The 210,000-nt window shown below is 41.6% G+C and overlaps 1 protein-coding gene across 1 annotated transcript; it reads right to left on the bottom strand.

Moving 5' to 3' along the window:
* Positions 1 to 33,905: 33,905 nt before the first annotated feature.
* On the bottom strand, positions 33,906 to 161,259 carry LOC139749143 (somatostatin receptor type 5-like). Its single transcript, XM_071662784.1, has 4 exons — positions 160,248 to 161,259; positions 111,583 to 111,638; positions 40,248 to 41,843; positions 33,906 to 38,431 (listed from the first exon to the last, which is right to left on the bottom strand). Exon 3 carries the CDS (start codon positions 41,533 to 41,535, stop codon positions 40,285 to 40,287), a length of 1,251 nt encoding a protein of 416 aa, XP_071518885.1. The 5' UTR covers positions 41,536 to 41,843; positions 111,583 to 111,638; positions 160,248 to 161,259; the 3' UTR covers positions 33,906 to 38,431; positions 40,248 to 40,284.
* Between the last annotated feature and the right edge of the window lie 48,741 nt (positions 161,260 to 210,000).

Genomic DNA, 210,000 nt, shown 5'->3' with positions numbered 1-210,000 from the left:
GACTCAAACTGTGTGAGAAGATGCTGAAGAGACTCAAACTGTGTGAGAAAACCCTGAAGAGACTCAAATTGTGTAAGAAGATGCTGAATAAACCCAAACAATACAGATATACCGAAAGCTCAGTTCACGATTCCAGTGCTTTGTTTATACTCGTTAAGGACAACAATAACTTTACTGGCAGCACAGACACTTCCTCGGTTGTATCCTAAAATTCTATAATTATTATTAGAAACTTCGTTGACTCTTTTCTTATGAAGCATAGGGCGACCTGTAACGTGAATACAAGTGATGGGTTGCACATCCTGGATAGTTTCATCACAGAAGAAAAAGAATATCCGTAAACAGCATGATTCATTCTGGCGGTTCGGAAGTGTACCGAGCGACAGGCGAACAACAGCCACTGTCACATGACACCAGACGCCTCACGCCACCAGCTGTCATGCTGCCACTGTGTATGTATGTACACTGCATTGAATTCTCCTCACTCTTTGTTCTCACCTGAAAACGTGAATTACGAAAGTGCTCGGGACGATATATATTTCCATTTTTCTTGTGGTTACCAGCAAATATATATATATATATATATATATATATATATATATATATATATATATATAGGTATATATGCCATTACCGAATGGCATCCTAGCTTCGTCTCTTCGATGTATATCAACTGACTGTTATATTTCTGTCTTGTGTCTCCCCTGATGATGTGATTATTACACGAAAGTGCACTTGGGAACTTTTGTGTTTCATTTTCCCCGTGGTCTCATAGGAATATATATATATATATACATATACATATATATATATATATATATATATATATATATATATATATATATATATATATATATTGATTGATTGATTGATTGATTGGTTGATAAATCTTTAAACAATCTTACTCATAGATTCATGAAGGTATAAGGAATACATCAGCAGAAATACATTTAAACATACAAGACTAAAGGTATGAGAACGAATAGATTAAGGGACAGGTAAATAGGTAAGGGAAAGAGGTGGCGAGCCAGCTAACCAAGTGGAACACAAGCAAACAGATAAATTGCCAAGAGCTCCTCCCTCAGAGGAGAGCTTCGCAGGACCCCTTAGTGTAAGGCACGTTATTCCTCGTGGTCACACACAATTTTGTGTCGTCCTCGCAGCCCCTAAACACGAAAGCAATTTTGCGTCCAGTAATGTCAGCGTTTACCACCAATATCCTGGACAAATAGTCTTCTGCAGGTATACGTTTAGTGAATAGGTTCTCTTAGGGGATTGAACGTGAAAATTCATAGTAATGATAGCAATAATGATAATAATGCACTCAGTGATATGATGATAAATATCAACAGTATTAATAATGATGACAATAATGGTAATGATAATAATGATGATAATGATGATAACAATAATGATAATAATAATAATGATAATAATGATAAAATGATAATAACGATAATGATATTAGTAATGATAATAATGACAATAATAATGATAGTGATGATATTAATGATAATGATAATGAGAATGATAATGATAATGATAACAATAAAAATGGTAATACTGACAATGATAATGATAATGATAATTTGCTTCTTTCATGCCACGACGTCTTTTCATGCCTAGGGTAGATTGAGTTTGGTCACTGTATACAGGATGGTACCGCCTTCCATAACGCTAAAAAGGTGATGAATTAGTTTCCAAAAGAAAAATATTCAACTTGCTGGAGTGGCCTGGGAACTCTTCAGACCTTTAACCAATCGAGAACTGCTGGAACCAGGTGAACGTCAAGCTTGCTTAATGCATCATTTCATCAGTGACTTGCCTCATTTACTAGATCAAGACCTCATGGTCCCAAAACATGTACCAAGTATACTTTAGGAACCTTGCCAGTTCCTTGCTCAGACGTCTGTAAATAGCAATTCATTGCCAAAAGAAAGATAGTAGAGTAATAGAATTCAAGTGTGACATCGCCTATGAAATTATAGTGGTGGTAGACAATTTTCTATCTTTTTTTTTATGAGGAAGCTTTGTATGGAAAAGGGAACCGGTCCTAAAACTGACCCTTGTGGCACACCACTTGTTACGTTTGACTATTCTGAGACTTGACCATCAATCACTACTGTTGTTTACGGGCAGTCAACCGATTTCCTAAAATTCGAAGTACAGTCCCATCTATACCAAGTAACTTCACTTTTGCTATTAACCTTTGATGTGGATCTTTATCGAATGTTTTTACATAATCTAAACAGAAGACATCAACTGCTTTACTCGCATCATATAGTATGTTGATTATATCGTACAAGAATACAAGCAGATTTGTCAAATGGAAGCGATTTCGTCAATTTCCATGGCGGTCCTCTGGATGGTTTTCAATGTCGTCCCGAACGATAAGTTAATGAACTACAGATGTTAAGCTAATTGGACAGTTATTCCTGGGCGGTGACTTATTAGCTTATCTGAGTATCCCTGTATGTTGGTGAACTTCTATTCCTCCGGAATTTTCCCTATAGTAAGTGACTTACTGAAAAGAGTAATCAAAGGTTAAACTATTCAAGTTTTCGCCTCATTCATTGTCCTCGGATAAAACGTATCAGGGTCTTCCAATTCATTCCTCTCATTCCGCTCATTACTGATGGTATATCTTCACCTTCTGTATAAATATGATTCAGAAAGTTCTTATGTGTAAGCGATGAAAACATCTTTGGGACATGGGTTGTTTTCGGTCTTGAACGAAATCACATTTTTCCGCACTTACTGGACCAGTTGATTGGGTAATGACACTCTTGCTTCCAGTATAATAATCAAACTCACGGGGTTTTCTTCCTGTATTCTGCAATAGACGCTTCGGAATGACGTGTACTTCCGAACATTGATCCCAGAAGGAGAGGCTATCTTTCATAGTGAGACCTCACGAGACCAAACACTGTGGATCTGTCACCTCAGCTGAGAGAGAGAGAGAGAGAGAGAGAGAGAGAGAGAGAGAGAGAGAGAGAGAGAGAGAGCGTGACGCTCATGTTATCATTCCAAGTTTGTTGAAAAAAGAAAAATATGAGAGAATAATTTTTTTTTTTTTTCATTCAGAGGCTAATAGCCGTTATTGAAGGCGGTAAGCCTCACACTGTGCCTCAGTCTTGATAGTCCCTGGGCATGTGTGTGTGTGTGTGTGTGTGTTGGTGTACACTTAATGAACAGAGTTCCTTTCAGCGGGAAGGCACTATAATCGTCAGCCAAGTTATGTTATTATTCATGGCTCCCAAATTTCTGGTAGCGGGCTTGGCATGATGGGTCGTCCTCAGACGTTTTACCTTCGTTACTGGAATTTATGGTCTCTTTATTAAGCTTTCGGACCCTAGCGCTCCCTGACCATGAGGGCTGTCTGGCCTTAAGGTCTCCACGTGGACTCGGTATAATAACCTTACACGTTATATCAGCGGGATACTGTTGATGACTGGAAATGATACTGAATTTTGCTTCAGACTTAAGGATACGATCCTATTCAGTAGTCTTTTATTGTGTATCAGTCTACATGGAAGGGATTTAAGTCTCTATACATGGGTATGATGATCAAGCAGCTACGATGTTGAGTATCTTAACATCGAGTAAAGGTGAGGTACAGAAAGAACTCCCTTCTTCTCTGTCATAATGGAGAACACTCTGATGCGATGGGTCTCTCTGTATCCTAGCTAGTTAGCACTCAACATCGAACCGAAATCATCACAAAAAATTTTTGCCTTTACGCTCAACGAGTGAATTAACTCTGTTCTTAAACTAGTGGGCACACGGCACATGTTAATTTGGCTTTTACTATATTTCCTTATCTTTTTTTTTACGTCGAGATGAATTCCGACGTTATCCTGTACATTCTTGTTTGTTTGGTGTAACTCAGACATATCAAGGTGGTTAAGTCGTAATACCTATAACGTAAGGTTGTAACTAGCGTTTGTTATTTTCCATAAGTCACTTTCATCTTGGCATTGTCCTGTTTCTTAGGTTGTCATGCTTTGTTTGTGATTCACAGTAACCTTAGTTAAACATTCCATGCTTTGTTAATCATATGTGTTAAAGACATCTCCAGTAAAGATACGTTTGATCATAAACTTTAATCTGATTAATCTTTATCTTTATAGGTCTAAGGAGAAGAGATTTCACGAAAAGTTGTAGTAAATTTGATTAATTCTTTTTCATACCTGTTCTCCTTTCTCGTGTTCGCGAGGTAGTACCAGGAACATGCTTTTGTTTTACGTGACAGTTTTCAGTCAAGAACCAGAGCCCTTCTTAGGAACAAGCCTAGAATTGGCGAGAGAGAGAGAGAGAGAGAGAGAGAGAGAGAGAGAGAGAGAGAGAGAGAGAGAGAGAGGGGGGGGGGAATGAATAGGAAAAAGGCTATGAAAGGGTATGGCAGAAAGTGCTTAGAAGAATACATAAGGAAAATTGACCAAGTGTAACCTCGTAGCTTGGTTTCCGTGAGACAGATAGTAGCAGACATGTCCACACTCCCGTGTCAGGAGGGCAGTACTTTCCTGGGCAGCTGCTCTTCATAGTCTATTGAAACAGGAAGGCATTAGATGGCTCCAAACATCACTTCAAATAATCCCTTGTCAGGAGAGGTGTAAGCTGTATCAAACTTCATAATGAAACTCCTAATAGTTTGACAGAAAGCGTCATCACCTTGCTTACCGCACCTCCCACTAAAGGTGCACCTTCATCTGGGAGTCCGTCAGTCCTGCTTCTGACTGAAGCAAAATGACAAAAAAGCTCTTCATACTGCATCTCCCTTCCACTCGGGCATTGTCGCGAATCGCGACGCAAACTATTGACCATCACCTACCATGTGCCGTGTACAAGCGCGGTATTCTTAGCTTAGTCTACTGCCACTTCCACTTGCAGGTTAACTGAGGCTTCCACACTGAGACAAGCTGAAGCCTCTACACTTCCCTCCTCCGGGACCTGTTGCCGTGCGACGGGTAAAAGACCAGCGCATGCAATATAGGTAATGCTCCCAGGCCATCTAGGTCACAGCCATTCAAGCTGACTCTGTCATTTGATCGATAAACCTTCTCCCACTCTGGCAGTTGACTGGAACCCCTAATGTCTTGTACTGTCATCATAACTGTGAGAGGTGATTGCTCCGTTTCATATGTATTCTGTCGAAGTGCAGAACAAGTTATTCAAACGACTCTGCTTCCGTCTGGTCGTGACATCTTTAGTGTTGCACTAACGTTGTAGTGTTAGTGCTGTGCTGGTGTCGCTTTGGGGATCTGGTAGTGCAGTGTGAGCCCTGTGGTAGTGAAGTGTTGGTGCTGTCTTCCATATGAGTTAGCGTTGTTTTGAGTTTTTATTAGAACGCCATTCTTCGGTGTTGTGAACAAATGTTGGCCTTTTTTATTTGTCTGTTTTCCTGGCGCTACCTCGCTGAAGCGGGGAGTAGCGATGCTCTTTCCTGTGGGGCGCAGTAGCGATAGAAATGGATGAAGGCAAGCAAGTATGAGTATGTACAAGTGTATAAATATGTCTGTGGAGGTGTATGTATTTGTATGTATATGTTGATATGTATATGTATGTATATGTACGTATATGAGCGTTTATGTATGTATATATGTATATGAGTGGATGGACCATTCTTCGTCTGTTTCCTAGCGCTACCTCGCTGACGCGGGAAACGACGATTATGGTAATGACGAAGTATAATATAAGATAATGATACCATTGTCGCTATCTCCCGCGTTAGCGAAGTAGCGCAGGGAAACAGACGAAAGAATGGCCCAACCCACCCACATACACATGTATATACATACACGTCCACACATGCACATATACATACCTGTACATTTCAACGTATACATATATATACATACACAGACATATACATATATACACATGTACATAATTCATACTTGCTGTCTCTATTAATTCCCGTCGCCACCCCGCCACACATGAAATGACACCCCCCTACTTCTGCACGCGCGCGAGGTAGCGCTAGGAAAAGACAACAAAGGCCACATTCGTCCACACTCAGTCTCTAGCTGTCATGTATAATGCACCGAAACCACAGCTCCTTTTCCACCTCTAGGCCCCACAAAACTTTCCATGGTTTACCCCAGACGCTTCACATGCCCTGGTTCAATCCATTGACAGCACGTCGACCCCGGTATACCACATCAAAATCTTTTTCACTCCATCCCTCCACTTCCAATCTGGTCTCCCACTTCTCGTTCCCTCCACCTCTGACACATATCCTCTTTGTCAATTTTTCTTCACTCATTCTCTCCTTATGTCCAAACCGTTTCAATACACCCTCTTCTGCTCTCTCAACCACACTCCTTTTGTTACCACACATCTCTCTTACCCTTTCATTACTTACTCGATCAAACCACCTCACACCACATATTGTCCTAAACATAAACATATATATATATATATATATATATATATATATATATATATATATAATATATATATATATATATATATATAAAATTGAATTTTAATATTAATAGTGGTTATATAAGATCATGTTGTTGCAGATGTTCTTTTACTAGATGTAGATTGGTTCGCTGTATTCGCAGCTGGTATGTTTATCCAGTTGAACTCATAACCTTATCTGAGTATGGTAACATGTGGAGAAGTTCGTTGTCAGTAGTGATAAGATATAAGAGTTTTAGGTTAATGATTGGGTATCCAAGTCAATGGTTTTGGATATTGGACTGCGATAGAAAATGGGAGTGAGTTTTTGATATTGGAGCGAACAGAAAGTATACAAACCCGACCAAGCGAATGAACACAGCGGCAGCACAACACACATCACGACACAGACCGAAAAATACGAACACACACATTACCCGAAACACACAAGCAAAGAAATCAATCCACACACACAGTGGTATGTTGAGGTTCTTAATGGTAGGTTTGTACCAAGGTAATTTGGTTGGCTTCAGGAATTTTAAACTCGTTATGTTCGTGAGTAGTCTGATACTGATAAGTACGTCAAGGGTAAGAGGATTGTGGAATACTTAAAAGCTGTGGTTGAAGTGCAGAGAGGTGTTAATTTGAAACTGGTTTAGGGCTATGAGCAGAATCAGTGGAAAATGAACCTAAAGGTAGTTTATGTTGTTGATAAATGTGCCAGGTTCGAACCACCAATGCGGAGAAATTGATGGTTCCAGAAGATTTTGATACCGTGGCCAACATCACGTCATGTTGTATGGGTAAGAGTGGTGATTGGACGATATGGTATTTTTAGGTTCAGTGTTTAGTGGTGATTGTTATGGTGTCATTAAGAATACTGAGGGAAAACAATCATTAAGGTGATCGTATGAGTATATCATCCTGTCGATCAGTTAGAGAAATGATGTATTGAAAAGGTGGATAGGTGCATTTATTTCTTTGGTTGTTTACCTTCGACCTCTGGACGGCGACAAGTCAGTGAAAGAAAAAAATAAAATATAAATATTATAGGATAAGTGTTCGAACTAGATCTATATATAATACTGTAAGTTGTGTATATAGAGTCTGCTTTATGACATTGATTTTAATAATGACGAATACAGGATAATGTTTGTGTGACCCAATGTTTTAAGCAAGTAAGATAAAGCGCGCTGTAGTTAATGCTGAGAACATCACCTTACTTGCATCACGATTCTGGCGTCAACTTGAACCAAATTGTCACCATAGGGCCCTGATGCTTGGCCTCTAGACAGGAAACCACGGTTTACTAGCATAATGGCTGACACCATGCAATTATTTGCTTATACCAGATTATGCGATCTAGAGTCTTGATATGAAAGACCGACCATTGAATAGAATGATAAACTCACATAAAGAAGTTCGACCAGTACACACCAGCCGACAGATCTCAACAACAAGCACACCAAACAACTAAGATAGAGATCCACAACAACCGACATACAGACATACACACACGCACACACATGCACACACATGCACACACAGTGCGTAATGTGTAAGTTCCCTAAATTCGTAAGGCTAACTTAGTACCAACGTAATTCTGGTTGGCTTTCCATGAATATTAAACTCTGTTTAATCGCTTCTGCTAATCGTATTACTGGATCTGATATGCAAGCGACGAGGATCATGTGATCTTCACTGGCCTGTGGTGTTAAGTGATAGGACCAGTTGATTAATGGTTGATTTTACTCGGTAAAGTTATATAGCTCACGAATCAGTTGGTATATGTTAACTCTAACAAGGTAAGTTTATGTTGTTCATAAATGTGCCAGGTTCGAACCCCCTCCTGCTGAAAAATTAATCGGTTTCCAAGGTAAGATTTTATAACCGTGGAATCACATCCTTCATTGTTTCTATTGTAAGAGCTGGTTTGTTCCTCTGGTTATAACTGATATTTTTTTTTATCATTCAGTGTTTTAGTGAGTTGATTTGTTAGTGGGTGTCTAATTACAGAATACTGAGGGAATGAATCAACTCAGTTTAAGGTGATCGAATGAGATAACTCATCCTTCGATTCATTTATGAGAAATGATGTATTCGAAAACGTATAGATAAGAATGTAATATTTAGTTCTTATGGTGTTTATTAGATTTCCTGTTCCTCTGTCTGTGCTGAGCAGTTCGTGAACGAAACATTTCAAATCTAAATCAGTTCCAAGGATAGTGTTCGACTGAGATCTCATAGTCTGAATACTGTGTAAGTTGTGTCACTGATAGAGTCCGCTGCTTTACTGACGTATTCTTCTACATAATGAACGAACAGGAGAAGGCATCTTGGTGACTGAGTTTACAGAGTCAAGGCAAAAAACAGCGCGGCCTGTGCACGTAATGTTGATGAACATCACCTTACCTAGGAGTAAATACATATCTGGGCCGTACATACGGGAACCAAAGTTGTCACCACTAGGGCCCTGCAATGCTAGAAGCAACTCCATAGCCGGGGACAACCACGGTCACTAGGACGCCATATAACTGGACGACACTCTACTTCACTAATTTCTTTTACCCAGGTTCTGCTGCCTCTCCATGAAGTGTCTGATGTAGAGAAACAACGACCATCTGATATGAATTGATATAACTCACATAGAAGAGGGTTCGAGTCTGGTACATGCACCCTGGAGGCGAATGGATTGCTCATGAAGCAAGCATGCCATCCAGAACAATGTAAGATAGAGGTCCAACAATAACCAAACCTATCTCGAATCTGAGTTCGAGACTTCACATAAACTAGGCGTGAACATAGAGGCAGATTGTATCATAGATTTTTCTCCTTTACTCAAACACGAGCACACGGGCCAAGTCAGGAGTCTAAGGCCATGGCTCTTCCAACCATCAGAGAGCAACCACACCGCAGAGAAGGTCCCTATATTGCTGACTTGACACGTAAGATCCGACGATCCCCACATACAGGCCCCAGTCTCCTCTCGCCGCCATGGAGTTCACAGGTATCTCCAGGATTTCAGTTCGTCTCTCTACGAATGTAACATTTTCTTCCAAGATTTTGTAAGACTGAATTTGATTAATTTGATGAGGTTCTAAGAGGTGTGGAAGTTTACTTTGCAAGTCCTGATAATATGGTGATAATAACATTTGGAACTTTTTTCCAGCTTCATATAGAATAACGAGATTAGAAATTAGAAAAAGTCAAGAAAGATACTTATGAGTGCTTCTTAGGCTCTGATCTTTACTGAAACATATCCAAATGAAAATATTCTGCCTAAGTATATATATATATATATATATATATATATATATATATATATATATATATATATATATATATATATATATGCTCTTAGTTTTTTGACATTCTAAATCCCAGAAACCTATGAATTTTTCAGAATACGTCATAGGAGTGTCGTCGAAAAATTATCTTTAAATTGGCAATTTTTGTATGATTTAACGTTGGTCGCGTCAGCTTGGGGAAGATACCTAAATATTTCCCATTAGGCTGGCTGATGGAATTATTTTTTTTCATATATATCCAGGAATGAAATATAGGATAAGATGGAGGGACTGGCGATGCGAGACGTTCCGAGACTTAAATGCCTTGTACAGTGGGAGACGTAGCTTCGTCGCCTTCCCCGTCAACAAACCATTACCTCAGTTGATGACACCCTGGCTCCCCAGCTCGCTCTCATGTGCACCGAGATTAATGTTATTTCACACGTCGGTGGCCATGCATAGTAAACAGCATCACCAAGATGCCTTCTATTACCGCGTGACCTGGAAGAATGGAGCAGATAAATGAGTGCATTTCGTCAGTGTCGAAAATCACGCCATTAAAACCAACCAAGAGGAAGAGTTTTGAGTCGACCAGTTCATATGACTGCACACATACGCCCGATTACGTCAGATTTGATTCCTTCACAGTTCAAGTGCAGAGAATGAAATGGAATATAAATGAATATCATATGATTATAATTACAAAGATAAGATAACGTTATGTACTTCATCGATCCTTTCATGGTAGAGTCAGTAGTGTATTGTCTTACTCGATCACTTTAACAAGATTAAATGGTATTAATTGATACGAACTGATAAAGATGTAGATATGTAGAACTGTCTGATGGCCAGGCCTTTCAAACCACCGGATTACTGTTACTATACAGAGAAATGCGAACAGCAACGGACCACTGGGCCCGTTCGTGGATGTTTGAGGTAGTGGAAGAGACAAGAAATGCAGAGATTAGTGTGGAATAAGCTAGAAAGCAAACAGATGATGTAAGGAAAAATATTTGTAAGCTATATGTAGCCACAGATGCGCAAATGATGTTAGTCGTGAACTTAAAGCGAAGAATTTATCAAGTCATTTTCATACGTACCCGCTGTTGAGGAAGATGCTCATTGCCTCTTTTGAAGTCAGATGTTTACCTATAAGTTGCTCCCTGTTTCGACGAGTGATCGCACAAATTCATCCTTGAGTATCTGGTTCGAAACCATCAAATCCTTTAATGATTCTGAATGGCTACACTAAATCACATCACCTTCTAACTTCTTGGCAATGTAATATTCTAAAGGGGTTGGCACCATTTTTCCATTTCCTTATGGTCTAGTGTATATATATATATATATATATATATATATATATATATATATATATATATATATATATATATATATATATTATCCCTGGGGATAGGGGAGAAAGAATACTTTCCACGTATTCCCTGCGTGTCGTAGAAGGCGACTAAAAGGGAAGGGTGCGGGGGGCTGGAAATCCTCCCCTCTCATTTCATTTTTAAATTTTCCAAAAGAAGGAACAGAAAATATATATCCACAACGAACATTATCTGCACCTCCACCATACAATAAGTTCATAGGTCTTCCTCTTCGAGAAATCTGGGCGTCTTTCTAGTACTCCTACCGCGTCAGTTTACGAGTTTCTTTTGTGTTCCACCACCACAATCAGTTTCGTTGGGACCCAGTGGTCTGCTGCTGTTTGGATTCAGTTGTAACCTTCTCTCTCTTATTGGCAACATTACTTCCTGTCATCCAGTCGACCTTCAATGATTTGGTTCTTAGTCCAGGAATCATCTTGGTAGTTCGCTGCTGCACCTTCTCTATCCCGTCTATGTCCTTTTTTTTTAAGTGACTAAAACCGAATAAGATATTTCAGGCGGGGAAGCACCAGTAAATTGTCAATGGTGAGGACAAGTTTCTCAGACTTGAACTCGATTGCCTTACCAATGAAGCCAAAAGTTTTGCTTGCCTTTTTTACTGCCTCTTTGCATAGCTCACTTGGCCCTGGTAATGGGAGATTGTGACATGGAGGTCGTTCTCCTCATTTTCCTTTCTTACCTCAACATGATTCGCGCTAAAGCTTACACACACACACACACACACACACACACACACACACACACACACACACACACACACACTCACTCATACACACACACACACACACACACACACACATATATATATATATATATATATATATATATATATATATATATATATATATATATATATATATATATATAAATTTGAGAAAGACACCTGGTCTGGTTCTATGATTGATCCCTGCGGTACCTAACTGGTTACGTGTGCTCATTTTGATGCATAACCATTAATCGCTGTTCTTTTCTTTCCAACCATTCAACCGGTTTTTACAACCGTTGAAGTACAACCCCCATCTATACCATGACTTGACTTTTGCTAATAGTCTTTGATGGAGGACTTCATGAAATATTATTTGAAAATGAAACAACTAACGTTTGTCATATTAAAGGTCATGGAGGTTTTTCAGACACAAACGGTTTCGTCGAAAGCCTTGCTGCGCGTCTTTAAGTAAGTGGTGGTGATTCTCTGAATTGATTTATAATCTTTCCTCGATTAATGGTTTCCTTAAGCTTCCCAAATACGAAACTCAATTTGGCGGAAATTTCCAGGCAGAGACCTGTTACCTTTTTTGATACTATTATTGGATTGGCAGACTCCCAATCCTCTTAAATTTTCTTTGTAGCTAATGACACTGAAAAGAGCGGTCAAAGGATTAGCTATTTACTTTTAGCTTCTTTCATTGTCCTGGGACGAAACGTATTAGAACCTACTGCCTTCTTTACTTTCTTCACATTTGAGAACTGTTAATATGTCTTGTGCATGTATGTCCTTAGACTGTAAAATGTTCTCCTCTACCAGCAATGGGACTGGATCTAAAACGTGAGCCGTGTCTTCAGTGGTAAACAAGATTAAAAGAAGAATTCATTAAAGAGCTTTACCATAACTTCAGTAAGTTGAAGTCACAATTCTAATTAGCCGATGATTAACGACCATTGGCTGGGTAATAAGTCTTGCTGCTAACATAACTGTAGAATTCATAGGTTTATCTTTTAGTTAATTTTCAAAGACAAGCGATTCATATTGACGTTAACGTTTATCTATCTTCTTTTTCTTCTTGATAATTAGTTTGACGTACCTTGATGAATCTTAAAGTTTCGTACTTTTTCACTTGACAAGAGGCAGTTCTTCGTTTCTCTAATCCACGATACTGGCTTCGTTTTGGGAAATGAAATTGCTATTATAGATAACCGTCTGCTGAAAGATGAGACATTCAGTACCATTTCTTATTCAGGTGGTTGCGAGGTGGAATATGAAACGCCCAACACTGTAGGCAGTGTTAGCACTTCCCATATGGGAGATGGAACACCTGGAACGGTTAAGGATATAGTTGGAGACCAGCTGGAAGGTGGAACACCTGACAGTCTTCCTGTTACTGTTACAGCTAGATACCAGGTGGGAGATGAAGCACTTAAATGTTGCTACATGAACGAGCCAGTTGTTTGTTCACCGCTTGTCGCATTTATGGCGTGTCCCATTCGCTGCTGAGGCACTGTTCACTTCTTTGGCTGCCCGTTGTTGTCACTGCAAGCCTACTCGATCAAGCCTTTGTTCCCCAGCTTCACTGATTAACCCAGTGATGCTCTCCTAAAGTCACTGCCAGCCTGCTACCAAGATGATAAACCCGGTACACATATCGTTACAGATATATGCTGGATGGAAGATAAGACATCTGCCAGATAAGTGATAAAGGAACATGATAGTCGAATGGATAAGCAATGAAGGTTGTATAAGGAAGAAAACGACAGCTGAAAATTAACGAAGAATTTGGGAAAGATCATGGCAGGGAACATTCTCATACCCTTGTGTTTGGAGGTGTAGCTAAATCCGACCCAAACACAGGAGGTATCCCGTGGCGATCAGAGTTCCTAAATACGTTCCCACATTCGTGTGAAGCTTATTTGTTAAGGGAAAAATAAAGGCTAGCAATCCCTTATTGCCTACCACTGCTCTGAGATGGAGCCTAGAACATCCATGACGTAAGGTGTCGTATGAAGATATATGTATGGGGACGACAACACATGCATCCCCGGTGCAGTCTGAGCTCAGGTGCTGACTCAGGATCGAAAGAACAGGGAACGAAGTAGATATGAAACTGCAATGCTGTCTCTTAATTCAAACTGTGGTTCCTACTGACACTGGTGCCGGACCTTAAAAGAAACAGTAATAGAAGGTCCAGAGTTCAGGTTAAGGACACCTTAGAGCAGGCAGTGCAGACCTTTGGGCAACACCTTATGATATATCCGTTTTCAACAGACGAATGAGCTACCAATGACTTTCTATGGTTATTGTAGATTTGGTCAAGTGGTAGACAAAGGCCACAACGGACCCTCAAGTATAGATTGATTCAACACATGTACAAAAATTACGCCTATATGTAACGTACATCAAGGCTGGTGGAAGAATGAATTAGTATCCCACAAAATTACACTTAGAAATATCTCCAAATGAAATCTGTTATGGATAGAAAATCACTATAGTCTCTTGTGGTAAAAGCCATTGCTACAGCTACCGTTAGCAATGAAGGTTTGATTGTATCGGAATTGTTTAACTGTGTTGACATATCGACAACCTGGGTCTTTGGTCCTGGTTTGAACGCGACCATTGGTCAAGCAGCCTTCCTCCCATTATATTGTATTTCAGAAGAATTCCCTAGAAATTTGAGTGACAATATACGTCTACGTTTAGCTTGTGGTAAACAATTGCCGCTTAAGACTGGAGTAGCAGATTTGTGTTCGGATTCTTAAGTTCTTCGGTTATCCTTCATGGCATAGTAGTTTGATATCCCCCCCCCTTGTCTAGTGGTGACAGAACTAGATTTTTCGGTAAGTCATCATGTGCAGTTCACTTCTAATCCACCGTGGATTCATGTGGAAGGCATCCAAGTATCCGCTCATGTGTTTCCGTCCGACACAAAACCGTTCGCGACTCTGTGGGAATTAAGAAAGAAACCTGAGTCAGGAGAACGAATGGGGACGTCAGACCGTACCCACGGTGATAACGTTGCTTATATAGATGAGCCTGACTTTGTTCCGCGGCGATGAGTTGTGCTGGAGCAAATTGATGACTTGGGTACTCCTTTTTCATGGATAGAATCTCAATTGTTCCCCGAAATGTAATAAGGGACTTTGGAAGGTATTATCAAGGGAAAGTCTGCACGAAGTCATTTCTTTCTACAACCTAGGGTTTCACTGGTGCAAACTTGCATCTTGTTCTCAGGCATTATAAAACAACGTAGGATTGTGACCGCAAAACTTGTGATCTAAATTCCCTTAACATCACGTGAATCTCTCTCCATCTGAAATAAAACATTACAAGCGCGCCCAGGGTGAATTATACTCGGATTGATTGAAGGTAAACAAAGAGAACGTAGCGCTGAAATCTTCAGCGAAGAAGACTCCTTAAGGCTTCCTTATTACCTCAATTCTTTCATGAAATTCGAACAGTTGAACCACATATTTGTAACTCAAATTACTCCATTCTCTTCTCCAGTTTTATAAGGAAATACAAATAAAAAAATTGCAGTATGTCGAAGAAATATACAGCAGTTGCATTCTCCACACTGTCATGTCGTTAGTATATCAAAGAAGAAAATTAATTCCTTATGGGTTAACATCAGCTCCACTAGGTGGACACCCGCCTGCTGCCTACATACCCTGTACTTCCTGTTACTAATCTTAACAGTTCTTCCGTTGAAACTTTCTCCTTACCTTCTAATTTGTCCCCTCGGACTCCGTATTATGGCCTCTTTTCCTGTAGTCAAGAGAATGGAGTTCTCCGACATTCGCATCGACTTCAGTGCTTTAGATAATGTCAATAACGGTGCTAGATACCCTTTTCGTGGAACTGATGGTATTTCAGACAGTCTTTTGGACGCTAGGAATATTTCCTCTCTTCAAGTGTGGCGGGATTGCCACATATACCTTTGTGGAAAGGTCACTGTACGACATTTTCCCCTCCACATTAGATTGACACAAAGAGTACATTGCCCTCGCCTGATGGGATGAAAGCTGTGTTCAGCATGTTATATACAAGGTAATAACTTGGGCTGATTGGTAAAGTGGGAATCATGTGCTTCAGTGATATTGTAGAAGTGGGACGGGTGTGGGAAGAACGTCATTCTAATTCGGATGAGATTATTGCCAAACTTGTGTCTGTAGATCTGTCGCTGGAGTTGTAGAAATGCGATGTCTCTCCCGAGCAGAAAGTAATGGAGTCGTGACATTTCCCAAATGGCATTCGACCAAAACTTGAGAGTGTCGAAGAAAATCAAGAATTAACCTCGTCCAGAGGACTCTTGGACATCCAACTTTTGATAGGAAATGTATTCGTAATTTTACCCACTTCGGTGTTTGGTAGGTCTCTGACTCGTGAAGAGAGAGAGAGAGAGAGAGAGAGAGAGAGAGAGAGAGAGAGAGAGAGAGAGAGAGAGAGAGAGTTTAACAATCGTGCTGGATGTTGTTGAATCATGAAAGCTGATTCAACTTTAACTGAGTTAGAAAGTTATCTGTAGGAAGATATTGTAATGTCTTGTCAGTGTTTCTCGAAACAATTTGCCTTTGTATCAGACGCGAGTGATTTTGCTGTTGGTGATGTGTCGCAAGTTAGAGGACAGGGGAGATTTCTGTCCATTCTCGTATACCAATCTTGAATGCTGCTGAGATTGATTCTTGCCTTCAAGCGTGGACACTGAGAGTAGATGTATACCTGTCATGTTAGACTTTCTCTTTAAGGTTCTGATTGATCATCGTCACTTTGCGCTTTCGCTGTAAGGAACAAATTGATAGCTGGCTATTGATCACATTACAAAGTGGCCGAGACAATATAGTACCATATGCACTGACACGCAACAGGGATGTCAGACACCTAAATCAAGGACTGTGTCATCTCAGCGATAACTTGGCAGAAGTCAGAACAGCGCGTAAATGTTTCCAAACCCTCCACTTACAGTGATGAAAGTCTGTGGTCGGCACAGCAAGTTTGCTTGAAACAGAACGCTCACTCACTCTTGATAGAGCTGGACTGTATCTTAAGGGCGAGGGGCCGAAACCTCCTCAGTGAGTGCTGATTCTGTCTTGAGGGTGAGGTGCTTAAAGCTTCTAAAAAACAAGTACTATCACTCATTTCCTGACCTGACTTCTTTTATTCTTACGATGAAGAGGAGGAGAGTATTGTGGTCCCTGAGACCCATCGAGATACGATCTTGACGCCTTCCCATCGCAGACCCACGACAAGACATGGCGTAGGGAGGTCTGGGTAGCGCTGGAGCCGTTTGATAACTTTGGCCAGATATGATGCCAGTCGTCCGTTCTTTCTGAAGACAGATGCGAAGCTTATCTCCCTTTGAACCACAGCGTTCCTTAAGTGCAGAGGATGGATGTACTGGGAAAAGAACGCCTGAGGACGCTATAGGGTACGAACCTGGTTGATCGTGTGAGAAGTTCGAAAGAAGCGTGTGCGAGTGAACTTAAGTGTACCGCTTCAAAGGTCTCAAAGCGTTCAAAGTACTATTCACAGGGTACATATAGATATGCTTAGACTTCCATCCACAGTGGAAGGTGAGTTGATCATATTCTAATTGTGTTCGATATACTTATTAGATATGTGTAAGTCGCTCAAGTTCCTTAGAAGTTCCCGAAGTTGTTCTGTCATTGTTACATATGAACATACATGGAACGCCAGTGCAATTTATGTTTGATGGCTGGTGGTAGTGAATCACGAATAAAATTTTCAGGGGTTTATAATTCTATAAAAACTAATCATAGAATCACTACCTCCTATCTTCACGTTATCCAAATGTACACTCGGCCACAGGAGTTCGCAAGCTCGTACCTAGTATGTTTATGTCAACCGAGTTGGTAGCACTGTATAGGGGAGGAGTAAGGATGCGTGGAACATTGAAAAGTGACGTGAGCTGTTAATAGAAGGTCATTAATAAAACAGTCAAATTGTTCTTGCAGATTGATCTGGTGGTTGTTTTGTATAACTGATAACGATCAGGCATGTAGAAAACACCCATAAATGCTAATGAACATAATGTTTCGTGTTGCTGAGAATTGCCGTTGTCGTACAGCAGCTGTCAGTCATCACGTAATAACTATATCAGATGACACTTCATTGGCAAGCGTCAGTCAAAGACCATGCAGGGTTCTGTGTACGATGTGATTAACTATAAACACAGCAACTGTGTCAAACAGTAACATGCAACGTTTATGGGCAAATAGTCACGATTTGTGACCTCTAGACACTCACCCTCCCTATCCTTTACCACTCCTAGTCTCCCTGGCACCCTCTTCTTTCCCTACCCTGTTTTCACCCACCTTCTTCAGCTCAGTAAAAACGCTGTCTTCACACGTCAGTAATTGCCTTTGATTGGATAATAAAAGTCATTATTGCTTACCCTAATAGTATTTGTGCTACCCACCATCTGTACCTGACAACAATTAACAGTTCATGTCACTCTACTGTGTTCCACGTACCCTCACTCCTCCCCTATACAGCGCTACCAGCTCAGTTGAGGTAAATACACGAGGTACGTGCTCGCGAACGCCTGTGGCCGAGTGTACGTAGATTTCTGAAATGAATTTGACGAAAAACTACCGTGGCATTACGTCTATGACTTCAGGACTTCTATGGATGGAATATGGTCATCTGTGTTAAAACATTACTGCGCCATCAAGAGGCATGACACTGTTTCTGACGACGGAGTCCCGGCCACGCTCTCTGTTAATGTCTCGTCTTTATAACTTCACTGACGTGTAGGTTTTGACCTGGAGCTCACTCAGCTAATGCCTAAAGATTCTGAAAGACGCCTTTTTTTTTTCTGGAGGGATATCAAGTCACAAGAGCAAATTGATGATAGAAAATCCACTTTGATAAGGATGGAGTTGGTGCGAATCTTTTGATGAGACTTTGTATAATAATGGTGGTATTTAAGATACGTATGTCTATTTCTTTACTCACGATGCAGCTTCTACAGTCCTAGAGTACATGAGGTTGGCCCAGTCATAGGCTTCACCAAGTTTTTCCAGTTCTGCAGCAGAATGGCTCTTTTCCACAGTCGTACTAAACTGTAACCTTTGTCATATACCGTACAACAAAATTCTGGTGGTTGCTGAAGAAATCGAAAAATGGTATATGGTTTTATCAAATGTCTGTATAGAGTATTTCTTTTTACCATTTCTTCCCATAACAGATATATAGATAAGGTCATCAGAGCGTTTAAGGAGGAAAGTCCTTAAGAAGCATTGCAGATAATAGCATAAACTAATGACATCATATATCGACAGATGGACTACATGAAAACGGAGGTAAAAAACCAAAAGGAATCGAGAATAATAGAAGGTGCATTGCTAGCCAAAGTAAAGTATTGAGAATATCTGGGTAATACTACCACGTGAGAGAATACAAAACAAGTACCAAAGTACAGCAAAGATATTGGAGCCATGTAACGTTTTTGCGAGGTTCGCATATATCAAGGAAATCTCGAAGAGAAAACACATGAAACGATTCTTTCCTATAATACTTCATTTTTCTTCATGCTGTAGAGGTGGCAAGCTAACGTAAGCGATTTGAAAAAGGAGAAAAAAGTAATGAAAAGTTTTAAAGTCAGAGAAAAGCTGAGAGTCAAACCTTGAGGAGGATATTATACGAGGTAGACAAGAAAATAAAAACCCAGAGAAAGCTTACTGGTGATGGGAGATTAGAACTTGGAGACACAGGGTAGAAAAGGAGAGATGGACTCGAGGAAGCAACAGCAAGATACAGTATCATTAAGGCACAGAAAGGGAGCAAAGTTGAAGGAGAACTGAGGCTAAGGCAGGTCGCACACTTGGGTGTCTCGGGTCATAGTCATTTTCACTCCGTGTCTTTTGTGCTGACTCAAGAATATCTGATCACAACTTCCTCCGATCGTTACCTCTTTATAGGAACCTTCTCAAAGGATGGCTCAATACCTCTCTTCTTTTACTGCCAGTTAAAGTCATCTTCAGTTGAGAATTATAGAACGTTTCGTCTATAGATTAGTGGTTCAGTTACAGAAATCCTCACTGCAGAATAATGGAACAATATCTGAGTCTATCTAAATGCTCCAAACACAAGTGCAATTATACCTTTGTTTTTAGAATGTCTTGAAATCACTATAATCTGGAGACTGTCAGATAGACATAGCCACATAGTACAGCACAAAACGCCTTGACATATACGGGCCAGCCCGACTCTTAGGGTTTACAAACTGTAATATTTCAAGAGATGAAAAATTTCGTTGGATTTCATGATAATAAAGTGTGTGTGTGTGTGTATGTGTGTGTGTGTGTGTGTGTGTGTATGTGTATGTTTGTAAAAGGGTAAGACACGCATATTGTAAATGTTTCATTGAACATTTTTTAATGTTGTAGCAAGTTAATCCCCTCCTCATTCTTTCGTGGTGTTGAAACAGGAAGAATAAGTTGCATCGCAAGTACTTGACTTATTTTGGTCGATACTTAAAGGTTGAGCAAGGAAATCCTCCTATAACAGTTTTCAGTTGGCTAGACCAGATGTTGTTAACTATACACCTTTATAAGTCCTGATGAATAGAGGTGTTATTATCACTTCATATATCGAACTGAACTCCAGATATCCAGATTCCAGTTATTTCAGCAAATATTTCGTCTCTCTTTTGTTGAATATTAGAATATTACGGATATGTCTGACGTCTAAATATAAAACAGGCTGCTAGTAGCGGTATTTCAGTTAATGTGTCCAGTCTTGTGCCGTGAAGCTTCAGGCGAGACGCTTCTGTACCTGAAATAGTATTCACCGGGTATCTATCGGCTTGAGGAAGCGTTATGAAATAATATTCAAGATTATGTCAAGTACAGAAGTGTTTCTTAATGATATACTACAAGTTTAAAAGTTTTTTTCGGGGCTCTAACTACCTTCAATTTTCGGGAGTATTTGTAGGTACAAGATATCCTTGAAGAACTCAGTATAAGGTCTATTTTTCATGCTAGATACGAATCCAGGGTTGGAATATTGTCTATGGGTCATTAAGGCCCGGAAGTAATGATAACACCTTAAAAAGATTGTGTCATTATTTCTTTCGTATTTATCAGTTTTTTGTCGGCCATGGGAAGCATTATAAGATGTTTTCCATGATCATTTTCATGTATAGATGGGTTTCATTATGTCATATTATCGTTTTGAAAGGCAAAAGTAGCTAGGCTAAAAGTACCCTAAACCTGCAATTTTTTGGTAGTTTTTTGTGAGGCAATACATTTGTTTGAAAACCTCAGTAAAGAACTATTTTTCTTTTCGAATACGAATCTGGGTTGTAAGTATTGATTACATTTTAAAATGATTGTGGCATTCATTAGTTTTGTATTTATCGGTTATCTCTCAGTTATTGGAAGAATTATCAGATATTTTCCGTGATTACTTCAAGTAGAGAAGTTTCATTATGTTATGATACAATTTTAGACAAGTTATATCTGGGAACAAGCTTGCCTTTGCCATGAAGCCCTCAGACGACGTCTCTCTTTTTTTTTTTTCCTATTTTCAAATTTTCACAAGAGAACGGATTATTTTTGTCCAGGGTGCTCTTGCAATCTTTGATTTTGTCTCCAGTCATTTATGATCATGAACATTGTCAGTGATTTCTTTTTCCTTCTTTGTTCTGCCTCACGGAAAACTTTTGAGGGATAAGAAGCAAGAACACGAAAAAGTGTCTTTGGGTGCCCCCTACATCCTAGTTATGCAAGGTTGAGTTCAGGGGTCTTGCAACGGAGCTTCCCCAGTATTCTAACGCCCACAGTGTCATCGTCATTCGAAATACTGTCCACTTTTTGCCCGATTTCCCGTATATTGTAGAGGGGGAATTAATTTTTTCGTGTGGGTTCATCGGCTTCGACCTACCCTACAGAAGAAATCTATTTGCGTCACTCGGGAATTCTGCTTATCTTTTCTCAGAAGCTCAGAAACAAAAAATTCATCTTTTTTTTTTTTTTCAACGCTGTAAGAACTTCCACTGAGATTTGTCCAGTTTTCAACGAGTAACTTTTACTTCTTTCTTTTCTTGGACATCAGAATGAAAATCATTTCAAAAGTGCCAATACTTGTAAAAATTTGTCCCTAAGTTTATGAGATGATCAGTCCACAAACAAAGTGGTGTAAGGAAAGATCATATAGTATTCAGATGCAGCCACTTAATCACAGGTACATAGATATTACTTTCTACATTTCATGATCGGATAACGTAGAGTTTCTCTCGCATTGTCCCCTTGACCGGAGTGATCCAAGACTTTCAACATCATTGTTGTGGCGGGAACCGACCGTGTTAGTCTAGCAGACTTTGTTTTCCTCCTTGGTTCAGGGACGTGTCCATTCGTCTCGAAAGTATTATCACTAAAGACGCTGGACTGGCTCAGGTTATCATCATGTAAACTGGCCGTCACCGTTCTTGTTTACAAGAACGCTGACGTCACAGTACAGAAACGGGACTGTGTGTGCAAGGGATGGAAGTTTACCTATATTCAGTCGTGCTTTTTTGCCGACGATTAGAGGTCGCATAATGTAAATGAAGAAAAAGGACTTAATCATAATTCAATAACACCCTAATGAAATATCCCTTTTCTCTTGAAGTCATCAGCCACTTGACATTAACAGTTATGGTGTATGTCTTTGATCAACTATATGACCCTAACTTTTTCTTGTCATCATATTGTCACATAACTTCTCTAAGCACCACCCAAACAGAATCATCGAGAACATTACATCAGGCAGTAATGCTTCTTTTATCATACCATTTCTCTACACTCGTGCATAAAACATAAACCTAATTATTCATACACAATGTGTACGCGTCATAAACAGTGCGAGAGGAGCAGTGAAGGTGAGTGGATCGCCCAGCTTGTAGAGAGCAGTGGCGATAGTTTCTTATTGCTGCCAAATGCTGAATGTTTCCTTTAATTGTCGGAACATGATCACCAATTACAGATGACTATCATGGTACAGCCATATGAGTGTGACTCTCTGCTAGACTTAATACAGGATGCTTCCTCAGCGGCCGGTCTCTTTGTCTTCAAGTGACGAACATTGTCATGGTCGTCGAACTGACGAGTTCGACTGTGTCTTCTGAGTGAATTCAGCGACCCTCACCTCCTGAATGTGGCCATGGAAGTGTTTCGAATTTGCCTGAAAGTTATACTGGATTCTATCATGGATTTACAACAGATGTCTCAGTCTGCAGGTAATTCAGATGAAATAAGATGAAACAGTTGCATGAAGCTGCATTTCGCAATTGCTGCTCTTAATATGATAAGTAAGCGATATATCCAGCTTTAAATCTGATCAGACAGGTATTGATGCCATGCTTCATAAGCAGGAATTTCGTATTATCATACGAGATGCAGTGAAACAACAACAAAAGATAAAAAAAAAACGAAAATCAATGTTCGGAACTTCAGAGGCTAATTACAGGTTTCGTCAAAAGAAAAATGATAAGAAACGGAAGTGAGGCTTCAAGTTGCCCAACGATCGGCCTTGGTTATTCCTGCACCAGGGTATCAGCGGGTGTGTTTGTTGAACAAAGAAATAACAACTTGAGAATCTCCCACGGCTCAGTAATTGTATGGAACAGTTGCCACGTACAAAACTATCACATGTTAGTCACGAGTATGAGGCACGGCACATTGGTGAACAAGACGTGAGGCTGAACTCATACATTGGTAAGCAAGACGTGAGGTTGAACTCATATATTGGTAGATAAGACGTGAGGTTGAACTCATACATTGGTAAGCAAGACGTGAGGTTGAACTCATATAATGTTTGATAAGACGTGAGGTTGAACTCATACATTGGTAAGCAAGACGTGAGGTTCAACTCATACATTGGTAAGCAAGACGTGAGGTTCAACTCATACATTGGTAAGCAAGACGTGAGGTTGAACTCGTACATTGGTAAGCAAGACGTGAGGTTGAACTCGTATATTAGTAGATAAGACGTGAGGTTAAACTCATACATTGGTTAGCAAGACGTGAAGTTGAACTCATATATTGGTAGATAAGACGTGAGGTTGAACTCATATATTGGTAGATAAGACGTGAGGTTGAACTCATAACCGTTGATATCTAAACCTCTGCAGTTTCTCTAAGGTTATACAGAACTGGAAAATGACAGACCAATGATAAAGGTAATACAGAAGAGTGTTAACATTTTCACGCTGTCTTTTTATATATTTTTCTCTCTCTGTTGGCTTAGGCCTTTGAAACTTACTATGACAGATTTTCTTTGGATAATTTTCATAAAATTAGGAATATCTTTAGATAGTTTTTTTTTTTTTATACTTTGTCGCTGTCTCCCGCGTTTGCGAGGTAGCGCAAGGAAACAGACGAAAGAAATGGCCCAACCCCCCCCATACACATGTATATACATACGTCCACACACGCAAATATACATACCTACACAGCTTTCCATGGTTTACCCCAGACGCTTCACATGCCTTGATTCAATCCACTGACAGCACGTCAACCCCGGTATACCACATCGCTCCAATTCACTCTATTCCTTGCCCTCCTTTCACCCTCCTGCATGTTCAGGCCCCGATCACACAAAATCTTTTTCACTCCATCTTTCCACCTCCAATTTGGTCTCCCTCTTCTCCTCGTTCCCTCCACCTCCGACACATATATCCTCTTGGTCAATCTTTCCTCACTCATTCTCTCCATGTGCCCAAACCACTTCAAAACACCCTCTTCTGCTCTCTCAACCACGCTCTTTTTATTTCCACACATCTCTCTTACCCTTACGTTGCTCACTCGATCAAACCACCTCACACCACACATTGTCCTCAAACATCTCATTTCCAGCACATCCATCCTCCTGCGCACAACTCTATCCATAGCCCATGCCTCGCAACTATACAACATTGTTGGAACCACTATTCCTTCAAACATACCCATTTTTGCTTTCCGAGATAATGTCCTCGACTTCCACACATTCTTCAGGGCCCCCAGAATTTTCGCCCCCTACCCCACCCTATGATCCACTTCCGCTTCCATGGTTCCATCCGCTGCCAGATCCACTCCCAGATATCTAAAACACTTCACTTCCTCCAGTTTTTCTCCATTCAAACTCACCTCCCAATTGACTTGACCCTCAACCCTACTGTACCTAATAACCTTGCTCTTATTCACATTTACTCTTAACTTTCTTCTTCCACACACTTTACCAAACTCAGTCACCAGCTTCTGCAGTTTCTCACATGAATCAGCCACCAGCGCTGTGTCATCAGCGAACAACAACTGACTCACTTCCCAAGCTCTCTCATCCCCAACAGACTTCATACTTGCCCCTCTTTCCAAAACTACCTCCCTAACAACCCCATCCATAAAGAAATTAAACAACCATGGAGACATCACACACCCCTGCCGCAAACCTACATTCACTGAGAACCAATCACTTTCCTCTCTTCCTACACGTACACATGCCTTACATCCTCGATAAAAACTTTTCACTGCTTGTAACAACTTTCCTCCCACACCATATATTCTTAATACCTTCCACAGAGATAGATAGTACAGCTTTAGATAGTTTTTTTTTTTTTTTTTTTTATACTTTGTCGCTGTCTCCCGCGTTTGCGAGGTAGCGCAAGGAAACAGACGAAAGAAATGGCCCACCCCCCCCCCCCCCCCCATACACATGTACATACACACGTCCACACACGCAAATATACATACCTACACAGCTTTCCATGGTTTACCCCAGACGCTTCACATGCCTTGATTCAATCCACTGACAGCACGTCAACCCCTGTATACCACATGACTCCAATTCACTCTATTCCTTGCCCTCCTTTCACCCTCCTGCATGTTCAGGCCCCGATCACACAAAATCTTTTTCACTCCATCTTTCCACCTCCAATTTGGTCTCCCTCTTCTCCTCGTTCCCTCCACCTCCGACACATATCCTCTTGGTCAATCTCTCCTCACTCATTCTCTCCATGTGCCCAAACCATTTCAAAACACCCTCTTCTGCTCTCTCAACCACGCTCTTTTTATTTCCACACATCTCTCTTACCCTTACGTTACTTACTCGATCAAACCACCTCACACCACACATTGTCCTCAAACATCTCATTTCCAGCACATCCATCCTCCTGCGCACATCTCTATCCATAGCCCACGCCTCGCAACCATACAACATTGTTGGAACCACTATTCCCTCAAACATACCCATTTTTGCTTTCCGAGATAATGTTCTCGACTTCCACACTTTTTTCAAGGCTCCCAAAATTTTCGCCCCCTCCCCCACCCTATGATCCACTTCCGCTTCCATGGTTCCATCCGCTGACAGATCCACTCCCAGATATCTAAAACACTTCACTTCCTCCAGTTTTTCTCCATTCAAACTCACCTCCCAATTGACTTGACCCTCACCCCTACTGTACCTAATAACCTTGCTCTTATTCACATTTACTCTCAACTTTCTTCTTCCACACACTTTACCAAACTCAGTCACCAGCTTCTGCAGTTTCTCACATGAATCCGCCACCAGCGCTGTATCATCAGCGAACAACAACTGACTCACTTCCCAAGCTCTCTCATCCCCAACAGACTTCATACTTGCCCCTCTTTCCAGGACTCTTGCATTTACCTCCCTTACAACCCCATCCATAAACAAATTAAACAACCATGGAGACATCACACACCCCTGCCGCAAACCTACATTCACTGAGAACCAATCACTTTCCTCTCTTCCTACACGTACACATGCCTTACATCCTCGATAAAAACTTTTCACTGCTTCTAACAACTTGCCTCCAACACCATATATTCTTAATACCTTCCACAGAGCATCTCTATCAACTCTATCATATGCCTTCTCTAGATCCATAAATGCTACATACAAATCCATTTGCTTTTCTAAGTATTTCTCACATACATTCTTCAAAGCAAACACCTGATCCACACATCCTCTACCACTTCTGAAACCGCACTGCTTTAGATAGTACAGCTGCTAATTCTGTTAGTCTCGTATACTTTTATACAAAATGATAAATTCAGGAGACAACCTATGAAATGTTTTTAACGGAAGATCAGGCTTTTCAGTCAATATAATCTATAATGATGAATGCCTTTTTTGTATCTATAATGCTAAGTATTTATGCAAGAAAAGAAAAAGATTTTTTTTTCTTTTACAAGGGTGTTAAAAGTAGTTGGTAAAGGATCACACTATTACATTACTACGGCCGACGGGTGTGTATCAGTGTAGAGAGCCTTATATAATGGCAGGCAGAAGGTTATAGACAACAGCCTCTCAGGAGAGTAGCAAGGTCGCCCAAATCGATGTTATATCATCCGCATCACGATTATTGATCCAGCTCGCTGTGTCATCCAAGCTGAGCCACCTGGCAAACCTTTTTATATTTATCTTCCTTACATTTCTCATTATCGTAGGCTGTCCACTTATCTTTTTACCTCTTATCTTTACTCTTTCCTTCACAATTGGGTTATGTTTGTCATCGCCTTTTGTCGGATACTGCTGTACATATATATATATATATATATATATATATATATATATATATATATATATATATATATATATATATATATATATATATATATATATATATATATATATTGTGTGTGTGTGTGTGTGTGTGTGTGTGTGTGTGTGTGTGTGTATTTCATTACTGTTTGCTATTTCTTGCTTAAGTGAAGCACTGTCAAGAAGAGAGAAAATGAGGCTCAGAAGAAAAAGCTGGCGTCTGGCTCCTCTCTCAGTTCCTTCTTTTCATAAAGTAATACAGGAGGAGAGAACTTCCACATTGTTCTACTTCACTCTTTCCCGTGCAGGCTTTTCACCCCCTTGCATGTTCAGTCTCTGACCACTCAGATCTTTTTCACTCCGTCCCTCCATATCTTCCTTCTTCTTTTCTCCACCTCTTCTGACACGTATATCCTCTTCGTTAACCTCTTCTCACTCATTCTTTCCGTACGTCCAAAGTATTTCAGCACACCCTCGTTAGCTCTGTCATTCGCACTCTTATAGTCATCACTCCTCTCCCTTACCCTTTCATTACTTGACCAAACCACCTCACACCACTTTATTGTCCTCAAGTACTTCATTTCCTATACATTCATCATCCTTCTCTCATCCTCATCTATATTCCATGCCTCGCATTCGTACAACATCGCTAGGACTATTATACCTTCAATTATACTCATTTTGGCTCTCCTGGATAACGACTTTTCTTTCCATATTCCTCAGGGCTCCAAGAACGTTCGCTGCCATGTTCACTACCAGATATCTGAAACAATTCACTTCCTCCAAATCTCATCCATTCAAACTTACACCCTCAACCATCCTGTCCCCTCTGCCCTGCTTAATCTAATAACCTTTCTTATGTGCAAATTTACTTTTAACTTTCTCTTTTCACACACTCTCTAACTCAGTCACCAACTTCTGCAGTTTCTCACTAGAATCTTCTAAAAGTATTGTCATTAGCGAACATCTGACTCACTTCTAATCCCCCCCCCACACACACACCTGCTACAGACTGTATACAAGTTAAGAGCCATGGTGACTCGCTCTCCTCTCTCCTTATTCGTACAATGCCTTACATTCGTCTTCCTGCTTCTAGTACCTTTCATCCTACACCATATGTTCGTTAGAGCTTTCATATACAGGATTTGAGTGTTTAAGTCGGAGAGGCATGAGGAGAGAAAGTCTTGCCAAATCATTTGGTGAAAAGAGAAGAGGTGATGAAAACCTTACGTAGGAGGAAGTATAATAAGGCAACCGGAGTGGATGGGATTGCAGTTGCATTTCTTAAGAAAGTGAACAATGCTGACATCATTCTAGACTATACATTTCATCATTCATTTTCACAAATGGTGTACTTTCAACATTTCACAGCATCTAGGGCAGTAAACTTTCCTCATTGAGGATGGCTTAAACACCATTCCGCAGTTTCCATTACGTCATTTGCCCACTCTTTAGTGTAGTTTACCCATTCTGTTTACAGTAATGTCACCTCATACAAGTATAGTAATGTTACTCTTCTGAACAGTGTTTTTATTTCTCCACACACTGTACAGCTATGTCAATCTTCCCATACAGCGTACCATGTTTCTACCAGTTCCCTTAGAGTGGGCAATGCTCTCACTTTCCCACACGACGCACAGTGTGTCACCTTCCCACACAATGCACCACGCTGTCACCTTTTCACGCAATGGAAAATGTTTTTTTACTTTTGAATGCTGTGCATCTTTCCACTCAGTGCAGGTGCGCTGTCGTTTTCACACACAGTTCATCGTGTCATCTTTCTATACAGTATACTCCCTTGTTTCCTTCCCACCCAATATATTTGTGTCGTCACAGTTTCATACGGTATACAGATTTGCCACCTATCCACATAAACCCAGTAATGTTATACACAGCGTGTAGGGTTGATTCCTTCCACACGGTGTAGAGTTTCTCCACCTTACAAAGAGCACAAATGTTGAGTCCCACAAAGGGTCAGTATTAGCTTAATGCAACTCTCTGTTGTGGTGTTCAGTCTCTTTGCGGCCATTTACATCGGCGTCCAGACCCACACTGAAGGTTGTTTGACAAGGATACCCCACCGCTAGTCCCACATCAAAGATGTGTTGGCAATATTACGGGTGTGGTGGGTCGTCTGCCAGTTTTTTTCATGTTTTTGTGTGTATGTGAGTGTGTTTAAAAGAGAGAGAGAGAAAGAGAGTATCGAATATAAAAAGCATATATATATATATATATATATATATATATATATATATATATATATATATATATATATATATATATATATATATATATATGATATATATATATATATATATATATATATATATATATATATATATATATATATATATATATATATATATATATATATACATATATTCTTTTTTCAAGACCTTCAGTGTAGCTTTGGTGAAATTTCTTCGGTAAGTATATCACTGCTTCCCTTAGACGTCTTCACTATATGATTGTTGGCGTCTTGAGTAGCCACTTGACTATCTGTATAGTATGCAAGTTTAACACTTCTGTCACACCTTCAGACCAAGGATAATAGAACACCTCGTAGTTTACATATTTTATACACAAAATACGTAAATACAGTGTACACTTTGATGAACACCCATGTCAATATGTGATAATATTTATATAGTTTGTATTCAGAACAATATGTTCATACTGACCTACACAGAGTCTGGATATGTCAGGATGCGGGGAATACCAGCTTAACAGTATACAGGTGTGGTGCAACACACAGACGTACAGTAGGGCAGGTGTTGGAGGCGCCGAATAGGTGAATCAGATGCGTGTGTAGGACCGGTGGATGGTCTGCCTGCTGAAGAGACTGAGTGGCAAACACTTTTGCGGGATAGGTGACCTTGTCGTCGAGAAGTTGAATGAGACGCATACGTTGGCGACGAGGATGCTGGTGGACAGGTGACTCAACCACGCCCAATTGAAGGTGGTGGTGAATGCCGGCCCCCACCCCGACATGGTGACCACGACCATTCTGTGTGTATGGTCTCGGCGCTACATAGCCACAAACACTGTGAGGCTGGTCCTGGTGTCAAGGGATGAACTGTGCGCCAAACAAGGGATTGAAACCTGTATAGGATGGGTTCAGGCGCCAGTCACAAATATCTGTAGCTCTGCAGGTAGTAGTCTAGACACCGGGCACATGACTACAGTGGTTTTGAGATGTAATTGTGAGGCTACACCTTTGGTTCAGACGTATTTACTCTCATACAGGATGTCCACGGGTCCCAGTGTATCGCCGCATGGTTGGGGGAATTTCTGAGCAACGATGAACAACACAACATAATAGACAACGAAAAACAACAAGTACATCCATCACTAGGTTTCTACGGCACATTAAGTGATATAATTGACCGCATGAACATTATCTTCGCGAAGGGAATATAGAGGAATGGGCTCTACTGAAGCACCGTTTTTGGTCCATGTTTGCCTCTTTTTGCTGGTGACGCTGTACATAGCTGTTCCAGTACACTTGCTGTGTCTGTCATATATTCCACACATTTTGGTGGACAGTTGACCCACTTTACACCCGCCAGTGGCTGTGAAGTTCATATTACAGTCCTATTTACAGCTCATCGCCTCAAGATGGATGTAAGGTGCGACAATTGGCCACCGCATACAAAGTCATCATCATATACATTTTATGTACAATATTTAGTCTGTAAGCAATAGTACTAAAATGATATACATATGTGTGCGTCGTGCAGGAGTCGTTTTAAAGCAAGGTAAATCGACACTTGAGCCGGATCTCTCCCCCTGAGAAATGTAAACAAAACTCAGCTGATGACAAATATAAACAAACGTCAGCTGATTACAGAACACACACACACACACACACACACACACACACACACACACACACACACACACACACACACACACACACACACGCGATGCTGTAAACGACATACCGTTTGTTTGAGGGATTGGACGACTCAGTGCGATCCCCTGCCCGGGCTCAGAAAAAGGACTTCTGCAGAGCTTTTGCTATAAATGATAGGATTCAAGTTCACTGATAAGGCTTTTAACATTAACTCTGTTCACATACAGTGCAATCTAGGGTATTTGCACCTTCCACTGTAGTGACAGACGTAACAGACTTACAAAAAGAGACATGGCAGAAATAAAAATATTTTACTCTTCAAACAAGAGAGGAAATCTTCGAAATAACACTTACTCGGAGAGCATTACAGAACACCGTATATAACACTGACTTTTACAGATAAGCGTAGTTAAGTTGTGTGTGCTATGAGTCATACAACCTCTAATGTTACCTACACAAACACAAGTGAAGCTCATCTTACATAATGATATACAGGGTAAGCTTCACTTCAACTCAAGAGTGATTACATTTAAAATATAGATAGATATAGTTAAATTACCTACAATGTATATATATATATATATATATATATATATATATATATATATATATATATATATATATATATATATATATATATATATATATACATATATATAACCTTTTTTGGAAAATACTTTTGTCATGTTCAGTCTTTACGTATTGTTACAACAGTATACACAATGATCCACCTACTTACATGAATTACATACTTAGTACTGTACTTTACCACACATCCCCCCCCAAGAAAAAACAGCTCCTCGCCACCCTGAATTACAGAATGGGATTCAATAGTGTTGTTTTACATCTGGCGAGTTCACGGAGCTCCCTCGCTTTTGCTAGGTCATGCTTCGGGTGCTTACGAGTTGCAAGCAACTTTTGGTGTAATCGTCTCCACGCCAGCCAGTGGTGAGGCTGAGCTTCTGTCCAGATTTGTTCGACTTCCACTCAACTTGGAGTATTATTTCCAGTGCCACAGACTCTTGATGGTCCTTCCTTGAAATTATGGGAAAGGAAGAATGGCAAAGACAGGCAGGCAGAGAAAGAAAGAAAGAAAGAAAGCAGGCAGAGAAAGAAAGAAAGAAAGAAAGCAGGCAGAGAAAGAAAGAAACACAATTAGATAGAAAGAATTAAACAGAAAGAGAAGCCAACAGACTGACAATAAGGTAGCAAGAATAGTGCACAGACCGACGCAATATAACACGAAAACGATTAAAACGAAAAGCAAAGATAATGCTAGCCTTTAGATTACCATGTTTGTTGTATATTCAGAGCGAGACCACGGGAGCTTTTCGTCCCTTTCCTTAAGCAAGACCTGAAGTATTTCATCGTTAGTGATCTTGGATAACCTTATGATAGGAATGCGTCACGCGCAGCGCATACTTGAGATCTCGGGGCATAGTTATGATCGGGTGAAAGACTTCACAGCTTAGTATATAGATGTCACCTGGTGGGCGCCACAGCTCGACACGTGGTTATCACCTGGTGGGCGCCACAGCTCGACACGTGGTTATCACCTGGTGAACGCCACACCTCAGCTCATACTTTATCATCTGGTTGATGTCGCAGCTCACCGCACACTTATCACCTGGTGAACGCCAAAGTTTTGCACAGAATATCGCTTAGACGTAGTGAAGACCAGGTTGATGTTGGCACTTGGAGGCTTGTCATCATGTGTAAGTTACAGCTCGGTACATAATCATCACTTGATAGATGTTGCTTCTCGTTACACAATTATCACTTGCTAGATGTTGCAGCTCGGTACATAATCATCACTTGATAGATGTTGCAGCTCGGTACATAATCATCACTTGATAGATGTTGCAGCTCGGTACATAATCATCACTTGATAGATGTTCCTGCTCGGTACATAATCATCACTTGATAGATGTTGCTGCTCGGTACACAATTATCACTTGATAGATGTTGCTTCTCGGTACACAATTATCGCTTGATAGATGTTGCTGCTCGGTACACACCTATCACCCGGTAGATGTTGAACCTAAGGACAATTACCACATGATGATGGTTTTGTCGGATACGTTCAAGTTTAGCGTAATATTCGGTTTATATCAAGAACAGCAAGAGTATTTTCAGACTGTGATGTAGGTTACGTCTGACCAACCTATACAGGGAACAAGAATTCGATTCCGTAGTTGCATGGGGACGTGAATCAGATCTCTCATGAGGCTGATGAAGTGTATTCAGTTCCTTTATGTTCCGAGAACGAAGATTCGAATCTGGGTCACGAGACCATATCTTCCATTTGTTATTCATCACTTTCAAAGGGGAGTCGAGTCCCTGCCTTGACACATGACATTTCACCCACCTTACTCGAGGGGGGTCTGAGAGAGGGATGACTGGGAGAATCTATATTAGAATTAACCAATTTCTTTTCATGATTTGGAGGCGGCTGCTGAGCCAGGCGTCGCCATGAAGCCCTGGAGAACTGGAGAGAGACAGGGGTGAAGGGGTGGGAGGGCTGAGTTTGGATGGGGAGGAGAGGTGGCAGTGGCGGGAAGAGGGGGGGAAAAGGAAGGGATAAAAGGGGTCTAGCGGGAATCGAAGGTCGGTGTAGAGGTACATAGACAGTGGTACAAGTATAACGGGGAGTGTGAGAGGTGAAAATCGGGAATTACAGGAGCGATAAAGAAAGGTATGTGTGTGTGAGAGAGAGAGAGAGAGAGAGAGAGAGAGAGAGAGAGAGAGAGAGAGAGAGAGAGAGAGAGAGAGAGAGAGAGAGAGAGCTGTAAAAGACTGAGGTCAGGTTCAGGGGACACAAACGAGGCGTACTCATGGCACCAGCGGGACGGACTAGCCTGGGTCTGTAATTAGTGTTGGATGTTATATAATCATACGTGGGAAATAACATGTTCCGGAGGCTAGTAATGACTCCCGCATCTCATAATATGCCCGACATTTTGTGGTATATCATTCTTTCATCTTTACTGTGTAATTCATTATGTTTCCTTTTTATATTTTTCCATTTTTCTCTCTCCATAATTTGACCGTCAGTTTTCATTCTTTGAAAATATATTTCTCTTTTTTAGATCTGGGTTTCTTTCGTGTTTTCTTTTCTTTCCTTTTTTTTTTTTCTTTTTTCACCGCTGTTTTCCCGTATAGCTCACTTGGCCATAGACGCCGTCAGTCCTCCCCATCATCATATCCTTTGGAACTACCAGACCAGCTTGAGCCACACTTCAAGGCGATAAGTCGGTTCCTTTTCAAACTTATGTGCTGTTCGTTGTCCATCCACGATGGCTTGTGTAAGCCACCCCAAAAATTTTCTTCAATTAGCTCTTTGTGATGAGGTCAAATTGGCTGAATTTTGAACCGTAGCAATTTGATGATAAACTGTTTAACACATGATATGGGTTCTACAGTGAAGTTTATAGTTTTTCTTTTCATCATTTATCCAGTTTAAGTCTATTTTGTTAAGAATTCACATAAAAGTCTCTTACGAAACCACTGGCCTAATTTCGACCAAACTTGACAGGGATGGGTCGTAAGTAGAAGATGGCTATTTCTGTTTCTGGGAATATTTTGATATCCAGCCGATGCTTCGATCACTTCTGTAATGATACATGATTTGCATACACTTGCCGTCCCTTAACTGACAGCTTTCAGCTTTCATCCCAGGTCGAAATCGTTGCGGACTTTCTGTTGGTGAGGTAAAGCATTGCTCTACCACCAGAGAGAGCTTCATAACCTCTCTAATTCTGTATGATCTCAAAAACATCTTTGATATTTTCTGTGCATCTGTGTCTCCTTTTTTCCTATATGGACACATTATACCTGTTTCTTCCGTCAATATATTACTTTTTCAGGTTCTCGTATTTTCCTCTTTCCTAATTTGCCTAATTTCATCATTCCTTCACCTCTTAAGACGTCTTATCCTGACTCAGTGCCTCATTCTGTAGTATCTGTTCTTTTTCGAACAGTTCAGAAAGCACTGCTGACTTTGGGCCAAACAAAAGTGTACGAACCTGGCGAAATTCATCCTCATGTTTTGAAGGAATGTAATGCCTCAGCTTGTGCCTGTGCTCTTTCGTTTGTTTGGCCTTCGCCATGACACCGTGATGATCCTTCATATAAGAATTATGAACTGATACAGCCCATCTCGAAGAAGGAAAACCATATTAATCCTTCCAACTAGCGTTCTGTTTTCCTTAGTTTCTACAGACTCCATCGTTCATGAACCCTTCCCCAACTTTCATTCCTTTAAGCCTTTAGAATCTTTCACCTCTTCATGTGATCACCAGTATTGGTTTTTGCAAGGCTACATCGACAGGTGATATGCTTTCTTATGTTGTTAATCTCCAGTTGTTTTCTCAGAGAGAGATTTCGAGAAATACTATATCGTCACTCCTAATATTTCATGTATTTGATAGGGTTTACCATAGGCTCCAATCTTCATGCTCTACTAGTTTTGTTCTCTTTTCTTCACTTAGTTCTCTTGCTTCTATCGTCTTCTAGCCCATCTGCCTAAATGTTGATGGATCAACCTATCCATTTCTTATCGGCGGTCGTTTTCCTCAACTTTATCGTTGTCTTTAACCTCTTCCTGCCTTCTGTCAGTGACCTCCTTTCTTCAACAGATAACCAAGGCTATATCTGTAATCTTCCACTTATTACAGATCTCCTCCATTTGCTTTGGTTCGATCTACTTCTCATTTGAGTTCAATTACAAATCTAATCCTGGATTTGGATAGGATTTCCCGGCTGGGCAGCCGTAAGGTAATTGAGTTTGATATTTCTTAGACGCAGGTTCTTTCCATTTCTCCTTTCTCTTCGGTCCCACCAGTGAACACAGTGAGCATATTCGGTATTACCGCAACCTTTAATTCATCATGACAACCACACGTTGCGCACAAAGCTGATCTGTCCATGTAATCTGAGAACCTCATTCAGATGCGAAGATTTTTCTCATCTGAGTTATTACTCACACTGGGAGGATAATTCCTTCTTATGTGGATGAAGTGTTGCTCTCATTTCTTTACTCACAAGAGTCATCTCTACAGTAATCTCATCATCATTCCTACTTTTTCCCACGCCATGATTTTGAGTCTGTTTTTCATTTGTTGACAATACTTCAGTTTTTGTTCCCAAGAGCTGACCTCACTTTCTTCAAGGATATGTTTTCTAATTTAGATTTCTAAAACATATATATATTTTCTCTTCTCTCCTTTTCTTTTGCCAAGCCTCCCTCTCCCTACGCTTTTTCTTTTTTTTTTTTATTGCAGACTTTGCTCTAGTGCGTTTTGATTTTGACTGTTGCCTTTGTCGTTAAAGAACTGGCGAGAGTGGATTTTGTCCGCCGTCCTCAGTCATACGATCAGAAATGAGGTCAAGGATGACCCCCCCTTAGGTCGTCCTTATTATTTGCTATTCCATCCGCCTTGCAAGAACAGCTCTCCTGATGCACCTGATTCACTCCGTTGGTGCGAGCATCACACAGAGGAGTATGAATACATTAAAGTTCCTTTGAAGTCGTAGAGCTTATCTTAGACGTTCCTTCCGCATCATATATAGCCTTTGCCTACGTCTAGCATTCACTCTCAGTGAAGCAAACTGATTGATCGGTTATCTGCAGCGGGACTCGGTCAGCGGCAGCAAGGATATCAGGGAGTAAGCTAGTCAAAGTGGTTATAAATGTTTATGGCCCATACTCTCTTCATCAAGCCCCTTCCTCTTGCCTCAGCAAGTCACTGAGATATACTGAACCCATCATGGCAGGAAGTTAAACTTTAAGAAATGTGAAAGAGAAGAAAATCATATGATTTTAGAAGCATTCAAAGCTTTTTGAAGTACGAGGAATCATCAGGAATCATCAGTTGGTAATAATTCACCACAAGATATATACGTGATTCTTATGTACTGACGGCTGTTGCAATCATTTCTTTATCTTATTTTTCAGATGTTACATTTTCTTCCTTACTGTAACCTGCTGCTTCGCAGTCGCCTTCCCTTGTTATGTTGATTATCATTACCAACGACAGACTTCGTTCAGTTTTCACTCAATGTAAACTATACCTTTAGAGGCCACGGCTTCTTACGATAATATTTCAAGTCGGTTTCAAATCCTTGGAGACGCAGCTCTTGGCATAATTGATGCGATAGTAAAAAACACTAAAGAGGACTCTTACGCTTTGGTACGAGGAAGATATGGACATGAAAGGTGCTCAAGACTATCTCGCTGGGAAACTCTTAACAACGTCATATGAAGGCTGCAAAAAGAAAATGAGGTGCTAGGAGCAAAATTTGAAATATTAGATACGTAGAGAAACTGATTCTAATTTGGGACTTGACGTAATACTGTATGTGATTGGAGTAGTTGTACGAAACTGGTGGTGGCATTAGGAAGTTATATTCATATCAGAAAACTGAAAGATGTTCATATTTCGAGATTTAGCGTCTAAAAATGTAGGTGACTCATGTCTTGAACTGCAAACGTATTTCTTTTTTTGGAACTTGTTCTGGAGCTGTAAGTATTGTCTGGAACTAAGATGTCAATCAGAATCTGAGGAAGTTTTCTTGAAATTACAAAAAGTTTGGAGTTGATGACTGGTACGTAATGTGATGGTATACTTCAAGACTAAGTTTCCATGTTTATTGGAATAGTAATGGAGTCTTTGGTTGGCTATGGCACGTAAGTCTTAAGAGTTCTATTTTGAATTATTGTCTAAGACTTTAGCTGATGTGGGGAAACTCACATGGTCTTATAAGGTGATACCAAGAAACCTGGATTTGAATCTCGAACAAGAAAGGATGTCTTGAACTTGCATCTGTATTTATGACTTGGATTAAGTGGGATATGTGTAGGATGTCAGAGTAACAAATTGAACTGGAAACCTACAAAGAAAACTTAATATCTTAAACACTGCTGAGACTCACAATAGATTTCAGAGTAAATTCTGGAACTCATTACATTTGGAATTTGTGTCGAGTGTGAGAGAATGTAGGGAAATTAGGACATTCCAAAGCCCTCGAAGGCATTTCATTATGGGAGAAGTCAGGCTTCTTTCTTGAAGTCATGGCATCAAAGAGAACCTCCAGATGTCATCTGGCAGCCTCCTCATCCCCTGGAAAGCTGGTGCAGCTGCCTTATTTCAAAGACGACTCTCACTCTGGAGACCGAAGTTGACGTCATGAGATGATGATGCTGGTCGTTGCAAGGTGGATCCTCAGGTACCATCTGAGAAGGAGAGGGATGGAGAAGGGTGAGAGTCATGAAATTTCATGATAATGATATCCACAAGGGATGTTGATAATGATGCGTGCACCTTGTTATCCTGATGTGGGAAGCAGACATGTTTGAACAAGAGTGTTCACACAGTTACACGTTCATCCTACACGTATCATCAAACTTTGTCAAAAGATTTTATAAATCTAGCTCCAGGCATTGGAAGCATCAGGAATTGATTGAAGAACAAGAAATGCAAGCTATATTTTCTTCTTATATAGATATATGTATGGGAATATATTATGACATATTTCACATCATGTTAAAGCCTCTTATGAGATGACGAACATAAGCCATACACTTTCTTGAATATAGACGTGTCGCTATAAAAGCCTCAACGTTCCTCTGAACGCTGTGCGAGTTACACAAGAGAGGTCTTCCCTCCGTCGGAGCAACAAGATGACTGCCATTGGCCAATGAAAATAGCGCCAAATAGCTACTACCATAATTGTTATGGGAGTCACAACATACGATCTTAATTCACGTAAGGAACGATGGATCTTTAAAGGTACTAGATACCATTTCCTTTCCTATATCCGTAACGTCCATTGGAACCTTTCTGATGTGTTGTCTTCCATTTCACCGATCCAGTCACAAACTTCCCCTCCACCTAAGCTAATCCCTCCCTCTTACATCCAGTAGTCAACTACTTTGATCTTCTCTCACAAGAACTCCTCTGTAGAATCAAACAGAATCGAGGCATTATCTAATAACAATCTCTTCAAAATGAACATGGAGAGCTGAATATCAAATCAAACGCATTATATCAACGATCGTTTATCAATAGATTATCTAGAATACAGGTGACGACAGTGATGAACATCTTGAATAATGTGATTACGATTACCGTGTCTATTGTGGCCAGATATATTGCTTCTAGTGAGTAGAGTTGCAGTGACTCACTATAGAAATGAAGTTGACGTCATTGGTGTAATATACTATTAGCATTGTACAAGTGGACAGTCTCACACTTGTGACGTGCCCCATCTCTTGAACATTGTTTACTATAACTTTTTTGATATCTGTATGCTTTCGGCATTATTCATGTCCTCATCCATGAAATTCCATCTACCCAAAATTTTTTTACGTCGAAAGTATAAGTTTGTGGAATGTAAATGGTACGCTGTGTGGGAGTGTCTGACTGGGAGGGTGAAGGCATGTACAGAGCATCAGATTGGGAAGGAGCAATATGTTGGCAGGAGTGAGAGAATGTGTGAATCAGATGTTTCCTTTGAAGAATGTGTGTGAGAAATACTTAAACAAATAAGTTTGTATGTGGCATTTATGGAATGGAGAGAGCATTTGTGAAGAATGTAAGGCGTATGTACGAGTAGGAGGAGAAGAGACTAAGTTGTTCACGGTGAAAGTTGGTCTGAGGCAGGGGTGAGTAATGTCATTATGGCTGTTTAATTTCTTTATGGATGGGGTGGTCAGGGAGGTAAATAAAATGGTCATGGAGAGAGGTGCAAGTATACAGTCTGTAGGGGGTTAAGGGGGGGGGGGGTTCTGGAAAGTGAGTTGTTGTTTGCTGATGACTAATCACTGGTGGAAGAAGTTGGTGGCTGAGTCTGGGAGTGTGTGTGAAAGGAAGACGTTGAGAGTAAATGTGAATAAAAACAAGGTTATTAGCAGGTAAAGGGACAAGGTACGTGAACGGAGAAAATTTGGAAGTGAAGTGTTTCTGATACGTAGGAGTGGGTATGGCAAGCAAATGGAATCCTGGAAGAGGAAGTGTCAAAGGGTGGGTGAGGGGGCAAAGGTATCTCACCTGGTCAGGAGATTTTTCAGCAGGGCTGGTGATGTCTTCAGAGCTGCGAGGTGGGGATCTCGGTGCCGTTCTCCCGGCCCACGTGGCTGAAGGTGGAGCGGGTGGTCATGGTGATGGCCGTAGTAGGCTCGTCCCTGATGCACTGCGTCGTGTAAGCGTCGTTGGACTCCAAATCGTGACTTTTAGTGCTCTTGGGTTTCGATGACCCGCCCCGCCGTCGCGAGAAGACTGAGTTTTCGACAGCGAGGACGTTGTTGACGTCCGTCTTGTTGGCACAGGTACACGCCTTCATGAAACTCTTCTTGAAGTACTGGCTGAGGAAGGCGTACAGGATGGGGTTGATGGCCGAATTGATGTAGGACAAGCAGGATGAGATCAGGAAGAGAACGACCATAAAAGGACTTTGGCCCTCACCTGGTGGGCTGAAGATGAGCGCCAGCTGCAGCACCCAATACGGCAGCCAGCATATGACGTACACAGTTATCACCGTCAGCACCATCTTCGTCACCTTTCTGTGACTCTTCTTCTTCTCTTTGGATTTAGATTTGGGCCCGACAGTTTTCAGTTTGTGCAGTACCAGGCTGTAGAAGATGAAGATGAGGATCAGCGGAATGCCGAATGCTAATATGAATGAGTATAGTGTGAAGACGAACTGGCCGCTTACCCCGAAACCATCTGGCCAGAATATGTTGCAGTTCACAAGGTCATTAACTTCGAGGGTGTTGGAGTACATGAAGACAGGCACGATCATAAGGGCAGAGGTGGTCCAGGCTGTTAGGGAAACCAGCTTGGAGATCATGGGGGTTCGGAACTTGGGTGAACTGACGGGGTGGCAGACGGCGATGTAGCGGTCGGCGCTCATGATGGTTAGGAAAAGCGAACTGGTGAACTGATTGAGCGAAGTTGTGATCATGTACAGTTTACACATGATGGAGCCAAAGGCCCAGTAGCCCAAGGCCGATGTGATCATAAGGAATGGAATGCCGATAACAAACAACTCATCGGCTACAGCCAAGTTGAAGATGTAAAGGTTGGTGACGGTTTGCATTTTAGAAAACCTGGTGACCACGTAGATGACGAGGGTATTACCACTCAGACCCACCAGGAAGGCTATGGAGTAACAGGCCTGCATGATGATGTTGGCCACCATGTGGATGGGTGACACATCGCCCGAGAAGACGCCGAGACTGCAGTTCTGCGCCGCATCCGAGTCAGTGCCATTGAGGTAGGAGCAGTTGAGAGGGAAGGTGTCGTTGACATCAAAATCAAACTGCACCGTCTCGTTCATGTTGCTGGCTGAGGTTATCTGTGACGTGAGACTTGAGGATGTCTTATTCCCAGATAACTCACTATAAAGAGGTGATCGGATCTTTTATATCCCTGATGACGTGAAAGATCATTTACCTCTCATATTCTCTATTAAGTTCACGTTAAACTTGTAGAGCGCTTCTTGGTTATGAATGAAATCTTCCATTAGGATTCTGAGGGCTTGAGAGCCTCAGCCCCTCACCAGGCAGCACGGCCAAGACCAAGTAGACTCATGCACTCAGGAGGTTCTCTGATGATTCATAGATGGACCTCCCGGATTCTGGTCGTCTGAAAGAAGAAAAAGTAGAATTACTTTAAAGCGATGGAAAGACCTCAGTAGCTATTTCATATGGATCTGGTTGAACATCAGTTACTTTCGTTCCTTACTAGTTAACGTACAGTTCATAAAGTGTAAGGTAAACCTGGTTGTGTGAATACATTGTTCATGGAACATGTCAGAGGTTCAGTACAGTCAGTAATTGTTTATGAAACTTGTATTTAGCTATACTGAAAGAAGCCGAACAGGATAGTCATTACCGGGTATCTGATATACATTATATTTCATATATGGAACGTTTGTATCTACAATGCATTCCTGATCGTACTTAGAAATGAAGAAAACAAAAGTAAAGCTGTTGGAAAAACACGTGAGTGGAAAAACGCGAAGGGTCGTTGTGTGAACTTAGATTGCAGTGAATGTGTGTGGATTATCATATGGACGAGTCTGGTGAAATGAGAACAGTGGAGCAGGTGAGAGCCACGGAGGATCTGTTTGAACTGCAGGTGGTGTGATAGAAGTCTGGGGGCAAGAGTGAGCCTGGTACATCTGGATGAATGGAATGTGTGAAATGAGAATGTTAGGGCAGGAAAGAAATGGTAGTGTGTGATTAAACGACAGGTGTGAACTGAGAACGCCAGGCAAGTGGCAGCCTGGAGTAACTGGGTAAAGAAAAAATGAAGGTGTGGAGGAGGAGGAAGTCTTAACTAAGAGAAGGTGTGGGGAGGAAGGAGTTGGAAAGTACCAAAAGGAAGACGGAGTGTTTACCAACGGAAGTAGAGCGAGAGAGGAAGTGTAGTGAGGAGATACAGAGAATATTAAGGAGGAGGGATAGTGTAAATAGTGATATACTTGATGCACTGAGAATTTCAACTCAGACCGAAAAGATGCCTTGGCGATGATTCCTTTTGATAAAAGATTTTGGCAAAACTATGTCTAAAATGTATTTCACGTTTTCGAAGGATGGTAATAGCTTTGATTTCAAGATGTTCTCCATGATCTATTTGATCAGCATTTTTTTAAAAGCAGAGACTGTGACGAACAAGATGTAATAAAGCGAGATAGTGTGGTAAACCAGAAGCTTTGATCCAGAGGCTGTCGTGAACCAGAATTGGTGATGAGCCAGAAGCTGTAGTGAGCCAGAGGCTTTAATGAGCCAGAAGCTGCAGTGAACTAGAGGTTGTGATGAGCTACAAGCTAAAGCGAAACAGGGGCTTTGATGAACCAGAGGCTATAACGAACCAGAGGTTATGATGAACCAAATGCCATAACGAACCAGAGGTTGTGATGAAACAGAGGCTATGATGAACCAGAGATTGTGATGAGCTAGAAATATTCATGAACCAGAAGGTAAGGTGAACCATGAGTCCTTGATGGTCCAGAGACTGTGATGAACCAGAGGTCATGAATCTAACAGTAATCAGAAATCATGTGTGTTACTGATGAAGGTGAGGCCGCAGGATGAGCAAGTTACCTGACAAACATACTATACTGTTTACAAACACGGCCAGTCAGCGGATCCCACCGGGAGACTGCTGTCTGATAGTGTCTAATCTCTGTTCTAGTCTCTCTCTCTCTCTCTCTGCTATCCTTGCCTTTCGCACTTCTCTGAACGTCTCACTTTCCTACCTGATCCTCTTAACCTTTACTCCTACTTTCAAACGATGTCACATTCATTCTATCCTCACGCTTGTTGTATCCTCTATCCTTTCACCTTCTCATCGTTACTTGGGCTACCCTTTGATATTGTCCACACTACCGTATTTCTTTCCCCTTTTACTCACGGCACTCATCTCTTCCAGTTCCTTCTCCTTCTCGTCACACAGTGTCTTATTTTTCACTCCTTTTCTTCGTTATTCACGTACACCGTTTGATTTAGATTTTCGTTTCATGCAAACCTTCCACCTTCAACCTCTCCTCTTTTTCCCTTAATCGTGTCTTTCTCCCTTGCCCCTGATATATGATCATCTTGCTTGTTAATTTTCTCCCTTATTCACTCCCATTTGATTCGTTAGCGATGCGTGATATAAAGGATGGATGTAATGAAAGAGAGGAACTGAAGACTATATGCTAATTTTACATTTCTTAGTACAGATGATGTCAAGAGGCTGTGCCACACCGGAGACTTGGAATGTAAGAGGATATCATGTGGACCAGTCGCTCCCCAGTAGTGGATCTGTACAGTGAGGACGTAGCGAACATAATCCATTTATCCTCCAGTCAACATGAAATACGCTGTTACTGAGAACTTCGACACAGTGATTATCAGGCGTAAGATAAAGAAAGTCGAAGCTCTGTGATGAATATCATACGCTCCAAAGATTACTCCTGAGCAATGCATTTACATCTGAGGTAGTCAAATTAATATTCATGCTAAGAAGAAAAATCCCTCTAGCACTTCGTCGAGGGATGAAAGTAGATCTTTCCTGTATGTCATTCACTTGATGCTGCTGATGTGGACGGCCAGGAGCGGTCTGGCGGATAACGAGAGGCCACCCCTGCATTGTATAAATATACCTAACACTTGAGATCACACTCACAAAGGAGCTGCCCACGAAATTAATCAACAGCGAGACTTTATCAACTCACTCCATAAATGAATGAGGGTGAAATGAAGTACTAAAAGGATTTGATAATGTTTATATAGCATTTACCGTCAAGTGAAAAGGGGTTATAATGTATGAAAATTTGATTCTCTCTTTTAGAGGGGGTTTAAAACTTTCTAAATACCCAGAGAAGTGTAGCTGCTGAAGAATGGTTATACTTGGAGCCGTTGTGAGGCGCGTTCCCTGAACTTTCCAGAAGTAAAGTGAGTCAGTTTAGAACAACAATATGCAGATGCTGAACGTTTACACCTCAGATCCTCTCGTCAAGATTATGAGGCCAATAAAGAACGTCTTCCAGGAAGAGACGTGAGAAGTTGACCGTCATCCCTGGGTGGTGAGAGGCAGCAGCAGATGAGGGCGAGTGTGTTGTTACACTTGTTCTCGGTAACGCTATAACCTACTTGATGGGTTTTCCTGGGGCTACAGCCTGAGGAACCCCTTTGTTAATATATATATATATATATATATATATATATATATATATATATATATATATATATATATATATCTTATACTTTGTCGCTGTCTCCCGCGTTAGCGACGTAGCACAAGGAAACAGACGAAAGAACGGCCCAACTCACTCACTTACACATGTATATACATACACGTCCACACATGCACATATACATACCTATACGTTTCAACGTATACATATATATACATACACAGACATATACATATATATATATATATATATATATATATATATATATATATATATATATATATATATATATACACATACAAAATTCATACTTGCTGCCTTTATTCATTCCCGTCGCCACCCCGCCACACATGAAATGACAACCCCCTTCCCCCGCTTGCGCGCGAGGTAGCGCTAGGAAAAGACAACAAAGGCCACATTCGTTCACACAGTCTCTAGCTGTCATGTATAATGCACCGAAACCACATCTCCCTTTCCACATCCAGGCCCCACAAAACTTTCCAGGTTTACCCCAGACGCTTCACATACCCTGGTTCAATCCATTGACAGCACGTCGACCCCGGTATACCACATCGTTCCAATTCACTCTTTTCCTTGCACGCCTTTCAGCAACCTGCATGTTCAGGCCCCGATCGCTCAAAATCTTTTTCACTTCCAGTTTGGTCTCCCACTTTTCCTCGTTCCTTCCACATCTGACACATATATCGTCTTTGCCAATCTTTCCTCACTCATTCTCTCCATGTGACCAAACCATTTCAAAACACCCTCTTCTGCTCTCTCAACCACACTCTTTATATTACCACACATCTCTCTTACCCCTTCATTACTTACTCGATCAAACCACCTCACACCACATATTGTCCGCAAACATTTCATTTCCAACACATCCACCTTCCTCCGCACAACTCTATCTATAGCCCACGCCTCGCAACCATATGATATTGTTGGAACCACTATTCCTTCAAACATACCCATTTTTGCTTTCCTAGATAATGTTCTCGACCTCCACACATTCTTCAACGCTCCCGAAACTTTCGCCCCCTCCCCCACCCTTTGACTCACTTCCGCTTCCATAGTTCCATCCGCTGCCAAATTCACTTCCAGATATCTAAAACACTTCACTTCCTCCAGCTTTTCTCCATTCAAACTTACCTCCCAATTGACTTGTCCCTCAACCCTACTGTACCTAATAACCTTGCTCTTATTCACATTTACTCTCAGTAGAAGATGGGTGCGTTCATGAATGTGCGAGAAAGGCATTGGGATGTTACATGGGGTAAGGCAGGATAGTTTGCATGAGAGTTAACATGGGGAGGACCTGGAGGAAGTGGAGTACTTCAGATACCTGGGAATGGACATGACAGCAACTGGAATCATGGGAACTGCATTGATACTAGTCGGTTTATACCTAAGAGAAGCAGCCCAGAAAGTAAGAGGCAAACTTGAAGACAGCGATGATACAAACTACAGACAAATTCGAGATCTGGACATCAGTACACACATGGAACGCCCTTGGTTCTCTCGAAACTTCAGTGCACTCAGGGAGTCTCCAGTCATCCATCGATGTACACAATGAAGAATTGTTTGGCTAAACTTAGTGAATACAGAAGAAAATACAACACTGATACATACGTACCCCATAGTCTGCCGAGGGTATGTAGATAAGGCACCAAAAACACGCTTCCAGATAATCACCCACATGCATCAAAAAACGTGCACCGTTCAATGTATACACTTCAGTCTTCTCTTTCATTTTATACCAACCTTCCCTTGTCCCACCTCTTCTGCTTTTCCTCTAATCATGCGAAAAAATAGAAGACTATGGCGATTCATAGAGGAAGAAGGGGCTAAGTTCTTTCGTGCAGTGAGACCCGTGTGGATGGAGAGGTCACTGTCAGTAAGGGCAAAGATGAGTGTGTCTGATGGTACAATGGTCCCGATAGGGTTGTGAGGCCTTGTTCGTCTTAAGCCCGCAACGCAAAAGATAGGAAGAGAATGGGTTTCAGAAATGAATATTTACACTTAAGGACAATATTGTGGTTGTGTAAAATACTGATCTTACAACATATGACGATGTAAGACTTAGGTGTGGTAGTGAGCAGATTCTGTTTCAGAGAGCTGACGAAGGCATATTGAAATGGTTCGAGCATATGAAGTGGATGAGCAAAGAAATGCTTTCAGACAGGCTATATATGTCGGAAAGTGATGGGAGCGAAGGTGAGAGAGACCGAGAAGGAGATGAAAGGATGGTATAAAGGAGTCTTCAGGGTATCAGAATCTGAATATTCGGGAAGATGAGAGCAGTGCATGGGATAGATCAAATGAGGTCAGTGTGTTGTGTGAGGATTGCCGAGCTGTCAGTTGACTGAACCCGGGTACAACAACATGAAGTGGTGAAGATAAGATATGGAGTATTCTGATTTTAGAATGTGAAAAACTTAAGAAATAAGAGGTTTGATATTGCTGTGTATGAAAGGTTCATTAGTTAGCTGGGAACAGTCAGATCCAAAGAGTAATGACAGACTTGAGAAGAGAGAACACTGTGGATGAACATGAGCGTACTAAGATCAGATATAAAGTTGGAATCTTTAGAAATGAATTGCCACAACTCTACCAAACGATGGATGTACGTGGGATTAGGCAGATTATAATGTTCCTGAACGTTTGCGACAGTTTAAGAAGACTGTCGAAAGAAAGTTTCAGGAGAATTTACCACATGAGAGAAAGGATCTGAAAAGACAACGGTATGAAAATAGAATTATATAGAGGTGTGTTAGATCCTATACATATAGTTAAGATGATTATTCTTACACTGTTGATTCCTGTCTATGCACTTCGGATCACTTTCTCTTCCTTATTCGAATACACGTTCTAGCGGTACTCCATCTCCGAACTGGGGAGCAGTAGAATGCTATTCCTCCTTATATCTCTACAAGTGCGACTTGCTCCTTATGTAGAGCTTCACCAATATTCAACCTTGTGATAACATAATCCTCTTGCCTAGAGCCATATCCCTCACTGCGTCCCGGAAACTCAACATGATCAGTATCACAAAGTCTGCTTCCTAGAAGCATGTTGTATAGGTCCTGTCATTGGAGTTCTTCTGAGGAGCTGTTTCCAATAATAGTATGGAGTGCTGCTCTCACATCTCGGATGGTTCCTCATCAATTGTTCTGTTAGTAAGAGTGGAATCGAAAGCCTCTGGTCTCATTAATTTCCCTGAAAAAGTTATGTTAACTCTTCCCCACACACACACACACACACACACACACACACACACACACACACACACACACACATACACAAAGTCACTCTTTACAACCTCTAGTCCTGTATGGTAGACATGGCCGGCACTCTGGGTCGGGGAGGTAAAAGAATATGGTCCAGGATAATGTGAGTGAGTGAGTGGGGAGACGGTTGGTGTGGCGGAGGAGAGGGGAAACAATATGAAATCTGGTCGTGATAAATGTTTACACGTCTTTCCCAGTTGCTTTGACCTGGCACAATTTATAAGACAGGCTTCTCACATCCTCAAAAATTCTTAAATATTTGTTCATGTCTTTTCTTTTTCTCCTTTCATGATCCGGTCTGTATTTCAGTTAAGGCCCGGCCTTGATGTGGACTTCTGTTCATGACTGGAGCCTTCAACGAGAAAAAGAATTTACCAAGATAAGGTCATTGGTTATTGAAACATTGATTCCGAGCTGAGTTTTACTTTTCTAACGTTTCGGTAAAACCTATATGTCCAGAGAGAAGTTTGTGCCAGAACCTTAAGAGTAGAGCGACGGTCCACAGAAACAATGTTGTCCAACAGGCAAGAGGAGCGGTGAACGCTACGCGCTAGCCTTACCCTCATGGCAAAATCTCGTCGTTGGTACTTCCCTCTTCCTCACGACCCCTGCTCTCACCCTATTTATCATCCCATTCCTCTCTCCCCTCTCCCAGTTCCTCTCTTCATATCGCCCCCATCTCTCCCAAGACATACCCAGCACACCCCTTCACCTCCAGGCGGCGTTCAAGTGTTGACAAGAAGTGAGGCGATGTATCTCATTTCGCACAGGAAAAACTGATGCATTACCAAGTTAAGCACTTCCAACCGTAAGGTTCAGTTTCCAAGAGGAAGGAGAAGTTTATCAAACCTTTCATCGTTTTCTTGACATGTAGCCGGTTTCCCTGAGAACTCCAAGGTTAATATGCTAATTATCACCCTTAATTACTACTCGCCTAGCTTGATTAACTAACCGTACTGGTGATGTCCTTGGAAAAAATAAAGTCATTTGGGATCCGTAATATCAGCTAAAATTTTCTCTTCACAGTTATTGACATGTCTGAGATCGTCACTTCCAAGTCGATTCACTCCCGTGATATCTTCTTAGATTCTCTTGTGGAAGTAACTCTCGGTGTATATATTCAACTTTTTTTTCTTTTTACGCTCATACGATTTTCGCTCCCAGGATGACCGAATGACGGAGGAGGTGGACTTTTCCCTCACTTGACGTGTACTGTGGTCGTCCTCGTCAAGGCTTGTCATACCCTGAGTGTCTGTCCATATAACCTGGATCTCTCACTAGCAAGTGACGCTTTATGGCGCCTCCTTTCAAGGGCTGTTTCTTGAAGATCCGCAGCATCTGTTCAAGGAGCAACGCGGAAGTTTGTTTTTTACACGTGATGATAAAACAGGTGATGGTTATATTGACTGATCTGGTGGTGATGGTTAGAACGAGTGATGTCTTTGGCAAGAGGTAGTGTCTCTTGGAAGTAGTGATGGTGGTGGTGACGGCAGCAGGAGTGGAGGTGGTGGAAGAATGGTTATTAGGGTAGTGTGGATGGCAAGGATCACACGCTGATCTGCGGAGGAACACGCTCAAAGATCTCGCCTGTATGTCCTCCCCAACGACGACGATGGGATCACATAACATTACCTAACGTGATAATCAGCTTCTACTGTAAGTGGCTAATGCCGAGCCCGAGTCCTGTGAGACTAACCAGACACAATAACGCACCTTCCACTTCACTTGGCCACCACGGCGCCTAAGTCCTCTATCACCGATCTATTACGATAATCACCTGCTAGTGTCAGTGGCCGCAATAGGGCCCGAGTCCCGTGTCACACAGACCTGACACACCATTCGCCGTCTAGAGTTAGGGGGGCCATTACCATGCTCAACTCAGCTGGAATTTACCACTTGTTACCTACTTTTACTTCCCAGAGTTGACCATACATTGCGAAGTCGACGCTGATGGGATTATTGAAGGAGTTGCGGGATGGTTCATCAAGAGAGTGGCATCGGTGACCATTTGGAACCCAGATGAGGTGAATGGCTTGACTGTGGCACAGGACGTGACCTAGAGGCATATCATGGCCTGACTGTGGTACAGAATGTGACGCAAAGGCATGGCACAGAGTGAAGGATAAGGAAAGGCACTAGAAGACGCAGAAGTTTGGCCGTTGATATCAAGGTGAAAGTGCCATGGGAATGACTGAGAATTCCGACCAATCATGATAAGTGACAGTCACTACGATAGATGTGACTCTGGCGTTTTCATACGAATTCATCTTGACTTCGAGTTGAGCAGGACATTATCCTTAAGTTATGTGGACAGATATTGCAAATACACAGTGATAGTTTTGAAGCTGATCATGAAATGTTTGGGTTATGTATGCCAGTGAGAATTCCAGTAAAGAGTAACATGTCAAGACTCAACAATTGACTATTAATGAGTAAAAGGATCTTATTTGCTTAAATTGATTATGCCTTTTCACATGGTTGCGAAAATCGTCCTCCAAATATTTCGACTGATGACCACCTCATTCATCTCCAAGTATCAGAAACCTAACAGCAATATTTCAGATATCTGCCGAGGAATTTCCTACGATGTTCTCCTTATCGTGTAACTGAAGTAGTTACTTATGGCTTGTGTAGAAAATGATTGATCAGGAACTTTACGGGAGGGTTACACGACTCTACTGGTTAGTTGTCAGATATGCCAGGGAAGCACTCCTACATAGACTTCAATGTCTTTCAGTGATACCCCTGAAATAGTCTCTCATCCTCCTTGTGAAAAGATTGTGGACAAAAACTACTTTTGTAGTCAGAAGCTGCCCATGGTGGTGATACTGTACAGACTTAGGTGTGTTATAGTAGTGACCTTCTTACACCCTCCGTTTCATTTGGATCGTAGTCAACAGCCGATCAGGAAATGCTATCGTCCTGACTGTGACTACCGGGTGCAGCCCACTCTTGTTGGCTTGATCTTGTTCGTTAGCAACCAACGCTGCAGAGTCAGCGTTATCTGTCATGCGGTGCTGGCCCTGGACGAGGTGCTGATCAGCTTTTACCAGGGACGGTTTTGGCGACGGATATGATCTTTGCTGCAGGAGCAGCTAATTCATTGTTCGCTGCTACCGATCCTGAGGGCGTTTGCACAAAAGGCTCTGGGACTGTGCCTCATTATTTCAAGTACATTGGAAATTACAGTGTGAGGAGAGTGTCAACAAGGACTGGGTAGTATGGAACTGATATTTTGTAGTAAACGACACGATACATGCAAGTTAAGGCCATCATGGGTGAATGAAAAACGTTATGGAGAAAAAGAGAGAAGAAATCAGCCAGTAGACTTAACTCATACAGAAGGAAAGGTTACACTACAGAGAGAGGGAAAAACAGAAAGAAGGAAGAGTATTCCACATTCTGAACCTTATTTTTTTTGAAGAGGATACATGCACACAGTTCACGAGAACATCGGACAAAAATACCTATAGAACAGAGAGAGAGAGAGAGAGAGAGAGAGAGAGAGAGAGAGAGAGAGAGAGAGAGAGAGAGAGAGAGAGCGGTAACATCGCGGCGGTACGGAAAGGGAAGGTAGAGAAGATAGGTAAAGCCAGGAGAATTAAGGAGAGGGAAGGCTATTGACTCCGCTCCAGTAAATAGAAAGGGAGAGGATGAGCCATGCCAGATGTATAATCAGTATTCCATAATCGAGCAAACATAACCCTTGTAGATGTGGAACGGCAGCTCACAAGAAACATGATTACGACATCTATAAAACACTTCCAGTAATGTGGGGGTTTCCTGGACGGAGTGGATGATATTGCCTTGACCTACATAGTTATATTGTTACAGGGTTGAATTGTGGTATTTTGAACCTAAACAGAAGGAAGCACATGATTCTTAGAAAGAGATATAGGGAGAAATTGCATAACAACACAATAAGATTTTTACACGTTTACTGCTACTCCCAGTCCGAAACGCTGCACAGGTCCGAATTGAGAGAGGAAATTTGATCAGTACGAGAAATTGAACGAGCTTTATATGGAGGAGGAGAGGGAAAAATGAGTTGAAGTTTGCAAAGTCGAATCATCAGCATAAGAATGAATAGGGTCAGAAGTAGATCATTTACTGAGAGAGAAAAGAGATTAGGTGACAGGAATATCATTATTGATAGGATGGATGAGGTAAGTCGCTCCATCGATTGCTACTGATGATGGAACGGTATGAGAGGAAGCTGTGCACTAGAGAACAGAGAGAAGCAGTGAAACCATAGGAAAGGAGTTTAGACAACGGAGGCTTTATGCCACACCCTGTCAAATGCTTTAGAGATCTCAAGGGATACGACAAATTTTACTTATGTCCCTGAGGGAGGAGGACTAGAGGTGAGTTACATGGGAGAAATCACCAGTAGGCGTAGCACTGCGAAATCCATGCTGATGATATGAAAGAAGGGAGAGGATTGTAAGTGTTTTAAGAAAATGAACTTTTGCGATAGTTTCAACGTCTCTGGAGACAGCAGAGGTGAGAGGAATGGGCGATAGTTAGAAGGGCTAGCGCCGATTCCTTTCTTAAGATAGGCTGAACCAAAGCGTTCTTCCAAATGGAAGAGAAAGTCTGGGTTTTATGATAGAGACGAAATAGGTGAACAAAGATTGGTGCTCGCTGAGAGGAACACTGTCTTAGAATTTGAGGAGGTATACCACCTGAGCCATATACTTGTCCACCTGGATGTTGGAGAGTACCTGGAAGATCCCCGCGCCAGGAGAATATAGATGGCATAGGTTCAGAGGAAGGAGATGGAGCGGAGGATGAGATTCTAAATCATCCTAAGGTTAGTGAGAGGAAAAGAAGGTGTCAAAAACAGCGGCTTAATCAGTTGAAAGGGATTAATAGATTGATCAGGTAGAAGAATACGGGGAACAGAAACGAAAGTTGCAGATGCTCATTTCAAGTGAGCTGGTTACGAAAATAGAATAGTTATTGATTTACTTATCAATCTCTACAATAAATAAAGTTGGTATACTTTTCATGTATACGAGGTAGAACATTGCACGCACATATCCTGTCATGTTCGGTAGAAGTTATCTCTGGTCGAGCTGATTTATAGAACCAGACAAGGAAGGACTTTGTTCTATCTCCGAAATTTAATTTGAAATCTAAGAAATTAGTCTCATTGAATCAGTGTCCTGAAGTGGACCAAATAACAAAGGCAGAGAGAAGTGTGGTTACACCATAGACTCTTAATGTGTGTTCTCGTGAATCTCTCTTATGTAACACTGGTTATATAAATCTACAAGTTGACGTTGCTGTAGCCTTAGTGATATCCCAGCCCAGATCTGGTCCCACTGCGCCTCAAGCCCCAATTTGAAAAGAACAACCCCTCAAGCCCCAGTCTGAACCCAGTATGCTCACATTCCCAGTCTCCCTCGAACTTTATACCGAGCGATTCTCACCTCATTTTAACCCAATTGCAGTCCCAGTCCACCAACACGAGGAAGTATAGGTTGATATTGGTAGTATATTTATACAACACTAAAAGTTCAGGTTGAGGTTTTTTCATAAAGTCTGTTCATTTTGGCTTTGTTTCCATTATTCTGTCATATCCACTCCCACGGTTTATCTCATCTTCAAAGCTCTCCCGACCTCAAAATCAACTCCACAAGTACAGCAAATTTTCCATTATTTGTGAGAAATCAGCTGATATGATTTTCGTCGATATTTTTTGTATGTTCAGGTCACTGCGTTGGTAAAGAGTTCGCTCGGAATTCTCTATAAAACCGATGATAAAACGCTTTCCATCTGATGCTTTGCCTAGTTGTCCTACCCGCCGTTGAATGGGTTCCTAAAAGGAATTTGATGGTGATGTAGCTTGCGTACGACCATCCTCGCCTTCCTCCCATGGGACGAGGCAGGATCTCAGGGATTAGGGGCAAGGTGTTCTGGGCAAGAAATATTCAAGTGGAAAGTCGATTATGGCTTGGAGGGGACTGAGATGAGTTGGTGGATGGATATGTTGCTCTCTCTCTCTCTTCTCTCTCTCTCTCTCTCTCTCTCTCTCTCTCTCTCTCTCTCTCTCTCTCTCTCTCTCTCTCTCTCTCTCTCTCTCTCTCTCAGCATTGTATAAGACTTTTACAGGCAATACTCTTCCCTGAGATACTGTATAGTCACGCGTGAAGTTAAAAAAAACGCCAATTTTGTAAGAGAAGTGTCACCTCCCATGAAATGAACTAGCCAAGGGAAATAAAGACCTTTTGCGCTGGTTTATGCTTTCCCTTTCACGTGTGGATATTGTCACACGCTTTGATTGTTTCATGAGACTGTAACATGATACACAAGAAGTACGTTACGTCATTACTGAGCTGCCCAGAGCGAGGCAGCAATGTCTCCTGTGTTCGACTGAGCCATATGACTGTTCCATCTTCGTCATCACTGCATTGTGTTGTCAGTTAGCGCGGATTTTGCCGCTGAGTTTTAATGAAACGATACGAGTTTCTTTCATGGAGGGTGATGTAGTGGATGGTATGTAATGGTCATACTGATGGTGCTGGACAATGAGATTACCGAACACATATTCGTCAAGTCTCAGATGCGACAGTAGGGGGAGTTAGTGTTCAGAGACGTGTGTGTGTGTGTGTGTGTGTGTGTGTGTGTGTGTGTGTGTGTGTGTTGTGGTGTAGCTAAGACATAGCAGAATCTTGTGACGTTGTGATTTTGACGTGTATATTTCTATACTTTATCTCACGTCTATACCCCAGTGTGCATGGAAGCGTTTCAGTCTCGTTACCCATGTGGGCAGTGATGTTCACTTATCGTCCCATGTTGAAATCAAAGTGTAATGTTTTCATCCGAGACAAGTGTCCATATCCTAAACTCCTGATGATCATACTGTTATCTAAATCTGTCAACTTAATTTCTCATAATATTCCCAATTTGATATTCTGAATGAAATCGAATATCCAAGCTCATTCTCATACCCATATATCTCCTGACATCTATGCCTGTGTAAATATTCCAACAGAAATGTTTGTAAAAACTTTCAATTTGTTGTTATACACAGACAATCATCTACCGTCTGTTTACGCGTCAAAAAGAAGTTGGCATTGATATAAAAAAAACAAATCTTAATGTTCCATGAGATATTAAACCAGAACTGGTACCGTCATCCGAGTGTATGGTAGTAGGAAACATACTGAGGTATCCAGACATAGTAATATCCACCTTTAAATCGCATACAGATTCAAGTTCACATTCCAACCCATGTTCATATCGTTTCCCATGTTGATAGCGCATGATGACAAGCACCCATATCTGCGTAGTAATTCTAGTTTAATGAAAAAAAGAAAATTCCCTCTCACTATTTTTCTATCCCAACGCAGCATTTGTTATTCAGGTTCATTGTGAAAATCCGAGCTAATGTTAACCCAGGCAGAGTTGTGAGGTACAGTATATCCTGCGGCGGGAGGTTGCCCAGCCGCGCGTCCACCACTGCAGTTATTTACCAGGTTATATCTAACAGCCTCAGTGAGCGCCAACAATGATTTATGGCTTGGGAGGTCAGACTGGGTGGGTTGGTGGGTTGGTGGTATGGGTGCGCGTCGAGGTGGGTTGGTGGAGGGGTGGGCTTAGTGGTAGTGGTGATGGATAACGTCATGGGAGGTGAAAGAATAGATGAATAGCTAAGTGAATAACCAACCACTTAGACAATAAATAGATGAATAGATAAACAAATACATAAATATCTTATATCTTATACTTGACCGCTGTTTTCGCGGATTTTTCGTACATATTCGCCATTTCCCGCGTTGGCGAAGTAGCATTAAGAACAGTGGCTGAGCTTTAGATGGAATATCCTCGCTTGGCCCTCTTCTCTGTTCCTTCTTTGGGAAAATTGAAAATTGGAAGGGAGGATTTCCAGCCCCCCACTCCCATATATATATAAATATATATATATATATATATATATATATATATATATATATATATATATATATATATATATATTTATATATTTATATATATATATATATATATATATATATATATTTATTTATATATATATATTATTATTGTTATACTGTGTCGCTGTCTCCCGCGTTAGCGAGGTAGCGCAAGGAAACAAACGAAAGAATGGCCCATTCCACCGACATACACATGTATATACATTCACGTCCACACACGCAAATATACATACATATACATCTCAACGTATACATATATATACACACACAGACATATACATATATACACATGCACATAATTCATACTGTCTGCCCTTTATTCATTCCCGTCGCCACCCTGCCACACATGAAATGAAACCCCTTCCCCCCGCATGTGCGCGAGGTAGCGCTAGGAAAAGACAGCGAAGGCCACATTCGTTCACACTCAGTCTCTAGATGTCATGTATAATGCATCGAAACCACATCTCCCTTTCCACATCCAGGCCCCACAAAACTTTCCATGGTTTATCTTAGACGCTTTACATGCCCTGGTTCAATCCATTGATAGCACGTCGACCCCGGTATACCACATCGTTCCAATTCACTCTATTTCTTGCACTCCTTTCACCCTCCTGCATGTTCAGGTCTCGATCACTCAAAATCTTTTTCACTCCATCTTTCCACCTCCAATTTGGTCTCCCATTTCTCATTCCCTCCACCTCTAACACATATATCCTCTTTGTCAATCTTTCCTCACTCATTCTCTCCATGTGACCAAACCATTTCAAAACACCCTCTTCTACTCTCTCAACTATACTCTTTTTATTACCACACATCTCTCTTACCCTTTTATTACTTACTCGATCAAACCACCTATATATATTCCTATGAGTCCACGGGGAGAATGAAACACGATAAGTTCCTGGGTGCACCTTCGTGTAATAATCACATTAATAGGGGAGACACGAAGGTGCACTTGGAAACTTATCGTGTTTCATTTTCCTCGTGGACTCATAGGAATAACTTGATCACGCGCAAAATTGTGATCCTTTCCAATATATATATATACATATATATATATATATATATATATATATGTGTGTGTGTGTGTGTGTGTGTATATTGATAGCAGAGCTTGTTGAAAGCACATCCTTTTGCAGTATCCAGTTAACTGGGCGTATTCATGAGATTCTCTCTGATATCATCAAGTTGTCTGACCATTTATAACATGGCTTGGGAGGTTGTGCAAGATACCTCTAAGTTGCGATTTTGAATCCAAATCATCTCCAAGTTGCGATTTTGAGTCCAAATCATCTCCAAGTTCCGTTTTTTTTTTTTTTTTGTTGCTATTGTTGATGTGGTCGAATTTTGGTTATACGTGCCTTTTTAAGTCTGAGGTTCCGCAATGTTTCTGATGTGGTGTGAAGAGAGTGATGTAACCTCGTGAACTTTCCTTGAAGAGTGATTCTGTCTCCGTACAGCGGGTTGAGTTTCGTGACAGTGTTGGCTTTCGTTGTTGTTATAAATAGAACGGTGTAGAATATTCTTTTTGTAGCATGGCAAAGATTTGTGTGTTGGTATCATGCGATGTGATTTCTACAGTTCTCTTCGTTTGATCTTCCACTTTCTTTTGAAGTATTGATGCTTCTTCATCTTCACTCTTCTTAAGATGAAATTCTATCGGCTGCACTATTTCTTCACGGTGACCTGTTGTTGTCTGTCTGCTGGGTCGTGAGTTCTGAGGTTTGTATATATATATATATATATATATATATATATATATATATATATATATATATATATATATATATATATATTCATACACATTCGCCATTTCCTGCGTCAGCGAAGTAGTGTTAAGAACAGAGGACTGAGCCCTAGAGGGAGAATCCTCACTTGGCCCCTTTCTCTGTTCCTTCTTTTGGAGTAAAAACTGGAGGGGAAGATTTCCAACCCGACGCTCCCTCCCCTTTTAGTCGCCTTTTACGACACACAAGAAATACGTGCATGCTCCACACCCTCCCGAGTGTTTACGCTACCATCACTCAATGTATTTTTCACTCCTTTTTTTTTCTTTTCCAATTTGGTCTCCTCCTTCTGCTTGTTCGCCCGATTTCTGACCCACATTCCCTTCAGCTCTCTCAACCACATACTCCTTACTGCCACAGTCCTTTCTTACTCTGTCAGTTCTTACTCTATTATTCCATCTCACAATACAAATTATCTTCAACTATTTCATTTCCAACCTAACCATCTTCTTTAATACATTTTTATCAAACTTTTGCCCTCGATTCACAGTTATACAACATCGTTGGGTGTACTGTACTATCAGACATACCCATCTTTGCCTTCACATAAGATGATATATCTTTCTAGACACTCCTCAAAATATACCCAGGATCTTTGCCTCATCACTCACCCACTGGCTCAGTTCACCTCCAGTGTTTCTATCCGTTGCTACATCTGCTCTCAAGAGTCTAAAGCACCACGTTTTCAAGATTCTCTTCATCTAAACTTACACACCAATAGACCTATCTCTCTCCCGGGATAAACTGAATGGCCTTACATTAACTCTCAACTTTCTCTCATACACTCTCCCAGATTCAGACACCAGCTTTCTCAACGTCTTACTCGAGTCTTACACCAGAGCCGTATCATAAGTAAACAGTTTAATGCTCTTTTCCTGTGACTAAAAGGGAGGCTTTGTTCCTATCGTTTCTGTGAAAATTATGCACTCACGTTCCGAGTTTTGGCACTTAATGAACCTCTCCCCTCCCTCTCTCCCGTGCTGTATGAACCCTTATTGACTCTACACCCTTAGGAATGTTAACAGTAAGGGAGGACAAAGCAGCACCACATCCCAACCATCCCCATTGATGTCCACGTGATAAAGCTTCAGTTCATGATCTCGAAACGACAGTTTGCCAGGCCTCTGTGCTGGCAATTACAAGCCTCAGCTGAGCTGATCGTACTACCGAGCTCATCCAACTTGAATGTCACTGGTGTAATATTAAAGAGGATAAGAGATGTTAGGTTGAGCCGTAAGCAAGGCACTCAAACGTATTGGTAGGATTTACTGGGAATGAGTTTCTGCTCCCTCTTCAGACATGAGGAGGCTTAAACTGATATATGAAGGTGATATTCTTATCTAAGGTTACGAACGTGGAATTTAATTAAAGATTTCGACCGTACAACGACGCCGTTGTGTAGGTAAGTTTTGCTACGCTTCAAGCGATTGAGGGCAGTGCACGGATGACTCGTTAGTGAAGTGTGAGTGTAAACACTGAGCTCCATCCCTCAATGTGTGTCGTCAGCTCTGACTTCTCAATCCGTTGATGACAGGATCTCACGCGTTGATCCACACTGTTCACTCTCATTCGTCTTTCTAAAATAAGCTCACTCTATGGTAGATCGCTAATAGGTAGTTGTACGTAGAGTTACCGCCTGTAACTACGGAAGGAGAGGTTCTTCCGATGAATCATGGATGAAGGAGTGAAGGAAGGGGTCAACAGAATGACCCAGGCTGCTACAGGACGCCACTTAGTACGTCCTATCCTCATGGAGGTTAAGGGCAGTGTGTTAGTTTGAGGTCATGTGCGTTTGTGTACACTGATACACATCTGGTGTCAAAGGAAAACACCCAAACAGAAACCTGATGAGTTATCAGGCAAAAAGCAGATAATATTCTACAGTGTCGTATTTTCTTCCATCGATATCAACAGCCCACTGAAGATTAACCTGAAATTTATAGTCAGCAGGAGAATCTATTACTAGAGTTTACGATATATCAGGGTCCCTCGGGTCAGCCAAAGACGACATGGCGCAAGATTAGGTAGTACACCTTCAGCAGTAACAGTCCAAACCATACCATCACCGTGTAGACTTTAACATTGACACGAATAAACATTTCTGTTCTACTTTTACGTAGTTTGCTCACCTGCACGAAATAAGATTTCCCTGACTTCTCCCCCCCCCCCCCCCCCCCCCTCCCATCTCCTTGTGACATCCATGTGAGACACTTTATCACGCTACGGAAGATACTGATGAGTATCTGTTAGACACTTGACCTCACCTGGCAAGTTAACGTGTGTATACGTAAGTGAGACGTTCAAATACAAACTGGGAAGATATTACATGTGAGACGCTTTACTATCTCTTGGAAGATATCGTGAGTACCTTCCTATATATATATATATATATATATATATATATATATATATATATATATATATATATATATATTTAATGAGATATATGTTGTAACCCAGTTTCATTGTTCCCTTTGCTTTTACTACATATATTCTGCCTCTTTTTCCACTCTTGGCTTCCATTACCACTGAGAGAAACGTATGTTTTACTGAGGAGGGAGAGTAGGTCCCTTGACTGCCCTCGCCATTTCATCTTTTTACTTGTTGTAAAAAAGCAGCAACTTTACTGTGCACTTCCTACCTGTTCTGCAGCGGCGGCGCAAAAGAAAAAAGAAGAAGAAAAAAGGTTGCGAAATTGCAAGAAAGTTCCGGGAACAACTGGGCCTCAGTGTTTGAATTATTATGTAACACGTTAGCGAGTGAGTTGAACTATTTGCAGTGGGCAAAGTTAGAACAGCTCCCACGCATCTGGTGCAGAACATCATAATGGTTGAAATACCTCCTTTGCGCCCATCAAGGATATGGTGTTTCGCCGTATGAAAAACGATTTTGATGAGAAAGTTTGCATTATTACTCTTATTCAAAGATGATAACTCGGCGACTTTTGGCCTCTGATGACTTTGTGATTAATGCGCTTTGCAATCATACCAACCTCAGGATGTTATAAAAGGCAAGTGTGCTGAGGATGAAGCTGAGGTAAACGAACTACGAGTATTTGAAGATGATACTTACGGGAGGAGTGAGTAAATGAACAATTTGGGAAATATTGAACTAATCTGTCGGCTGTTTAAGTTCCTGAGATGAACTTAGCTTGAAGCTGATATCACATTTCATAACCTTTGGGAAACTATTATAGTGTCGGATAATGGAACTTTGAGAAGAAAAAGAGTAATAAGAGGATGCAATGGCTTTTAGAAGGTGTGAGTGGTGAAGGGGGATCTGTAGCCTTGTCTGAGTGTGTGATGTGTAGGTAAGAACTACTTTCAGGGAATATGAATATTATTGAAGATCTTTGTAGTTTAGAGAGTGTGTGTAGTGTAGAGATTGTAACGTATAACCGAGATTCATGGATGATGGGATTATGACTGGGAATTAAGGCGTTATAGAACTTTAGGAATATCAAAGTAATTTTGCTATGCCACAGTGACTGTAATGAAGTAACTGTGCTAACGTAACTGTGCTGTATAAAGAAACTGTGTTGAAGTACTTATGCTGCTGTAAGTCTGTGAAAGTAGATATATTACAGTAACTGACTGCATAAAGAAATTGCATAAAAGTAACTATGCTGCAGTAACTGTGTGAAAGTAGATATATTACAGTAGATAAGCCAAAGGACGCTGTGATAAAGATTATATAATAGAATGATTTTTACTCACAAATCTTCCAGTCATCACAAGAATAACGTTTACTATTCCTTTAGGTCACCATAACTGAACGTAACGCAGACATAATTCTTGTCCACACAGGTTACCCATTGAATACTAACTATATTGAGAATCAGCAGTGAAGAAACTTGTTTAGCTTGTCTGCACCAAGCATAGCCTAGCCGGCACCATGGACCTCAGCCACGTCTGCGGGCACAGGTCCTCAACCGTCTCTCTCCCGGGAACATTTTTCATGTTTGGTGGCGAGAGATCCTCCTCCCATACGGTCAAGTCCATTGAGTTATATTTTGTTCATGTGTTTTGTTGATTGACTTGTGTCACTTCTGACCCTGGTCACGTCAATGAAGACGTTCCAGGGGAACGTAGAGGGAGCATGTTAGCAGGATATATGGAATGATGTGGTGCTGGAAGACTTATTATATTACTATGTTATTAGAGGGCGAGAAGTAGTGTGTTAAACGTATATAAGTAACGGTATGTTGCTAACGCGTGAGGAAGCGGCATGTCTCCAACATATGCAAAGCCGAGCATTCGTTGGAGCTGTAAAGTGACATACATGGCTGTGATATACTGTAAGTAGCGGTAGTTTTCTAAGACTTAATATGTCATATTTTATGACATAAGACATGGTGTTTTCCTCGGGCAATCGTTTGCTCATTGTATAATGTCTGTAGATGTTCTGAGTGCATATATGTGTGACGAGTGTATGAGCATTGTGCGAGTTCAGTGTTTTACCTACACTGACTTTAGTTATAATCACCGAAAGGCAAGAAAGCGATCACAAGTCTGGCCGGCCTCGCAAATCACTAACTACATCTCATGATTTTTTTTTTCCTTCCTCACTGATTATCTACGTAAGTTATTTCAAAATCCAACTTTCGCCACTGATGTATCACATACATACATACGTACATATGATAGCCTCCAATAATAAGGATTCGAACCCCGTATCATTTGCGTGGTAGCTGGGTACCCAGCTACCACGCAAATGATACGGGTTTCGAATCCTTGCCGTTGGAGGGCATTATGTGTTCTGTGAAAGTGCTAATTCATATCCACTATATTTGTGTACATATATACATACATACCCCTCCCAGTTCTATAATATCTGTAACATCTCAACTATATATTTTCAGCCGAATTTCTGCCTAAATTCAATAAACTGTTATTTATTCATTTATCTATATATCTATTTATTCATTTGTTTATGTATTTATTACATTTGCATGACTAATGCTGAATTTTTTGTATGTGTATGTGTGTGTGTGTGTGTGTGTGTGTGTGTGTGTGTGTGTGTGTGTGTCCACATGGGTTTAAAGACATAGTACATATACGTAAGGGTCAGACGGGGCAACATTGGTGTAAAACTCTTTCCTTTTGAGACAACCAGTAACGCATACTCACATTATACATACGATTGTGCATATATGCACACATATATACATGCATTCATAAGTGCTTGAATATCTACACATGTATACACATAAGCACATGAGAGAAAAATAGTGAGAGAAAGATATGCTGAAGGCTTTCGGTAAAAATCCTTGGCTCTGTTGTGCTGGAATATCTAAAAGATTTCTTTTTTCTGGAACATTTTCCACCCGTCACTGGTCTGTTAACCTTTGTCAGTTTCTGTCATTCTCTTTGCCATGAATGATGTTCCTCAAAACACAAAGCCAACTGAGAGTTGATAATCTACCTCACCCTAAGTCCCAGTCAATCCGGTAGCTTAATCACATCAAGTTTTTGTTCACCCAATATATTTATTTATTCCAGACATTTACTCTGATCCGTATCATCAACTTTGACATGATCCCCAAGAGGTTCATTCCAGCTTATATCTAATTATTAGATCCCATCCTCAACTCAACCCCAAACTTCTCACCATAAGTTCATCATATCCAACCACTTACTTGCAGACGTTCAACTGTTTCGCTCGAAGTTAACCAGTAAGTCTTATTGCGATCCTTCCAGTCAAAGCACTCGATTGGTTTTCCAGTGTTCATCCACCCATCCATCAATATCAAATCTGACAATTTACCGACCGCTAACAGTTCCATCCACATCCCCTAACCCATCTGTCCGCTTCGTTTCATATGTCTCACCAATCTGTATATGATCCTGACTAAAGCATCCACTCGTAAAACCCATTCACTCGGTCTCATACCTACTCAGCCTGAGCAGGCTATTCACAATATGAACCTACCATTTCCAGTCTCATCTATTTATAGCTTTCAAACATGGTATATCAAGGATCTCCAGGTCTCCTGAAAATAGCGGTGTCTCTTTGAGCGTTCGAACTCCTCTAAGCTTCTATTCTCTCAGTGTTTCATTCAATTCTTTTTTTTCGTTCTCTATAGTTACCGACGTAGCACGGGCAAAACATGTCTCAGTCAGAGGCTATTTTGGTTGAAAAGCTTTCGTGAGAATGATAGACAAAAGGATAAAGAGAATCCCACAGTTTAGCTGTTCGATGAAAGAAAGGAGGTATCATAATGGTCAGTCCTCGAGTACCCGGTCACCACACACAACCTGTGGGAAGCAGCAGCAGCCAGACGAGTGTATCGGGTCTAAGCTCACCAGAGCTGTATGACAAAGATAAGGTAGCAACATCGTGGCCTACGGAAAGGAATCATATGAAGGAGTTGATACCTGGAGAATTATTGAGACAAAAGTTTTTTTTATTACACTCTTTAGTATAGAGAGGTGGAGGAAGAACCACCCCATTCATCATGGAATGTGACCCGAGAATTTCCTCCTTTACGTATAAGCTTTTAATCCTTTAATCATCTTTCACTTCTTTGTCTTTGGTACCCTCGAAGAGTCAGCCTTTGTGTTACAGCTTGATTTAACTCCATGTGGATTGGCCTTAACAGATCTTCCTTTAAAAAGAATGGATTAATAGCCGGTTGTGATATCAAAGTCTGGCAGGGTTCACCATCAAAAGGAATTTCACCCCACTGTTTCAAGTGTTAGTGTAAACCACGTGACATTTTAGAAAAATATAATGAAATATTACGTTTCTCTTCGTGAGATTTACACGACTAACACCAGCACCAGTCATCTTGAGCAGGTTCTTGAGGGTGTTGCTTGCTAGGTAAGGTAAAGCTGAAGAAATTCCACGAAAATAATAGAAAAAAAACTATTCTTAAATGACTTACATCTTGAAGGCCATTTTCCTACTACGTCTCCTAGACCTTCAAGCTGCTACACTCTTTCTTTCCTTTCTACTGTTTGAGATTCCCTGCCCAACCCCACTTCGTCCCACCACTCTCCCACGCACGCCCATCTCGACCCTGGGTCGGCCACCATTCTCATCCTTAATCGCACACGCCACGTCTCTCGCTCAACCCAAAAATGTCCTCACACTGGGCCCCCGAACCCCACTCCCTCCAACTATATCCCTGGGCTTCCAAGTCTCCCCCGCTTTCTCTACTCTCTCTCTCTCTCTCTCTCTCTCTCTCTCTCTCTCTCTCTCTCTCTCTCTCTCTCTCTCTCTCTCTCTCTCTCCTTCCATTTCCCCGCTCTCCCGCCATTCGCTCCCCGGAGTGTATTATGCAAATGAAAAAAGAAAATCTAATAACCTTTTCCGTGGGAAGATGATCATAATCTTACCAATTAATGTCCACTGGCGATCATGCTAATTTGTTTTCCTCCGCCTTCAGTCTCATTGTGAGTCTGTTGCAAATTGGTGTTGGATTTTGTGGGAATCCCTAAAGATACTGACAACATTTAGGTAAGGACATTATAAAGATTGAGGAGAGATAGATATCATTGAAAGAAGACCGTTTATCATACTCGTGATATTAGATGGTGCTAAATCAATCTTCTCTTTGGCACTACGTAGATGAAGTGATTTAAGTGCTGTTAATGCAGTTTGATATTTGATTCTATGACAGCGATCTTAAAGGAGGCTCCGAATATTTGGGAATGATGAACAGCATGTCACTTAGAGCAATGATTTGGTCCACATAATTGTTTATCAAACGCCAACAGGAGAGGAACACGGCCGAGTGTGTTATTCACATTAGAATGTCAAAGTCCTGTTGATTATACCTTTAGAGATTCCTACAGTGAAAGACATCAATATTTGATATCATGTTTTCTCTTGTTTGTCAAACTCTATATACACTTCAGTATTCTCCCAGTTTTAGAAGTTAAAGACGCTGGTATGAGTTAACCTAAGGTACCATGATATATATATATATATATATATATATATATATATATATATATATATATATATATATATATATATATATATATATATCTATTTATATTTATTATACTTTGTCGCTGTCTCCCGCGTTTGCGAGGTAGCGCAAGGAAACAGACGAAAGAAATGGCCCAACCCCCCCCCCCATACACATGTATATACATACGTCCACACACGCAAATATACATACCTACACAGCTTTCCATGGTTTACCCCAGACGCTTCACATGCCCTGCTTCAATCCACTGACAGCACGTCAACCCCGGTATACCACATCGCTCCAATTCACTCTATTCCTTGCCCTCCTTTCACCCTCGTGCATGCTCAGGCCCCGATCACACAAAATCTTTTTCACTCCATCTTTCCACCTCCAATTTGGTCTCCCTCTTCTCCTTGTTCCCTCCACCTCCGACACATATATCCTCTTGGTCAATCTTTCCTCACTCATCCTCTCCATGTGCCCAAACCACTTCAAAACACCCTCTTCTGCTCTCTCAACCACGCTCTTTTTATTTCCACACATCTCTCTTACCCTTACGTTACTCACTCGATCAAACCACCTCACACCACACATTGTCCTCAAACATCTCATTTCCAGCACATCCATCCTCCTGCGCACAACTCTATCCATAGCCCACGCATCGCAACCATACAACATTGTTGGAACCACTATTCCTTCAAACATACCCATTTTTGCTTTCCGAGATAATGTTCTCGACTTCCACACATTCTTCAAGGCCCCCAGGATTTTCGCCCCCTCCCCCACCCTATGATCCACTTCCGCTTCCATGGTTCCATCCGCTGCCAGATCCACTCCCAGATATCTAAAACACTAACTCATTTCTTTGAGTTAGTCATAACATCACACTGGATTATGTATTATGTGCACTTACGAATGAACGGGGAAAGGAAACACAGTAAGTTCCCAAGTGCACTTTCGTGTAATAATCACTTCATCAGGGGAGATACAAGAGAGCAATATAACAATCAGTTTATATACTAGGAAGAGACGTAGCTAGGACGCCATTTGGTATATCGACTGACTGATAAGTTTCTCTCTTGTGTCCCCCCAGATGATGTGATTATTACAAGAAAATGCACTTGGGAACTTATCGTGTTTCATTTTCCCCGTGGACTCATAGGAATATATATATATAGGGGAGAAAGAATACTTCCCACGTATTCCCTGCGTGTCGTAGAAGGCGACTAAAAGGGAAGAGAGCGGGGGGCTGGAAATCCTCCCCTCATTTTTTTTTTTTAATTTTCCAAAGGAAGGAACAGAGGGGGGGCCGGGTGAGGGTGTTCCCTCAAAGGCCCAGTCCTCTGTTCTTGGCGCTACCTCGCTAATGCGGGAAATGGTGAATGGTATGAAAGAAAGAAAGATATATATATGTATATATATATATATATATATATATATATATATATATATATATATATATATATATGTATATAATATCTATTATATGCTGATTGCCACAAGACAAATGAGACGCGAAGATCTGAGTGCTTTTGTGATTATTCTCATCTTCAGGGATGCAGAGAGTTTGAAAGAATGTAGGTTTTACAAACATGTAGATATACCTGACATGTAAGACGCATGAACTCATCAAGTAAGAGTCAGGTGGGAAGGTCAAGTAAGAAAAGTGACCATCAAAGGCAAGGGTTGGATCACCAAAGGCAAAGGTCGGGTGACCAAAGGCAAAGGTCAGGTCATGGATTAGCTTATAAACTTGTACATGTTGACAATTCTTCTGATTATGAAAGGATTTAATGCGTACATACCTACACGGATGTTGAGATTATTATGAAAGCTGTGTTTAATAATGCTAGATTCTAAGATATTCTATCTACCATTGACTAACAAAATACAGTTTTATGAACGTTGTTCCTCCAGTTTCTAAGAAGGCTGAAGTATCGCATATGCAGGAATAGAGCACTGGATTCTTGTTCAACACAAATGCTATGCTATTGCTGCTGTATTCTTAAATTTAGGTTTTTTCTTCCACTTTAGACAAAGTGGAAAAAGAAATAAAGTTGCTCAGGTGAGAAAAAGTTAAAGAGGTACGACTCTACCAGTATAGAACTCTCTATCCATCTTGGATAAACATGTAATTGATCACAAACAGGTAATTAAACACACACGTACAAACTCCGTAGTGCAGTGGTCAGCGTTGCGACCCACGAGTCCAAAGAGCTTAGGTTAGAATCATGTATATCAGAACCAAGAGACTTGAGCTACGGCGTTAGGCTGGAGGCCTTAAAGTTGCCCACTATCGATGAAAGAAGAGTGAGGAGTGACATGACCAAAAACCTTTAAGATCACAACCTTTAAGATCACAATCTTTAAGATCACAACCTTTTAGATTTTAAACCAGACTGATGACGCTCACAGTTCACAGTTCCTCGAAAGAGGTAAGAGTAGACCTACCGGAAGATTAGCACGAAATGAAGCAAGAATGTTGTTAAGAAACTGTACAGAAGTACCTGTACAGTTGAATACTATTGGCTGGGCGATTATACTGAATGAGAGGGCATGGTAAATACGGACAGCACACAGGAGTTTAGAATGTTGCAGTGAAGTGAAGGTTCGGGAGATGGGGCCCTCACGCAAGTGAAACCCCCTGCCTGTAATGTACATATAGTTGAACACACACACACACACACACACACACACACACACACACACACACACACAGACAAACACCTACACGCACACACGAATCAGGATTATCACTGATCCCTGAGGAAAATGGCGAGGAACGTAATGAGATAACCGCCGGCAATTTAGAGCGAAAAATCCGGAAGGAAAATGTGTGGAATCTGATCCCCGTTATGGAGGATGAAGGGAGAGGGAGAGGGTTAAGTGAGAGTGGGCTGGGGTGAAAGCAAGGAATGTCCGATCGGAGAGAGGGTTAAGTGTAGTGAGAGGAGGGATCGTCAGGCTTTTTGTGAGCACCAAGTAGTCTGGTGAGGCTGTATCATGAGTTTGTGTGTGTGTGTGTGTGTGTGTGTGTGTGTGTGTGTGTGTGTGTGTGTGTGTGGGTATGTGTGTGTGTGTGTGTGTGTGTGTGTGTGTGTGTGTGTGTGTGTGTGTGTAATCATCTGTTCGTAATTATATATTTGTACTCATTAAGATTTCCCACCCCTTGAAATCCTGTGCTGTTTTGAAGATACTCAGAAACCATGCACACAAGCACACTGCATTCTCTCTTAATGAATTTCAAATGTCATTTATACAGAGAAAAAAGAAAATATTTTTTTATCTATCTCATTTTTTTTCATTTTAGGATTTCATCATATATCCACCAGTCTTCCCCAACCTAGCTTTGGAATATCCATTTTTATCCAAACCATTTTCCATTTCTAGTTGTCCTGTAACGTATATTAATATTACCTTTATCTTTTGTTCTTTTTATGGAAGGAGGTAATTGCAGTATTTTCAACCACTCTTCATAACCAAGACTCACCTCTTCGAGCAGCGTTCTACTTGCACATATTTACTCTGTCATACTCGCCTATGCGCTTCTTTGATGAAATGTTATACAAAGGTACACTATATTCAAGTTTGGGTTTCGTACCGTATCTCTGTTCATGAATATGAATGCACTTCTCATGGTTGGCCGTAGGCATAAACTGCCTTAATGAAAACTGACCCCAGCAAGTCCGGCAGTGGGTCAAGTGTTTTGTTTCAGTACCACAAGATCTTCCTGACAACCTCATTCCTCTAGACGAAAACCTCCCGCACCCCAGGTTACCTGTAGTTCCATAGAAGTCATCCTAATTCCATCCTCGCTCTTAACACATGACGTTTTTTCTCTCCTAAACTCCATGAACCACCTATCCTACCAAGGTGCTTATGGGTCTCGATTTTCCTTCAGTGGTTCATAAAGTTTTCCCCAGGATCAGTATATGAATGATGTATCATTTGCAAACATATTCCTCTTCTAAATCCAAATTGCTCGTCATCCAAAAAATAAGATGTAATTAAGATGTTCAAGATTTCTCAGATCCATTTATTTTTCCAATATATTACTTATTAGTGACAGTCTCTCGTTCAAAAGTTTACATGTGATTGCCATAGGGTCACATATGATTCCAATCTTGTAAAACGGAACGATGATATTTGCAAATATCCAGTCTTTAGCTGCTATCTCCTTTGGTATCAACTCTTTAATGGCTCAGCGAACTCTGTCACACACCGCCTCAATGCCCATGACGATATTCCGTGTAAGCCTGGAGATCTGTTCATATCCAGTACTTTCTACAGTTCAACAATGTCCTCTTCAACAAACACAATTCATCCAGTCTTTGTCTAGTCGGTAATGAGCCTCTTTAATTCATCCAGTCTTGTCTACTCGGATTACCATCCTCCTGCTGAGGTAATCAGCCTCTTTTGTAAACACTAGACGAAATTAACTGGTAATTACATCACACATTTAAGTTTAGCAGTGCTACTGCTTCCGCATTATGTGATTCTGCAGAGGTTCACTGTTAAGAAGGATATATACTGAGTGCAAGAATAAGAACGAATAGTGGAGTGAGCACGGGAGGGAAGTGAACTGAAGTATAGAGTGATATCGTCGACATATAAGTGAACAAGGTTAGAGGTTGAAGAATGATCATCTATGGAGCGAAGAAAGAGGATTGAGGAAAGAACAGAACTCTGACAAATATCAGTGTTGACTATAACGACAGAACGACTGGAAATGAATCTATGCAGTTGAGAACAAAGAAAATCAGGAAAGCCAAAAGAGAGAAGTTTAGTAAGCCAAGACTTGCACTACACCGTGTCATATGCTTTCGAGATGTCATGGGACACGACAAAAGGTTCAAAATCCCAAAAAGAGAGGACCAGAGATGGGATACATAAACGATATTACGAGTAAACCTTGCGCCACAAAGATCGTATTGATCTGACAAAAGGGAATGAAATTCTAGGTGTTACAGAAAGTGAGAGTTGAGGAACGAGTGTTTCGAAGACTGGAGACAACAGAGTGTGAGATGCTTCAGTTTGGGGTCATTATGCTACTAATGTAGCCTTAATGTGAGGTTCTGTCCTTCTACTTTATAATTTAGTCGCTTTGCTGAGAGAAATTTTATACATTTGTCTCAAGGTTAACATTAAAGTTTGTACATTTGTTGCCTCATAATCTTCATACCAGTCAGCGATATAATCTATGAACTTATCCTGATGTTCATATTTCACTATCAATCATCAGTTCAGTTTAACGCCAGGTAAGATAACATTAGATATATGTATCATAACCGTTGTCGGTGAGTAGTAGGACATAAGACCATCAGTAGGGTCAGCACTGTGAGCTGCGTAGGGTAAGTCAAATCCAATACACCTATCAAGGCTTCTCCATAGATGTGTGTGTTGATTGATCCTTATTGATGATTTGAACGTCATCATATGCATCTAGGAGGGAGATCAGTCGCCCAAATGCCCGTGTCGAACGTTAAGGTCTCCAATTAGGACAGTCGCTTCAGTACGAATAAGGTAAAGTTCATTTGTGAGATGGAGGAGATTGGGAGGCTCATAAGCATTCAGTATATTGAGTGTAGAATTACCGACGCGTACCATGATCTCGTGGTATTGGAATCCGTCGGGCTTTTGAGAAGATGTAGATGCATGAGGTAGTGACTGTTTTACATACATTAGACTAATGTTTGTTGATCTAGGATCATAGCATTTGTAATTGGGTAATATATGTATGGCGGTTTACATGGAGGTATTCGACATTCTTCGGGACCTTGTGGCGGAGGTCAGAATATAATTTTTTTTTCTATTTTTACTGAGGCAGTGTTCCGGTGGTGTGTTCTGTTGTCACTATGATAATGAGAAATGTTCCTGTTAGGCACTTAATGTAAAAGTTGCTTTAATGTCCCTCTTAATGTCAAGTCTTTCATGTAATTCTGTATAGCGATTTGACTCAACGTTTCCTTGTATTGCCAGTAACTGCAGGTGACTTAATAGGTCTCTCATTCCTTTACCATTGATGTGTTTGTGGATTATTTTCTTTTGCTGATTTTCAACCTCAGCTTCATTCATCTCCCTGTCATCAACACTGTGTGAGCCACCACAGTTAACTGTATTTCCTGATTATGATACATTGATTCTTTATCTTTTCACTTTTTAGAAGCATCATATAATTTATTGCTCAGTAACTTGCTCATTCAGCTTATGTAATTTCTCGTAAATTACACTGATATATCTGAAGACATTAGTCTTCCTGTCGCCAACATGGTCAGGTATTCTTAATCACATTTTGGTAAACATCAACCTTTTCACTTGGCAGTTGGAAATCCTCACAAAGCACATCGCTAGATTCATGCAACCTTGTCTTCCTAACACCATGTACAGTTGGTGTGCATCATCCTCATCACTTAGCATTTTCATTTTCTTAGAAGGCACTTCAAAAGATTTATGCTGAGCTTCGATAGCGCTAAATATTTTTTCGTTCTGCTTTTGGAATTTTTTTCATATCAACTGAATTACTTCATTGTTTTATAGATCGATGTTGTGCATCATCTCTTCAGTAGATATGACGAGTGATTACTGTGTCTACAGGGAGTCGACCCTGTTCCGTGCTGTGTTGTGATTGGTCACCTGACCGCTCTGGAGTGAGGTAGTCGCTTAGGACAGCCTAGATAGATGCCATTCTCTCTGACTGTGGGTTGCATACGATTTATGCATGTTTCTTAAATGATCTCCGATATCCCCATTTATAAGATTTTCTTCGTATGTTTGCGTTGAATATCGCCTGCCACACTTGAGCGACCTGGATCTACAATCGTTCGCCATACGATTCAATTTCTGATTTCTGTAGCGCCAGCTTCTCGAAAGACGATAGATATCCACCCTGATATAACAGAAGGCGAAAGGGACTGTGAGGCTCCTTGGTGAGTCTTCATCACCATTCGAGCCTGGTATAAATGCTTCTTTTCCTCTGTTACGTTGAACGTTCTTGATGTTTTCATTCTCAAGAAGGATTATGGGGTCCTGTTAGTTATTAAGTCCCGTGACCATGATTGTAGCATCGTATGGGTGTACATGGTCGTTTTAAAGTGGTATCTGCATTTGTATGCCTCCAGTAGAACTGCTGGCTAGTCAGTCAACTCATCGTTGGTCATTTTTCAGGGTGTCTGAGCGTTTCAGGTGCGTCTGAGCGTTGGATGCCGAGTGCATTTCAGCTCTGGGTATTTCCGCCACATGTGTGTCAGCCACTCGTGGCTGTGTCCTGTGGGAAGTTCAGTCTCCCTTTATTTTCTGCGTTGATCATGGGGCCACAGGGGTTGCTGGTGCATTCGGATGGTGACTTCCCGAATCTCTGTCTGTGTCCTCTGGTCCTTCAAGGGGGACATTTCTGTGGCATTCGCTCAATACTCTGTGGTAAAGGATGATAGCTGTCCGCCAATTGTCGCTGGTCGCACGGGAAATATGGAACAATTCCTTGACCCAACATAAGAGAGGCAGGACGGACGTGAGGTTGACCTGGGGGGGGGGCAGGATGGTGTTGTGGTTGACCCATGGGTCAAGAGCGATTAATTTAGCTGTTAGCAAGCCAAGCTTGGTCTGCGCGCCTTAGCCTCGGCAACGTCTTCGACGCATGATGGAAGAGGGGTAAGCTAGGACACTAACTCGTTCTCTCACTCTTCGTTCACAAAGCTATAGAGAACCATCCGGGTAGAACAGAAGGATACTGGTAGCCGTATGGAGCGGTCACCCGCCGCGGTACCCAGAAAAGAGAATTGGAACTGGTATTAAGGACCTGTCCAACTCCATGGAGAAAAGCAGGAGCGTTTATGTCCTGCGATGGTTGAAGGGTAACTGCGTTCACTGGGCTCCACTCTTCCAGCTATAAGAAAGTGGTGATTCGAAAGAGGAGGATTTCTGGACCCCATTTCTCCCTCCTCTTTGTCGGTTTTTATGACCTACAGGTGATACGTGGATGATATTCTTTCTTCCCTCTCTATCTATCTGTCTGTCTGTCTACCATCTATCTATCTGTATATATATATATATATATATATATATATATATATATATATATATATATATATATATATATATATATATATATACATACATACATACATATACATACATATATAACGTGCGCACCCATAAAATAATGCCATGGCTTCATCGCATTATATAAACAGGTGTCTTGAAGTGTGCCGTCAAACTCCTATTTTCAGCACTAAATTTCCCTCTCAATGAAAACCTAATTAACATCAGCGAGCAGTAATTAACATGTTAATAAGGTGCTTCTTGTGAGTGAACTACTTTTTCCGACGACCGAATTAATTTCACATTATTAGACGCGGGAGGAGAAACAACCTCTCTCTCTCTCTCTCTCTCTCTCTCTCTCTCTCTCTCTCTCTCTCTCTCTCTCTCTCTCTCTCTCTCTCTCTCTCTTTGGTAGGTAGTAGGCGGTAGGCAGTCAATGATAAGGGAGGTACTACCCACCTCTAGTATCGTTAGGGTTAATGACGGCTGCGCAGAGTGGGCCAGCACTTCGTGGCTCCTGAAGCCCAAGTAGCTTTTTTTTTTCCTTTTTTTTTTACCTTCCCCACACGTAGGCTGCTGGCACTCCGATCACAAGCACACAGTCTCTTTATTTCACACATAACACTTGACGGCACTTGACTCAGACCACTTGTTTCTTGCGACTCTCTATGAGTTCCTTGAGGTGAGAGCATTACGCGTTCGCCTTGCCTTCTGGGGACAAATTATCAGTACTCTCTCTCTCTCTCTCTCTCTCTCTCTCTCTCTCTCTCGGCCTAGAATATGCAGTTAGATAAATGACCGACAGACTAACGGAAGCCAATCCGGTGGATGATTAAAGCAGAGGTAGACGAACCGAACGTCCAGCATTACCCAACGCTGGAGCTACAGAAAAGAAAAAATGATTAGAAAAACACCCCAGAACGGAAACTGTGCGGAGCACAAATGAGATACAGCAGCGCCATCTATATAATTGAGACTTCCTAACTACATCTCTCAGCCAGTATTCGTGGCTCTTCTGAATTCCCCATGAGTATATAGCAACAGCATAATGCATCCCAAGTATCCACACATGAATATCATTTCGTATTTCTAAACGTCTGATCAGGATCCAATGTCAAGATGTTTTAGCTTAATCATCTGGTGGCCAGGACATTGGATCAACGTACATACATAAATGCATACTAAGAAGAATCTGTAATTCAATTTCTATCTATCTCTTATGATTAACGTTTGGTAATGTTTCTGGTTGAATGACTGTTGCCCCTGAATAGCCACGAAGTCCAGCCACATACAAGTAACCAGTAGAACTTATACACAGTGACTGTGTATATTGTCAGAACTAGTGTCAATATCTGGGTGATTTAGCGTGATTACCTGGAGGCTATACCTTTAAAGTTGATGGAGCTCTTAACGACTTGGCCAATCGATGGGCTTGAGGGTCAACACGATCAACATAATCCGGTCATTTGAACTGGATTATCACCATTATCATTATTATTATGATAGTAATAATGATAACTATCATCATTATTACTATTCGTTTCCAAGACCCATTTTATTAGGTTCCTGGAACGTTAAGGCTGCACTCCACGCAGGAGCAGGAAAATGACGTATTACTGTAGTGTGAAATGGCTCTCGATAAGACTGTTGTACGCCTGGTGAGATCAGTGATACACTGGCGTTGTATTAGCAAACCTCGCGTTACGAGAGCGCCAGAAGACTAGTGCATCTTAAACTTTGCTCTTGACCGGCCTATGACACTGGCGCGAAACGATACTGCACAAGAACAATGTCTAGCTTTTCACTAAGGGCACGCAAAGACAGAATAACTCGGCCTAACAAGAAGGTTTGGCTGGATACCAAAAAACATTGATTTTCAAAGTTAAGACGTTCTTTTCTGTGGAGGCAGGAACAAGGAAGAGCTGGAGACCTTGTAAACCAGATATTTCCAGCAATGAATGCTCGCGTCTCTCTGAGGATTTATGTGGTCCAACCACTAAAGAGTTGGCTTATACGTGAAGAGCGCAGTGAAAATCTTAGAGGATATCCATCGCCATCTGTCGGGTACAAGGCTGTCATTTCTTTTCCTTCCACAAGGCAAGAGCAAGAGAGAAGCTCCATCCACACAAGCAAGGTAGGAATGGGTTCTCCTCAGGTACATCCCAGAGTGGAGATCCTGGACTGGCTTACCACTGGATGTCACGTGAACTCATTGAGTAATCTGTGGGCCATTGTGCTTCCGTGAGAGAAGAACATAGATTCCATACTACTGAAAACATGGACCAAAAGATGTGGCTGAGCATCCAGCGCACGTTGCCGAATCTGTCTCCAGCAGGTTGAATGATGTAAGCTGCAGACAGCGGATGAACCTGATTAAGGCTACATAAACGTGATGAATTTGAGTGATATGTATAAACAAGCATGTGTAGTCTTAGTTTTTTTTATCATTATCATCATTCTTGATAAATAAGATAATAGTGATAACATCAATGATACCAGAATTCCTTCTTGTATAACTGGAAAGTGTCATTGAGCATTTTCTGCATGATAAAGTTCAAACATCTTGGCCAAGATTTCATCATCGTCAAAGAATATTCACATAATTTTGTACTGCAAGGCGGCCAAATAAATGTTTAATGCCTTAGGGGCTTTCACAACATAGAAAAATAGTGCGGTATTGCACCCATTACGACAAGATACGCTATCGAAGTAGTTATATTGATAAGGGTTTGAAACTAGTGCGGTGGTTGTCATGTCACCACACACACACACACACACACACACACACACACACACACACTGTTGAAGTTCTCTACTGCGTAGCGTACTCCTAGGTCCTCTCCTGTCTCATTACACGCCCGTCCCCGCCCAGGCTCCCCTGCTGCAGCTTCGCCCGTCCATTACACTCTTGATATTGGAAACTATGGTTCGGGAGCGTTATTGGAGCGTGAGCAATACCCCCGAGGCATAAGCAACCGTAACAATTTAACGCATGCAGTGTCCAATTCCCATGCCAAAAACACTTGATACTGATCGGTATAGACTAATGATTATGTTGTGTAACGAGGTGGTTTATTATTCTGCTAACACTAAATCTACTTTTCAAGCCTTTTAACCAATAAGAATGCAGGAAACAAAGTCGTAGAGATTCAAGCCGTTAACCAATAAGAAGGCAGAAGACAAAGACGTATAGGTATTTGGAAAAGTTTAGTGAACTTTACTCGTGTGTTAAACCAACTCATCACTCCGTTAGAACTCCACCGTCAACAAGCATGAAAATTAATTCATTAATACGTCACTTTGCGAACAGATGCACCACGAGTGTTAACGTATTGACCAGAAGTGAATATGTAAGTCATACTAGGAGTAGGGAATAGCGTGACATGTAGTATGAGAACAAGGGAATGTCATCTACAAGACTTTCTGTTGTTGTACTTCGAACCTTTGTCCCTCAATCACATAATTTATATGGATTTAACTGCAAAGAGAAAAGGCATGGAATTCATCATGCAGTGAATGGCACTGACCTGTGATCTCCAGGCTGTAAGTTTCAGAACCAGAACTATAGATACCTGATGGATGAGCAGTGTGTTAACTGGGAGGCAGGACAATGTTGTCCTTAATGCTTCAGACTTCTTAATACATATAAAGAATAGTGATATATTTCTCTCATCAATGTAACTAAATCAATTTAGTCCCTAAATTGGTTTACTTATGGCCAGTGGAAGGTAGCTGCTGCTTCCCATAGCTTCTGTGTGGAGACCCTCTACACGAGGATTGAAATGTAGGACACATTTTCATAACGAAGCTAAGGAGTTCTCAGTCTTATGTCTTTCCCTCCTCTTACAGACTTTCCCCTTATAAGCGACGGGTCTCATCATCGACTAGCCATGACTTGGGCTAGCTCTTGTCCGTACCATGTTGACTATTATGAAAGGGATAGGACAGCAAGCAGCACTGTTAATAGCATCGGATGCTATTAAGCCTATACGAGTGTCAACAGTACCGTATAGATACTATCAAATGTAAGCATAATTATAGAACTATAAGATGTATGATTCTAGAAATATAGAAAATGTCACTGCTAAATCTACATGCCAATGATAAGAAAGAAATAGATATTCGGCAGTATCATAAATAGATACACGGGAATTAAATCATATCATAAGTCAAATTATTTGAGTCTGACTTGAACTTATATTCCTACATCAAAGTTATACCTGTGCCTTCGGTTCTGTGCTTATGCTCTCGTGAAAAAGCGTCGTCATCTGTGAGTTGACAAGGGAACTTGCACTTTCTTGGTTCCGCATCATAGAGCCAGAGGATCGACCAGTCTCAAGCACTTTGGAGGCCTCCAGAAGTCAGGAGTTTCAGACATGTACAAGAACCTTTGCTCGTGATAGTGCCATAGGACTTGTTTCCAGCCTGGTTCGTATCCCAGCGTGTATATACCATGAGAAGTTAATCCTATCTTCCAGAGTCTCTAAACGTGTTGAATGTGCAAAAATGAAAAGTTTATCGTAAATAGATTTGGCTGCCGTTCAAAAGACATACAGATTCTTCGGATCAATTACAAGTTGATTAATTAGTTATTTGATAATTCGCTGAAAAGACCTTATCATAATTAATTGTTGCAGTCTTGTTATACATGTAACCAGAAGGACTTGCAAGACGCTACGAATTGGCTGAAAAAATCATATCAGGACTCAAGCCGTTTGAAGAAAGATTGAAGAAACTCATACTAGCCTCTCTACAGGTTCAGAGTCATCGTGCTCCTCTTTATCAAGTGCTTCGAAACTACTCAGGAATATTAGACCATCGATATATAGATTTTCTGCACGAAGTAGACAGGCTCTTGTGATCTGTATTTCCTGTCACTGGAAACTTGGGGCTAAACCTTAGAGGTAGTGCCACGTTTCGCTCCGATATTGGGAAATATTTCTTTGCTGATTGGGTGAGCAAACACTGAAGTACGCTGTCTCTAACTTTCTTAAATGCCCAGACCAATTACTTCATTCAGAAAGACGCCTCAGTGGGGGGTTTTATCATCCACAAAGTATTGGTGACCAAAGTTCCTCAGCCGGTAACCTCGTTACAGATGTTCAAGTATTCTGTTGCCTGTTTCCTTTTGTGTGCTCTCTCTCTCTCTCTCTCTCTCTCTCTCTCTCTCTCTATCTCTATCTCTATCTCTATCTCTCTCTCTCTCTTTCTCTCTCTCTCTCTCTCTCTCTCTCTCTCTCTCTCTCTCTCTCTCTCTCTCTCTCTCTCTTTCCAGGCAGCGTCCAACCTTCCTTGAGATAAGCCGGGATCTGCTTAGCTCCGCCGAGTTCAGTGAGGCACGGTGGTTCTATTTGAGCGTCAGCAAAATGGTTTCGTCATCTCGCTTCATTTGATTTTTGTGTGCGCGAGATGTTAGGTGTTCGGAACATTTTCTTCTCTACAGATCCTAATAAAGATGTTTTCCCAGTTTTTCGTAATCTACGAAAACATATAAGGGTAGGGATGATTTCTCAGGCTTGAGTTATGTGAGGTAAACGACAAGTATAAGAAAATTGATAACTTCAGGCAGACAGAAGCTAATGATATGAATATCTGCTATGTGGAGTGAGGCAGAGATATCCACATTGATGATGTTGACATTAGGCCGACAAAGGATGAGTTAAATACCAAAGGGGACAGCTTAGCCTCTGTCTAGTTAAAAATATGGTAAAGGTTACCCATCCGCGCGTCAGTAAAATGTCAGAACCTGAAATCATTTCGATTTACTAATAAGAGCAAACCTGAAACTATGACAGGTTACTCGATGATGACATAACAGGACATATAAGTCATATGAAAGACGATGAACCTAAGGGATCAATATGTGGTACGTGGCGGCGTTATAGTAGTAAGAATCTTGATAATTCCGACGACATTGCACGGAAGGCTGCCAAAGATGCCCTGTTCGTGCTTCAAGCTAGCGGAGTGTTGTTAAAGCGTGGCTCTGATGTGTGTAGATGGATAAGTAACTAAACCGAAAATTCAAGATGGAAACGGAAGCTCAGCAACAGATACAATATTTCCAAGACAAGTATTCTATCATCTACATCATAAATATCAACAAACAAGAGTGCTCAGCAGGGGAATTTTACTTGGAATAAGTAGCAGAAGTAACGAGTGTAAATTACGCTAGCCTTCTAAAGTGTAAACAGAGTTATACTTTGGATGGAAGGGATACGTTACTGTGTAGCAGTGCCTGAAAGAGAAGCCTCCGGCAGGTAGAGGAGGTGACTGAAGATTCAGTGTCTGTTGGCTTACCGTAAGTAAGGGTGAAGAGCGAAACGATTCGGTGGGGTTGCCTCAGCTGAAACCCAGGCTGTTGGCAGGGAAGTGCACTGAAACGTGTTGATTTTCCCCTCCATTACACCTCATATCAGTACTCGGGGAGATAATGGAAGCTATCAGTCAGGATAGATTGACAAATATCTCGGATGAGCTGATATGTAAAGGATAGTGAACACAACTCCCGCAACGGCATATTGTGTCTCACATACTGGAATTTTCCACCTTTATGGAAACTGACAGTCTACTTCATTGGGACACAAAAAAATCATCAAATACCATCTATCTAGACTCTTAAAAGGAATTTCATAAAGCTGCACCACACACACACAAGACTTCATTATAAATCAAATGGCAGAAATACTGGTACTGAAATAAGCTACTGGGTAAAAGACTGATTGACTGAAAACATTAGAGCTGGCAAGACATACCTGGAAATTGCCAGTTTATTTTCTTTTGCAGAATAACTAGTTACATGCGGCTTAGTTCTTGGCCACATATTAGTATGAATATAAATGACCTGCAATGAGATCTACCAGCATCTGGCAAATGAGACTCCTTGTAAACAGGTTAAAGTAATACAATACAGAGATTAAAAGTGGAACAAGGGAATTGCGAAAAAGACTTTCATCCAATCTTAGAAAAATATGAAAGCCATTCAAAGAACAGAGTTATGGTCCATTGTACGAAACATTACAGAACATCAGAACTTGTACTGACCTGTAATTTGCTAGATAGATCACATTTTGATTTTGCGAATGCAATTTTCGTCTTTGGTTATCAAAAGACCAAGACAGGCTTAATAGGAGATCGGAAGATGACAACGATATTGCCACCGAGACAAAGGAAAAACTGCGAAGAAATGTAAAAGGACTCAAGCTTATCTCTCTAGTAAAGCCAATGCCTTGTGGTGACCAAGGAATCTAAGAATACTTAAAGAGAAAATGAATAACACCGAAACTGGTAGACTTTTCGAAGTACACAGGGGTACTGTAACTAGAAATAATGGAGATAAATCTAAGTGGAAAAATGCTTCACGTGTGTGTGTGTATGTGTGTGTGTGTGTGTGTGTGTGTGTGTGTGTGTGTGTGTGTGTGTGTGTTTTAATATATCTTTACGAAGAGGAAAATTGCAGCCTGGTTTAGGTTCTCAGGTATCTATAAATGCCAAGGTAATAGACAGACCCCAGGAGAGGCTAATCATCATTTTGCAGTGTTTGGTTATCATGAAGGAAATAGAAGTCATTAAAGATTCTTTGTTCCTTCAGCAGGTAACCCCATCACAGGGTAATGGGGCTTCTCCACCTCTCTCAGAGGTTCATTTCACAAGGGCTAATCAAAAGATCAATGAAAGGCGAGCAAACGAAAAACCTAATGTTCCAACCTTTACTGTCTTCGAAAGTAATTGTCATCTTACATCCGTTCACCTCAAAACCTAATCCTGATTACGGCTGTTAATCACCAAGATATTAGACCAGCTCGCCTTTCTCGCCTTAATCAGGTTCTGTCAGGAGCAGAAGACCTAGCCTTTAAAGATAAGTCCCCGTGTGTGATCCTCCTGTACCTGATCTTACAAACTGATGTCCCCAGAGATGATTTCCGGACTTCTTCTCCCGTCCCTGATGATCGCCTTATGCGACACTCAGGAGATGTGTGGGTAGCGTTCTTCCTTTCCTGTCCTTCGGAGAAGGTATTCCTCCTTCTTATCGTCATTCTCAAAATGATTATTTTTTTCATCTTCCATAACCGCCGTTGAGGTTTGAGTATATTCCCTGATTATCACTTCCGCAGTAATATACAAGTTGTGTAGGAGATTATGCGTATCATCTTCAGCTTAATCTGCTCGGAGGACCTAATCTCGATGAAGCTCATCTGTGTGGAAATATTTTCTGAGACTTAGTGGAGCGCGGGATTAAAGATCGATGGCGAAATGATTCTGTCGAGACCGAGTGAGGCCAGGAGGAACGTGGAGTTCGACCGACTCCTCTGTCGTAGTGTCTTCACTCACTCAGACAAGTAGTGGGTATAGACGGGAACTCTTCACACATTGTCCTGGTACATAACTATCAGATCCGCTAGGTACCTCCAGGGAAGCAGTGCAAATAATTGGGAGATGTATAAGAGAGAACGGCAGGAGATCAAGAGGAAGGTGCAGGGGTTAGAAAAGAGGGCAGATGAGAGTAAGCGATACATCAGTAAACCTCAGGGAGAATAGGATGTCGTGGAAAGAGGTTAGTAGTGTATGAAAAGCAAGGGAACACATGGGAACATCAGTGAAGGGGGCAAACGGGAAATTGGTAACAGGGTGTGATGAAGTCGGGTGTTTGGGTCGGGGCGGTATGCGAAAATGAAAGAATCATGGAGAGTGGTTTGATTAAGAGAAGAGATGGTGAAGGCCTTGCATAAGAAGAAATGTGTTAAGGCGGCTAAATTGGATGATATTACAGTCAAATTTCTTAAGAAAGGTGGTGACTTGGTGACTGATTAGTTAGGATTTTCAGTATATATGTGGATCCTGGTTAGGTGCCTGAGGATTGGCAGAATGCATGTATAACGTCATTGTGTAAAAGCAAAGAGGACAAAGGCGAGTGCTCAAACCGAAGAGGTATGGGATTTATTAATGCACCTGGTAAGTTGTATATGAGAGTAGTGATTGAGAGGGTAAAGGCATATACAGAGCATCAGACTGGGGAGGAAGAGTGTGGTTTCAGAATTGGTAGAGGTTGTGTGGATCAGGTGCTTGCTTTTAAGAGTGTTTGTATAAGAGAGAGAGAGAGAGAGAGAGAGAGAGAGAGAGAGAGAGAGAGAGAGAGAGAGAGAGAGAGAGAGAGAGAGAGAGAGAGAGACTCTTAGATAAATGAAGGGATTTGTATGTGGCATTTATGGATCTGGAGAAAGCATATGAATGTGTTGATAGAGGTGCCCTGTGGAAGGTCTTAGAAATATATGGTGTGGGGGAAAAAGCTGCTAGAAGCAGTGAGAATTATTATTCAAGGGTGTAAGGCGTGTGTAAAAATAGGAAGAGAGGAGAGTGAATATTTCCAAGTGAGGTTTGGCCTGCGTTAGGGGAGTAGAATGTTAGTTTATTTATGGATGGGGTGGTGAAAGAGTTAAATGCAAGAGGCTTGGAGAGAGGAGCGAGTATCATGATATGAGAGGTCTGGGAAGTGAGTCAGTTGTTTGCTTTCGACACATCGCTGATGGCAGATTCAAATGAGAAACTGCAGAAGCTGGTGACGAAGCTTGGGAAAGTGTTTAAGGAATGGAATTAAGAATAAACTGCAGGGGTGCCTCATGTCCCTGTGGTTGTTTAATATGTTTATGGATGGGTTGGTTAGGGAGGTAAATGCAAGAGTTTTGGAGAGAGGGGCAAGCATGCAGTCTGTTGTGGATGAGAGGGCTTGGGAAGTGGGTCAGTTGTTCTTCGCTGATGATACAGCGCTGGTAGCCAGTTCGGGTGAGAAACTGCAGAAACTGGTGACTGACTTTGGTAAAGTGTGTGAGAGAAGAAAGTTAAGAGTAAATGTGAATAAGAGCAAGGTTATTAGTTACAGTAGGGTTGAGGGACAAGTTAATTGGGAGGTAAGCTTGAATGGAGAAAAACTGGAGGAAGTGAAGTGTTGTGGATATCTGGGAGTGGATTTAGCAGCGGATGGAACCTTGGAAGCGGAAGTGAGTCACAGGGTGGTGAAGGGGGCGAAGGTTCTGGGAGCGTTGAAGAATGTGTGGAAGACGAGAACGTTGTCCCGGAGAGCAAAAATGGTTATATTTGAAGGAATAGTGGTTCCAACAATGTTATATGATTGTGAGGCATGGGCTATATATAGGGTTGTACGGAGGAGGGTGGATGTGTTGGAAATGAGATGTTTGAGGGCAATATGTGGTGTGAGTTGGTTTGATCGAGTAAGTAATGAAAGAGTGAGAGATGTGTGGTGATAAAAAGAGTGTGGTTGAGAGAGCGGAAGAGGGTGTATTGAAATGCTTTGGTCACATAGAGAATGAGTGAGGAAAGATTGACAAAGAGGATATTTGTGTCAGAGGTGCAGGGACGAAGGAGAAGTGGGAGACCAAATTGGAGGTGGAAGGATGGAGAGAAAAAGATTTTAAGCGATCGGGGCCTGAACATACAGAAGGGTGAAAGGCGTGCAAGGAATAGAGTGAATTGGAACGATATGGTATACCGGGGTCGACGTGCTGTCAGTGGATTGAACTAGGGCATGTGAAGCGTCTTGGGTGAACCATGGAAAGATTTGTGGGGCCTGGATGTGGAAAGGGAGCTGTGGTTTCGGTGCACTACACGTGACAGGTAGAGACCGAGTGTGAACGAATGTGGACTTTTTGTATGTTCCTGGCGATGCCTCGATGGATTAGGGGTGGGGTGGGGATGGGGTGAGGGGGGATGCTATTTCGTGTTTGGCTGGGTGGCGATGAGAATGGATGAAGGCAGCAAGTATGGATATGTGCATGTGCATATGTGTATATGTCTATGTATATGTATGTATACGTTGAAATGTATATGTGTGTGTATGTGCGTGTGTGGGCGTTTATGTATATACATGTTTATGCGGGTGGGTCAGGCCATTCTTTCATCTGTTTCCTTGCGCTAACTCGCTAACGCGGGAGACAGCGGTTGAGCATAATCAGTGAATAATATAGAAGCAGTGTTATTAGGTATAGCAGAGTTGCGACACAGGATTGTTTGAGTGTGAGACTGAATGGAGAAAATTTGGCAGGAAGGGAAGTGTTTTAGATATCTGGGAATGAACATAACAAATGGAACCATGAAGCGGAATAGAGTAATAGTGTGAGTGAAGGGGCTAAGGTTGAGGAACCACTAAAAATTGTCGGGAAAGAGAGGTCTGTATCGAATATGGTGAAAATGGGTTAGTTTGAAGTTATAGTAATCCCAACAATGTCGTTTGGATACGACGCATGGGCTATAGATGAGGATGTGCAGACGAGGGTGAGTGTGTTGGAAATGAAGTGTTTGACGAGAGTATGAGGTGTGAGGTGGCTTGATCGAGTAAGTAGTAAGAGGGCAAAAGAGAGGTTAGTAATAAAAAGAGTGTGGTTAAGAAAGCTGGGGAAGGTGTGCTGAAATAGTTTGGACATATGGAGAGATTGAGTGAGGAGAGGCTGACAAAGAGGGTATATGTATCAGGAGTGGAGGGGACAAGGAGAAAGGAGAAACCAAATTGGAAATGGAAGGATGCAACAAAGATCTTAAGAGATCGGGGCCAGAGCATGCAGAAGGGTGAAAGGCGTGCTCGGGATAGAGTTAATTGGAACGATATAGGGGTCGACGTGCTGTCAAGGGACTGAACCACTGGTGGGTATGTGAAGCGTCTAGGGTAAACCATGGAAATGTCTGTGGGGCCTGTATATATATATATATATATATATATATATATATATATATATATATATATATATATATATATATATATATATATATCTTTCATACTATTCGCCATTTCCCGCGTTAGCGAGGTAGCGTTAAGAACATAGGACTGGGCCTTTGAGGGAATATCCTCATCTGGCCCCTTCTCTGTTCCTTCTTTGGGAAAAAAAAAACAAAACAAGAGGGGAGGATTTCCAGCCCCCCGCTCCCTTCCCTTTTAGTCGCCTTCTACGACACGCAGGGAATACGTGGGAAATATTCTTTCTCCCTTATTCCCAGGGATAATATATATATATATATATATATATATATATATATATATATATATATATATATATATATATATATGTATATATATATATATATATAAAGTCTATCTTGACTTTTTTTTCACATTACCACAGTTTCATTCCGTGTCATAAGGTTCTTTGTGTGCTGAGAGATTAAGGCGCACTGCAGTTTATTATACCTTCACATCCCAACAAATGTGAGGCAATATCTAACACTGCCGTCTGGGGTAAAGTTCCGCACAATGATACAGATGGCAAAAAAATATAGTTTATTTGTAATAGGCCCATGGACGGTGGTGTATTGCGACAGCCGGATAATGCCGACGATAACTACAGTTATTTAGTTTATTACCCTGATATAGACGCTGAATTATAGCCACTACCTTATACGTTCCTGAAGAAGAAAGCCACGAGGACAGAATGTTACGATTTGAACCTTATATCGTAAGGACTGGAGACTGTGATTCGAGCCTATCATAACGGCTGGTAACCTACCATCATATGGGCTGGATGATGTGACTCAAACCTACCAGATCTCCCGATTGGATAGGTATTCGATGCACAAATCAGAAGCTCTTACGATTAAAAGTAAAGGTTTGTCGGAAGCCACAGTGATCTTCATCATGTCCTTTGGCTATATTCACATTTGACTGTCGTGATCCGAACATTCTGTGAATCAGTTCGGTCTTACGTAAGGCCATTAGTGGTTCTCATATCCGTGTTTTATCTTGCTGTAGTATTGTTATCATTTTCACTCTCAGGAGCCTGTAAAGTTAAGTTTTCTGATGGAAGCACCTCTTACGCCACATGTTTCCTTACGTTATCGTCTTCAGTGCAAGAGAAGAGCAACTCGGTCACGCTGTTAGGGACGTATTCGACACATTTTCGAGTTTCTTCCTCTGACCTGGTGAAAGTTTTTAGATTGATCCGCCGCCTCACATTACGAGATCTGTCCATCGACAGAAGAGTTTCGTCTGAGTTACGAGGCATCACGGAAGCTCATACACGAGATGACAGTCGTCTGTATAGATTTAAGATCTGATCACAGTGGGAGGCAAGTTATGGGGTGTCTAGACTTCTTGATAAAGTGGCCCTCGTCTTAGACCAAAGAGAATGCCGAGTTGATTGCATGTATCTGAACTGCTGCAGAGCATTTGATACCGTACCACATAGGATACTGGAAAAGAAGCTGGATTTTCAGGCAAGCGGGAGACTTTAGATGGAGAGAATATGACCTTAGCGGAAGAGAACAGAGGACGCATGTTAAAGAAACCTTCTCAAAATGGGTTAATGTCACGACCATGCAACACCCAGTCAAGAAAAAAAATCTCACTGAAGCTTCCTGGATCTGTGTACATTTCTGGCCCTCATGTACCTTTCGAAAGCTGCCTGGCTGCTGTGCCTCTTACATCTCTTCCACAACGTATCTCTTCTTTCCTCTGCCTGCTGGAACCTTCCGCTGGACCATTTATTATATCTTTTATCTTCCCTTCCCTTTCCTGACATATTGATATCATCGTCCATAGTCTTTCTTAATAGATTTTACTAAATTCAGTTTCTTAGTTTGCTTCCTCAAAATAATTGTTCATTCCCTTACAAATCCTCTCTCTATACATTCTTTCTACTGGTACTGGTCAGCATCTTCCATTAAGTATTCCATTTCAAGCATTACATGCTAGCTGATCGCAAGCGAAACTTTAGATATGATGTCTTCGTCTTCAAACCGCCATACGTGAGGAACAGATTCAGCATTCTAATGCCTCTTCCCCCTGTGAGGTTAGGTTCGCATTCCTTAAGTTTCCCACCAATCTATTGGCATTCATAGGCGTTATTCTGAGAATGAACCTCTTCTTGCTGGACTCTCTTACGCCTTCAGTACCAGAGACGAGTTCCTTCATGGTGCACCTGATCTCTTTTCAGCTTTTTTGCTTCTCTTATGGTCTTAGTTACCTTCACCTCTTCCTCTGCTCCATGTCTTTGATAATTGTTACTGAATTTTTTCCTGATTCATGGAGTGTGGGACTGTCTTATAAAGTTTATGCTGCTTTTCTCTAACATAAATGCAACTCTTTCATGCTCTTATCCTCTGTATGATACTTTATTCCTCCTTAATTTTTCTGTCTCTCTGGTCCTCTCCTTCATGAATAGTTCCTCTTAAATATCTCCGATTCTTTTTCTTTAGAAACCTTTGTTCTGTTGATTCATTGCTGTTTTATGACCAATCATTTTCGCAGTTCCTTTAGTTTCCAGCTAACGTCTTACTCCTCTGATAACAGTAGTTGCATCTTGTTAGCAGCTGTCGCCTTTATCATAATATAATCCATTATCCTTGTCTTTATTTCCTTCGGCAACTCCTCCCTCAGCTGCAAAAAGCCATCCTTAATGTTGTGCGTTTCACTCTAGCTCTTTACCACTGTTGGATTTATACTCTAACCTGTTTAGTCATTTTTGAAGTTTTACTGTGCGTTTTGGGCCAAAATGCCTCTGATTTCTTTAGTACTTTTCTTATGTGTGATTCAGTTGCCTCCCTGCCATCCAATAGACTCGACATTGTCACAACTTCTGGCACAATTATGGCATTCCTCATACTAGGACTTGGCTTTGTCATCCAGCATCTTTTCCTCCAGTTCATTCCCAAGTAACAATTTTCTCATTTAGGTACATCTGTTCACCTGGGCTTTGCATCACATTCATCAAACTTACCGTTATGTTCTGATCAGTTTCACGCTGCAGGTCCTGTTCTTGTTTTCATTGGCATCTCCCGAACTATCTTATTCTCATGACTAGGTATCTGAACAAACTTCTCTGAAGAGGATCTGCATAGCAGCCTTCAACTGCACACCTTCGCACCAGACCCTAATCCAGTTATGCTTCGTCCCTGCCTACCGACACTGGACTGCCTCACGATTAATTGTCTCAGGTAAATGAATGTATAATATATGTGCGAGTGACTACGTCCTCAGACGTCTTCAGATGGCTGTGGCTCCGCGAGGTGGAATGAACAGTGACACCTCATTAATCCTGTTTTGTTAGTCTTTAGCGGAGGGAGACGTTGTGAGGGGAATTGGAAAACGTGTTGTGGTGTCTTGACAAGCAGATGGGAGAGGGTTGATTTAGTAGCAAGGTTGATTGCACAGTATCTATGTACAAAGTGGTTTAATGTGATTTTAAACGCGTTTTTTTTGGTGTGTGTTTAATCAGCTATTGAGGTTAAAGGAATTGTGTAGTGTTTGAATGTGTTGTGTACTTTGCAAGACTTGGAGGTGTAGGGGTTTGTGTGATCCTTTTCGGGGGTGGGGCGTTATGGTACAGTGTTAGTATTTGTAAATGTGTTACTTTGTATAACATTACCATAAAGGAATAGTAAGCTTACGGTTTGTACTGTGGTTTTTGATGGCATAGTGGAATGCAAACCTTCGACATTTTGGTGAACATTACAGATACCAGAGGCCTGCTGGGTTAGGCAGTGTTCAGAGGAATGGTAGGTTGTGGATTATTCCGCGAGTGTGTTCGGCTCTCCAGCATTTCGTGTTTTCGTAAACTGTGGATAATTTGGAAGCATAGAGAACTGTGGGATATTTGAAGGTCTTGTGGAATACATTACGTACGAAAGCATGATGATTGGTCAACTTTTGGAGTGTACTGATCTATACCTTATTTCCGGAGATAGAATCCCTCACAAATTTTGGAGGTGTGGCGAGCCTTGATATACGTGTAATGTTTGGAGACATGGCGACTTAGGTGGTATTGGAAGGTCTTGTGAGTCGTGTCGTATCTGGTTATCGGTGGGTTTCGTAAGATTAATATTTCGAGACATGATAGGTTAGTCTGTGTGTGTGTGTGTGTGTGTGTGTGTGTGTGTAGAGGAGTGAGGTGCTCTGTGATATTCCGAGGAGTGGTGGGTTCAGTGATATTTGGAGGCATATTGAGTTATGTAATATTTGAAGGCAGAATGAGATATATTGTATTTGGAGACGTTTTCTATGGCTGGATTTTTCGTCAGAATACGTTTCAGACTAGTGAGGGACAATGTAGATATTAGATTTATATTCATGAAGTTTTTAAGCGAGGGAGCTTCTTTCGTACCATCGACAGACGGTACACATCAAGAAGGAAAAGAGAGACGAGTTTCTCTCTCTCTCTCTCTCTCTCTCTCTCTCTCTCTCTCTCTCTCTCTCTCTCTCTCTCTCTCTCTCTCTCTCTCTCTCTCTCTCTCTCTCTCTCTCTCACACACACACACACACACACACACACACACACACACCAGCTCACACTCTTTCATGGGCATCCACAAGTGTTTTAAGTTAGGAACTGGGGAATACGATGTGAAAGATTTTATTGGGTAATCCATCCTTTACGGACCATTGGTTCTCAACCCCACTGATGCGTGTTCTGGAGGCGAAAAGTTGGCTGCCTCAAGCAAGCGCATCAAAGAAAGTGGATAAAAGATTTTACCTAGCCAGCATAGAAGAGGTATATGAATTAATGACGATAATGATGATAATTCCTGTTGAAGATAATGATGATGGTTTTAGTGACAATGGTGATACAATGATGGTTATCAACATCAGTATCATTTCCCTGTTTACAATGATGATGAAAATCATCCTCGTTGTCGTATTGACCATAATAATTATGATTATCAATAGTGCCTCCAAGACCCAATTCATACCCATCTCTCTATTGAAAACCCCTCACAACTCTCGTCTTTCCTTTGACGGTTCCGTAGTCCCACCTCCTGACTTAACATACTTGGTATTATTGTAACATCCACTCTTTCTTGGAAGTCCCACATTACAGGAATAGCTAAGTCTGCCTCCAAAAACTGGGAGTCCTTTTTAGATGTCGAAACTTCTCTTCTGAACAGTTGCTCCGTTTATACAAGGGATTGATTTGTCCTTGTATGGAGTACTGCTTTCACATCTGGGGTGGTTCTAGCTCTGTATCCTTACTTGATAGAGTTGAGTCGAAAGTGATCCAACTTATAAACTGTCCCAAGGCTAACTTCCAAACTTGACCGCCGTGCTTTACGCCGCAACGTTGGTTCACTTTCCCTTTTCTGTAGGTATTCCTTTGTTTTTTTTGCTCCCGAGAGCTGGCTGCTTGTGTGCCCCCCACCACAAACTAGACCACGCAATACTCGGCAAGCTGCTGCTTCACATGATTATTGTGTGGCTATCCGCATCTCAAGGGTAAATCGTTTTGATACCTGCTTCTTTCCCTACACGTCAAAGCTTCGGAACTCTCTACCCTCTCATGGATTTTCTATGACCTGCCGCACATTACAAAAGACATGTCTTTCACTTCCTACAAAATTCGTAAATACTTTCCCCGTGTCTTTTCTTTTTCCCTTCTATAATTCGCTCTAAATCTTGATTATGGCCCGGCCTCGATGTGGACGTTTGTACGTTACTGTTGCCTTCAGCATAAAGAATCATGACGAAGGATATGATGGCAATGCTCATGGTTATCAGTGGTGTGAAGATCACGATTCTGATGTGGAAATGAGCATGATTATCAATGTCTTGATGATGGTGGTCGTGATGATGGCGACAGTACTGGAGTCACAGTGATAACAATCATATTGAAAAGGTTACTGGTATTGTGGCGATGATGAATGTGATGTTAGAATGATGGTGACTTTCATTCGAAGACGATGATGCTGATCTTGGTAGTAATGGTGTGGAGATGCTGAACGATATTCACCATTATTATGATGGAAGTAACGATAATGAAGGTGATGATCATCATCATGACGATAATGACGATACAATGTTGGTGAATGTTACATCAGTGAGGCTAACGATGATGATGATGATGACGATGATGATGATGATGATGATGATGATGATGAAAACGATAAATCTTCTTCTTCAGTCTATGATTCTTGTTGTACCCTCACACCGATGAGTCCACACGACGGTCTTCAATCACTTTCCTTCCCTTTCTCTCTCGTATACTCGTTCCTGTTTTAACCTGGGCATTGGCCTTTCTTGATACGGACCTGTACTGCATCTCTGAACGGGGAAATACTAACCTGGTGAAATTCTAGGGTGGAGAAGGGCAATTTCTAGCCATTTACTTTCTTAGATTTAATTCGTTTCTTCGAAGTAAACTTTCAGAGCACTTCACTTCAACCCTGCAGTTGAATAATCATGACAGGCAAGATCATATTCTCCACTCTGGCCTGAAAACTCCACTGAAGGAATATCACTTGATCTGCTCCCCCAGAAACCTGGGATGTTGTATGGATGCCGCAGTAATTTTCTTCAGAGAAACCATTCAAGATCTACAGCGGTCTCATTCGCCCCAGTGTAGAGCGCATCTCACATGTCTCGGGAGGGCTTCTCTTCCACATCTCCTATAATCACAGTGGAATCAACAGCTTTCTTCCGACTAACTCTCGTATTATCGCCTCTCTCTCTCCATCCATCGTTTACCATCCGTCGCCACTTCCCTCTCTATGTTCTCCAGTTACTTTTGCAGTCATTGCTCTCGTGAGTCGAGAACTGTCTGCGTGTGCCCAAGCCTCCGCACTCACACACTTGGACCCGTGGAAGACGAGTGGGTGGTTCATTCCATTCTCTCTGTGTGGCGGCCTGATGCATGAAGACTGGCCCTTATAATATCTCTCGTCATACATAGAAATTGTGGGTTTACACACTCACGAGGGAAATGGATATTTTTTTTCTACCTCTTCAAGCGACACGTTTTTGATTGAAACAAAATTTTGATCGCATCATGCCCGCTACTGCATATATCTCCCTCGTTAGCAAGGAAACAGACTAAAGGATGGCCCAACCCACCCACATACACATGTATATACATACTCGTCCACACACGCACATATACATACCTATACATTTCAACGTATGCATATATATACATACACAGACATATACATATATACACATGTACATAATTCATACTTGCTGCCCTTATTCCTTCCCGTCGCCACCCCGCCACACATGAAATGACAACCCCCTCCCCCTGCATGTGCGCGATGTAGCGCTAGGAAAAGGCAACAAAGGCCACATTCGTTTACACTCAGTCTCTAGTTGTCATGTATAATGCACCAAAACCACAACTCCCTTGCCACATCCAGGCCCCACAAAACTTTTCATGGTTTACCCCAGGCGCTTCACATGCCCAGGTTCAATCCAATGACAGCACGTCGATCCCGGTATATCACGTCGTTCCAGTTCACTCTATCCCTTGCACGCCTTTCACCCTCCTGCATGTTCAGACCCCGATCGCTCAAAATCTTTTTCACTCCATCCTTCCACCTCCAATTTGGTCTACCACTTCTCCTCGTTCCCTCCACCTCTGACACATATATCCTCTTTGTCAGTCTTTCCTCACTCATTCTCTCCATGTGGCCAAACCATTTCAAAACACCCTCTTCTGCTCTCTCAGCCACACTCTTTTTCATTACCACTCATCTCTCTTACCCTTTCATTACTTACTCGATCAAACCACCTCACACCACATATTGTCCTCAACCGTCTCCTTTCCAACACATCCACCTTCCTCCGCACAACCCTATCTATAGCCCACGCCTCGCAACCACACAACATTGTTAGAACCACTATTCCTTCAAACATACCCATTTTTGCTTTCCGAGATAATGTTCTCGCCTTCTACACATTCTCCAACGCTCCCAGAACTTTCGCCCCATCCCCCACTCTGTGACTTACTTCTGCTTCCATAGTTCCATCCGCTGCCAAATCCACTCCCAGATGTCTAAAACACTTCACTTCGTCCAGTTTTTCTCCATTCAAATTTACCTCCCAATTGACTTGTCCTTCAGCTACTGTGCCAAATAACCTTGCTTTTATTCATATTTACTCTCAGCTTTCTTCTTTCACACACTTTAACAAACTCGGTCACCAGCTTCTGCAGTTTCTCACCCGAATCAGCCAACAGCGTTGTATCATCAGCGACAAGAAAACAAATGGGAACATCGGTAAAGGGGACTAATGGGGAGGTAATAACAAATAGTGGTGATGTGAGAAGGAGATGGAGTGAGAATTTTGAAGTTTTGTTGAATGTGTTAGGTGATATAGTGGCAGATATAGGGTGTTTTGGTCGAGGTAGTGTGCGAAGTAAGAGGGTCAGGCAGAATGGTTTGGTAAACAAATAGGTAGTGAAAGCTTTGCGGAAGATGAAAGCCGGCAAGGCGGCGGGATTGGATGGTATTGCAGTGGATTTTATCAAAAAAGGGGGTGACTGTGTTGTTTACTGGTTGGTGAGGATATTCAGTGTATATATGGGTCATGGTTAAGTGCCTGAGGATTGGCGGAATGCATGCATAGTGCCATTGTACAAAGGCAAAGGAGATAAAAGTGAGGGTTCAAATTACAGAGGTATAAGTTTATTGAGTATTCCTGGGAAATTATATGGGAGGGTATTGATTGAGAGGGTGAAGGCATGTACAGAGCATCAGATTAGGGAAGAGCAGTGTGGTTTCAGAAGTGGTAGAGGATGTGTGGATCAGGTGTTTACTTTGAAGAATGTATGTGAGAAATACTTAGAAAAACAAATGAATGTGTATGTAGCATTTATGGACCTGGAGAAGGCATATGATATAGTTGATAGAGATGCTCTGTGGAAGGTATTGATAGTATATGGTGTGGGGGCAAGTTGCTAGAAGCAGTGAAAAGTTTTTATCCAGGATGTAAGGCATGTATACGAGTAGGAAGAGAAGAAAGTGATTGGTTCCCAGTGAATGTCAATTTGCAGCAGGGTGCGTGATGTCTCCATGGTTGTTTAATTTGTTTATGGATGGGGTTGTTAGGGAGGTGAATGCAAGAGTTTTGGAAAGAGGGGCAAGTATTCAGTCTGTTGTGGATGAGAGGGCTTAGGAAGTGAATCATATAGAATATATATATATATATATATATATATATATATATATATATATATATATATATATATATATATATATATATATATATATATATATATATATACATATATACATGGGGTTGTTAGGGAGATGAATGCAAGAGTTTTGGAAAGAGGGGCAAGTATGTAGTCTGTTGTGGATGAGAGAGCTTGGGAAGTGAGTCAGTTGTTGTTCGCTGATGATACAGCGCTGGTGGCTGATTCATGTGAGAAACTGCAGAAGCTGGTGACTGAGTTTGGTTAAGTGTGTGAAAGAAGAAAGTTGAGAGTAAATGTGAATAAGGGCAAGGTTATTAGGTACAGTAGGGTTGAGGGTCAAGTCAACTGGGAGGTAAATTTGAATGGAGAAAAACTGGACGAAGTGAAGTGTTTTAGATATCTGGGAGTGGATCTGCCAGCGGATGGAACCATGGAAGCGGAAGTGAGTCATAAGGTGGGGGAGGGGGCGAAAATTCTGGGAGCCTTGAAGAATGTATGGAAGTCGAGAACATTATCTCGGAAAGCAAAAATGGGTATGTTTGAAGGAATAGTGGTTCCAACAATGTTGTACGGTTGCGAGGCGTGGGCTATGGATAGAGTTGTGCGCAGGAGGGTGGATGTGCTGGAAATGAGATGTTTGAGGACAATATGTGGTGTGAGGTGGTTTGATCGAGTAGGTAATAATAGGGTAAGAGAGGTGTGTGGTAATAAAAAGAGTGTGGTTGAGAGAGCAGAAGAGGGTGTTTTGAAATGGTTTGGTCACATGGAGAGAATGAGTGAGGAAAGATTGACCAAGAGGATATATGTGTCAGAGGTGGAGGGAACGAGGAGAAGTGGGAGACCAAATTGGAGGTGGAAAGATGGAGTAAAAAAGATTCTGAGTGATCGGGGCCTGAACATGCAGGAGGGTGAAAGGCGGGCAAGGAATAGAGTGAATAGGAACGATGTGGTATACCGGGGTCGACGTGCTGTCAGTGGATTGAACCAGGGCATGTGAAGCGTCTGGAGTAAACCATGGAAAGTTCTGTGGGGCCTGGATGTGGAAAGGGAGCTGTGGTTTCGGTGCATTATTACATGACAGCTGGAGACTGAGTGTGAACGAATGGGGCCTTTGTTGTCTTTTCCTAGCTCTACCTAGCACACATGAGGGGGGAAGGGGTTGTTATTTTATGTGTGGCGAGGTAGCGATGGGAATGAATAAAGGCAAACAGTATGAATTATGTACATGTGTATATATGTATATGTCTGTGTGTTTTATATATATATGTATACGTTGAGATGGATAGGTATGTATATTTGCATGTGTGGACGTGTATGTATATACATGTGTAAGTGGGTGGGTTGGGCCATTCTTTCGTCTGTTTCCTTGCGCTACCTCGCTATATATATATATATATATATATATATATATATATATATATATATATATTATCCCTGGGGATAGGGGAGAAAGAATACTTCCCACGTATTCCCTGCGTGTCGTAGAAGGCGACTAAAAGGGGAGGGAGCGGGGGGCTGGAAATCCTCCCCTCTCGTTTTTTTTTTTTTTTTTTTTTTTTTTTTTTTTCCAAAAGAAGGAACAGAGAATTGGGCCAGGTGAGGGTATTCCCTCAAAGGCCCAGTCCTCTGTTCTTAACGCTACCTCGCTAATGCGGGAAATGGCGAATAGTTTGAAAGAAAGAAAGAATATATATATATATATATATATAACCAAATGGATTTGGAAAAGGCAGATGATATGATTGACAGATATGCTTTGTGGAAGGAAGGTCATAAGAATATGTAGTGTGGCAGGTAAGCTGCTAGAAGCAGTGAGAAGTTTTATCCAGGGATCTAAGGCATGAGTACGGGTAGGAAGAGAGGAGGGTGAATAGTTCCCAATGAAGGTCGGTCTGTGGCAGGGTTGGGTGATTTCACCATGGTTCTTTGATTTATTTATAGATGCGGTGGTTAGGGAGATGAAAGCAAGAGTCTTGGAGAGAGGAGCGAGTATGCAGTCTGTTGGGGAGGAGAGGGATTGGGAAGTGATTAAGTTGCCGTTCGCCGATTATACAGCACTTGTAACTAATTCGAGTGAGAAACTGCAGAGGTTGGTGACTGAATTTGGCAGGAGTGTGTGAAAGGAGAAATTTGAGATTAAATGTGAATAAAAGCAAGGTTCAGCTGCACTTAGGGACAAATTAACTGGGATGTAAGTTTGAATGGAGAAAAATGAGAGGAAGTGGAGTGTTTTAGGTATCCGGGAGTGGACTTGTAAGCGAATGGAATAATGGAAGCATAAGTGAGTCATAGGGTGCCGGAGGGGGCGAAGGTTCTGAGAGAAATGAAGAATGTAGAAAGAGAGAACGTTATCTCGGACGACAAAAACAGGTATGTTTGAATGAATAATAGTTCCAACAATATATGGTTGCGAGTGTTGTGCGGAGGAGGGTGGATGAAAATAGATGTAACGTTGTTAGGTTTATCAAAGTAGAGGGACAGGCTTGCTTGGGGGTGTGTTTAAATGAAAAAAAAAATGGTGGAAGTGAAGTACTTTAGATACCTAGGAGTGGACATGGCAACATGGAACTATAGAAGCGAAAGTGAGTCATGGGGTGGGGGAGGGGGTGAAGGTTCTGGAAAAATTGAAGAATGTGTGGAGAAAGTGGTTGTTGTCTGGAAGGGAGAAATTGGGTATGTTTGAACAATTTTAAACGGATGCGAGGCATGGTCTGCAGATGAAAATGTGCTTAGGAGGATGGATGTGTTGGAAATGAAAAGTTTGACGACAATATGTGGTGTGAGGTGGTTTGATCGAGTAATTAATGAAAGTGTAAGAGAGATGTGTGGTAATAAAAAGAGTGTGGTTGAGAGAGCAGAAGAGGGTGTGTTGAAATGTTTTGGACATATTCAGAGTATGACTGTGTGTGTGTGTGTGTGTGTGTGTGTGTGTGTGTGTGTGTGTGTGTGTGTGTGTGTGTGTGTGTGTGTTGACAAAGAGATTATATGTGGAAGTGGAGGGAACAAGGAGAACTTGAAGATCAGATTTGGTCTACCCCATTTACTTGTTCTCTTCACTTCTGACACATGTATCCCCTTTGTTAGCCTCTTCTCACTCATTCTCTTCATATGTCCAGATCACTTCATCACACCCTCTTTAGCTCTCTGAACCTTTTATGGAGCTCCTGCAGCCTCGAGGCTGGAATCCACAAAGGAGCAAGAAAACAGATAGGAGTATCAGAGCAGGGAGCACACGGGGATATAATATTAGGCAAAGAGGAGGTAAAGAGGAGATGGAATAAGTATAATGAAGAATTGCTAAATGCGTTTGATGATAAGGTGGCGGATGAGGGGCGTTTGGGATATTGAACGCGAGAGTCATAGCGAGTGGTTTGGTGAAAAGACGATACGTGGTGAAAGCCTTTGCTTAAGATGGAGTATGACGAAGTGACTGAAGTGGATGGATATCTATTGAATTTCTAAAGACAGGGCGTAAGAGTGTTGTCGATTAATTAGTCAGGAGTTTCAGTGAATGTATGTCTCGAAGATAAGGTGCCTAAGGACTGGAGGAATGCCTATATAGTGCCATTACATAAGGCACTGAGGACAGCTCGACAGTTTGTATGAAAGAGTGGTGATTTAGAGGATGGATGCATACACAGAGCATCAGACTGGGAAATAACAATGTGGCTTCAAAAGTGGCAGAGGATGTATGGATTAGATATATGTTTTGAAAATATTGTGAGAAATGTATAGAGAGAGGGATTTGTGTGGAGCACTTTTGGATATGGGGAAAGCGTATGACAGCATTGATAATATGGTGTGGAAGAAAAGTTACTAAAAGCAGTAAGGAGTTTCTATCGAGATAGTAAAGGGGGATGGAGAATGGTTTCTGCATCAAGAGTGTATAATGTCATCATGGCCGTGTAACCTGTTTGTGGAGAGGGTTGGCGAGAGAGGTAAGCATAAAGGTATTGGAAAGAGGGTTGGGTCTACTGTATGCTGTGGTGGGGGATCCTGGGAGGTGAGTTATTTAATGTTTGCGGATGACACAGCTCTGGTGGTAGACTTGAGTTGGGAATTGAATAAGCTGATGTCATAGTTAGGGAGGTTGTGTGAAAGGAGATTACGAGGTTTGGATTGAGGAGGGTGAGACGAATTGATTTGAGTGTGAGTTTGAATGGAAATTACCTGGAGGAGGTGGAGTGTTTTGAATACGTGAGAGTGGACATGGGAACGGATGGAACTACGGGAGCTTAAGTAGACTGTGCGTTGGGCGAGGAGACAAAGATCCTGGAGACACTGAACAGAGTGTGGAGAGGCCGCTGTTTGTGAGGGTAGAAATGGTTGTGTTTGATGATACAGGGATCCCAGTGGTGATGTATGGATGTGAGTCGTGTGCCCTCAATGCAAGTGTATGGAAGAGGGTGGATTTGCTAGAAAAGACATGCATGAGAATGATATATATATATATATATATATAGTGCGAGGAGGGTTGATCATATCGGATCACAGTGTATGCGAGAGGTCCTATTATAAGCAGAGTATGACTTAGCGAGCTATGCTTGGTGTGTTTATTTAGATGCGACATATGGAGAAGTGGAATGAAGAGGGACTGACTAAGATTTACATATCGGAAGTGGAAGTAGCAAGGGGAGGAGAGAGAATAGTGATATATGGTTGTGAGTCGTGGATCATAAAATGCAGAAGGTATGGAAGATGGTGGTTGTGTTGGAAATGAAATGCATGATGTTAATATATAGTTTGAGGAGGGTAGATTACGTACGGAATAACTGTGTATGGGAAGTGTGGTAATAAGCAGAGCATGACTGAGAGCTGAACTGTGCGTATTGATGTGGTTGGAACGTATGAAGAGGATGAGTGAAGAGAGACTGACTAAGAGAACATACATATCGGAAAGTGAGATAACAAAGGTTAAGGAGAGAACGAGGACGACATGGAAGGATGGAGTAATGAATGCTTTGCGTGATCGGGGCTTGAACATGAGGGAGGGTGAGAGAGATACATGGGATAGAGCTAATTGGAGAGTTGTGTACATAGTGGGGGACGTGATGTCAATGGGCCCAACCAGGGCATAATAAGTGGATAGGGGAAACCAAGGGAAAGGTTGATAGGGCTCAAATATCGAGAGGGGAGCTCTAGTATCGGCACATTATACATGACAGCAAGTGAGTGGTTTTGAGCAAATGAGGCCATTCATCCTCCAAGCACTATCTCGCTAAACCAGAAGGCAAGAAAGTATAACTAGATACTTTAAAGAATAATTAGGTAAATATGTATATATATATATATATATATATATATATATATGTATATATATATATATATATATATATATATATATATATATATATATATATATATATATATATATATATATATATATATATATATATATATATGTGTGTGTGTGTGTGTGTGTGTGTGTGTGTGTGTGTGTGTGTGTGTGTGTGTCCTAGGAATGATATCATGTCTGGTAAAAACTTTAATCAGACAAGCCTTTGAAGTAATTCAGTATTCTTGTGTGCATGAAACTAAAGTCTCGTATGGAATGCATCCCAGTTGCATAAAAGTCTTTCCATCCATGTTTTAAATCATGAATTTCAAAATGAAATATGAAAATTCGTCGTTTTCAGTATTCATATTTTTTGACTTGCCTGAATTTGCATATTTTTATACCACAGCTTTGAAGGAGATGAATATTGATATATACAAAACAACGGCTGAATGTTGAATTATGCCTCCCATGGCACCGTATTTTTCTTTCATTGTTTACCTGAACATGAACAAATCTGGTCCATTCTAAAAGCCGTTGTTCCTCATTTCATAATATGGCAAAGAATTTACGACCGACAACAAGCATCACTATTCCTTGTCTTCGGTGTTTACATATACAACCGGATACATAAACAAGCCCTTTATATTTACATCTGCAACAGCTGTTTATGATCTTATACTACTACGTTATGGGAATACTCACACATATATTCATTACCATTTATTAAATCGTAGAAATACATCTTTGTGGAATAATTCAAGAACTCCCATGGGGGATCATTCCCTACTGCAGGCGTCCCTGAGGTTGAAGATGAGTGCGCTTAGTATAATGCCCACGTCCTCTTCGAATAACCAGAAAGGAATCGAGGACCAAAGGCCGTGCATTCAGGACTTTCAGAGTCTTGCTCGTGAGATCCATTGAAGCTTCGGACCCCCTCACGAGCCACACAGCGAAACGGGTGGAGTGTTTGATGGTCGGAAGGAGGGAGTGGCGGCTCATATTCTCAAGCCTGAAGTGAAAAGTGAGTAAGCAGATCGGGAGCTGAGTGAGGAAGGGGGGGGGGGGGCATAGCCCATTTTTCAATAGAATGGTTAAAGGCAAGGAGGAAGAGGTGGGACAGCGAAGGGATAATTCGAAATCAAAGATCTTATCACTGAAAGATGAACAACTTCAGCTTTGCCCCATAAGAAATGTTGTACCCAGTTTAGCCCTCTGCTGACTGTAATACCATGACGTCACTTAGATGTCACGAAACGTTGCCAAGATGACAGGGAAACCCGTAGTAAACAGTTGTGTTGTCTGCTATACTTGTGTCAGCTGCTAGACCGTCGTGTTACACTTTCGTCTGCTGGTATATCACATGTTCTAGTAGTTCGAGTGACTATAATATGTTTAGTTATTGGTGATTATCTTTAACATTGTATATTCACCATTCGTTTATTTCTGATGCTTGCAAAGGATAATGATCTGGGAAGAAGAAAAAAACTCATTTTCACGTATATCTACAAACTGTACAGAGGTTGAAGGAAAATTGATACAAATGTCCGACCTTCTTATATTTCCTGTTCCGTGAGTGAGTGAGGTTGGTCCTTCTGTTATATTGTTTCATTCATTATCTTGATAGTTCCATAAATTTTCGATAATCAAGTCAAGGATATTGTGGCATTCTGGAAAAATTACATGAGACATATTTGTTTTGAAATATCTTTTAGTCTCTGCGTTACTTTCGGCATTTGGAACACCCATGTAAATTCTGTTCAAATTTTCCTTCCGTAAAAACTAAGGCATAGAAACACTATGTGATGATACATATAAACTTATCAACCGTTCGGCATTTTCTTGTGTTTTGAAATATGTCGTCAATTTGTTATATGTAACCACAAGAGATGAATCAGTTACATAATTATGGTAGTTTTTAGCTTACTTTCTTTTTAACTTTTCTGACAATATGATTGAGAATTTTCTCCCACATAGTTCCAATTCACTCTTTCCCTTTCACGCCTTTCACCCTCCTGTATATTCAGGCACTGATCGCTGAAAATCTTTTCCACACCATCCTTCCACCTCCAGTTTGGTCTCCCGCTTCTCCTTGTTCCCTCCACCTCAGACACATATATCCTCTTTCTCAATCTTTCCTCACTCATTCTCTCCATGTGTCCAAACCATTTCAACACAACCTCTTCTACTATCTCAACCGCACTCTTTTTATTACCACACAGTGGTGAGAGTAAGTGAGCTTGGAAAGGAGACTTGTGTGAGGAAGTACCAGGAGAGATTGAGTGTAGAAAGGCAAAAGGTGAGAGCAAATGACGTAAGGGGAGTGGGGGAGGAATGGGATGTATTTAGGGAAGCAGTGACGGCTTGCGCAAAAGATGCTTGTGGCATGAGAAGCGTGGGAGGTGGGCAGACTAGAAAGGATAGTGAGTGGTGAATGAAGAAGTAAGGTTGTTAGTGAAAGAGAAGAGAGAGGCGTTTGGACGATTCTTGCAGGGAAGTAGTGCAAATGACTGGGAGATGTATAAAAGAAAACGACAGGAGGTCAAGAGAAAGGTGCAAGAGGTGAAAAAGAGGGCAAATGAGAGTTGGGATGCGAGAGTATCATTAAATTTCAGGGAGAATAAAAAGATGTTTTGGAATTAAGTAAATAAAGTGCGTAAGACAAGAGAACAAATGGGAACATCGGTGAAAGGGGCAAATAGGAAGGTAATAACAAGTAGTGGTTATGTGAGGAGGAGGTTGGAGTGAGTATTTTGAAGGTTTGTTGAATGTGTTTGATGATAGAGTGGCAGATATAGGGTGTTTTGGTCGGGGTGGTGCACGAAGTGAGAGGGTCAGGGAGAATGTTTTGGTAAACAGAGAAGAAGTAGTGAAAGCTTTGCGGAAGATGAAAGCCGGCAAGGCTGCGTGTTTGGATGGTATTGCCGTGGAATTTATCAAAAAAGGGGGTGACTGTGTTGTTGATTGGTTGGTTAGGATATTCATTATATGTATGGATCATGGTAAAGTGCCCGAGGATTAGCGGAATGCATGCATAGTGCCTTTGTACCAAGGCAAAGGGGATAAAAGTGAGTATTCAAATTTCAGAGGCATAGGTTTTTTGAGTGTTACTGGGAACCTATATAGGAGGGTATTGATTGAGAAGGTAAAGGCATGTACCGAGCATCAGATTGGGGAAGAGCACAATGGTTTCAGAAGTGGTAGAGGATGTGTGGATCAGATGTTTGCTTTGAAAAATGTATGTGAGAAATACTTGGAAAAACAGATGGATTTGTATGTAGTATTTATGGATCTGGAAAAAGCATATGAAAGAGTTGATAGAGATACTTTGTGGAAGATTTTAATAGTATATGGTGTGGAAGGTAAGTTGCTGGAAGCAGTGAAAAGTTTTTACCAAGGATGTAATGCATGTGTACGAGTAGGAAAAGAGGAAAGTGATTGGTTTCAAGTGAATGTCGGTTTGCGGCAGGGGTGCGTGATGTCTCCATGTTTGTTTAATTTGTTTATGGTTGGGGTAGTTAGAGAGGTGAATGCAAGAGTTTTGGAAAAAGGAGCATACACGAAGTCTGTTGTGGATGAGAGGGCCTGGGAAGTGAGTCAGTTGTTGTTCGATGGTAATACAGAGTTGATGGATAATTCGGGTGAGAAACTGCAGAGGTTGATGACTGTTTGGTCAAGTGTGTGAAAGGAGAAAGTTGAGAGGAAATGTGAATAATAGCAAGGTTATTAGGTTCAGTAGGGGTGAGGGAAAAGTTAATTGGGAGGTAAGTTTGAATAGAGAAAAATGTTGAAGAATGTGTGTAAGGCGAGAACGTTATCTCGGAGAGCAAAAATGGTTCCTAATAATGTTATATGATTGCGAGGCATGGGCTATAGATAGGGTTGTGCGAAGGAGGGTGGATGTGTTGGAAATGAAATGTTTTAAGATAATATGTGGTGTGAGGTGGCTTGATCGAGTAAGTAATGATATTCTAAGAGAGGTGAGTGGTAATAAAAAGAGTGTGGTTGAGAGAGCAGAAGAGGGTGTGTTGAAATTGTTTGGTCACATGGAGAGAATGAGCGAGGAAAGATTGAGAAAGAGGATATATGTGTCAGAGGTGGAGGGAACAAGAAGTGGGAGACCAAATCGGAGGTGGAAGGATGGAGTGAAAACGGTTTTGAGTGATTGGGGCCTGAACATACAGAAGGGTGAAAGATGTGCAAGGAATAGAGTAGATTGGAACGATGTGGTATACAAGGGTTGACATGCTGTCAGTGGATTGAACCAGGGCACGTGAAGCGTCTTGGGTAGACCATGGAAAGTTGTGTGGGGCCTGGATGTGGAAAGAGAGCTGTGGTTTCGGTGCATTACACATGGCAGCTAGAGACTGAGTGTGAACGAATGTGGCCTTTGTTGCCTTTTCCTAGTGCAACCTCGCGCGCGCGCGGGAAGGTTGTGGGGTTTGGATGGGGGGTTGTGTGAGGTGGGTTGGGGGGTTCTGTTCCATGTGTGGCGGGTTGACGACGATAATGGATGAAAGCAGCAATTATGAAAAATGTACATGTGTATATATGTATATGTATGTGCATGTCTATGTATGTGTACGTTGAAATGTATAGGTATGTGCGTGTGTGGGCGTTTATATTTATGCATGTGCATGTGGGTGGGTTTGAACCATTCTTTCGTCTGTTTCCTTGCGCTACCTCGCTAACAAGGGAGACGGCGATTAAGTATATTAATGGATATATATATATATATATATATATATATATATATATATATATATATATATATATATATATATATATATATATATATATATATATATAAAGTGTTTAGATTGCCTTCCTGTACATGGACAGTGAGATGTCTGAAAAGACATATATAACCTATGATTGGCCCGGTAGGGATAGCATGGGATAATTGAGTGGTAAGCGTTATGAGGAGGAGGAAGCCCTTCACCTACCTACATTGGCGGAAAGGATAAAAAAAAAAAGATACAATAGCTACCAACAGATTCCTGTAACGCGATGACGTTGACGCAGACCAATGCTTTGAAGTCACTGGAGAAGACAAGACAGAGAAGCATCATGAGCGATGTGGGGAAGACGTTTCTCCCCAGCAGAGGATCAGGTACGTGGAAGAGGCTAAACAAATACGTGCGGACACTTCTGGTAATTTCAGAATGCTGTATGATAACAACACGACGCGAAGAGTTTCCTTTCGTTTTTGGCGTATACGTAAACGCAAATGTAAGTAAAAACGTGATATTAAAAGCATAAACTCACGCATGGGCTTCTGTGGTGTATTGGTTGGCGTCGCTGACCATCATTCGCACATGAGTCTGCCCGGGTTCGAGTCCTGGGTGTGGTAGTCGGACCACAGTCGTCCTTGCTGATGTTTTCCCCCAGGGGCATGGTCGATTAATGGGATCATGTCATAGGATCAAGTGTGTGTGTGTGTGTGTGTGTGTGTGTGTGTGTATACTTATGAATTAAAGAGATGATGCACGTATATAAGGCTAAGAGACGGGGCAACAAAAGTGTAAAGATCCCTCCACGTCACACGTAAATGTTGACAGCGAATAGCAATTACTCGCACACACACACACACACACACACACACACACACACACACACACACACACACACACACACACACACACACACACACAAACGAAATAAGCCAGCGCGGGATGAACCCATATGAGTACGAATCCCGGGCATGGCAGCCGTTCCCACACCCACCTCAGGTGTTCATCCTTCCCTCGGAGCCAGACGACGAAGAGGGATCTGACAAAGTCTGGGATGTGTGTATGTGTTCATACTTACATAGCTGTAAACAAATGGATACATATATACAAAGGAAAGAGGCGGGCCATTGCATATTTGAAACTCTCTCCCTGTAACATACAAACAGTAATCACACACACACACACACACACACACACACACACACACACACAGACACACACACACACACACATGCATGACCTACAACATACCTAATACAAAAGTTCTCTCAAACTAGAATGAGGCACGACGTGACCCAGAAAAGCAAACATAAATATTCAATCAAACTCCCCAGACATCACCCACGGGTGCTCTTCCCTTGCTCTACCACGTCTCCTGTCTGTCTGTTATGCTCTTCTCCTCATCACCTCCCAAAGTCATTCCTCGCTGCTCCTCCCAATTCTCATCTTTCCTCCCATATTCCCCTGACATTTCTATCATTTCAATACCCGTCTTTTCTCTCGTCATTCTCCCTTCCTCTCACTTTGCCTTCCTGATTAATCTCATTTTCCTCGTATCCATGTTTCTCCATACATTTTCTCCCATTCTCTCGATTCTATTTTCCTTTCTCTTTCTCCTTAGTCTCTCCCAGTCTATCATCTGCACCCTCTCTCCTCTATTCTGTAAGTGAATACGAAGCAGGAAACATTCTCAGGAGAGGAAAAAAAAGGATTATCACAGAATTCTATATGGAAGGGATCGTTCTGGTTGGTAAGATGGATTCCGAGAGCACCGAGTGGAAGTAAGGAGAGAGAGAGAGAGAGAGAGAGAGAGAGAGAGAGAGAGAGAGAGAGAGAGAGAGAGAGAGAGAGTATATATAAGGATGACAGATCGAGATGTCCGAGAGAGTCAAGAAGAGTCGCCGGTGAGAGAGGTTTGAGGATACAGTCACTAGCTGAAAAGATCGAGAGATGGTCAAAGGATGAAAGAGCTAAGAAGTTCCTTGAAATTAAAGAAAAAATCCCGTGAAAGAGGAGAGGGAGATTCTTTGAGGGAAATAGAAAAATCAAAGACGTAAGACTTTAAAAAGAAATCTTTTGTATCCGAAGACTTTTTTTTTCTTATGGGTTGAGAACAGAAGATAAGATGGTGAAGGGTATACGAGTGAACACAGACAGACAAAAGGTAGAGATGGAAAATACACAAAATACCAAAGAATACAAACAAGAATAGACCACTTGTTCTTTTCAAAGGCTGTTTATAAACTAGGGATCAGATACACAGAGATCAGTGAGGAGGGGGAATCAAGTGATGTCAAAGAGGCGAATCGTCTGCAAACTTGATAACTGACTTCATACAACGTGAGTCGGGGACACTTACCCGGATTTTGTTGTTGTATCTAAAAGTATTCATGGAGTTGCTCTCACTTGCTCCTGCTTATGAGGGAAGCTTATTAAGATCGTTAGTGGGGAAACTCGCAATGAGGAGTTTCATTTGTATACAATTCTATGAAAATAAGAATACTTTACCTTATCACTGTTCCTGTACTCCTTCCCATCATTTGATTTTATACAGTCCACAATCCTTGCTGTGCAGACCAAATGGCATCCGTTTTTCGCATTTTGTGAGTGTGCCACAAAACCTGCATCGTTGCTCGCCGCCCATGTCTTTCCTTTTTTTTTAACCTAACAAAACTAAAAAAATCTTCCTTCGCTTTTGTCATATGTAATAGGACAGCCCATCACAAACAGGGTAACGAATCTTGTATGTAACGACCCTATTTCTCTGACATCTAATATGTCCAAATTCTTCAAAGCTTCTCTCAACTGTTATTTCTTTGAAGTTCTGATCGCCAATGTGGTTTTCCCGAGGAGAGATCCACTGTTGATATCCTTCTCCGTACTACAAATCTCTGAGAGCTTCTGGAGAATCTTATGTCCCGGCCATCGGTAGAGTATGAGGGTTTTTGATCGAGTCTGGCTCAACTCCCTCACTCTGATCTCTTCAAACTGTCTCTCTGGTCACTCAGTCTTGTGGTTGACTGTGGTTCAGTCGTTTCCTATCAAAAGTAATGTCTCTCAGGAATGTTTATTTTTTCCCCTTACTCTTATTTTGCTTCTTATCAGCACAGTTATTCACGCGCTGATTACTCAACGCTCCATTCTTCCACTTCTTTCATATTTGCTCCATATTTTCTGTGTTCGATCTACATCTCATCTTGCTCCGGCCACTTCGTGAAGCTCATATTTAGAGATGATTTTCCTCTGAAGATGGCAGACGTACCCTAATGACATTCAATACTACGAAAAGCCAATTTTCTCCTATCAATTTTTTTTTTTTTTTAAATCCTTATTACTATTCCATCTGTGATAGCTCACTAGTCTCGTCTGTCAGTTTGATTAATCTCTCGGTTCTCATGCAGCAGAGTTTGTCCTTAGTAGAAACTGGGAATTTTATTAGGAGGCTGAAGATTCTAGTCTTCTGAGCGGTCAATTGGTTTATACAAAGGCCTGATTAGTCCTTGATGATTAGTACTTAATCGACATTTGAGTCGAAAGGAATCCAATATCTTTTTCAGCCCTCCCAGTCTGATTCAATAGCTTGAATGGCATTTCTCCGTATCTATACCGACAGCTTATACTTTAGAAAGCTAGGTTATGTCTTTGCCTCCTCCATTAGCTAGACCAAGTTGCACTCAGTAGGCGCAGCGTTGCGGTATCACTGATTGGTTGTTAGTAACTCGAGAATGGTCTGTTGCGTTGACTATTTCTTCTCTTTACCGCCAAGATCACCTTCCCATGTCTTTACCAACAATTCCCAACAAACCTGTTATGAATAGCAAGCTTAAAACTTTCTCAAAATATGCAGCATAAGTAGATAAGTATATGAATAGATATATATTCTCTCATCTTTGAATCCTCTTCCAGTTCCATGGGTGTGCTTCAGGTGCATATAGCCTCCTAGATCACTCATACAGGCCCTCAACTCATATCTAGTGTGTTGACGTGAAAAGTTGCCTTCCTCACTTTCGTGAGCGCTTTTTACTTTTTCACTATCCATAACAAATCGATAAATCAATTGGGACCAATTCCTCTATTCACATCACTTGTGTACACAAAAGACTTCAGGTGCATTCAGTCCTAAATGGTTCCACACGCATCCTCGTTTGAATTTTCCTTCCCCAAGCGATTCTCTTTCTTCATCTTTTCATATATTCCGTTGTATACTTCTTAGCCTTGTACTTTCATCTGTACTGCAGTATATCTCCTTGATCAGCTTATCACCTTCCACACGTATCCTATGGCCACATTGTCCTAAATGATTTTTATACATTAGCCTTTCTATTTGCTTCTCCCCACCACATATCCCTCCTCACATTTTCTCTCTTTACTTTCTTTCTCTTACTTTTATCTATACTGCTCAAGTTATCCCATTTACCTGTCCTGTTCAGTGTATACTTGGGCGCCATATCCATACATTAGAGTTGAGACAAGTGCCTTTTCCTGTCAGGCTTTTGCTCACTCAACTCTCCATCACCAAAGCTATCCGTGCATCTCCACTTCTGTCCACCTAGCCAGACACTCATCTCATATTCAGCTTTCCCCACCAACGCTTTTAATAAGCCTGACTTATAAGCTTCTAGATTTTCACCGCTTAAACTGGTATCATTAAGTGACATCCGATTTCTTTCAGAAATATTCTTGCTGTAACTTATTCAGATCCTCCTGTACGTATATCAGATCGACATACCGAAGCTTCATCGGCTTAGTGAATAACACAGCTTATTGACCATGCAACCACTGTGGAAACTTACATGTCTGCAACACACCATTATCACCCTACCTTTCTCTCAGCTCGTACAGTGCTCCATCCATTAAAGATATCGCACAGCCATAGTGACATTGTTAAACCTTGTAACGCTTCCACATTTATTCTAAACCACTCACTTGTGTCGTGTAACACATCCATTTCTTTCATTACAACAGTACTTAGAAGCATCGTGTAGGGTCAGAATTTCACACAGAGCTTACCTCTCCGCATTATATATATGCCTTTTCTAAATCTTGAAATGGTGCGTACAATTTCTCCTTGTTTTCCTCGAGAACGTATTCCACCGTTTGCCAGGGCACGAACTTCTGGTATACACTCACTCTTCCCGCGTTCTTCTCCCACACAGGAATACAAGCGAGCATAAAAGATAACAGACCACTGGATCCTTGGGAGGTTATTTTGGCTTGCATATTAGATCAATGGTACAAAGTTTAGCGTGGGAGAGAGAGAGAGAGAGAGAGAGAGAGAGAGAGAGAGAGAGAGAGAGAGAGAGAGAGAGAGAGAGAGAGAGAGGATTTGTAACTGGATGGCTTACAAAAATGTTTTCATCCTTTTTCCATTAAGGAGGCGTAAGTCACTTCAAAAGTGGATATGAAGGGAATTGATTGTTGAGGCTGTTTTAAACGTGTCAGTCGTGTTTTCCTTAAATTCCTTTTTGCTAAAGCAACCCATATGATTCATTTTCTTTGGAAGGAAAGGTGATTTGCCCCATTCGCTTATTTGTAAGTTTGTACCCAAAGTTACTAGTGAAATTAGATCGTCTCAGATGGCTCCTGTGAACGAGATCATTCAACCGGCTGATGATATTGCAGACTTGTATTGAATTTCCCCTGAGCCTTTTTAATTGAATGAGTTAAGAGCGTATAGATAGTTCTTCTCTGTCATTTTTCTTTTCGAATCGGGCAATCAAATCTCATCAGAATATTCTCTGTAAAGACTCGTTACTGAAAAGTAGAAAATATGAATTAGTTTATAGTAGTGAAGCGAAATTGGCCATCCTATGAAGACTGAAATTTTGTTCGCCTTTTAAACTGTACCTGCGCATTGATAACTTGGTTCCAGGGCTTCGGAGACTGTTAAGCCTGGGTCTTTCTCCATATTTATTCTGTGTAGCTCAACACAGTTCGTGTTGTAGTTTGTATTTTCACAGCCCATGTGTAAAAACTCTATGCTTATCGATACCAAAATTCCTTTGCCACTTGTGAGCCCAGTCGTTTAACTTGTTCATGTCAGCTGCCAGTTGTAGACATTTAATTTTTGCTGTAACTTTACTTTCAGGATTTGTTTTGTCTACAGTTATTGAGACCTTCCAATACAGCCTATTATCAACGGTAAATATTTTTTTCTTTTTTTTGTCGCTGTCTCCCGCGTTTGCGAGGTAGCGCAAGGAAACAGACGGTAAATATGTGTATCAAAATAAGAGTTGGTTCCAAGGCATCTTTGCGGCACCCCACATGCTACATCTAACCATTCTGAGGCTTGAGATTTAATCTTTATTTCAAATATTTCCGGACAGTTAGCCAGTTTTCTAGCCACCCAAGGACAACATCATGTGTACTAACTGCCTTACATGTTACAAACAGCTTTGGGTGAAGGAGAGTGTCAAATGCTTTCTGGAAATGTTCACGTCCGTGTGACTTGATCCTTTATCTTCATTCGTACGTTGGAAATTCCAGTCACGGACAAAGTCCATATTGACTTTAGGACTTAACTGAAATAAGAAAATGGTTATTGACAGGGAGAAATAAGAGGAGAAGTTATTGATTTTAGAGTTCTGGCGGAAGTGGGAGAAAATCTGTCTTTCCAATGGAAAAATTCGTAGTTGTTATATCCTACCCCTTTTAGATGGACTAAGAATCAAATAGAGTAAGACTAACAAAGAGAGTTACATTAATACAGAGGCCACTCGCAAACCCGAGGTCCAAGCGAAGCGATTTGGCCTTAACGCTACTTACGAAGATACAGTCCCCTTAAAAACATAAGAGAAATAGATAACAAAGCAAAGTTACCTTATAATCTTCCAGTGAATCCACAGAGGCAGAGTCCTGGCGGACAACTCGGGAATCTGAAAGAAAGAATGAAGGAGGTATTATGATGTGGCGCTTAATGACCCAGAAGGGACAAAGATACGCCTGTCTCAAAAGTTGTGAGAGAACACGAAAAGTTTGACGAATTCTGATTTTTTTTTTCATTTTCATTTTGTTGGTTGACTCTGAAGCCTTTACTGTGAGGTACTGTTATGGATATCGTTCTGTCGTCATTAGATATTGTTGGCTACGTGTGTGTGTGTGCGTGTATGTAGCTCTGAGTAACTAGGACAACATAGAAAGATTAATATAATGAAGATGATATACTAGATTCTTAGGATGATAAAGGAGTTCTCTTACGTAACTACACACAGTTATCACATAGACCAGAGCCTTCGCCAATATTATCTTTACGTGGTTCACCACCGCCACCATGTAGATCACCATCACCACCACTACCACCAACACAGTTATCTTTACGTAGTTCACCACCGCCACCATATAAATCACCACCATATAAATCACCACCATATAAATCACCACCATATAATGCATCACAATCATCTTTACCTACATCACCAGCGTCACCATACAGATCACCATCACCACCGCTGCCACTATGTACGTCACCATCATCATCATTGTGGAGCTTCACAACCAACACCATCATTACCTCGTACATAACCGTCTCCATCATGTCGATCTTCACCAACATCACCATCACCACCACCTACTCCATCGCCAACACATATACCACCCTCCATCTTCACGTGGATCACCAAAACTACCATGTACATCACCACTACGCACAGCCATAGATCACCACCATCTCTACTACACTTGTCATCATCACAACTGTTACGATCGTCATGATCACTGCTGCTTACGTCATGTTTACGACCCACATCATCACCACTAGAGACACAGCGTCGTCCGGACTGCTTACACTTCCTCTTTATAGTGCAAACAGTAGATCACAAGGGCGACATAAGGTCTGCAAGAGCACTTCATTCATACCCTGAACGTAAACACCTTTCAATTTCTCCCCTGGATTTGCTAACACCATCAGAAATGTTATGTCTTCTGTAATCACTGGAATGTACAGCTTCGTTGTGATGATGCGCTTGGTAATATCTATAAGTTCTGTTGTACAGTGAGAATGTACGTGATAGTCCTCTCTCTCTCTCTCTCTCTCTCTCTCTCTCTCTCTCTCTCTCTCTCTCTCTCTCTCTCTCTCTCTCTCTCTCGATTTTCAAAGCTTCAATATGCTCTAAGCATGACATGGTGAGGTGTAGTCTGTTCACGCATTCCTTTATCAAAGCTAAACTTTGCTACAAACGAAAAAGGAAGAGGAAATCCAGAAGTTTCTCTTTGAACATTTTAGTTTAAAGCCAAGAGAAAATGCTGTCGGATATCATTTTGTTGTCGCGTAATTGACCTAACTAAACGATTGTTCGCTTGTTTCCATGTGAGGGCCGGGCTCCGGCAGGTGAGGGAGGATGTGCAGTGATGTTATGTGTCTTATTATGATCAGCAAACTGCGGGTATAGACGACATTGCTGCATATAGAAGCGCATAGGGAAGCCTGACATTAAGGGGCCTCTTGGCTCATGTCTGGGTTGTTTTTGAACGTAAATGTAAAACATATGAATGGAACCTTGGATTAGTAGATTGGTTGATTACGAAAGAGCAGTGACATATTTAACTATTGTATCCTACGTACATAAGAGACTAGGTGATTAACTGAACGATGGTGAATTGTCATAAATGCATTTAGAACCGTCACTACTCAGTGGATGTTATTGATGAATCAGTTATAGCTAGTGATTCATTTGTAACTGGTGATTCATGTATTGTTAGTGATTCATTTGCAACTGGTGATTCATTTTGTAGCTGGTGATTCATGTATAGCTAGTGATTCATTTGTAACTGATGATTCATCTATAATTAGTGATCCATTTGTAACTGGGGATTCATGTGTAGTTAGTGATTCATTTGCAACCTGTGATTCATTTACAACGTGTGATTCACTTGTCACTGGTTACTCATTTGTAACTGTCATCTGAGTGCAGTATAGTGACAAACAACGGTTGTTATAATTCCAGCTGTTGATTCCTGCCAGACAACGAGGCTAAGGTAAGTAAGTGTTGGACCGTATTGCTCGCCTCACTAATCGTATCCCACCAACACTTGCCAAGACGGGCGTGTGTAATTTTCATCGCATTCCCTCTCCATCAGCAAGACGTGGGGTTGGGATCAACACTCGAGGTGTTGCGGTAAATGTTAAATGTCTGTTCGTGTGTGTGTGTGTATGTGTGTGTGTGTGTGTGTGTGTGTGTGTGAGAGAGAGAGAGAGAGAGAGAGAGAGAGAGAGAGAGAGAGAGAGAGAGAGAGAGAGAGAGAGAGAGAGAGAGAGTCGCCAATGTATCCACATGAAAAAACCCAACCACCCGACCGACATCAGCCGCTGTGAAAAGTATACTGGGGCCGGAGGCCTGTAATTATTGGATGAAAGGTCTACCCCCAGCTGATGCCCGTCACAGTTTCTATATATACTAGGATGAATGGTCGCTCGAGGCCCCATCTCCCTCTCCTCCTCTTACCGACGAGAGGAAACGTTCACACCCCCTTCTCCTCCCTACTTTCCCTGAGCGCAGAAGGCTGGATCAACATTTATATAATCATTAATCTACGACAGTAACGCTCGCCAGATAGATGTAGCGATGGCCTCAAGTTGTTCCCCCCCCTCCGAGGTTCCGTGGGGGAGGTCATAGAGATTTTAGAATACAGCAGGTTGGAGATACGTTCCTTATTTTGTCTCTGGTTTATTAAGTATAGCATCTACGAGGAACTGTGGCCTTCAACCTAGCTCCATCCTGCCCCAGGCTGGACGTTCACCGCTGCCAAAAAAAAAGTCCATAGCGCTCAGTTATCTCGGTAAAGCTCTGGAAAGCCTGGGTGGGGTTCATGGATATCCTGCAGGGTTCATGTGGAAAACCTACAGCCCCACCTGCACTCACATCAAACACAAAGGAACTCGGGATTCTAAAGCAGCAGCGAAGAGACGCGGTGACCTTATAACATGATGCTCATAATGAAGCTGTCTCACATTGGCTGGGATTTCTGCCACTCCAGACATCAAAGAACCTGAGAAAAAGACGCACTCGAGTAAACACTTGGGAAACAAGATCGACGCCGGAGATCACTAAAGCGTATGTCTTGAAGGCCTTACTCTTTTTTTCCCTTTTCCTCCTTTTTTTTCCATTTTTCTGACTGAGTCTTACATGTGATGATCAATTACACACTCTCATCAAGAAGATAGTAAGTAGCTGGCTGCAAAGGGAGAGAGAGAGAGAGGGAGAGAGAGAGAGAGAGAGAGAGAGAGAGAGAGAGAGAGAGAGAGAGAGAGAGAGAGAGAGAGAGAGAGAGAGAGAGATGGTAAAGGCCGTGTGCGCCTCACACTGACTGTTCTCCAAGTGGCCTCTCGTCGTCTTGTGTCATGTAAAGAAACAGTAGAGATCACTGAGACAAAGAAGGTAGATACGTCCCGACCATTTTGGGGAGCCTGACATTATATATAGGTTAGCCAAAGCCTGGCCGGAGAGTTCTTTGTTCAGACAGTGGCATGTATGTGTGTGTGTGTGTGTGTGTGTGTGTGTGTGTGTGTGTGTTCTAAATTTTCATTCAGTTAAAAAGTTGTGTAATATGCATCCATAGAAATAACACAGGGATGTCTTCTTCAACACAAGATTGTATCAAACTGTCCACTACTGTCGCTAGTAGGACCCTGCTTTTTCTTACACGACAATAAGATTTCAGAATAATGATTCCCTCTGTCCCATTATGAATATGAACCAAAACCGTAAGGCAAGAGACGGAGGCAAGCAGTGTGGAGAGTTTAATCTTCGACTGAACGATCACTATCTCCCTTGCCTGTCGTTGGATTCACTCAGGAGGCTTTCCCTCCTCACAGTATGTTCATGAGGAAAGTAACAGGACAGCTGAAAAAAAAGCACTTCTGCCACCGTCTTGAAGCTCGATACTTATGGCTGGTGGTGTTGGGTACACAGTGACCCTGGCCGTGTGGCTCACTCCGGATCTGGACCTTTCCTACAGGAACCAGCAGACTGGGCAGTTTATGTTTATATATATATATACATATATATATAAATATATATATACATATATATATATATATATACATATATATATATATATACATATATATATATATATATATATATATATATATATATATATATATATATATATATATATATGTATATTGTTACGGAACACGTATGTTTGTGCCCACATGTTCGTGTATATTACGTGTGTGTGTCTTTGTGTATAGAGATGTCTTCCTTTGAGAATAGCTCGGAGCTTCTGTTCCCACCAAGCGTTAGGCTTAATTTTGGAAACCAGATGGTCATTTGTCCTTGAGCTGTCAATCAAGAGGAGGGTGAGCTGTCCAGATGTGCGTCGCGAGAATACTCAACCAATCACGAGTGCTCTGAGTCCCATAGCCAATCAAGGGTGGCGTTATAGCCAGCAGGGCGGAGACGCGTCTTTGTAATATATACCCATGACACCCGCTGAGATCTCTCTCTCTAGCCCAGCGTGTTAGGTGGTCTACCCTGCCGTAAGCATGTAAGCCTGTAACCCCTGCTGTGCTGTAAGCCCGTTATAATTATCAATGTAATGTTATCGAAGAACTGTCATAAAGGAAAGAGATCTCCTGGCTTGAAATCTTATCTGGAATGTTAATTCATGTACCAATGTTAACGTAAATGATTCATGCCTGATTTATGTGCTTATCTTTGTACACTTAGATTCTTTCATTATAAGTAGATTTAATGTAATGCTGGTCTTTAATTCCATCCCATAACTTTATGAGTATGTTATCCCGTTGTGAAACAACAAGGACCAGTAGTATCTGTAACATATATGTTACTGGCGACCTAGCCTGAATAAGGAGTTCGTAACATATAAATTGGCGACCTTGCCAGGATATTTCTTGCCTTAACGGAATCTCTTTCCTTTTCGTGAATCATGCCGTTGACCAGCAACGCTGACGTTGACCAGTTCTGTCGATTTGAGCCCTCTCACGAGGACATCAAATGTTTAACAAAGCAAGAGTTGAAGCTTATTGCAAATAGGTTAAAAATGAATTATGACCGGAAAACTAGTAAAGTACAGTTGGAGACCTTAGTCATAAATCATTTTGCTTGTGAACAGATAGTAGATGCTGCGCCTGATGTTGAAATTAGTGACGACAATACCGCTCCAACAGTGACGTTAGCCGATGTCTCGATCCCTCCTAATAGCCCTAGTGATGTTAATGTTAATCCCGAGTACTGGAGAATTCAGCTAGAGATAGCTAAGTTCAATGCACAAGCACAACAAGCACAAGTGCAAGTACAGAAGGAGCAGACTGAACAAGCTAGGTTAGCCCTCGAACGTGAACAACTTAGACTTAACGCTTCACCATCAGAACCAGTGTCGTCTCGGTTGGGAGACTTACATCTCGTACCTAAGTTCGATGAAGATAATGTGGCTTCCTTTTTCCTAAAATTTGAACAGACTGCCCGTGACTGCTCTTGGCCGAAGTCAGCCTGGGTGACAGTTTTGCGGCCCCTTCTTTTTTGGCAAAGCAGAATCCACATACACCGCGTTAAACGATGACCAGTGTGGTGATTATGAGGTCGTTAAGCAAGCAGTGATAAATTCTTATGATTTAAGTCCGGAAGCACACCGACTCAGATTTCGAACTAAGCATAGGAGCCCTGATCAACCCTACCTAGATCACTTTTGTGAGAAGTACAAGTTAGCCGTGCGGTGGGTACGTTCCGCGGGAGCTTATTTAGATGCTGAATCGGTCCTGAAACTATTTGTGTTCGAGGAATGTAAGGACGGTCTACCCCGTGATGTACGGCAGTACGTAATAACTAAATCAGCGAAGGATTTTGAGGAGGCTGGGAAACTAGCAGATGAGTACATGTTAGATGTCAAACTTGACGCGGGCAGGCATTCAAAGGGCTACGACGGCAGAGGGAGGACCAATGATTATGTAATCCCACCTGAATCTGCTACCTTGCCGGTAACTCATGAAAGTAAGGGGAAATACTCCAACAGAGTTAAGAGTTGTTTTTATTGTGGCAAGGCTGGGCACCAGGTGAGGGATTGCTGGGCTCGAGAGAAGGAATTTAGAGATTCTACCAAGAGTAGACCGGTGAATCTCGTCTCAACTTTAGGGCCACTTAGTAAAGTAGGTGAGGCTGTCCCTGCTCTTAAGAAAAAGAGGGGTTGCGAGAGTTTTAATCAATCTTTAGTTAAGGATCCGTTCTGTGGGAACTACAATGCGTTTCTGTCTGAGGGCTATGTTAGTAGATGTGGTGTACGACGAAAAGTAACCGTATTACGGGATTCTGGTTCGCTGCAGTCCCTGATGTTGGATAGATTGGTGCCGCGAGGAGAGTTTGGAGACCGAGTCTTGCTAGATGGACTGTCGGGTTCCGAGGAAGCTCCACTAGTCGATGTGAGGGTAGAAACAGATCTCTTCACGGGCCATGCTCTCATAGGGGTTGTAGATAGGTTACCTGTCTCAGGTGTGGACTTTGTGTTAGGCAATGACCTAGCGGGTGGGAAGATGAACCCAGTGCCGGTGTTGCCTACGGGCCCGGTGGAGTCCACGGAGGCAGTGCAGCTTGATGAAGAAGTACCAGAGTTAGTCTCCAACCACGATGATGCCAGGTCTATGACAGCTGGCACGGCAGGCCGTGTGCCTGAGGACATAGCCGTTGAAAAGGAGGAAGTGAATACCAGCGAGAGGAGGCTGTGTGATACCCTCTCCCCTGGTATAGACTCCGTTGAAACGCAGGAAGTTAAGACTCTCCCCCCGACTGAGACCAGCGAGAGGAAGCTGTGTGATACCCTCTCCCCTGGTGTAGCCTCCGTTGAGACAGTGGACCTAAAGACTCTTCAAGAGAGTGAGGCCAGCGAGAGGAAGCTGTGTGATACCCTCTCCCCTGGTGTAGCCTCCGTTGAGACGTCGGACTTAAAGACTCTTCATGAGAGTGAGGCCAGCGAGAGGAAGGTGTGTGATACCCTCTCCCCTGGTGTAGACTCCGTTAAGACGGAGGAAGTGAAGTCTCTCCCTATGAGTGAGTCTAGTGAGAGGGAGTTCTGTGATACCCTCTCCCCCGGTGTAGACTCCGTTGAGACTGAGGGTTTGTCTCGCACCCATTCAAGAGAGAAAACTCTCCCTGAGGATGAAATTAGTGAGGAGAAGCTTTGTCATGCCTCCTATGCTAGTTACGAGTCCGTACGAGATTCAGTGGGTGAGACTGAAGATTTGTCTCGCGCCCATTCAAGAGAGACTCAGGAACGGAGGACAATATGGCCTGACAAACGAACTTGTTTGAGAAGGTTTGAGGCGGGCGACGAGGTGTTGCTTCTACTACAGCAGTCAGGTCAACCCTTGGTTGTCCTTTCTAAGGGTTCTTACACCATTATCTGGAGTGTAGGAGATTCCAAATACCTTGTCTCTACCCCCGATAGGCGCAGAGGGCGGAGATTATGCCACGTCAACATGTCTAAGCCATATTTCAGTCGTGAACCTCCCCCCTTGGAACCGACGGTGCCAGTCTGCATCATCTTCCGTCCAGCAGTAGCCGTGTGTGATGAAGTCGACGACGTAGCTGCGTGTGCCTCGAAGATCTGGGACCCGGGCGGAGGCGTGAGAGAACTGAAGTGTTGCTTGTATATAGTTGGGTACTATAGGATGTTCATTGTAAATTTTGCAACAGTCGTAACCCCTCTGACAGATTTATTGAAGAATATCAGATGTTTGGAATGAGCAGCGTGAAACAGTCTCTTTTATTAGTTAGGAACCCTACTTTTCAACTGTTTTATTTTGCAGGCTCCAACCAGATTAGCTGTGAATGCCGCCAGTGTTGTAAATGCTGGTGAGGTCCCCCATGCAGGAGGACAGAGAGAGAAGGTTGAGCCCAAACAGATAGCCCCACCATGAATAGGGAACTTTTGTTTTTGCTATTTGTATTGTAACACTTTCTGTATGTGTCCTTCAGGCAATCATAGAAGTAACCTTTGTTTTCCTATTTTGTATTATAACACCCTGTATATTTGTGCCCTTAAGCCAATCACTTTAGAGTGTACTGACCACCAACCCCTTTCAAAATGTTAAGTTACGGGATCGGAGTCAGAAGTTAAATAGGTGGGCCTTTTTATGTACAATTTATACGTTACATTATTTTTAGCACACCTCATGTGTTAACATTGTGTTAGCTGATTGTTTATCCCGCTCTTAAGGTAAGAACATTCCTCTTCCAGGAATTTTCTCCTTTAAGGAGGGGGGTGTTACGGAACACGTATGTTTGTGCCCACATGTTCGTGTATATTACGTGTGTGTGTCTTTGTGTATAGAGATGTCTTCCTTTGAGAATAGCTCGGAGCTTCTGTTCCCACCAAGCGTTAGGCTTAATTTTGGAAACCAGATGGTCATTTGTCCTTGAGCTGTCAATCAAGAGGAGGGTGAGCTGTCCAGATGTGCGTCGCGAGAATACTCAACCAATCACGAGTGCTCTGAGTCCCATAGCCAATCAAGGGTGGCGTTATAGCCAGCAGGGCGGAGACGCGTCTTTGTAATATATACCCATGACACCCGCTGAGCTCTCTCTCTCTAGCCCAGCGTGTTAGGTGGTCTACCCTGCCGTAAGCATGTAAGCCTGTAAGCCCGTTATAATTATCAATGTAATGTTATCGAAGAACTGTCATAAAGGAAAGAGATCTCCTGGCTTGAAATCTTATCTGGAATGTTAATTCATGTACCAATGTTAACGTAAATGATTCATGCCTGATTTATGTGCTTATCTTTGTACACTTAGATTCTTTCATTATAAGTAGATTTAATGTAATGCTGGTCTTTAATTCCATCCCATAACTTTATGAGTATGTTATCCCGTTGTGAAACAACAAGGACCAGTAGTATCTGTAACATATATGTTACTGGCGACCTAGCCTGAATAAGGAGTTCGTAACAATATATATATATATATATATATATATATATATATATATATATATATATATACATATATATTAACATAAACAGGGCGCAGGTTTTCTCTGGTGCACATAGAGTGGAATACGACCATGTTTATAATTATCTGTCTTGTTTGTTTTGTTCTACCATTAGGTGCGTGCTTGAATACTTCGTGTCAGAAATCATTCATTTCATTTCAAACTTTAGCCCCTCACACAGGTATCCTCAGAAACAGAAGAGGAAAAACACAGATCAATCTTATATGAAGTCGGAATATAGATAGTCCATCACTAAATGCACTAAGTTAGGCCGAGCTAGACCTTTCTTGTCTGGGTGTGGCGTTGAAGTCAGGTCAGACTCGTTTGATTCTCTCTGACCTTCGTTATCTAGGATCGGCTAGGTCAGTGACACGTCCTCCCCCCACCCCCTCTCCCCTGTCCTGAAATGGCGGAATCGATAGCTTGTTTTGGGTCAGTGTCGTGATCCCCTTGTTCTGAAACGGAGTTAGATCTGCGTTGTATTGAAGGACCATCAAAGAGCTGTATAGTTGTCTTAATGTTGATGACAGGTGCTTTCTCTCTGATGTGAATGGCTTCCAATATCTGTCGTCTCTTCCGATCGCTGCAACTAGTAATGATTTTGGTGCTGTTCACTATAATCTCCCTCGTTAGTCTCGCTCCTTGGTTTTGTTCATAAACTCACTTTCTTGTAAGTGGAGCGAGAGGCGGCGGCTCAGGTTGCAGGTTCTATGTCCAATGTAGTTTGTGTGGTGGGACTGTCAGTCACCAATATTGCAACGGTACCTATAGACCACATCGGTACGATTCAGACTTCCAGAGCGAACTACCATATTGTCATTCATACAAGAGAGAGAGAGAGAGAGAGAGAGAGAGAGAGAGAGAGAGAGAGAGAGAGAGAGAGAGAATGATTAATATGCGTGACACTTGGTATTTACTTTTGTTGCCAAATCTTTGGATTTCATTGTTGTTGCATTCAGAATCCAAAACGACTGATTACCACTGACGTAAAACTAATACCTTTATGTATGTTTCAGGTACGATTTTCAAGTCAACGAAGTTAGGAAGGCATTGAAAACAGGAAAATCTTGGGGTGAGTACTATTTGGATCGTAATCATCTATTGTTCTCATGTTTGAGATGTTTTATATGTTCATTAAGAAAAGTTATATGTGTGTGAGATGTACGAATACTGATTTTGACCGGGGTAGGGTACTTCCGACGTTGTGTGTTGGCATTGGAAACTGAATATATTGTTTTGCTTCGTTTCACGGAAATACCATGCTGCTTTGCTTGAATGAAAGCAGAGTAAACAATGGAGGATGTAGATTCACGGGAGACGTATGTTGTAGGTAACTTATATGGGTGGGTGGGGGGGGTGAAAGTAGAATAGGTGGTGATAATAAGTATGCGGTTGGTCTAAAGTCCCATGTATACCTATCACTACGTATTCTACGGCAAAACAATTTGTGGATTATGCCCATCGGTAGGCAGGCAGGAGAGGTTATAAAAACATACTTTGAATATAGAATTTTCCTCATAAACACTCACGGTATCAACTCACGCGAGATAGGGTAGGCAAGATCATTTCTGATATGTTTTTTGGGTAAGAAAAAAGTATAAGTATAGTGGAAAAATACAGGTCTCTCCGGATACAAGAAATACGTATGTAGCTGAGGACATCCCTCTTGTGAGAAATGTGTCTCTCACTTTGCTCCTACTCTTGCTCGTCTCTTCTGCTTCATGAATCCAAGTCTTTCTTTCTCTCTTGTTTTTGGGAACATACATTCGTGCAGCCTGTTCCAGACAAAGGAGACCGTTCATGCCCTTCCTGTTGTTCTGCTTCCCAAAGTTTTCTAAGTTTTCGAATCTCACCAGCTGCCGTTTTCTGGAGTAGCTTAAATTTCATTCTTGGGTCGTCAGTATGGCTTTCACAAGGTGCAGTTCACCGATGATCCCTTTCGTATTTTACCAATGTATGATCCTCCTCTGTGGGTGACACTGGAGGAATGAAGTGTTGGAACACTTTGTACTGTTTATCGAAAGTCCCCGCCAGAGTTTGGGACGAGGGTCTGGATACCACGCTTCTTTCCTTTGGCTTTTCTCCCTGAGTCTGTTTTCGCGTTTCTAAATTCTTGTCTGGACTGTTTATCTCCATAGCTTTTGCTAGATCATCTATCTTTTTTTATCATATCGACAGCGGTGCTCCTTAAAGATCTGTCCTGTTTACCAACGAATTCCTTCCTTCAGCAGATCCCCAAATCCATCTGTACTTTGACGCCTGAATCCTGCACCCCTCCATCCCCAAATCCATCTGTACTTTGACGCCTGAATCCTGCACCCCTCCATCCCCAAATCCATCTGTACTTTGACGCCTGAATCCTGCACCCCTCCATCCCCAAATCCATCTGTACTTTGACGCCTGAATCCTGCACCCCTCCACCTCTTCTGAATCTAAATCCATCATCTGCTGCTCAATTTACTTATCGTCTTCAAACAACGTCTCTATAGAGTCAGATTTGGATGAGATTTCTCGCTTGGGCAGACGCAATCTAGTTAAGTGGGATGTTACTAAAATCAATTTCTAAACATTTCTTTCTCAATAGCCTCACATCTTTCCTGGAATGTCTCCTTTCGCTGCTCAACACATTATACGGTCTTGACATCAGCATGCTATGTAATCTCTAACGGTAACTCTCTATTATGAAGATAGATGAGTCTTCCTCTAAAAAAAGTGAAAGTCTTATTCAGGTTAAGAAAACTCTTATGAGCAACAGTTCCGATTACGGAAAGATTCATTTGTCATTGTATGGAGTTATATTCCGGACATATAGGGAGACTGTAACACTATAAACCTAACAGAGTCGTATCCAAAGTAACCCGAATTATCAGCTCTCCCACTTCCCACATTCCGTGGTGTTGGCTCTATTTCCCTTTAATTTCGTTCCTGATCCCGCAAAACTGGCTGTTTGTGCGTCCCCGCCTTTAGGTAGAGTACCAAAAACTCAGCAAACCAGTGTGTCACATGACTGCTGTGTGGCCATTGGTAACTAAAAGGTTGGTCGTGATATTTGTCTTTTTCCTTACACTACTGAATTTGAGAACTCTACTCTTTTTCATATCTCTCCTAACAGTTTCGACCTGTCCCTTTATAAAGGCAAGCTCTCCATTTTCTCCAAAACTCTTAGAAATGATGCCACTTTTCTCCATATTGCTCTATCTTTTTTGGGGGGTATTCTAGCCTCGATGAAAGCTCTTGACCGACACCGGAACCTTCAACAGAATTGAAAAATTGATATGCCAGATGGGCAGCTTCGTAGAGGGTAGGGAGGGATGGGCTTTGTCAAACAATATAGCATCAGTAGGCAGGTAAACCTCATTTCATTTGGGATGATATGGATCCATAAAATGTAAATGAAAAAGAAAGAGAAGGATAAAGGTAAGGGAAGCTGGACGTGTATGTACATACATGTGTATGTTGGTGGGTTTGGGCCATTTTTTCGTCTGTTTCCTTCCGCTACCTCGCTAACGCGGGAAACGCCGATTAAGTATAATAATAATAATAATAATGATAATAATAATAATAATGATAATAATATGTACATAATGATAATGATAATAATATATACATAAATGTGACACGTGTCCCCATCTACGGAACCGCTCATATTTGCTACCTGCTATAACGACAGCTGCCACGTAACCACGGGACACTGTGCTGTAATTATTATGCCACGCAGGAGGCATCATCCTTAGATCAGTCGTAGCCTTTTCCCAGAAGCACACTGAACCTTCAACCTCAGGGAAGAGCGATCCTGTACGCTGGGTTGGCTGGTGAGTGTGTACGAAACCCGTCGATGTATTCACTCACTGAGCGTTTTAGTCATTGCATAAAAATAGATTTATAAACCTGCTCACTTTTTTTTTTTTTTTCGCCGTATGACTGACTGACAGAAATCTAAAAGAAGTATATTTCAAGGACGATGAGGGGATGGTGAAGTCGGCTGGTTGCTGATAATTAGGGAAAAATGTATCTTAAGAGGAATTCTGAGAGCTTATGAGTTTAGAAAAATTAATCCTTTTCATTACACTCCTCTTGGTTGCAGTCCAGCAGAAACTCGTACCGATCATTATAGGAGTTATTTTCGTGATAACAAATATTCAATAACGTGTTTGGGGAAAAAATTCCAGATAATTCGAAGCCATTGCTGAAGACACCATACCCTCCACTTGGTCTACAAGCAGTGGTTAAGAAACTCCTGAGCCAATAATCCTCTAAGTTGTCTCAGAGTGAAGAAATGGGTGAAGGATTTTAAGCGGCAAGTAACAGTGCAATGATATGTGTAACATAACAGTAACGTTGCCATGTGTTCACAAAACACTTGTCCCGTGCCAGAACTCTCGATGCTGACAGATATGTTGTGTTGAATATAACGGTGATGTAAAATCGTGATATGAGATTTATAGCCAGAGGTTTTTTTATCGTGATTGCAACGGTAGGGATATGGTAATGATAATCACCTGCACCAAGAGATTGGTTAGATGAGACGTTAAAACCTACGAGATTGGTTGAATGGGACAATAAGAAGAACAAACTTGAAAGTAGAATGACTGATTTCAATGAAAGTGAAATGCATAAAAATGAAGAAAATGTCAAAAGTATGAGCGACGAAAAATCTGCTACAAGGAAAGTAGAAAACCTGATGAAGTACTGAGTCAGAAGATGCACTGGAAGTAGGTGAGGAAAAGGCCCATTAGTAAGACTCTTGAAGTGTGTAATAATAGGTGGCCGGAGGCAGAGCCAACATCAGAGCTGAGTTCCTGAACACGTAGGATGTTTTATTCCTTTTTGTAAAGTGACAGACTTGGCAAGGGCAAAAGATGCATCAACCAAAGACTATTTTGGATGAAAGGGGGAAAAAATGAGAAAAAGCTGTAGAAATCAATTAAGGCTCCTCACGCGTTGTAGACCTAACTCTTAAAGGCAGACAGGTTGTAGAGTGAGGAAAAGACGAAAAGTGGAAGAGAACTATACAGTTTATCTGTCCGAGAAATGAAAGAGATATCATAACGGTCAGTCCTCAAGTAGCCAGCCTCCGAACGTAAACTGGGGGGAACAGTAGCCAAAAACGTGCCTTGGGTCCATAGCTTGGTGCCAGGGACACATGCAGACCGCTCAATTTTAGTAGTCAGATTAATGCTACAAAATAGCGAGAAAATTACAGCAACATGGTAGTCGATAGATTGAAGAAAGACTATGCCGGGAGTATCAATGAGGCGGAGGGATTTTCATTCCTCTCTTTCTGATAACGAAGTGGACGAAGAAATGGGCGACAATCAGTAAGAAATATGAGGAGCTGTTGCGTTTTAGCTCTCCTGATTTTAACCAGTTTACTGCTTTCCATTCCAAAATATTATCACAGGTCTAAGCTGAGAGAGGATATATGCTCTGTATGAGAAAAAAGAGCTAATAGTAGAAGAAAAAGGAGAAGGAAAGTGAGATGAAGTAAGTAATGTGGTGAGAAAATAGAGAGCAGGTGATAGAACAACACCCTTAGGGACACCATTGTTAATTGGATAAATGATGTCACTCACTCAGCGAGCAATGATAGGAAGCTGTGCATAAGGGAACGTTAGAGAAGCAGAGTAACCAATATAAGTGACTCTAAAAAGCACAGATTTATGCCAGACCTTGTCAGATGCTTCGATATCAAGTGCTGCGACAAAGGGTTCACCAAAATCCCTTGAGAGAGTCACAGAGGATAGATGACTGGTACACCTCGCGAAGCCGCCGTATTGGTAATCAGAAAGAAGGTTTGGTGACCTAGGTGCTGAGGAAAGTGAGAGTTAGGATAGTTTAAAAGTACTTTGGAGACAGCTGAGGTGAGGACGAGGAGGCGATAGTAGGAAGGGTTTGAGCGATCATCTTTCTTGTGAATGATCTGTGCCAAGACATGATTCCAAGGGTAAGGATTTGTTTGACCTTTAATTCTATTCTATTTTCAATTTCTATTTAAGAGGAAGAGGAACTTGTTCTTTGTTAATGTGGATTATCTTAAATAGTATTCTTTCATTATGAATACACACACACACACACACACACACACACACACACACACACAGAGGGAAGAATGGCGTGATAGGAGATGTCAAAAAGCAAAGGGGCTTTAGGATATGCAGTGGCAAAGATATAGATGTTGTGGACATGAGATATATGATATGATATATAGAATATAAGGTATAAAGTATTGTGGACAAGGCACGAGAAAAGCCAAAGCTTTTTCATAAATTTAACAGAAGTTGTCTAGTAGTTCCGTCATTAGTGTAAAAAAAAACGTGCGAGATGTTAGGCATGATCAGTCAGAGATTTGTAGCCTCGCGGTCTGCTTTCCCTTAGTGTTGCTATAAATCTTGTTATCGTCTCAAGTGTTGGTTCTGATATTGCATTCCTACGACCACCTCAGCCTTTGGGGTCCGCAATGAAATCATACTCACACATGTTTATAGTCGAACTCGAACCCTGGAAGGGCGTCTGGCCATCTCAGCCACAGGGAGGTTAAAAGAGAGACAGACACAGGGAAGCCTGTGCCTCTTAACTTCCGTGTGGCTGGGTTGGTCGGATGCCTCTCCCAAAGTTTGAATCCGAACCTACATCCTGATCTTACCTGACCTCTCCTTGAGTCCCGTAATGTCCAACGTCAACGACCCTGGCTGCCTCGCCCAAAAGTAACGCTCCAGTGTGAGGTGATACAGTGTCTCAAGAACGGTTGAACTCTCGGTCTGCATCAGCCAAGTAGTCAAACAGTCAGTCAGTCAGTGAAGTAATCCCTGGCTCTAAGACACTGTGGCGAGTCCTGTGGCTCATTAACCTCTTCTTCCACGGCCTGGACTCCCGAGGAACATAACCAAAGCACGTTTTCTACAACGATTCCTACTAGCAAGCCTCCTTCCTTCAGCTATACCAACACCTCCTCTTACCTTTCTCTGCACAACTTCAAGACCTTGACATTCCACCACAGCTGTCGCTACACCGCGAGACCCAGGCAACGACTCGCCTCACCAATGGGACTCTTGTCACACATCAGCGCCGTAGTAACCCAGCCATGCATGTCTGCATCATCTCACCTTACATCCTTACCTAATTCTGCTCCACATGCAGATGCTTTTCTTGAGCCTACATCACCTCTATGTTTTCCCATGTTTGCAGGCCCTTCCCTCAGCAGTTCCCATCTTTATAGAGGAAGTTAGACTCATGAGGACGGCAGCTGATGATACATCTGTATCGGGTAAGTCGTCTAGCCTCTGAAAGGTGGCACTCACGGGTCACACATTGGTCCTACAATCCTCAATACCTCCATCTCTCACACAGTCCACCCAACCTTCACTCCGAAAGCCCACGACCTTACCTGCGCCGTTTCAGTAGATCAACCTACTTGCACCATCCCAGAGTCCAACTTACCAGCTCCCATCTCACAGTCCACCACCACACCTCTAGCATATCATCCACTATCACCCTTATAACTCTCCACTCAACCACAAACAAAACCACCTCTCACTGTCCACCCGTCCAGAGGTCCGTCCCACGACCAGCCCCTTAGTTAATCCATCTCACCAGCATTCCTCCAGCAGTCTATCACACAACCATCCTTCCTCACGTTCATCCCTCTCGCAGTCGGTTTATCCAACAGTCCACTCCACTACCTCCCCCCCCCACACACACACACACAGACACACACAGACACACACACACACAGACACACACACACACACACACAGTCCACCCACACTTCATCCTTTCCACTTAACTATATACAACTAAACCTTAACTATAACTTGTGCAATCATTTTCCATCCATTTTGCCGATTTCCAATTCTAGTACGAAGAACTTCACAGGTGTTCGGTAAAAGTCTGCAGGATGACCACACGACTGTGTAAACCTTTAATAACGCACACAGCTCCTGTGTACGTGAACTGTAAGTTCTTATGAAGCTTCTTGAGTGTGATGCTCATGCTACAAATGGTGATGTGTTGTTAGAATTGTTTTTTACATCACTTTTCCAGTTCGCTGTTCTAGTCTCACTTCTGTGCATTAACATTCCACCACCTAAATGAGGTCTTTCGGTGCCGTTCGGAACGCCGGCATATTCTCCCTAAATATTCATGTCGTGAACGCATTACTATACGATTGAAATATGAATATTTGTAAATATGAACGCTGGTGAAAGTTCTCCCTCCCGCATGTATTAGCCAAGACCAAACAAAGAGTTGGCAGTGCCTCAGGACGACGCTTTTCACGCTGAAACGAAAGTTTCCCCAAATTCCTGAGAAGTTCTCCTTCCAACATTTAATCCATTACAAAGGTATAGAGCGTCATGCTTGGGGTGTAATTCGTCGGTGATTCCACTTTGGCTGTCTCTGTCTGCTCAGTAATCAACAGACCAGCATGTCTAGCCGTGTTTGATAAGGCAGTATCCTTCCCCTACCGTGGAGAGGCTTCAAACGAACCTACTAATCTGAAACATGATCCGAAAGCTTTCTTCGATGGAGAGTTAGTGGGCTGTTTCCCGGTAAAGTGATGCAAGAGAAGCGCTCGTGGGTGGCTTCTAAAACCAGGGAGGGGAGAGAGGAGAGAGGGTGAATGAGAGCGGCGTCTGGCTGGAGGAATGTACCCAGAGGTACCGTGATGGTAGTGCCGAGGTCCTGCTGGTGCAGCGTGCCGGGCATGGCAGGAATTTAGGCAACATGGAGAACTTTCTCATTAGATTGGCTCACGTCATCACGTTTTCCAGTAGCTTCACATACCCGTCTGACCGGAGATTATCATCACCCAATTCGCTTAACGTCTCCACCTGGAACACTTATGAAAACCGTCATTCAGGTCAAGATTCTCAACCATTTAAAAGACCACACCACTTAATAAACGAGTCTCAGCTTGGTGTTTGGCGGAATCACTCATGACTGACTGACTCTTATGTTGGAGCAAGTTACGGTAAAGCTAATTTCATTTTGTCTTTTCTATTGTATATCCCAAGCCTTCGTGTTTATTCCAACTCCTCTTCACAGGGGTAGTGAGACAAGTTCACACACAGTAGGAAGACCAGAGAGAGAGAGAGAGAGAGAGAGAGAGAGAGAGAGAGAGAGAGAGAGAGAGAGAGAGAGTTAGAAATGAAGAGAAAGTAGGAGAGACAAGGCAAACGATAATGATAGAGAAGGCTAAGGAAGTGGTATCATAGGTTAATATCAAGCATGATAACGTAACGCTTTTCTCTCACAATCTTTCACTATACCTTTCACTAAAATCCATCCTCAACCCATCCAGTGTGAAGTACCTTTGTCTTCTTCTCCTTCCATGATTCTGATGCTCACTTTGGCTAAGCAGTAAACATACACACACAAAAAAAAAAGAAATGGAGAAAAGGCAGTCCAGTTCAAAGTGCTTATTATAGCAGCACGAGATCAGGGTTGGTATATTCTCACCGCCACAACTCAAACTGTATTTACATATTCAGGACAAAGGTAACCACTACAACGGTGTAGGAAGTCTGGCAGACCGCCAGACGGCAAACACATAAAAAGACAGCCTGAGGCTCCTCGAGTCGCATAAGACGGGAAAAGAACTTGGAAAATTTCCGCTCCACAAATACCTCGGCAAATTCTTGACAAAATGTTGGCGTTTAAGTTCCATTAGCAGCACAAGAGTTGATTCGCAGACACGGTAAACCCGAGGAATTACTTCCTAACTTTTCCTTATGGCAGAACTGAAGTTCAGATAAAATTCTTCAACAACCTCGATTTCGGAGCGTGTTCAACTGATGGGCTAAATGTAAACAGATTGTGTCAGCTTCGGGATAATTCAAACCATTAAACGGACTTTCGCCACAGGGATGTCAAACATTAACAGATTGTTGCCACAGGGATGGTTCAAATATCAACAGACTTCCACCTCGGAAAATGGTTCAAGCATCACCATTCCCCACAGGGGTAGTTCAAACATCAATAGACTTCTGCCACTGAGATGATTCAAATATTAAGAGATTCATCGCCACAGAGATGGTTCAAACATCAGCAGACATTCTTCAAGGGGATGTTTCAGACATCAACAGATTTTCACCACACGGATGGTCGAAACACCATCAACAGACCCTCGCCCCATCGACTCTGGTGATAGGCCACACATCACCAAACGATCGACACACGATGCTTTCGCCCCCCGACATGTCACTGTTACTGTATTTACTCTGAGATGATGACTAGTTTCATCACAGCGTTGCAGTGTACTGAGGCTGTGAGAATGAACCCTGTACGAACAGGGTTATCAGACGTGCCCACCATATCATCGCTAGCCAGACAGCTGGCAATGAGAGCAGTATCTTCTAAGGTTAGTGGAGGTTATCATCAAAATACCGCCGCGTCACACAGGGTGTGTTAGTGCCGGAGTACTATTCCCTGTATGTTAATGACCTCTTAGGATATCACGTCGGAGTTTCGAATGGGATCACCATATCTGATCTACATTTTTCGGTAATGGTCAGATGGTCATGTAGAGGTATGGTTGCGCGCCAATAGTGCAAAGTAATTTATATGATGGAAGATATTGTAACTGAAAGAGAAGAAGGGCATGAATGCTAGTAGGATGATATATAAGTGTGGAGATGAGAAACGTTTCTCCTGAAGTGGTATTCATAAGTTTCTCTACGATGCTAGCATACGGACACGGAAGCCATCATGTTCTTAATGGCAGAAGAAACATCTCTTGAGTGACACTGGTGAAGAGATGACACAGAGATGGATCCTGAACATGAAAAAAGAAATGTTCTTCTACAGAAAAATGTCAGAGAAAGATCACGTATGCTAAATACAGAGGGCGTTTACTGTGTGACAATCTGTGATCATGTAACATATACATATGAAAAACGTAAAATCATAATATAGATGTCTAAACTTTTGGAAATTGTCATCTATTGTATTCACTTGTCTAAGTTATTCTCTAAACGTCTAAACGGATTCTCATATGCATTTACGGAATGAGTGGACATCACGTGTGCATCTGAGAAAGGCATGTTCACACTGAACGAAATCAGAACAAAACTAGTAAAAACATTCGTGTATAAAAATCTCATGCAAACGCCGGACATCATCTGTCCTTGACAGAACAATTAAAAGCTTAAGTGCCAGGCTAATGAAGAGGTAAAATGAGAGGTAAGAAGAATATGTCATGGAGAGTCTTGTGGAAATGTTGACAACGATCCAGCAAAGACAAAAAAACGCGACGAAGATGAGTTCATAGTCAGTGCTTCGGAGAGAAGACCCGTGTGTTTCTATGAAACAAATTAGGACGGTATTGAAACTCGACACCACTGGACATCTGAGAATATTTTACAAGGCAAAATGGAACTCGTGGATAATGGACAGCTAATTATAAACAGAGAGCAAGGAACAAAGAGAGAAACGGGGGGTAAAAAAGGACAGACAATTATCTAGTAAGACAAAGAGACTTACAAACACTGCGAATGTATCGCGGGCCTTTCATACTTACGACGAAGGAGAGGGTAATTTCCAAGCAACACTGCCAATCGCTGTTCTCTTTTGGGTTACACTCGTGCGCGGCAATGCTGTAGTCTGCTGTAATCCCACGTAGGTCCTCGCCAGCCCAAGCTGGAGCATGAAATGTGCAGCGGTGTAGCCGCCAGAGCGTTTGCTACCAACACATCCTCACAGCGTCTCAAACTCGATGGCATTTTGTCTGCTACACTGTTAAAGGCTTTCGTAATGTTAAGCCCCTGAATTAATTAGTTACAGCAGCTGCCAAGTCTCCCAAACCGTAACTGAAGTTAGCGAGGGAAAGAAATAGAGGGAAAGAGGGAAAGAAAAATTTTTATTTTCTCTCCTGCCGCCGCCACAACAATGGCAACGTCCCCTTTCACATTTGAGCAAACAAAGGCTGACATATTTCACAGCGGTTCCCACAAATCAGGTTTGTTTTATGATAGATGAAGAAAGTATGCAGGATGAAAAGATATTTATAAAAGGATGGGAGATAGATAGATAGAGAGATAGATAGATAGATAGATAGATAGATAGATAGATAGAGAGAGAGAGAGAGAGAGAGAGAGAGAGAGAGAGAGAGAGAGAGAGAGAGAGAGAGAGAGGAACCTGGTGAAATGATACCAGCATCTACGTAGCTAGGAAGCACGTCTGTGTCCGTTTTCTCGAAACTGTTCATGTCAGATGAATGAGGTTCTCGTGTGGTACTAAAACATGCTTGGTGGGGGTAGTAACTTCACAACACAATACGAAACTCAACTTCAAACAGAAAGTTTAAAGCGGACATTGCAGTGAGGTAAGTGGTGATAGAATCTGGATGTGAATAATTCTACATTTCCAAAGTAATTTGACCTTACAGCAAAGTTAAGCTTTTGTTTTAGGCTGATTGGTTTGTCAGCTTGGTATGATAGATAACAGGAAAAAGGAAAGGCCTTCAGATGAATGAATGCATTGGCATATTAACTGTAGTTTGACCTGTCGAGTGTGTCGAAAACCTAGAGTTTCGTTGTTTAAAAAGCTAACACAACCTGATAAATGATATCTAAATGTTATTCTAAACGATATCTAAATGTTATTCTAAGAAAATCGTAGTCTATTCAATTTTAAAGTTTTTGGTTAGGATATCAAGATTTGGATTTTTTTCTGACCATTTAAGCGGAAGGCAGTAGTGATACACAGTAATGGGACCGGCACTAAAGAGGGTATGCTGTCTCACATTTAGGGGGACGAACGGTTTAATGGCACTGCAGAGGTGGCATGATGAAATTCACGTCCCAAGATTCCTCTTGTACGACAGGGGTGGGTGCACACCAGTGCATTGCAAATGTAGGTTTGATTTGCAAAACAAACGCTGATGCAACTTTATCAGATGACTTTTCCTTCGTCAAGAGTGAAGGAAGGCCAATGAAAGATACACTACATGAAGAGGCATTTACCAAACACGTCACACGACTGTGCTGGGGTTGTTCTTGGAGACAAGACTTCTTGCCGAGTGGACTTCGGCTTGCGGGATCTTACTGCTGAAAGTGAGAGAGAGAGAAAAAAGAACTATGAAACTGATGGAGAGAAACAACGGTCGAAACCAGAGGAAACAAAGAGTTTTGAGAACACAGAATGATTTGGAGTTAAAGTTAGCAACTCTTCATACACTGTGCAATATATACATGATCAGCTACCAGCGAGGTGGCGTTCCATTAGCTATGCCTCTGATTCTTTCTAATGAATCGCCCATGTTTTCAACACAGAAGTTTTGTCGGAGATTTTCCCATGCTTATAACAAACTCTAATCATTAATGCGAACACAAATATACCAGTCAGTAAGATGTTTGTTTATTTCAAGCACAGGAAACCCACATTATCATCGTATAAGACAGTGTTCTATGGGACTGTGGACTGCAATATATGTGGTAACGTAATGGCTTATGAAAACTTCTAGGCTGGTTTGTAGAGCGTCAGTGTGACCCATTGGGAAGATTAAGAAATAAGTTGATGCCCGGATCAAAGCCCGAGTGATAAAAGGGAGCAGAGTTATTGCTGAACACTGTTCTTACAACCTTCGGTGGATATTCAGTTCCAGAGGATGTTGTGAGGAAACTGCACTTGAGAAGCTGTATCCTTTCCACGCCTAAAGTAGGTGAGATAGCCTTAGAGACATTCTACTGCTAGTGTTCTGCCATACAAAAACATTGGTCTTCCTTAATAATCTGAGCGTTGAGAAACAGGCAAGAATAACAAACCTACCAAGAATTGCTTGAAGAAGGTCTTACTCTCTACACACTGTATCTCCACAGTGGCACCTGATATCATGGATGAGCTGCAGCATTTTGCAAGTGCTTTCAGAAGAGCCGTCTTTTAACAGTCGAATCTGTAGGCTACCAAGGACCAAGATCCGCAGTGAAAACTTACAATGCATCATGCTCAAAGGATGAACCATTCAAGAATGAGTCCAGGCTGACATATATTTCGACTACTGTCATCACCTGGAAGCAAAAAAAGGTTTCTGAAATTGAAATGAATGTAGTGTCCCTTGTAGACATTGGTTCACTTGCACAGCAGGAAATCAGTAACGAATTTGATAAAGGTAACACGAATAAAGTTCTTAGTATGGCGCTACCGGATTGGACTAGAAATAATGGATGAAATTAGAAAAAAGTAGATTCAGGTCGGATGTGGTCGGATATTGGTTCGAGAATAGGGTAGTGGATTTAGGGAAAACAAGCTGCCAAGTACAGTAGTGGAAGATAGGTGTTCAGGTAGCTTTAAACGAAGGTTGGATGATACGTTTATGGGTTCAGGCAGTTGGTTGTAGGATGGACAGATTCAGAACCTGACTGGCTTGGGCCAATAGGCCTCTTGCAGTGCCCTCACTTGTTCTTATTTTCTTATGAACCTTGGTCAAGTGAGGATTTTCTGGGGAAAGCTCTGTGTGAGCCAGTGTAATGACTGCAAATACTTAAGAAGCGCAGACTAGAATGAAGTCTTTAAAAAAAACTTTTCAAGACATGATAACTTTCAATCTGCATGTTTAAATAGCAGTAAAGTGGATTTTCACAGATGGTGGGAATACGTCTGACGCTGCAAGATCTAAGGTGCTGATGCAGATGCGTGTCTTCCGATTTATGAGTTTAGTAACAAAATCACGAAACCCACTGGAGGAAAATCACTTTGATTTGCTTATGGGGATCAAGTCTTACCTGTTACTAGGTGGAGAAGTAATCCTGGAGAAAAAAAAGAAAAGTACATACTAGAAGAGCGAAAAAGAAAGACACTTGAGCCGGAGATGGCTACGCTGACCTTCCCCTTCATCAGGCTTCTCATGTATAAACCCCAGATCTAAAGTTTGACATTAATGGTGTCTCTGGTGACGATCTCTCTCTCTCTCTTTCTCTCTCTCTCTCTCTCTCTCTCTCTCTCTCTCTCTCTCTCTCTCTCTCTCTCTCTCTCTCTCTCTCTCTGTATGATATTTTGGTTATTAGAATCTCTTAGTGCTGTAGGGAGAGTACGCCAGACTAGGTAATCAGCTCAACTGGCATTATGATAGGCACAATGCAGGTGTTTAGAGAACGAGAGAGAGAGAGAGAGAGAGAGAGAGAGAGAGAGAGAGAGAGAGAGAGAGAGAGAGAGAGAGAGAGAGAGAGAATGCGGAACAGATCGGATCTTTCGATATTGAGGCAACGAACAGGTCTTCAGGGAGTTTATTTAACTTTTCAGTTTTGTTGTTCTAAAGTAGATGCACCGATCCTTTCTTTTTCGATTCTTTTAAGAACAAATCCTTGATAAATCGCCTTAACATTATTATAGATTTGAATATAATTTTTTTTCTGTTGTATTCCTTGAATGTTGTCGAAGATTATGTCAGTTCATTGCTTCAGTCATCATAACTTGGTAGTACATATATATACGTTACCTTCTCAGCCACAGACCTCACCTACCGTGGCCATGTTGCGATAACTTACCCGTGTCGCTTAGGTGGATCAAAAAGGAATTATCGCACCATCCCTCCACATCAGGAGTGATGATACATACATGGGGACTCGCTCAAAGTTTGTCCCTATAATTGTCTCCAGAACAAACACTTGAAGGGATGCATGTCTTTGGAGATGGGATGCATGGCGTACTCACGTCATTATTACCCTTTGACTTTTCCATCAAATTTCCTGCAAGGTATTGATCTAACTGTTGAACGTTAAAGTCCCGCGTGCTGCCAGAGGGTTTGGAGGGTGGGGAAAGACCCTTTACTTTGCTCTCCTTTTCTTCCACTGCTTTTTGACGGGACTGCATCTTTTTCTCAGCAATGTTAAGGCTAGACCACCTCGCTTGTTGGACCTTGGGTCTGTGTATAAATGTAACTCAGTATAACTCAACATTTTGACCTTTTTCATTTTTCAAGGTGGCGCACGCAGTCTTTATATCAATGCACAGAACCAAATTTATTTAACGCGTGGTAGGTAAAATGAGAAGGGGACATATTTCCTAATCCTATCAAAAGGGTTCACAAAGGCTAATCTAGGCTTCACACACACCCACCAATGTGATCAAATTCCACTCCAGTTAAGCTGGGTATGATGGCAGGACGAGATGAAAAGGACACACACACACACACACACACACACACACACAAACACGAACATGAGCTTCGTAGTCTAGATTTCAATTACGTGCTGCACGTGCAGTCCTGATGAAGGTTAAGATGACCATACAGTAGATAGAAATCTATATCATAAGAGAGAAATATCCAGTATCTCTCTCTCTCTCTCTCTCTCTCTCTCTCTCTCTCTCTCTCTCTCTCTCTCTCTCTCTCTCTCTCTGAACTGCTTATTTTGAACTGGTGGCCCAGCTCACCGATTTACGTGAGAGAAATTGAGGACTTAAGATCCTCATTAGAAAATTCATAATATCACAAGTTATTTTCAGAATTCCGAATGAAAAAAGTATGGTAAGCGGATACAAAGTTTAGACCTGACGAGAACATTTCCTAAAAATATGCTTATGGAATAATGGTTGCCAAATTTAAGGTAGAGAGTCACTTATTGCAAATAGATGGATCAAAGTGAAATAAGAAAGTCACTAAGAACATTAGTGACTTACTTGAAGTAACAAGATGATGACGTACTAGTCTATATGGTTTGGTGATTCAGTGAGGGTTAAGGTTTGTGATTGACTTGTGGCGCCCAAGAGATCACCAGCTGCTGGTGTGAGTGTGACCTCCAGCACTCTACGTTCATACCTCTGTTGTTCACACTGACCTGGAAGATGATGATTTGGAGGGAAAATTACGAAGGAAAAAAAATACGTAAAAGTTGAAAGAGGAAATATTTCTCCTCCAACCAATATAATGACCAATGAAGAAGATAGAAAGTATATTGATCATGAGAATGAACAACTCAACACATGCTGGATGTGGCTCATATATTGTTTAACTTCGTTTTCTGAGTATCTTCATAAATATCAGGTCACTTATTCTACCATCACTTTATGTAGATGAGGGGGTTGTTGCTGAAACCATGTATAAAAATGGTGAGTCTAGAAACTCCCATGGCCTTCATCCACAAATTCTTTGAGGAAGAAAACGAATGGTTCTTCTTTTCCGTTATGTGACATTAGATTCTTTAATACTGAGGTATTCCGACAACCTTAAAACGTAAAATAGTCTCTTCCGTAAGAGAAACGGAAAAGGATACTTCATCTCCAAGACGGAAGGACGAATGAATAGCCTTCTGAAAAGACGAAACAGCCCGTCAGAAGAGAGGGAGTGGAGTAGGGTGGGCCTTGCCAGAAAAAGACTGAGTGATTGTTTAGCAAGAACCTTCAAAAATACAGAGCGAAAAAGTAGCGAAAGTTGTCGTGTAATGCACAATAAAGAACTGATAAAGCTACAAACTTGGTGATTAATTAGCATGAACCTTCCCAAACACAGAAAAGCTAAAAAGGTAGCGAGAGTTGTCGTGAAATGCACAATTAAGATTAGATGAAGGTAAGCCTTTTATTCTCCAGACATGGCCATCAACGTCCGCTTGAGTAACGGCAGTGGGATAGTCACTCAGCACACACACACTGGTAAGGCATGACTGCCGGAAGATCTTCAAGTGTCCCTCTGGCTCTCGTCGAGAAGAAGAATGGTACTGACCAGCAGCATTTGGAGTCTAGTCGACACAGACATCTTGCAGCAAGAAGTGAAGGTCAAAATGATCGCAGCTAAGAACTTAGAAATGAATATAGGCATCACTGATTCTGAAAATAAGTACTCACTGTTTCTCTTTTTTTCTTAACCAGTCATTATTAGACGAGAAGCCCTGATGTAACACAGTGATACACCGGTGATGGTGTTATTATCATTCGCATTCAGTGACTTGAGGTTTACGAACGTGTACAAGATAAAATCTTCGAGTTAATTTCGGGTCATTCATGCTTTGTATCGCTGATTGTTTTAGTGATGCATGTAATGGAGGTGCAGGTAGGTAGAAGGAGGAGGAGGAGGAGTAAAAGTAATGGTAATGGAATCATTACTAGTCCGTAGTTAGAAGTAGCAAAATGACAATAGTAGTTGTGTTAGTTGTAGTAATAGTAGAAGTAGTATTAGTATTATTATTATTATTATTATTAGTAGTAGTAGTAGTAGTAGTAATAATGTAGTAATGTAGTGATAGCAGCAGTGAACACTTATTAATAATCAGTCTTATCAGTCGGTTACATTTTCCATGGACTATTCAGAGGGGTATGATATGATAAAGACTCATGGAATGATTCCATTAAACCCCACAAGGCCTTTATAATCCCATTAGAGCCATAAAAGGGGTTTCGGTGCCACACAAAGGCAAAAACCATTATACGCATAACTTTTTTCTTTTATACAATAACGAGGGAAAAAATTCTGTCCTTATACAAGTCTTGAAGTGTAATTACACCTGAAGTTTTAACCTGAAATCACTCAGGGTTTACGTAAGGTAAATCTGTACGAAGATAAAAGCATCATGATCATAAGCAATATATGTCAAAGGGAACCTTATAATGACTTGAATATATTCATAAGAAATCATAGAAAATGTGAAGGATATTACCATACTCATCACCATCTTCTGTAGTGCTAGTTTACAAGACTGACATTATGCATAGTAAAACGATACAGTTAACAGTGATTCACTCAGAGGTAAGTAAACGCAGTTAAGGGGACAATTTTTCTCACATCTCATTTTCTTTTCTAAGGTCGCGCTTTTGCGATGTGAGTTGCCAGTTACCCACGGAACCTCATTTCTGTATCCGTAGTGCAGGGTGATTCATAATGCTGACGTCGTCAGTGCATGGTATACAAGAAAAAGGAAAATCGTTCTCATAGAAAACTGACATAATGAGCATGTGAACCATTGCAGTGAAGTACTCAACCCGTGGTGTGGCTTCTATGTCGTATGGTATACCACAGCGCATTTTCTGTGTGATAGAATGAACAGATATTCTTGATCTCAGACAAAGAAATCTGTAATTTCACGGGAGTATTTCTGAATTCTTCCATATTTTATTTTTTTTGGATACTTTTCATTCATAACAAAGTAATTAGATATCTGAATATGGCTGGTCATGGCGCAAATTTCATCTATATGCCTTAGAAATTCAACGATATCACATTGCCGTTACATTTGATATCTTCATAATCTGGGAGGCAATATACGTAAAAGATATGAATAAGATCTTCAACTCATCAACAATCAAGATTCCTTAATCCACACTTAAATCTAACATGAACATTACTCTGTCCTTCTTCAAAACCAGTGTACAACAATAGACATAATACTAAAATAATGACCTCCACACCAGGATGGGAGGTGCACACAAACTATTGTTTCCATGTCTAACGTCTGGTGAGACTCAGATCCCACGTGGTGGTCTTACACCCTCTGCAGTTTGATATAGATATGCAGAACATGTTGATTCCTGACCCCTTTTTTCTTATACAGATTTGGATAGCTGTTAGATACGATCAAAAGACATTGCAAAGGTTGAGATATATACATATTATTCTCAGGTCTGTCAATTATCACTTTGTATTCTTGTTTGTAAGAACCTTTACTTCTGTCATCAATACATTTTTTCGTTGAAGCAGTACAAATAAGAGTAGTTAGCACCCGAAGCAGTATTGGTTTGGAGTAATAGTTGTAGAATTGATGGTAGTTAAACTTAGAGGAACAGATAGTGTGAGAATATGAGCTTCAGTAATGTCTCAAACACTCATTTTCTTTCTGTAATTTCTGTCGCTCCTACAGCACTGCCGATAATAATGCTACTAGAAAACATTTCACATACATACGCTGTTATAGCTGTAAACAGATACCAAACAACGGAAAGTGTAGTCCACGTTGGTCACATATAACGAAGGAGACATTTCAGTAAGAAAAGGTAAACCAATTACAGCAGAACTCATGAAGACTGCAATATGTTGAAACGTCATCATAACTTGAAGTTTTCCAGAAGGGAAAAGCTCTGGATCTCGGAGAGTTGTGGCCATGACAGATGAGCTGAGAGTGACATGGTAAAGAGATCTTGCTGAGCCCCCAAGCAACATGAAATGCTCATGATTATTGGAAACAGTGAATTTTCTTCCCCCAGTATGTTTGTGAATTCGTTAATGTTATTACGAGAAAATATGGCCGTCAGGAGTAGAAAGTGCTCCACTGCACCGACACATCAACCTCCCGGTGTTAAAGAAATTCTTAAGATATGATCCAAAAACTCAGGGTTAGAGTATTTGAAACTCAGGGATAGAGTATTTGAAACTCAGGGTTAGAGTATTTGAAACTCAGGGATAGAGTATTTGAAACTCAGGGTTAGAGTATTTGAAACTCAGGGTTAGAGTATTTGAAACTCAGGGTTAGAGTATTTGAAACTCAGGGTTAGAGTATTTGAAACTCAGGGTTAGAGTATTTGAAACTCAAGGATAGAGTATTTGAAACTCAGGGTTAGAGTATTTGAAACTCAGGGTTAGAGTATTTGAAACTCAGGGTTACAGTATTTGAAACTCAGGGTTAGAGTATTTGAAACTCAGGGTTAGAGTATTTGAAACTCAGGGTCACAGTATTTGAAACTCAAGGATAGAGTATTTGGAACTCAGGGTTAGAGTATTTGAAACTCAGGGTTAGAGTATTTGGAATGTTCTGTAACTATTCCCAGATACATGTAAACACATATCAGCTGGTACCTTGATAAAGCTCTTTAGATTCACATACTTTACCATAATCCTATGACAGTTGCCTAACGATCGGAAATCCAGCGTTTATGGTCCACATTACTGGGCAACAGCATCTCTCACTTTCTTCATCCTTCCGTGACTTCACTGTAAATCTCTCCCCAACCCACCCTCTCCATCTTTAAAAAAGACATTGACAACCAATCTTACTGGCGTATGATCCTCGTGACTTACACCATCCCAGCGTCCGCACGCAAGAACTCGTAAATATGACGCGGGCGTCCTCGCTTTAAGTTCAACATGTTCTGCCTCTCTAAGGCATCCAGCTGAGGAGACTACGGCGTGTTAACACAAATTACATTTATGCTAATTCATTAAGTTATTGCCATTCCATCATAAGCGAAATTTGACCCAAACTGGTAATAACTGCAAGGATAATTCAAATAAGCGTAAATTACAATGCAGAGTTTCCATCACCTTCTTCGTATGTTCATTATACCCATTTTGAGTAAAGGTTACAACCCAAGAGCAAATGTTCGAAATGCAACGGTTCTCCTACATTATACAGAAGAAGTCCAGGCAACAGCGTGTAATATATATCTGCTCCATAATTCTGCGGTGCTGTTGCATAAGGGAAACGCCTTTCGTCGGAGTGGGTGATCAGTTATGGGTTGATTAAAGTTAGCAGTGAATATGAGGCGCCCATGACCACTTGCTGAAGCGAGATAACTAATATCAAGCTGGAAAAGAGCGACAAACCTGAGAAAAATTTGGAGAATTAACGAATATCATACATGTCAGGACAGATCACCTTGTTGATGTGTGTAGTTCAACGATGCAGTGCCGTACAAGCTTAAATTGTTGGTACCCACGGATGGAAGGAAAACTGCCTGACTGAAGGTAACAACTCGAGGACAACCACTCCCTCATACATGGGAGCAGGATTGCCTCATGGACACAACCCTCTCCCACCACCAACATTACTCCCACATGGATGGGAGGAACGCTGCATCACAGGGGAAAGAAATGTGGGTCAAGTTTCTCACCCACTTTTCTTATAAGATTGCATCATATGTTGGACAGTGTAGATTGCATCACAAGTTAGATATCATAGATAGCATCACATGTTGGACAGTATAGATTGCATGACATGTTGGACAGTATAGATTGCATCACAAGTTAGATATCATAGATAGCATCACATGTCGGACATCATAGATTGCATCACATGTTGGACAGTGTAGATTGCATCACATGTCGGACATCATAGATTGCATCACATGTAGGACAGTATAGATCAGCATACATCATTCGGGTCCGTCGTTACTCACTTAATTTTCTGGTCACCATATTTGCGGTTCACCTTCTGGCCCGACGTGTGGACCGAGACCAAACCGGGACACCGTACGTTTCCTCCCTGAAATTCCCTTATTTCCGTCTCCTTCGCTCCAGTAGTGATTCGTTTTCTTCGGCCACACTCACCCAGCTGTCTCTCCTCAGCGTCTTTCACACCGTTAGAACTCGCCACCTTTATATTATCATCACTGATTCCTTAACCCCCCATCTCTCTGTGTCTTTTTCATCATCTACGTACAACCTTCATTCGCTCCTCTGTTTTAGTTAAACCTTTGTGTCTCTTATACCTGAACTCTCATTCGTGTGTCTTATTGTGTGTGTGTGTGTGTGTAAGCAGAAGGCAGTGAGGGCAGGTTGTGGCGGAGTCAAACCAGCGCACGAAATTTTGCAGGAAAATATTTTCTGAGCGTTGGCTGTCGAGTCTTTAAAATTGCTGCAGGATGTAGGTCGTCAGGCGGGGGAGGAGAGGTGCTGCTGCAGCGCTCACCTGACCTCTGCTGCTGCCGACGGGAGGTATCCGGTGTAAACATCTGGGATATACAGATTGATGGATGGATACAAAGAGAACGGGTGAGGAAGCAGGGGTGAGAGAGAGAGAGAGAGAGAGAGAGAGAGAGAGAGAGAGAGAGAGAGAGAGAGAGAGTGAGAGAGAGAGAGAGAGAGAGAGAGAGACTCAGTCAGCCCTTTCAGATTCCGGTCCTGTATAAATATACCATATCTTTAACATGTTGCATTCACGAGTCATGGTGTCTCAATGCTCCAGCCAAACCATATCGTCCATGTTAGCCCGCCATTACTTCCTCCAGTAAAGCTGGAGATAATATTTCCCTGCGAATGACAAACGTTTGATCCATAAACGTTTCACCTCATGATGATAAGTTCACCCATGTGTTAAGATGTTATGTTGACAACGAAAATATTCTTCGCTATATGCTTCGCTCTGGCACACCATATACCAGACATCTAAAGTTTACTGATGCTGCAAATGAAAGCAGTGTTGGTTTGTCTCCGACGCTCCCACATTAAAGTGGGAAAGTCACTTGAAGAGATCACGACGCCTGAGCGGTTAAAGATACGTACGTTCGTGTGGAGGACAATGGCCGGAATGGTGTGCGTGTCAAGGGGCAGGAGGGAGGCTGCTTACTTTGCATGACTGCATCTTATGAAGGATGTTCTGCTTGTGTGTGTGTGTGTGTGTGTGTGTGTGTGTGTGTGTGTCTTTGATTACTATCTTTGATTCCTATTTATTCATCATAGGTAGAGAGTTTTACACTCGTGTTACCCCTTGTGTATATGCTCTCCAGTCTTTATTGCTATGTATGTATGAACACATACACACCCCAGCCTTTGTCAGGTTCCACTGTTATCAGCCAGCCTTGAGGGAAGATACGACACTTGGGTGTAGACCACTGCCACGCCCAGGGTTTGAACCCATACGGGTCCAACCCTATTCTTGGCCATGCTGTCTGATATTTAGTAACTATAACCACGACACCACGGAAGCACCGTGTTTGTGATTATTGTTTCATTATTGTTTGTGTGTTACGGGGACAGAGTTTTACACTCGTGTTGCCCCGCCTCTTAAGCTTGTATATGTGTTCACACACACACACACACACACACACACACACACACACACACACACACACACACACACACACACACACAGGTACTTATCTATCAACCAACCGCGAGGGGAAGATGAACAATTAGGATGGCTGTGGGCTAAGTACCCCTCCCAGCAGTCGAACCCGGGCAAACCTTAGAAGCGTAAAATACTTTGGGTCTGATAGGGAATATGAAAAATTTACTGGATGTTTCTTTATCTGTGTACTTGTATGTGATTTTAGTATCTGTCAGCAGATATTTTGTCTCCTTTACAGTTTCCCAAAGGTGGGGCTCTGGTTGATTTCCAATTTCCTCCGGATTCCTGCAGGTTTTTCATGCAAGATTTCTTCATAGTAATTCCCTCTTTCACTAAGTCCCATCCTCATTATTCTTTGATTACTCAGGTTGCATTTCGTCACCCTTGTATCATTACGTCATCCCTGTATCATTTCGTCATCCCTGTATCATTTCGTCACCTCTGTATCATTACGTCACCCCTGTATTATTACGTCACCCCTGTATCATTTCGTCATCCCTGTATCATTTCGTCACTCCTGTATCATTTCGTCATCCCTGTATCATTTCGTCATCCCTGTATCATTTCGTCATCCCTGTATCATTTCGTCACCCCTGTATCATTTCGCCATCCCTGTATCATTTCGTCACCCCTGTATCATTTCGTCACCCCTGTATCATTTCGTCATCCCTGTATCATTTCGTCACCCCTGTATCATTTCGTCACCCCTGTATCATTTCGTCATCCCTGTATCATTTCGTCACCCCTGTATCATTTCGTCATCCCTGTATCATTTCGTCATCCCTGTATCATTTCGTCATCCCTGTATCATTTCGTCACCCCTGTATCATTACGTCACCCCTGTATTATTACGTCACCCCTGTATCATTTCGTCATCCCTGTATCATTTCGTCACCCCTGTATCATTTCGTCACCCCTGTATCATTTCGTCACCCCTGTATCATTTCAAATTTGAAGTTTATCAAAGTTCCCTCGTGAGTTGGTGCAATCCTACCGATTGTTTATTCCCCTCAGCATCATCCGCATATATTTGGGCATGAACTCCACCCTCATGACAAGTCTTTCACATGGATCAAGAGGAGCAGTGTTCCTGGGACTGGACCCTGTGGCACGCCCCTGTGGACCCCAACCCTATTTTGTGAAGGCTCCTCTAAACATGTGTCCTTTATAACTTTCCGTTTTGGTAAAAAAAAAGAAAAAAGAAAAAAAAATTCTTGCTAAGTTAAAATTCCATCCATTGAAAGAGTTCCCATAACATTCCCGACTGAAGATCCAGCTTCCTCCACCTCCACGTTTATGGATTGGTATTTCCTGCCTTAGTTCTAGGTTGAGGGATGAGTGGTTAGTGCATGGGTGCTGAATCCCATCACAGGACATGCCAATGTTAAGTGCCCAACATCATGCAGGATGGAAATAGTACATAGTTTGTGTTGCTATTGACCCCATAGCCAAAATTTCTCTACTTCGGCTTATGTATATGTAGATATCCTTGCAACTGTAACCCATAAAGTATATGTACACAATATAGTGATTATAACATAATGAAAGTGAATGATAGTCATTCCATCAATGAATGAGGAAGAAAAGAATTATGATGAAGCAATCCTGATGTCAGCACTGTTCGCTGTCATCTGTAATTCTGATGACAGAATAACGTATTTGTGGAATCTCCGCAGCTAATTCTATATTGTTTATTTCTCATTCTGTGAGCATGAGAATGCTTTTGCATAAACTGAAAAGAGTGGGTTGTACAGGAATGGACATGAAATTCTACTGAGAGGTTGAAGGGTCAAAACCTCCCAATCTGGTATAGTGTCAAATGCTTTCTGGCAATCGAAATGACCATCATGTCCCCAACCTTCTCTTTCTTTTTTTTCTTATCCAAATCGTGACTCAATCTCGTATAATTCTAAATTCTTTGTTGCACATGAGTTCGTTTTTCGGAATTCACCTTGTTTCTCGTTTTGATAAGTCTTCCTTTACAAGTCGTCATCCAGTTGCTTCCTGTTATCTTTCCCAGTATTCTACAGGTCATCATAGACACTAGTCTGTATTTCAGAACAACTTTTTTCTTAAACAGGCATGACAATTGCTCTCGTCAACTTCCTAGGTAATTTGATCTCTCTCCAGTGACATCACGAACAGCATTTCAATAGGTAAGTCAAGACTTTACAAACGATTCTTCATTACATATCGAAAAAGTTCATCAGGACTATGTTCCTTGAATGGGTCAAGGCTCTATAGTTATCTCTTGATGTGTTTGCGTGAGATGATGATGAAAATGACTAGTTATGGTAATGATAACGGTAACAATAATGATTGTAATAATGATAGCAATGATAGCAGTGCTACTACTATTACTACTACCACTACTAATGATAATGATAATGATGATAAATATAATGATATAATAATAATAATAATGATAATGATAATGATAATAATAACTAATTATAGTAATGGTAATGATAATAATAATAATAATAATGATAATAGTAATAATGATAACAGTAATATGATAATAATAGTAATAATAATAGTAATAATAGTAATAATAATAATAACAATAATGATAATATATGTTAATGATAATGATAATAATGATATCAATATCAATAATAATCATATTAATAATGATGAGAATAATGATAATCCTGCACCAACTTGCCTTATTTCCTCACCGAGGGTCTCATTCCTGTGCTGATTTTTCCTTATTTCCGCGCCAGCCTCTGAGAGGACAGAGGTGATTATTGTATGCTCTTGCGCCTCAAGAATCCAAGGCGGATTTAACACGTTTTTTGTGTGTGTATATGTGTTTTTCCCTAATTTTCTCAAGTAGAAATCTTTTGTTCTAAGTATTTTTTGTGAACTGCGTTTCTGATTATTTCAGTCCTGAAAACTGCATCTAAGCTTAGACGTAAAAAAGAGAGGAAATCAGGTGACTTGACCTGAGGAAATACGGTACAGATGCACGAAACGAGGTAGGCGCTTGCCTGAAGCTTAAGGTGGTTATATGGTCGAAAGTCTGGGGAGCCTGGCCCTCCAGGCCATACACGAAATCTTTATCTTTTTATTCATATTCTTTTATTTTTTCCTCGTGCCAGTAGGTCAGCAGTGTTCCAAGTGTACCGGGAACTTCGGCGTCCACTTACTCAGTAATCCTCCTGTGGTTTGAAATAGCAGGTTGTGTCGAAACACACGGGTCCTGGAGGAATACTTGGCAACAGCGGTTGATACAGCAATTACTCTAAACCCAGAAGGTGGATGTTCTTCGAGAGATTGTTGAAGCCAGCTTGCTGGGTGCATCAGGAAGTCGTGGTGCGCGGGTGCAGAAGCAACCCAGACTATTTTCGTTTTCTCCCAGTCAAGTAAACCAACATTATAGATAGTTGGGTGAGTTGTTAAGCCCGTCAGACATTTTGTCTTTATTCTCAGTAACGATGGAAATTTACTTTTAGGCTTTGAATGATGTCGAGGACTCTATTATCCAAAGTCAGCTGGAGGTCTTGTAAGGAACTCTTTCAGCCGTAAACGCTTTTGCTTTCCATTTGCCTGGGCTGATGATGTAGCTGCCGTTGTTAAGGACGTCTGTACTGGTGCACAGAATTATACCTTTTTAATCTATCATGTAGCCACAGACGACGTTCTCAAGGAATGATCGGAGGAGACCCTTGAGAAATGTCGTCAACTTATTTGTGGTTTTAGAAACAAAAGTTATAACGTTGTAGTTTCAGGAGTACTACCCAGGATTGGAACCCAAAACGCTTTCGTCGGTAAGGTATTCAGTCATGGTAATAGATCGGTTTATGATGGGAGCTGAGCTTGTAAACTTGTGGTAGCATGTTTGTATGTGGCTTATATCATAAATGTTTTTAAGGTTTGACTACGTATGAGCGAACTGGGTACTCGGGTTTTCATTGACTACACGTGCGTTTTGGTCGAAAACCTCAGCTCATTGAGCAGCCCTTTCCACCTCCAAGAATAATTCTCGTAACAAGGTTCTCATATATCAGAATATTGTAAGTTAATGAGCGCAGTATAGGAAATAGAGTTGCAGAGTTTGAGACAGTTTCATTAATATTCCACATCAAGTCCAAGACTGTCTTTATTTGCGCCTAATTAGTTACAGGCAAAGTTTTTCCTGGTGCACTCGAATCTTTGAGTTTCTGATCTCTTCCATCATCACTAACAGCCGAAAGCATCCTGTGGTTTGTTGCTGTTTGTTTTCCTTTGCATAATAATAATAATAATAATAATAATAATAATAATAATAATAATAATAATGGTAATAATAATAATATTGATAATGATAGTGATGATAATTTTAGATTCAGTGATAATGATAGTAATGATAATGATAATAATGATAATAATAATAATGATAATGATAATGATGATGATAATTATTACAATGATAATGCTAGTAATGATAATAATGATAATAAGAAGAGGGAAAAGAAGAGGATGAAGAAAAAAAGACAGTAGCATTAATTATGATAATAACCCCTTAACTTCGCATATAGAAATTGTCTTCATACAGTACGAAAAAAAATCTGAAAACTATTTCTTTTCTTTTTATCTTACAGATTGTGTCTAGATTATACATCCTTAACGAGGAAAATACCCAGATCAGTGGTATAATTTCCCCTTTGTTTATGTGGGCGGGTGTTTAGTAAGTATACGATATTTTTTTTTCCAGCCATGAATTCATTTTGCATACACATAATCATATTACTTACCTTGTGTTTGTATTTTTCTCGGGCTTGGTTTTACACTACACATATGTTTCTTATTAACATGCAAGTTTACCTCTTTTTTACGTGTTTAGGTATTTACGTATCATTTACACTGGAAGAACTGTATTTACAGTAATCACTGATAAAATCGATCTCATTTTCCATAAAAAACGTAGATGCTAAAGAATTTGTTTCTTTCATTCTAAAATGCTTATGGATAACGGGTGTGTGCTGTTGGCATTACACTCCATGAATCTGTGCGGGTGACTAAGATACGTAACATATCTCCACCCGTGACAAGGCAAGAGCACCCAGTGTAGGTGCTTCAGAGGCGGGAAAAGCTGAGCACGTCAGTTTGACATACACCGCAGCTGCCTCTACGTTCGCGTGTACGGCATTTTAACGGTTAGTAATGATAGTAATTAGGAACACCAGCATTCGTGAGAGAATGGAGTGTGTCTTCCTCCAACAAAGGGAGTCGGCAAACGCTCTCCATTACACCTGTAATAAAAGTAAATTCATCAATGCATCCTCACTTCACCCTCGAGAACGCATCTTCACTCTAGCTTTGGTAAACTGTAACTTTACTTCACCGTGGAGTAGAAGATGACGAAGAAGAAGATGAAGAAGAAGAAGGAGGAGAAGAAGAAGAAGAAGAGGAAGAAGAAGAAGAAGAAGAAGAAGAAGAAGAAGAAGAAGAAGAAGAAGAAGAAGAAGAATGGTTTATTGAACCATCTGCAGCTACAGGCTGAAAAAAAAAATTCCAGAGAAATGTAGACAATAATGAACAGAAGGGATGTAAAACGTGTGTTGAACAAAGTCTTTACACAAATACAAAGGTGGATTAGTATGTCTGATGGGGAAGTATTAGGATGCACTAGCAGCTCAGAGGATCAGGCAGTGCTGGACGGCAAACCAGTAGGGAGCCAAATGGGGTATAATGCTGCTCTTGAAGTCCTAAAGACGCCCCCGGAGTGAGAACAGTTTCACAGGATCAAGGACACCTGTGCTAGGAGGAATACCAATGTCCCCAAACTTCCCAAGTATGTGATGTGTACAAGTTGCTGTCTGGCCGGGAAGAACCCCTGTCAGGGACCCCTCTACTGTAGCACACTCCGGGGCCCTGAATAAAATGGTTCATATCTGGTACATTCAGATAACTTAATCTCAGCACAGAGTTGTTATGGTTTCTGAACCCTGATTATGTTTCGAACAAGTGTACCTCTCCCTAACACACTGCACCTTCATGTCTTTCCTAAGAGCTATGACCTGGTGTTCCATGAATGACACATAGGTTCTCCACCTTTAGAAATCTTTGAATCTATTGACCACTTTCCTCATTTCTCCCTTTCTAACTCACTTCATATTTTAATAAAGTCCCGGTCCCGATGTGGATTGAAGCCTCGAACACATAAAGATGATACCTGTATGATGTTGCAGTGAGTGCTGACGCTAAATAGACTTCACAAGAAACGAGTCTTTGCTGGGTTCTCCCATCCCGCGCCTAGACATAGTTGAGGTATAGGGCAGACACTGCCATCATCCTCGAATGTGTCTCATCTTGGAGACTACCCCGCTGATTACAACCATATCTTGGTGAAGTGCCGACTTCGCAACAGGGTCGAGGTGACCTCTTCTTAATTCTCTTTACTTCCACTAATCCCCTCCGCTTTATACATCAATTATAAATTTTGACTGCTGTTACTGACCTCCAGCGGATAACCTCGTCGTAAACTGTTGGCTAGTCTGTCATATGTCTTTCCCATGTAGTTGCATTACTTACACAACACAGTGCACTCTGCTTCTTTCAAGCATCGGACCCAACTATTGCCGATGATTTGCTCTTCACCATGTGTGTGTACTGGAGCCCAGAATTTCGTTTCAACACATCTCAGTGGCACTTAATGATAATCATTCCAACCAAACGTAAGGTCACGTCGACATGGCTGTCCGTCAACACATGTATAGTCCTTCCAGGGTGATTCCACATCCACGTCTGTGTGCCAGTTGTATGGAAACTGACTCTGTTGGTTGTTCCTTCGACCAATCCCTCTGTGACTGGCAGTATATAACTGCTTTTTCGAATCATGTATGATACGATTCGGACGTGAGAGACACTTCATTTTCAAATTTGATAATGACAAACCATTCCCTCTCTCACGAAATCTGTGCTACTGAACAACTCCAGACCCTTACTGCTTCATTTCTACTGGCGGTCTCCCTCCAGTGATACTGTCTCGGTCCTCGCCTGATCACCTAATTGAGGACTGTATTGTTGTACACATTCCCCAGCTAACGTTCAGCCAGGCGATAAAACCCCCACTCACCTACTCACTGATCAACGGTGCCGTCAACTTCCCGATCAACAGTCCTGAACATTGTGACTTGTGACGTACTCTGTCCCATCTGAAACACCGGTAAGCATATATATATATATATATATGTATATATATATATATATATATATATATATATATATATATATATATATATATATATATATATACATGACTGAGTTTGTTAAAGTGTGTGAAAGACGAAAGTAGAGGGAAAATGTGAGTAAGAGCAAGGTTATTAGGTCAGTTGGGTTGAGGGACAAGTTGATTGGGAGGTAAGTTTGAATGGAGAAAAACTGGAGGAAGTGAAGTGTTTTAGATATCAGGGAGTGGATTTGGCAGCGGATAAAACAATGGAGCGGAAGTGAGTCACAGGGTGGGGGAGGGGGCGAAAGTTCTGGGAGCGTTGAAGAAAGTGTGTAAAGCGAGAACATTGTCTCGGAAAGCAAAAATAGGTATGTTTGAAGGAATAGTGTTTCCAACAATGTTATATGGATGCGAGGCGTGGACTATAGAAAGGGTTGTGCGGAGAAAGGGTAGATGTGTTGGAAATGAAATGTTTGAGCATAGTATGTGGTGTGAGGTGGTTTAATCGAGTAAGTAATGAAAGGGTCAGACAGATGTGTGGTAATAAAAAGAGTGTGGTTGAGAGAGCAGAAAAGGGTGTGTTGAAATGGTTTGGACACATGGAGAGAATGAGTGACGAAAGATTGACAAAGAGGATATATGTGTCAGAGGAGGTGGAGGGAACAAAGAGAAGCGGGAGACCAAATGGAGTGAAAAAGATTTTGAGTGGTCGGGGCCTGAACATGCAGGAGGGCGAAAGGCGTGAATGGAATAGAATGTATTGGAACGATGTGGTACACCGGGATCGACGTGGTCATTGGATTGAACCAGGGCATTTGAAACGTCTGGGGTAAACCATGGAAAGTTCTGTGGGACCTAGATGTGGAAAGGGAGCTGTGGTTTCGGTGCGTTATACATGACAGTTAGAGACTGAGCGTGAACAAATGTGGCCTTTGGTGTCTTTTCCTTGCGCTACCTCGCGCGCATGCAGGGGGAGGGGGTTGTCATTTCATGTGTGGCAGGGTGGCGACGGAAATGAATAAAGGCAGCAAGTATGAATTGTGTACATGTGTATATATGTATATGTCTGTGTATGTATATATATATGTATGCTTTGAAATTTATAGATATGTATATGTGCGTGTGTGGACGTGTATGTATATACATGTGTATGTGGGTGGGCTGGGCCATTCTTTGGTCTGTTTCCTTGCGCTTCCTCGCTAACGCGGGAGACAGCGACAAAGTACAATGAATTTAAGTAACATATATATATATATATATATATATATATATATATATATATATATATATATATATATATATATATATATATATATATATCCAAAAACACAGGAAAATGATACACGGTAAGTTCACAAGTGCACTTTCGTGTCATGATCACATCGTCAGAGGAGATACAAGAATGAGACAGAAGACGTAGAGCAGTCAGTTGGTATACAAGGGAGACGTAGCTAAGACAGTATCGGTAACGCTTGTTTGCACTCAAATCAGTCTGTCTTTCTTCCATGCCAATAAGAAGGTTAAGTAGCTATGGTGGCATCACACATGCTTACCACAGACCCAACTTCCTCTGAAGCAACTCGTCCTCCTCTCTCTTGTTTGTGCACACGCTTTACTCTCTTTTACTGTTTTTTATAGCTTTCTTCCCATACCATACATTCGTACCTTCTTGCACTGCGCATCTCTGTCAACGCTAATATGTTCTTTCTCCAGATTTATAGTTGCCATATATTAGTTCTAATTTTTCTCTTAAGTATTTCTTTCACAGGTTCATGAATGCATATACTTGATGCACATATCTTCTAATACCCTTGAAGCAGCAATGCTCTTCCCAATCTGATGTTCTGTGCAATCCATCACTTTCTCAGTAACCACTCTCCCAGGTTTACTAAAAATCTTATAACGCTGTAATTCGAACATTCACCATTGTCCCCCTTGCCTTTTTAGAGTGACAATATACAGGAATTCCCCGAACCCTTAGGCACCTTATGTTGAGCCAAACTACTTTGGAAATCCTGACTATCCAATCAACAGCACTGTCATGCCCATCCAATCCGGGCACTCTGCCGCGCTTCATCTCTTTACCTCAATTTTTCACCAAGCCGCTTGCCATAACTCTCTCTCTCTATCTCTCTTCGCATATCTCCACGTCCCAAATACCCCCTGTCTGCCACCTAAAAATGCAACACATTCAACGGTCCCTCAAAATACTCACTCAAGCCCTCTTCACCTCTTCTTTGCCTGTCAATACTTCCCAATTTGCTTCCTTCGCTGATTCTCGTATTTGTTCCCTTGTTCTCCTCACGCTATTCACTTTCGTCCAAAAGAGTTTCATAAGAAATTATCTCTGAAGTTTACCGATACTCTCTCACTCCAATTCTCATTTTAACTCTATGCCTTTGTATCTAACTTTTGACCTCCTGCCGCTTCCTTTCGTACATTTCCCAATCCTTCTCACGCCTTCTTCGTAGCTAACGCCTATATACCTCTCTTTGCTTTATCACTAGCAACTTAACTTCCTCATTCCACCACTCACCACCGTTTTTCACACGGCATCCTATCTTTAGCATGTCAAACACTTCTCTCCCATGTGTAAGTACTGCTTCCCTAAACACTTCCCACATTACTCTTCACCCTTGATTTTCTTTAATCTCACCCTCTGTCATTTCTCATCCAATTTTTCCTGTTATCTCCACACACAATTTTCTTTTGTAAACCCACTCACTTTCACCACTCTTTTCCCACCCATATCATTTCCCCTTTTCCTGAAGCCTCTGTAGACTCATTCTCGCCTCACCAGGACATGATTAGACACCCCATCATCTGTCTCTCTCATCTCATTTACGTGCAAGAGTCTGTCCTAACATGTCTATCAATCAATACATAGTCCCGTATTGCTCATTCACTATCAGCCTCACTCACCTATGTATACTTGTGTGTGTCCTTTTTAGATACCTGTCCCTCTCTTGAAAACAGGTATTTCCAATCACCAATTTGTTTTCTGCACCCAACACCACAAGATGTCACCATATTCATTTTCATTTACAACGAGTACCCATTGCCCGTCAATCATACCTCCAACTACCACATCGACAAGTCTTGCATTCAAATCACCCGTCTTATTATTCATTGCCTCGCATCAAAATTGATGACCCTTTCTCTCATCTCCTCCTAGATCAAACGCCTCTCCTCACTACCCCGACTACCAAGTGTATAAGCACTAACAATCTCCCACTTCTTATGATCCAATTACATCTTCATCCACATCAGTCTGGGGTGCACTTCCTTACACATTTCACACAATCCAACAACTTCTACAAAAGAGGTACTGTCGCCTCCATTGCCTCCTTCCCTTCGTGGATTGTTTCACTCATAGCCAGAACCTTCAGGTTGCTCTCCTTAAACATACTACATAGCTCTCTCAGCTTCTCATCCTAGTTAGAGCCATACACATTCAGGCCCCTTGGCTTGAGCTTTCGCGTCTTCTCTTCCATCTTTTGAAAAACTGGACTACAAGAAGGGTAGGGTTTCCACTCCCAAATTCAGGGATTATGTATATCTATCTTATTCTGTTTATTATACTTTGTCGCTGTCTCCCGCGTTAGCGAGGTAGCGCAAGGACACAGACGAAAGAATGGCCCAACCCACCCACATACACTTGAATACACATACACGTCCACACACGCACATATACATACCTATACATTTCAACGTATACATATATATACATACACAGACATGTACATATATACATATGTACATAAATCTATTTTTATTTCCCTCTGTAACTAGTCCTCTGAAGATGTGGTAATACACAAAAGTGCTCAAGATTCCCGTGCTTCCTTTCCCTAGCGGTGTTTCTGCATATATATATATATATATATATATATATATATATATATATATATATATATATATATATATATATATATATATATATATATATATATATACATGTATATATATATATGGATCTGGAAAAGGCATATGATAGAGTTGATAAAGATGCTCTGTGGAAGGTATTAAGAATATATGGTGTGGGAGGCAAGTTGTTAGAAGCAGTGAAAAGTTTTTATCGAGGATGTAAGGCATGTGTACGTGTAGGAAGAGAGGAAAGTGATTGGTTCTTAGTGAATGTAGGTTTGCGGCGGGGGTGTGTGATGTCTCCATGGTTGTTTAACTTGCTTATGGACGGGGTTGTTAGGGAGGTGAATGCAAGAGTTTTGGAAAGAGGGGCAGGTATGAAGTCTGTTGTGGATGAGAGAGCTTGGGAAGTGAGTCAGTTGTTGTTCGCTGATGATACATCGCTGGTGGCTGATTCATGTGAGGAACTGCAGAAGCTGGTGACTGAGTTTGGTAAAGTGTGTGAAAGAAGAAAGTTGAGAGTAAATGTGAATAGGAGCAAGGTTATTAGGTACAGTAGGGTTGAGGGTCAAGTCAATTGGGAGGTAAGTTTGAATGGAGAAAAACTGGAGGAAGTGAAGTATTTTAGATATCTGGGAGTGGATTTGGCAGCGGATGGAACCATGGAAGCGGAAGTGAATCTTAGGGTGGGGGAGGGGGCGAAAATTCTGGGAGCCTTGAAGAATATGTGGAAGTCGAGGACATTATCTCGGAAAGCAAAAATGGGTATGTTTGAAGGAATAGTGGTTCCAACAATGTTGTATTGTTGCAAGTCGTGGGCTATGGATAGAGTTGTGCGCAGGAGGGTTGATGTGCTGGAAATGAGATGTTTGAGGACAATATGTGTTGTGAGGTGGTTTGATCGAGTAAGTAATAATAGGTTAAGAGAGATGTGTGGTAATAAAAAGAGTGTGGTTGAGAGAGCAGAAGAGGGTGTTTTAAAATGGTTTGGTCGCATGGAGAGAATGAGTGAGGAAATATTGGTCAAGAGGATATATGTGTCAGAGGTGGAGGGAACGAGGAGAAGTGGGAGACCAAATTGGAGGTGGAAAGATGGAGTGAAAAAGATTTTGTGTGATCGGGGCCTGAACATGCAGGAGGGTGAAAGGAGGGCAAGGAATAGAGTGAATTGGATCGATGTGGTATACCGGGGTTGACGTGCTGTCAGTGGATTGAATCAGGGCATGTGAAGCGTCTGGGGTAAACCATGGAAAGCTGTGTAGGTATGTATATTTGCGTGTGTGGACGTATGTATATACATATATATATATGACAGCTAGAGAACAGAAGTGAGCGAATTTGGCCTATCTTCGTCTGCTCCTGTCGCTACCTCGCTACCCCGGGAAATGGCATCAAGTATGAAAGATAAGAAAAAGAATATATGTTGTGGCGGCTCTAGGGCGTGCCTGTGTGCAACCTGCCGTGATGGCCTCTTGTAGAGCTCATACTGGAGCAAAGATTTAATAACATGACATGAAAGAAAAGTTGGAATTCTTTATTTGTGTTCGTATCACCGTCTGTCTGTCTGACTATCTATCGTTGACTGTGTTACCATTTACCTGTAATGCATCAGGAGCATACAACCACTCACTTCACTCCATCGTACCTTGAATCCATGTCCTCATGTAAGTTTTATGGGAGCGTGAATGCCCAAAGTAATGTTAACACCTTTTTCCACTAAGCATCCTTTTACTGATTCAGCAAGTGAGAGCATCTACCTTACGGAATTCTGTATTATATCGTTATCTAGGGTTTTTTTTTTTTTCGTTCTAGCATTAGCTTAACGACTTTTCTTGGGAAATCCTTTCCTATGCTGCTCGGCAGTGTCAGATCATCCTCATCAATATGATTCGTTACCTTGGCTCTGCTTTTAATATTACAAGATCTTTTTAGCAACTTTACAGTTCAAGATCTCGTTGTGTCGAGGCTCCAGAGGATCTGGAAACGTTGAATCTCCAGAAGGTCTAGATACGTCGAGATTCCAGAAGTTGTTATTTTCAAGACTGCAGAAGATCTGGTGTGTCGAAACTCCAGAAACTGTGGATACGTCAATACTTCAGATGATCTGGATGCTTTGAAACTCAAGAAAATATGGATATATCGAGACTCAAGAATATATGGATATATCGAGACTCAAGAATATATGGATATATCGAGACTCAAGAATATATGGATATATCGAGACTCAAGAATATATGGATATATCGAGACTCAAGAACATATGGATATATCGAAAGTCCAGAAGATCTGAATATGTCGAGACTCCAGAAGATCTGAATATGTCGAGACTCCAGAAGATCTGAATATGTCGAGACTCCAGAAGATCTGAATATGTCGAGACTCCAGAAGATCTGAATATGTCGAGACTCCAGAAGATCTGAATATGTCGAGACTCCAGAAGATCTGAATATGTCGAGACTCCAGAAGATCTGAATATGCCGAGACTCCAGAAGATCTGAATATGTCGAGACTCCAGAAGATATGGATATGTCGAGACTCCAGAAGATATGGATATGTCGAGACTCCAGAAGATCTGAATATGTCGAGACTCCAGAAGATCTGAATATGTCGAGACTCCAGAAGATCTGAATATGTCGAGACTCCAGAAGATATGGATATGTCGAGACTCCAGAAGATATGGATATGTCGAGACTCCAGAAGATCTGAATATGTCGAGACTCCAGAAGATCTGAATATGTCGAGACTCCAGAAGATCTGAATATGTCGAGACTCTAGAAGATCTGGATATGTCGAGACTCCAGAAGATCTGAATATGTCGAGACTCCAGAAGATCTGAATATGTCGAGACTCCAGAAGATCTGGGTACGTTGAAACCCCAGAAAATCTAGACACGTCGAGGCTCCAGAAGGTCTGGATACGTCGCGACTCTAGACGAGCTAGTTGCATCGATACTTTAAGGATCTGGTGGATACGTCAAGACCCCAGAAGTCTTGCGCGTCTCGTGAAGATCATGACCCAAGAGGTTTTGAATGTTTCGAGACTCCAGAAGATCATGGATGTGTCGAAGCTTAAGATCTGGATATGTAGTGACTCCAGAACAACTGGAGATGTCCAGACTCCTGGACATCTGAATGTGCCTAGATTCCAGAACATCTGGATGTGTCCATACGCCAGTAGATCTGGATATATCCGGAATCCGTAAGATCTGTATGCGTCGAACTTCCAGATATCTGGATGTGTGGGTACTCTACAGGCAGAGGACATGTTGGCGTGAAACCTTCACTGGTGTCAACAGGTGGAAGCTCTTTTCCACACCAGATACTGCCTAGATTCGGAGATGCATGCAAATTGCATCCTTTTTCTTTTTTCATCCACTAACCAGATATCTTTAACTCCTTCAGGTGTTGAAGATAATTCTAAGACCACATACATTTTCACTAAGCATATCGCCTATAAGGTCAAGCTAGTTGGTTGTTCAATGTTACTATATATATATATATATATATATATATATATATATATATATATATATATATATATATATATATATATATATATATATATTATCATTATTATTATTATTATTATTTTTGTAGTTGCTGCTGTTGTTGTTATCATTATTTAACCACAGGATTTCTCTCACTGAAGATGCTGCCAGGAACTTAAAGACTTCGCTACTTCTAGTATCAGGGGTATGATGAGGTCCTTTGAAGTGAGAAGGTTTTCGAAGGTGACTTTCTATTCGTGATGTAACCAGATATAGGCAGTAACACACACACACACACACACACACATACACAGACAGACACACACACACACACACACACACACACACTCACACATGCATATTTTTTTTCTCCCTTTTTTTTCATGCGATTCTTGTTTGGTTTAATCTTATGCATTTCATACATCGGAAAGTTACTTCATTGTTATCTTCTGCAGCACATGAATGTTACATATCAAGTAGCTTTAATTGTAGAAATATTTTCTCACAGCATCTTGACGTTACCTCGTTCGCGTATGGAACTGCGATTACGGACGAAAGAAAAAAATACTATATATATATATATATATATATATATATATATATATATATATATATATATATATATATATATGATAATGTTAAAGATTTCTAACAAAGGTAATGTACTTTTAGATCAGGGTATTACTGGCTGAATATCATACTAGATAAAATTACCCATAAAAAACATTAGACGCAGAAGTGCTTGCGTTGAATTTTAATTTAGATATTGTTGGTGAATTATTCAGCGGATGTAACAATTAGCCCTTTAATTAAGGAGATAGGTTAATGAGTAATGGATGTTTTAGTTGATAATGAAATATGATTTGTGTTTTAAGCCTCAGTAATGTAACTTAGATATATATATATATATATATATATATATATATATATATATATATATATATATATATATATATATATATATATATGTATATATATATATATATATTCTGTAAATAACTGCATCTGCAAAAAGAGGTACTTCCTCTGTGCACCTAGTGAACTGGCTGTTGTAGTAAACAAGAAAAATAAGGGGTAACAGTGCAACCCTTGTCTTGTACTTCTTAAGTCACAAAAACACTTAAAGAACTAAAACTAAAGCACGAAATTGTCAATCAACGTAACATAAAGAAAAATTATATCTGGCAAAGTTTTTTTTCCCCCTGGCATAATGACACTGGTGATTTCACTGAAATAAGCATCATTTTCAGGGATAGTAAGCATTCCTGAGCCGGAGGTGTGAGTGGCGAGTGTGGGTGAGTTGTGGGAGGAGGAATGACTGAGGGAGGTAACTTACGTATGGCGTGGCAGGAGCAGCAGGTGTCCCCTTCCTCCGGCCGAGACAGAAACGTTGACAGGCACACTCAGTGGGTCTCTCAGTCCTTTATATAGTTGGCTCGTGTACTGCAGTCTACGATTTACTTCATGTGCTTCAGTCAAGTACAGTGATGTTCAGTTAACTCTTGCGCTGCAATGTACAATTCACACGTGTACTGCAGCGTACTCCTTGATCGTGTACTGCAGCGTATAGTTCACTCACATGCTGCACTTGTAGTGTACATCACGATCAAGTACAATAGTGTACAGGTAGTTCATATGCAAGTGTACAGTAGGATGCAGGACACGGTACAGTAGCGCACGCCAGGATACAAACTCAAGATAAGCTAAGGATACGGCACTTCACCCTCTGGGATGCAACAGAATACAGTACTGTACCACAGACTGCAGAGGTATGTTCCTTTGACGCCTCAACACAAAAAGGGAAGGTATGCTACACTCTGCTCATGTTTCTCAGGCAATGTTATACTGACAAGTACTCATCATAGGCTGGGCCACTGCCAGATGGGAATCCAGATGGCGAAGGAGTTGAGAGATAACCATAGTATGGAACTAAATAACTTGCGTCTGATCAACGTTCATGTTTTTGGAACCTTATACTAGACGTTTGGTCCAGCAAGAAGAGAGAGACTGATATACATTGCTAAACTCGCCATTTATCTTTTTCCTTTCTCGCTTCTTTTTTCTTCTCTCTTTTCTGAACCTTCGGTCTGACCTTTTCTATTGTGGTTCACAACCTTAACTAACCTCCATGCAAAGTGTATAGCCCATGAAGGAGCGTCACGTTGGAATAGATCAGATGGGGAAAAAAAAAAAGAAAAAAAAGATATCGAGAAGCTGGTTCCTGCAGGAGGTGTATAGTGAATGGCGCCGCGCGAGACGAGCGGCGACCCACAGTGAGACCACAGACGAGGGCAGCGTGACGGAGTGCGTAGCGTGGCGGTGTGTGTGGGCGTGAGCGTGTTCTGCCAGCGACTGGCTGGGCGGGTGGCTAGGAGGCTGGCTGGAGAGCGGCGACGGTGCACGTGGGTCCTGCGCCTGGCACACACAACAGGTAGGGAGGGCGAGCAGGCGCCGTGCGACCTGCCTCCTGAAAACCTGCTGTCAAATCCATCACCACCCCCGACACACACACACACACACACACACACACACACATACATACATACACTTGAGACTCGACTGGAGCTTTTAGGATCTTTCAAAGACTTCCAAGAACCTCCCAGTAAGCATGAGGGCTATTCACAGGAAGACGAGGATTCTTCGAAGATCAAAGAGACCACACCAGTACAACACTCAGGACATCAGGGATTATGGGAAAGAGTCGTCAGTACCCTCAACAACAAAAACCATACAGAGGCACCTTAAGGTATGTTGCGGCTGATTTTGCACTATTTAAGACCTTTCAAAGCCCACAAGACCAGACTCACTCGCTGCAGTTCATGGAAGACCACCTTGAATCTCCACACCTGCCACATGATTGATTAAGGAGCTAAAGCAATTCACGTCAGTAGAAACTTTTTAAATCTACATTTCTCAACATATTTTGGTGACTTAAGCATTGGAACATTCTTGAATCTTATACATAAACACAAAAGGGTAGGAGGTTGATTAAATTGACCCGTAAGACATCGGGGTGTCTTATAGTTTTAGCATACTTGCGAACACTGAAGGAAAGATTATTCTTTATAATCTTGTAGGAGGTGGTAACTCTATCTCTGTACAGTGAGCATCTTACGCTGTCTCCTACCACAATCCCCCTCACACATCACATCTACATAACTCCATGCTGTTCATAATACTCATTTTGCATACTCTGCCTGTGCAATCAAGCCTCATTTACATATGAATCTAACCGAAACTCCTTCAGGCGTGGCCTCTGAAACTACGCAGTTTGTCACCTTAGTCCGTCCGTTTTCCTATGTACAAGTACAGAGGATCAGACTTGTGAGCTGGGCTAAAGGCTCGGGTAGATAAGGTAAACTAGAAAACTGAATCTTGGGCCAGAGATTCGTGTACAAAGGTCGTAAGAAAACTGTATCTGAGGTCAAAATACTGTATTTGAGGTCAAAAACTGTATCTGAGGTAAAAAAAAAATGTATCTGAGGTCAAAAAGCTGTATCTGAGGTCAAAATACTGTATTTGAAGTGCAAAAACTGTATCTTAGGTCAAAATACTGTATCTGAGACCGATGATTCAGGTACAGAGGTCAAACACTTGATCTTAGGCCAGAGGATACCCTTCCTCACTTACTTCACTCGGAACACTCATCTGAGCATCTCCTCCACGTCCACTCCTCTTCTCTTTTCCGTAACGCTTGGGTGCAACACCATTTTTCCTCCAGTAACTTCGTCCTCCATGATACAGAATTATCCTCACTGATTTCCTCGTTCCATCTCCTTACTGGGCTCCACACGCGCCTTTCAGGAACTAGACCTCAGAGATTTGTTCTCTGTGAACCACTCAGTTTATTATTACGCACTCACATATTACGAGTTTGTAGTAGGTTTCTTTATCTTTCTAATTAACAAGGTGGTTAGAGGAGCGAAAGAAAGGGTAGGACATGTAAAGGGATAGTTTGAAACGGAAAAGAAGACTGGGGTGTGTGCTAGTGTATGGTGTAAGTTTATTGATGTAAACGGGTTGCTGCACCTCTCCTCACAGTAGATGTCGTCACGCCTGGTCTCTCTCTCTCTCTCTCTCTCTCTCTCTCTCTCTCTCTCTCTCTCTCTCTCTCTCTCTCTCTCTCTCTCTCTCTCTCTCTCAACAATCTGTCCCTACAAGCCCCGCAGTCACTTCACCATCTACATGTCAAAGTATGACCCAGTTTATTTCATCTCTTAAACCTAAGTACCTTACCAGATGCCATAATTTTGGCAAGACATCACGGAGAAGCAACTCCATCATTCATGAACAACGATACGCAACGACACCTTCGTCTCAAAGGTCATCATCATCTGTAACCCCAAATTCAGCAGTGTATTGCCCTAATGTGCGTGAATGAGTTCGTTTTCTTCGTCTGGTGATGGCGTTACCCCTCTAACACGGGACATGGCGAGCAAGTATGAAAGTAAAGAGAGGAATAGATTACTGGGTTTTTTTTTTCAAGTGTTTGGCGGTCGCTGAGTACTGAGCATTTTTCTACAGCCGCACACTTCCTGACTGTTCTTTGCGTCTATGTGAAAAAGGAAAAAAGATAAAAGTTACAGAAATGACTTTTTTTTTTCGAGTCCCGTCTTGAGAGAGTTATAATGAAGTGGTTAGTGAAAGGTCATGAATTTTACACACCAAGCTTCCATAAATCCCTCTGACTCGCCAATGAACATCTCATTAGTCGTCATAAATCCTTCAGAGATTCTCCCACTAATCGTATGGAGCAGATCCATGGCATCAGTTCTTTACATTCACTAGTCCTCAAAAAAAATTGATCATGTGTGCTCATAGTGTCGCTGACTATTCATATCCTGATCAAGAGTGACGTAAGTCATCATTGTCTCCCCCGATATCATTCATGATACAAGAGATTCCCATAATTACTCTTGATATCCCCCATAGCTCACTGTAGCCACCCATAATTCCATCCTTAACCATTTAGAGCCATCATGGATTTATATTTCTTTACAAGATTTCATTAATCCCTCACTGTATGAAAGTTCCTTGATAACACGTATCTTTGATAGATCTTATCATACATCTACGTGAAGCTCCATAAGTTCTGGTAAACCATTCATCACTTAACGTCCCTGACGCAGTTACCCATCTGCTCTAAACGTCATTTTCCCTATATACCCCCATTAAATTACGTTCATTATACCTAAATACGTCGTGAATTCCTCTTTAACTTTCCCAAAATCCCTCAAGTTATATGTAAAACTTGTGGTCTGTCTTTAAGAGTTCCTTATGCTCTCGTCGTATATCTACGTACCTATGTACGAGTGTCAATGTACCTCCATGAGACACGTTTTTGCCTCTCTGTTTCTTCATTATTATTTTTGTATTTCCTATAACCAGCACCGCAGCCCCGATACATACATCCTCACTCTACAAGGGCCTTTGGCCTGACCCATATATGTCGCGTGTGCAGTAAAGATGAAGGTGAATTGAAGACGAGTGTGTAGTGAATATGCATCTCTTGGTGTTTTCCCTCCGTAGGGAAGAGGATGATGAGTGATAGTGTGGAGGGATACATATTGCGTTTGCTCGCAAATGTTGGCTTTTCTAGTTACATCATAAATCTTACGAGAATCCACCATAAATCCTTCACGTCCATCATAAATCCTTTGATATCCTACCGTAATGCAAATATATGTTCCAGGGAAGAAATAGCCAGGATTAAAAAGAAAGAAAAAGAAAGATGTTCTCTTTGCCTTTGGATGACCCCCAGGCGTGAGCAGTTGTTTCGTGCTGTTTGAGGGTCCCGGGCCGGTAAATATCATTTTGTACGTGATGTTGGGAAGGCAGATGTCTTTATCTCTTGGTGTGTTGGGTTTGGAGAGGTCTTGTTATCCTCCAGGGTTCTCAGGTGAGTTGTGCTTTCTCCTCTCTAGGTTCCAGGAAACACGGGTGTTGTACACTCATGGCGGAAGCTGTAGTGCTCTCCGAAGAGTGTTCGCTAGGGTTTTGTATGGGGACGTATCGCTCCGTCTGAAATGCTGTGCTCTTTGTGGCATCAGGAAGGCTATATCGTGTCCTCTGGGGCATCAGGAAGGCGATATAGTGCTCTCTGGGGGTGTTTTGGGGAGGGACAAATCACGCTTTCAATGGTACTTGGGAGGGAGGGAGGGGATTATCATGATTTTTTGAATGTTATGAAAGGTTCTGTCATGCATTCTGGGGTGTTTGTTGCAGAACTGAGTCGATTTGCTGGTTTTGGAGGGAGGAGGGGAAGTTCCATAAGACGTGGGGCTAGAAAGGGGGCTGGAATTGGGACGTGGTAGAGAGTGGACTTAGAGAGGGAACACCGTGGGGGACAGAGCGACGAATAGGAATTTCAGAGAGGAAGGTGATTGGACACTCCGGTGCATACTAATGAAGGAATAAAAACGCACCCAAAAATTCCTGGAACTGGAAGGAAATCATGATTCCCAAAGGTCATAGAGGCAGATGAGGCCAGAGGTGAATGCGTGAAAAGAAGGATGAGATAACGTTGAGATATTAGTGCTTCGAAGTCCCTCTGGAAGCGGACTGCGAGCAATTCTGCAGAAAACATATGCACAAGGAACAGAAAACGAAGCGAAGGATGTCGTAAAAAGAAAGGCATACAACAGAATTCCGAGGTGACCTCATGGAAACTACAGCTGGAGAGAAAATAGAATTTTCACACACACAGCGCGACGGAAATGAAGGAAAGGGGAAATATCCGAAGGAAAGACTTATTGTGAGAGCTTAGACAATGTAGAGGAACCGTCATGGAGAGGGACGTGGGGAAATCTTATTGTCACCCGCTGGGGGACTCAGAAGAATGGACAAGTTGAGTTATGTTGGCCGTTCATGTTTTCGGGAGGAGACTTTATGTTGCTTATTGTTATAGCGCGTGTCTGACTGGTGCTATGCTTGGTACTGACTTGATGTCATGGTTTTGGAATTCAGAGAGAGAGAGAGAGAGAGAGAGAGAGAATATGCTGCTTACGTATTTACGACTGCTTACGACGAGATTTCGCACGTAGAGAGAGAGAGAGAGAGAGAGAGAGAGAGAGAGAGAGAGAGAGAGAGAGAGAGAGAGAGAGAGAGAGAGAGAGAGAGAGTTTATTCGAGGAGATGAACGTTCTTGCTCTTTTTTGTCTCCTCAGCGGGACAGGAGCTGCGTACCCAAGCTCTGCAGTGTGGCACTGGACGAAAGTTGCGTGTCTGCAACCGCTTCCAGCAAGAGATGGGAAGCCCGTATAGGTAAGTGGACCGTGAGAGGAATAACTGTTAAACGTAATGGGGATGGAAGTTGCAAGATACTTTTGGAAAAGAAGAAAGTAGACATGGTTGGTTTGTGCGAGACAAAGGTTAGATAAGGGCGACCTTTCAGCGGAACTAAGTAAATGGAGTGAGATCGAGAGTGCGAGATCATACGTGCATCTTGCATAACCATGCAAGGTGTAAGGTTGCATGTATGACAAAGTAATATGATTGGATGATCTTGTAAAGTTCAAGTGTGAGAAGTTAAGAGAATCTGTGATAGTTGCCTGTGCACTATGTAGTAGATGTAATGTCAGAGAAGAAGAGGTCATTGATACAAGATGGAGAACCAGTGGTTGAAAAACTGTGAAGGTAAGTAACTATTTGTTCTATACCGGGATAAAGTTTCACGCTTGGGAGGGAGGAGGGGGAACTTTTGACCATTCTCTCCTGTCATACACCTCTTATATCTATGAATTATGTCTGTATTAATAACCATGGACCTAGTCATTCTGTTCCATTCATCTACCAGTCTTATGATATATTAGTGCTTCTTCACATTTCTTTAAAAAGTTTCTTAATTTCATGTCATGTCCTCTGGTTCTTCTCTCCCTATACTTGTCGAAGAACTGTTCATTGTGTTATGGATAACTAGAATGGATGAATAGGTGACAGCGTGAAGAAGGAAACGATAGGTGGGTCCCATGTGCAGAAAATTGGTAAGAATATGCGAACTGTGTGCATGAGCAGCTGTGAGTATTGTAAATAACATATGCATGATTTACACGAACATGAATATACATGGCACTGAGACAGGGAAGAGAGGAGAGATGAGAGTATGATTACCAATTACTCTCTGGTGTGAAGGAATATGATAGCGTGCGTGCATTGCATGTGGTTAAGAAGAGGGATGAGATGGGATTTGTCAAATGTACGGTAGTAACAGGTCATTCTTTTACCACACATGGTTTAGGTCTATGTATATAAGCTAAGAAAGAAAAAGAAGAAGAAGAAGAAGAAGAAGAAGAAGAAGAAGAAGAAGAAGAAGGAGAAGAAGAAGAAGAAGAAGAAGAAGAGAAGAAGAAGAAGGAGAAGAAGAAGAAGAAGGCAAAGAAGAAGAAGAAGAGTAGAAAACTTGAGGAATGAGGATGTTAATCTTGACATCCAAAAGAACTTAAAGGGAAAACTACGAGGATCCGATATCGTTCAGGGCGAGGTTTTGAGGTGATGTGGAGGTTGTTGATAAAAAGAGAGGATTATCGGAGGCTGCCGTGGAAGTGTGCGTCACTTATGTATAGGATTTTGGATAGAGCAAAGTAGAATGAAGATTTTAAGAAAGTTTGTTGCGGGGGAAAAGAGAGTTTGGGAGATGCTGAATCCGCCTCAAATGGCCATGAACAGAAGGCGAATAGAGTGCAGTATAAAGTTCCAAGTTACGAAGAATTGAAATATTGTATGCTTGAATGAAAGGAAAGCAAATAAGGATACCAGGAGAAGTATTAATGAATGTTTAAAATAGAACAGCAGACTATTGTGGATGGAAATTAATAAAAGTAGCGCAGAGGCATGAGTAAGGAACAAGAATATATTTGACAAGTCTCAGGGCATGATGATTTAAAAGAAATGAAGTCAATACCCTAACGAGGAGACGGGAAATTAATGAAAAAGGATCCTATCCAAAAATATGATAAGATTAGAGGTAAAGAATGAGATGAAAAGGTACATTAGAATGGGAAGCATCACAACAGAGAATATAAGAAACAACGAAGCTCTGAATGTAGTAGAAGAGGTTGATGTATAGATGAAGTGATGAGAGAGATGGTGAAAAAACCAAATTGAAACTTGTGTGGAGCGGATCTGGGAAGTTGGTATGAAATAGCGCAGATGTGGTTAGGTACGTGATGAATGAACGATAACTGTTGCTGTTCCATTGTATAAAGGAAGAGGGAGAAGAGGCGATTGTAAAGAATGATAGAGGAATAAGACCCCTTGACATAGTTGGTAAGGTGTACAGTACAATAGTGGCTGATCGTGATAAAATGATGAACAAGGTGGATTCAGAATGGGAAAAAAAGGGCGTGTGGACCAGATTTTTGCCCTAGATAAGCATTAGATAAATTTATAGAAAAGAACCTTTTGAGCCTCTCTGACACTCTGTATATCGTGTATGAATGATGGTAAGTGCTGTTATGAGCTTCTACAGTCGAACCATATGTGAATAAGTAGTGGTTCCAGTGGGTGGTTTGACATGGAAGTGGAAGGGCTTTACGGTGTTGTGACGTGACCATGGTCTTCTTACATTGGTTTAGATGGGGGCTTTATAACGTGAGATGAGAGCGAGGTTGGTACATGAAAAATAAACAATACATGTTGCTGCAGTTCCTGTATGCAGAAAATGCTGTGTGGTCAGTTAAGTCAGAGAAAGAGCTGGATAACCTGATAGGTGAATGTAGAAGGAGGATGCTGAAAATAAGTTCGAATACACGTAATACGATTGTTTCTACAGGAGATGAGAAATCACACTATAGGGTCAGTTTTGCATGGAGATGAAATGAAAATTAGGGATGAGCTTCTATCTAATAACCAGGAGTTAGAGAGAGGGAAATCAGTGGGTTAACTGAAGATAAAATTGAAGCCATGAGAGAGAGAGAGAGAGAGAGAGAGAGAGAGAGAGAGAGAGAGAGAGAGAGAGAGAGAGAGAGAGAGAGAGGAGGATACACTGGAATATCTAATGAATGAGAAAATATTAACGAACTGTGTGCAGTAAGATTTCAGGAAGGAACACTTGTCTCATAGTTAATGTATGGATGGGAAACCCAAGTGGATATTGGTCAAGATAGGCAAAAAAAAAAAAAAAAAGAAAATAGCGACTGAGGTGTAGAACTTATACAGTGTATCTGAAATATATCTGGATTGTGCTTGACAAATGTAACAATAAAGAAAGCACAGAGTTGATATATGTAAGAAAGTTGGCAAATTCTCTTGCGCAGCAACACTGGAAAAGAACGAACATATTTACGAAGATTTTAACCGAGAAAAATGCCAAGACATTCAGCAAGGTTGTTATATAACGAGGAGAGCAGAAGACGTTGCTATAGAGAGTCCAACTAATAAGCGCTAAATCTCTTGGTAATCATGTGACGTTTGACGGTCCAAAGTTAAAGGACTTGTTGCCGGGTTGGTGAGTGGAAATGATTGAATTTTGAGGGAAGTTGGAGAAGGATATTGTGTTAGGGCGCTCACCTGGGAACTTCTGCTCCGCACTTCTTGCTTCCGTCAACATTTGCAACGTACTGTTCTCCTACTTTTTGTACACAGTGTCTGCTACACTTGCTGCTACGCACTTTCTGTTACATTCTATCTGTTACACATTCTGCTTAGCACCTTTTGCTACAAATTGTCAGCTGCATACTATCCACTAAGTACTCTGATACGCACTGTCTTTCACCGACTCTTTGCTATACGGTACATTCTTCCAGACATTGTCTGCTGCATAACCTTTAGATCACATTCCCTGCTAAACACTATCTGTCGGATAGCATCCTCTCCACACTAACTGAGCTACGCACTATCAGATATTCATTGTCAGTTACACACTATCTACCACACAACATTTACTATAAACGGTCTGGTGTACACTCTCTACAAAAGACGCTGAGCGACCATACAGCTCCAGCAGGAGATAGTATGAGAGGCAACATACCACTACAACACACACGTATGGTAGACAGTGTGACATCGTAAACTCAGGTTTGGAATAGAGTGTAGACATACCTGGTAAGCAGAGTGTAACCCTTGAAGTGATATAATTCGGCCTAAGATATGCGATGTACCATACAATCACAACCTATAACATTAGATGGTAAAGAGTGCCTCCTTAGTGCCGACTTTAAGCCTATAAGGTTCACGTCTTATAATTATTCTAATTGCTTCATTACCTTGAAGTTATCTAAATTACTTAGAGATATTCGACTCCTGTTCTCAAATTTTACAAGTGCGTGAACCTCATTTATGTAATTAGTGCAAGTAACTGTACCTATAACACTGTGTTACTTCCCTTGTGTACCGCACCTCGAGCTTTGCGTGTATCCATGTATATTGGAGATAGAAGCCCTCATCCCACCTCTGTAACTTGCCTCATGTAACGTTCTCTTGATACAAATAGTCACTATAATTTCTGTAGTGATTACAAGCAGCCCCCAGGCCCTTTCCAGGGTTAATCCACACGTCTGTGTATGCATGTTATGAATCAACAAATAATTCAAGAGTATGTGTGTGGAGATTACCTGGGACGCTCAGCTCTTCTCTAAGATGAACCAGTCTTAGCCATGGGTATGTACTATGATCCAGCGAGTTAGTTGTGAGTTAGGTCTAGGTATCAGCTACACGTGAAGCCCAGCCGCTTACCTCTCTCTCTGAGAAGCCTCCTCATCATCACCAACTTTGTGAGCTGCTTTATACTCTCTTTTCCTTCTAAGTTGCTGAAACGGTGCAGGCGACTGGATGACTTAATCAAGGTTATGTTATATACGCTACATCGCTACACACACACACACACACACACACACACACACGAGCACCAAAAGTGAAACGTCACCTTAGACAAGTTTGTATTATCAGAGTATGATGCAAAATTTCATTGAACTTTTGACTCCCAAAATACTCATCCTTTTCTTGCCAGTGATTGTATGTAGCCTTTGAAGCTGTAATTACCCTTGAACAAGGGTTCGTTAGGGTTATATAACGGTAATGAAAATAGTATCTCGTCCTAAGCCAGGTACCTATTTATCAACTAGGCCCAAGGAGAGGACGATCAGCTGGGTTTGGCCGTGGGCCGACTGCCAAGTCTAGGAATCGAACCCAGAGGACCCATGCGTGAATTCATAGTTGACAACGCTAACCATTACACCACAGATGCTTTTGTGGTTAAGTTTACTGAGCATCTATAACTACCTTACTTACGCGATAGTATGTGGTTTGGTAGATAAAGCAATTAAATTCTTTACAACACACAGTATCTTTCACTTTCTTTGCCAAACACTGTTTGCTCCACTATCCCTACCAGAGAGTGTCGACTCCAAACACACTGCTACACGTCTGCTACACGCTGTCTGCACCAGTCTCCGTTGCAAACAATGCTTCACTCAGTTGTACAGTCTTCTACATATTGGTTGTTAAGTATATTTACGCGCTGTCTACCGTACACAATTGCTACGAGATGTCAGCTACGCCTTCTGCTGCACGCTGTCTATCACACGTTGCCTGCTACAAACTCCATTGCACACTGTCTGCTGCACACTTTCTGCTTTCTGCACACTTTCTGCTTTGATAATTATATATTTTCGGTAAACATATATCTTTAATGCACATTACAAATTCCATTGAATCAACAGTTCAAAGTTCTACTGAATTATCCGTCTATTTATCCGTTTAATTATACGCAACAATTAAAGCTAGTCCGAGAAAATTAATTCGTGCGAATTTTTTGCATTATGCAAAATCCCAACCATTTCGTTCCTCTCTAGTTTAGGGACCGAGTCCCAAACTGCTATTTAACTTTCCTCTGTATGTCATGGACAGTCGTATCTGTTCTACTGGCAACAGCTATTCCAAGGATTATTGATCGTACAGAAGAGAACATTCGGCCGTTAGCCACGTTGCCAACTGAGCTTCCTCAGTTTATAGAATCAGAGGAAATGCCACCATCGCCAGCACCCACTTGAGAACGACAATCAGACGAGATGTTTCCTCTCTCAGTATTCATGTGGGACAATGGAGGGAGAGGTCGCCATCTGTGTTGTCTATCTAGGACGGTCAAGAGAGGTGTTGTCATTATTTTTCAGCTTCCTGAGAAAAATAGCTGAGGTGGACTCACCTTTCGTACATACCAGCGACAATCAGACAAGGTTTCCCCATCCTCACTGCCTCCTTGGGACAATCATATGAGGTGTTTCCTTCCTCTTCGTCTCCCTGGGCCATTCACAGAAGACGGTGCTGTCCTCACGAAAGAGTTGTCTGTCTGTCTGTCTTGTTCAGTATAAACCCATCCTGGAGATTCTTACCTTCATCCTGGAGACATACCGACAATCCTGGAGACATACATGCATGCTGGAGACACACCTCCATTGTGGAGATAAACCTGCTGCTTCTTGCAGACCTTACAGACACCTTGGAGGTACACCTACATCCCGGAGACACACCTTCATCCTGAAGATATACTTACGTCCTGGAGACATATCTACATCCTGGAGACTACCTACATCTTGGAGACATACCTACATCATGGAGATATATTGAAACCTTCGAGACTTATCGAGACCCTAGAGACACCTCAAGATACAGTGACTGCAGTCTGGGACGGTGTGAGAGCCTTCCCATCCTACACAGACCTTGCTGTGGAAGGGTACATAAATGCCTGAGATGCAAGAATCATTCCTTTATGAACAGAATATTACAAAGCTTTTGAATGCTAGGATAGGAACGTCCTCAGACTAAGACTAATGTTAAGTAAATACCCGACGTATTGAAGAGATTGGTACAAGTCCTCAATCCAGTAACTAAAGCCTTAGAGCAAGAATGATACACGTTGTTCTCAGATAATGGAGAAGAATAAATTGTGAAGATGAAATCGGGATTAAAAGTATATATACTTATATCTTTCTCGCTTGTTACGATCCTGCGTAACGATACTGAAGTAAAGTGATTATTACTCGAGGTTGGAGGGAAAGAATGGACAGACTCATGATCAAAAACAGAGAAAGGTATCTTCTATGCGTCCCTCGGGTCATCTCGATCATAAATGTAGACCGTAGATAATGGTCCCATGTTTACGAGGCGACTCATGCATATGAATGGATAACAAAAGGATAATCAAGAAACAAAACCGATATAAGAAGTTGAGCAAAAGAAAAAAAAACGAAAATTCACAAATTTAAGCACAGACATGAAACAAATATAACGTCAGATAAGAACACAAGAGGAAAATCAGTATTTTACAAATTAATCACAAGGGGAAAGCCAATAAAGCACCAGCTAAACACAGGAGAAAACCAATCAAGCACAAACTAAACACAATAAGAAAAATCCAATATAGGACAACCCTTTTGTGGACACGCTTGCGAAATATTCGTCCCAGTGTCTTGGTGCGGTGTCGGAGGACGGTAATAGATAAGGATTTTGGTGTGGATTCTCTCAACCAAAACACTCACGCGTACCCAAGACCCTGGCAGCACCAAGCATGCGTTACCGAACTCGGCCTCGCCATCCACTACCTGAATCTCTCCATTCAGACGCTCACGTTCAGGTCCTAGGACAACATGAGGGTTACGTTGGATGAACAGAACCAAGATGAATATAATCTGAATAACAACAATTATTATTCTCTTTGTTAAGGCTGGCTTGATAATCCACAGAAGATAACAATGATAGGCTTATCTTTATTCCTTGGATAGAGAGGTCTCAAGCCTCACTTGTTTCATTTAACACCTGAGAAAAAGACTACATTAGGGAAAAGTAAATGTGGGAAGTTAAAGAAAAAGGGATATTAAAGTGCCAAGTAGTCCAGAGAAAACTAGAATAGAACCGAATATATATTTTCCGGGACAAGGGATCACAAAGTTTGGGACTTAATGATTATCCTAGATCTTATGTACGTGCTGGTTTGTACAAGTCAGAGAGGAAGTGTGTTAGTAAAATCAGTCGAGTTCACAGTGAAAAGCCAGTCATCTTTAAGGCAAGTATAAAGCTCTGACCTTGAGATGCTACAGGAAACAGATGCAACATGTGCCATCATGTAAGGCAGTAGAATATAGGAGTTCCCTGCCTGACAGATGTTAGGTTATACACTATGTATCCGCTCCACATAGTGTTTTTCCGCTTCACATACTATCAGTCCGCTCATATCAGTACTACAAGTAAACTGATTCTGGCAAGAAAAGATTATACTAGACGTGAAAGTGCGTCTTATGATTACTTTAGTTAATAATTGTACATAAATATTTCTTTTTTACTGATATAATAGAAAACTTTCTGTGTAAACGTAAAAGCCACTGTTTACGTAATACGATGGTCATAGTGACAAGATGTGCGAAAATTTAGAAAAATGTGAAAGACGACGATAAAATATTGTTTTTACGGGCGCTTTCTCTTACGGTATCCATCTCACGGTAACGAAGTATCTTAAAAAGGTTTACAGAATGGGCATCGCAAGAGACGCAGTAAAGCAGGCAGGGAGAGGATTTACATAAACCAAGACAATCTGGGTGAACTGCTTGCCTGCTTTCACACTTCGGTTGAATTTGAGATTTAGATCTAAAAGAACTACAGAAAATGCGCAACATACACACAAAACATGATTATCACACACACACACATACACACACACACACACAGTTGTTGTTCGCTGATGATACAGCGCTGGTGGCTGATTCATGTGAGAAACTGCAGAAGCTGGTGACTGAGTTTGGTAAAGTGTGTGGAAGAAGAAAGTTAAGAGTAAATGTGAATAAGAGCAAGGTTATTAGGTACAGTAGGGGTGAGGGTCAAGTCAATTGGGAGGTGAGTTTGAATGGAGAAAAACTGGAGGAAGTGAAGTGTTTTAGATATCTGGGAGTGGATCTGTCAGCGGATGGAACCATGGAAGCGGAAGTGGATCATAGGGTGGGGGAGGGGGCGAAAATTTTGGGAGTCTTGAAAAATGTGTGGAAGTCGAGAACATTATCTCGGAAAGCAAAAATGGGTATGTTTGAAGGAATAGTGGTTCCAACAATGTTGTATGGTTGCGAGGCGTGGGCTATGGATAGAGATGTGCGCAGGAGGATGGATGTGCTGGAAATGAGATGTTTGAGGACAATGTGTGGTGTGAGGTGGTTTGATCGAGTAAGTAACGTAAGGGTAAGAGAGATGTGTGGAAATAAAAAGAGCGTGGTTGAGAGAGCAGAAGAGGGTGTTTTGAAATGGTTTGGGCACATGGAGAGAATGAGTGAGGAAAGATTGACCAAGAGGATATATGTGTCGGAGGTGGAGGGAACGAGGAGAAGAGGGAGACCAAATTGGAGGTGGAAAGATGGAGTGAAAAAGATTTTGTGTGATCGGGGCCTGAACATGCAGGAGGGTGAAAGGAGGGCAAGGAATAGAGTGAATTGGAGCGATGTGGTATACAGGGGTTGACGTGCTGTCAGTGGATTGAATCAAGGCATGTGAAGCGTCTGGGGTAAACCATGGAAGGCTGTGTAGGTATGTATATTTGCGTGTGTGGACGTATGTACATGTGTATGGGGGGGGGGGTTGGGCCATTTCTTTCGTCTGTTTCCTTGCGCTACCTCGCAAACGCGGGAGACAGCGACAAAGTATGAAAAAAAAAAAAAAAAAAAAAAAAAAATATATATATATATATATATATATATATATATATATATATATATATATATATATATATATATATATATATATATATATTATCCCTGGGGATAGGGGAGTAAGAATACTTCCCACGTATTCCCTGCGTGTCGTAGAAGGCGACTAAAAGGGAAGGGAGCGGGTGGCTGGAAATCCTCCCCTCTTATTTTTTTTTTTTTTTTTTTTTTTTTTTTTTTTTTTAATTTTCCAAAAGAAGGAACAGAGTAGGGGGCCAGGTGAGGATATTCCCTCTAAGGCCCAGTCCTCTGTTCTTAACGCTACCTCGCTAATGCGGGAAATGGCGAATAGTATGAAAGAAAAAAATATATATATATATATATATATATATATACATATATAATTTGCCAGGAATACTCAACAAACTTATACCTCTGTAATTTGAGCACTCACTCTTATCCCCTTTGCCTTTGTACAATGGCACTATGCACGCATTCCGCCAATCCTCAGGCACCTCACCATGAGTCATACATATATTAAATAACCTTACCAACCAGTCAACAATGCAGTCACCCCCTTTTTTAATAAATTCCACTGCAATACCATCCAAACCTGCTGCCTTGCCGGCTTTCATCTTCCGCAAAGCTTTTACTACCTCTTCTCTGTTTACCAACTCATTTTCCCTAACCCTCGCACTTTGCCCCTATCACACAATATCTTTTTCACTCCATCTTTCCACCTCCAATTTGGTCTCCCACTTCTCCTCGTTCCCTCCACCTCCAACACATATATCCTCTTGGTCAATCTTTCCTCACTCATTCTCTCCATGTGCCCAAATCATTTCAAGACACCCTCTTCTGCTCTCTCAACCACGCTCTTTTTGTTTCCACACATCTCTCTTACCCTTACATTACTTACTCGATCAAACCACCTCACACCACATATTGTCCTCAAACATCTCATTTCCAGCACATCCACCCTCCTGCGCACAACTCTATCCATAGCCCACGCCTCGCAACCATACAACATTGTTGGAACCACTATTCCTTCAAACATAGCCATTTTTGCTTTCCGAGATAATATATATATATATATATATATATATATATATATATATATATATATATATGTATATATATATATATATGTGTGTGTGTGTGTGTGTGTGTGTGTGTGGATTGGGATGTTTAGTAAGCACAGAGAGAGCTTTTAAGTTTTATTCTTGTAATGGTTCGGCTTGTGCAGGAGTCTTCCTCAGAAATGCTGAGTAAAACACAAAGGCGCAAGACTGTGTTGTACCCCGCAGGCCACTCCTACACCTCGTTGGAAGACTTGCCGCGCTGTCCCCTCCGTCGTCTTCCCCCGGTCCCCAGCTCCGTCCTCCTCATTCTTTCACCGCCGTTATTGCCACTGGTTTGGCCCCACGTAGGAAACCTTACCGCTTGGTTGTTTGTCACTTAAGCATCATTTCAGTCCCTTCCCACCTTTTTAGGTTTCATAACTGGGTCCACGTGGACACCAGGTACATTCGATGTGTTAAGGTGAGGAATAGCAGCTCAATATTCACTGATTCTTTTGGCCATATCATATCTTATTTCCCCAGGATACTGGGCCGAATATCCAGTGTAAGATATATCGCATACTACGCGAATCTTTCTGATACTTTTATCAATTTCTGTTTCCGATACACCATATGTCTTGATCTCTGATGATGATGTAATGTTTACTCTCATCTTCTGTCAACATCTGTCAATAACTAAGTCCTTCCTTGAATCTGGGACTGTTATACACCTTTTCTTTTCCTCTGTTATGCTTTAAGCATTCTCTCTTCGCCTTTCACCTGTGTTACTGGCCTTCTTCTTGAGTCTAACCAATAAATCTTCAGTGTACCACAAGGTCTTCTTCCTCCAAGTATGGTACACTGGGTAAGCATTCTTAATATGATGTGTGTTACTTTTCTTAGGAGCCCTCAGATGCTACGGCATCCACGTACGTATACCGTGTCACCTATGCAAGTGAGTCTGTTGTAACACTCTGTCTTTCAAGTCTCCTTACATACAGGTATGCCGTAACCATTCTAAGGGTAGAGCTCACTTTCAAGCCTTGTGCTGTCTGAAATATCAGTAATTGAATGCCATTGTCTCTTCCCAAGGACTGGTTCCAGCAAAGTGGACAGTATTCCTTTTTGGAATCATATGCCACTATGTAGTCCGCTATCAGTATGGAAAATATGACGTAAAGAAGATTGGAGAAGTCTATGATACCTTTTCTTGTAAAGAAACATTAAAGGCAGATGACACTCATTTTCCTAATATCATAGAATAACTCTTTGGAAAAAATGTGTCAATAATTTCTGTTATACGAAGAGGACATAACATAATGAGGAAGTACAATTTTGGTGAAGCTTTCTTACATATCAGAACCGTCGTACAAAGACAAATGATCATCTTGTCCTTACAATTAAAAGAAAAACCTTATCTGAAAATATAACTGGAGTTATTTGGACATATGGTGAGTCGTGGCCTAAACATATAGAGCATTTGTACATCTATGTAAGAAAAGTCAAACACCATCACGCCGATCCTAAATGTTTAACCTGAGAGTCAGAGTGATACGTAGAGTATCCAAGGCAACTGTTGATCCACAGATGTGTACAGTTCGATCCACAAAACACTGACTGCGATAACTTTGAATGGAGTGATTGGGATGTACGACTTGTTGGATGACGATGACGACCAGAGGAACAACGCGGGATTAAGATTACAAGTTAGAAACCATAATGGACGAGAGAGAGAGAGAGAGAGAGAGAGAGAGAGAGAGAGAGAGAGAGAGAGAGAGAGAGAGAGAGAGAGAGAGAGTTTTTGGTTCAGTTCAAATATATTCATAGAATTGAAGAACAAAACTCACCGACAATTAGTGACCGTTGGGTAGATGAAGAGCGTGAATCCTTATCCTTTGAGAATCACCAGAAGTTCAGGAGAGAAAAAAAAAGACGTTGATCCACTTTTAAGGATCCACGATGTTCCTAAAACATTTATGTGCGGAAGCAGAGTTCAACTCCCGTCATCACCTCGATGTACTTGGGTAAAGCACCAGCTCATGCCTCCCTTAACCTCCTCAACTTCATGTATTAATACAGAATCACGAGCCAAATTGTGTGACTGTGTCAGTCAGACCTGAACTTGTGCAAGGACCTCTCAACTCTAGACTTCCTAACTTTGAATCTCTGAGCAATTAAAGCCATCGTAAACAGAGAAGATATTCCATTTCTGATGTATTCTACCCTTAGCTGGATTGATGCGTCTAAACTATCATCAATCGAATATTTTTACGGTAAACGGTCAGAAATATGAAGTAAATTGTCAGTGGATCCACATAGAAATTAACTTGGGAAATTGATTAAGTGGATATTCGCAAGAAATACGAAGCAGATACTGTTACAGAATGTCATAATGTGGAAATACACACAGAATGAGATGTAATGCATAACAACACGAGATGCCATGAAGTTGATATTTACTCCAAACTTTAGGGCCGGCCACCAAACACCCAGTATCATCAAACACCACTCATGAAAGATCCTGGTTCAAAGATGAGGATTTACATCGCAACGAAGGGATCCAAGATTGATGTTCGGCAAAACAGAGATTAGAAATGTTAGTAACGTTACTGTCTGCTAGCTATGTGGTGAACCATTTACAGATGGAGACTCCAGAACGAAGAACAGATCCATTCTACAGGGAAACGTCAGGAAGCTTCTCATCAGAGATGAGATATGAAAACATATGATATGAAGTTCGTATCACTGATAATCCATAGCCAATCAAGATATGACGCCCATTCATTCACAAAATGATTTGGCAAGACAGACAGCCTCCGTGAGGCATTCCAGAAGAGGATGAAGTTCGCAACAGCTTAAGTCAAGAGATCGTGGCTGGTGAACTTAAGAAAGACAGTACGAATACATAAGTAGAACGAAGATTCCCAAACCGTGTCCACTAACTGTTACTGTTATTCAAGATCTGCCGCACTAGGTTTTAGCCTGGCGCGGGCCAGGGTCCTAACAAGAGCTCATGTTCAATCATTCGTTCCTTTAAATGGATTCCTCCGTGGCTTTGGCTCTGGAGACTAGTGACAGGGATGATCCTTTATACCTGATGACCGAGGAAAACGGTTCAAGTTTCTGAAACATGGACGTGTTTACCACTGCGCCGGATGGGAAGCTAATCGGTTACCAGTGGAATGGTATCAGTTCGGAGACTCTCTGAATCGGTGAAGCAATTTTCAGGGGTGATATACATGTGAAATACATATATTAAACAGAAAAAGAAAGTTGAAATGCAAAACCTTCATGGATTATCATCCTGTTACGTGATGTACTCCGTAAATTCAGACACATACACAATAACACTCGCAGACATGTTTGAAAACGACAAACACGTGTCTGAAGACAGTCTTAAAATCTGTTCACCGAATCACATCAGGTTTAAGTAGAATTTGGCTTTGAAACCCACCTGCACTCAACTGCTACTGGTCATCAATGGTCTTCCTCGTCATAGAAGAGTTTGCGTTGCCAGAGGAATCATAAGGCCGATCACTCATCGATATTCCAGATAATCTCTACTCGCCTCACGTCGACGACAGACGCTACCACCATTCCTTCCCTGCTTATTTAGATGCTAATGACTTAGATGGGTGGGTCACGTCCCTTCATCTGCCTCTAAAACGAATTGTAATGGGTCGCTCCAGAAGATTTTGACGACATGTTGATAAAAGATTAAATCTCCCGAAGGCCATATATATATATATATATATATATATATATATATATATATATATATACATATCATGGTGAGGTGCCTGAGGATTGGCGGAATGCGTGCATAGTGCCATTGTACAAAGGCAAAGGGGATAAGAGTGAGTGCTCAAATTACAGAGGTATAAGTTTGTTGAGTATTCCTGGGAAATTATATGGGAGGGTATTGATTGAGAGGGTGAAGGCATGTACAGAGCATCAGACTGGGGAAGAGCAGTGTGGTTTCAGAAGTGGTAGAGGATGTGTGGATCAGGTGTTTGCTTTGAAGAATGTATGTGAGAAATACTTAGAAAAGCAAATGGATTTGTATGTAGCATTTATGGATCTGGAGAAGGCATATGATAGAGTTGATAGAGATGCTCTGTGGAAGGTATTAAGAATATATGGTGTGGGAGGCAAGTTGTTAGAAGCAGTGAAAAGTTTTTATCAAGGATGTAAGGCATGTGTACGTGTAGGAAGAGAGGAAAGTGATTGGTTCTCTGTGAATGTAGGTTTGCGGCAGGGGTGTGTGATGTCTCCATGGTTGTTTAATTTGTTTATGGATGGGGTTGTTAGGGAGGTGAATGCAAGAGTTTTGGAGAGAGGGGCAAGTATGAAGTCTGTTGTGGATGAGAGAGCTTGGGAAGTGAGTCAGTTGTTGTTCGCTGATGATACAGCGCTGGTGGCTGATTCATGTGAAAAACTGCAGAAGCTGGTGACTGAATTTGGTAAAGTGTGTGAAAGAAGAAAGTTAAGAGTAAATGTGAATAAGAGCAAGGTTATTAGGTACAGAAGGGTTGAGGGTCAAATCAATTGGGAGGTAAGTTTGAATGGAGAAAAACTGGAGGAAGTAAAGTGTTTTAGATATCTGGGAGTGGATCTGGCAGCGGATGGAACCATGGAAGCGGAAGTGAATCATAGGGTGGGGGAGGGGGCGAAAATCCTGGGAGCCTTGAAGAATGTGTGGAAGTCGAGAACATTATCTCGGAAAGCAAAAATGGGTATGTTTGAAGGAATAGTGGTTCCAACAATGTTGTATGGTTGCGAGGCGTGGGCTATGGATAGAGTTGTGTGCAGGAGGGTGGATGTGCTGGAAATGAGATGTTTAAGGACAATGTGTGGTGTGAGGTGGTTTGATCGAGTAAGTAATGTAACGGTAAGAGAGATGTGTGGAAATAAAAAGAGCGTGGTTGAGAGAGCAGAAGAGGGTGTTTTGAAATGGTTTGGGCACATGGAGAGAATATATATATATATATATATATATATATATATATATATATATATATATATATATATATATATATATATATATATATATATGTGTGTGTGTGTGTGTGTGTGTGTGTGTGTGTGTGGCGCGCTTATTTCAAAGCTGGAAATATTGCCGCTTAAGCTCTGGACAAGGAAGGAAGGCTTTTTGATCGACTCTCGAGGCGATACGGTTATACCTGATGTAGTCTGTTAATTTCTATACCCCGGGAATCGACCCCGGGTTCATCTGTGTGGCAGCCAGGTAGCCTTTATCATTCAGTCTTGTCAGTGCAGTTGAGAACAGGATCTCAAAGAACAATCCTTCACCACGGGTTTCATGGCCTAGTGAATGGTGAGTGTTATTCTGACTTCCCTGTTGTCCCGCACTCATGTGCTCACGGGATAAAGACTCAATCAACGTGATATTGTCCGTCTCTTGTCTCGGACTGATTCCTTTGACGAGTTCAGGCTGTCTAGAAGTGTGAGGTGTGAGACGGGGAAATTGTAGGTTTGTGGACTTGAGAGCCGACAGCCCACGCGTGGGTGAGGAAGAAAGGTACTTGGGGTCATAGGAGTGAGACTTGACAGTACGCTGAAGTGCTGAAGGATTACTGCGCGGTAGTCGAGAGAGAGAGAGAGAGAGAGAGAGAGAGAGAGAGAGAGAGAGAGAGAGAGAGAGAGAGAGAGACCAAACTCAGCTTACTTGACGCTATAACACAAATGGAAAAACCATCTTTGGCGAGGATGAATTATTTTCATTGGAAAAGGAGTACAATGTCGTGGAAGATGTTCTCGCTCCGAAGGAGTCCCATCATTTCATTGCTACTGATTGTAGTGTGGCCTTGAAGCTGAGGGAGCCCCATGGAAGGGGTCCTGGGGCTACATGATAGTAATAGTAATTTTTTTTTTTTTTTTCTTTTTGCTTTGTCGCTGTCTCCCGCGCTTGCGAGGTAGCGCAAGGAAACAGACGAAAGAAATGGCCCAACCCACCCCCATACACATGTATATACATACGTCCACACACGCAAATATACATACCTACACAGCTTTCCATGGTTTACCCCAGACGCTTCACATGCCCTGATTCAATCCACTGACAGCACGTCAACCCCGGTATACCACATCGCTCCAATTCACTCTATTCCTTGCCCTCCTTTCACCCTCCTGCATGTTCAGGCCCCGATCACACAAAATCTTTTTCACTCCATCTTTCCACCTCCAATTTGGTCTCCCTCTTCTCCTCGTTCCCTCCACCTCCGACACATATATCCTCTTGGTCAATCTTTCCTCACTCATTCTCTCCATGTGCCCAAACCATTTCAAAACACCCTCTTCTGCTCTCTCAACCACGCTCTTTCTATTTCCACACATCTCTCTTACCCTTACGTTACTTACTCGATCAAACCACCTCACACCACACTTTGTCCTCAAACATCTCTTGCACCTTTCTCTTGACCTCCTGTCTCTTTCTTTTATACATCTCCCACTCAATTGCATTTTTTCCCTGCAAAAATCGTCCAAATGCCTCTCTCTTCTCTTTCACTAATACTCTTACTTCTTCATCCCACCACTCACAACCTTTCTAATCAACCAATCTCCCACTCTTCTCATGCCACAATCATCTTTTGCGCAATCCATCACTGATTCCCTAAATACATCCCATTCCTCCCCCACTCCCCTTACTTCCATTGTTCTCACCTTTTTCCATTCTGTACTCAGTCTCTCCTGGTACTTCCTCACACAAGTCTCATTCCCAAGCTCACTTACTCTCACCACAGATAGACAGGTAGCTGTTTGGTAAGTTATTACACGACAAGAGAGAAATCACCGTGGGCAATTAATGGAAGGGAGTCATCTCGTTGAGGACGTTCTCACTCCAAAGGAATTTACTGTTTCCCTCATACTCAAGCCTGGATCACAGCCTCGTAATACAGTACCGCCATGCATGTATGTGTGGTGGTTCATGTCTCCTGCCTGGCCTTCTGAGGCTGCAGGAAGGCTTGTGGTGATTCATGTCCTCCACTCGTCCTTCCAAGGCTGTAGGACGTTGTGTGGTGATTCATGTCCTCCAGTCCTCCAGTAGTGCAAATTACTCACTAAGCGCCCAACACAAGTTCTTGACCGTTACGACCTGTCGTATGAAACTCTTCATCTACCTCCTCCGAACTCTTCCACTAAACAACATTATTTCTCTCCCCTCGACTATCCTACGACCATATTCTTATCTCCTTTACTCATTTCCATAGTATCTATAATTTCACCTTTCTTCCTCTGATCCTATTTGATCCGTCGTTAGCCAACTCTCCAGTAGATGAAGTCGATTTTTTTTCGGTATTCTTTTCTCCTCTAATTCTACTTTGGGTATTTCATTATTTCGTTCTACTCCTCCCACATCATCCTGCCCAGCCTAAACCCTATCCTCTATTTTCCCGTTTTTTTTTTTTTGAGTACTTTCCCAGATTCAAGTGGACAAGATACAAGGGCCCAGATGGCATATCTCCTCAAGTTTTGTGGAAGCGTACCTCTGAGCTAGCTGTGACCCCTCCTTACCTGTATCCTCCCTGGCTCAAAACCTGAACTTTTCCTTCTTCTTTGAAGCAAGTCGTTGGTGCAGCCATACATGTATTTGCCGCCTTCCACTCCTTGCTTAGGCTTTTCTGCCTCTCTCTATCTTGTCACGTCATGTCGCTAGTCGGTTCTGAAGAGATTCTTCCTCTCTTCTTCTGTCAACAATGGTGTCCTTCAAGATTCTCTCCTATCACCTACTCTCTTGTCTCCAATTTCTTCAAAATGATATCCCTATTCACATCACTGTTAATGATTCCATACTTCAGTTAATCTTTCCTTGCATTGTCACTCTTATACTTGTTCTCTTTGTTGTCATAAACACATTTTTCTTAACTCGGACTGGACCTTCTTCCCTTTCTGATGTCATTAGTTTCCCTCTGTTCCATTTGACAACACCACAACAATAACATAACATAACATAACATAACATAACATAACATAACATAACAATATGGGTATCGCTATATGTGTGTGTGTGTGTGTGTGTGTGTGTGTGTGTGTGTGTGTGTGTGTGTGTGTGTGTGTGTGTGTGTGTGTTTGTCTGTGTAAATATTTTAGACCTTGGTGAAGACTGGAGCATGAATGAGACGCTGAAGCGATACCATCCAGGCTTTGATGGGCATGAGAATCTATCCCAGTCTGTAGATTCAACATCATCTTCACCAAGAGGGTTTGAGAGAGAGTTTGCTGAGTAAACAACTCACAGACGAGTCCATTAGTATTCATAATAAAGTCTTACCATCTGGGATACTCGTACACATGAACGTTGGACTTTGTACGCGTGATATACATGACTCTCCTTCACCTCAGAGAGCAAATGATCCTAAGCCAGCTGTGTTGGAAGGCAGAGATAATAGTTGTTAGGTTACGTGTTATCAAAAATGTCTTGATGCGACAGAAGTGTGTTGATGGCTCTCCCTCTACCACATAGTCTAGTGTGCATGTGTGCATGTGTGTGTGTGTGTGTGTGTGTGTGTGTGTGTGTGTGTGCGTGTGTGTATGTATGTGTGTGTATGTGTGTGTGCATACATACTTTGGGGTAAAAGACTTGGTATATATAAACAAGGTTAAGAAACGTGCAGCACGAGTGTAACACTCTCTTTCCATAATACACAAAAGGTAATCACACATTTCCTCCATATATATATATATATATATATATATATATATATATATATATATATATATATATATATATATATATATATACTACAGGAAAATGGTCTTGAACCTTCATGGCCAAACCAGCGTCAAAAACAGTAAATTCCCTGCGGTATGAGGGTGGAGGTGGCTAGTGTGGTGTGTATTATGCAAGGCCCAGAGTGATGATGAGCGACATATGGAGTGAAATATTCGCAACCAGGATACATTCAACTGGCTACACCGAATTACACTTAGACTGCAGTGTCCATCATTAGACGGATGACACGATCTGCTGCTCTGGTCGTATTCATACAGAGCGAAGTTTGTCATGCTCCCCCAGAAAGGCAAGGCAATGGTTGACCGGTATGACGGATGTCGTTATGAAGGAGAAATTAGAAAAGATCGCATGAAGAGGCGTTTTGGCTTCTTCATTTATTAGATAAACTTGTTAGAAAACGTGAACTAATGTGCGCTTTTCTTATGGCTGTCTTGAAGCAACGGGAACCAACCTGAGTTCAACAGGACAAGACTGATATCTGTTTTCAGTTGTATTGTGAAGACCCAAGAGTATGAAGAGACTTCCACGTGAGGTAAAGCTGTAGTGTAGCATATTGTATATTGTGTGGTAATATACTGACATGCATTTCAGAGAAGCCTTAGAGTCATACGTGAACAGGTTGATCGTTTGTGAGGCTCAAGTTTTAGAGGAATCCATGCCAGAAGTCGAGTTTTGATTTACCCCATCTTTTCTTTTTTTCTTACATGAGATCGAAGTATATCCTGGGCGAAAAACTGCTGTCGGTTACTGCTTCTGCATTCTGCAGGTGCCCGAAAGAAGATTAGAACCGAGAGAGAGAGAGAGAGAGAGAGAGAGAGAGAGAGAGAGAGAGAGAGAGAGAGAGAGAGAGAGAGAGAGAGGATGCGCTACATGAGAAATTGATTGGTTAGAGGCAAACGTTATTTGTCCTTGGAGAGAGACATGCCTGTACACGTCAAGGAATACAGAGGAATCAGCATCAGCATCAGTAGGTCACTGATCATAGTGCAGGAGGTCAGAAACATTGACGTTATCGTCGTAAGAGCAGAAAAGGCCAAAAGTGAAAGTGTTCACGACGCACTAATGAACTGCTGAGAGGATTAGGTTCACCTTTTTTTTGCTGCTTCTGCGCGCCGCTGCATCCTTAGTTCTAGGTCAGTGGAAATTCTTATATCATTAAGTCATTTCCTCCACATCTCTTTCGTAGTTCAGAGAAAGAGTACTGCAGCTTGACTTAGCGTCTTTACCACCAACAGGCAAACCTTTGCACTCATCGACTCAAGATTCATTTGTCGCTTGTGACCGTAGACTTTCAGTATGTTTATGTCAACTTGCTTCTGTAACGTTTCGTTTCAGTTATGGGGTTTATTTTCCAACTTATAATCATCAGCAAATTCTTATGTCTCACAACGCAGCTTCTCATACATACTGTTGATCTATATGAGAAAGAGATTTGGTCCCAACATTAATCCCTGCTGTACGCCACTTGTTATTTCTAACCGATCTGAGGCTTGACAGTTAATACTATCTACTTACGGTCAGCCAGCCAATTTTCCAACCATCGAAGTAGTTAACCTCATCTGGGAATATATATAGAGTTCTTCCTTTATTATGCTCCATGCTCATCAAATATACTTGTATCATATAGAGAATCAAGTAGGTTTTTCAGACATAAACTTTTGTTTTCAAAAAAGAATACTGTAAATCGTTGATTGAACGGCAATCCACTAAATGACTTACAATCTTGTTTCGAATATTGGTTCCCATAAGTTTGTCAACTACAGGGGAGAATTTCGGGGTAGTGACTCAGTAACCTTTCTGAAAATTGGTGTTAGCTTGGCATGTTACCAATCCTTTAGAACCTTCCCAGTAGCGATTGCCCTACTGGAAAGAGTAGCCAAGAGCTTAACTCTCTTATTTCTAACTTCTTACATAGTTCTTACTCAAAACTTATCTGGGTCTACCGTTTTATGTACCTTCATTCCTTTTACTGCTGACGACTGCACATCATGATCCTGTATATCAGTATGTTGCAGAGTAATCTCCTCCTCAAAGAAATGGGACTGAATTAGGAACATAAGGTGTTGTTTTCAGTGGTAATTATGAATGAAGAAAAGAAATTCCAGACCTTTACCATCGCTTCATTGTCTCGAATCAACGTCACTGTTTCCTTAATTCATGGACCAATGAACTAGATAATGAGTGACATATATCTAAAGTAATTATGTAATTCTCTAATGATTCTCTCGCTCTTTTCAGCAATATACACTTTCCTTTGATGTTTGTTTTAATGCCTGAGTGTTTTAGTTTTCCTATGCAAGTTTATCTAATTTCTTCTTGTTGATTGCTGTTCTTGATCTTCTAGGGTGGTTTTTTATTGTTTTTTTCTTTTCTCTTGACAATTGGTAGCTCATTTCATTGTTTCACAATTTCGGCTTAATTTTGAAAAAATGACCATCTGCTCTACACTGGTATATATGTTCACTCTACTACTTTGGATGTCGTGCTGAAGATATCCTAAGTTACAGCATATTCGTATAATTTCAGGTGACAGAATAAAAGTTTTTCCTGTCACGAGCGATGAGAATATCTATGAAAATTTGCAAGACTGAAATCCGGTATTATTTTCATGGCTGTCGCAATGAGCAACACGACAGACAGTCTTGAAAGCTGACTTAACACGCACCAGACAAACCTCTCTCTACCTACAACATAATAGACAAGATGCTCATTAGTAACGAGTAGTAAATCTGATATGTTCATTTCATACGTTAAGTTTCTCAACAAAGCGTATCAGATCACCATCAAGCAAGTTCAGGTGGAGTTCACTTCCAAAGATACTGGAAAGGGATTCTTACCTCTCGGTTTATTTGAATTATGTTCATCATAATTTCTGCTTCAAGCTATAAAGTCTTTCGTCTCCACCTGGTGTTTGTGCAAGGACCTCCACAGCAATCCTGGTGTTATTTTCCTTTTAATCTTATCTCTTGATTTCCACAAAAAAAGATAGAGTCGATGTTAACGTAGTTGAAACATTTTCCCCGAACATTGTTAAACAGATTGTGCCTTCAGGCTTCACATTCGGTGAAGGAATGACTAATTTTGTTATCTAACCAAGATTTCAGAAATACCCATCATATACATATTTCTTTTTTCTAATACAGTTGTCTCGACCTGTGAGAATGTCTTTGCCTGCACGTTCGTCAAGAGAGCGCAATAGGTTACTGACATGGCACGGTCTTTAAGAAACGCCGTGTGTCTAAGGTCACTCGTTCGCTGATACGCATCCATAACACAAGAGGCACGTTCTTGGAGGAGCACTATGCTTCTGACACTGTACGTTCGTCAAGACGCTTAATGCTTCTGACACGGCACGTTCGTCATATTACAGAAATGACACACCCTTCAAGGAACACAGTCTCTCTGGTGCTACTCATTCGTCAAGTATCACAGTGCTTATGGATCGTACATCAGTTAAGGGACACCGTGTTACGAAAGGGACGTCTCTCTCCTCGAACTCCTATGTTCTCGCCTAAGCTGACAGATGATCAGTACGGAAGCCTGAGAAAAAAAACAGGTGTTGGTCTCAACGTCTCCAGGCATGAGCTGTCATGAGCTAGTGCACAGTGGTATATATGACCAGATGATGGTAGTAGTTATATATTATGTTGCCTGACATCATTATTTTTGGACTGGTCCGTTAATCAGGAACTAAAATGTATCATTTCAATAAACTTCGGCGATATTCTTCATATGTCTTCTGATGCACATTTATCTCGGTACATCATGTGATATGCAGTCTAACAGCAAGGACAAGAGAATGTTTCATTCATTATAACTCCCAAGAATCATGATCATGTTTTAGGTATATATCAAGCATTTTTTTTTTTCATTTTGCCTTTTGGGAATCAACTTATTTGCAGTCTACCTGGTCGAGGAAATGATACAAAAGTTAACTAAGTCCTACAGGTGAATCTTGCACAGGTCTGCATTGATATCACTTCCCAACAGCAGATAAGTTTTACTGTTTCCTATCGAGAAGGTCGACGGTTGATCCAGTCGGATTTGTGACTCACCGGGCGATATAGGCATAAGACGAAGGGCCATTCATCGACCAGCGGATGACTGCCAAAAAACTATGAGAACTAAAACCTGACTTCATAAGACAACTTCAGTGCCGAAAATGCATCTGAGATTTACATAGCCTCATGAGATCATGAACCTTGATGGGAATATTAAGACAGAAAGGTTTTGTTGTCGTAGGCGGCAGCACTGTACTGGGTGAGGTTCGTCAAGCCCATTGAGGTGCAGGAAATCATGTCTTTGTTGACTGAAATATATATACGTGTTCATTCATCACAGATGACTGCACCGTGTGGCGCCAACACTGAGAATTCTGTGAAAGACAAGAGATGAAACGATCAGTGTCTCTTATCTTGGACGTGAATTGAAAAATACTTCGCAGAAATACAAGCGAGGCAGAAGTGTTTCAAAAGGAATATTGCCAAAGATATGTTATTTTGCATTTCATGCAAACTAGATAGGTCCAGATAATAAATGCACTAGTATAAAGACATAATTCGCACGCTTTGAAGGTTAATAGGGCATGATTTTTATTGTGTGTGGGATAGTTCAAAGATAACGAATTATATAGAAAATACATTTCATAGAACATACGAACCTCCAACAACCAGGCTCGAACGCGGGACCCCTGCGTGGCAGGCGGGAGCGCTTACGGCTAGGTTATGATCGTTTCTAATAGGGAAATGCCTATTCGAATGCTAGGTAATCGAATACCCTTCGTCTCACGTCGGTGAGCAACGGGGTCTTGACTGGTCAAATTCCATCAGGCTCACACAACCAGCAGAGAGCATTTTACAACACTTAATTGGCTGTTGGAGGTTTGTATGTTCTATGAAAGTACGCGTTCATATGCACTATATCCGTATTCATATACCTCCATGTTGTACAGTTAGGTTCTGTAAAATGCTCTCTGCTGGTAGTGTGAGCTTGATAGGATCAGAGAGCGAATCATGTCTCGTATTTTGACTCACTGGCACTTGATAAAGTCCCACAGGCAAAATTACGATATGAAATGTATTTTTGTGGTATTGGCATTGAAATATGCAACTGGTTAAAAGCCTGAGTTATATAACAGGAAAATATGTGATTTATAAACATCAAAATCATCTAAAAAAAAAGTTGTCTGTGTATCAAATTCCCTAATTTGACTTTCGAAATAAAGAAATAGGATGTAATATATTATCCGGGATGATCGTACAAGTATAGTACAATGATGCAAGCAAATTGATAACTTGGGAAATGCGTTTTGGACGTGAGGTAAAAATGTTCAAACAGGAAGTCTGAAAGTAAATCGATCAGTTTCAAGGAGATTCTTCGAGCTGGAAACAAATGATGAACTGGAGTCTACTAGAAATAGCACATAACTGTTGTTCCAAGAGCATACTGGATATTTGGCTTTATCGAAGGAAAAATTTCGTGACAAACCTCCTTTAGACACCTCACTACCCACAACAAGGCACAGATATGACCAGATTTTTAGTCCGTGGTCCGATTATGGTCTCCAGATTATCACAAGGACGAAGGGAGGCCTGAAATACTTCGGGGAAGAGCGACGAGGATTGTGCTTCTGAACCAGCCCAAACAAGGAAAAGTTGCGCAGAAAGGAGACAGTCCTCATTTAAGCAGCGTTCCATGGTGACACCAGAAGTCTCTCTCTATTTCTCAGTGTTCAAGAATCAGAGCAAAAAAACCGATATAGATAAACTGTCCAGAGTTTAATGCATTGACCAGAGTTTACACAGAATCTGTTGACCAGAACAACTAGGTCAGATACAGAGCAATGGTTTCACACAGATAAATCGAGTCAGTTCTCTGGAAACGGGCCGTCATCTAATACTGAGACAGACTGACTGCTGATGTCACGGATGGCGAAGGCATCAACTCATCGAAAAGGAGACTACATGATTGTTTCCTGTTGGTGAGGTATGTACAGTGCTAACTACAATGATATGGATGGAAGGGATTATTTCCTTTCCGCAGCGAACGAGTAGCCGGGGAGTAGGTCTTCTCTGCCCATGCATGGCCCCCTCCCCCCCTCTCTGTCTGTCTCTCTCTCTCTCTCTCTCTCTCTCTCTCTCTCTCTCTATCTCTCTCTCTCTCTCTCTCTCTCTCTCTCTCTCTCTCTCTCTCTCTCTCTCTCTCTCTCTCTCTCCCTATCACCACCGCCGCCACGACGTCTGTTGTCATGGGGATGCTGGAAAACATTGTGCGTTTGGCTTTTCCAATTTCCATTGGCCTACCGCCTTTTGTTGGCTGGGCTATTTGTGGTGTCAGATCGGAGTGGAATGATTAGAACCTTTGTTTATAGTCATGGAGAGGGTGAATGTATGTGCACAAGGCTCTATAGACACATGAACAAATACTATGCATATTTATATATACAGAGACATAGAAAAACACATACGCCTACATATGCACATAAGAGGAACCTAACAGGTGCGCACTTAGTGAAACACACACACACACACACACGGGCTTCTGTGGTGTAGTGGTTAGCGGTGCTGGCAATGAGGAGTCAGCAGGGGCCAGCCCGAGGTCGGACCCTCATAGGTTCGAATCCTGGGCGTGGCAGTCTACCTACACCCAACCCAGTTGTTCATCCTTCCCTCGGGGCTGATTGGTAAAAGATTAGCTGGCTAAGGCTGGTGTGTGTGTGTGTGTGTGTGTGTGTGTGTATGTGTGCATATATAGATAGGAGTAAAGATATGGTTAAGAGACGAGGCAACAAAATTGTTAAAAGTTTTCCCACACCACACAAATAGTATTGACCCATGGTAATAACACAAGCTTAGCTACAGAATGTGGAACAGTCCCGCATCCATCACCACTTATTTCTTTGTGAGCTTCGCTTTTATACACACCAGTGTTTGTCCTCCCACCAGCCACAGTGGAATTAAAGTCAAACATTCAACATGCCCTTTTTATATCGTATGTATGACGCATTGTATGGTTTCTAGATGGCCATCAGGAACCATGTTCCATGACTGTAATGGCTACCGGCGGATCATTTTGCGGGAAAGCATAAAACAATTTACGAACATAAATAACTTCAGAAGTGGGGCATTACCCGTTGATTACCATTAAATTCACCAATTCGCTCACAGACCGACCTGGTGAAACTATATCATTTCACTGTAAGTCTGTTTCCGCTATCATTTTCCCACATTACTTCTTCATATTCCACTCACCATCTCAGTAAGATTACCATTTAGAAACTTCAACGTTACGATATAAAGAGTAAAGAGGATTGATTTCATCAATTGATGATTAATCTCATTGGCCTTAACGGAAGATGAATATTGGACCAATAAATGCAGAGTGTTACCTCCCCTTTAATGACATGTGATGTGGATGTAGAGTTATGGATACTGTTAAGTAGAGTTTGTGGACTGGACATCTTATGTACGGCTACCTACGACCAGTTCATGTTACCAGGACCACCATAAGAAGATTAACACTGTTATGAACCTTAATGCATTCATAAGCCACAAGCAGGCAGTAAAAGGGGATATGTAATCTGTAATGTTAGTCTAGTAATGTAGTCAAATCTGACTCCATCATGTGTGCGACATGTGTAGTCATTACCGCTGTATGATTTATTTCGAAATTTGTCCTTTTTGTATAACGAACGAATCCGCACCATCAAATGTTAAAGGCAGGTGAATCAATTAAAAGTTCAGATTCAAATACTTTGCTCACACAAGAGCACACATGAATATTCACTTCCAGACGCACACTACACATTCCGCCTACTACAATATGCGTAGAGAAAATTGAACTTCTAGGAATTAGAGGAACTCCATTAGAGGAAATAATCCTTTTATCACAGTTGCCGTCGTGCGAAGGTAAAAGGCCGTGTAGAGAACATGAACCCACGAGTTTCATTATCGTCTCAAGAGAAAAGAAGTCGCTGGGATTGCGATGTGTGTCAACAATTCACTGGCGAAGCTAATGTTCTGAGAACAGGATCAAGTCATCTGACCTGCCTCGCCAATTTACAGGCACGTCGTCGAATGAGCAATATCTTGTTGGATCCTCATATTTCAGGCGATGGAGAAAAGGGAAATAACATCTCGAGAAGTAAGCAGGTGTCGTTGATTCCATGAATGACTTAGGAAGCTGGGGAGACAGTCTGACAGAGAACAGCTGCTTCAAGTGCAGGTGTCGACAGTGAACACCTGCATCAAGTGACAACGTCGACAGTGAACAGCTGCATCAAGTGCGACAGTGAACAGGTGCCTCAAGTGCAAGTGTCGACAATGCACACCTGCATCAAGTAACAGTGTCGCCAGTGAACAGGTGCCTCAAGTGCACGTGTCGACAGTGAACAGCTGCTTCAAGTGCACGTGTCGACAGTGAACAGCTGCCTCAATTAACAGTGTCGACAGTGAACAGCTGTCTCAAGTAACAGTGTCGACAGTGAACAAGTAAAAATCTTTGTTGTGAGGGTAAAACCATCAGTATATACATCCAGGAATCAGCCTATACGCACGGCACGATACTTGGAATTCACAGCTTTAACCTCCAAGAGAGATACGTTTTTCACAGCCTGGCTTCGGAGCAGGTGTTCACAGGGCAAAAGTTTTCCTAATAAAGTTAGTCCTTAGTCTGAAGTCTCTAATGGCGTCAGAAAAGTTGGTAAGTGGGCCATTCGCGCACCCGATGCGTCTTAAATGCTTCACTCAGGATTTCTAAGGAACGCGTCGTGAAAGACCCGAGACTCTTATTGATATGGCATAACTTCTCTGATTCAGACAACTGGGAAGATCTTCACGTTCAGAAAAGAAGAAGAGGGAAAACTATTGTGTATATTTCTCTCTCATACATGTAGACCTGGTAGAGTTTGTCAAAAAGCAGCATGTCCTTAACCTATCGACTTCAGCTACTTGTAGATAATTCAGTATCATTTAATTCAGTTAAAATAGGGAGGAAAAGGTAGTTCAAAATGAAATTAGTAGGTTACAGAGCAAGTACAAGTGAAACCGTTCGTGTGAATGATGATGGATCATATCCTTATTACGACTTGCCAATATGCAATACTTTTCTAAATTTTAATTTTTGTGAGGCTGTCATCGTAATATCTTTCCTTTGAATATAGATTGTGGCTTTTATCGGTCGAAGATAATGTAGATAATTGTTTATCTTAGACTACAGAACTGCTATATCATCATCTACTATATATGTCTGAAATTGCTGTCCTAAATTGTGTAACTAGTAACCAAAAAATGTCTCTTCTTGTTTTCACAGTTGATCTTCAGCTAGAGGAAATATCATTAAAAACTGGAGAGTACAAGCCAGTCTTCGAGATAAAGGCACATTCCCCTTGAAACATCATTGTCTAATGTTTATCACTATTTCCTTACATTTTTATTCCCCGGCTTCTAGCGTGACACTTTGTGGAGGCCAACATCATCATGCCAAACACACAGCGATGATTTGTCACGAGTGAATGCAACGGCTGCTCTTGTGATTTATCATCCAGCGAAAAACAAGTGTTGGTTATCGCTGGGTAACGTGTGTTTTGAGGGGCCAGAGGGGCGCTGCACCGCCACTGGGGCCATTAGAATGAACGTCACAAACGTACGCATACCAAAGCTATATACCGTAAGAAAGGAAGTATAACACACACTGACTCTCACAGGCTGCCAGAATTACTTTGCATAACGAAGCATAGCAAACTAAAGGTCACTGTATGAAGTTCCTTAACTGCAGCTTTTAAAACCAAACTAATCTGAACCTTGATTAATAGTCAGTCTGGGAAACAGGTTGGGTATCATTCTCTGTTTCCTTTTATGTCAAACCAGCAAACAGAATTACGCTTAAAATGAGAGGTTTTCTTAGACACATACCCAATGTCTGGTTGTTCGTTTCACTATTATCATTAATCGCTTGCACTCTCTTCGCTTCCTCATATCTTTTATTCTCTTTTTTGACCTCATGTTCCTGCACATTGCTTTTCCCTTTATCCTTCTCAGTAATGTGCACCTTCTCTCTCTCTCTCTCTTCATCCATATTTCCACATTTACTTCCCCTCACACCATCACTCCCAAAGCGTTCCCTAGCTCTCCTTCCCAATTTCATCTCCCCCTTAGCACCCCCCCCCCTTCCATCCCCAGTCCACACCAACACCCTTCCCTTATACTGGGTGGCCGGAGTTTATGCGTTGCTGCCCCTTCCTAGAAAGACTGGCTTCATGCATATATTTACCGCTGCCAATAGTGAAGCCAGACGACCGCCGGTGATCTCCTTCACCGTGGATGAATAATGCATGATCTGTTTACCATCCAGATGCTAAAGTGTCCACATGTTCTAGCTAGATGACTTCTGTGTGGTGCGCCGTCCCTCATGAGTTGATGAAAATAGCTCGTTGATGATGCAGATGCATCTGTTGCTCTCTGTAAGCAGGAGAGACCGGTGACGACCCTCGTCCATATCCTTTTAAATACAGCGAAACTAAGGATTCGTCACGTTTCCTAGCCCTCGTGATGCAGCGCCTCTTGAGTGAGGAAGGCCAGAAGAAAGCCATCTCTCACCATCGTGTGGCGGTTACCCCTCAAGCAAGAAGGCTCACAGTTATCGAGTTATCTCTCAGCCTCTTAAAGTAGTAGCTCCCGGGTGCGAGAAGACAGTGAGTGAGCCATCTTTCATCCTCGTGGAGTCACACTTGCCCAGACGATGAGAGTCAAACAGATGTGGAAACTTTACCTTTGACTTGTATACACCATGGTAAGTTAATCACTCTACTTGGTAGCCAGGTCGAACGCACGTTTAGTGGGTTGTGAGTGCAGGCAGTCGTCCCATCACAAGGTTCCTAAAACGAAGACTTAGTTCACTCTGAAATGTAGCTGCTATTCAGCATTTGCGTCCTCGTCGTGTATTTCCTGATCGATAACACTGACCCATATTGGGTGTCTCTATTTCACTTTTCCTCAATAGTTCATGGTATACACATTGATCTAAGAGTGTATAAGTCCATTTTTGTTTATGATGCTCATCGTAGGTTAGACAGAAGTACGGAAGTTGGCAAATGATCCAGTACCCTGCCAACCTTTTCCAAAAAACCCGAGTGTTTTAGCCTTACGTCTGAATAGGGAATATTCATGTTCTCCAGAGACGCAAACCAATACACTAAATTTTTCCTTCATCTCTTTTTTTCCTTTTTTTTTCTTCTTCTTTCGTAGAATTTTCTCTCATGTTTGTGTCGTAACTTCACATTACTGATGTGTCATGTTTTTGTAGTAGCTTTACTCCACTGATGTGGCGTGTTTGTGTTGTAGTTTCACACTAAACATGTGCCATGCTTGTGTCGTAGCTTCACACTAATGATGTGTCACGCTTGTGTCTTAGCCTCATGCCACTGATGTATTATGCTTGTGTCGTAGCCTCACGCCACTGATGTATTATGCTTGTGTCGTAGCCTCATGCCACTGATGTATTATGCTTGCGTCGTAGCCTTAAACTAATGATGTGTCATACAAGTGTCGTCTCCTCACTTTAGTGATGTGTCACACACGTGGATCGTCGTCCATCATTTATGTCAACCATGCTTACGCCGTAGTCTCACACTATTGATGTTTTATCCACACGCCAGAGCTACACACAGATGTCATACTTATGTGCCATAGGAAAATACTACCAATGATATGCTATATTTATGCCATAACTTAGCACCACTGATGTGTCATATTTGCGTCGGTGTTTTACGCCACATATGTGTTTTTTTATGTATCATAGCTTCCGAGCACACATGTGTCACTCCAGTATCATATCCGTACCTCATAATGCGTCATAATCTAACACCACTGACCCATTCATACTTCGGCTGTCATGTTCTTACACTACTGGTAAATCATCATTAGGTTGCAGTGTAGTGTCACACCATTGGACAGCTTCGGAAATAACGCCTGAATCTGATTGTGTCACCGTAGATCGGGTGGCAGTTGTGGGTCACCAACACCAAATATGTACCCTTTAAACTAATACGCGTGGAACCTCTGATGATCATAATTCCATAACCTGTATGCCTTACTACTGATATAAACCTACTTCATGTAGAGCTTGTAAATATAATTTCCATTACTACAGTGCCTGTAGGGCCTCTAGTTTCCATCAACAGGGTGTGTAGAACTTCTGACTACCATCATCCCTGAACTTGCACAGCTTATAATTACCATCTACCCACCTGTAGAACTCCTGGCCAAAATCATCCCACCGCCTGTAGAGCTTTGAACAGTTACCACCGTAGTAGCTTCTGACCCCAGCTTCAAACCCCAGTGTCAGTGGTGCTTCCAGCTCCAAATCGTAGCGACGATCGCCTCAAATGTCACAGACCATTTGGGATTTGATTATCCCTGAAAGCCAAGGCTTGGCGCTCGCAGGTGCTATGACATTCATCGACTGGACACAGAAGGTCATCTCCTAGAAGGTTAAACTTCCTGTGGAAAAGGTCACTTGGAATGTACAGCACGACGGATACAATATCAAATAACTCTGGAATTATATGAATATCAGGTACAGTGCCGCCGGGAGAACCGGGTTTACTATAAACACAATAACGAAGGGCAACTCTCTGGATATATATGATTTTTTTTTTTTCGTGCCTCTAAGACTTGCTGCCGGAAGTCAAGACCTATTCCACCAAGTGCTGCGGACTACGGCTCAAGGGCGCCCCCACCCACTCCCTTCAATAAGCTAGAGAAATGACACATGTGGTCGTAGCGACAGGGGAATTTGTTGGATTGTGCACAACTGGCGCACGCTTAAGGACCATCACTCATGGCCATCTCCTACGCCTCGAGACTCATTGCACTCATGTTGTTATTAGTGGTCTCGGTGGAGGGATGCAGGTGTACGGGGCGGTGGATGGATGGACGACTGTGCTGGGATGGATCGCTGCAGTGGGATGGTTAATTACAGAGGGATTGAGACGGACCTGTGAAGGCGATAGATGACCATGGAGGGACCTGGCCTCTCTGGGAAGCTGGTAGACGCTTAAGGAAAGAATAGCGTTACAGTAATGGCTAACATTGCGGGGAGAGTCAGGTAAGGAGGAATGGATTATTGGGTAGAGATGGATAGCAGTGAAAATCGGACAGATATGAAGGAACCAGTGGATGTGAAGGTGGTGCCTAGCGGCATGGTTAGATGGACGAGTAACGGTAATGAAATAGATCCCGTGGAATATTGGATAACTTTAGGTGGATGAGGAACTATAGAGAAGTGGATAACAGTGTAAGATATTAGAGGAGGTATGATGAGCTGGGAGGAATAGGCCAGTAGTGCAGAAACGGAGAGTATTAGAAGAATAGATAGTACTTCCTAGGATGGAAAACAAACGAATATTGGGTAGTAGAGGAATGACGGTTTGCAGTGGAGGAAAAATTAAAGAATAGAGATGCATAAGACTGAAGGAATGAATGGCTGCGCATGAATAAAGGAGGGATGGATAACAATAGATAGTTAGATAGTAGAAGAGCAAAAAAGTATTAGTTAAGGGATAGACAGTGGTGGGAGCATGCCTAAATGAAAACTTGAAAACTGCTGGATAGTGGTGGAAGGTGGAAAGGACTAGAGAATAAGGAGGAAGGAATAGCAGTGGATTGAGGAAAAAACAATGGGCAGGTGGACAGAGGAGGATGAGGTGTGGCTAGCAGGGGAAGCATGGTTAGGCAGTGAAAGAATAGATTTGGAAGAAGATAGGTGGATGTAAGGGAGCAGTTGTGTGATGGATGATAGAGAAGGTTCGACAGGAGTGGAAGGGTGAAATGAAAAAGTGATGAAAAGGTGAATACTTGTGGTAGATTAAATGACGTAATGGAGGGATAGATAACAGACTAGAAATTAATAGCACATTAGAGATGAGTGATAGAGGAGGAATAGATAACAAAGACGAGGTGGATAGCAGAGGATGGTTGGATGATGTAAGATGGATGGTTATCACAGGAGGGATGGATAACACAGTAGGGATGGATAACACAGGAGGGATGGATAACACAGGAGGGATGGATACACAGACGAGGGATGGATACACAGACGAGGGATGGACAAAACAAAAGCCGTGGATAAGACATTGGGGATGTATAACACAAGAGGATAGATGACAGAGAAATGGTGGATAACACACCTGGGACGCTTAACACTAGATTGTGGATATCACAGAGGTGGAATGGATGGCAATGTGGATGGATGAATGGTACTGAAGGGCTGAACATCAGTGAAAGGATAGTTAGATGGCTGAATCGAACTTCGGGAATGAATGCCGATGAAGGGATGACAAAAACGCAGGGAAGAACAGTTGAACAATGAATAGGAAAGTGGAATAGAAGACAGCGGTGAAGGAATGGATATAGGGAATGGGAAAGTGAATGACAAATGGGGGATAGGTAACGACAGCTGGATACAGTGGTAGGATGGATGGAGAGACGAAGGGATGTAAAGTGATTTATATGAGGGGATGTGAGAAAAGGACGGCAGAAACGGATAGCAGTGGCATGATTGATAGCTGGGATGGACGGAGAGTAGTGGTGGGATCAATAGCATCTCAGGGTCATATGGCGATGAGATGGGCAGCAACTGAAGGGGTGGATAGAAGTAAGTGTACAGAAAGCAATGGAAAGATGAATACTGCGAGAGCGATAGAGATCAACAAAGAGATGGACAGTAAAGATGAGATAGTGGTAGCCGTAAGAAGGGTTAGGGGCAAGTATGGAAAACGTAAGGAAGCGGCATCAACAGTACGTGTCGTCTGGCGAGAGGCGAGCATCAGCGTTTGTCTCTGTCAACCAGCGGGACCTTCCTGGGTCCCACCCGCCTCCCTCTTAGGAGAGCAGCCCGTGTCAGATCCCGTGATCCATGGCATTGGGCCCACTCCCAGCCTCCCGGAGGAGTAGACCGTGTGAAAACTCGCGAGACATGCCGCCGGGACCATCTTTAGCCTAACGGAGGAGTAGACCGTGTGAAAACTCGCGAGACATGCCGCCGGGACCATCTTTAGCCTAACGGAGGAGTAGACCGTGTGAAAACTCATGGGCCGGGAAAATGGGCTCAGCTCCAGCCTACCATAAGAGTAGACCGTGTGAGAAACACGTGAGCCACGGCACTCGGCCCACCCTCGCGTCGGAAGCTCTTGAGCCTTGGTGGCACGGACACCAACAAGGAGAGGAGTGGCCAGACATGCGAGGCACACCTAGCACCACCTGTAACACCAGGGCCGAGATCCCGAGCTGTGTGGACGAAGATTTGCCTGATGTTTGCTCGTTACGTCATGAGAGGTACCGTAAGAGAGGAGAGTACCCTGTAGAGGTGTTTGATCTTAGTAAAGTGACTAGACCTACGCCTTTTAAACCTGCGAAAATATTTGCCGCTTTTTCCAGGGATGTTTTCCGTTTCATCTTTTGTGTGATGCATTTATTTTTTTTCCCAGGGCACATATGAATTTTCCAGAAAGGATATTCAACATTCCGAAGACTTCTCCTTTACTTCTGGGAAGATGTAAGACGTTCTATTCATTCACACACGTTCCCACTCTTCTTCACCCTGGGAGAAATAGCCTCTCTGTGGTACAAACCTCACATCTGTCGTTTCTCTCCCCCGGATGCGTAACCGGCCTGAATCCACTGTTTCTCCAGCAGCTAGACACTCACTATTAAGGTATATTTGTAGATATGTTAGTACGAATAATCAAATAGATAACGTGGACATGTTTATGGATACCTAATAATCATCATCAAAATGATATTTGTGATACATCTTGCCAGTTCTAGGTAACAGTAGTGGTGAGTGTTACTGAACATAAACCACACATGGGCCCAATTATCTATTTCCTCAACCCCACTCGGATCGGGTCGAGATATATATATATATATATATATATATATATATATATATATATATATATATATATATATATATATATATATATATATACATATATATATATATATATATATATATATATATATATATATATATATGGTGATAATTACGAGCGAAAATGAAACACGAGAAGTCGAGTGCTCTCATGAAGTGCAGATTCAGGGAAAAAAGCAAGACTGGCGACAGGAGTTCACTGGGCAGTCGATATATACATGAAGAGAGGAGACGTGCTTTCTCCGGTCACGTGCGCGTGGGTTCTGGTAGTCGAGTTTGGCACCGCGGCGGGGAAAAAAAGAATTTTATGACACGGTCAAGAAAGATTTTGCTCTTCACCAATTTTACCTTCAACTAAAAACCATCCACTTTACACAGACTTGGACTGATATTCATCTGCTTCCTTTTCACTTTCTGTCATGACCTTTGCATCATCTGCAAACATATTCAGGTAAGAGTCATTCACACAGATCAAGAAGAGTAACGGTCACGTCCCATGACAGAGGCACTCCACTGATGTGTTGTGTGTGTATGAGGTGACCTTGTTTGGGGGTATTCAGCTGCCTATATTGCCTCAGCTGCCGTGAGGAAAAAGTACAATTAATAATGACGTGTACCAAGCTGCAATATAAGGATCAGTCTGTTTCATCGCTCAGTATCTCTGGTGAAATGATATCAAGCCGCCACCTTGTAGCAAGTGTACAAGTGTATGTTATCTCTCGCTGTTAATCGTCAGTGCTGCAGATATCTATGTGTGAATAGTCTTGATTGTGTCACATATTAACAGTGCTTCTCACTGTGTCGACTTCGACATCGATCATATCTTCAGTAGAGGCAATGCCTCTGTGATGTCCTTAAAGATTACGCATCGCAGGATCCGACCTTCAACAGATCCCATACGAAAATCTGCGGTCTACATACTGTAGGTCTTCAGAAGACTTTGAGAGTGTTTCCCCAAAGGCTTTTGATGTACTAAATCCAGTAATGCATCATGCAATCTTGAGTAGGCTTCTGGTAGTATCATTTGACCTGTCCTTAAAATTTTCAGGGAATATTGTTGAGATTAATTAATTAGTGATTATTATTGAGCCTTAATTGATGTAGCAATGCTGAGCCGCCACTTGGTCCAGCAGTTCTGGGTTTCGGTTGTTTCATCCATCCTGAATCTCGTTTTCTTCAGCACTCCGGAGTTTCAATAGGTCTAGCAGTTCTGAACCTGGTATGGTCCAGCAGCATTATACCTTCCATGTTCCAGCAGTAATGTACTTCGTTGGGTCCAGCAGCAGGACATTTATCCCTGGTCTTCCAGTAGTTTTGGGTCTCGTTCCAAGGTAGTAGTCACTGAGCCAGTCGTCCTGCTGCGCATGAACCAAGACGAACTCATGCACTCGTCTTTCCCATGGCAGGATCATAGCTCCATGATCACAGTTTACTTTTAACTCGTATGGAGATGGTAGAGACCTTCAGGATGCTTGGGTGCACTCGATCCTAGATTTGTTCCCGGAATAGAAAACCAATTACTGTGCCCGAGCTGCCTGACCTGGCCCCACTACCTGCACCTCGCCACTTACCTCTGGATGTTTTGCTGCTTATCTTTGCTTCATCCAGACGAACTCCTGAAGAAAACTAGAATCAGCTTGAAAGGTGTTGAAAATTTTCATCTCTTTATTCATATATATATATATATATATATATATATATATATATATATATATATATATATATATATATATATATATATATATATATATGTATATATATATATGTATATATATATATATATATATATATATATATATATATATATATATATATATATATATATATATATATATACATATATATATATATATACATATATATATATATATATATATATATATATATATATATATATATATATATATATATATATACATATATACATATATATATATATATATATATATATATATATATATATATATATATATATATATATATATATATATATATATATATACCAGCTTAAGTCAGGTGCCCATTCATTGACTCGTCCCATGGGGTAAATGAAGAGCTGACGCCGACAGCGTCCAGGATTCCAGCCCTAATTTGGCTTGCTCATGAATCATGGTCATCAAAGCTACGTGATTACATATGTGATTACATACACCATGGTGTATGTAATCACGTATATATGGTTACCTATTTATGATTACCTATTGGCATTGTAAAGGGAGGCCTTTACCTTCGTGGGGCCCGTCTCGTGTGTGTGTGTGTGTGTGTGTGTGTGTGTGTGTGTGTGTGTGTGTGTGCACTTCTAAAGCTGCCCCTCACTCACCACGCACTGTCTTCTTAATATTGGTCCACACGGACGTCGTACATCATGTCACGTTACCCACAAACACTGTACCTTTTGACACGCCCATCTCCGCCCTGCTTCTCCTACATGTACTCAAGCGTCCTAATTCTCACCCACCATGATTTCCCTCTCTCTGGCCTTCTTGCACTAAGGTGCCCCCTACTTATGATTCTATACCCACTGTATTTCAACTCTGCTCTTGTATCTTTTTATTGCACTTTTCACTCTCAGTCTTTTCCATCCTTGTTCTTTTTTCCCCCATCCCGGTTATCCCTCGCTCTCGTTCTCTTGCACTCTGGTTCTCCTCCACCCCCTCATCCACTGTGGTTCCCCACCACCTCCTTATCATCCACTATGGTTCCCCTCCACCTCCTTATCATCCACTATGATTCTCTTGCACCCTGGACGTCCTCCACCATGACTCGTACACTCTCGTTCTCTTCCATCTTGGTTTTCCTCTTTAGCTCCTCCCGTCCGTCCTCGTTCCTTTCCATCATTCGTCCTTTATACCTTATGTATTCTCCACCTTATTTCGCCTCCACTCTGGTCCTCTTCTATTTTCATCATCCACATCCTCCGTTCTCTTCCATCCTGGCTCTTACCCACCCTCGAATCTCACATCTTTGTTTTTCTCCGCTATTAATAGTGTTGTACTCCTTGGTTCTCCCCCACCTTCAGTGCTGTACATCCTGGTTCTCCTCCACTTTTTACGTTGTGCATTCTGGCTCATTCCCGTTTTCATTGTTTAAACATCCTGGTTGTCCTCCACTTTCACTGTCGTGCGTCCTGGTTCTCCTCCACTTTCATGGTTGAGCGTCATGGTTCTCCTTCACTCTTGCTCTTTCCCACCTTACTCCTCCTCCTCCTCCTCCTCCACTGTTGACAAGTCTCTTTCAGGTTGATCCAGTTCTCATTCGTTCTCTTTTTCTCTAGGTCCCCTCCACCCTAGTTTTCCTCTCATCATCTTCCACCCTTGTTCTCCTCCACCTGGTTCTCTTCAGCTCCAGTTTTCTAACATCCTTGTTTTCTTCCACTCAAATTCTTCTCCAGGTTGGTCCTCCTCCACACCCGCCCAGTTTTTCTACACCCTCGTTCTCTTAACCCTTCCCCCCCTATTCTCTTCCATGTTCACCCTCTTCCACTCTTGATTCTTGTTCACCATCAGTCTTTACCATCCTCGTTCTCTTCCATCGTGGTCCAATTCCATTCTATTTCTGTTCTGTCTTGATCCTTCTGCATCGCGGGTCTCCACCCTTGTTTTCTTTCGTCCTGGTTCTTCACCATTGTTGTTCTCCTTCACCTTTGTTCTCCTCCATCCTGACTCACCACCACAGTGTTGTTTCTCCAACACCCTGGGTCTCCAACACCGTGATTTTCCTCCGCCACGATTCTTCATCTCCGTGGTTCTCCTTCACCATGGTTTTCCATCGACCTTGTTCTCCCTCACCATGATTCTCTTCCATCCAGCTTCTCCCTCAAAAAAAAAAAAAAAAAAAGATTTATAGAGATCGAGTATTCCACTTACGTCACATGCATTCTGAATGATATTGCCTATGACGTTTGACCTTTAGTAAAATCCGCCTCAATTAATTGAAGCTCGTGGAAAAAAAAAAGTGCTTATTCTTTTTTCTCATTCTCTCTCCAGAGGAGAGGAGGGTAATGGTGGTGGGGGGTACTTAATGTCGATCTTTCTCTCCATTTTTAAGTCTCTTTTATTTGTCACTGTTGGTGACACTTCGGTGCTCAGTAAAACATTCCCTCTCCCCCTTTTTTCTCCATCACTTATGTCTTCACCGTCCAAACTCCTCGAAAAACTGACCCACAATAGAATCATCAAAGCATCCCACTCTCACATACACAACACGGCTTTAGACTTCAGACCTCTACTGTTCCAGTGCGCACTAACCTCACACAACATGTCCTGGATGGCTTCAGCCACCCATGGGGGGAAACAGAGTTCACAAGGCTGTGTCCTGTGTTTCTCTAAACATATAAGAGAATCAAGCAAACGTTGAGCCCCGTCCTGTGTGTACGATAGGGGTTTGGGATGGGGTTCCCGGGGTTTGCATCGCAACTTTGCCTTTCAGAGCTGGATGTGAGTTGCAGTGGTGACCTTTGACCCCCAGCAACCCCCTCAACGGAAATACATCAGGCTAAATTTGATACGTACGTTCGTTCCTAGGATTTTCTTTTTTTCTTTTCAGCTTTTACTTGTACATAAAAATTCATTTTGTTTAACGTTTATTTGGTATGCAAGATATATTTTGTTTAGGCTTTCCTATGCAAGATACGTTTCTCATTTACTTTAATGGAAGATTAGTATCGTCTCTCTCTCTCTCTCTCTCTCTCTCTCTCTCTCTCTCTCTCTCTCTCTCTCTCTCTCTCTCTCTCTCTCTCTCTCTCTCTCACACACACACACACACACACACACACACACACACACAAACACACACACACAAGTATTAGGTGGTTCAAAGCCACCGCCTAGGGACATACTACAGGAACGACCCTCCTGAGTAGCAGGAGAATTATAATGGTCATGCAGGGAGCCAGCACTTCAGTGCCTTTCAGTTTTCACTCCTTTGGCCTAGGTTGCTGGTTTTTTTCTGCCTCATACGTGGTGGGCTGCTGTCATTCAGTCCACAAGCATACAGTCTCTCTGTCTCTCACATAACACTTGACAACAACACTTGACACACAAGATTCGTTCATCGTTACTCAGGATTTTTCTGTGGTGAGCCCTACGTACTTGCCCAGGTTTTCAAATAGGATCCTTTTTTGAGTTAGTAATCATGTAAGTAGGTGGCAGCTGAAATAAAAAGTCTGGTTCATCAAACAATGAGTGGGTTGAGCTTAGCCCTGCCCTAATGGCTGAATCTCGTTACAGGCACTCCTAGGTACGAAAATGAATAGGTACTCTCTCTCTCTCTCTCTCTCTCTCTCTCTCTCTCTCTCTCTCTCTCTCTCTCTCTCTCTCTCTCTCTCTCTCTCTCTCTCTCTCGGTCTGATTGAGATCAAAGTTAAAACAGTCTCTACTGTATGCTTGCCATCAGCTGCCCTTGTGAAGTGGAGTAATCTTACACACACTTGCTGTACTCAGAGATATGATATATTCATTGCGTAATACTAATAGTGATACTGGAATCAATGTTAGGCATGTAAAAGTATCTCTGTGCTAACTCACTCACATTACTGACATCAAAATTTATGGTTGTCTTTATTTGAGGGTATGTTTGGTTAAGGGGGAACGGTGAGATTGGTTAGGGAAGTTAGGTACATACTAGGAAAACAGAGTGTAAAGTGCAGAGAATATGGTTTGAGTTTATTAAGGTGTGTGTGTGTGTGTGATATACTGCATACGCATCTTTGGCAACTTGTTCATATGCACTTCGAGAGCGACAGGAAATGCGGTGGGTGTGATCGTGATGATGTGAGTTGGGATAGTATGAAAGTAGCTGTGTGTGGTGTCTGTTCTCTTGGGGCTTACAGGCTCTGAGGCAGCCAGGTGTGTGTGTGTGTGTGTGTGTGTGTTGCTGGTTAGATTTTGAATACGTCAGTAGTCTGCTCCTAGTGTCTATCATCTTTTTTTTTTTGTACCGCTTCACGTTAATCGTGTGCCAGTAGGACTTTTATGTACTATGATTTCGAAGTTGTTCCTTGGTATTTTCAGTGTATGTGTATTTTTCTCTTCAGTGTGACAAACCTCCTCATCGCGCCCTTTTACGTGGCTTGCCGGTGGGGGACTGGGAGGTAGTCCGTCTGCTAGATTGCATCCTCTGCAGGGAGTCGCTGCGGTGAGTCCTGATCTTTGCGGCTCAGTGCTGGGATAAACTTCCGAGACGAGACGCCTCACCTGATGGCCACTCTCACTTTTAATTTCGTCAGAGACAGCTGCTCTCTCTCTCTCTCTCTCTCTCTCTCTCTCTCTCTCTCTCTCTCTCTCTCTCTCTCTCTCTCTCTCTCTCTCTCTCTCAAGACGCGTTGTACAATTCTGCCGAGGATCGCGTGTCGTCTTATACAGATAACTCTCTCTTGACGGGCCACCGAGGAAATGACGAAGGAGGGTGGAAGACGATTAGCCGAGCAGGTCTGGCCATCCCCTTTGCGTCGTCACCACCAGCCGTCATGCTAACACTCGACTGTAACTCATGTTTGTATTCATGAAGCTGTGTCAGTAGAGATTATCTCAAGTTTCTTTTTCTCTTTTTCTTAATTCTTAGCGTAGCCAGCCGGCGGGTAAGGAATGGAAGGACAATTTTATGAAAATCTGGCTTTAGCAAAGATAAGCTGGATGAATTTCTTCTCATCACTGGTAAGCTATGTTGCTATCAAAACTGCATAACATCAACATTTACTCGTCTGAACTGATATATAAAGACACATATTTCTTTCAGACTTGTAGGTCTTGAAAAATAACAGGGTTATTTTTGCTTGTGAATCGTAAAAGTCTCACCGTTACTGATTTTGTTGAATTGATCAAATCCTCTTTTAACTAATGTCTACAATACCCTTTCTCTGTAACAGAGCATTAAATCTTTGATATAAATCTTTCCCGTTTACAGCTAATGGTGGAGCAAGGGAGTAGTATATTACAAGACGATGCTTAGGATGTAAACCATAATTAGCAAACCAATTGAACTGTATGGTTGTGAAATGCACGCATTAAACAGAAAACTAAAACGAAAGCCTTCTGGTTCACAAGAGCACAATCCTAAGAAGAATCAGTATAACTTTATTCGATCGTGATACCAAAAAGAAAAAATGGAGAAGATACAGTGTACATTTGAGAGAAATTACCAAAGTGAATTTAACAACAGATATGTCAAAATCTCTCTGCATGCGATATTACCAGACAAGAAGTAAGCCCCATGGTGGGGTGAAACGTTGTGCATGTTGTATGAATGACATGTATGTACGTTTCATGGGTAAGTTGTGTTGATGTGTTCCATCACATTGCTTTGATAAGACAGGTTTTGTCACTTGTGAGTAAGCTAACTTAGGAAAGCATCTCTTTCAGAACTAACCAAGGGCCTTAATGTTCACCTAAAGATGTATCCATTAGTATAAAAGAAACCCTTCGCTTTTGTCAAAGGAACAATTACCAGATACAGATTACGAAACTTGGTGGAATCATATACATCTACAATTGGCAAATTTTGAATAAAGTTCTTGTAAGGTGATACATCAGAATTATATAAAATTCACATTCAAATACAAAATAGAATAAGAAAAATTGTTTTTAGTAGACAGCGGAAGTCTTGCCCAAGGAAAGACAAAAATATGGCTTTTGAATTATCATCTTTATACGTTTTACTTCACGTATACTAATACATCTTTTCACTGGTTTCCTGATGACTGAAATGGATACTTCTGTTTCTTTTTTCTTTTATGTTGGCTGAGATGGCGATGACAGCTAAAGCCTATTCCATTAACACACACACACACTCTCTCTCTTCTCTCTCTCTCTCTCTCTCTCTCTCTCTCTCTCTCTCTCTCTCTCTCTCTCTCTCTCTCTCTCTCTCTCTCTCTCCCTCCGCCGCCAACAACTATCTAGGTAACAGTAATTAGGTCCTAGTGCAACGCTGATGTCAAAGTTAGATATTCAGATGTAGAAATTACTCATATACCCACCTTGATTATAGCATATTGTCTGTGAACCAAATCTCATAGGAATCATATGGTTTGGCTGTTTTTGCATCTGATCAAATCTGCAGAGATTAATTCTGCATTTCCTGCATATGATATGTAATGACATGCTCATTTAAATAGTGAAAGTGAAATGAACGTCTTTTGTGATATCATTCTCAGAATATGGCATCAAAACACGAAATTTCTTATCCTTTATCCTGATTACCTTGAGCTTAACCTAGGATATTATTTCAGTATTTAGTATCTTCTTCCCTTTTTGTTCTGAAAAGATAAGATATGCTCTAGTGCCTACTCTTCCACTTGTGGTATTTCCATCACAATTGGAAGGGAAAAACAAAGAAAATCCAAACCATTTCCTTAAGCTTGGTTGGGAAGAGGTGGAGAGACTGTGCTCCAGAACATGTAGAGCTCAGAGACGACTGCCCTTGATACTACTGAATGCAGCTCACGAGCCACAGAACACAGTCGAGTGGCAAGATAGGAGCGGTTGTGGGGTCCTCTATCGGCTCCAGAGCCAGAGTAATGTTAGTACTTGGAGGCGTGTGATACGCAGTCGAAGATCCGGCTACTCGGTAAAGCTCGTCTTTTTTTTTTTTATTTCCTTAACTTTGTATACTACATCACCGTTTACCGTGTTAGCGAGGTAGTGCCGGGACACAGACGAAGAAAAGATACATCCGCTCACACACACACACACACACACACACACACACACACACACACACACACACACACAC

This window comes from Panulirus ornatus, chromosome 1, assembly GCF_036320965.1.
Source record: "Panulirus ornatus isolate Po-2019 chromosome 1, ASM3632096v1, whole genome shotgun sequence".
In the NCBI taxonomy this organism is placed as follows: Eukaryota; Metazoa; Arthropoda; class Malacostraca; order Decapoda; family Palinuridae; genus Panulirus; species Panulirus ornatus.
This window is presented reverse-complemented; position numbering and strand designations above follow the sequence as displayed.

Excerpts from the sequence above, each read along its gene's own strand:
- LOC139749143 (XM_071662784.1), bottom strand. The coding sequence starts at position 41,535 with ATGAACGAGACGGTGCAGTTTGATTTTGATGTCAACGACACCTTCCCT.